The sequence below is a fragment of the Artibeus jamaicensis genome, unplaced genomic scaffold (assembly GCF_021234435.1).
Source record: "Artibeus jamaicensis isolate MK-2021 breed Jamaican fruit bat unplaced genomic scaffold, CSHL_Jam_final contig_444, whole genome shotgun sequence".
NCBI classification, from domain to species: domain Eukaryota; kingdom Metazoa; phylum Chordata; class Mammalia; order Chiroptera; family Phyllostomidae; genus Artibeus; species Artibeus jamaicensis.
In genome coordinates, this window is record NW_026521831.1 from 9,730,504 (window position 1) to 10,000,000 (window position 269,497).

At 52.3% G+C, this 269,497-nt stretch overlaps 1 protein-coding gene and 1 long non-coding RNA gene across 8 annotated transcripts; one reads left to right on the forward strand and one right to left on the reverse strand.

Annotated features, from left to right (window-relative positions):
• Positions 1–1,174: 1,174 nt before the first annotated feature.
• TTC7B (tetratricopeptide repeat domain 7B) lies at positions 1,175–215,544 on the forward strand. Of its 5 annotated transcripts, none has more exons than XM_053666004.1 (22): positions 1,175–1,359; positions 23,845–23,999; positions 25,885–26,053; positions 50,189–50,319; positions 62,625–62,746; positions 85,436–85,514; positions 91,718–91,890; positions 100,825–100,888; positions 104,567–104,704; positions 122,175–122,258; positions 123,236–123,340; positions 125,199–125,316; positions 127,317–127,374; positions 132,700–132,772; positions 135,409–135,569; positions 150,296–150,412; positions 155,565–155,662; positions 160,015–160,188; positions 163,006–163,056; positions 171,795–171,935; positions 187,330–187,532; positions 215,227–215,544. In XM_053666004.1, the coding sequence occupies exons 1-22, from the start codon at positions 1,239–1,241 to the stop codon at positions 215,446–215,448; spliced, it is 2,757 nt and encodes a 918-aa protein (XP_053521979.1). In that variant the 5' UTR covers positions 1,175–1,238; the 3' UTR covers positions 215,449–215,544. The 5 variants fall into 5 exon arrangements, with proteins under 5 accessions (XP_053521979.1, XP_053521980.1, XP_053521981.1 ...); XM_053666005.1 differs by having other exon boundaries at positions 160,015–160,179; XM_053666006.1 differs by lacking the exon at positions 163,006–163,056 and having other exon boundaries at positions 1,176–1,359; positions 160,015–160,179.
• Positions 198,751–207,494, reverse strand: LOC119037880 (uncharacterized). 3 transcript variants are annotated; one of them, XR_008391783.1, is made up of 7 exons: positions 206,861–207,494; positions 205,146–205,280; positions 204,548–204,742; positions 201,780–202,511; positions 201,560–201,676; positions 201,005–201,283; positions 198,751–199,475 (listed from the first exon to the last, which is right to left on the reverse strand). It is a non-coding gene; the product is annotated as an uncharacterized LOC119037880 (long non-coding RNA). The 3 variants fall into 3 exon arrangements; XR_008391782.1 differs by having other exon boundaries at positions 198,751–201,283; XR_008391784.1 differs by having other exon boundaries at positions 198,751–201,283; positions 205,146–205,327.
• Positions 215,545–269,497: the final 53,953 nt, after the last annotated feature.

Sequence of the window (269,497 nt, forward strand, 5' to 3'; positions counted from 1 at the left end):
ACGTCTGTTCTTTCCAAGAACAGCCCCAGGACTATGGAGGAGGTAGGAGGTCACCCTGCCTGTGAGGGCTCCTGGGGGCTGAGGGAAGGTACCCAGACGGGGTGATGCTGAAGGGACTTGGTGATTCCTCACACCTGGTGTTTCAGGCTGTCAGCTCCATCCTCAAACGGAGCAAAGCTCCACCATGGCAGGGGTTTTGTCTGCTTAGTTCTCCGCTATATCCCTGGCCCCTGAAACAGTGCCTGGCATCTGGTACTTGACCACAACATAGTTAGTTACCCAGTAGCCAAGAGAATGCATAGCTGGGACACCTGCCCTCAGCGCTCAGTCTGCAGGGCCGAGACAAAGGAACCCCACTGGTGACTTTGCATTCTTCTCGGAGGGTAAGGGAGCTGGCCTCTGAGGGGGAGCAGTCTCTGCCTCGCTCAGTTCAACTCAACATTTACGGAGCTCCTCCCCGGCAGGTGCTGCGTCTGCCTGAGATGGATGACTCTCAGAACACCTGGAGCTGCCTGGCGGTCAACGCTGCCAGAGGCAGAGCAGGGCCCACTAAAGGGCACCAGCCAAACCAGGCCCGAAGGGAGCTACTGGAAACCTGAGAGGTCAGGACAAGCTCGGGCAGGCCTGCCCCCCACACCCGCCTCATACTAGGCCTCAAGCCACCACTAGCTCGCCCTGTGCGGTGACCTTCCCCTGGGTCGCTGCCTTTTCCAGGCCCTGGGGTCCTTCCCACTCCCACTCCCAGTCTCTCCCTTCCTCCGACCCAGTAGTCCCCCTCGGTCGCCTGGCCCCATCCAACCCGGATCCCCTACCCGCCTGCCTACCCCGACCCTTCTGCCCTGCTCCCATCACCCCCGGGGCCCCCACCCCTTCCACCTCGGGGTCGACCCCAGTCCCCTCCAAGCCCCGCTAACCGGGCCTCTCTCACCCTTCCTGATCTCCCTCGCAACTCGCCGCTCCTCACGCCCCCGGCTCCAGCCCCGACCCCCGCCCGCGCTGCGGCTCCGGCCCTGGCCGGCAGGGGCCGCTCCTCGCGCCGACCCGGGCGCCGCCGCCACCCGCCGCCGCCCGCCTCCCCGCCCCTTCCCAGCCGGCGCTCCCGTTACGCCGCGGAGCCGGGAGCCGGAGCCCGAGCCCGCGGCGGCGGCGGCGGGCGGCGGCGAGGGGGCGCCCGGGCGACGGCGGCGCGGCTGCGGGGCCTGCGGGCGGGCGGGCGGGCCGGGCCGGGCCAGGCCGCGATGGCGACCAAGAAGGCGGGCTCGCGGCTGGAGACGGAGATCGAGCGCTGCCGCTCCGAGTGCCAGTGGGAGCGGATCCCCGAGCTCGTCAAGCAGCTGTCCGCCAAGCTCATCGCCAACGGTACGCGCCGGCCGGGGCTGCGGGGGGCGCCGCGGCCTCCGCGGGGTGGGCCGGGACCCCGAGGCGCCGCGCGGGGCGCAGGCAGGGGCGCAGCTGGGCCGCGAGGGCGACGGGGCGCGGATGTGCGCGGGGCCAGGGCCTGGGGAGCCCGGGGTCCCTGGGAATCGCGCAGGGTGAAGGTTCGTGCCTAGCGCCCCAGACTCGGGCTTCTGCGGAGTCTGGTGCAGGGGGTCTCGAGGAGTCGCCTGCTGTACCCGGGTCCCAGGGCGCCAGAGGCCGGCCTTGGGGTTCTAAGAAGTTGGAGGTGCTGGGGAAGGCTGCTTCCTGAGGACATGGGTGTGAGTGTGTGGGGTTTCTAGGGTGTGTGTATGGTGTACACCGGGAGTCAGGATGTATTTATAGGGGTGTTGAACCGAGACCCCTGGGAAATAGGGTTTGTAAACATATGGCGTTCATGGGGCTCCGGTGGAAGCGCAGGCTTGGTGTGTGTGGGGGGGCGGTGGTGGTGGTGGAAGGCGGGTTGAGATGTGTGTCCTGGGGCTTAGGGAGTAGGTTGTCCAAGCAGTGGACCTAGGGAGGTCAGCTTTAGGATTATAGGGGAAGCAGACTCAGGGGAGTCCAGATGGAGAATATTGTAGAGAAAGGCGGGAATGTGGTTGAAGAATGGTGGGAAGTGGGGTTTGGGGGGGGGGGCGTCTCAGGGAGGCACTGAGTGGGAACCTGGGCCTGCAGTTAGCCCAGGACCCCATTGGCTGAATTGGTTCTTGTACCCACTCAAATCTAAATTGCATCCAAAACTCCCGTTTCAGAGTTCGGCTCCACATGGCCCTATTTGTTTTGGAAGCAAGCATTGTTGATATTTGCTTGTCCTTCAGTGCCCGCCCAAACCGCGGGCACCAGTGGGCTGGAGAGAGGGCAGAGGTTTTGTCTCGGTTCATCTCAGGCTTCCTGAGGCTGGGTGAGCACACGGCTGAACAAATGAATGAAAGAATGAATGAATGAATGACACTGCTCTAAGGAAGGACATCCGCGCACTATTTTCAACCTGCTCACCTCAAACTACCCAGAAATAGAGAGGGATGTCACATGTCCTCTTCAAGACTGGTTTATATTTGGGCCTTTTATGTTAATTGTGCCTTGAAATAAGGACTTGGTTTTGCATACTCACAACCCTGCTACCTATCACGCTTGGGGCAGCCTCGTCCTAGGTGAACACAGGCGCCATGGTCGGGCCAGGGACATGGAGGAAGCGCAGATCTTCCTGGGCTCAGCACGGTGGAAACACATTTGAGGCAAGGCACTTGGGCCCATGGCGGCTTGACCTTTACCCTCCCTGCAGGGCTCACTAGCCCTCCTGCCTCTCCCTGAGGCGTTTTCTTGTTTCTTCTTGGAGTTGGGTTTACATTGTTGCTGCCCAGCTAAGCAGGCACATAACACCTTTGGGGCAGGCTGGAGTTAGGATTAAATGGGTTCATGTGTGAGCCCGCTCGCTTTCCTCCAGAGCCACTGGTTCCTGCTGTGTTTACTCACCCATCCAACCAGTGCTGGCGTGCCCACCTGTGCCAGGCGCAGACCCGCTCCCACCCCGCTTCCCCTCCTCTGAGGAGACCGACAGTAAGCAAATATGGAAACAGGGCAGGGTCAGGTAGTGAGTGTTTAAAGAAAACAGGTGGGTTCATACAATCGAGAAGGACGGGCAGCGGAAGAAGGGCAGCCCAGCGCACAGTGGGATGCGCGGCAGATGGGCTTTCGGTGGCACGGGTGCCTCTTACCTTCACAGCCCGCCTAGACTCTGCTCCCTTTCCAGGGTCTTGTCCCTGTGGCCTAAGCATAGTCATTAATGGGCCTTGGGGGATAGCGAGTGTGGGGGGCACTGTGGCCCCTGGGTCGGTGTGTAAGGCTGGTTTTGGGAAACTCACAAGAGATAGATTCCTGCCCCAGAACCCACACGGTGAGCAGCAGCCAATGGTGATGAATGGTTACCCAGGCTTCAAAAGGTTGAAGAGATTGCTCAGGAAGACTGAAAAACAAAGAGCAAAGGAAAAATTGAAACAACACCGAAAGTACTGTGGCTCTCTTTTTGGGTTCAGAGAAGTGATCTAAGGAGGGTGCTTTCCCTCCCTCAGCTGATAGGGCCTCCCTTGAACCAACCAGTCGGTGGTGGGCCTTTCTCCCAGCTTTGGGGGCATGAGCTCCCCCGTAGACCCTCTTGGATGTACTAGACCTCAAGTTCCGGGCAAATTTGGACAAGTTCTTTTTAAGATTTTATGTATTTATTTAGAGAGAAGGGAAGAGAGGGAGAGAAACATCAATCGGTTGCCTTTCATACGCACCCCAATTGGGGACCAGGCCCACAACCCAGGTGTATGCCCTGCCCAGGAATCAAACCTGTGACCTTTTGCTTTGTGGGACAGCACCCAACACGCTGAACCCCGCTGGCCAGGGGGAGATTTGGCAAAATTCTTAAGCTAAAGCCTTTGCTGCTTACAATAAGGAAAGCGAGCTCATGTCGTGTTTGTCATACTAAGACAGTTGTTGCCTTGGAGGCAGCCACAGGCAGAAACGAGCATGCTCTGAAACCAGCCGGACCGGAGCCTGAGTCCCAGACCAGCCACTTCGTCACTCCGTGTCCTTGGCCAAGTCCCTTAACCACTCTGAGCCTCAGTTTCCTCATCTTAGAATGGGGATCGAAAGACTAATTTTGCAGGGTTTGTTACAAAGTTCAAAGGAGCTGATGACTCCCAGGGCTAGTCCCAGAGCCCGACACCGTGGTAGGCAGGCCATTCATTCATCCATTTCACAATACTGAGTATTTGCTATGTGTGTGCTGCCCTCTGTTTTAGCCACAGGGGGTGTGTCAGTGAACAAAATAGACAAAAATAATAAACATCCCTGCCCTCATGAAGCCCACATTGCAGCTGAGAAGGGGCCAGGAGACAGAAGTGAACTCATGAACTAAAATGGACAGGATGGCAGACGGGGGAAGGGCCATGGAAGGATAAGGGGGGTGACCGGAGAGGGCTGCGGAGTGGGGTGGTGAGGGCATGGGGACAGCTAGTCCCACAGGGTGGCTGAGGACGGCTCCACTGGGAAGGCCACACCCGAGATGACACCAAAGGCCTGTTCCAGGGAGGGGACTTCAAAGGCAGAGGGGTGGTGGCAGCTGACCATGCAGTGCCTCATGGGTCCCGGTTAAGGCTTCGGCTTTTCTCTGAGTGAGATGGGAGCCACTGAGGGCTCTGAGCTGAGGACTCCCAAATTCTCAGGGCCCCTGCTTGCAACCCACGTGCCCCCCACCCTCCAGCAGCATCGGTTTCATATGGGAAGGGATCATGGCCGTCCCCCTGCGTGAAGGGGGCTTAATAGCTGCACTTCCAGAGCCCGCTGCTCCGGCCTGACTCCTTTGAGATGAACGAGTGCAGACAGTTTAGCCAAGAGGTGGATAAGGAAGAAAAGGGCCAATGCCAACTGAAAAGAAAATCCAGGTATTTGTTTTCTGTTTCATGCATAGTCACCATTTTAACCTCTTCATCTCAAAAAAAAAACCCCTAAAATGTGTGGCAACAACATGCCAGGGCCCCGGGAGTCCCCGCGAGAAAGTGGTCACGCAAGTTAAGGGTGGCAGGAAATGCCACTCAAGTCTAGGCTGTTGCTGCCCGAGACGAGGTCCAGGTGGTGGTACCGTGGGCATCGCCCAAGAGCACGTGAGGAAGGCGACTCTCAGGCCCCACACCAGACCTCCTGGGCCAGACTCCGCAGCTCGGCAAGGTCCCCAGGGAAGTCATGGGCACAGGGCGGTCCCAGCTGCGCTTTCTCCCCAGAATGTTGCCCTCCAGCCTCCCAGCAGCACAGTCCCCCACTGTGGGAGGAAGAGCGGTGGTCTGGCACCTGGCCCTCGGTTGGTCTCCACTTATGGCTGGCTGGGCGGCCTGGAGCCCGTCCCTCAGCCTCTCGGAGCCTGCCTTTCCTCGCGGCACGACAGAGTGGCTGTGAGCACCATGTGAGCTGACAGAGGCAGACTTTGGTGCATGTGAATGCTGGCATTCAGCTCCAGCTAACTCGGTATAACTCTGGGCAAGGTGGCCACATCCCAAACACCACCTGTGTGGGAAGAAAGAGGAGGAGACCTAGGAATGACACACCTGAGCCTGTGCCTGGTCAAGGCCCGTGCACATGTCGATGCCGGAAACACGCATTTTGGAGGCCTGTGCCAGCCCCAGAGGACAGCCACTCCCGGTCTGAGGCAGGGTCTCCTTCCCCACCTTCCCCAGTTGCTGATCTTCTTAGGCACAAGCTCAGCTGGTGAACTCACTGAAAACATTTGGGCCCCAGATGTAGTTTCTGCTTTAAGGGATCATCTCCCTTCGGATTAGGTGTGATTTTTGAGACATTTTAATTACCTCTTGGTGATGGGTCGGTAGGGAGATGGTGCCTGAATAAAGATGATTTCTGGGGCCACGTTTGGTTACAAAATGCATTTAGACCATTGAGCGGGAGTGAGGTTCTTGCATTTTCCTGTCGCTGATATTCCCAGTGGTGCTGTTGCCTGCAGCCCCGTGGCTTCCCTCCTGGGGGCGGGCTGGGCTCCTGGGCCCCTCCGGGTCTAACTCGGGCCTCTGGACCGTCCCAAAGGGGCGGGAGTTAATGGTGGGCCAGCTCCAGGGTCTCCTTGGAAGCAAGGCTGAGGTTTAGCTGAGTGTCTGCTCTGGGGTGAGAAGGTGGCACTATTGTTTAGAATGACGTCTTTGGACACTTGCGGGGTACTGCAGTCTCCTGGGAGTCCAACTGCTTTCCATGAGAGGGAAGGACAGGTGGACCCCAGTGGCCCCCCCTCCTGACCCTCCCAGGGTGGCCATCCTGCGTCCAAATATTCTGTCCTGTTGTCCTCTGAAAGTCATACTTGTGCGGCAGAGCACGTGTCCTGACTTCTGGATTCAAAACACTCACTAATTCAACAGTAAACATGGATGGCTCAGTTGGGCGTCGGAGCTTGTGGTCACTGTAGTCAGGACAGAAGGACCGTGGCCTTGTGGCTGCACAAGTGGGGCCAGGGCTGCTAGACTTCCCCCCACCCCCGGCCTCCTGTTTGGAGGAATTTCGGGCTCTGGCTGGGGAGGAAGGAGGATTTCTGACATTCATTCCCCGGATCGGCCAGCCTTCCCAGCCGTCTTCCCTTACCCTGGCTGCTGGGGCCTCCTCTCGCCCACCTTGCATATTGTCTTTCCACCTGCACTTGTGCTGTGAGGCTCTGGAGGGCCCTCTGTGGGTCAGAAGCCTACCCATCTGTCAAGGTCTGGTCCGGATGCTTCCCTGCTGTCCTTCCATCATGGAAGAGGTTGTTTGCCTCAAGGAAGACAACCACATGTTGTTAGAACTGGCTGGGACTGGAGGGGTCCCGCTGCATGGCAGTTTTCAAACTGCACTCTCAAGGAACCCCTCTGGGGAACCCCTATCCTGGTGGCTGGAGGGGTAGGCTTCACTTACAGGAGCAGTGACACTTTTCCTTCAAGTCCTCTCTGAAGGAACGGTTAATATGCTTAAAAGACACACTTGAAACCCACCGACCTAGTCCAGCCTCCCCATTCACAGATGGGGACACAGGCTCAGAGACGAAGGTGTCTTCCCTAAAGCCACAGGCCTGCAAGGGCAGGAGCAGACAGCCCGAGTCAGGGCTCTAGCCCGGCGTCCGTTGCTCAGCTCGCAGTGTGGTGCTGCCATCTCCTAACGAGAGTGACTTCACCCTGAGATACCCTGTTCATGCCATGGGGACACACGTCCAAATCCCTTTTCTGAAACCCATGGGGCCAGATGTGTTTCAGAATGCAGAGGTTTTCAGAATGTGGTACATGTGCTGGACAGTGTGGGACCCTCCAGAGGAGTCAGGACAGTGCCTCATAATCCAACATGTCAGTGTTTCTGCATCAACACATATAAACAGTCGCTGCAAAAGGGGTAAATAGCCTACACCTGGCATGGTGTCGGTTCAGTGAGGTTTTGCTGCCCAGGAAGTTAACAGCAGCACAAACCAGCTTTTGGCATTTAGAGAATTCTGGGTTTTGGAAATTATGGCTAACTGATTGTGAACCCGTGATGGTAGGGGCCAACTCGTAGGGTGGCAGTAAGGACCAAGTGAAGAACGAAACCATAAAAACCCACCTGAATGTGCTTGGCAGGCCGCCGCTTGCACAGGGCAGCCCTCCTGCCTCTGGTGGCGACGGGTGTCGACTCGCATTTCCCAGTTCAGGGGTGTTCCCCCTCCCCCACATCACCTACCTGGGCGTGTGCCCTGTCTCTGCACTAAGGCAGTCAGCCTCTACTGGACGGGGACATGGTTCTGCTCTAACAAGCCCGTGGGCTCATGACCCCTTCTCGGTAGGCGGGCTGTGTTGAAGTGGCCCACAGACTTTCGGAGGCAGGGCCCTGGAGCAGCTGGAAGAGGCCTGAGGACGTGAGGCAGAGGGTCTTGCAAAACGGGGAGAGGGCCGAAGTATGGGTGAGCACCTTATCCCTGAGAAGTGGCATCCTGCAGGGGCTGGGGTTTACTTTTGGGGCTGTAGGCATCCAGTGAGTTCCAGCCAGCTGGAGGTGCCCTGGTTATCAGTGTAGCATTCTCCACCTTCATCATCTTCCTCCTTCCGATTGAGCCCTGAGTTTGTTCATCTCTCAGCCCTGCCCTGTACCAGGTACCACCGGCCATAAGCTTCACTGCAGGTGGGCTTTGGCCCCAGTGGGTCCACCCCCTTGCCTGTGATTCGTTGAAGCAGGATCACGTGACTTAGTTCTAGCCAATGAGACATCAAGGACATGCTGTGTGGGGGCGGTGCTTCTGAGAAAGATTTCCTCATGCTTAAGAGTGACATATACTTGTTTCAGAGGGAAGGAGACTGGTCTGTCCCCACCACCCCCTTCCCGCCCCCAGAGATTGTTCTGAGTTTTGAGGCCTGGAGCTGCAGTAATCTTGAGGGCACCAGGCCCAGGTGGTAAGGCCGAGCCAGGGAGAGTAGAGCACAGAGACAAAAGAACATGGCCCCTCACTGCATTGCTCACCTTCCCTGGACTAGCCGTTATGAGACAGAATAAGTGCCTTCTTGTTGAAGGTACGTTGAGTTGGGCATTTAGCCATTACTCGCTGCTGAGGTCATTCTGACTGGCACACTTCTGTACTTATCCGGAGCACCCCTGCCGCCCGCCAGCTTTGCACTGGGTGCTCCAGCAGGGATGGCCCTCGCTCCTGACTCACACTGACCTCACGTGGGTGGATTCCTGCCCCTCTGGGTGACCTCATGCTTGGCAGAGGCTGGAGGGTTGTAGGCCTTTGACTTGTGTGAAAGCCAGTGTTTCCCATGGAGGAGCCAGAAAGAGGGGAGAGGGTTTGTTGAGACCTCCGAGAACCGGTCCAATTAGCCTCCAGGACCAGCCCAAGCAGTGCTGGCAGCTGGATTAGGTCGGTGCTGCATAAACTTGAAGAGAAGCCCCACGCCACAGGAAACCTAATGGTGTGGCAATTACTCCTGCCGCCCTCCGGGTTTGTCTGTCCCTGTTCATCAAGTGTGGCGGTGGGGGAGGTGCCAGAGCCAGGCAGAACAGACGGTTTTTGGTCCTTCCAGAGGCTGCCGGACCTGGGGTCTGAATTCCCCACCCACTTCTCCGAGGGCCCCCCTGTGCATCGCTTGCTCCTCCGGCTCCTTTGTTTTTCGACTGCACGGGTATTACAGTGGTGCCAGCAGGGAAGGGGCAGGAAGGGGCAGGAACAGCATTTCTGAGTCTCTGCTGTGTGCTGGGTCCTGAGTGTGAACTTGCATGTGGATCCCAGTCCGCCATCACAGCGACTGCCTGAGGACTGGGGTCGGGCTCAGAACCCATATAGGACATTGCAGACTGAGGCTCGGAGATGTTCAGGGAGCCAGATTCTAGCTTTTTCTGTCTCATCTTTTTCTGAACTTGCTCGACCCCTGAATCAGGAAGGTGGCTTGTGGGAACCCAGACTGTCCCACTGCCGGACGCAGCAGGTCTGGGATGGTGAAGGCGAAGCCACTGTCCAGTGGCCATGCTTTGGGAACCTGGCCTCAGGGAGCCTGAACGCTGTGGCCCCCCCACAACCTCTCCTTTGGAGTGGTGACTCTCTGGGTCCCAGATGGGGCTGGGAATCTGCATTTTTAAAGATTTTATTTATTTTTTATTTTTAGAAGGGGAAGGGAGGGGAGAAAGAGAGATAGAGAAATATCAATGTGTGTTTGCTTCTCACATGGCCCCCACTGGGGACCTGGCCGGCAACTCGGGCATGTGCCCTGACTGGGAATCGAACCAGCAGACCCTTTGGTTTGCAGTCTGTGCTCAATCCACTGAGCTACACCAGCCGGGGCAAAATCTGTATTTTAAATTGAGAGCCTCAGGTGACTTGTGTGCTCTGGCAGGTCTGGAAGCCCCTGCCCTCAACCTCAACCCTCAACCCTCAGAGTTCAATGAGCACCTCCTGGGGCAGCGGGGAGGGGTTCTGCGCCAGAAGAAACAGAGTGAGCAGGTCACCTGCCACGAGAAGCTTACAGCTCGGGGCAGCTGCTCAACCCCTGAGCAGCTGAGCCCCCCGGGGGCTGGTCCGCACCTCAGCTTCCCAGGCTGGGCCCCAGCTTCTGCCTGAGGAGGTCTTGGCAGGTTGGTTCAGGGAGCAAGATTGTGAACTAGCCCTCAAATCATTGTGACGCAGGGGGTTCAAGGACCAGACTTGGCCACGATCATCCAAGGGGTGGGACAGAGTGTCACCCTGCAGCCGGAGGAGAACAATGGCAGCATCACTCACAAGACTGCAAGGGGGCTGAGGCAGGGTGGGCCTATGCGGCAATGGGTAAGGCCCGAGAGAGAGCCAGGAGGGTGCTGGAAAAGCCAGGCTTAGGGCGACTCGCACATCCTAGCTGACCTGAGACATACCTGGTTTTCACACTGGAAGTCCCACCTCCCAGGGACCCCTCAGCACTGTCAGGTACCTGGGGGTGTTTTAGCAGAGGGGAAAGCAGGAGAAGGCAGTGGACTTTGCCATGTGAGACCCAGGTTTGATTCCATCTGCCACTTACTGCTTGTCTGGCCTTGGGTAAATAAGTCACTTATCTTCTCTGAGCCTTACCCTTTATCTCAAAGGTGGTTTTGGGGAGTGAATGAGATATTGCAGTTTCTGGCAGCAGCGTTATCATCAGAAGCAGCCCAACTGAATCAGGAGTTTTGTGTGTGGAAGGAGGGTCCCAGCACTCAGTCCTTTACAGGGGCAGAGGAAGCGGGCAGGATCTCACTCAGAACGATGTCAGCAAAGAGGGGCTGCGGGTGGGGCTGGGGTCCTGTTGTTCGGCCCGTGACTGAGGCCTGAAGCGGATGACAGGGTCTTAGGTGGGTCACAGGACTGTTAACGGCACAGCTGGGGCTGCAGCCAGGTCTGACAGACTCCCCGGGCCTCCTCTTGCGTCATGCACTCAGCACGTCAGTGAGCCAGGGGCAGGATGTGGGGGGGGCAACGGTGTGCAGTGGGGACACAAAGATGAAGGAGACCGCGTTGCTGAATCTCAGGCACCAACAGCATGTTTGGCACATGGTAGGCACTCAAGTAATTGTTAAGTGAACAAGTTGGCCTGTGCCCTGGAGGAGCTGAGTTGGATTCATTCACTCATCAAATGCCTACTGAGCACCTACTGTGTGCCAGCCCCTGTCCTGAGGCCTGGGAAGGCCGAGATCGTTGAGACCAACTGAGCACTCGAGTCTAGTACATAGAGTCCTAGCACGTGTGTGGTGAGGGCTGGAGTGGCGGAGGGACAAGGGATGTGGAGGCCCCCAGGAGGGCACATCCCCCAGGGCTGGTCTTGTGATCAGAGTCTTGGTGTCATCTGGCGGTGACTGTGGCCCTGCCTGCCGGGGCTCTGGGTGGATTCCGGCCGACGAATTGCTCTCTCTGCTGACTGACTGCTGGTGACCTCACCCCGTTGCTTGTGCAACTGTAGGGTGGACACTTGTGGAGCGGTCCTTCCCAGGGTTCCTCTGCTGCCCCTCCTTGTCCCCTCTGCTCGAATGTGGCTGGCTTGGCCCCTGTGCCGTGAACCCTGGCTCCCTTGAGGACCTGCTGTCCCTAGCCTCTCAGGGTCACCGCGTAGCAAGAAGCAGTGTTTTCCCTCACATTCGCCAGCCTGGGGGCGGGCCGGCCAGGGAGGGCATGCCGGCAGGGCGGCCACGCCCAGGGACCTGCAGCAGCGCCTGGCCCGCCAGGCCGAGAGAGGCAGCTCTCTGCGGAGTTCTGGGCCTGGAGGCCTGGGCAAGTAGCTCTCCCAGGCCCTCCGCAACTGCCCACTGGCCGTGGTAGCCCCCCCACCCCCACCCTACCATGGACACACCGATTGTGTCCAGTCTCCCTTCTGCCCGCAGTCTCACTTGGAGGAATTTCTCAGGTCCAGACCTCTGACGCCCTGCTGAGTGTCCTCAGTGGTCTTTCCACACTGCCGTGCTGGGGCTCGGTGGTACCTGTCCCCTTCAGACCATTCCTCTTGAGGGCAGGGACTGGACGGGGGCTTTGGCCTTTCAAGAAGTGCTTATTGATGCTGCGGGTGCTCATGTAACTTGTCTGCATGGAGCCGACTTCCGGAAAGAGCCATTTCCAAGCCTTCTGGGCCGGCCTGATAACGTGCCCCCTGACCCGTCCAAGTCACTTCCTGTGCTTCTGAGCTCTGGGCACGGGCCAGACCCACTGCACGCTCATGACTTTTGAGTTACCTTTCTCTTCTCAGGCTCGGACTCTAGGGGAAGTGTGTGTGTGTGTGTGTGTGTGTGTGTGTGTGTGTGTGCCTGCACGTGTGTGTGGCCAGCGCAGCAGATTTACTGCCTCTGTTCCCACACTTTGCCCTCCCGTCCCGGCCTTGCAGCTTCCACACTATGTGTGGACACTGGGAGGAGGCACTGGTGTGGGGTGTTCTCAAAATATTATTTCTGCCAACTTGTTTTGAGCTCTTTGATCTCTGACTTTTGCCATCTTCGCCTTTCAGTCCGGAGCTGCAAACAGCCAGGCCGGGCCCTCTGAAGTGGGTCACGATAGAAACAAAGACAGTGGAGGGCGAGCCATGGGGCCTGGGGGTAGAAATGCCAAGGCCCGGGTCTCAGTCAGCAATCAAACCCCCCCCATGCACCAGACACCCCACAGAGATGCCGAGTCTGCTGAGACTAAGGTGCTTGGCTGGGCCCTGTCCATGCAGGGGAGACGTACCTGTTGACTCATTCCGGAAATCTGTAGGGAACACCTGCTGTGTGCGGAGCCATCGGAGGTGGAGCAGGGCTATGAGCACGAGGGGGTGGAGGTCAGAGAGCCAAGGTGATAGATTACGAGGATTTCGGTTTTCACTTTGAGGGAGATGGGAGCTGTTGGAGGGTTTTGAGGGGGAAGGGGTGACATGTTATGACTTACATTTTAAAGCAGGTGTGGGGACAAGTGATAGCTGTTTTCTAGTTGGGGTACGTGCCCCTCTCTTCTTTATCCTGCTGGGTTTTGGTGCCTGTACCCTGGCCAAACCCAGCTCTGCGCCTGGCTTGTGCGGCCCAGCAGCTGCACGCTCTGGAGAAGCCCTCTACCTCACCACCGGCCACTTGCACCCGGCGACCAATGACCTCCGAGGCTCTGCCCCTCTCCCAGTATGTTTGTATCCCCACTTTCCAGAATGTCTGCTTCAGATGTTCTCTTCTCTCCCGAGGCCTCTTACATCCGCTGGATGTCCTCCTCCCACCCTCGCTCAGGACCTCGCCTCATTCCTTGCTGAGGAAACAGAAACAATGAGGAAACCCACTTGTTTCCGACCACGGAGTCTGCCGCTTTCCTCCTGTCACTGCCTGGAGGTTTCAGTTCCTTTCCGAGGGCAGCAGCCCCTCCTCCTTTGCTCAGAATCCCCGCTGCTCTTGCCTTCCCAAGACCAGGCTGCTGCAGCCACTCTTCTCTCTCCTGGGTCCTGGGTCGAGCTCCTGCCTCTGTCTCCTTCCTGGACCCCTCCCTGCAGGAGACGCCAGGCCCTAGCCCTTCCTGTTAGAAACCGTCATTAACCTCACGTCGCTACTTATTGCCCCATCTCTCTGTCCCTTTTCAGCAAAGCCTCTTGCAGAATCGTCAGGCCCCGGCTGTGCTAGTCGGGCTTGCGTTGCCTGCACACCCCAGAGACTTCCGATGCCAAGATCACCCTCCGATGTTGCCTCTGTGTTGCCAAATCTGATGGCTGTTTGTTGTCTTCTCCTTCTTGATACTCCCGTTGCTTTTAACCCACTCGACCTGTTTCTCTTTGTGGAGACTTTTTATTCTCGGTCTCTGTGACAGACATGGGCCTGGTTTTCTCTCCTTGGACCTTGCCCCTCAGTGTGTGCCGGCTTTGACCCGGACCCCTGTCCGCTGACTCAGTTTCTGGTGTGGACAGCGAACGTCATTAAAGTCGGTGAAAACAGCTCCTGCTCTCACTCCTCACCTCGGCAGACGGCCAGACGGTACCACCGCTGACTCCGCTGGGCAGCCCAACCCCTGTTCACCTTCAGTCCCTCTCCCTTCCTAGTGCATCAGCTTCCTATCGGCACGTCACGATTTGCTGGTTTAAGGCAGCGCAAGTTTGCTTTCCTTCTGTTCTGGAGGTCGGAGTGGGACATGGTCTCACTGGGCTGAAATCGGGTGTCAGCACAGCCGTGTTTTCCCCTGCCAGCTCTGTATCTGGGCCTTTTCCAGCCTCGAGGGGGGTCCAACCTTTGGGCGTCTCCGTGCCACCCTAGAGGAAGAAGATGTATTTAAGGGCCACACCTTAAATACAGTGCAACATGCAATCACATCTCATCATGTTTCAAGTAAGTGTACAGTTTTGTGCTGGGCCGAGTTCATAGCCATCCTGGGCCGCATGGGGCCCTCGAGTCGCAGGTCAGGGCCCCCCTGCACCCACCCAAGTTCACGGCCCCTCCTCCCTCTTTGAAGCCAGCAGTTTCACTTCCCCCTGTCTCTCTGCGACTGCCCCTGCGTCCGTCGCCCCACCTTCTCTGACCCTTCCACTTCCCCCCTCTGAGGACCAAAGTGCCCACCTGGATAACCCTCCCATCTCAAGATCCTGAACTTCATTGTAGCTGCAAAGTACCTCTTGCCACACAAGGTGACATTTTAGCCGGTTCCAGCAGTTGGGATGTAGACATCTTTGGCGGTGGGGTGGGGGGTGCTAATTCCGTTTACTGCCCCCCAGGCTAGCCTGTCAGCGAGCCTTATTTTACCTCCAACTGCCTTCACTGGGCTCTTTTCTTCCTCTGTCCAACGTTTCTGAACTCTCACCCCGTTGTCTTGAGTGTCTGTCAACTCTCACCGGACTTCTGCTCTTGCCCCTGCTTGGTTCCAGCACCAGTTCCTTCCCCACACGGCAGACAGGGAGCTTTTTAAAACCTAAATCGGCGTATTCCGTCCCCCTGCTTATGCCCGTCCCCCTGCTTATGCCCGCCCCCCTCCAGTGCACGACTCGCAGCTGCAGTTAGAAGGAACGCCGCACTCTTTACCACAGTCGGCAAGAATGCTGCGGTCTGTCCCGATCGGCTCCCGCCACTCCAGCTTCCCTGGCCTCCTCGCTGGGCCTGGAACCCACCAGCTGGCTCCCGCCCCAGGGCCCTCTGTGCGCCAGATGAGGCTCTTCCTCTGCCGTTCACTCACTGTCACCGCCCCGGCCCCCTTGGAGACTCTCCGCGATCGGACCACCCCATCATCTCAGGCAGCCGCCCAGCCCTCCCTGTCATGTTTTAGTTCCCTGCACATCTCTGACCGCCGTCAGGCCCTTTCCTGGTTTATCTCTTCGGCTCACCTGTCTGGGAACGTCAGCTCCAAGAGGCAGAGACCTGCCTGGTCTCACTCACTGCTCAAGGCCCCTGGCACACACGCAGGAGCGGAAGGAATGCTGGCTGACCTGTGAGTGTGCAGAGTGCTGCGAGGGTCGCTCAGGCCAGGAGAGCCGGGCGAAGCTTCTCCCAGGTGACCCTGAAATGCAACTCAGATGATGCTCGGGCTTTTGGCAGGGGAAGGGAAGGAGGTATAGCATGTCCTGGCAGGCAGCCTCAGATGAGACAGATGGCCAGTGGCCCGGGGAGGATGCTGAGGGCCTGGAGCGTGGGTGAGGAGAGGCTGGTGGCCCAGGGACAGTGGAGATGGGCTGGGGGTAAGAACAGCAGACTTGTGACTCTGTCACTTGGTTCTGAGGTGACAGACAAGGTCATGTGAACCCCTGCGTGGGCGACCGGACCAGCCGCTGCAGGCTCAGAGCACACTGCACCACGGCCGCCTCTCTCTTTTGGATCACCCGGTAGTTCTGTGTAGTAACGGGTGTAGGTGGCAGTCACGCTCAAACAGTGCAAAAGGGTATATAGTGACAAGTGGCGGCCTTCCTGCATCACCTGCGCGTCCTCGGGCTTTTCCACAGAAACGACCACTCTGAGTACTCTCCGGGTCCTTTTAGAAATACGCCATACGTGTTTCTGTACATGTATGAGGCAGACTGTTGTTGGCTTTAGTTTTTACACACAATAATGATATACACCCCACCCTGGTTCGTGTCTCTCTTTGAGGCTGTTACCTTCTGCTCTGTAATAAACCACCGAAAACTTAGTGCCTTAACACAGCCACATTTTGTCATTTCTCATGGTTCTGGGCTTGTCAGGGCCCACCTATGCATCTGAGGCCAGCTGTGGGTCACCTCGATGACATCGCCGCCCGGCAGCCCCCTCGCCCCAGGCCAGCCCGAGCGTGTTCTGGTGGTGGCCGCAGAGGAGCCCCAGGGAGGCAGAAGCGGGCGAGCCCTTTCCCAGGCGCCATGTGTGTCAGACCTGGGCTGTCCTGTGGATCGGAGCAAGTCCTGCGGTGGCCACGCCCAGGGCCAGCACGAGGGCCACAGAGCATGTGGAGTCAGGGAGGCCGATGGCCTGGGGCCATTAGCCCAGTCCAGCCCCGTGGACTTGTGTTTCGACCTGTCCCCTCGGCTCGGCAGGCACACTATGTCCCATCACGTGGGCTGCCCCACAGTCCGTGTGACAGGCCCCCGGTTACTTCCGCCCTCTGCTCGCAGCAGACGGCTGCATGCAGCAGACATCCCTGCTGTCTCCTTGTGCCCCGGAGTGCCTGCGTCTACGGGGCGAGTTGCTAAAACTGGAATTTCTGGGTCAGACGGCGCAGGCACATAATTGCTTCACAGGTGCTGCTAAGTTGCCCTCTATGGCCACTCACACCAATTCATGCTCCCTCCAGCACCATCCGACGGGGCCTGTTTTCCGGCCAACACTCTTTGCGGGGCAAAGGGATGACTGGTACCAAACGTTAAGTTACCTGTGACTTACAAGAAGCCAGATGACAGAGGGGTGGAGCTCCCCAAGGTCCCACGGAGACTAAGAAGCGGAGAACCTGGTGTGGCCGTGTCTGCTGGGTAACAAAGGGGATGGCAGGACCGGCTCCTGCCTGAATGGGGTTTGTGTTTTTCCTCTTGGATGGCAGCCCCAGCAGGGACTGTTGAATAGACCTAAATGCCTCTCTCTTGACATATAAACCGAGTTGTTGAGTTTCTTTTCTCTTTGTATTGATATCAAGTGCTCCCTGGAACAGAGTAGAAATGCTAGTTTTTTCTGCATCACTTGATCAGATCTCTGTGTCAGCTGCTTATCCTGCAAGGTAAACGGCTGTGATGGAGGGGCAGTCACCTGAAGTGACAAAGGCCATAACCCATCCTTCCCTGGGGATCAGGAGGCCGAGGCCACTTGGGCTTTGAGCTGTGCCAGCCACCAGGCTTATGGGATTGGGGCCTGTCGGCCTGGAGATGAACCCAGGGGCCAAGTCCCACGCTGTCCTCAGGGGCGGTCTCCACATGATCTTGCTCCAAGTCACTGGGGACCTGGTTTCTGCAGCCTCCCTTAAACCCCCCAAAATGTTTGTGGGATAGGTGAACACAGCCCTGTGCACCTTCTGGCCCCTCCTCCCTCCCGTCTCTGGGAACCCCAGCAGTGGGGACAGGAACGGGATTGGGAACTGCCTGTCTGGCCCTGCAGCGGAAAGGCAGAGCTGCTTGGCTGGGCTCACATGGCTGGTTGGGAGGGAAACTGGCTCCTTCTCTCGACAGTTTGTGCCTGGCAGGCAGAGGAGATAGCACAGGGAGGCGGCATGGGCTCAAAGCCCAGCTCCAGGACAGACAGGCTCCGTGACCTTGGGCATGCCACTGCGCCTCCCACACCTGGTTCCCTGTCTGTGAGGTGGAGACAATAGTATCACCTCCCTGGTGGTGTTCGGGTGACTAACAGCGCGGCGGAGGCTGCTCAGCACGGCAGTTAGCGGGAGCTCGGGGCGGCTTGTTGTGAGTGCAGCACGGCGTCCCCATCCTCCTGCGGGGGATCGCAGGCCTCCTGCGTGCAGGGATCAGGTCTGGTGGGGCTTTCTGGCCCCACTAGATCTAGCCGAACCACTCTGGGAAATAGTCCTAAATGAATGAAAATAACAGTAATGGTAACTAACCTTTATTCAGACCTGCTTTGTACTGTATGCATTACAGGTATTATCTCTAATCTTCTGGTAGCTGGGTGAGGAAACCAAGGCTCAGAGAGGTTAGGTAACTCTCCTAGCGCCACACAGCTAGTAGGGAAAGTTGCTGGGATTCAAGCATAGGGCTGCCTGAGGCCAGAGCTCTTTCTCCCACATTGTACCTCTCAGCTTCTCCATTCTGGAAGGCGCATCCCGGCCCGGCTGGCCATCCTGCTGCTCTGCCCATGGCAGTGGAACGCCCAGCTGTGCTCTGCCCCGTGAGTGAGCAGGCATGGAGCGAAGAGACTGTGACTGTGGTCCTTCCTCAGGCAGATTTCCCGAGGGAGCGTCTCCTGTCCCCATGGGGCAGCGGAAACTCCCGTGGCCATCCTGGGGCTGACCTCGTTTCTTACCCAGTTCTCAGGGGTGGCTCTCCTCTGTTGCCTGATGTCCGAGGTCTTGAAAATTGTTTTTATTTAGAAATATATCCTGTCATGGTTTTGTGGTTGTTTCCGGTGGGAGGTTAAACTTGGTCTGTCGTGGCTGGAAACCAAGAGTTATTTTATATTTAACTCTTTAATCCGTCTGAAATCACCTTTCTTGTGTGCCCGAGGTGTCTTTTCCCCTGGTGTCTCGCTGTCCTAGCAGGTGGCCAGGTGCACTGTTGGGCAAGAACAGCTGGTGACATGATGTCTTTTTCCTTTGTTCCTGGTGGATTCTGCATGGGAGCCCGTGGGGTCCTGGGCAGGTGTAGCTGGGGCTGTGGAGTGTCGGGCGGGCCCTGAGCCGCCGCCTTGGTGGTCAGGACCCAGCCTCGCAGTCCCGGCAAAACTGCTCTGGCACGAGCCTCCTGGTGGTTTAAGATCTCTGCCCTGGGGGGGGGGGAGAGTGTGTGGCAGGGCATTCACCTTTTTGAAGGAGAGCAAGGAAAACAAAGTTTGCTTGAGAGGTTAATTGGAAATTTCTTTAAAAACTTCAGAAGAAATGATTTTGTGGCCACCATGCTGAATTTTAAATTAGGCTGTAAGCTCTTTGCTCGGAGCATGCGGCTCCTCCTCGCCCACCCTGCAGGTGGGACCACTCCCACCGCCACCCCCCCTTCCCCTCCCCACCCTCGTGGTCCAGCTCCAAAAAACCCCTGAGGAGTTCCCCCAAACCACCAGGCTGTGCCAAACCTTTGCACGTCCTGTCCCTTCCTCCTGGAATGCCTTTCCCCAGACCTTCCACCTGGCGAACACACCACCTGTCACGTTCTCGGCAGAGGCCTCGCCTCCTCCTGCACCCACCCAGGACCACACGTGCCGTCGTTGGAGCCCACACGTGTTCGTTGGTCCCGGAGAACTAGACCCTCCACGAGGAAAGGGACTGAGCCTCCCCCAGGGCCCTCCCTGTTGTTCTGACAGCGCTCAGCTCCTCCACACCTGGGCAGCCAGACTCTGGTGCGTTTCCCCAGGGTCAGGAGGTCATTTAGTTAAAAGGATGTAAATCCCACCCTGGCCAATTGGTTGGAGCATCGCCCTCTACTCCAAAAGTTTGTGGGTTCGAATCCTGGTCAGGGCGCATACCTAGGTTGCGGGGTCAATCCCTAGTCAGAGTACGTACGTATGGGAGGCAACCAAGCGACATTTCCTCTCACATCGATGTTCCTCTCTCACTTCCTCTTTCTCTAAAATCAATAGAAATACACGTCCCCAGGGAGGATTTAGAAAATAAATGGTAAAAGGGAATGCAATGGTAGTGGATTTTACACCCCCTTAACTACGCCGCCCAGCGTTGAAATAGACTTGTTTGTGAACCTGGGCAGAGCGAAACCAACGAAACAAGAGAGGGGCAGAGTTGGGAGCTCTGCCCACCATGCTCCCCCCCACCCTCAGGTTGTGTGGAATCTGCCGAGAAACCCGTGAACAGGAAGACGGGCGTCTGGAAGGTGTTCTCGGCCGGTGGTTCCCGGCTTGGAGCCTGTTTTGTGTGTGGGAGATCTAGTTAGGGTACCAGTTTGGCCCCTGGAACAAAGGTTGGAAGAACAGTGACCCGGACGAAAACAAGGGAGGAGAAGTTAATGTTTCTGTTTCCTGTAATAATTGACCGGCAGCGGCAGCAGTAGCCCGGGCGTGGTGGCAGCTCCCGGGTGCGGGGGCCCGAGGCTCCTCGCGTCGGTGGCTCTGCCATCCTCAGTTGATGGGCTCCGTCTCGTGGTCCAGGCCGGATGTGCCATTGCCCCGCAGCACACTGTGTTCCAGCTAGTGGTGGGGTGAGGAGGCCCCAGAGGGCAAGCGCGTTCCCTCTGAGGGCGCGGCAAGGAAGCTGCGTGGAACACTCCTGCTCTCTGCCCGTTGGTTGTAACTTAGTAGCGTGTAGCGCCTGGCTCCCACGGAGCCTGGGAGGTGCTGTCTGTACCTGGGCAGCCGTGAGTGCCGATGATAAGACTTGGGGCTTCTGCTGCTACAGAAAGGAGGGGAGCATGAATATTCAGAATGACTGGCAGGTTCTGCCACAGGTGGGGCCAGGCCTAACCATGGAAGAGGATGTGGCCCAGTGCCCGGCCAGTCTTCGACCTACCTCACCATTCACTGAGCACTGAGTCCGTGCCAGACGCGGAAACAGACGCACACTGGCTCTTCCGTTGAGCCTCTCAGCACAGTCTAAAACGGGCAGACGGGTAGAGAATCACCTAGTTTGGGGTGACTGAGGTTCTTGGGGCAGTTGGGGGTGGCTTGGGAGGGGGCATGCGGGGGCAGACCAGTGCTGGGAGGACTGGTAGGTATGGAGCAAGTGATGGCAAGTGGCATCCCTGGTGGTCCGAAGCATCCCAGATGCTCGAGGGGTGCGCTGGGCTGGTGCAGGCGCAGAACTTGGCCAGGACCTGTTTTCTACCTGGAGGCACGTGGACCTCATCCTGTGGGGCTGCACGGAGTCGGGGGCTGGGGGCACGGGACCCAGTAGGTCCCCGCCCTCTGCTCCCAGCCCAGTCTTCGATCTCTGCTTCCCTCACCGCACCCTGTTCTCCGCCACGGGGTTCCGTGAGCTTCCCACGCCTCTGCACCTTCCTTACGCTATGCCCTTCCCTCAGCCTGGTGTGCCCTTCCCTCTCCTGTTGGCCAGTCCACATTCTTCAAGGCCCCTTTGGGAGGTGCAGTCATTCCAGACGCTGCGTTTTCCCCCTGGAACTCGTTAGCTCCAGTCCCTGTTCCTGCTGCGGTCGTGGTACTGTCCCCATTTTATAAATGGGGGAGTTGGCACATGAAGAGGGTGAATACCGTGCCCCCACCCCACAGCTAGAAAGAGGCAGCAGGTAGCAGGGGTCCTGGTCAATTGTCCTTTCTGCTTGCCTGCCAGGGGATTCTGCTCAGGGCGGCCACGTTCAGGTGCGAGGTCGCAGGAGTCTGCAGCAGGATGGTGAACGAACGGGGTGGGGTAAAGGGGAGATGGGGACTAACAGGGAGTAACGTGGGATGAGGGGAGAGGGGAGCCCTCGGCTCCAGCGCACAGTGGGGTTTCCCTGGACTTGCCCCCAAACACTGAGGCTAAACCAGGGTGCCGAAGTCACAGAGTGCCACACTGGAGTTTAAATCTAGGACTCTGAACCCGTTGTATCTTGTTTTATTTTTTGGAAATTTAACTCTACAGGAAAGAAATTCAGTGCCCACCAGTCATTTTACTAGTCAGAAGTTACCACCGGTAAGGTCCCTGTTTTCAAAGAAGACTTACAGTTTTTTTTCTAACAGTGATGTAGAATGGTTCCCCTCAATATAAAAAAATCTCACTAGAAAGATGAGGATTTTTAAATTATCCCGAGTCCTGTCGTTCAGAGATTCCTGTCTTTTCCTCTGATGTAACCATTCTCAGTGTCTTTCTAGGGACGGGGACAGGTAGAAAGGTCAGCCGCCATACCTCCATCCACAGTGGTCTTGGTCCCTTCCGACAGCTCTCAACCACCTGCAGTGCGGCAGGTTCGAATCGAGCGGGGCTGTGGGTGCGCAGGCCACAGCGGGTTTGGAAAACTCAACATGAGGAAAGGATATAAACACTGCAATAATTTAGAGATACTGATTAGTTGTTAAAATTGATAGTATTTTGAATGTATTCAATTATATGGACTATATTATTCAAATTAATTTCAACTGTTTATTTTTAACATAGCTACTAAAATCTTTTAAATGATACATGGCTTGAAAATATTTCAATTGGACAGTAGCACTCTATTTTTTAAAAATTAGGTATTAATAAGTATTCATGGGAAAAAAGAGAACCTGAAGGAATCGTCAAGCTCCAAATAAACATTTCACCATGTGACATTTTTTCTTAGAAGAGTCCTGATCAAGTTTTAAAAATATTGGTGTCCTGTGTGTTTCTTGTAACCAATATTACAGGGCTTTTAAAGATGAGGACGTGGCCCTCCCAGGCCCCTCCCAGTCTTCGATACATTGTTGTTTTTGCATTGTGTTGGTTTGTAACAGTCAGATTCTCTCTGTAGGGGTAATGCTTAGAAGCATGTGGTGTTGTGTGTGTGTGAATGCCCTGAAACTCACCAGCAGGCCTTTGCCTGCTGCCCTCCGTCCCTGAGCCCGAGGCCTCTTTTTTAGCTGGACTGCCGTTCTTCTGGGAGGAGTCTGCTTATTGTCTTCGAGCCTGACTGGTGTCCCACTGGGTCCAGCCCACCTAGGCTGCACTTCATGTCCCTGTGTCCTCTGCAGACATGGCTTCCTTGTCTTCTGGCCGCTGACTCTGCTGTGGGCCCTGCCTGATGTTCTTGGCGATTTGCCTTTTCTTCTTGGACGACTAAAGAGTTCTTGAGTTCAGCAACTTAACTCTGCCCGGTTTTGGTGTTGTTCAGCATCGCCCAGGACCCTAGGTCTTAGCTCTAAAGGATTATTTTTGGCCTCCCAATGCACAGACAAAGGCGCTGCTAAGAACTGTTGAACATACTTATGGCAGCTTTGGGTTGCTGACCAGGGGACTTGGAAAGGCTCTCGTTCCAGCTCTTGGCCTCTGGTGGACCTGCCCCCCGCCCCCGAATCTCAGTTAACTTTAGATGCACAAATGATAGACACACCTGTTGTTGTTGCTGTTGTTCCCCACCCCCCAGGACCAGAATATCCTTACTGGCCACTGACCCCAGCTGAGGTTCTTTTTCCTGCATCACAATGGGAACGTGGGTTTGAGGCGTCCCCCTCCAGACCTTTTAAAGCTGCTCTTACATTCAGTACAATTACATTCTGTGCCATCACAGAAGTAGGTTGCCAACACAATACAATTACGTTCTGTGCCATTACAGCTCAGGCTGGCGTATGAATTGTTTGGGTTTGTCCAGAGCAGCCTGGATGTGTGGATTCCAAAGAGCTGCTGCTGGAGGGAGCCTTTCACTCTGTTAACAAGCCAGCGCAGACATCAGCAGTCATGGTTGCGAGTGCTGTGCTCTCAGGAATAAAGGCTCCACGCCACCACTGCACGGCTTTGACTTTCAGACACAACCAGACCGCCTGCATTCAGGGCGTTTTGAGACAATCTAATTTTAAGAATCTAACTGTACAAGACATTCTACCTTTTGACCGACATCCATGTTGAAGGTCGTGGAGCACAGAAGGGCGAGGGGTTCCCCGGCATCACTCTCGGAAAAGACGCAGTCCTGGCTTTTGTGTGTGTTTTGTGAAGATCATACTGGGTAAATCGCAAGGCAACTTTGCGGTTTTTCTACTGAGCTACAGCTCTCTCTGTGTTACTATGTATCCATCTCCATACATTCAGTAATTACGTGACAGAGGATGAGAGTGCTTGAGCCACTACTTGTTTGAGTACTTCCTTCTGGAACATTCTTTACTGATGAATGACCGCACGGTGGGATGGTGCCCACTGGACCCCATCAGAGGTTATGAAGTTCCAGAAAGGCCTTGCTGGGGGCGTACAGCAAGGGAGGTGGGTCCCAGCACGGAAACCGGCCCCCGCCCCCATTTACCTTCTCACTTTGCTCTTCGTAGATGACATGGCAGAACTGCTCCTCGGGGAGTCGAAGCTGGAGCAGTACCTGAAGGAGCACCCCCTGCGGCAGGGCGCCAGCCCCCGGGGTCCCAGGCCCCAGCTGACCGAGGTCCGCAAGCACCTGACTGCCGCCCTGGACAGAGGGAACCTCAAGGTACTGTGGGTCCCTGGGGTGAGGGGAGCCTTGGGGAGTTGCTGGCCCCGCCCTTACCTGAGCTGCGTGGTTGCGGACGATGCCCAGGGATACCTGGGTGGTATTCAGAGAGCATCTTACTGACATGCTTATCTTTCTGGACTCGGGCCAGCTCCCTGTATCAGGGTGGTCCATGTATCAGCCTCCAGGCTGGCTGGACACCTCATGGGAGCTGCCGGCTCGGAAGAGTCTCCCTGTTGAGGCCTTCAGAGACATCTTATTTTGAAAAATGGCACTAATCTTCCCCAGGTTCTTGGACTCAGCATAAGTCATGTGTGACCCAGAGCTTGGCCTGACACCCTGTCCCACTACAGGAAAGGGGATGACTCAGGATGCCACTTACTGCACCATCTCCTGCCAAAACCTGTGGTCCTAGAACGTCCCAGGCTGCTGTGGCCCAAAGCGGAGTGGGGCGTCACACCAGTGACGGCAGACCCATGCCTTGGTTTGTGGGGGAACTGGCACAGGAACTTCCCCTGCCTGGGCGATGACCCTACGCCCCCCACACGGAAAGCCGGCCTGCCGACGGTCCCTGCAGCTGCCCTGTTCATACTCAGCGTGCATCCCCCTGTCCAGGCTCTCCTTTCTCGCCTCCTGTGGATCCCCTTCCCTCTCGCCTCCCCTTGCCCTGCCCCGCCTCCCCACCATCCTCTCCAGCACTGCCTCTAGTCTCTGCCGCCTCCAAGGAACGCCTGGAAGTGGGGACCACGGAGCCAGGGCAGCTGCTTAGCCGCGCTCTGCCTGCTTCCCTGTGTTCCGTCCACCCTGTCACAGCTCTGGGTCACAGGACTCGTGCTCCTCTGAGCTGAAACATCAAGCCTTGTGTGGCTTAGGTTCTGAGAAGGCCTGGTAGAGGGTGATGAATCTGTTTCCTTATATAGATGCTTGGGCGGCCTCTTCTGTCCCTGCTAGGAGTGGGGGCAGGGGCAGCCAGGAGCCTGAGGCCAGTGGGTGTGGCCTGAGGAAGCTGACCGTCAGAGGACAGTTGGAGCTGGCAGCCTCTGTGCAGGGGACCCAGGACCAGTTACCTTAACACGATGGAATGACTCGGGGAGGACAGCTCGCCCTTGGAAAGAAAGCAAGCCCTGGTTTTTGCAGCAGTTGAGAAAGTCTCTCTCCTCGGGTAGCTTGGGATACACTCCCAGCGCAGTGGCCATGACCACCTACGATGCCCACGGAGGCTTCCTTTTTGAGACGGGCTTTTAGGTTCTGTCCATAAAGCATTCCTTCGATTTTTTGCCCCAGCCCAGCCCAGCCACCTGAGGGGAGCCTCGGGTTTTTCGTTTTGTTTCGCCACAACTGTTTTGAAATATAATTCACATGCCACATAACTTACCCATGAAAGTGTATGATTCAGTGGGTTTTAGACTATTCACCAAGTCATGCAGGCTTCCCCTGGATTTTAGAACACTTTCTTCATCCCCCAAGTAAACCCCCAACTGTTAACAGGCTCCCCCCTCTCCCGCCCGCCCAGCCTTGGCCCCCATTCTGTGGATTCCAGCATTCTGGCCACTCCATACACTCACCAGCCCTCTGTGCCCAGCTTTTTCACAGGGACGAGTGTTTTTCAGGTCCACCCCTGTTGCAGCTGTACCAGAGTTTCCTTCCTCACTACGGCGGAGTAATATTCCACCGCGCAGCTCTCCCGCATTTGGCTTACGCATCTTCAGTGGGTGGATATTTGGGTTGTTTCCACCCCAGGGCTGCCCTGAGCGATCTCGCTGTGAACACGCATGCGCGCCGGTTCTGCGCAGTGCGCCGGGCTGGGCCGCCGGTGGCTGGGCCTCCAGGCAACATCCGCCGTCACGTGGTGGGAAAAACGGGTCTCCTCTCCTTTTCTTTCTAGTCAGAGTTGCTGCAAGAATCCAATCTGATCCTGGCCAAGCTGAACTATGTGGAAGGAGATTACAAGGAAGCTCTCAACATTTACGCGCGGGTGGGCCTGGAGGACCTGCCGCTGGTGGCCGTCCCTCCGTACAGGCTGCGGCTGATGGCGGAGGCCTATGCTACCAAAGGTGAGAGCTGCGCCGTCTGCCCTGGGAGGGTGGTCCCCGGGGTCTGCTGTTGTGGGAGCCAGCAGAGCTTCCCTGGAGGCTGCAGTTTGACCCTTTGCCCTTGGCTGGTGATCAACTCTGACAGCTTCCAGCAAGGACCCCCGGGTGGGCCCCCCTGCTTGCGGTGGGATCATTTGAAGCTCAGCCACACAAGGTTTCTTCAGAGCCTGAGGTCTTTAGTTATCACTGTAGGAAGTGAAGGAAAAACATTTCAGGAAAGTTTCCTGATAATATATATGCAACCTAAGCAGGGACTTTTCTTGGCATTTAAGATGCAGCAGAACATTTATAGGGATTCTTTTTTTGTGGCCACTTGGCCATGCGGCTGACTGCACTTGATTATTCATTGCTGCCACCCCTGTGTTCATGAAGGGCTAAGTGGTTGTCGCTCACCAGCATTAAACTGTGTGCCCAGGGCTCGGGGGAGAGAAGGAAGGGTGACCGCCACCCTGGCTGTGGTGAAGGAGTTTGTAATCTAATGGGAGAGAACACAGCCCATGGAAAGAGAAATGACAGAGAGGCAGGACACACGTGTTATTTGACTTCTTTAAGTTGCCGCTTCCTCATCTGTGACCTGGGTATAACCACGGTCCCCGCATAGAGTTGTGAAGATTACATTAAATAAAGTATGCAGGGCGCGTAACTGACACGGACACCGGCCCACAGTGCCCGCGGCATCATGGATGAGACGAGACAAATTCACACGGACTACCGAGTCCTGTGGAGGAAAAGGGACGGCATGGCTACCCCCTCAAGGGGGGAGGGCTTTGGAGTGGCCTGGCCACTTTCTCAAGGGGAGAGCGCTGCATGTCCTTGCCTAGACAGGCTTTTATTGGGTTCATTCTGCACAGGAATACAGGTAAAGTTCATTAATCATTGTCAGGCAATAAGGGTGAGATGATAGCATACAGAGAACCATGAGGGCCTATTTCTGAGTCAGGGTCTGTTAGCTAAAAGGCTACAAAACTTGGGGAAACAAACTCATTTCCTTCTCGGATGCTTATCATTTAATTGAGAGCATTCTTAGCAAAGCAGGTCTCACAGGAGTTTACGTATTCTTTCTCAGGCCTGATCACCTGGGGAGCCCTTTCCAGCACAGGGCTGCACCACCCTCTTTCATTGTTTCAGGCTTAAGTTAGGCAGGGGAATTAAGGCATCCAAGAGATTAGGAGGCTTCTCGCATACAGAATGAGGACTCAGGCTATGTCAAAGCCGAGGGGTGAGGGTCCATCACCCCCTTTTGCTGTAGCCCCCCAAGTCCTTCCCTGGGGCCTCCACATGATCGTGCCTGTCTTATGTCGTTGCCCGCTTGGGGAATCTTACCTGTCATTGGCTAACTGATCGAGCACTGGGGGGGCAGTTATGGATGACGTAAAAGGAGCAGAAGCAGCGCTCCTGCCAGAGAGATAAGCTTTGTCTCCTTAGTGGCTTATGGTCCAAAGGTCATTCACTCAGCCTTAGCCTTGGGGGCATTATAGCTTCTGAAACCAGACAGGATGGTTCCCAACACTTAACACAATACCTGGCACATGCTAAATACTTACTAAATGGTATTTTACAGTGTCAGCCCCAAACAAGGGAGCAAATGGAAAAGCTGGGCATGGGTCACCGCTTTTCTGAGGAGAGGGCACTGCAGGTGAGCAGGGCCGGAAGGCTTCCTGGAGGTGGAGAGACACCGCAGGCTTTTCCGAAGGCCGCTGTAAGAAGTGGACCATCTAAAACAGCTCCTTCCTTCCTGCCACCTAATGTCCAAACCAGGCATTGTGACTGACTGCGGCTGATCCAGAGGCCAGGGGCCTAGGGTGGGGTGACCCTCCAGAACAGCAGTGAGCTGGCTACTTGGGGAGTGCTGGCTGTCGCACTTGGTGTCCATTGCAGTGGTGAACAAAGACCCAGCTGGAGGCACACTGAAGAGCTTTGTGATGGCTGCGACATAGTCCCCGAGTTGCCCGGGGAACCCTGGATACTGCCAGGTTCATCTCATTAATCTCGTTCATGTTCCCGTGGACTGTGAAAGGATGCCGTCACTCTTGACAGGGCGTGCTGGCGGTTTCACAGGCACAGTCCTTTCTCCGGGGGCCCTGAGAGCGCCTGGCCCGTGTCTGCCTCTGTCTGAGCCATGTGGCGTGATGGGGTCTGTGCCACATGGCTGCCCTCTTCTCCGGCTGATGCTCACTGAGCCACCTCCTGTGCCCTGGGCTCATGGGAGCTGTGCATGTGTGTGTGTGATTTCGGGCCAGGAATGATATTCTGCAAAGAGAACAGAGCTTCCTATGGCAGTTTCCAGTCACCTGATTGACGTGGGACCTGGTAGATCGTAGCCAGGAGTGGGTTTGCTAGTGAGGGCTGGGGGACGGCTCTGGGATGACTCAGCATGGAGAGCTCGGGTCTTGGTATTGGCCCTGAGACAGCCTGTCTACAAGTGGTACTACCAGCCTCCTCTTACGGCTGCCATGCAAAGGGGGCAGGGGACGCAGGGGACTTGGGCCCTGAGTCTGACCCTGGGTGATGTGTGGTTTGCAGTGAGTCCCCAGCCACGGGGCTGAGGCACCTGGCTCTTGGGACACACTGGCCGGCTCATGGGAGACCCGGCCCTGGCTAGTTTCTAACTTCTGTAGACACACGTGAAATCACACATGTACAGGGAAAGAGCAGGGTCACTTTTGCCCAGAGGAAGTGCCTGCAGCCCCCGGGACCCCGGCTGTGAGGGCCTGGGCAGGCCAGGGGAGAGGCCCCGTGCACTGATGGTTATGAGCACTGGTGCTGAGTCGCCTGCCTGGCCCCTCCCACCTCCCCTGGGCACTGGCTGGGGGGCCTCGAACAAGTTCTCAGCGTCTGTGCACCTCGGTTTCCCCGCCTCGGGCTCTCATTGGGTTGTCGTAAAGACGACATGAGACGGTGTATGTCGAGTGCTTAGAACAGTAGCTGGCACACAGTGAACGTGATGTAAATGTTAGTTTAAAATGTAAATGTTTGGTGGGGGGACCACTAGAAGTGACTTAAAATAACAGAAAATTCCCCCTCCAGTTCACAGAGATGCCCACAGATAGGCTGGTTCTCTGAGGAGTTCAAGAGGCTCTTGGCCGAGCTCTGTCAGAATAATTTTGGTTTTCCTTGTTTCAGCCCCTAAGAATTTTTAAGGGTGATTGCCAGCAAGGGTCTGATGAGCGTCAGTGTCCAAAGTACCGTGTTTTGCGTGTATAATGCACACCCCTGTTTTGGCCCAAATTTTCAGGGGAAAAATATTTAATTTTTTAATTCAATTATTTATTTATATTTAGAAAGAAAACTAATTATTGTATTTCAGGGTATTATTTTGCATACAGGTATTGTTATTGCTTCCGAGAGTTATACTGTTAACACATGAGCGTAAGTAAAAAAATTAAAAACATTTACACAGGTACAGAATTAGCACTACCCATGTGTGATGCACATCCTTATGTTTTCCTTAAAAATTGGGGCAGGACAGTGCGCATTACACACGGCAAAATACGGGTTCTCCTCGATCAGAAGTCGTGGACCGCTGGCCTGCAGGCACCGGGGGCAGGGTTTGTTCAGTGTGCTCGGGGTTTCCAGGGCTTCTGAATTAAACAGTGGCTAACATTTCCAAATTGGGAACAGTTAACAGTTTCGCTTTCCGTCTTCTTGGAAAGGGGGGGAAGAGCCATTCCTTCATTCTCCCAGCGTAGGACCAGGCTGGAGCTGAGCGCAGCTGCCCCACCCACCGCCCTCCCCTGGCCAGCTGCATGCTGCTGTGGGTGGTGGCCTTGACCCCCACATGCTCGAGCGTTGCCTCGGCCCGCGAGGCAGTCAACGGGGTCCGCCGATATACCTGTAACGGATGAAGGGGGATGGGACAGGAGGCTCGAAGAATGGCAGCAAGACAAAGGATTCTGATCAAGCTGCAAATTTATTTCAAAATGGAGGGAGTTATATAGAGGAGGGCAGTGGAGGAAGTGCAGTGGATAGGGGGCTTCAAAGCGTGCTCAAGGCACTGATTGGTGTGCCACCCGCATGTCCAGGAGGAAGAGTTCTATGGCTCCTAACCGCAGCATCCTGTTATTCAGGCGCAACCTTCAGGTCGGATTGTATCAGCCTGTTTCAGGCTTATCCCAGCCCCCAACAGAGCGTCACCTAGACGTTTCCATGGTCTCTTGAGGCCTGACCCACCCAGGGCGTTCAGCCAGACTGGTTCTTCCAGCCGTGACCCAGAGCTCCTCCCCTGCCAGGTGGTCAGCATGGCTTCTTGGGAATCAGAAGCCACCCTCGTTCAGTCACGGAGAACCTCCCGTGGGCCAGCCCCATGTTAGGGCTTTTCTGTCTGGTTCGTCCTCCAGTTTCCTACGTGACAGACAGAGGAATGAGACTGGCGAGGTTACAGGGATTGATGCCAGGGCCTCCTCTCTGCCAGGAGCTGTGCCCTTTATTTGGGTATCTCAGCTGATTTTCACAAACCCCCGGTGAGGTGTTACTCTTTCCATCTTACAGCTGAGGACACTGAGTACAGGGAGGGTAGGTGAGCTGCTGAGGGTGCTACAGCTGGGAAGTGGCAGAGACAGGACCGGCCTCCGAGGCTGTCCCAGGGCCCATGCTCTCCTGCTGGGTGGCAGGAGGGGGCTGACTGGGTCGGAACAGGGTTCAGCTCCAGGGCACGTGTCCTGGTCACCTGCTCTGTGGGCCTGTGGGTCGGAGCTCGCTGGGGCCAGGTCAGGATTCCTCAGACAGAAAGCAGTCGGGTCCCTAGAAAACACCCCAGATTTGCACTTACCCCCCTCTTCTCAGCCCCACCCCTGGTTTCTCCACAGTAACTCCTTGCCCTTGGCCAGGTATCTTCCTGTAAGTCCTGTCTCTGGAGCTCAACATGTCTGTCTGCTCTGAAGCCCTCTAGGACTTCCCCGTTGACAGTGGGTCATGTTCAGGACCGTCATAGCCCAGAGGAACAATACTTGGGAATCATCTGAGAACGGGGGGTGCCATTACCAGACACCCCTGCTAGAGAGGGAGTTCTTCCAAACTGCAGGGTGTCCCACCTTTTGGCGTCTCTGCGCCACACTGGGAGAAGAAGACTTGTCTTGGGCCACACGTTAAGTACATTGTGACACATAATCAGGAAAATATCTCATCATGTTTTAAGTAAATTGACGGTTTGGTGCTGGGCCGCATTCCCAGCCGTCCCGGGCCGCCTGCGCCCGTGGACCGCAGGCGGGCCACCCCTGCGAGGGAGGGTGCTTTGTTTTGTCTGCTTGTCCTCCTCAGAACTTAGCACGTAAGTAGGGCTCAATTACTGAATGAAATGTATAAAACTTCCCTTGCTTGGATCTCTGCTGAGGTGCCGTTGTCTAATTCAGGTGATTCTGGGTGTCTTTGCTTTCACCTGTCCTGGTCAGATGTGGGTGGGGCTTTCATATTTTGATGATTCAGTCATCTCTGCCAATCATGGAACACCTGTAAGAGCATGATGACATCTCACTGTGACAGCACCTGACTTGGGTCCCTGTCCTGAAGGTGGCATGTTTCTGACCATGTCCATGCCCAGGGAGCTCCTAAGTGGGTCTCGGTCCCGGCCCCCTCCAGCCCCCAGCTCCTTCCTCCTGTCTCTTAAACTTGGGTAGAGAAACAGAGAATGGGGATAGAAGAAATGGAGAGACTCTAGCTTCCGGTAGTACTGGGTTAACCAGGTGAGTAGAGACCTTTGCTCTAGGGTACAGGAGACAGCAAATGGAATCTTCAGATACCGAGTGGCCACAGACGTTCTTTCCCAAATGAGGAGGCTTGGCTTGGGAACATTGGACACAAGGCCACTGTCTGTTTTGGGACCTGGGTCTACTGGACATGGGGTAACTTTCTACAGCTAGGACATGGGGAGCTGGAAGTGGCTTGCCTTCCTAGAGGTGGCCTTTGTACGTGCCTTGGTGTGCGCCCTATTGTGACAAAGAGACTAGAGTGCACTGGCTGCAGTATGAGGGGCGTTCTGCAGCCGTCCACCTGGTCGAGGCTGGTGGGGCAGCCTCTGAGGCCCTGCCCCCGCCAGGTGCAGTCCCTGTCTGTGCGATCTGTGCGATCGAAGCCGAGTTGCCAGGATGTCGCAGCTCATGGGAAGAGGAGGAGAGCAAGTCCAGGGTGAGCAGGAGTGACACACATAAGGTCTGGTGACAGTTCATAGGTGAGAAGTTACTGCAGGGCCACAGCCACCAGGAACCTCTGTTCACAATTCAGTGCATTTCTCTATACTGACCCTATGTGCGAATTTTTATCATTAAAATGTGATTAAGCCACATATATTGCTTCACGGCCTGCTTTTTCCACTTCACTACAGATCATAACACTTTCCGTGACAAAAGACACATTTGCACATCGTTCCAGCGGCGGTGCAGCATGTCATTGTGTGGATGAGCTGTGACATTGAACTCAAAGCCTCTATTTTGGGGCATGTAGGTTCTTGTCAGCTTTTCACTGTTGCACATGAGGTTGTGACCCAGCCTGTCCTCTGTGCCTGTTCCCGATGCTTTCCTTCAAAGGGCTCCACCGGGGTGGGGTTTCTGGGGGGGCGGGGAGGGTTTCCAGGCTGCCCTGCAGGTTGGCTCTACCTGGGTGCTTTCCTGGCGCGGTGTGTGGGGTCAGCTGCCTCTTATTCCTGCCGACACAGACTGGCGTCCCTCCGATCCGAAAGGGAGCGTTTGTTCTTCAGTTTTTCGTTGAGTGTGGGCCATTTGGAAAATGAAGAAAAACATAAAGCAGGAAATAAAGTCAGCCTCCATGCTGCCTTTTGAGCTAGTTAACCACTTTTGAAGATATAGATGGATATAAATATATGTACCATCTGTATATGTCTATATATACCTTTATGGACTTAAATTATATTTTAAATATTTAAATATATACCTATGTATTTAAACTATGTAAATATAATATATTTCAATTCTATATCTAAATACAACTATACATTTAATTTATAAATATGTAAAGATATTTATATAATACTTTATACATGGTTAGAATTATTCTGTGTACACTGTTTTACATTCTACTTCACTGTGTGTATCCATACGTGTGCACGATTATTCTTCTGTGTCATCAGATACTTTCGGAACCACTTGCATGATTGCACAGTGGGTGCCATGTGGATATTTTTGAATCAGTTACCCATGGAACAAATGTGTTATTTCAGTTTCTTGTGTTACCAATATACTCCAGCTTTTTTAAAAAAAAGATTTGATTTATCTGCTTTTAGAGAGAGGGAGAAAGAGGAAGAAAGGGAGAGAAACATCAATGTGCAAGAGAAACACCTGTCGGTTGCCTTTTGCACACCCCCACGGGGGACCTGGCCCATGACTCAGGCGTGTGCCCTGACTGGGAATCCAGCCTCTCGGTTCGCAGGCCTGCGCTCAGTCCACTGAGCCGCACCAGCCCAGGCTCTAAAGCTTTCTTTAAAAAAAGCTTTACTGAGATATTCACTGACCATAAAGTAAAACCCTTTACAGTGTACACTTGAGTGGTTTTCAGTGTATTCAGAGTGGTGCAGCCATCACCGTAATGTGTTTTAGCTTGTTTTCTTTTTTTTAATTTATTTTTTTATTGATTATGCCATTACAATTGTTCTATTCCCCCCTTCATTCCCCTCCACCCTACCCCCCGTCCCCACCATTACCCCCCCTTTAGTTTATGACTACGTGTCTCAAGTTCTTTAGATTCTATATTTCCCATACTATTCTTGCCCCCCCATCTATTTTCTACCTACCGTCTATGCTACTTATTTTCTGTACCTTCTCCCTGCCTTCTCCTTCTCCCACTCCCCTGTTGCTAACCCTCCATGTGATCTTCATTTCTATGTTTCCGCTCCTGATCTAGCTGTCCTCTTAGTTTGCTTTTGTTTTAGGTGTGGTTGTTATTAACTGTGAGTTTGTTGTCCTTTCACTGTTCATGGTTTTTTAACTTCTTTTTCTTAGATAAGTCCCTTTAACATTTCATATAATAAGGGCTTGGTGATGATGAACTCCTTGAATTTGATCTTATCTGAGAAGCACTTTATCTGTCCTTCCATTCTAAATGAAAGTTTTGCTGGATAGAGCAATCTTGGTTGTAGGTCTTTAGATTTCATGACTTGGAATACTTCTTTCCAGCCCCTTCTTGCCTGTAAGGTCTCTTTTGAGAAATCAGCTGACAGTCTGATAGGAACTCCTTTGTAGGTGACTGTCCCCTTAGCTCTTGCTGCTTCTAGGATTCTCTCCTTCATTTTAATCTTGGCTAACGTAATGATGATGTGCCTTGGTGTGTTCCTCATTGGGTCCAACTTCTTTGGGACTCTCTGAGCTTCCTGGATTTCCTGGAAGTCTATTCCCTTTGCCAGCTTGGGGAAATTCTCCTTTATTATTTGTTCAAATAAGTGTTCCACTGGTGGCTGTTCCTTTCCCCCTTCAGGTACCCCTATAATTCGGATGTTGGAGTATTTAAAGATGTCCTGGAGGTTCCTAAGACTCTCCTCATTTTTTTGAATTCTTGCTTCTTCACTCTTTTCTGTTTGGCCATTATTTGCTTTCTTCTGCTCCACTCCATTGATTTGAGTCCCAGTTTCCTTTTCATCGCTATTGGTAAACTGTGCGTCTGCGAGTTTTGCTATTTCTTCATCGCTTAGATTTATAGGCTCTGGGGCTTTGAGATCTTCTTGAGCCATTTTTGGTCTGTTCGCGCCCGTTAAGTATGAGGACCGGAGCCTTGGACTCCCAGGTTGCTGGGTTATGATGCTGTATGTGGAGGTGGGGTCAGAGTGGGGAAATGGCGGTGCCCTCTGCTGCCACTCGCCTTGGAGCCTGCTCAGTCCCGTAGTCTCACCACCTGCTCCCTCGCTGTTTCCCCGCGGTCGCTCGCTGAGTCGCTTACTAGGTCCAACCCTGCGCCTGGGTTCTGCGCACCTGAGTCTGTCTGACCGAGTTTTTCTATGCAACCATGCTCTGACAGCTGCTGGTTTCGCCCCTCTTACCGGTCAGGCTGAAGAATTTGTTGTTATCAGACTTCCGAAAAGTTCAATTTTCTGTGTTCTGGCTATGTTTTCTGTTGCTATTATTTAGTTGTCTCTAAACTTGGTTGTGAGAGAAAGCACGGTGTCTCCACCTATGCCTCCATCTTGGCGGAAGTCCCCCGTTTTAGCTTGTTTTCATCGCCCTGGAGAGAAGCTGTGCTCATCTGCAGTCCCTCCTGTCACCTGATGAGCGCCCCAGCCCTCGCCAACCGCCGATCCACTTTCTGTCTCTGTGGGTCTGCCTGCTGTGGATGCACTGTGTAAATGGAGTCACGGAGTCCACGACGTTCTCTGTCTGGCTGCTGTCACTTAGCATCACGTGTCCAGGTCTCCCACATGTTGCAACTCACCCCTTTTCATGGCTGAATAGTATTCCACCGTGTGGATATGCCACATTTTATTAGACCCGCACCAGGCGATGGGAATGGGATTGTTTCCACTTTCTGGAGACTGTCAGTGATGCTGCTGTGAACATTTTTGTACAAAGTTTGGAGTTGGTATGTGTTTTCAATTCTCTTGGTTATGTACTTGGGAGTGAAATTACCGGGTCACATGATAACTCTTGTGTTTAACTTTCTGAGGAGCTACCAGTTGTTTTCCAGGTGGCCACACTGTTCTGAAGGTTCTGGTTTCTCCACAAGCTTTTGTCAGCTTTCAGTTGAATTTGATCTTTTTGATTACAGTCATCCTAGTGTGTTTGAAGTGGTGTCTAAGCGTGGTTCTTATTTGTGTTTCCCTAGTGACTGATGATGTGGAACGGTTTTTCATGTGCTTATTGGTGGTTTCTATATCTCCTTGGAGAAAAGTCTGTTCAGATCTCGTGCCCACTGTTTAACTGGGTGATTTGTTTTCAGTTATTGAGTTATACTAGTTCTTATAGAATCTAGATACAAGTCCCTTTATAGGCACATGTTTTTCAAAATATTTTCTTTCATTCTGTGAGTTGTCTTTTTACTTTCTGGATGGTGTCCTTTGAAACACAAAATTTTTTCACTTTAATTTATTTCATTTTTCATTTTTTTCTTTTATGGCTTTGGTGCTTTTGGTATTGTATCTAAGAAATTATTCACTAATTAAGGTCACAAAGACGTATTCCTGTTTTCTTTGACTCTTACATTTAGGTCTATGTCTCCTTTAAGTTCATTTTTGTATCTAGTGTGGGGGAGGGACCCCACTTCATTCTTTTTTGCATGTGGATATTCAGTTATCCCAGCACCACTTGGGGAAAAGACTATTTTTCCTGCACTGAATTGTCTTGACACTTTCGTTGAAGTCAAGTGGACATGAGTATGGACAGAAGAGTCACTTCTGGACCCTTGGTCCTACCCCACTGGTCTGTGTGCCTGCCTTATGCTAACACCCACCATCTTGGTCACTGTAGCTTTGGAGTGAAGTTTGAGATCAGGAAGGGTGAGGCCTCCAGCTTTGCTCTTTTTTTTAAAGGTTGTTTTGGCTTTTATGGGGCCCTTATGTTTCTATGTAAATTTAGTATCGAATGGTCAATTACTGCAAAAAGTAAGCTTGCTGGGAATTTTATAAGGATTATGGTAAATATGTAGATCAATTTGGAGAGTTTGGCCATCTCAACAGTATTAGGCTCTCTCATCCATGAATGTGGGTATCTTTATTCATTTCTTTGAAAAAATGTTTTGTAGTTTTCAGTGTATGAGTCTTATATTCCTTTTGTTAAGTTTATTCCTAAGTATTTATTCTTTTTGATGCTGTCATAGTGAAATCTTTTAATTAATTTCACTTTTGAATTGTTCATTGCTAGTATACAAAAAATAGGACAGATTTTTTATATTGTTCTTTTATCCTATAACCTTGCTGGCCTCATTAGCTCCAATAATTTTTTGTAGATTCTTTAGGGTTTTCTGTATATAAGATCATGTCATCTGTAAATAGGATCATTGTCCTTCTTCCTTTCCAGTCCGGATGCCTTTTATTTCTTTCTGTTGCCTCGTCGCATTGGCCGGACCTGCAGCACGACGTGGAACAGAGGTGCCCAGAGCAGAGGTCTTCGTCTCAGGGTGAACGTTCTCAGCCTTTCGCTAGTAAATACGGTGTTGGCCATGGGCTTTTCATAAAGGGACTTCATTGGGTTGAAGAGGTTCTTCCGTGTTTCTAGATTTTTGTGTGTGTGTTTTTATCATGAAAGAGTGTTAGATTTTGTTAGATGCTTTCTCTACTGAGATTACCATGTAATTTTTGTGCTTTATTTTTCTACTGTGGTGTATTATATCTTTGATTTTCATATGTTAAACCAGCCTTGCATTCCTGGGATGGATCCCACTTGGTCGTAGTACATAATCCTTCTTATCTGTTCCTAGGCTTGGTGTGCAAGTATTTTGTTGAGGGTTTTTACTTCTCTGTTCATAGTGGAGATTGGTGTATTTGCCTTGCGATGTCTTTCTCTGGTTTGGGTACCAAGGTAATGCTGGTGTCACAGGATGAGCTGTGACATGTTTCCTCCTCTTCTACCTGTTGGAAGAGTTTGTGAAGGATTGGTGCTGATTCTTTAAACATTTGGTAGGACTCACCATAATCCATCTGAGCCTGGGCTTGTCTTTGTAGGAAGGTTTTTTGTTTGTTTGTTTTAGTTACTAATTCAATCTCTTGCTACACTGTTCCTTTAATAGAATTTAATAGCCTTTACTCTGCACTTTCTTCTACAGGGCACCTTTCCACTGGAGCCCTGAGCCTCGTAGTCACAGCAAACTGTCCTGGTCAGAAAGCATTTAGGGCGGACGACCTTGAGGAGTGGCCCCTATTTCCTTCTACAGTAATACCTTCAGTAGCAGCGCGTCCCGTGTTATAAAGTAAGCTCAGTATAGTCAAAGGGAAGCAGCATTTCCTACATTTGCAATTGATTGACAAAGTCAGCCTGGTGTTAAGCAGGAGCACTTAATTAAGCTTGTAAGTGAGAAAGATTTTTCTGCGCAGAGTGGAGAACAGATTAGAAGGCATTAAAGATGATGGGGCTGGAGACTGGTTGGGGAGGTGAGCTGGCTTTGGGCCCTTCCCCTCCATTGTTCTGCATTTCAGGGGGTCTGACTGGTGCTTGCTTCTGCCTGGGTGGGGCCAGCAGGGAGCACTGGCAGGAAATTGGAGGGCGGAAGGGGTGGAATCTGGGCCATTTCTCCTTCTTTACCTCGGGCAGCACCTGTGACTGCAATTTGGTCTCTTCAGTTGCTCCAGCCTTGGTCAGACAAACCCTCCCCTGGGGTTTCAGCTTCCCGGACGGAGCCTCTGCTGGCTTCTGCTTCCCACCCAGTGACTCCGGCTCCCGGGCTCTCGCAACTCCGCCTCCTCCCTTTTTCCTTTCCAACCCCAGGAGTGTTAGTGGCCTCCTGCTGTTGCAGAATTCTGGGGTGCGACGCCATCCTGTGTGTCTTCTCATCTGTTTCATCCCCAATGCAGACAATTCCATACATTGTCTCCTTTATTTGAAAGAACTAGATTGAGCGCTTTGTCCTAGCTGGTTGCAGTAGGCCATGGGGAGAGTGTGTGATGGAGAGTTGATGTGGGAAAGTGGTTGAGGGAGGAACCGTGATGACTGAGATGTTCTGCGTAGCTCACTGAACAGGCAACGATGTAGTTAAACCAGGTAAGGAGCGCAGGACAGGATGCTGGGCCGGAGCTGGACATGATGATACCTCTGTGGCCACAAGAGGGCGTGTCCAGGGAGACATTCTAGTTCTGGGGCTGCTGCTCTGCCTAAGGGTCTCTAGCTATTGGCTTTTTGGCTTCAGGAATTGGGAATTGGCTGTGTATGGATTTGGATACAACCCAGGAGTGGCTGAAGCTCACTCAGAGGACCAGAGAGTGAGGAAGGCCAGAACCAAGGCCAGGACTCTGGGCTCATGAAGAGGAGGAGGGGGGCAGTGACACAAAGCGTTCCCCTGGGGACCACAGGGAACAAGATACACAAGCATTTGAATGTTTGTGGCAGACTTCTATTCTTAAGCAGGTTGAGGTTAAAATGCAGTGAAGTCAGTAACAGGCAGTGGCTTGGATGCCAGAACCAGTTGTTCTGAGGTTTAACCTAACCATGGAAAAATCCACACCGCGGTACTGCTGAGTGAACCCCCCTCCACCCCAAAAGGCATCTTTTCCCTTATTGTGGAAGCTCGGGTTCCCAGTGAGCCCTCCTGCCAAGCACACAAGTCTCCGCATGGCCGTACACTTCTCTGGATTTTGGGGGCTCTGTCCTGCTCCGTGCCACCCGCACTCTGGTCCAGGCTGCCTGCCGGCGCGCCCACACACCTCCCTGCCCTCACCACCACCAGGCCCGTTCCCCACCTCTGCCTGTCTTCTCCCATCCAGTCCTCTCCTCTTCCCTGCGAGCGGTCCACCCTCAGTGACATCTCGGTGACCACTTCTCCAGCTCCGTCATTCCCTCAGTCCCTCCGTCGTCTGACCCACCTCTGTTTCTAGTTGGTGCCTTCCACTTCGGTGCTCAGTCTTTGTTGAATTATTTCATACCTGTCACTTGCCTCTCTCAGTCTAGACTGTATAACTGATTCATTAACCCAGCAACTCAGTGCGTGCCTGCCTGGGCTGGGCTCCAGGGCCATGTTTCATCTCAGCTGCTTGCTCCACGTTCCTGCATTCACACCAGGGGCCGTGCCTGCCACACGGGGGGGCATGTGTGGGGTGGTTCTCAGACACCTTCCCCCGGGATCCAGGGGCACACTGTCGAAGGTACGCTGTGTCTAAGCAACACACAAGTTGCTTACAGAGAAGTGCAATGTTTCAGTGTATTCTGAAATCCTCTCATTTTTAGATGAAATACGTTTTGCTTTGAGCCTGTTATAAAACAGATAATCTTGTCTCCATCTCTGTTCTACCCACACTCAGCTTCTGGGTGTTCATGCCAATTTGTGGACTGTCTTTCAGCTTGTTTGGCTCTGAAGAGACATCTCCTGGGGCCCATTTTCTTTGAAAGCTGGTGACTCCTTGGACCTCCTTAGTATAGTTTTCTCCCCTGCATTGTGGGCTAGCTGCTGTATATTTCACTCTTAGGATTGGCCCTCACTTCCAGCATCTGCTTGGGGCCAGGTTATAAAAAAAGCCACCTAGCCCAGACTCCCATTTAATATTTTAAAACCAGGATTAGTGACTCCTCGTGCAGTGTGCATCTGCTACCACCCGTAACTCAGCTTCTTTCATTTTCGAATCATGCCTGGTATTCATTTTCTTCCCCCAAATGTTCCCGATGCTTCGGGAATGAAAACGTATTCACATTTGGAAAGCTCAGCACTCTCCGGGGGCGGGAGCGGGGCACAGACTGTTCTGTGCAGAAGGAGGGCATCGCTCTCCTGGCTGCCCCCCCAGTCAGTCGGGCTGGTGGGCAGGAGCAGGAAGTGGGGCTGGGCGGGGCTGGTCCTCCAGGGCCTTGACCCCATGAGTCAAATGGACCAGGGCACAGCGCAGCCTTGCAGGACAGAGAGAACTCATGCTTGTTGAGCTCCTACTATGTGCCAGGTTCTGGAGGAATAGTAGTAAACTACAAATAATTACAGCATTAAAAATTTCCGTGTAAACACCTTCTAAACACTTGCCCCTTAACACCCTTAACCCTCACAGGGATCCCGAGAGGGAAGTGGGTAGACTCCCCAGTCCATTGGAGGAGGGAAGAATGGACCCCTGTTTCAGCCCTGGTGCTTTTTCTCCTTCCTGTCAGGGGCTTGCTTCCTGACCCAGGCTGGCATACCGTTTTTGTAGGAACTCGCAGCTGCCCGGACTGCTGAGGCCACTGAAACAGGCCAAGGTGACCCTGGGGTGCTGCGAGATGCCTTGGTTTGTGTCCAGTGGCTCCCAGAACCAGCATGCACATCGCAGGCGGCCTTGGAAAACGTCTTCTGCCTTGACAGCGCTCAGGCTTCTTACTTAAACAGCAGGGTTCTTTGGAGTTCTGGGCACGTTCAAACACTGGAATTCCACAGAAGGGGTCGGAGCAAGCCGCCGGCTAGAAGCTCTGCCTTGGGCCACACCACCTGGGCCTTGCCTCCAGGAGCCCTCCCAGGCCGTCCCTGCGGTGCCAGCCATGGCCGCCAGGGGGCGCAGGAGCCCGTCGCCTGCATACTGGTGCTGGCGCAGGCGTGCAGGCCTGCAGCCGCCCCAGGCGCCTCCGTCCTGCACACTCCGCCAGTCTAGGGCACCAGCCTCCCAACCTGCTCATCACTCCTAGGGCCTGAAATGTTAGAGATTCGGAGGGAAAAGGTGAACCTGACAGACGTCTTTATTAACCTTGGATCAGTGAGCCTCGTAAGGGAGTCCAGGGCCGTTTTTAGAGAGCTGTGCCTGCCCCAAGCGTTTGCACACCGCCTGGCTGGCCTTCCAGGCCCAGGCCTAGCGTCTGCCGTGTGCACGTTTACCCTCTGTGAGCGCCTTGACGGAGGCATTAGAACATTCGGTGCAGCGATCACGTGAAAAGGGGAAGGATTTCCAAGTGTGTTTTACTGGTGGTGGAGCTTTAGTAGGAGTTGACGGGCTTGCTTTTCACCATGGTCTGGACAACCCGTGGCGATAAGAACTGTGGGAGCCCAAGGGGGCTTTTCCCAGAGCGTTGCTTGGTAGACGAAGTGACAGAATCTAATTCCAACCTTTACAAATTGGAGGTGTGCTAATGACCATGACCTTCTAGGGTTCCTGAACAGCAAGACAGACTAGTAATCGCTGCTGTGCCTCCTTTCGCGCAGGGAAGTGCTCCTGTCTGGGGGGGCTGCGTCGCAGCTCTGCCGACTCGCAGTGAAACCCTGTGAGCCTGCATTTTCTCCTTAGAGTGAGAGGAAGAGGGAAGATAGCGGACCCGATTTTTTCCCCTTGAGAAGTAGCTTGCTTGCTTGCTTATTTATTTATTTGGAAGCCTTGGGATTTCTTCAGGTGCAGTGAAAAAAACTAGTTTTATTGAAACGTGCATGAGCGGAGGGAATGGGGTGCTAGAGATGGGGCCGGGGCACTGCTTACGGGGTAGGGGTAGGGGTAGGGGCATGGGGTGGTAGGGGCTGTGAAGCCCGGGGCCCTGCGACCTGCTGTGTAAGCCACCCTGCGCCTCCACCCAGGGTCCTCTCAGCCCCCTCCCACCTGGAGTGGTGGGAGGCAGATGTGCTGCCTGTGGCCGCTCATCTCAGGTTGCGAGTCAAAGCTTCCTGTTTATATTTAGATGGTGTAAGAAGAGTCAGAGCCCTTTTACTGCCTCTGACCCACATTCATATTTAATGTGAGTCAACTCCTCGTGGGGTCTCTGTCTGACAAGCAGAGACTCAAAGAGCCCAAGGAGAGTTTGGGGACTGGAGCCCCTGCCCGTCCTCAGTTCTCCCGTGGTGCCATGTCTGCTTCAGCGATGTCCTCTTCACATTGTTTTGAAACCTCTCTCCTCCATTCCGCTGGAGGTGGAGCTTCTGTAATGGAAGCCAGGTCCTGCTCTGTGAGGCGCGGCAGGGCCCTGCAGAGAATTCGTTGACTAGAGAAAAGACAGGCACACCTTTCGCTGGCAGCTCTCCTCCCTGCGGCAGTCTGGGCCGCACTCTGCACCCACGGGATCTCCTTGGGTGACGAAAGAAACTCCAGCCAAGACCAGAGTGTACAGAGCACTATGTGTTACGGAGGCTGAGGGCCTGTGCTGCGTGCGGTGTTAACCACGCTTAATTCAGAGTGATGGGGTTATGGACGATGGTTATTTTCTTCTCTCTTTTTCTGTATTTTTTGGACACCTGTCAAAAAAACTGAGAATTGTCATTGTCCCCAGGAAAGGTGCTTGTTAATAGTAGTAGCTGCTGTTTATCAAGTGCCTGTTTATTGTATGCCAGGCACCAAGCTAAGCCTCAGAATAACCCACTGAAGCAAATGCTGCTGCTCTCACTTGCTTGACGTGGAAATAGGCTCTGAGATGCTGAGTAGCCTGCTCAGAGCCACAGAGCTAGTGAAGGGAGAAGCCAGGTTCGAATCCAGGTCTGTGTGCTCAAAAGTCCATACAGTTTCACTTCTTAATGTTTTTCCCAGCAGTTGGGGAGTTAGGTGATACATAGGATTTTTGACACGAAGATGAAAAATAATAAAACAATGAATAATAAAACATAGGATTACCTTATGACCTACCAATTCCACTCTAGGTTTACATCTAACTTCATGGAAAATATACATCCACCCCAAAACCAATACGTGAATATTTATAGTAACATTCTTTACAATATTAAAAAAGTTTAAATAACCAAATGGTTATCAACTGATGAATGGTTAAATAAAATGTATTATATTTACACAATGGGATATTCAGCAATAAAAAGGGATGGGTGTTTGGAACTGGACAGAGAAGGTGTTGCACAGTGTTCTAAGCACCCGCCTTTTACATACAAAGCTGCGGATGAGGAACCAGGGAGCCCGGCTCCAGAGCCCACGTTCTCGGTGCTGCTTTACATCTAAAGACAGACAGACAAACCAGAGACATGGGAGGGAGTGTCATGCAAAGGCTAAGAGCTAAACTCAGGAGTCAGGGTGTCTGGGTGGAGTTCTCGCTCTGCTACTTACTGGTTGTGTAATCACAGGGGAGTCACTTAACAGCTCAGAGCCCTGTTCCCTCATCACGAACACGGCGGTGACAGCGAGTCCTCCCTCGTTCTTGTGAGGGTTAGAAGAATTATGTCAAACTCCCAGAACAGTGTCTGGCATGAGGCTGGCACTCGCTACACGCTATTACTATTACGAGGTTACTAAGGAGAGATTTAAAGAGCATACTCTCAAACTGCACACTCTCCAGTGAGCATTTCAGGTTGAATAAGCATCTCATTTGCTCACAGGACTGTGGAAGGGACATTGAAAGATCACATGCGCCAGCAGGTGAATGTCTAATTCAGGCCCTGGCACGCTCTTCTCCTGAGTGACACTGCGTGTGCGTGTGTGTACACGTGCACAAGAGAGCAATTGGTGGATGCGCCGAGAAGGCCCAACCGCGGCCCCCAGGCCAGGGCCCACCAGCAAGCACAGAAGCCCTGGATGGACAGGGACTTCTCAGGACGTGGAGGGCAGCTGCAGCATCCTGCCCCTGCCCCCTCGGCACGTGGAGGTCTCCATCAGCTGCCCCCCCTCTGCGCCCTGCAGGGTCTTGTCCGCTCACTGAGTTGAGTCCATTCGACACCCGCGGGAGTGGGGCTGTTCTCAGCCAGATCGCAGGGGCGGCCACCTGGGGCTGCCTGCGCCGGTGCTGTGCTTGAGGATCCTGAATCCCTCCACCGAGCTTCTTTTCGGCCTTGGAAATGGAGATCCCTGGAAATTGTCCTGATGCGTTTGAAGTCCATACCGCCGGGCTGGGTCATCGGAGACAGGGCATAATAATCAAGTTCTCCTGGTGTTTCCAGTTGTAAGCTGCCCTGTGGGTCAGGTTGCAGCAAAGCAGCAGGGTGCTCCCGTCCTGGGCCCGGCTGCCAGAGACGCGGGTGAGGGAAGTGAGGGAACAGTGCACCACAGTCCGTACAGCTGCACTGTACAGACTTTATTGTGTTGTATAACTTCATAAGAAATGAATTCCATGTTCATTGTAGTGCGATTATAAAATCGAAGTATTTGTTTTGGTGGTTACTCTTCTTTTTATTTATTTATTTTTAGAGAGAGGGGAAGGGAGGGAGAAAGAGGGAGAGAGACAGTGTGTGGCTGCCTCTCAAGCACCCCCTGCTGGGGACCTGGCCCACAACCCAGGCATGTGCCCTGACTGGGAATCGAACCGGTGACCCTTTGGTTCCCAGGCCAGCACTCAATCCACTGAGTCACACCAGCCAGGGCCTGTTAATCTTCTCAAGTTGTGCAGCTCAAGATGGCATCCCTCGAGCTCAGCCCTGCGGAGCGCAGCGGCCTTGGTGGGATTGCCTGAGGTGGTGCGGCTCCTGCTGGAAGAAAAAGTCACTGCCCGAGGGCTCTGGACTCTGATTTCTCTGCCTTTACGATTCAAAACTCATTTTTATCGTCATCGCTGCTATTAGGCAGCGGTTCTGCTCTCAGCGGCTGGGTGAGACACAGGGTTTTGTGAACAGGGTTTTGTAGTCGCACAGACCAGGGGTCCGAACTTGGCTTTATCACGTACTAGCTGTGGAGCCTTAAGTTCAGTCCTATCTAGAAGGTGCCATTAGCACGTCCCATGCAGGGTGGCTGTGGAGATTACAAACGGTGTCTGTCAAACTTTGGGTATAGTGCTGGGTGCTGAGTAAGGCCTTGGTGAATAACCTTTTATATTATTGAAGTGGGTTGGTCTTACGTAGCCAGACCAGGCTCCTGGCTGAGAGATCCTGAAAGGGCTTTGGATTTTTTGGGCAGTGAGCTGTATAGCACTTCACTTCCTCAGCCAAAGCTCCAGGGACAGACAGCCCTCCTTTTAACCCAGATGATGGGAGCTTGATGTGGAGGCAACGGAACGGGGTGGAGTCCAGTGTGCTGGGTGATGTTCTGTAAGTCACACCCAGATAGAACACAGGTGAAGCAAAGCGCACTCAGATTTTTAAATTGCCCAGGGTCCTCAGCTGCCTGGTGCCCCTTTGAGCTGTTGATGTCCCACCTGCCTCCTGGCATCCGTACAGTACCTTTCTTTGCTTTCGACGCCGCACCCTGCATCAGACTCAGCAATCCTGTTTCCTTTTAGAATGTTACCTTGGGCAGGACGCATTTACATCCTGCCTCCCTTACAACTTCCAGAGATGGCCGCCGTGCAGACCTGGGGCAAGTCACTCAGCTTTTCTGGGACTTTCTTTCCCCCAACGTCAGAAGGCGATAGTTCCCGCGCAACAGGCCCAGAGCAGCTGATGCACGCAGGAGCGCGCTGAAAGCAGTCAAGTGTGATGAAAAGATTTTCTTATCCTTCAGTGACTTAAAATGTGTTGCCCTTCACTGAAAGCACCTTTCGGAAGTGACTCCCCGTGGGACCCCTGCTGTGGCAGGGAGGCCACTCAGCAGCCCTTAGACCACGGCCAGTGCCCGGCCACTTTTCCGAGCCATGCTTTGAACTTGGCCTTGATGACTGGACGGGAAGTGCTGAGTGTCTCCTCTTTTTGTTCTAGACACGCACATCTTGCTGAGACGTTCATTCGGTATTGCTGTCGCACCAGTTATTCATTCAGTCCGGTTTTTGCTTTTTTGTCACGTATTTCTCTGGAAGAAAGGAAGTAACTGAAAACATTACTGATGATCGCTTTCCAAACTGACAAGGCGTCGCCTGACGTCTTAATGAGGGCCGATTTGGTCCGTGACCTTAGAACTCTGCTTCTCAGACACTGTTGATCTGACCCCAGACACTTGAAATTTCACAGTCCAGCCCAGAGGTCCTGTAAGCAGCTTTCGACAGAGAACTAGATGTTCCGTAACTGCACGGCATGGCCACGAGTCCCTGGTGAGCCAAGACTCATCTGTTCTCCGAGATGTGCCCCAGAGGCCCATGGGATGAGTGCCGCAGCATGGGGGGGGGGGAGGAACAAGGTTTACCGTGAAGAGTCTCCTACCCGAGGATGGACTCCTTGCCAGGGACCCATTTGCCAGCCGAGGCCTTGGGTGCCCACATATCTGCCCACTTAAAACACAAACCCACAGGAGACACCGGTCTCTTCTCAGTGGAGGGTTAAGTTTTATAGGGTACTTAATGTTTGTACTGACCATGAATGGTCACAGATTGCAGCCCCAGATGATTGGGTTGCAGTAATTCAGCTTTCAAAATACACCTGATAGTCAAACCGTTTTGAATTGGATTTGGCTTTCCTTTGATTCAGTGGGCTTGGCAGGCCCCAGGGGGCCCTGGTCATCTCAGTGAGTCTCCATGGCCCAAGGCCAGCGGCAGTGGAACCGAGTACCTTCCTCCCTGGCCCTCTGACACTCTGGAGAATATGTTTTCTTTATATTAAATCTCTGATACTAATTTGTGCATTCTCTGGTTGCTTCTCACACAGCAGAAGGCAGATTGCAAAACAATTGCCTCTTTGTTGTTGTCTGGTAGTTACAATTTTGCACAAAGCAGAACTTAGAGCCCATGTGGGTGCTTCAGTCAGGTGCTTGCTTTGAGTGGCTCTGGAGCTGTTCTGCCAAACGGTGAATTCGTTCAGTTTATCGTGTATCCTTCAAAGAAAATTTCAAGAGGTTGTAACAGACTTCACACTGGAGAGGCTGCTTAGTGATTTCGGTTGCAGCTGCATAAACAATTTTGGCTCCAAGTGGGAAGGAAATTAAACCCCCAGGATTGGAGGGACATTAAAACAGTTACTGCAACTGTATTCCTTATGTTCAAAAGGTTTAGTAGAGATGGGGAAGTTAAAAACACACCCACATCACGTTTTCGTGGAGAGGAAAACTACACTGTTGTGACGAAGGGCAGACTAGATACAGAAGAAAAGGTCAGTGAACTTGAAGACCCAGCAGGAGAAACCATCCAAAATGACACCAAGAAAAGGGGACAAGGAAGTGACGCGAGTGAGCTGCGGAACAGCTTCAGGTGGCCTAACTCGTGTCACTGGAGTCCCCTCAGGAAGGAGGAGAGTTGACAGAAACAGTTTAATGAGTAACGCCTGAACATTTTTCAGATTTTATGAAAACTATAAGCCCTTAGATCCAGGAAGCTCAGCGAAGCTGAAGCACCAGAAACATGGAGGAAACTAAACCAATGCACTTCGTCATGCAAACCGCTCGCTGCCCGTGGCGAGAGAAAATCTTACTGCCCGTGGCGAGAGAAAAATCTTAAAAGCAGCCAGGAACAAAGCGCGTTGCAGGCGGGTGGACAAACCCGTGTGGGTGGGGGCAGGCTCACTGTCAGAAGCCATTGCAGGGGAGACTGCCGTGGGGCGGGCGTTTCGAGTGGGGGCGGCAGAGGAAGCAAGCCGCCCACCCCAAATTCCATAGTCAGCAAACATATTTCTCAACAAGGATGGCCAAATAAAACCTCGTGGGCTGGGATTTATAACCTGCATGACGGAAAAACCTATAGGATAAGAGTAAAGGCCCGGAAGAGGGATGGAAGTAATGCAGCTGTAAAGGTGCTGTGCGTATGTGAAATGATTTCAGGTCGTTTGAAGGAAACTGTTGAGTGGCACCGTCCAAACAGCCACTGGGAGGCCTGAGACTTCAGCGAATGAGAGGACAGGTAGACAGCGGGTCGGTAGGACAGAGACGCCTTGGGACAGCACAGTCACTTTGTCAGGAAGATGGGTCTGTTTAGCTGTTTCTTACAAGCGTATTCTCCCCGCACAGTTCGCAGTCGTGTTTCTTGGTGTTTTACCTGATTGAGTTGAAAACCGTGTTTGCACAAAGGCCCACACATGGATATTTGTAGCAGTTGTATTCACATTTGCCCCAACTCAGACGCAGTGCAGATGCCTTTTAATAGACTAATGGGGAAATGGATTATTATTTACCAACAAAAAGAAATGAGCTGTTAGGCCACCAAAGGACACGGAGGGACCTTATGTCGGTGTAGCTCAGTGAGAAGAAGCCACTCTGAAAGGAGTCCGTACTGCATGATTCCAACTCTGTGAGGTTCGGGAGGGGGTGGAGAGATAAAGAGGTGAGCAGGGGCCGTTTTTAGGACAGCAGACTTATCCTGTACCACACAGTAGTGGTGGATATTTGATTGACATCATTAAAACATTTGTCAAAACTCACAGACCTGCACAACATAAAGAGTGAATCCAGATGTAAGTTATGGACTTGAATTGATAAAAATTTTAAATAAAAACAACAACAATATTGAAACATTGAAACAATGCGTAGTTTGTTGCATGCCAATCTCACCCCTGTAAAGTGGCTAACGGTATCAGGATCCGTGGCGGAGCTGCACCCTCCGTGGCCAAGTGGCGACCTCCGAGCTCGCAGGCACGCGGCCCCGCGTTCGTGGCTCCAGAGGAACAGAAGAGGTGTCTCCTCCTTCCGGACAGTGCAGTGCCCCCGGCCGTTTTCCACAGTCCGGAGGGACTCACTGTTGGAGAGCAACTTGGATGAGGCCATGGGCAAAATGATGCACAGGGGGCTTCGGGCCATTTTCTGGTGTGTTTAGTGTCTCACCCGCTCTCTGGTGTGGTGTCCACTCTGAAGGTCAGCAGCAGCCTTGATGGTCGTTGCTGGTGAGGCCACAGGCCTGGCTTCTGATCCCCGCGGTATCAGGAACTGACTGCAGGTTTCGGGCTGGTCACTCCCTTCATTTACCACGGCAGACCTCAGCTTCTTCATCGGCAGGACTCTCCCTGCGCCTTCCCAGTACAGACCCCGTTTCTGTCAGTAGTGACCCTCCTTACACTTCCACAAGGAGTGGAACACGTGGGGCCTGTGTGTGTGTGGGTCCGAGGGCCCTCGACGCAGCAGAAGCCCTGTTGCATGTGGAGGCCCCGGAAGCCCCCCGCACAGAGTTCCTGCTGCCTCCAGTTGTGGGCAGAACCCGAGTCCCCCTTGCTCTGGGCTGGATGCCCAGGGCAGGGCAGAGGTGGCGCTGGGTTCCGGCCGCAGCCGCTCCCCTCGGCTTTGAGAATTTTTCAGCCTTTCCTACACTCCAGCCATGACATCTCCCTTGCTTAAGAGTACCTCCTCCATCTGGAAAGAGATGCCCCCAAAGCGAAGTTCTGGGGCTTTTCTTTGCCCAGAACTGAGAAATTGCTGCCCTGACCCCCACTATAAGGCTGAGGGCTGGAAGGATTTCTGGTAACTGAGACTCCCGAGAGCATCTAATTTTTTTTGTTTGTTTACACTTGGAGATGGAAAATATTCCTTAGCTAGTATTGTTCTGTGAGCCTACCTTTACTCACCTTAAAAATTCTTTCAGGACCTTGGGACGTAATTGATGGAGAAGCTCGGTTAGGTCTGAACGGGGTCACAGCGACCAGGTTCCCAGCCCGATATCAGAAGCCAAATGGGGCTCAGTGCCTCTTTGGCCCGTAACTGTGGGTGCTTTTTTCTGCACTCCACTTTGATGTTCTCTTTGTACTTGAAGAGAGAGGGGGCGGAGAGTCCGCTTCTCTGACAGTGTGTGGTCTCCGGGGACCGCTTTCTGGCCCTCCAGAGCAACATTTTAAAAGTTAAGCCCGTGAAAAGCAGCTCACCCAGTTTTTGTGTTTGATTTTTCCCAGGACTTTGTTTAGAGAAGCTGCCCATTTCCTCTTCCACCAGTAACCTCCACGTGGACCGGGAGCAGGATGTCGTCACCTGCTACGAGAAGGCCGGGGACATTGCGCTCCTGTACCTCCAAGAGATAGAAAGGGTGAGTGTGGACTGTGTGTTTGTTCCCATGGTTAATTTTTTAAAATCTCACATCCAATTATAGAGAACCATGGGTGCCCTCTGGAGAACCTTCTGCCCGTCTGCCTCCGGGGACGCAGTTTCCCTCACTCTCCGCGATGCCGAGGGGAAGCCTGCGGCCATCGTGGGGCTTGGGAAGGGGACGAGCCAGTGCTGGGGAGTGTTTCAGCACCCTCGGAGCAGACCGGCAGCATGCACCTGTCTATCCCCTTAGAACCCCGGAGCTGGCTAATTATTCCTGCTCTGTTTTGCAAAATGGGTTGATCTTCATTCGTACTTGCATGGACCATCTGTACAGCTGGGCTTGGGGGGCTTGACCTCAGTGGTGACGCCAGAGGTCTGCTGGGGACCCTCGACTGCCCTGCCTGAAGCAGGCGGCGGATCCCCCGAGGCCATCTGGACGGTTCCTCCCGGCCACCACCCGTGTGCCTCTGGTGCGGGAGATGGAACCCAGCGGTGGACAGGAGGGCCCCCTGAGCGGAGAGTGAGTGAACGAGAGACCCCAGCTCACACCCTCAGGCCCAGGATGAGGGAGGCAGGACAGGGCTGTGTCACTGGTCTGTTCAGAAGGATCTCCATCCCGGCCCTTTAAAACTCCTGCCCTGTTCGGTCCCAGCTTCCCCACCTGGAAAAGGAGATTAGTTGTAGTTCCTATTTCATGGCATTCTTGTGGGGATTATAAAAGGTCAGGTAAACAAGGCACCGAGCCTGGGGTTCTTGACAAATGTCACTTGTTTTTACTCAATAGCTCCCAGCCCTCTCTGCCCCCAGCAGAGTGTTCTGGAGTTCTAACCAAGGCCTGACAGCGACATTTCCCCCTTCAGACCCTGAGACGCATCCTGGGAGGTATTTTGAAATGACGGGAAATCCCGTGAGGCCGAAAGTGATCTCAGTCCCGTTCCCATCAGGTGTATGGGCTCTCCGTCTCCATGAGGGTTAGAGTGGAGAGGGGCTACCAAAGTCTTGTCGGTTTTTGTTATTTAATAACATACAGACCGGAAGTGATTTTTTAATAAGTCTTTGTATGTTAATGTATGTGATGAGGGTCAGAACTACTGTATGAGAAGCAGGGGGATGATATGTGTCCTGGCCTGCTCCAGAATGGGCCGCAGATCATGGCTCGTCGTGCCTGGGAGCTCACAAGCTCTGTCCAGAAGAAACCCAGCCACCTAACATGAGAAATAGTGACATTTACTGAAGAAGACACAAGACACAAGAAACTTTGTACACAGGACAGTGATGCCTCAGTCCCCTTCAAAGCAGTCACCTTGGGACCTCACACAGTTCTCTTGGTCACCATCAGCTGCCCCATTGTATTTTCCTGAGTCTCATCAATGGTCTGAAATCTTTTTCCTTTCAAAGGTGATTTTAGTTTTGTGAAAAGCCAGAAGTCACAGGGCGCCAAATCTGGGCTATAGAGGGGCTGAGTCACCTGGGTCATTTGATGTTTCACAGAAAAACTCTGCATGAGACGTGACACATAAGCAGGCGTGTTGTTGTGATGAAGCTGCCAATCACCAGCGGCCCATGGTTGCAGCTTTCTGAATTATCCAAATAGCTTCCGTGGAGGAATGTTCAAACTTAATGAAAATTTGATGCGGATTTGTGGCTCTACTTGCTCAGCCATTTTGAATGCAACAGCCACACAGTGCACATGCTCACTCACCAGTGTCTACTGCCCCCACTGACTAGTGCAGTGAAGTCATTGTTCACGCATGTGCATTCCAATCCCCCCGGCGGCCAGGTCACATCCATTCTTATTATACTAACAGTAGCTGGACTTTTTCCGGACAGGCCTTGCCAGAATGGCCTATCTGCAGGCTGCCACGAGAAAGGAATCTTCCGTTATTCAGAGTTTAGGACAAGGTCTCTAGAGAAGTGACCATGCTTTCAAAACCCACATTGCTTCCACTGTTGGTGTCCACCATTGCCAGTGCTTGGCAGTGGGGAACCCGTGCACCCCAGCTCAGCTTCTCTTGTCTCCCCCCAGCCCCTGCCACTCAGGGGCTCTTGTTTTGCACCCCACCGCCCAACGGTTGTCCGGCCCCGTCGTGCTGAGCCTGCCTTTTTGGGCCGGGAGACAGGAGGCTCTTCTGTTACCTGTGCCATTCACGACATGGACTCTGGCAGATCTGGGCTCCTTCCTGTCGCGTGCCTTCGATAACCACCTGTTCGCCAGCGGGTTTTTCAGCCAGATCATCAAAGATGCAATCATAGGATATAAAGCAGAGATTTTTGTGGGTTTGGGGAAATAGTGATCATAGGGCGTTGGGTTCTGAGAAGAAAGTGGAGGCTGAGAAAGGGAGAGCCCAGGGCACAGAGGAGTTTAGGGCTGAGGCTGGAATTAGATCTCAGCCCTTTGTTGACCAAGTCCAGCACTCGCTCGCTTTCCTGCCCCAGCCACTGGAGTTCCCCACACCCTTATACGTAGAAACACGTATTTCCCTAGGCAGACCAGAGGTCCGAGTGGCGGGGGGACGCAGCCTCAGCCTACGGTCGGTCTCCAGGTGCTCTCATGTCTCCGGCTCGGATTTTCCTGCCTGCATTTTCCTTTGTGGGAGACCACTTTGAGCCTCCCTGCTCAGATCCAGCAAGTCGCGATGTTAGCAATGAGAGAGACTGAGTGGATCCAACGTCTGTTCTGACTGTAGTAGGTATTTAAGAAATGTGTGTTGATTGATGAGGAGTCTACAGGGGAAATGACCTTCCTTAAGTGCCCGTTGAGCCAGCCGAAAGTTCAGGGGTTTTGAGGTGAGATAGTGGGTGCTATGCAGATGAGACCTCTTGGACATAAACAAAAAAATTTTTGAACTTAAATGACTTTTAAAAGTACGCTAAATTAAAAACCTAAATTTTAAGGAACTAGAACATGAATTAAGTCCAAGACCGGGGCAAGCTCAGGCCTCGATTCTCCAGGTGGGCAGCCCTCTTCAGTGGAAGCACCCACAAGCTCTGTCCCTGTATTTGTTCCACTGGGCAGACGCGGTCAGTCCTTCGATGGTTTGTCCCTCCTTTCCCAGCCATTCTCTAGAGAGGAAACTCCCAGTTGCCGGGACCTCTGGGCACTTTGTTTATTAGTGTTGGCTCTTAACTTCTTGCATAAGTAAGGATAAAATTTGGGGAGAACTCTGGGGGACAGTGCCTTTCACCATCGGGGACCACCAAATCCCATTTCCGAGGTGGCCCCGCTCTCTGTGTTTCCCAAAGAGTGAAGTCAGCATCACTGTTCAGTGATGTTAAAGTTGTTTACTTCATACAGAGCAGCAACCCTCAGAGAGGGAGATGACCTTGGCCTCCCCTTGAGCTGACTTACTGACCTGTGGGAGGCAGCAGAGCCCAGCTGTCAGGCCACTGCTGGTATTGGGATCCCGGTCCTGCCACCTCTTAGCTGTGGGACTTTGGGCTGTGCTGCCAACCTCTCTGTGCTGCCTCAGGATCCTCGTTAGTAAAAGAGCAATGCCAATGGGTAGGTGGGCTGTGCTAGTCAGGATGGGGTGGTTTGACCACGCACTTCCCCGCGTGCCCGTGGCCGGCACACGGTCAGCATTTCTTTCTGTGGTCATTCTCTGTTCACCTGTTCACCTCTGCACCATGTGACCTTGGCCCAGTCCTTTGTTTCAGCTTTTGTTTTCTGGGTGGGCCTCGCACTGCCCAGCTTGTCTGGGGCTAGAGAACCAGCGAGTCTCCAGCGTCGTCTGGCCAGCCCGCCAGGAGCTGCCCTGTGCCGCTCGTCCCTTGTTCCAAACGCAGAGGCGGGCTGAGGAGGACGCGAGTGCACGCAAGCCGTGCGCATTAACTGTTTGTGCCGCATCGTCCTTGTCCCCGAGGCATCTACCGATAATTTGTTCTCTGAAGGGGAATAAAAGGTCCCTCTAACACCGTGCCCATAAAATAATTTAATCAAACCAATCAAATTAGAGCAGATAGAATTAGAAAGAACGTGGGATGGCCTTGATTAGTTTATCTTTGGGCGGTGGCGTCCTGCCAGCGCTAAATAACGTTATCTGCCCTGCAAGGAGCTCCTAGTGGTGCAAGGACAGGAATAAAGATGACTTCATCCTTGAATATTATAATGTGAGCTCTGCTTTTGGCAAATGAAATCTTGCTGCCCCTGTCCTTTGCGCGCATCCGCCCGCCAGCTGGTGACGGCTTTTTGGAGCCGAAGCAGTTCCAGGGTGGAACTTTACCTTCTGCTGACAGTTCATTCCTTTACACCCTCTTTTAGAAAGGGAGGCCGAGCTAAATTACGGGCCGTCCACAGACTTGTTATGGGCTGTTCAGCGCTGGAGTTTGGAAAGAAACACCCAGCTCCGCCCCGGGGCCAGGCCCCACCCCGCCCAGATTTCCTCTGCTCAGCAGTCTGTGTGGTCACCCCCCAGTTTGTGGAGCCCGCCCAGTGGGAGGGATCCCAGGTTGCGGACTCAGAACTGGAGGAGATGGAGGTTCTGTTGTGTGTGGGATTCAGACACGAGGCCCTGCCACGGAAAAGCACCTGGCGCTGTGACTCGACTCTGGAGGTCCACGTGGCTGTGCCGGGCTCTACGTGTGAGAGATAAGAAAAGGGCAGATTCACCCTCCCGTCCCCACCCCGCTCCAGCCACAGCCGCAGGCCACAGTTTGCAGCCTGACATGTGTGCCTGGAGGAAGGACACCTCCGTAGAGACGTCCAGGAGCCGGCGGGCTGGGCGTGCACACAGGCCTGCCATCATGGAGCCAGAGCGGGAGCCCACGACCTGCCTACACCCACGTCGGAAACAGTAGTTTAATTTTTGTGTTTCCTCGGTCAGCCTCTGCCCTCATAATTTTACAGCATTAAATTGTTTTTAATAGTCTTTGTTTTTACTTAACATTATGTCAGAGCCTTGAAGTGTTTCCCAGGCTGTGCCCTATTCCATCAGGGTTGGCCTCTGTGGCGTGATCGACGCGCTGGCGGGCAGCACCTGTTCTGAGCACCCCTGCCACGCCCGCTCCTTCAGGCGGCCTTTGCCTTGTTCCTTAAGGGCAAAGTCCCCGCAGTGGGGGTGTCTTTAGATGCTCTTGGTGCTACATAATGTGCCCCACTGCTTTCTGTGAGTCCTACTGCCCTCCTCTACCATTGGCTGTGCAGGAGGGCAGTGGGTTTTTCGCTATATCGACAGGCTTGCTGTTGTATAAAATAGCAAATACTTCGCTGATTTGCTCGGTGAAAACGGTACCTTGCAGTTATAGTTTGCGTTTCTTTGACTATCAACAGGTTGGATTTTTTTTCATCTATTGACTAGTTATCTTTTACCCTTTTTATTACATTATAAGATATAACTTACACACCATACAATTCACCCTTTGAAAGTGTACATTCCAGCGGTTTTTAATATATTCACAGGGCTGTGCAGCCATTGCCAATATTGATTCCAGGACATTTTTGCTGCCCCAAAGGAGACCCTGTGCCCGCTCACCTGCGGTCCTCCGTCTCCATTGATTTGCGTGTTCAGGGCGTGTCTGACACGCAGAACCGCACAGCTGCCGCCCCCCCGCAGACTGGCTTCTGGGCTTGGCCTCAGGGTCTCGAGATTCACCCTGTTGCCGCACGCACCGTCCTTCAGCCCTTTCATGGTCAAATAACTGGCCGCCGTATGGATACACTGCACCGTGTTTCTCCAGTAATCGTGTTGCCCTTTCATTCTTCGGCTGCAGTAAAATGTTGCTGTAATTCACATACAGGATTCCCGTGGACAGATGTTTTCATTCTCTTGGGTATATATACTTAGTAGTGGGTTTGCTGGGTCAGATGGTAACTTGATGTTTAACCTTGTTATGCTTCTTTTTCGTCTGTTTATACTCTCTGTTCAATTTTGGGATGTAGTGGGGTTTTTTACAATGTGAATGAAGTTTTTATGCCATAAATGTGTTAACTCCTTATCATTTTCACTCAGAATGTTTTCCCAATCAGTAATTTTTCATTTTAAGTTGCTCATAAATCTGTACACATTTGAACCTGATTATATTTTATCATATTTTCTTTATTGTTTTAAAGATAAAATTTGGGATAACCCCCTTCTAGGATTTAAAGAGTTTTTAACCATTTTCCATGTTTTTAAAAATAACTTTTCATTTCCAGATCTTCTGGGGATTTACCTTGGTATATGATATCAGGCATGACTCATGTTCTCCCCAGATTTCAGTGCTGCTTAAGACGATCTTACATCTCTTTTTCATATTTTCTGTCGTATGCTTTAAGTCATTCAAAAAAGTATTAATACAACAGTAACTTCTGGCTTTCCTATTTTGTTCTGCCATCTTATATTGCACCAATGTGACTATTTAATAAGAACTTTTTATGATGGGTTTTAACATCTGAAAGGATTAGTAACTGCTGATTCTTATTTTCAGAATATCTTCCGTCCGGTTCTGTGGGCACCTCTAAGTGAATTTTAGAGTAATTTTGTTGAGTTCTAATTTGCTCACACAGTTACTGAGCTTCTGTGCTCTGCGTACTGTGCTGGACGCCAGGGCCTCTGGGCTGAGTAAGCCACAGAGCAAGTCCGAGGGAGCTGGGGTCTCATGAGGACACAGGGCGGACACCCAGAGGGCGCCAAGAGCCCAGAGAAGGGTTTGGGACCAGTGTGGAAGTTTAGGGCTGGTTTCTGGAAGAGAGGATACCTGAGCTGTTGTATCTTGAAGGCTGACAAAGATAGGATCATTAACCACAACATTGAACTCCTCTATGAAAATAGAGTTGATTCTTCTTACTCTTGTGAGAACGTGGGTATGTGGCAGAGGAATGGTTTTTGTTGGGTTTCTTCCTTCCTAATATTTCCCATCTTATCTCTCTCACGTCCTATTGCCAGACTTTCTAAAACAGTGTGAAAAATAAAGGTGGTGGGAAATGTCCTTATTTTGTTCCTACTTGAAGATAACTCTTTAATATATCTCTATTAAAGATGATTGTGTTCCTATTCTCACCAAATGCCTCATTTGCAACTTAACCACAATCATGTGAGCTATTATTATCCCATTGTACAAAGGAGGAGAATGAAGATCCGAGAGGTCAGAGGAATTCTCCGAAGTTCACTGGTGGTGAGGGGTCAGAACCAGATCTTGAACCTGGGTCCTTTGATCTAAGATATCTGGCCCCTGCTCCCTTGCTTCCAGGCTTCCTCAGCCGTTGGGTGTGTGCGTACACCAAAGCAGGCTGTACTTGTTCAGGATGCTAGCTGGCATCCTCTCATGGGGAAGTGCTTATCCACAGAACAGGTGGTGGCTTGAGTGCTGCCGAACGATGCTTCCGCCCAGGCCCGTGTGTTAGAGGCTCTTGTTGGAGGAGGGATTAAATCCAAGATGCTTGGGCTTCACAGCAAGCCCTGAACTGAGCTGTTCTCTCTGCCTCCCCACTTGCATCTTTCCCATTAATAACCTAAAGCTCCATCCTGGCAGCCTGACCCCTTGTCCATTGGGCTCTGTTCTGCAAGCAGACACAGACTGATAGGACAGAGGGGGAGGAGCTAGCATGCATAGTCAGGTGGACCTGAGTTTCAGCACCAGCTCTAAATCGCTAGCCATGTGATTTGGGCGACTCCCTCCATGGCGCACAGTCTGAGTGTCCCCTTCAGTGAAGAGAGGACAATGGTGTGTCTCCCTGGGGGGTTTTGTGGGAGAATACACGAGATAACCTCTGTACCTGTGTAGTGCCGAATGCATAGTAGGTTATTTCTGGTTGTTTTTTTCTGCATTTCTGATTGGCCTTGCACATTCATTCATTCATTCATTTACTGCACATTTCATTCATTTACTACATGTGTTGAAAATTTGCCCTGCAAAAGACTCTACTGCACTAGACACTGGAGGTGTTAGTAAATGAAAGAGAGGTGGCCCTGGCTCGTGACAGTTGTGGCACCACGGAGGCCAACAACCAGCGATCGGGTTAAAACCACACTGGTAAGTGCAGGGCAGGAGTAGAGTGGGACGTTCTACAGAGAGGGAACCATAGAGGCAGGCCTCCTTCATGTCGTGGGCACAGTGCAGGTGGGAAGGTGGCAGTCAGGTCAACACCCGGGAGATGAGAAAGAACTCGAGTAACACGACCCAGATCGTGTTATAAAAATTTAGTCAGGCCCTGACTGGTGTGGCTCACTTGGCTGGGCCTTACCCCGCAAAGTGAAAGGTCGCCGGTTTGATTCCCCATCAGGGCACGTGCCTGGGTTGTTGGTTTGGTTCCCGATCAGGGCTGGTTCGGGAGGCAGCTGATTGATGTTTCTCTCTCACATCGAGGTTTTTCTCCCTCTCTTTCTCCCCACCTTTCCCTCTTTCTAAAAATAAAATATTTTTCAAATACATAAAAACGTTATTCGGGCTGCTTGTGGAGAGTGAAAGGGAAGGGAGGGAGCAGGAGAGGATGTGGAGAGCCCATGTAGGAGGCTGTTGTAGAAATCTAACAGGAGGCGACAGTAGCTCAGGTGAAGTAATGGCTCTGGAAACGGGCAGGTGCGGACGTACCCGAGAGCCAGTTTGGACACACCTGGTACGAGATTGGGTGTTAGAGCATCGAGGTGTTCGTGCTCACGCCCCAGTGTCTGGTTTGGGCGTCTGGGTGGACGACCTTATTTATTAAGATGGATGATAGTGGAGACTTCAGCTTTGAGCTCAACCTAGATTCCTAGAGTGTAAGGATGCTCCAGGTTTTCCTGGGGTGGGTGGGAGTTAGGCGGCACTTGTCCAAGGAAGCGTTCTGGTCTCTGGGAGGGCAGTGTTCGGAAAGGGGCCCTTGAGGGTGAGCCCTGTCTCCAGGGCCCCGGGATTAATGACATCAAAGCACAAAGGTTAGGGGAGGAAATGGATGTGTATTGTTATAAGGTGTTTATATATGAATGGGTATAATATTATTTGAAGAGTGTGACAGACTGTGATAAACTAAAGAGCTATATTGTAAACCCTCGGACAACCACTAAAAATAAGAAAAAATAATCATTTGATAGTGGAAATAAAATGGAATCATCAATTAAAAAAAGGCAGAATGAGAGAGAAAAAAGGAACAAAGAACAGATCAAACAATAAAAAACAACTAGAAAGATGGTTCTGATCGTGTGAATAATTACTTTAAATGCAAATGGTCTAAACACCCCGCTTAAAAGGCGGAGATTTTCGGATTGGATAAAAAAGCAGGACCTAACTATATACCAGCTTCAAGAAAACCATTTAAATATTAATATATAGGTAGACAAAGAGTAAAAATGCATACTATGCAAACAAAAATCAAAACAAAGTTGGAATGGCTGTATTATGATATCAAAGTAGAATTAAGAACAAGGAATAGTGCAGGAGATAGAGATATAAGATAATAGAAGGAGTCAGTTCATCAGCAAGACATTGTAATCTTAAAACTGTGTGTACCTAAAAATAGAGCTTCAAGATAAATAAAAGAAAATGTACAGAAGTATTTATAACATTAAATGTTTGTGTGAGAAAGGAAGAAAATCTCAAAATCTCATTTAGTCTGTGGGACCGTGCTAAAACCACGTTCTGTCGCCATCTTCATTTCACCACTGAGAAAACTGAGGTGTGGAGAGGCTGGGACTCGCCAAAGTTGGGGAGCCGGGCTTTGAACCCAGAGTGGCCGCCCCACCCCAGCTCCTTACTTTCTACTGCAGATCTGAATTTGTACACCTAGAGTTCCGTCTGTACGCTAAGCAGACTGGGCACAGAGGGATGAAAGGCAAGACAACTCCTCGTAGATTTTGTAGACTTCAGGGAACAGCAGGTTGCTCTTTGCCGAGATCGTGTACACAGGGAGAGCAGGAGGCCGGCTTCCGAGTGTGGCTCTCAGCGTCAGGAGGCTGGGGGGTCCTTGGCAGGACCCTGAAGGAGAGGAAGTGTGAAGCCCAAGGGGTCCCCCCCAGTAAGGCTCGGAGCAGGAGAGGCAAGACAGGCTTCTCAGACATGCAGGAACTTGGCCTGGAGCTCCCACGAGCCCTTCTGGGCAATGTTCTACCAACCAAGAATCGATTCAAAATAAAGAATTTAAGAAGCAGAGAGTGCATTTTCATATAGAACTGATGCAAAAACAGTTCTGGGGTGGAACCTTGGGAGCCTTGGCAATAGAAAAAGTAATATAACAGAACTAGGAAGGTGAAGAGAAGATAAAATGGAAAGTAACATGAGTATGAATATGTCAGTCTCCTCGTCTTTACTGTGAACCTGGAGATACTGTGTCAAGTTGAAATACATCAGTAAAAGAAGCACCCACTTTCTCTTCTCGCTCTCTTTTCCTACACACACCCGCACATACATAATAAATACGAAATATTTTTAACTTTAGAGAGACCTCTTATGACTATGTGAGGGAAAAAAATCTATGTTTTTCTGAAGTTGAATGATTACTTTGGTCCCACCTTCATTGCTTCTAACAACTTTAATTAAAATTAAATGTAATGATTTACATTTAAAACTGACATAGAGTGCAATCTCAGTTTCTGGAAAATGATTTTCACTTTTCTCTCCTCTTGATACACACATATACAGATTCAGCTGATGTTAACTGGTTATTTCTGTGGTGGAATGATTTATAAGATGATTCCACCACAGAAATAAGATGATTTATAACTTTCTTTTTGTACTGTACTGAGTTGTTTTGCTTTAAAATAATCATGGCATTCTTTGAAATTAAAAACTATTTTCAAAAGCACATGAAGGGTAATTTTTAAAGGTTTCAGAGTTGGACTCTCCAATGGAGATGTCCAGGAAGTAGTTCCATATGTGAGCCTGGAATTCAGAAGGGAAGTCTGGATTGTAGACTATCAGTGTGGGAGTTGGCAGCATGTAGATGATCTGTTTAAATTTTTATTTATTTACTTTTAGACAGAGGAGAAGGGAGGGGGAAAGAGGGAGAGAAACATCAGTCGGTTGCCTCTCGCACACCCCCATCCGGGGACCCGGCCCGCAGCCGAGGCATGACCCCGACCAGGAATCAAACTGGCAACCTTTCCGTTTGCGGGGCGGTGCCCAACCCCCTGAACCACACCAGCCGGGATAGCACGGAGATACTTTTTGAAGCTCAGAGGAGTGAGTGAGATCTTCTTGGACACATGCTCAAGGACCCTGCTCCGTGCCCCTCCATCACTTAGAGAGTCAGGGGGGAGGGTCACACGTTAAAGACAAAAACGCTCACGCCCTCTGGAGGTAGAAGGGACGCCTACCTCTCAGCACTTGCAGGGCCAAGTGCTAAGTCATGAAGCAGCCAGGCAGCTTTGGTAAGATGCTGGGATGCAGTTCAAATGCAAGGGTTGCCCACCTGGATTTCACTCCAGAACATGTTGTTCATTGAGTGCCTGCTACTTTTCTTTTCCCCAGACCTTGCGAGTTAGAGAACTAGCAATTGCTTCAACTCCTTTTGGTGAATAATTTCAAGACCCCTAGGATATTTGGGGTTTGGCTAACATCAGGGTCCTTGAAGAGCTGCTGACTTTCGGCAAACTCGGACAGTGTCTGGAGAGCCCTTGAATGGTGTTTAATGGGCCACAGGAGCTTTTGTTTGCTGAATGCCTTATTTGACTTGTGAGTTTAAAGGGAGTAGCCTGTGGAACAGTTGATACATCTGCAGACTTCACTATAACCCACTCAATTTACAAGCCTTTCTCCTGATAAGTTGGGAGACCAACTAATCTTTTTCAAGGCTAAAAATGGGAACTTTTGAAACCTCGTCATCTGTTGACAAGAGGTCAAGTTTGGGAGACCAGAAGCTTAGGCTGTTTGTCTCGGCTCCTCCCTTGAGAACAGGTGACTGCCACTCAGTCCACAGGCCTCGCTTCAGCCTGGACGGTTGGTCGTCCCTGGTTAGTCTTAGGCCAGGCCAGTCACGGCACTTCTCAGCTCTTTTGGGAGCTCATCAAGCTCTTGCAGGGCTGAAGCTGCAGCCTGCCAGTCAGCGGCCTTGGCCTTGGGTGGATGATGACTATCTCTGCCTATTTTTGCCTGTTGCCGGGACCGGCCGCTGTCTTATGCAGCCTCTCTGTCAACATCCTGGCATTTAGCAGCGCCACTCCGGCCTGGCCCTGATGCTTGTCCTGGCACCACACGTCCGTCAGCGCCCTCCACTCCTCAGCCCCTGGCACCAGGAGGGCCACACACACCCCTGGGTTGCTTGGTTGCTTCCTGTCTCAGAGAAGTCGTTCTCTCTGACGTCTGTTTGCATAAGGAAGTCCATTTTTCAAGCTGTGCAGTGCATTTAGCAATAGGGTTGAAGGAAGTAGACTTGGATGTGGATCTGATTAGTTTTCCGGTTTTCTCCCCTTCTAGGTAATACTTACTAATATTCAAAACAGAAGCCCTAAGCCCGGCCCTGCTCCCCACGATCAAGAACTAGGCTTTTTCCTAGAAACAGGACTTCAGAGAGCCCATGTCCTCTATTTCAAAAATGGGTAAGCCTTCTTCACTTTTTTTAAAGAAGGAGAATAGAAAGCTTTATAATACTGTCTTCAGTTTAGCTATTATAACAAAACAATTTTAAATATGAACTATAATTTGGATTTTTTTTAAAAAAGAACAAACATAGGCTCACTCTTCTTCCCGCCATCTGGCTCTATCACTTTCTCATGAGATTTGAAGGTGGGCGGCAGGGAGGAGGGTCCTATGTAAGGAGCCCCAAGACCAGAGGGGGAGATCTCATGGGAACCAAGCTTCATGCTACCCTTCCCCTTGGGAATGGTACCGTACAGGCCCCCCCAACCCCCAGGCTGGGGGGAAAAGTAACAAATTGGAAACCCAGCACACGGGATCACCCTCCTTGGAATAGCTGATCAGTTCAAGGCTTGGATTTGCCGAGTCTCAGCGGTACTTTGATGAGTGAGTACGGCCGCGATGTCCCACGAGGACCTCTTCTACTTGAGCTGCCTGTGCAGAGGGTATAAGAGAGGCCCAAGGCCCCAATGTAAGGGACAGAGCTCGACAATGCATTTGATGTTTATTTTCCTTTTTGTGTTATCTGATGAGAAATGCCACGGTTCTGTTCCAAATCTCTTCAGCTGTCCCTTGTTTTGACATTGTGCTGCAGGATAGATGTGTATGAAGACCAACAGTAGGTATCTGGTTCCCCGTAGCTCCTCCTGGGCTGTGCATGGGGGCTCCCGCGGCCCATTCCCTTCCTCTAGGACGCGGGTCCCAGCCTTCGGACAAATGAACAGTGGAGTCTCTCCCTCTTCATTGTTATGAGCTTCAAACCTTGGGGCGAAGATCAGGGGAGTGGGATTTCTTCTTGCTGGGGGTGAATACTTATTTTTCAGATCCTTCTTAAACTGTGGAAAAGGCCTGCTTTGCTCCAAAGGCCACTGGTCCAGATTGGCATCGTTACAGCTAACACCCCAAGGTTTGGAATGGCTCGGTGGCTTTGGCACAACGATGTGCTCAAATTTGATCTCAGCCGACACCGACTGAGATCGTCTGAGTGATGGCGCATGTCCCCTGAGCTGAGTTTTGAGTTCTCTTTTCTTTGCTGTTTTAAATGGAAGCGGGAGGGAACGAGGACCATTTTTCAATGGTCTGTTGAAAGAAGCAGTCTGTTTCTTCCTTTCACAATAAAAGGCGCCCATCACCAAGATGCCCCCAAGCACTGCTGTCCCTCCCTCTCACCTGTAGTGTGTGGGGCCGCTATGCAAGTCCCGAAACAAGAATGAGCTCCCTGGGGGTTGTTGGGGGTGCTGCACCGGCCTCTTCTGTTGAAAACACCCTGCGTGACATTAAAAAGGGTGGGCTGGGCGGCACACCCTCGCCTGTGAAAGCTGTCTGCTGAGGAGGGAGAAGCAGGGCCCTGGGGCTCTGACCACCTGCCGTGCGATGCTGGCCGCCCACTGAAGTCCAGCTAAGGAATGATGATGACGAGAGCTTTAGTACTTAATCACTAGGTGGTGGATTCCATGCTGGGAATTGCTTACTGCCTCATTTCTCATTTTACCCAAGTTCAAGGAGAGTCTCACTGACGTAGCCACAGTCTTGTTGCCCTTCTCTCTGGGCTCTAAAGACCAGGGGTGACCTCGGTTTGGCTGTCCTGCAGGGTCTTTGCGTGCTGCGGCATCTGAAGGCTGGGGCTTCTCATCAAGAGATTGCTCTCGGGGGGTGGTGGAGGCGGAGGCCAGCTTTGAGACCGCAAGATGTGGATGCAAGGAGAGAAATCTGTGGGAGGTTTTGGACAAGCCAAGTGCCATCAGGGTTACCCAAGGCCCAATAGCCACACTGGGGTCGTTTGTCAGGGGGTCACCTACAAGTCAGTGTCTCTGTGGTGCCAGTGGAGGCACACAGAGGTGGCTGCTGTCCCTGAGCACCTGTGGCTTCCATAGTCCCACTTCTGATGCACCTGCTCCTTGGTTGTCTCATTCCTGTTCTGTTTTCTGCATCTGCACCCTGACCGGCGTGGCTCAGTGGGTTGGGCGTTGTCCTCCAACTGGAAAGTTGCTGGTTTGATTCCCGGTCAAGGCACGCGTCTGGGTTTCGGGTCAAGTCCCAGGCTGGGGGTGTATGAGAGGCAACCTTCTCTCGTACATTAATGTTTCTCTCCCTCTTTCTCCTTCCCTTTGCCTCTCTCTAAAAAATAGATAAATAAACTTTTTAAAGCGTGCGCAGCTGGGATGATACAATGGGCGCAGTTTGACCTTCAGGGATAGGGAAGTGCAGTCGAGAAGAGCTCTACAGTGAGAGATAGAAATTGATAAAGCACTTCTTCTTCTTCTTCTTTTTTTAGAAATATATGTAAAGATATTCAGCTTTGGGGGGGTCATCCCTGAGGACTTGATGAGTTACAGTAATCACTTTTATTCCTTTATAATTCTCCATCTTTGTCAAGAGTGAGTGCCAGACTGGTGCCCTTGAACCTCTTTCAGGGAGAACCTGAGCCCGGACGGCTTCCTGGACCCCTCCAAGTCCCTTAGATCCCAGTGACACTTTTATGTACCGAGTGCCTCTCCTTCACTGTCCTTGTCCCTCACGGTGGCATCTCGTTGTGTGCGCTGCCACCTGCGAGGTTGGAGGTGTGAGTAGCATCATCTCCGTTTACACACAGGGCCCTGGCTCCCAACTTCTGCCTTCAGGCCTTTTAGCACCACACCTCTGTGGGCGAAATGCACCCCTGTGTGTGGAGGGGCTCGATCGGACCCTCAGACAGTGGCCTGGCCAGCGCCCTGCCTCTCTGTGAGGGTGCACCCGACCCCTAGTACGAGGCCTCGCCAGGGATGGTCCCCAGACGCTGCCACCTGGGGTGTCCTCATCATGCCCTTCCTCCTGCCTCATCTACAGCGGGTCGCAGAGCATCTGCTACTTCTCTCCTCCCCCCCTTTCCTCTCCCTCTCTCTCCTCCCTCTCACCCTTGGTCTGCTCTCTGGTTGCCACCCAGCCCCATGTGTCCCTGGGCGCGGTCTGACCTGGAACGCACCCTCTTCTGTTTCACAGCTGTGTCTCTCGTCCCTGTGGGTGGCAGCGGCAGTCTGGTTAAGGATGAAAAAGCCTGCTCAGCCACCGCAGAGGGTGAGATCACAGAGCCTCAGCCTCAGGGCACCAGGACGGCACCTTCGCAGGGCCCTGAGCCAGAGGCCAGATTGGGAACCAGCCCTTCCCCCTCTTCTTTGTAAAACAGGGCTCATCCACCTACGCGCAAGCACTGTGACGAGGCGCAGATAGGAAAACGAGTGTGGAAGCCCTGGGGAAGGAAGCGGTAGGCACACGGCCAGTGTAAACGGCCATTTCCCACCATGGCGATGCCCGGCTGACTTTCCAGCTGGATGCAGGACCCAGTGAAGGTCAGGCTCCCACTGACGTGGAAGTTCCAGGAGCAGGCACCCCGTCACTCACATGATGGCTAAGCCTCACACCACCAGCGTTTTCCAGGAACAGCACTTATTGCCGCTGCTGTTTAAGAGAGCTCTGCTGACATAGGCAGTCGGCTTGGGTGACACCCAGTCACCGATGGCCATGCCGGCGTTCCAGACGAGGAGGTCGGCTGACTGCACTGACTCAGGAGCACCGGGTGTTCTCCGGGCGGGGGAACAGCCTCAGCGTGGGGCTCCCTCGGCCTGCGGAGGCAAAGAGAGGTGTCACCCGCCCCCACCCCCTGCCCCGCCTTGCATCTTTGCAGCCAGAACTGCCAGGGAAGCCACTTAAGTGGCATCTGGGATCCCTCTTTTTTCCTGCAATGGCACTTCCTTGGGAGGCCTGGCCCATCACCCCATTACTAAGCAGGTGCTCTCCACTGTGTGTTCTCGCCGCACCCATTCATTTTCCCGTCCTTACCACAATTTGTAATTACATGCATTGGTGAGCTTGTTTATTATCTGTCCCCCTCACTAGGCTGTACCGGCCTCCCGAGAACCTGGATTGAGTTTCTCGGGTTCACCAGTGAAGTACCAAGTGCAATTCGGGCACGCAGCAAACTCAGCCAACACCTGTGGGGTGCCGACCTGGCCTGCCGCACCTGGGCCCGGTGCCGAGAGGCCTGTGTGCCCGTGGGGTGTGAGTGGGCCACTCTGTCTGGAGTGGGGGCCGTTACGGAAATCTCGTGGATTCCTTGAGAATTGGTTAGATGGAGCGGGGACATGGCAAGCATCAGATTTGGAAATGGGGATGTCTAGGGTTTGCCTTTGGATGCGCTGTGTTTGAGATGCCTGTGAGACAGGCACATGCCTGAGCAGACCTGCCAGCCTGGAAGGTACATGAGCACAGAGGGAGGGTAGAGCTTGACTTACAAATTGGGAGTTTTAGCAGTTGGTTATATATAAAGCCCTGGACTGAATGAGGTCAGTGAGGGACAGAGGGTAGGGGAGAAGCAAAGACAGCCCAGTGCCCAGAGTCAGATGTGGAATAAAGGGGAGGAACCCGTGGAGTGGCTGCCTGAGGCAGGAGGGCCACCCGCTTTGGGCCTAGTCACTGCCTTAGGGAGTTCACACTCTGGTTGGGGAAATAGTAAGTGAGGCGATAGGATTCACTCGGTGTCACACAACTGGTCGGTGGTGGCCCAGCTGGCACCTGCGCATCTTTCTCCGACACCCGGTCCGGGTTTCTCACCACTTGGACCTTGCTGCCCACACCCCGTTAGGACTCTTTTCTCAAAGTGGAGTACCCGGCTGTGCGGAGGAGAATACAATGTTACACTTGGAAAATAAGGACTTTAAAAAGCCGGTGTAGATGTGACTGTTTACGAAATTAGGAGTGTCGGCCAGTGTTCTGTTTGTTTTAAATGCATACCAGGTCTGCATTCAATGTCATCAAAAGTTCAGTGTGGGAACAGAGGTGTCTTTGTCCACTTTGATTACGAAACTCTAAGGCCACTTTAAGGAGGAATCATGGGGGACAGGTAGTTGCTTCGGTGTCCTTCAGTGTTCAGAGTCCTGTGCCGTCCGAGAGCTTTGTCGCCGTTCACCGAGGTGGGCGTGTCCCCGTTGGTCTGTCGTTGGCTTCAGCAGAAGAACTGGAAGGTCATTCTAGGGATCCAGAGTGCAGGGGGGGTGGGGGGGTGGGGGGACGATATCGGTGCGCTCTATTGTGCGCTCCCCCCCCCGAAGTTCCATTTCCTTCCACTGCCGAGTGTTGGACCCTCTTTACTGACTTTACCCACCCCTGGGGGTCGTTTTCAACACAAGCAGTGTTTCCTAGTAACATAACTGACATTTTATCTTTATTCGGTTTCCAGGAAAATGGAATTGGAAAGTTAGCTTAAGGTCAAATTCTCAAGTAGGAGAAGAAAGTAATTTGTTGTCCCTTTGTCCACATTGTATATTTTCTTACCCAACTTGTTCACTGTCTGTCTTCCATCCCTGGAACACGAGTCCCACTTGCGTAGGGATGTTGTCTGTTTTGTTGGGGAAGGGACCTGGAGCAGTCTCTGGTATATAGTTGCATGTGGAAGAATGAATGAACGGGCGACCTTTTCGCTTTCAGCTGAGGGGGCTCTGGCTCCCAGATGCCTAGCAGTTGAGTGTTTTCTTTAAAATCAGTTAATGAAACTCCCATTTTCCGAAAGCTAGATCCATTTATTGATTGATTTATTGAGCACTGCGCTCCGTGCTGGGGATACAAGGATGAACAGAACCACCTGGGCTGGCTCCCAGAAACTGCTGCTCAGAGGATGGCTCCTTGGGGGGGAAGGGGGAGGTGTTTGTAGACCGTCTGGGTTAGGGTTCCCTGCACACGACACCCGTCCTTCTGTTAAAAGAGGGTGAAGGGGGCCGGGTGTCAGACGGTTCCCTTGATCTCAGCATGAAATGATACATTTTTCTGGGTCTGCCCTGCCCCCGAGGTCCGGGAGGGGCGCTGTGGTGCCAGGAGCACGTCTGGACGGGTGGCAGAGCCCCCGCAGCGGGAGGGGAGTTCCCATCTCTGTGGTTTGCTGGTTTGAGGACATTTGCTCCCAGACCTCCCAGACCCATATTTTTTAAAAATAAAATAACGCCACTCTTCTCGGGCTGAACGAACTGGACGTCGAAGCACGGAAGGAGAGCGTGTCCATGTGGCCTTTGCAGGCCGCCCTCAAGGGCAGACTGTGAAAACGAGGCGCATGTATTGGGAAAGAGGAATTCACATCCTGTCTGGTCCGGGAGGAAGCCAGAGCTCGCCCTCGAGGGCTGTGGGGAGCTTGGTAATCTAGTGACATCTGGGTGCAGAGCAGGCCCTGCTGCGCCCGCCCTGGGGAGGAGAGAGTGGAGCGAGCCGCTGAGTCCCGCCCAGTTCTGGCGTGTGGTTAACCCGGGTCTCCCTCCCTGGCTGAGGTGCCAAGTGCAGTAGCACCTCACCGGGGGTTGGGGGGTGGCGGTGGAGGCCCCAGCTCTTCCCAAGGGATACTTCTTACCTATTTCTTTTTTTTTTTTTTTAAGATTTTGTTTCTTTTAAAGTCATTGTTTTTCTCTCCTTTTTGTTTTCCAGAGGTATTTTTGGTTAACTCTTAGAGAGAGATTGAGCTAAAGCCCAGAAAGTTACTGAGACATTTTTGGAGAATTTCTGGCTTTTTCAGAGGGAAACACTATCACCTTCTATTGACAATGAGAGGGGCCACTGGTTCTCTTACAGGCCTGCCTTTGTGCACTGGTCCTGCGGCGATGCCTGCCGTAGATCGCAAGGAAATATGCAATAAAATTGTGTGCTCTCATAGCAAAATCTTGCATTGAATTACAAGATTTAAAAAGTTAATGAAGCCCAGGCTGGTGTGGCTCAGTGCATTGAGTACAGGCCAGTGAACCAAAGGGTTGCTGGTTTGATTCCCAGTCTGGGCATGTGCCTGGGTTGTGGGCCAGATCCCCAGTCAGGTGCGTGAGAGGCAACCACACATTGATGTTTCTCTCCCTCTTTTTTCCCTCCTTTTCCCTCTTTCTAAAATAAATAAAATCTTTAAAAAAGAAAAATAAAGTTAATGAATTAGTTTTTAAATCGATGTTTGGTTTTTCCACCATCCTCTGTGTTTTAGGTTTGAAGTTTTACTTTTCAAGTCACAGGAGACTCTGGTGATAATTCTCCAGGCCTCACACAAACGCGCCGCCTCGTCTTTCCTCCGGCTCTTACTGCAGCGCCTCGCTGCGGCCGGAGCCTGGTTAGTGGATGTGGCGGCTGGGTCTCCTTTCAGTCTGGCAAACTAGTGTCAGAAGCGGCAATCTCTGCATGTTGGAAACCAGGAGTTAAAATATCAGAAAGAATCCAACGCTGTGTTTCTTCCCGAAAATACCCAGAAAAAATCTTTAGTCAGACTTGGTAAAATCTCTAAATTACAGATCATTTCTTTAAAAAGGTGCAGTTTTATTGTTTTTCAAGCACATTTTGAGTTAAGAAAAAAACAACAACAAAATATTGCCTACTCAGTTCCATGCATGTTGATCAAGGGGCTGCGAGGGGCCAGTCACCAGGGTGAGCTCCGGGGGCAGGAGATGAACACAGAGTGTTCTCTGGGTCCGGGGAAGACAAGGGTGTAGGGAGTAAGTGTAACGCCGGGTGGAAAGATGGGGCCTGAAAATGGGAAGTGGGGGGAGGGGAGGAGGAAGAAGCTACTTGCCTGGCTGAGTCCATCAAGTTTTTCAGGAGAATTGACATTTGAACTTGGTCTTTGAGGGAGGGGTAAGATTTACCCTACGGCAGGGGTAAGATTTTCGTGTTTTAGGGAGGACTGAGGGGCGGGGGTGGTAGCCACGGTGGACTGCCAGGTCTACCAGACCAGAGCCACGGCAGGAGTGGGCTGGAGAGTGGACGTGGTCCAGTGGTCAAAGAGCGATTGACCAGTGGTCAGTCCGGCTCCCTCTTGCATTTACCGTGACCTTGGCGACTTACTTGACCCGTGCTTCAGTGTTCGCAGTTGTAAACCGGGGATAATAATAGAACCTACTTCAGAGTGTTGTTTGGGGGTTCAGTGACTTAGTAATTACGGTCTGCTTGGACAGTGTCTGGCACATGGTGAGCACCATGCACGGGCCAGATGAATAAATAAATAAAACCCTGCAGAGAGAAGGTTTGGCCGGCTCCCTGGACAGAAAGGTAAGAATTGGCACCTGAAATCTAGGAAGATGATAACCACAGTGGCAGTGTGGTTTTGGATATTCACATATATCCACATAAAAAAGACACAGCAACAAGCTCTGGCTGGTGTAGCCCAGTACATCGAGTGTTGGGCTATGAACCAAAGGGTCGCAGGTTCAGTTCCCAGTCAGGGTACACGCCTGGGTTGCAGGCCAGGTCCCCAGTGTGGTCCACGTGAGCGCAACCACACGTTGATGTTTCTCTCCCTTACCTTCTCCATCCTTTCCCCTCTCTCTAAAAATAAATAAATAAAATAAAAAAAGACAGAGTAACCAGAGAGGAAAACCAGAAACCCACAGACAACATTTACAGCAAAACTAGATGGCAGGGTACCCTCAAGAATCCCGAAGGACAGGCTGGTGAGGACCAGCTGCCAACAGCTATAGACCAGCAGGCAGTTCACATTTGTGCGCTAAGAGCAGAAGGAAGCCAGGGCGTCCAAAGGGCCTGAGAGCAGCAAGTATTTGTTGGAATATTGGAAAGTCCCTCCGGCCAGTCTGAGATTAGCAGCTGGAAACGAGAGGGACGTGCCAAGTCCGGCCCAAGGGGCTGGAGCAGCCCGGGCCTGCTGACCAGTAGGGCGCTGTGCTGGGACGGGCCCCACAAGGAGCAGAAACCGTTGAGAGTGGGCGGAAATGGAGCAAGAAGTGACAAAAAAGAAGGAAGGTGGAGGTAAAGTGGGGGAGGGGAGATAGCCAGGAACTACCAGAAAGCACGCTGCTGTATGTATCTTTAGCCTTTATTCCGGTGTCATGTACACATCAGAAATTCCCAGGTGGCAAACACACAGTTTTGTTGTTTTTTATAAGTCGATACAGCGGTGCAGTCAGGGGCACAGTTGCTTCAGAACATCTCATTGCTCCGGAGAGGTCTTTACGCCCGCTCACCATTGGGCCCCTCCCCTGCCTGTGGCCGGCAGCCAGTCTCTGCTCTTTGTCTCTCTAGATTTGCACTTGGTGGGAATTTTACATAAATGAAATCACAGCATCTTGTAGTCCTTTGCGTCTTGCTTCTTCAACTTAGATGTTTTTGAGGTTCACCAACATTGTAGCACGTCTCAGTAGGTCCTTTTTATGGTGAAGTAGTTATTTCCTTGTATGGATATACTATGTTTTGTTTACCCATTGCTCACTAACTGATGAGCATTTAGTGAATTACCCATTCACTAATGGATGAACATTTGGACAGCTATTATAGATAATGCTGCTGCGAACATTTGTAAACAAATCTTTCTGCAGGTACTTGTTTTCATTTCCCTTGGATGGAATCATAGGAGTGGAATCAATGGGTCATATGATAAGTTCACATTTAGCTTTTTAAGAAACTGCCAAACTGTTTTCCAAAGTGGCTGTACCATGTTACATTTATGAGTTCCAGTTTCATTCCATTCTCTTCAGTACCTGGTACTGGCAGTTTTTAAATTAGAGCTAATGGTGGGGGGGTTGTAGTGGTGTCTGACTGTCATTTTCATTTGCATTTCTCTAATGACTCATGGTGCTCAGTAGCTTTTTCTGTGCCTGCTAGGCATGCGCACATCTTCTGTGGTGAAACAGCCGTTGGAGTATTTTCAGTTGGATTGTCATTATCAAATGATGAGTTCTTTATACATTGTGGATCCAAGTTCTTTACCAGATACAGCATTTGCAAATATGTTCTGCCAGTTTATGGCCTGTATTTATTTTTTAATGGTGTCATTTAAAGAGGAAAAGTTAATTTTAAGGAAATCCAATTTTTCCATTTTTCTTTTTATAGATTTTCCTTTTGGTGTCATAAGCAAGAAATTTTTACCTTATCTAAGACCTCAGAGATTTTCTTTTATTTTTTTCTACAAGTTTTATAGTTTTAACTTTTACATGTGGGTCTCTAATCTATTTTGAGTTCATAATTGTGTATGGCATGAGGTAAGGATCTGAGTTACTTTTGGGGGGCATCTAGCTACCAATTGTCTAAGCACCATTTGTTGAGAAGTCTTCTCCTTCCCTGTTAAATTTCCTTGACACATTAGTAAAAAATTAACTAACTGAACATGAATGTAAAGGTTTATTCCTGGAGTCTCTGGTTTTATTAATTTATATATCTGTTCTTAAGCCAGTGCCATACTGTCCTGAATATATAGCTTGATAGCAGGTTTTAAAATTAGATAGTGTAAATCTTCTAACTTTGTTCTTTTTCAAAATTATTGTGGCTATTTTCAGTCCTTAACATTTTTATATATATTTTAGAATCATCTTGTCAATTTCTACCAAAAAAGGCCCTCCAGGATTTTGATGAGGACTGCCTGCAATCGATCTCTAGATCAGTTCAGAGAGAATTGTCATATTAACCGTAGGAAATCTTCCAATCCAAGGTCTCTCTAGTTAGATCTTTAATTTCTCTCAAAAATCTTTATAGCTTTTATTTTATAGGTTTTGAATTTTTGGTTAAATTTTTGATGAGTATTTTGTTCATTTTATTCTATTGTAAATTGAATTGTTTTCTTAATTTTCAGATTTTTTTTTTGCTAGTATAAGAAATACTGGTTGTTTTTTAAAATATGGATATTGTATCCTGCAACCTTGCTAAACTTACTAATTAGTTCTTGCAATTTTTAAATAGATCACTTAGAGGTTTTACACATGGGATCCTGTCATCTGTGAATAGAAACAGTTTTACTTCCTCCTTTCCTCAGGGTCTTTTATGTCTATCTGTTGCCCCATTACGGTTTCGAGAACCTCCAGCACTATACTAAATGCAAGTGGGGGGAGCAGACACCTTAATCTTACCCCTGCCTGCTCTCAGCGAGAAAGCGTCCAGCCTTTCCCCATTAAATGTCAGGTGAGCGTAAGTCCTTCGGAGATGCCCCTCTGTCTCTGGTAACATTTCCTCACTTGCAGACTGCCTTTCCGATACTGCTGCAGCCCCTCCAGCTTCCTCGAGGTTACTGTGTACATAGTGTGTCTTTTTTATCCTTTTACTTTCCACCTGTTTGTGTCTCTGAATTAAAACATCTCCTTTGTCTGCTACAGACAGCGCGCAGTTGGATCTCACTTTTTTACCCCATGTAAAAGTTGTTGCCTTTTCATCAGAGTGTTTAATCCATTCACATTCGCCGCAACTGTCTGTGTGGTTGGCTTTGCGTCTGCCATTTTGCTGTTCGTTTTTCACATCTCGTGTCTTTTTCGAGTCTTTGTTCCTCCCGGTTACCCTCATTTGTGTTAAAAAATACTTCTTTGGGTATTGCATTTCAACTCTTCTGTTGATTTTTTACCTGTATTTTAAAAAAATGTTTTATCGTGCTTTCTCTATGAATGACAGGGTACATCTTAAACGGTCACAATCTGCCTCAGGTTAATGCTGACTTAATTTCAGTGTAGTATACAGTGTGGCTGTAATGTAGCTTCATTCCCTCCCTTCTCTGTGCTGTGTCTGTATGTCATAGACACCACAATGCAGTATCATAATTATTCCCTTACATTAATACAATCCTATTTGTTAGAAATTAGAAGAAAACATTTTAAAGTATTGTATTTGTACAATATTTATGTTTACCCACATATTTATACCTCTGGTACTTTTGTTAATTTATTACTGTGGATTCGACTGGGTCATGGGTTCGATTTCCTATCAGGGCACATACCTGGGTTGCGGGTTCGGCCCCTAGTTGGGGTGCATACGAGAGGCAATGTTTCTTTCTTTTTCTCCCTTCCTTACCCTCTAAAAAAAAATAGAAGGAGCATGCTGGGAGTGTATGCAGAAGATAGGTTTTGACTTCCCAGAAATCATAACAGTGATGATATTATTGGTATTGCTGTTCTGAAATATTCTGTGTAACACAGAATAGAGAAAATGAAAACTTGTAGAATGCTGTAATTCTGTTATCCCCTGTGTCCTTGAGAACCAATACTTTTCATATGGGAAAAAGGCCAAAGAGATTTAAGATAGATCTCTGAATTCCTGAATCTGAATGATTGTATCGGAAATATCAGTAGGATGTGATTGGTATTTGTGTGTCTGTCTGTACATGTATGTATGCATGCGGGCACACGTCTGTGTATGCATACGGTATGGCGTGTGAGTACACAAAACGGCATATTCTTGTATGATTATTTATTATAGTATTACTTTCCATACCAACAACTGTAAACCTACTTTTGCCTCACCCTGTATGTACATGTATGTGTGTGTGTGAGAGAGAGAGAGAGGAGGAGGGGATGGGAGGGAGGCCTGACTCAGGGGCAGTGACTGTGCCTGGCGCCTGGACTCCGATGCTGAAGAACCTTTTTTCAGTGAAAGAAACCTCGATGCAGCTCTGGAGTAGGAAGCGAAGGAGACAAGCCTGGAGCGCCTTCACGGACCAGACTGCAGGGAGACCACCAAAGGTTTCCAGGGTCACAGGAAGGGAGTTCAGGCCAAATATGGGACAATTTGAATTTCAAGAAGTGTAAAAAGTGCTGCAGACTCATCAAATATGTTTAAATTAATGAGCTGTGTCTTAGTATCTAGCCAAGTAAATAAAAAGAACCAAATATTCCCCCTTCTTTGCTATATGAACTAGAAAACCAAATATTACATAAACAAAAACACCTCCCTCTGAACCGATCCCAGCCAGTAAATGAAAACGCAGTGAAAGAACTAGCATGTTGCCCTTTCGTTAACTCACAGTGAATTAATGTATTTGACCACCAAGGGCTACTAAGGTGACAGAAGAAGTGGTCACCAGACACGACATACCTCCTGAGGGATGAGCACACCACTGGCCAAGCCCAGCAAAGGGACCGAACCTGAAGTGGTCACTCCCCCAAATCCAGCTGCCACCTGCGAGAAATGCAGAGACCAGAGGGGAGTGTCGGGCCACACCACGGCCGCACGCTCTTCCAGCCCACGGGGAGCTCTCCAGATGGAACAGCTCAGCCTCTTTAACCAGCAGATTCTAAGGAAAAGAAAGAGGTAGAAAGGGAACCTGTAGATTAAGAGCTTTTAAAGATTCAACCTGTAAGAAGAAGAATGTGGGCAAGATGAAACTCTGCATGCAGGAGCCACTGAGCCGGAAGGCGATGGAATGAAGCAGTTCCAATTGGCCCGTTCCTGGGGATGGAGGGCGGGGCCTGTGAAGTGCAATGGGGAGAGTGATAATGTTTCTTCTTTAACTTGGGTGGTAATTACAAGGATGTTTGCCTTATAATACTCCCCTAAACAGTATATTTGTTTTTTATGGCTTTCTGTATCTATATTTTATACAGTGTAAAAAGGATAAAAAAGGATGGGGGGTAATAAAAGATGGGACAGAGCAATGCCCGGCAGAGGGCAGGAGGCGTCCCTGCACTGGGGACCAAGGGGTCTCCGTGCTAGTCCTGGCACCCCGAGTCCTCTCTGGGACTCGATTTCCCTCTGTGTGAGCTGGAGACAGTGACAACGCCCAGCGTGCCTCACCAGGTTGTGGGGAAACCGCCTGGAACGAGTTAGTGCCATCTCAGCGGAAGGTGGCGATGGGGGCTCGTGTCTTCTGAGTGATGATGATGCTGCCTCGTGTGGTCCCCGCAGCAGCCTAGTGGGCCCAGGACTGCGGCTGGGTCTTCTTACTGCGCCCTCGCACGTGAGCACCCGGACCGTGGCCCGACTGTGGCCGGACGCAGTTGGTGACTCTCTGGATGACAGCGTAAAATAACTTGTAGTTTATCTCGTGGGTTTGTGAATAAATGCCAGCTCTTGTGGATGGCTCGAAGGGGCTTGGACATAGCCCCTTCCCCCAAACAAATTAAGCGTTCGCCCCACAGATCCATTTGCCCTGCTCAAGTGCCAAGCAACGCTTTTTTGTGTAGATGGTGCAGAGGTATAGCCAAGCTAGCCGAGGGACCGGCTGAGAATTTTCACTGGGAAGGGCCAAAATAAAAGCAGCTAGGATGAAATAATTTGATCGAGAAGCTTGTCCTAACCGCTTGCGCACACACCCATTTCTCTGTCGGCAGCATTTGGTCGGTCTGGCACTCTGACTGCTGTGCCTTTGTCATCCACCCCCACACCGCAGGGGCCGAGGGTCCCTCCCTCCTTCAGAGCCCCTGCGGTGTGGCCCATCTGGCCCTCCGTCTCCCACCTTCTCTTGCTGCGCCCCTGCCCCTGGAATGTTTTTGTTTGGTGTCACGGAAGTTAGTCACCGTTTCCAGCCGGTCTGCGGGCTTCTCCGTGACAGGGTCGTCTTCAGCTTTTCTGGGCGCCGGACTCGGCCTGCGTCCAGGCGCCAGCTCTTCTCTTTGTGGGCTGCAGGACGGTCATGGGCGTGTTAGATCATTTCTCTGAGCCTTTGCTTTCTCACTCATAAAACGACTTAACTGAGAGGAAAAGTTTGACGTCGCACGAAATAGAAAACAGTTCTGATTTTGTACTCTTTTCTGCTAAACCATAGATGCACAAACATACCAGTGGCTGCTTTTTGGCTTCTGCCCAGCAAATGTTTATCTGTGGAGTGGAGGGCCAGATGGCGGGTGGTGGGAGGCGGCTTTCCAGGCGTCCTCTTGCCCGGGCGTTGGAGGCAGGCATCAGTCCCGCCGTGCAGATGAGGGCACAGGCTCCACAGGGTGGGGTCTGCTGCCCTCGCTCTTGCCCTCCCCAGCGTGTGCCTAGCATCCCCTGGTGTGTGTGCCCTTTGCCGTGTGTCCACGTGTCTCACATTCTGTTCTCCCTTCCTCCTCCTCTTCTCACCTTCACTCTCGACCTCTGCCTTTTTCTTCTGTTTATTCCCAACTTACAGCTCTTTCCCAGGCCCCAGCACGTTATCCGGCGTGACTCAGGAGAATGTGTGAGAATCCCAAATGGCACCATGCTACCTCCAGCCAAAGCCATACTGCTTTATTTCCCTACAAACAATGTTGAAGGCTTTTATTTACCAATGTCCCAGCCAAGCCTCTTCTTTCCCAGTTGAGTGGCCTGGTTCGGAATAGGATCCCGCAGGCAGGCCTGGGCCTGAGCCCCACCCTGGGGTTGCCCTGCTCCCAGCCCCCTCCCAGCCCCTCCTCACCCACCCCTGCTGCCGGCTGGGCTCCTGAAGCCATTTGGACCTGTGACCCCTGCGTTTAAAGGTCTTCAAAAAATAACAACAACAAACAAGTCCCTTGGACATTTTTAGTCATAGCTTTTGAAATATCATCCCCAGAAGTGGTTTTGGAAATGCAGTTCTGTTTCCTGCGGATCAAAATGGAAGCGAACATTGTGCTCTTACCCTTGCCCTTAACCCTCAGCTCAAGAGCGGTGGTACGTGCAGAAGGACTGTCTTCCCCTTAGTGTCCTTTCTGCCCTTCTCCATCTCCACAGCCCAGTTGGCCGGACAAGCAGGACAGTCGGAAGTCCTTTCATCTGCGTGACATTGCTGCTGTGAAAGGTTAATTTGGGGTCATCGTGGTAGCAGACCCTCTGGACCTCCTAGACTGTGTCTGTCTTCCACTTGATCGTTGACTGTTAAAATGAATATGGAACTGGCCTGGTGCCCACCCTGCTCCGTGTGATTCTCTGTGTCCCTGCTTATGAGGCAGGTCATCGGAGCCCCAGCCTCACGCTACACGTGCCTGTCTCCTGGCTTGGGCTGGGTCGGGGCACATGTGTTTCTTGGTGGAAGTAAGTCATGGTGGTGCTTAGCTTTCTCTTGTCAGCGCTCCGTATCATACTCATAAAACCATGGCTGTCAGCCACCCAACCACCAGTCTGAGCCACTTACACCACTCCTGTGGCTCAGCCACCCAAGTTCACGTGTTCAGGTGTGGCCTGGCTCTGTTGACTGACCAGAACAGTCAGCAGTGTCAGCTCTGTTGACTGAGGTAGAACAAGAAGTACTCGGTGGCTGACACCCTCAGTCCCTCTACTCGTCAGTGTTGCCTTTGGCCCCTGGCCTGTGGTGGAGACTCCGTACCCCTCCCCAAGGACACTGGCACTCTCGGGAGATGTCACCACCACTTCCTGGGAGAAGGGCCACAGGGTCCCACAGAAGGAGCACTTTTCTATCCTCGCCTGACATCAGTTGTCTTTTGTTATTGAGGACACGATTGGCTTTCAGTAAATAGCAGAGTGATGGAATGGGTCCGACTGGGGAACACCTTTTATTTTTCCTTTAGAATTAAATGACCCCAAAGAAGTAAAGCAGACTTTCATGTGCTATAAACTGACTGGAAGATAGATTCTAGAATTCCAAAACTGAGCAGTGGCCAAGTTCTGAGGATAATAGTAATAAGGATGGCAAACCCCAAAAAAGCACTTAACTACAGGTATTAATTCATTTAATTCTTGCGACCAGTCTGTGAGGCAGGTACATCTGTTATTGCCATTTTACAGATGAGAAAACTGAGGTGCAGGCAGCTTCCCCGAGACCAACAGCTGGCAAGTTGCAAAGCGTGGAAATCTAAATGTAGGTTTGTACGTGAGGCTGTGGGTTTCCAGGTCAATGCTCTGAAGGGCAGTCCTTCCTTATACGCTAGATCCTGGCTTTGTCTGTTGAAAATACTTTATTAGACTGAGGAGTCCAACTGTGGCCCATACTGTTTGGCTTCCAGGGTTCAGCCAGGCGTCATCCCAAGCCCACGAGGAGGTGTGTTTGTTGGCTGGCCCACTGTTACCTCCCCTGCGCACAGTAGGCCCTCACCGTGTATTTCATGAATGAGGATTGATATCCTTTGACTCGTTCCCAAAAGGTAGAGGGGAGGAAGGACACGAGGCCGGGCGAGCCTGCCTGGATTTCTTCTTCCTCAGAGACTCGGGGTTTGGGGGAGCAGGAAGGGACAGGCGGAGGCTGCGTTGCTCTCTGATCTGAGCCCCTGGGGCAGTTTGTCCAGCTGCCATCCCTGGGCCTTCCACGTGCCACGTCAGAAGGACCCGTGCGCATGTCCCCGTCCGACCCCCAGCAGGCTCTCGGTGCCCTTTTGGACTCGCAGCTCTGCTGCCCGGGGGCAGGGCCTGCCTGTGGGCTGCCTGCTGCCTGTTGGCCCACCCCGACGCCCAGTTTCCTCGCCTCTGGTCACGAGGAAGCCTCCGTTGCTGAGGTAGTCAAAAAAAAATGTTGTTAAGCCTAGTACAACTCTCATTAGGTTTGAAATGAGACTTCCGGAAGCTTTGCCTGCTTGTCCACATCCCAGAGTGGACGGTTGTCACACCCTCCATCACCATATCCAGGCTGCAGCTGGCTCGCCCCGAGGAACAGAGCGAGTCCTTCCTAACGAGGCCAAGGTTGTGGGTTTGATCCCTGGCCCCCGAGTGCAGCAAGCCATCTGTCTTCACAAATGCGTGTCACTGGATACCAGTGAAGAGTGTGTACACAGGGAACAGGAGCCGGAACCCGTTCCGGGAAAAACAGCTCCCTGACGGCCGGCCAGAAGTGTCCTTTTGGACTGTGAAGGATGTCTTTTTCTTCTCCCCCTTCCCAGGACGGGATATCTGGTTTTCATTTCAGACCTTTCCAAAGAGAGGATACTAATGGTTATATAAATGCAGGGGAGGCAGTTCCCAAGCTTGGGAACCAAGAGAAAAGGACCCGGAGATGCGTGATAGATCCCTGTTTTTCTAGAGTTTTCTGTGTGGACTGTGCAGAATCCCAAGGGGCCTATCTCACGCTGTAAGACTTATCTGCTTTACTGGTTGCCTTGGTGACTAAGGAAACTCTTCAGCGAAGAGAATGGGAAAGGGATTTCAGGACATATGGCTGGGCTCACTCTCTTTTTTGGGGGGGTGGTGCACAGCTTACCAAGTGTCACTGGGTGCCTGGCTGGCCCCGTGAGGCAGTTGGGACGTGGAGAGGCAGGTGCAGAGAGGGCCTGTGCTCCCGAGAGGGTCACGGTTCAGTGGGAGGACACACATGAACACAGAACTCAGTGTGTGAGGCCACATGGGCTCCATATCCGTGCAGACTGGCGGGCAGCAGGCGGGGTGAGTGACTGTCTTCCTGGAGAAGCTGGGAGCGATTCCCAAGGGCAGCCTTTGCCCCGGGTCTTGAAGGATGGCTTTAGTTCCTTCGGAAACTTTCCCTGAAATGCCTGGACAATCCTCATTATCCACGTGGCTGCCTGGAAGCTGTCAGGCCCGGCCAGCCCAGGGCCGCCGCCACTTGGTACATGTGGCACCCGTGCTGCAAAGCCACCGCGGACAGAGGAGTTGTATTCTGTTTAAGCGGGTGCTTGGCTGTACTGCCTGCAGTCACACGTGGTGAGAGAGAAGGGGACAGGAACAGGTGGGAAATGTGTCCCCTGTGGTCCTGGTTCCTGTGCTCGTAGTAGCTCTGAGTTTCACTCGTCCCGTGAATGCTGATGGGGCCCTCCCTCTCTGTGTGCCAGCCTCCGTTTGAGGGACTTGGGACGTGCCAGCGAGCAAAGCGAAGGGCTTGGTCCTCGAGGCACTTGCGTTCTTATGGGGGATGTGAAGCCATCTAAGCTCCCTAAGGCAGGGTTGGTGGCCTTAGTCCACCGGCGTCTCCTTGGGGACAGGCCTGGTATTTGATACCATAATCATGCAAAAAGCCAGAGGATTTCTTAGCTCTCAGAGACCTATTGTGTTGATGTGTCCTGTCATTGACCTTCAGTTATAAAGTTCTCAATCACAGAGAAGGGAAAAAATATTGAACATAATATTTCCCTCTCAGAAGATACCTTTTTCTTATTACCTGGGGATATGACATCCAGCACAAAAAATATTTTACTCATGGCAGAACGTTGAGTCTGCATCCCAGTGACTAAGATGTACTGCTGGCCCGGGCCAAAGTCTGAGGCCAGAGATAACTCGGAAGGATAAGCTAAAGGGAAGAATTGCATTTTCCCATCGTACTCCCAAGAAATGAAAAGAGAAAGAGCAAAACACTATCTTGAGCTTGCTGTTGAAGCAGCCACCCATCAGGAGGTGACGCGGTTCTCAGTCTCTGAGTTTCCCACTTCGAGTTGGATTTGGGAGCTCTGACTTCCTTCCCATTTACATTTCCCCCTTGGCGTGCCGGCACAGAAGTCCAGTGACAATGGTCAAATGCTGAGACTATGGTTCAGAGTCATAGGACGGAGCCAAGCACCTCCCTAGGCTTGTACATAGAATGTAAATTGCAGGACCCAGGGGGCAAGAGGCAAGCTGAGTGCTGGCGAGTGCTGGAGAGTGCTGGCAAGTGGTGCCCTCCCAGGTCTGCTGGAAGTCATGCTTTTGCACTGACCTAAGGGCCAGCAGACAAGCCCTGGGAGGAAGAGATTCAGAAGGAGGCGGATGAAACCTGGCAGAAAAGGGAGAAGAGAAGAAAAGGTGGAAGTGGGTCAAGGGGGAAGAAGAATGTGCTGCTATGGCAAGTGAGTGGGCTTTCCTGCCAGAGGTGGAGCAGTAGGTTGCCTGGCTTTGCACAGAGCAAGGCAGGGACATCGGCCTGAGCTCTCCCTGCTGGGATGGGGCCAGGTAGCCATGTTGGAAAGGGAAAGCAAGATTTCGCCTGTTTGTCAGGCTAAACAACCGGCTGGTGCTCAGGAACTGGCTGACCCTTTCTCCTCAGTCATGGCCAAGCCATTTGGGAATCGTTTGGCACAGGCAGAAATGCACCCAGCTCAGGAAGCTGGCCGAAGCAAGGTGCAGGAAGTGAACCCCGAGTTCTGACAGCTTGCCAAAGCACCCGCTGCTCATTTTGAGAGTAGTTTACCATAATGAATTCTAACATCATGTACTCTGCCAAGGGTGATGAAATGGAATAAATGACCTCATGTCAAGGGTCCATGGAAACCCTCAAAACCAGGGGGACCCTGTGGCTCTCTTCTCTTCATTTTGGAGTGGGGATTTTAAGCAACAGTTCCTTCCAGAGAGTTGATAGATCTCAAGATTTTTCAGAATAAACTAATAGTTCAGAGACTCAAAAGCAGCCGCGTGGCTTTTGATTATACCCCTCAAATTGGGTTATTTCATAGCATTTACAATGTAATTCTTGCAGGTTAATTTCCTTTTTTGTTCCTTTCTATCATGATGCTCCATCCAGATTTTTAAAAGTTTTTTATTCTGCCATCAACAGTAAAAGGGCTTGGTTGAATAAAATTATGTGGCTAAAAATGAATGGTGTAGGTGTCGATGAGAATTGTATGTTTTTGCTTTGGGGATGCTCTTTATTTTTCTCATATTTAAAATGCACAGTCTTTCACCTTCAGTTCCTCCTCCCTCCTGCTGCCACATCGATCTGTAGTTAGACAGCCAGCCCTGCAGCCGTCCCCACGGCTCCACAGGCCCCGTGACCAGCACAGCCCCACGTCTGCTGAGACAGGCCTTCTCAGTTACTGGGGACCCTTTGTTTACAAGCAGGGTGCCTCCCAGTTTGTGGGAGAATTTGATTCTGAATCCTAACTCTCTCCAGAAATAAACTGAAACAGTTCAAGAAAAACTTGTATCTGTTTCCAAGGTAATTTCTGTGCTTCGGGAATATGCCCTCAGTTGCAGCTGGCTTCGCCTTAGGATGTGTGGGCATCCCTTTGGTTCCAGAGACTTCCCCCAGTCGTCCACCAGAGGGCCTCGGTCCTACACGGGAGAAGCCACCCTGCGCCTTTGAGGGGAGGTGAATTCATCCGTGGTTTCTCTTTAAGGTACCAGAGGCATTAGCTCGGACACTGGCCTGCTTTACCTGGGCCAGTAGATTTTCTTTTCTAGTTGTGAGCTTGTTCCTGGGAGTATCTCATTAACTGTGATCACTGGAATGCATGAACTTTGTACTGTGGATATATGTATTAAGTAATTTGCATATTAATGATACAAAACAGAGACCTGAGCTCTTGCATTCATATTGTGTTCTTTCTCCTAGAGTTGCACTTCAGCTTGAGAACTTACATTTCTTTTGCCCAAGAAGGTGACTGAGCTCCCAGCTCGCCCTCTTTCTTGGTCTGTGAACCTAAGCAAGCCATGTCACTTCTGTGCCACAAGGACTGGCTAGTGGTGGGTCATTATAGCTAGAATATTCTGTGCTTCTGTGCCTGGATAAGTAACTCCTTCCACAAGGAGGGCACATTCTGAATGGCCAGTTCCTATCTTGGAGCCTCCCCTGAGCTACAGGATTTAGATTCAAAACTGCCCGTTCAAACCCCAATTTTCAGCCCTTGAAACCTGGGTCTCCGGTCGTGTTGCCTCCATCCCACCCGTTTCGTACAGGTCAGAACGCCGTTCCTGCCGTACATCACACATCTCGGGAGCTTAATCTGTGATCCTGGAACGAAATTAGACTACTCCATCCTCCCATCCGTTTGTTAGCTGTCACCGTTTCCTCCCCCTTCGCTACTCGAGAGCCGAGCTTCCGTCCAGAGCAAATGTGCTTTGTTGCCTGAGAACCAGGTCCCATAAAAACCAGTGAAGGGAAAAGCAAAGCAGATTGCATGTCCCAGGGCCTGTTACCTAATTTTTATTCACGTCGCTGTTAGACTTCCTTCAGCGCTGCCTGGTGACCTGAGTACAAGCTTCTCTTCTTATGTCGTCGTAAAGCTCTCTGGTCTGCCACCACCTGATCCGTGTGGGTGGGAGGAAGGTGGGAGTACTTGTGTGCCTGTGCCGACAAACTCTCACCTGGGTTCCAGGCTGTTCTTGTGAATGAGAGCTCTGGGATGTCGTGTCGGTGTAAGAGACGAATTAATGGCCCTTGCGAGTGTTCATAACGTACAGAACCCACATTCAGTTTGATTTAATACCTTTGTGCAATTTAAAATGTCATCCAAGAAGCGAGCCAAATGCCTAGAGCACCTGCCACAGCCTGCAGGGCTGGCTGACAGGTTTGCACCGGCTGACCCGCTCCACCGCGCTCCGGAAAGATGAGACGCGTCCTAATGAGCAGGTTATAAATATCCCCGGGTTATGTCATAGGTGGTAGCGGCGCTCAATGTAAAGGGGCCGCACGGAAGTGCCGCCGGCTGAGCCGCCGGCTTTCAGAGAGGACAAGTGGGGCTTGGATATGTTGACCAGGATGTTACCAAAGAATCATTTGTCCCCTAACGAAATGTGTCAGTAAACATGTCTCCGAGAGGCGGGCAGGGCAGCAAGATGAGAGGTGTTCCGAGCACAGCCAGGCAGCTCAGGTTCCGTGTTCATACAGTTGCTGGCAGAAGGGGCCTTCGACCCTTGCTTCTCTGCGGGGTTGGGGGAGGAGGGTTGATTGGTGGTCTCAAAGATGGGAGTGGTTGTTTGGTGGAGCCCCTCACTTTTCACACCTTCGATCTCCGTCTTACCCACAAAAGTTACAGGTTACAAGAGGCCTTTCCCCACACTGCCTGCATTGCCTTGTGGATATTCCTCTTCCCTGTTTGCCAGAAAAGACAGCTTCAGTGCCACTGCACAGAGCAGGAAAACTCCAGAGCCACTGCTGGAGTGAAGCTGGACTCTTGCAAGTGGGGGGGCGCCTCAGAATTGATTTTCCAGTTTTTGTTTTCTTGAGAAAATTTGGTTGTGGAGGCAGAAAAATCCATCAGTCCCAGGTCAAATTTTTTAGATTTGAACAAAGATGGACAGACGTATTCAGAATAATTCTTTGCTTAAAATCTAGCCAACAGCTTTTCTGTAGACAAAAATGCATGGAGCTATGTGTATAAAATATTTCATATGAATGCACAGCAGATGGAAACCCTGTCAATTCTGTGTGCACACAGGAACTTGACAAGAGGAGTCGGGAGATTCAGAGAGCTCCTCAGAGCGGTGGAAACGAGAACAACTCAAAACCTGCGGATGGTGAGTGTGACTAGTGACTTGATTGAGGGAGTGTTCTCTCCCCCCCCCCCATATATATTATTTAGATATAGTTTACAGCCCTGGCTTTTGTGGCTTAGTGGTTTGAGCGGGGGTCTGCAAACCAAAGGGTCGCCAGTTTGATGCCCACTCAGGGCACATGCCTGGGTTGTGGGCCAGGTCCCCAGTAGGGGGTGCACAAGAGGCAACCATACACTGATGTTTCTCTCCCTCTTTCTCCCTTCCCCTTCCTAAAAATGAATAAATAAGATCTTTTAAAAATGATATAGTTTAAATACCATACAATTTACCCATTTGCAATCAGTGTTTTTTAGTGTATGCACAGGTTTGTTCAGCCATCACTAATATTTAATTCAAAACATTTCATTGCCCTGAAAAGAAACTCCATACCCGTTAGTAGTCGGTCTCCATCCTCCTCATCCCCAGCCCCCGGCAATCCCTGATTTGCTTTCTGTCTGTTTTGGATGTTTCCTGTACATGGAATTAGGCAATATGTGTTCTTTTTTGACTGGCTTCCTTTACTTTGGATTATGTTTTTAAGGTTCATCCAGGTTGTAGCCTGTATCAGCATTTCTTTCATTTTTATTACTACCAAATCATATTTCACTGTATGGATATAACACATTTCACTTACCTGTTTATTAGCGGATGGGCATTTGGGTTGTTTCACTTCTGGGCTGTTATGAATAATGTGCTGCGAACATTCTTACACAAGTTCTTATGTGGATTCGTGCGTTCGTTGTTCTTGGGCGTGTACCTGAAAGGGGGATTGCTGGGTCCTATGGCAACTCTCTTTTTAATATTTGGAAGGATTGCCAGACTGTTTTCCAAAATGGTTGCACCATTTTACATTCTCACTAGAAGTTGTAAAGATGCAGTTTTTTTCTCATCCTCGACAGCATTTGTCAGTGTCTTTTCAGCTGTAGCCATCCTAGTGGGTGTGAAGTCTCCTCACGGTTTTGATTTACCTTTCTCTCATGGCCACTGATGCTGGCGTCTTTGCAGTTGCCCCTCAGTGGTGCTCTCTGTGAAACATCGGAAATGGGTCCTGTGAGGCAGGTAGACGTAAGCCCTCCCGGACGCCACTGCTGACAGTTCCTACCTGCCCGCCCAGAGCAACGCAGGTCAGGAGCACCCCGAGCTGTGCCTCGCTGTTCGACTGATGGTACTCACTGTGCAACTTAGAAGAGAAATACAAAGCCCAGGGAAGTAGACTGGTTGATCGTCAGCTTGGCTCTCCCGTGGAGTTGAGTTCTCCCTCTTCCCTTTTGAACCTTTCACTTTCCCTTCTGGGGCTGTTCCTTAACTGCACCTTCACAGCTTGCGCTTCAGAGCCACGGCCAGTGCGTGAGGGTTTGGGCAAAGGCCTGGTGCTACCTGGAAGCTGCAGGTCCACCTGTCCCCGTTGATGGAGCAACCCCATATGAGATCGCAGTGTCTTTTGTCACTGGCACTGTGGCCCTCCTTTTATCGTGGGTCTTTTGAATGCTGTGGGACAGTATGCGGTCGGGCAAGGCAAGTGCTTGTCAGGGAACATGAGGCTGTACCTTCCTTTGGTGTGTCCAGAGTTTTAAGTGCAGACGTACAACTCGGGGCAAGATGGCTGAGTCACAGGCTTTCCTAGAAGTACAGGGAGGGGTGGTGAGAGAAGATGGGTTTCACACACACACACACACACACACACACAGTTCACTTGGTCTTCAGTATTTATTTACATTTTGATGTGATTTATAGGTGCCTTAAGAAGTGTAAACAAGTCGAAATTTTTATCCATATTTTTGCAAAACATGGATAAAAATTGTTGCCTTTTTCCTCAAATTGACCCACTCCCAACATTCCATACAACTTTTCAACTGGTCAGTAAGAACAGCGTCTTCCAAGCTTTGGAAGCACCATGTAAGTAACTGATTATATGAGGTCTGTCCCGAAAAAGTCCAGCCACTGTTAATATAACGAGTGACAGTTTGCATGACATCTGTATAACCTGGCAGTTGAGGAAAGTGGACTGGATACACACACATGGATGATGACAGCCTCACTGTGCTAGTCAGTGGGACAGTTAGACACCACTGAGTGAGCACATGTACCGTGTGGCCGTCACATTCAAATGACTGAGTGAGTACAGCAATGAATCTGCATCACATTTTGCGTTAAGCTTGAACATTCCTCCACGAAATCTATTTGGGTGATTCAGAAGGCCACAGCTTCATCACAACAATGCACCCACTCATGTATCACATCTCGTGCAGAGTTTTTTGACAAAGCATCAAACCCCCAGGTGACTCAACCTCCTTACAGCCCAAATTTGGCATCCTGTGACTTCTGGCTTTTCCCAAAACTAAAATCGTCTTTGAAAGGGAAGAGATTTTAGACCATTGATGAGATTCAGGAAAATACAGTGGGGCAGCTGATGGCAATTGGGAGAACTGGGTGAGGCCCCAGGGTGCCTACTTGGAAGGGGACTGAGGTGTCATTGTCCTGTGTACAATGTTTCTTGTATCTTGTATCTTCTTCAATAAATGTCTCTATTTTTCATGTTACATGGCTGGATACCTTCTGGACAGACCTCATGCTGGCAAATGTTCTTATAATTATTTTAAAAGCACATTGAAAAAGCCAGGCTTTCAAAATTGCTTAAATATGGATCACTTGTTCATACTGTTGACTCTCAAAACTATGTATTGATTCATTAAGGAAATGGATGCTTTTTTCTCATTAAAAGGGATGAGTGTATTCAATACACTGTAGGGATCTGCCTGCTGCTTACTTCAATGTTATTTTTCAGAATTAGAGAGTATCTTTCATTATAAGGTTTATGATTTTTAAATCAGTGTATTTGAACTTATAAAAATTCTGTGAGGTAGAATTCTGAATAGACACATTAGGAAGGAAGACAGGTGTCTTTGATGTTTTCATTCTTTTTTCTGAGAATTAGAGTGAAGAGGCTCCTTTGGTTTGGGTGGCCTGGAGCTGCCCTGGACGGTCTCGGCCGGTGACTGGTCAGTGCTCTCATGGTGGGGAGAGCAGATCTCTGATCTGACCATCCCGGGCGATGGTCCTCACCTGACCCAAGTTAAACCGTTTTTAGTCCTTTGAGTGCTCAACCAAAGGTGTGTGTCGGAGTTCTCATAGGAAACTTAAACACGTACAGTGTGGGGCAAATGTAGGTTTACAGTTGTGCATATGGAAAATAAGAAGTAATTAATCAGTGATTACACAAGAATAAGCTGCGTTTTGGGTATTCACAACTGCAAACCTACTTTTGTGCCCTACCCTCTGCCCCCAACACACATACATCCCTGTGCCTGATTCAGAAAGGGCAGCTGGGGCGTTCTGGGGCAGGACCGGGACCCTAACATTGTAGTTTCCACGGTGATTCTCTGCCCACCCTCATTGAGAAGCACTTTCTGGGTCTTACTTACAGTGTGCCCTTGGCTCCCACTGGATCGCAGAAAGCTTCTCCAGCGAGCGCCATTCCTCAGACAGTGTTTTCATCTGTCTTATTCACTATATGACTCTTTTAAAAATGGCCAGTAATTGCAAATTTGTGATATTCTTATTAGATGGAAAAGTTGCCTTGTCAGACTCTATCTGGTATGAGACTGTGGCAGAGAAGGATTTAAAAGTACATCTACAGCAGCCTCACTCCTGAGTAAATGCTTCAAAGAATTGAAAGCAGGTGTTCAAACAAAAACTTGGGCGTGAATGGTCGTGGCCACACTATCCACAGCAGCCAGAAGATGGACACAGTCAAATGTCCATCAGTCAGTGACCGGATGAGCAAAATGTGGCACACCTGTGCAACGGGCCTCATTAGCCACAAAGAGAAGGGAGGAGCTGATGCCTGCTGCAGCATGGACGAGCCTTGGAGACACGAGGCCACGCAGTGCACAGTTCCATTCGTGGGCAGGCGCCCCAGACAGACAGATCTATAGACACAGAGAGCAGGCCAGTTGTTCCCAGGGTCTGGAAGGGCGAGCCACGGGGAGTGACCACTTAACAGGGGTTAGGGCTTCCCTTGGGGGTGGAGGGCATGTTCCGGAACGAGATAGCACTGAGGATTGCTCACCATCGTGAACGTACTAGATGCCGTGGGCATACACACTTTAAATGGTTAAAGTAGTGAACTTTGTGTTGGGTGAATTTTACTACAGTTTAAAATGTGTGTACAGAAGTGCATTTCATGACCCAGTTTGTACGTAAAATTTTTAGTCTTATTTCGGGCCCCCTTTGCTCCTTTCTTTCCTTTAATTCTGAATTCATTTGATAGTTACCAGCAGTTTTTAAGCATTTAAACTGCCACCTAAATGAAACCGTAGTGTAAAAATTAAAAGGTATGTTACCTACTGGTGGTCTTGCTGATAATTTCTCCTATTTAGTCTTCCTTCCTGAACCTCACCTGAGCTTTCAACGCACGCGCGCAGCATCCTGTGTGATCGGCAGGGCGCTGATGAGGTGACGCCTTGATAGCCTGCACTCACATCAGAGCCTCATTTGAAGCGTCTCTGGAAGGCTGGTGCCCCGAGGGGAAACGATTTCATCTGTCACGTGCTGTCTGCTAGTGGACAAGCGCAGTAACTGTGCAGGGCAGAAACTTTTATAATTTTAGGATCCCTCCACATCCAGAAAACGAAGGTCCTCATTCAGTTTTTGGCCTTTAACAGTTTTCCCTTTAACATTTTTTCCCCCTCGGCTGTCGTGAGTGGAGGTAATTGTTGCCAGTTGAAGCTTGCAGCAGAAGTCATTAGCTTCTATGACTGCGGCGAGATCAAAATGGGGCTCTAACCGAAGGTTTAGGAAAACAGTTCGGGACACGTTTAGGTCCTGGAAATTGGGTTCTTATGAGATCTTTACAGATGGCTCAGTTGGGGATGATAGGAGTGATTTAATTTCACATTTTTATAGACAGTTAAAGCCAATGGGTCTTACTTGAGAATAATCAAGAAAAGTTGCCTTTACACAGTGATTCCCAGGAACCACTAAGCTAGTGCTTGGGTTGCACTGAAGTTTCCTTGTGGCGTTTTAAGAGATTTCACCCAGATGAAAGGCTAGCAGAGTTCTCTTCTGGAGCGTATTTATTTAAAAAGGCTCCTTCTCAGGGAAGGCCGCGAGCACTTGCCTGGTGAGACCTGCTGGGTGAAGCTTCCTTCTGCCACCTCCTGCCAATTCGGGGCGGCCTGGGCCACCCGAGGCCACCCGAGGAGCAGGGCTCATGTTTTCTGGGGGATTCCTTTTCTTTTCTTTTTTCTTTTCTTCTTTCCTTCTTTCTTTCAGCTTCCTCCCTTCCTTCCTTCCTTCCTTCCTTCCTTCCCCCTCCCTTCTTTCTCCCTCCCTTCCTTCTCTTTTTGTTTTTACCTTTCCTCTTTTTTGTCACTGGAAATGCACTGAATATGCATCAATCCACGAAATACTTCTTGGTGGATGCCACATGCCCCTCCCCCAGGCATCACACCCAGGCCTGTCCCAGGCAGTGGAGTTACACAGTTCGGAGAAGCACAGGAGCCTGCATCTAACTCAGGAGAAAAGCGGTGCCCGTCCAGCTCTGAAAGAAGGTCTTGCTTGATCCGCAGCCCAGTCCCCACTTGGCCTTCTGTATTGCACAGGCCCAGGGTCCCGAGGACAGGGCTCCCAGGTGCCGAGTCCCAGAGTGGGGCCATGTGGGACAGTGCCCATGGCACTCCAGGAAGGAAGACGTCCTAAATGCTACACTGGACATCATCTTATCATCAGTGAAGAGGTTTTTTCCGGGGGTTACATCACCTGGGTTGAGTACTGGCCTTGTTTTGGCCCAGTTGGGGCTTTGGCAGACATCATTTGGGAGGTGATGAAATATTTGCAGATTACCTATTATTTATAAGGGCTTTTGGAAAAGAGCTGAATTAAAGTTTCAGTAGTAAAACATGTTTAGTGTTCCCGAGTGCAACTGAGGACAGTGACGTTTGAAGCACATGCACTTAACGTTTTGAAATTGTTCATGTCTTAGTGTATCATGTCTTTTTACTTTTTTTTTGCCACCAACTGATATAATTTCATCCAAAAAATTTAACTATGAGCCTTAGAAGAATGCAATACACAAAACAATGACTGGAAAATGCTTATCAGATGAGTGCATGGATGAATGCGTGAATGAATGAATGGACGATGCGACCTCGGTTCACGGCTGTGCCTCTGCCCCTGTGTTCCAGACAATCGCGAGGCAGCTGGCGGAGATCCTGTTGCGGGGCATGTGCGAGCAGAGCTACTGGAACCCTCTGGAGGACCCGCCGTGCCAGTCACCTCTGGACGACCCTCTCCGGAAGGGAGCAAACTCAAAAACCTACACCCTCACTCGGAAAGCCCGCGTCTACTCAGGAGAGAAGTACGAGAGTAGATGTCCCCATATAGGGTCAGGAGGTGGGAGGGAAACTTCGGGAAAATTCAAGGAGGAGTAGAAGTTCAAGGGAAGATTCTGTTTTCCCCTGAAAGAAAACCAGATGAAAAATCTCGTTTACCAACTTAAGAGCAATATCTCATTACTTCTCATACTTTCAGTAAGAATCTGTGCACTGGTGGGGACGTTTTAAGTAGAAAAATGCTCTCATCTCAGCCATCACTATTGGGCTTTGGAGTTCTCAGTCCATTTGTGAGAAGAGCCACAGCGTTATATTAATACAGCAGCCAGTGACAAAGCTGTTTGTAAGCCCGAGTGAACCTTTTTTCTTTCCTTCAATTCCCTGGTCCTTTTCTTTAAAGAAAATTGTTTTAAACTGAATTAGCTATATGAGGGAGAATTAAATAGTGTGCAAGTGACTGGAAGACAATGACTCTTTAGAACTTCTTAGTTACTTTAGGCTTTAATTTGGGACTTGATGAGGACCGAGGTGGTCTCGGTAGGGCTATTCCCATTGTGTCACCTGCAAATAGAGATTAGTTTTACTTCCTTCATTCTACTAACCTGGACGCCTTTTATTTCATTTCTTCCCTAATTGCCCTGACGAGGACCTCCAGGACACTGTTGAATAGAAGTGACAAGAGTGGACATCCTTGGGTCGTACTTAATCCTAGGAAGGGGAAGTGTCGAGTCTCTCACCACAGAGTGTGACGTTGGCTGTGGGTTTGCACAGATGTCCTTTGCCAAGTAGAGGGAGGTCCCTGCTGTTACTGGCCTTGGTGTTTTGTTTTTTTATCACAAAAGGGTATTAGTGTTAATCGAGTGCCTTTTCTGCATCTATTGAGATACTTGTCTTTTATTCTCTTGATGTGATATAGTAAATTAATTGATTTTCTGAGGTTAAGCAAAACCCTGCATTTTCAGGTGAATCCCACTTGTCATGGTACATACTCTTTTTTATGTAAAGCCAGGCTTGACTTGCTAATATTGTCGAGGAGTTTTGCATCAATATTCACAAAATATATTGCTCTGTAGTTTTCTTGTGAGGTCTTTGTCTAGTTCTGGTATTGGGGTAATGCTGGCCTTACACAATGCGTTTCGGAATATTCCTTTATCTTCTACTTTTTGAAAGAGTTTTTGGAGAATTAATATTAATTTTTATTTATTTTATTTTTAAAATATATTTTATTGATTATGCCATTACAGTTCTATTTCCCCCTTCATTCTCCTCCACCCTGCACACCCCTCCCCCACCATTCTCCCCCTTTAGTTTATGACCACATGTCTCAAGTTCTTTAGATTCTATATTTCCCATACTATTCTTGCCCTCCCCCTATCTATTTTATACCTACTGTCTATGCTACTTATTTTCTGTATCTTCTCCCTTCTCCCACTCCCTTAAGGACAGGATCTAGCTGTCCTTAGTTTGTTTTTGTTTTAGGTGTGGTTCTTAATAACTGTGAGTTTGCTGTCCTTTCACTGTCCATCTTTTTTATCTTCTTTTTCTTAGGTAAGTCCCTTTAACCTTTCATATAATAAGGGCTTGGTGATGATGAACTCCTTGAATTTGATCTTAACTGAGAAGCACTTTATCTGCTCTTCCATTCTAAATGAAAGCTTTGCTGGATAGATCAATCTTGGATGTAGGTCTTTGGATTTCATGACTTGGAATACTTCTTTCCAGCCCCTTCTTGCCTGTAAGGTCTCTTTTGAGAAATCAGCTGACAGTCTGATGGGAACTCCTTTGTAGGTGACTGTCCCCTTATCTCTTGCTGCTTCTAGAATTCTCTCCTTCATTTTAATCTTGGCTAATGTAATGATGATGTGCCTTGGTGTGTTCCTTCTTGGGTCCAACTTCTTTGGGACTCTCTGAGCTTCCTGGATTTCCTGGAAGTCTATTTCCTTTGCCAGATTGAGGAAATTCTCTTTTATTATTTGTTCAAATAAGTGTTCCACTCGTGGCTGTTCCTCTTCCCCTTCTGGTACCCCTATAATTCGGATGTTGGAATGTTTAAAAATGTCCTGGAGGTTCCTAAGACTCTCCTCATTTTTTTTTGAATTGTTGCTTCTTCACTCTTTTCTGTTTGGCCATTATTTGCTTTCTTCTGGTCCACTCCATTGATTTGAGTTCCAGTTTCCTTTCCATTATTATTGGTTTCCTGTGCATTTCCATTCATTGCAATTAGTTTAGCTTTCATATGTTCCTCTAATTTGTGACTAAAATCAACCAGTTCTGTGAGCATCCTGATCACCAGTGTTTTGAACTGTGTATCTGAAAGTTTGGCCATTTCGTCATCACTTAGATTTACTGGCTCTGGGGCTTTGAATTGTTCTTGAGCCGTGTTTTGATCTGTTCGTGCCTGTTACGTACGAGGAGGTGTTCACCAGGGCAGGGCCACCAGGTCACTGGTTTGTGACGCTGTATGTGGGGGCGGAGTCAGAGAGGGACAATAGCGGTCTCCTCTGCTGCCTCCCGCCACTGGGGCCTGCACAGTCTGTCTCACCGCTCGCTCCTTCACCGGTTTATCTGCGCTCAAATGTGTGACCATAGTCAGCCCTCAGTGGGTCCACCTACTGCTACTCCACACCTGGGATCCGCCCACTGCCTACCCGCCTGGGTTGCGCACCTGGGTTGGTTCGGTGGGTCTTTCCTGCCTGACCCCACTCTGCTGCTGGCTCTGCCCCTCTTACCGGTTTGGCCGAAGGGTTTATTGTTGTCAGACTTCCGTATAGCTCAATTTTCTGTGCTTTGGCTGCGTTTTTGTTGCTAAAACTTTGTTGTTTTTAAACTTGGTTGTGTGAGAAGGTGCAGTGCTTCCACCTACGCCTCCATCTTGGTGGAAGTCTCTTGATATTAATTGTTTTTAAAATGGGGTAGAATTTATCAGTGAATCTGTATGTTCCTGTGCTTTTGTTCATGGGAAGATTTTCATTACTTCTTTAATCTCTTTACTTGTTATAGGTCTGTTCAGACTTTCTATTTCTTCTTGAGTCAGTTCTGGTAGTTTTTGCCTTTCTAGAACTTTGCTCATTTCATCTAAATTATCTAATTTTCTGGTATACAATTATGCATAGTATAACCTTATCATTTTTTTTTATTTCTGTAAAGTTGGCACAGTCAAGTCCTCTCTTGCATTCCTCATTTTATAATTTGAGTCTTCTCTCTCTCTTTTTGGGTCATTGTAGCTAAAAACTTTTGTGAACTTTTATTCATCTTTTTGAAGAACCAACTTTTGGTTTTGTTGATTTTCTTTTTTTGTATATCTACTCTATTCCATTAAGTTCCTTTGTCACCATCAATTTTTAACTTTCTAGTTTTGCATGTTCACAGTCCTTCTTCTGGTTTATTAGTAAAGAGAGAAGACCTGTTGGTTTATACCTGTCTTGGTGCTTCAATATACCCCAGAAGGACTATCTGATCAGTCAGTTCTCTCTGGAAAAAAAAATGGTCACAAATGTAATTGAGTACAAAGCAAACTCATGGGGGCAGAGTCCTTCCAGCTCTAGCACACCACAAGGGCCACCCAGGACAGTTGGTGACAATAGAATACAACTGAAAAGCAAGCTCTGCCAGGAAGTCCCACTCCCTGTCACTGGTACCTGGATGTGAAGGGGACACAGGATGCTCATTCTTTCCCCATCTTGAGTTTTGAAAATAAATTAAACGTTGACCATCCTTAGAGAGAAAAGAGGGGAGGAGTCACATGTCGTGGACCTCTTTACTTCCTTTCTTCTAGGTTTTTCTGTGAAAAATGTTACTGACTTTTGTTCCCTTATTTTTTTAAGCTTTTTATTGATACATACATTGAGAAAAACACACAAATCAAAAGTATAAAACATGACACTGGTAATCAGGATGCTCACAGAAATTGTTGAGTGTAGTCACAAAATAGAGGAAGAAGTGAAGGTTGTGCAAAGTGAAATAAGGCAAAATATATAGGGAACCAACAGTGAAGGGAAGGAAACCAGGACTCAAATCAGCAATTTGGACCAGAAGGAAGAAGTAAACATTCAACCAGAAGAGAATGGAGAACCAAGAATTGAGAAAAATGAGGAGAGGCTTAGGAACCTCCAGGACAACTTTAAATGTTTAAACACCTGAATCATAGGGGTTCGAGGAGAGGAGGAAGAACAAGAAATTGAAAACTTATTTGAACAAATAATGAAGGAGAACTTCCCTAATCTGGCAAAGGAAATAGACTTCCAGGAAGTCCAAGAAGCTCAGAGAGTCCCAAAGAAATTGGACCCAAGGAAGCACACACCAAGGCATATCATAATTACATTACCAAAATTAAAGAAAAGGAAAGAATCTTAAAAGCAGCGAGAAAAGGAGACAGTTATTTACAAAGGAGTCTTTCTTTCTCAAAAGAAACATTATAGGCAAGAAGGGACTGGAAAGATGTATTCGAAGTCATGAAAGGCAAGGATCTACATCCAAGATTACTCTATCCAGCATAGCTATCATTTAAAATGGAAGGGCAGATAAAGTGCTTCTCAGATAAGGTCAAGTTAAATGAGTTCATCATCACCAAACCCTTACTATGTGAAATATTAAAGGGACTTATCTAAGAGAAAGAAGATGATCAAACATATGAACAGTAAAATGACAAACTCACAACTATCAGCAACTGAACATAAAACAGAAACAAAAGAAGCAAACAACTAGAACAGGAGCAGAATCACAGAAATGGAGATCACATGGAGGGTCACCAGTGGGGAGGAGCAGGGGGGAGAATGGGGGAAAAGATACAGGGAATGAGAAGCATAAATGGTAGGTACAAAATAGACAGGGAGGTTAAGAATAGTATAAAATGGAGAAGCCAAAGAACTTATATGTAAGACCCATGGACATGAACTAAGGCGGGGTTGGGGAAGGCTGGTGGGAGGGGGAGTGCAGGGCAGAGGGGAATAAAGGAGAGAAAAAAATGGGATAACTCTAATAGCATAATCAATAAATTATTTTTTAAAAGTATAAAATACAAGGAAGTTTTACTGAGTGAACACATGCATGTGATTAGTGTTCAGAACAAGAAGCAGACATCACCGGACCCCGGGAGCCCTCTCAGCACCCTCTTCCGACGTCCACCCCACCCACCCCCACCGAACAGAGACTCAGCCCTGACTGCCCGCACAATGATTAGCCTGGCTCGTTTTCAAAATTTGTACAAATGGAATCATACGTTAACAACTTTTTGTTTCCCTTTTGTCTAACATGTTTGGGAGATTTGCCTACATTTTTGCATGTAGTGAGAGTCTGTTTTCGTTGCTGCATAGTATTCCCTTGTAGTAACACAGTCCAGTCTGTTGACCTAGTGTACCTGCGATGGGCTTTTGAGTTGTTTCTCACATGGGGCCAACAGGAGTAGTGCTGTAAGCGTTTGCACACGTTTGTTGGTGTGAACATCCATCAGGCATGCACGTCCATCAGGCGTATTTCCCTTTCATTGGATTCCTCCTCATCAAAAGTATGTGAGGTGGCTTAGATAATTAAAGGCATGTTTGACTTCAAAATTAGCACAAAATAAAGAACGCAATTAAAAGCCACTCTTGTGCCAGGAGGTGAATGATGAGAAGATTTATTGAAAGCTAGGAGTGCTGAACTTTCCGTGGGCCTAGGAGGAGAAAGGAACGATTGTGGAGTACTAACTAACTAACTAGGCGTGAATCTCCTGGCCTCCAGTTTAGTGGTCTTGGGTGGAACAAAGACGCTGTTTAAAGTGCACAGATGAGGGATGACAGGTCAGGTCCGTGACGTGACGGTGGTTCGACGCTGGGTGAGTGGCCCTCTGTGCTGCAGCGGCCGCTCTCTCCTCAGCTCCAGTGCACGCAGCCCCCCTCCACATCCTCGCGGGGGAACCTGTTCTCTCAGCAGGAACATGGAAGCCCTCATGCGAAGAGGAGGGCTTCGTAGGATTTGCCCAGTCCAGCCACGGTACAGCTCTGCAGACGGGGCTGATCCAAGTGCAGGGCCTTTTTCCCTTTGTCATGGGGGGATTGTGACCAAATGTGCAGACAAAAAGGGGAAGAATTATGTAGAGGCCTGGGTCATCTTCGGATTGGACCAGGTGACCCCTCATAGTCCGGAGACACTCTCAGTGCTCAATTTGAACCCTTCTCTTCTCTTGGAACTCTTGTCTTTCCTCACAGACCTGGGACTGGCAGTGTTTTCTGCCTGGGCGTGTTTAACAAACAGTGTGACCTAGGGAAGGGCTGGGGCTTCAGCCTTCGCTGGCATTGATTCTTCAGCTCTTGTCTGGCTCGCTGTGGGTCAGAGGCTGTACTCCCCCAGGAACTCCCCAGTGGTGGCATAGCCAGGCATATTGAAGTGACAAAGACACCATTATGGGCCTTGGATTGATGTCATTATTTACAAGTGAACTTGCTTGTGGGTGAGAGGCGCTCAAGGCCCTCCTCACGCCTAAGCAGTCTGCTTTGACTCCGGATGGTGACCTTGACCTTAGGACATCTAACCGATCATCAGCCGTGTAATAGCTAAAGGTGACAGACAGATGAAATGTGGTTGGAAAAAGTTACTTTAATTTCTTTTGTACGATTGCTTCCACCACATACTGTGATATTCTTACCTGTCAGGAAAGAATTTAAGAAAGGGCTGTTGTTACCTGAGAGCCTTGGCAAGATCACGATTGCTGTTTAGAAATGATGATCCTCTCCTGGTTCCCCGTGTCTTCTGTAGAATCAGATAACATGTTGGTCAGTCGATCAGACGCATGAAAAGGAGCTCCTTCCCTACAGGTCAGCCCAAGAGTTGGCCCCATGGCCAGGATGAGACTGCGCCCTCCCTTTCTGCGTCCTGCGCTCCCTCGTCCTCCACTAGCCCCCAGTCCCACTCACATGAGCTTGTCCTCTCTGCCCACTGATCCCCATTTTCTCCTTGTCCCTGTGCCTCTCCCACCTGACCTTTAATCAGCTTCCTGTGGGTCAGGGACCCAGTTTTCCAACTCCACAAGGCTGAGGTCTGAGCGCCCTGGGACCTCACCTGAGCTCTTGAGCCCCATGAGGAGAACATCACAACAGGGAAGTCCCCAACAATTCCCACTTTGAGCCCTGAGCTCCATACTCACCTGGAATAGGGGAGAGGGAAAGAATGGCCAGAAATGGGTGCAGAGAATCAATAATTATTGAGGGGACATGCCAGTGTGTAGTTTTTTCAGGCATCTCTCTTAAAACTACCCCTTCTCCCTCCCCACCCTTGCCTCCCCCTGCCAGCCCCTAGAGCTTGGCAGAGCTCCTGAGTCTCATCTTGCCTGGAAGGGAAGAGGAAGTGGAATTAAAATCAGTGTGCTACCAGTTAGCAGCTCTGGTGAAAATAACACAACCTTGCATTTAAGCAGTCTGGATGGATGGCTCTAATGGAATTGGGAGATGATCCATGGATTGAATTGGCTGGTATTAAATCACAGTGAACATGGGCTCTCTCTCTCTTTTCAATTGGTCTGGACCAGGCAGATCTGGCCAGCCCTGAAAACAGTGGTGACTGGTCCTGTTTTATTGTGTACGGTCCCAGTTGCATGTATGCACAAGCAAAGATATTGGGAACTGATGGCTGGATGGGCTCACTCTCTCTCTCTCTCTCTCTCACACACACACACACACACACACTCACTCACTCACACACGCACAAGCACACTTGATTCAAAGCCTGTAGGCTCTATTTGTGAATTTAAGGGGAAAGAAGTGTTCCATCTTCTCGAAGCCCAGATCCACTCAAGCTGCCTCTTTAAGGAAGTCGCTGCTGATTCCAGAATCTCACTTCTTGCATACAGGCCAACCTTTTCCTAAAATTGTAGCCCTTCAGGAGCAATAGGAAGAATTCCACAGGCGGTTTTCTTTCCTCCAGCGAAGTCATAGAGTTGTAAAAGGAGCACTGGGCACTGTGCTTTTTCTGTCTTGCTTTTCATGGTCCTTTGATATGATGTAAAAGTTGCCAGCACTTCAAAGACAGCAAGTACTTACAATAATTTGGAAAACTTTTCTCGTTTTGCAGTTTTGGGGAGAAATCATTGTATCTCTTGAATTAAATGATTGCAATATTAACCCTGGGAAGATGTAAATTTAGTCTTTAGCCCTCTGCAAAATGTCCAGAAGGCTCTTATAAGCAGGTTCATTTTTATCGCGCTCACTCCTCTCCCACTGCGTGAAAAAGAGTTGAGTTTGGCCCAATTGGGGAAAACACAATTCTACTCAAAGGATTCTGCAGCTTCGAAACAAGAAAAAAATCACTGTGTTTTAAAATGCTTAAAGCATACAGAGAGTGGATATTTGGGTTGTGTTTGTTTTTTATTGTTCTCTAAGCCTGAGCGATATTGAGCTTAAAAAAAATCCTAAATGTTAGCATTCAGCCAAATTCCATAAAATTGATGAATAAGACAACTGGCTCTTATGCTACCCCATAAGAAACATGTGGTCAAGTAAAATAGCTCTCAACACTCTTACAGTATTCTAGAAATTACTCAAACTCTGAAATTGCTTCTAATCTCTCATCTAAAGGACAGTGTAAGATGTGCTAGTTAATAAGAAGGAAGTAAGAAGAGTTCTGTTCACTGAAATGTCTGCAATTTCCACCTCCATAATGGGTTTAAGGAAAAGCTGGTGTTGTTAAGATAACGTCAGTTAATAGCAATCTAAATTTCTGCCTCGATAATAAGCGTGTATGTTATTTGGGCTTTTAAAGTGGTTTTTACTTCACTCTGTTGCCTGCTATTAAAATGCATAGTTAGCATGTATACATTCTATAGATTACCATAGAAATAAGCCAGTTAATTTAAGTGTTTAGATTACAGACTACTTCTCAAGGGCTCCATATGAAAACCTTGAAGTTTTTAGTATTTTGCTCTGTTCACAGTCAAGTACTTTGTGTCATTTTGGAATTGCCATATATTAAAGTTGATTTTCTTTATACAGCATTTTTTGTCCTCAAGAAAATACTGAAGAAGCCCTGTTATTATTGCTGATTAGTGAATCTATGGTAAGTAGATGTGTTTTTCCTTCTTCTTTCCCGTTGCTGTAGTCCCTTTTTTATGTGGCTGTTCCATTGGTGTAACGACTCTTTTCCTTGGGAGGAAAACGGAGAGCTCCCCGGATAGGAAGAAACAGTAGCGGTTTGAAGGGAGGCATGTTTCTTGGTTCTCAGACTGGGTAGCATATTCCTGGGTTGCCCCGGAGCTGGGACAAGCTTCTCTTCCCTTAGCAGTCAGCAGGCATCTGAGTTTATTCCTTTGTCCACCAAGTATTGCTGGAACACTAACACGAGTATGTGCCATAGGAAAACTACAGCCAAAATGGCCACCGAAGGGACCTCACAAGGGGAAGGAGGTTCCCACATGGCAACCTTTACGAGCCTTCTCAATTTGCCTTGGTGGGGGGGAGAATCTGGGGAGAAGTCACCTGTGCGTGTGAACCTGTGGTGTGTGTGGCAGGAGCCAGGTGGCACTGCCCCGACCTCACGTGCAGGTCCCTTTGCTGAGCCCTCGCCTGCTCCCGGGCGTTGTCCAGCCCAGGCCAAGGGGGTTCACCGTTACCTGGCTCTGTGCCCGGAAGGGCGTTTGTGCCAGGCCACTACATTCCTCTAAAACGTTTTCTTAGTGTTTAGCCACGTTATTAAATTGAGGTCTAGAAACAGCATTTAATGGGTTTCTACTCTGCGTATCATTAGGCGTGACAGCCCTGCCTTGAAACTTGCAGGAGTAATATGTGTTATAGTGGTTAATGCCTTGGCGAGTCAGCATGCGGGGCCCGCGTGTGGGTGGGGCAGGCGGCTGGAACTCGACAGGACCTAGGAGTCCATTCATTCATTTCTCACAGGAGGAACCCGAGGCCCCAGGCAGGCACAGCAGATTTGTTGTGCGGTGGTCTCCCGGGTAGATCGTACTGCCCCCTCCCATGTCTCACCTGGCAGGCAGGAGGACAAAGGAGGAGAAGAAGGAACCCTAAAAGAAGTGTGTCCCTTCTTGCCTGAGCACACAGTTTAAATGGGGCCCCGAAACACCCTCGGGTGAGAGAGACTTAGAAATGGAGCGCGAGAAGAACGCGCCGGTGCAGAGTGAGGGGCGGGCCAGGCGAGCTCGGGTTTTCTCGTCCCGTGGAACGGCCCAGAGATGTTTACAGGAACGAGGCTGCTTGGGTTTCCACTTCTTTTACTTGGAAGCGCTTTGACGTCATTGGCCCTCCTTCCTCTGAAGGAACCAGGTTGCCCCGTTGGCTCATCTTTCCTTCACCATCAGCCGGTCACTTAGCACGGTGTCACTTACATTCTCTGTTATGCCTTGGTGTGTTCAGGGAAGGCACGTATGTGAGCCGGCCGGCCCTGGCACTTCTTCCAGGCGGGTCTCACTGCACTTGGCCATCAGTGCTCTGACGGGACACTCCTGGCGGCCCCCCCACTGACGTCCCTGCGTGCAACGTGGGCTCTTCACAACTCAGCAGTTACATTTCCTTCGGGTGAACCTGGCTGGTTACATTGTGAAAGTTCTGGAAGTGTGGTGACCACACCTCTCAGATTCCTTGGACAGTTGACCGAAAATGTGGAGTTCCGTTGTCAGAACACGTGCTCCAGTTTGGAGTTGGTAAACCTCGGCCCCCTCTCTAAACGGCGGGAATGATGGCTCCGTCTCTCCTGCTCCTTCACTGGAGTGGCAGGAACTAATGAGGCTCAGCATTGAGATCCCTTTGAGTTAGTCACATGCGGCTCTGTGGTATTTAACTTCCAGAAAAATCTCTTCACGGGCTGCTGAAATCTGATGACATCAGTAAATATGAAGGATGGGCTTCCCGGCCAAAATGATTATGTTCTGTCTGTAAATCATTCCATGATTGGATGGGTAGAACCCGAAGTTAAGTTGCCTTTGGAAGCCCTTTTATTCCTTGACTCCTTGATTGATTTTTCAGTTTTCAGACAGAAAAAGAAGATGCTCGATTGGTCTTTGGGAGAACTGTGCTCTTTGTTGGTTGTGATGTTAACTCAGAAGTATAAATTTGCCCATAGTCTCTCCACCTACAAGAGCTCATTGGGAATTGGACTGCTTTCTCCAGTCAAACCAGGCTTCCCTGGGAGAAAGGCGTTAACAAGACCACGTTTGCACAACCGACACTGACACTGTATTCCAGGATATTTATTACCTGTGGATCCGCTGGAGGTGCTACAGTGAACCTTTTTAATCAGAAGATTCCCGTAGACTTTCTCTAAACATTAAGAAAAATACATTTGGCATAACTTGAAAATTTCTTTTGAATACTATTTCATTTTGTATACTTATCTTCTAGGCGTCGGTTTCGACAAGGAACATTTATAGCAGACGAATGAAAGGAGACCACTCACAGCAATCCCTGTTTCCCTCCAAGCTCCTGGCGCTGGCTTAAAAGCCTCTCCTAACAAGGAAAGCTTAGAATGAAATCTTCAAAAGCAGGCTTATTTCCATGAGAGATGACTCAGTTTGTAGGAAGTGGCCTGTCTTATACATTCTTATTTGTCTTCTGACATTTAAGAACAGGGAGCCTTAAAGTGAGCAAGTACTGACGGGAGGCTGAACACGAGTGCCTTGGACTCACAGAAAGAAAGCATTTCGTCTCGTTCGCAAGAGGGAGGGGTGTACGTCGCCTTTCTGAATGTCAGGCAGGAAGATAAACATCAGCCTGCTGGGACAGGTGCCTCATGGGACCATTCTCACAGAAAAAACTGAGGGTCCCTTTCTGTGCCCCTGGGGACAGATAGATCTGGAGGCTTCAGTTAATTAACAGGGAAAGAAAGACAGGCAAAATCTGACTTTGCTGGTTCTGAATTCCCTATCAGGGAGAAAAGGAAAATGAGCTGGTGTTTAGAGTCTCTAATGCATGCATTTCGTCTGGAGGAATCTGGGGAGAAATTACACTGTGATTTCTGGATCAATGAGACTAATAAGCCTGGCTGTGCCTGCTGTATTTCTCTGCTAAGCAGCGGAGATGTGAAACAGACAAGGTGTTCTCTTGAGTCCTCCGTGGTAATGTCTTTAAAGCAGAAGTCTGTTTGCTCCCTGCTGTCTCCTGTACATCTGTTTTGTGCTTCCCTAACAAGATCGATCCGTCTTTGTAGCCTGTTCCAGTGAAGAGGACATACAGGGATTTGAATGTCGCTTTGGTAGTGGAAGGAAAGTGTGGCATGTCTCTGTAGGACGGAGGGAACCTGATGACACCATCTGGTGACAGGAAGTGTGCAGCCGGGAGTTCTTGCCCACCCTCTCACGTAGAGCAGGAGTGGGACCAGCACGTGAGGAGCTGCAGGGCCCGACCTGATGGAACGTTCTGCTGCCGGAGCACAGCTGTGCCTTCCCTGGGGCCGCCCGGGGGCCTGAGCCCAGGGGAACTCACCCTGCTGTGTGCTGGCCCCTACACGCTCCTGCCCACACCTGCCCACTGGTGCACCTGTCTGCAGGATCACACCTCCAGGCCTCCACTGTTTGGAGAACACCATGTACCACGTGCTGTGGTGCTCTGGGGATTTCAAACAAACAGCCAGAGGCGACAGGCCCCTTACTCATTCCCGCCCCTGCCTCCAAACTGCCTGCAATCTGGTAGGGGCAGGAGGGCCTCCTAGACGGCTTCTCTGCACAAGGTGGTGGCTGTGTGCACAGGCTGGCTCACCATCTGCTTGTCTCTTCCGTGCTGTTTCCAGGCCAACCGGGACGCTGTGCTGAGCAGGATCCCCGAGCACAGGAGCGACCGCCTCATCAGCCTGCAGAGCGCCTCCGTGGTCTATGACCTGCTGACCATCGCCCTGGGGAGGCGGGGCCAGTACGAGATGCTGTCAGAGGTACGGCCCCCGAGTCTGGATGACCTCTAGGTGGCGGGTGGTGCAGTGGGGCTCTGCCCTGGCCCCCACTCAGTCACTGGCAGCCACGTGACTTTGTGCTTAGCTTCGGTTTCCTGCTCTGTGAAATGGACGGGCTGAGTGGTTAGGTGGTGGAATTCACTGGCGGTCACTTCTGGCCAGGGGTCCAAACACCAACTGGCCGTGAGTGTGCATACGAGGGAAGGCAAGCATTTCTCTAGCAGTTTCTCTTTTGGTGTAATTTCCACCGTAGCCCAACATCTCTCATCTGTGGCACCACTCCCTTATAAAGTCGGCTGTGTTTCATTTGACGTGTCAAGGCATGGCTCCCACTGAAGCGGCTTGTCAGGCCCAGGGCACGGCCCGGCGCATGGCGTGGCCTTTAATGTCAACAGTGTCTTTGTTGAGGGCCTTGCGCTATTCAGAGGAGACCCCAGGCGAGTGCAGATGTAGTGCAAGGTGCTGTCACCTCCCTCCCTCCGTTCCCAAGAAACCTTTGGCGGGGGTTGGGGGGGTTGACTACGGTTTCACAGTGTGAGGAGGAGCGCGTTCATCTGGGGCCATGGTTATGCATAATTGAGTTGCCGCCCAGAATACCCGACTCCACGATGGCAGGGGCTAAATACGTAACAAGATCACTTTATCTTTCCTTCGGTGGAGTGAAAAGAAAGAAAGAAAACAGCTCATTTTGTTAAATGCACTTTTCCGTGTTATTGATCCTTCTTTTTCTAAATTTACACGCACAGCAACAGCCTCCGGGCAGGAGGACAGGGAGGGACACTCAGTGACAGACCTGCTGAGATCAGATACACGTCGACTCACCCCCCGCCCGCCGGAGCAGCGCCACCTTAGGCAGGAGTCCCGGGAGCAGATGAGCCTGCGTGGCTCGGATCTTTTTTTAGTCTTTGGCTCGGTGACTATACAGGGTAGTGGTTACTCATTCTTCAAAAAAAGCCCCTCATGATCCGGCGAGATAAGGCAATATGTCCTGATGTCCCTGTCACACCCGGTACACCCCACACCCCCTGGGACTCGGCCCAGGTTTGGGATTGGCCTAGATTCGTCACTGCTGCAGGTGCTGTGATTTCCTGGGACCCTTGCCTCCTGGCCAGCCTGGTTCCTGTCCACTCTGTCCGCCACGGAGCCCATCAGCGGGGACGGTGCCACCTGGCCCGGGGTGGAGTTCATTGAAGGTGAACTTCTCCCCTCCAGATGAACCACTAAACACCTCTCCGGGCCCAGGCTGAGTGTGGTTTGTGTGTCTGCTTTCACCCCATCCTGCGGCAACCTCGCCTTTCCCCAGCTCGAAGTGGGCCTACATCTGAAACAGGTGTGAGCAGCCCGAGGTGGCTGACTTGGCCGCAGGCCGGATGACGCCCGCCCTCGGACTTCTCATCATGCCATGAATGACTCCAGGGGAACGGCTGTCACCTTAGCAGCATTCCTCTGCTGGCCAGCCACTCCCTGGCATGTGTTTCCTCCTGGCACAAAAGGCTGGGACATTGTTTTCACCCAGATGACTTTCATCTTGATGTCACATTTAGCTTCCATCTTGTGCTGATGACCTGACGCCCGAGTCCCCAGGTAGCCTGGGGGGTTGTTGGAGCCTCTGCAATTCGGAATTTCACAGCACGAGTCCCATTGAGGACGATGGCAAAATTGCCAGAGGTTCCCTGGAAGGTTCTGGAGTAGAGGGGCGAGGGATGGGGAATTTATCACTGGCTGTCCCTTGAAGCCTTTTGACTTTTGTACCATATGGCGCTTTATCTATTGAAAATATAGATCAGTTGATAAAATAGAGGGCATGATGTCTGCAGCACATGCGTTTGCAGCCCCCTGTTTGGGGCCAGGGGCCGTGATTCAGGCCGGGACACATGTACCGGGCCCAGGCCCTGCCGGAGAGCAATGCCCCCTGGCCCCCCCACCTTCCCCCATCTGCAGGGAGGCGGCCAGACAGCAGGACACTGCCAGCCGGTGTGTCTGGTGCTGGGGCGGGCTCCCACAGGGTCCGCCTCAGTCGAGAAGGGTCTGAGTACTTGGCTCCGGCCTTTCTTGCTATTTCTACTTAGTGCTGCAGCTGGAACTTTTCCCAGCCAAATAGTTGATGGCCCCGTTGTCTTGGTTCTCGAAAGCCAAACAGCAGGTGTCATAGGCGAAAGGTGAATACACACAGCACCTGGAGACGGCGGTTCCGTCTTGGGAAGGCTTGTCACCCGGGCCGAGCACGGGCCTTGTCTCCCTCGGTCTCAGGCCACGGCTTGTTTACAGTGTCCTCCTCCCCGCATGTGCTGGGCTTCCCTTTATTCCTTCCCTTTTTCACCCACCTTTTCATTTTTCTCAAGACTTCAGATTAAAAGGCGAACTGGCCTTTTAAGAATCCATATAATGTATACATAACCATTTAAGTGTCCAATTCAGTGGCATTTAGTACATTCCCGCTATTCTGCAACCCCCCCCCCCCCCATCAAATTCTAAAATGCACTCATCTCCCTGAAAGGAAGCCCCATCCCCATTAGGTAATTGCTCTCCATTCCTCCCCCCCCAAATTTCTGCCGGCCATCAATCTGTGTCCGGCCTCTGTGGACTTGCCTAATATGGGGATTCCATGTAAATAGAATCATCCAGCGTATGACCCTTTGAGTCTGGCTTCTTTCACTTAGAACAAGGTTCATCCGTGTTGTGGTGTGAGTCAGTGCGCTGCTCCTGTTTCATGGTTGAAAAAGCAGGACTGCATGGGCTGGGTCACCATCTGCTCACCCGTTCACCAGTTGACAGGTTTTCGGCTGTGGTGAGTGGTGCCACCCTGGAGGGTGACTGGAGTTCCAGCTTCCTGTATCACTTCCCCGGGCCCTGTGTCCGTCTATTTCCCTGTCTCATCCCTGCGTCCTCACCGATCTTTCTAAAACACAGGACGGCTGCGTCCTTCTGTTAAACGTTTGATGGCTCTTCCCCTTTTTTTTCTGTTTGTTTTGCTCTTTAGCCCATAACGAAGTTGACTTCATTGTTTCTGTTTTTGCCACATGCAACAGACTCACAGAGCCCTGAAGAAAAGCAATACGTACAAATACGGAAAAGAAAGTAAAAGTCACTTGGAACCCCTCTTTCCTGAGATAGTTAACTACCCGTTGGCATTTTAGAAACCATTTTTTCATGTATCTTTTAATGAATGTAAATTTATGTAAATTTCAAGGTATGGGATAGTATCATTCATGTTTCATTGTGGATATTTTCAATCATTGTTGTCCCGTTGGTACCCCGTCCCCTCCCTGCCTCCATTACCCGCAGCCTCGGCCAGCGAACTCACACGCCCTGGGCACTGCCCTAGTGAGCTTGGGTCTGCGCCCTCCATCTGCCATTTGCCAATTGTGTGATCCTGGGAGTTACTCACCCCTTATGCCTCGGGTCTTCCTCCTGTAAGCCAGGGACAATGATCACTCCTGTCTCATAACTGTGGGATTATTCGCTAATCCATGCAAAGTGCTCGGAGCAGAGCACGCAGAGTTTGGTGAATGGTGTACTTCTGCCCAGTCCCTGCCACCGTATGCCGGGGGCTGCAGCTGGGGGAGGCAACGACATCCACGAAGCAGGCCCCTCGCATTCTAACGACCTCCAGTCTAGTTAGGGTGACCACATGGAAATACATGGAAAGATGAGTACGTGGGCGCTTGAACAACGTCGGTTTGGACTACGGAGTCCACTTACATGTGGGTTTTTAAAAACAAATATCTGTACTGCTTTCCACCTGAGGTTGGGACACCGCAGATGTGGAGGGTCAACTGTATGCATTAATCTACGCCGTTTCATAGAAGGGACTTGAGCATCCGCGGATTTTGGAATCCACGAGGTATTCTGGAACCAATTCCCCACAGATAACGAGAGACAGCTAAGTCTGGGGGGAGTCAGAAGCTTTGTGTAGATTTTCGACTGCATCCCCGCATTGTTTAAGGGTCGGCCGGAATAGCGAAGGCTGGGTAGCGCCAGGCACGTTATTTGCAGCAGAGTTTGCAGGTCAGGGTGTCAGAGAGAGGCTGTGAACAGCTGGTGCATGAGCTGGCTCTTCAAGGCCTGATGGAAATTCCAGAGAGTAAGAGCAAGGGACACCCTTCATCATCGAGACTGTGGAGGTCTTAGAGCATTCGGCCTGACAGGGGCGGGGGCGTGCTGGGGAGTGGTAGGAGAGATAGAGGGTGAAAACATCATCAGACACCCAGGGTCTTGGTGCCCACACTCTGGGCGCCTTACTGGTGTGGTCAGACCACGTTCCCCCTCGGCTGTCCTGGGAGCAGGCCCTCTTTGCCTCGGCAGCACTGCACAGGTCTTTCTTTACACAGGCAGACCTTCTGTAGACAGAAGGTTCACAACCGCAGAGCCACTGTGAGAGAAGAGGCCTCGCCTCCTCCTTGCCATGCGCTCCTTCCTCCTCTTGTCCCCGGCCAGCGTCCACGCTTCCACATCAGGACATGCGTGCTTCTCCCGCCACCCCACACCCCCTAGTTCCCCTTGGCTGACCTGAGCCCCAAGGTGCTCTGCACCGAAGGGGACAGGGTGGCGGTGCCTCTGCTCTGGTTCCTAGCTTGTCTCCTCATCTTACGCCCTGCTGTCATTGACACCTTTGGGTGGGTCACGCAGTGCTGTGCAGACCCAGGCTTTCAACTGTGCTCACGGGAGGAGCAGAGCAGCCTTTGCAAGGAAGCCATCCTCTCTGTCTCTTTCTGCAGTTGCATCTATTCAGGATGGAAGGCCCCTTTCCCATCTCACGACTGGCTGTGCTCAAGTCCGCCCACCTACTGCCATTCTTTCCCCAGGGCACTGTCCAGCCACTGTTCAGCCAGAGATGGCAGGCAGCGCTGTATGAAGGGAATTCAATCCAGAGGTTTATCGCGTCATCATTCTGACAGGTTTCAATATCAGCACAATGTTTACCATTGCTCCGGGGCTGTGAGCTTTCGTGTTTTTTTAAAAAGATTAATTGTGAGCTCTGCTGAAAGGTTTGTGTAGGAAGGAACCCTTTTTTTCCCCTTCAATTTAGACAGCAGCACTAGTTGGCATGACAACCGCACCATGAAAAGTAAAGCCATAAGCCAGCTTCGCTTGTTTTTTAGAATGGACCCAAGCTGCTGAACAGGTTTGTTTCTTAAATTTGACTGTTAGTGGGCTCCATTTTGACAGAATGTCATGGGGTCCCTGTAGAAAGGGTGCCTGTGTCCCCCATACATAAACATGGCAGCTGTGAAGACAAAAGTGGTATTTTTGTCTTTCTGGATGAACTCGCATCCGTTTGTTTATGATGAATCTTGGTAGCATTGTAGCTCTGTGGGTGGAGGCGTCTGGCTAGTGCTTGCTTGGACCAAAGGGACATTTTTACATTCCCCAACCCAAACACATATTTAATCAGGGAGCATGGCAAAAAGCACGTGGACGGCCGAGTCTGCTTCCTGGGCCCACCGTGTGTTGGTGTGCATCAGAGTTTGGTGTTTCATGCAGCCCCACTTGTACTACAGAAACCCAGCCTTGACCTTGGCACTCTGGTTCCTGCAAGGCATCAGTGTGGCCTGATCCAAGTGGACCACAGACTTCCGAGAAATCAGGGCACAGTCTTTGGTTCATAATAGGTGCTTCGCAAAAACCTGCTGAAGAAACTGGTGCTTCAGGCCACGTACCTCCTCATCCTGCACCCACTTCTCTGGTCTTCGAGATAAACTCAAGGTCGTGTAGCTGGGAAACAGGCAGCAGAGGAAGAGGCGGGCATATATTGGGGCAGAGCATCTGACAGATCTCAGCGTGGGCCCGGCACTGGGGGTCAGCCCAGCAGGAAGCAGCTACGGCATTTTCACGTGACAGACAGGTCTATCCCCGAAGGGCTCAGCTGCTGCCGTGGCCACCGGTACCCACCACCCCACCATGTGAAAGCGGCTTTTGAATTAAGCATCATTGCTGTCTTCTTAGGACCCTCAATAGAAAAATGATTTTCACTCAAAAAAAATCGATATGCCATTTTAACCTTTTAAAATTATATAATTCAGTGGTATTAATTTCATTCACTATGTTGTGTAACATCATGCTTGTTTCCAAAATTTCCCATCACCTCAGGTAGAAACCCTTCACCCATTAAGCAGGAGCCCTCCGCGCTGCTGCCCACCCCCCACCCCCCACCCCGTGGCCTCCGACCGTGCAGGACTTGCTTTCTCGTCTGGCGTGTTTCACCAGCCCCGTGTTCTCGAGGTCCTGCCATGTCGTGGGAACATGTCCGATAGCACGTTTCTGACTACATTCCCATTTTGGAGGAATAATATTTTTTGTGTGCATATGCCACATTTTGTTTATCCACTTATCTGTTGGTGGACATGTGGATTATTTCTGCCTTTTGGCTGTTATGAATAATGCTGTGGTGAACACTGACCACACACATCTGAGTTCCAGTGTTCGGTTCATTGGGGGATATATATAAAATATTTTTTTAAAATTTTTATTTATTTATCTTTAGAGGAGAAGGGAAAGACAGAGGGAGAGAAATATCAATGTGTGGTTGCTTCTCGTGCATCCCCTGCTGGGAAATGGCCTGCAACCCAGGCAGGTGCCCTGACTGGGAATCGAACCGCGGTTGTTTGGTTTGCAGGCCTGTGCTCAATCCACTGAGCTACACCAGCCAGGGCTGGGGGTTACACACACACAAGAGTATAATTGCTGGGTCATATGATCATTCTGTTTCACTTTTTGAGGAACCACCAAACTGTTGGGGGTGGTTTTGGGTGTTTTTTTTTAAAGCAGCTGCCCTGTTTTACACTCCCAGCAGCAAGGCACAAGGCATCCAGTTTCTCCACATTCTCACCAACACTTGTTATTTTCTTGTTGTTTTGCCGTAATAGCCACCATTCTAGTAGCTGTGGAGTGGTCTCTCATTGTGGGTTTGGTTTGCTCTTCCCTAGTGACTAATGAAGTTGAGTATCTTTTCATGTGCTTATTGGCTGTTTGGCCGTTTGGAGAAATGACTGTACAAGACCAGCCCATTTTTAAATTGGGTTTTGTTATTGTTGTTGTTGAGTTACAGGAGTTCTTTCTTTATTGTGGCTAATAAACCCTCAGCAGATACAGGACTTGCAGACATTGCCTCCCACTCTGTAGTTTGTCTTTTCATTTTTTGATGATGTTATCTGATGCACAAAAGTTTTTTTTTTCTTCTTCTTAACATCAATGTATGGTTGCCTCTAGTGCATCCGCTGCTGGGAACTGGCCAGCAGGGAACTGGCCTGCAACCCAGGCATGTACCCTGACTGGGAATCGAACCAAGATCCTGTGGTTCGCAGACCTGTGCTCAATCCCCTGAGCTACACCAGCCAGGGCTTGATGCACAAAAGTTTTTAATTCCGATGAAGTCCAATATATCAGTTTTTTTCCTTTGGTGCCTGTGTTACTGGTGTCATATCTAAGAACCAGTTTCAAGGTCATGAAGATTCATTCCTTTGTTTTTTTGTAAGGATGTTGTGATTTTTGCTCTTCTATTTAGGTTGTTGTCATTTTGAGTTCATTTTTGTATGCGGTGTCAGGAGGGTTGCACCTTCATTCTTTTGCACGCGGAAAGCGAGCTGTTCTAACATTTGTTCAAACTGTCCTTTACCCCCTGGATGGGCTTATTGAAATCAGTTGTCCACAGGTGTGTGGCTTATGTCTGTGCTCGTAGTCCTGTCTCATCGCTCTGCGTGTCTGTCCTACACGGGTTTGGTTGCTGAATCTTTGCTGTAAGTTTTGAAATTGAGAAGTGTGGGTTCTCCAACTTCCTCCCTTTCAAGATAGTTTTGCCTGTCCTGGGCTGCTCGCGGTTCCACATGAATCTGAGGATCGGCTTCCGCTTCTGCAAGAAGGGCTGTTGGGATTTTGATGGAGGTTGCATTGGATCTAGATCACTTGGGATAGTATCTCGTGTTTTGACATCAGGTTCAGTTTGAATTCTCAATTCTCCTACTTTCCATGCCAAGTATGAACTTGAGGGTGTTCCTTTACTTCTCTTATGGGGAAAATGCAGGTGTAATAGGACTACCTCTAAGGGCTATTGTGATAGTAAAAGAATAATGTATGCAAAGTGTATGTTACTATTCCTATTGGTGGTGTTGATAATCTGCTTTCTAAAGTAAAAATTCGCCCTGTAACAACCCTGGCAGATGACCCTGGACCCTGAGTAGCGTCCTTCATTGGACAGTGGAATAATTCAGTTTTGGAGCAAGACATATCTGGATTCAAATCCTGATGCTGTGCTTTCCTAGCTGTGCAACTTTGGGAAAGATACTTGGCCATTCTGTGCTTCCACCCCCGAGACTGATGGGTGTGAAGAGCCAGCATAGCTCATGGTAGACAGTGCAAACCATTCCATCCATCAGAAGGGGTTCATTGGAGGCTGTGTCCTTGTAACTTTCACCTGGTCTGTCTCTTTGGAACCTTGCGGCAAATCAGTCCTGCCTCAGTGACATAAAGGGCCCCAGAAAATCAGCCTGGGGGTTGCAAGCCTTTCTAAACAGGGCCAGATACTAAATCCTGAGTCTTTGAGAACCAAGGAGCAAAATCAAGGATATTGTGTAGATCTAACGAGAGAGGAGACAAGTCTCCACAAAATTTTTATTGATTATATTAGCATGTGATAATGACTACAGTTTTTGTAAGGTAGGTGCATTAATGAGGAGAATGGGGTTGTTTGGGGGGTAATATTTTATTTAATTTGGATTCAGAGTTAGTGTTTCCTCTCTTTCAACCAACAGCCAGTGCCCACCTATAAATGACTCCTAGCTGTTGGACCCTGAACGCGCAGTGGGTGGGACTTGGCCCCCAGGCTGCAGGGCACCTGCCGCGGCATCACCTCTGGGTGCTTTGCATTTCACTGCACTCCCCACAGTGCTTCCTTGTTCATCCATGGCCACCCTTCAAGCACACTCAAGAGGATGGACCCTAACACTCAGGCCATGCTGATTCCTTTGTTCAAGCATTCACAAGCACCTATGCTGTACAGGGCACCCCCAACTCCGGGCTGCTACACCTGGGGCTCCTCCCTTCCCTCCCTCAGTCCTCGCCAGTGGGCGAGGCAGCAGCTGTGGTTGAAGGTTAAAACCGAACGCCCCAAGCCTAGGGAGACAGCCTTATGCAGACAAAGACCGAAAGGTGAGAGGCAGTGGAAGGGGGAGGAGGTAGAGGAATGAAATGTCCATGTCTTGAATTTAGTGATTCATTTTGCAAGAATGACAGAGAATCAGCTATCTCCACCAAACCACAGGGGGAGTGTGCAGTATGTGAGGGGGCCCGGGAGACCCTTTACTCACTGGGCAGACCCCCTCTGGCTGCCTCATGGTGGGGGGTGGGGGCACGCCGGAGGGTGGCGCCCGCATCCAGTTCTGCAATAAAGTCTGTGGCCTTTGAGAAGCAGTACCCTCTCTGCACCTCCACTGTGGCCAGAGGCGATGGTGTCCTTTAATTTAGGCACTCGTCAAAGTAATAAAGCTTCCAGACTCCTTGCTTGGAGCGGGATTGCGGTTTTAAAGCAGAAAGAGAAACGGGAGGGGCGCGTGGATGTGGGGTTTGCTCTGTTTTATTTTTAATTTAAGGGGAGAGAAATCTGAGCAAGATTCGATGGGTACCATCTGTGTTTTCTCAAACCCTGGGTTGGGAGGGGCTCATGCTGGTAACCGAGAGCCCCAGAAGCACGCTTTTTAGAAGCCTTGCCTAGACTCTAGGCCCTTATGAATTAGCTCTCTCCAATTCCACTTTAATTTACACTTTTAAAAAGTGTTTTAATTTGTTTGGTTAACTCAGAGATCAGGGCTCTGAACCCATTACTATGAGATCCGGGTTCCGTGTGACCCTGGGCAGGCCCAGTCTCCTGTCTGGCTCTTCGTTTCCTCGTCCATAAAGCAGAAATGGGTCCAGATGATCTCAGAGGTTTCAGCACACTCTCTGATTCTACCTGGTTGTGCCCGTGGGTCTCAGATGACAGTCCCGAGTGTCTGAGTTGCTGCATTTCTCACTGCCAAAAGTACAGACATGAAATGTTATCCGTATACCATGTGAAAATAAAAACCACTGTTTCACAAATGCAAAGAAGCCCATGTATTAGCTGATGTGAGCGCAAAGGACGCAGAAAAGAAACTCTTCTTCCGAGTCCATTGACAGACCTGTGTTCGGACAACTCGGGGTGCAGCCAGCCTGCCGGCCTGTCCATGAAGGCGGGTCATGCAGGCAGCTCGCTGTGTTACTTGTTCTGGTTTAATGGTGATGAATTTTAGAAGCTCCAGGCTACAGTTGAGGTGAAATCTGATTTCTTTTCTTCCTGGCCCCTCCTCCCCGGGTTTTTGGATGCGGACTCTCACTCCCGAATTCCAAAAATAGACCCTGGCTTCTCCTTGCTGTGGTACAGCTGCCGCTGCCTTGCGCCTGGGCGTGTGACTGGGCTTTGCGGACCAGAAGGCAATTGCTGAACCCCGTTCTTGTGCCAGAGGGGCGGCTCCCTCCTGCTGCCCCTCAGAGATGGCCGGCATGGGAAGAGCCGAGATGAAAGCCTGGAAAGCGTACATTTTTGCTACCGAAGGAACCATTTTTGCAAGGGACATTTTGACTACCATTCATGTGATTAGGATGCCATTTAGATCCTGGTTATTGTTCCACCAAAACATCCGTGGTATTGAGTGAATGTCCTCTGGGCTTTGAAGAAGTGGCAGCAGCCCGGTGATTGCAGCAAATGGGCCGACCCTTCCTGGTAGAAACAGGGCTACTGCCAAACCCATCTTCTTTTCTGGTAAGGGGATGACCTGAGATGTCACCTGCTGTTTCCCGTGGGTGACTCAGGGACCAGCAGACCTGGACTGGACACCGTGTGCCTCTCTCCAGGCCCAGGCTGCGGTCCCTTCACTGGACACCACAAGTGAAAAAGGCCGGAACCGACGCTCCTCTCTCCCACTCTCCCTCTGCCCTCTGTGGCTCCCCATCCCCCTCCCAGAGCTCTTCTTCTCCCCCTGCACTCCCCGTTCAGGTGGAAGCCCAAACCTTGCCGATCTGCTGCTGCTTCATTTCATGAAAACATCATCAACAGTGACGCATTTATAGCTTTCATTCTGTGCCAAGACACCCTTTGAAGCATTTCGCGTGCATTTTTAAAATTACTGCTCAGGGCCCCATAACCACCCTGTGGCTAGAGGGTGAGGAGACTGGGTTGGGCCTGGGGCAGTCTGCCCCTGAGCCACAGGACTACTGTCCTCGGCCCGTGTCCACCTCCGCTGTCCCCTTCCCAGCCACCAGCCATGCTGGGCCTGGGCAGTTGGAACAGCCTGGCAAATGCCCTCAATGAACACTAAACACCTGTGTCTGTTTTTCCTCTTTATAGAATTTATTGGAGTGACATCGGTTAATAGAATTATGTAGGTTTCAGTGTCTGTGCCTTCCTTAAAGTCCATTTTGTCAGCACTTCTTTTGGGCTGGAACCAATTATTAAAGTGTAAATGCTCTTCTTTGTTATTGTATAGCGTATATTCTTTTCCCAGTCTCCCCCCTCTGTTAAAACGAGATTTTTATTCTGTCACATGCAGCTGTGATTAAGGTGCTTAAAAGGGAGTCAGACGGAACTGGGGTGAGCAGGCACCCCATCTAGAGGGCAGAAGGTGTGGACAGCAAATGCCCGAGCCCCGGTTTCCTCAGCATCCTCCTTTGGTCTTTGGGAGCGGCCTCTGGGTGTGACTCGGGCACACTGACCCGAGCTGCGTGGGAGTTACGTCGTCGTGATGTTTGCAGGAATGTAGGGAGGACATGTTATGTATCGAGCGGTGTGCTTGGCATTGGGATTTCAGGAGCGTCTGGAGCTGCCTGGGCGCTTTCTCGGAGGCAGTGCATCACTGCATTGAGATGCCAAGAACCCACAGGGAGGCAGAGCCTCCGCCGCGATGCCAGAGCCAATGCTCCTCGGAGCTGCGGGGGGCGGGGGAGAGGGCCAGTTTGTCACTGTTGACTCGTATCCCTTCGCACCCTGGGTGACAGCCCTGGGCTTATCGGGACATGTGGGTTGCTACAGTGATGAGGAGACCTGAGCTGGGAGGGGGTCTGTGAGAGATGCGGCAGTGAGTGTAGAAGCCCGTGACCCCTGTAAACTGAGTGCCTTTGACATGGGCTGGGGACTTCTCATCCCCAGCTGCAGTGGGGCTGGAGGGGGTTGTGGGATCGTGAAGTTTCTTGAAAAGTCTGCAAGCTGGAAAGGCCTCAGTCCTAGGTAGCCTCAGGGGTCCCAAAAAGGAGCAAGGGCTCCATTAGCAGCGAAATGTCTTGCTGGATCTCAAAATAGTTCAGGCAACTGGTGACAGTTTTAGGGGCCTCTGATTTAGCCGTGTTTGCTTCATGCAGCGTGGGTGGGCCTGGTACAGTAAGTGTGAGTGGCCCATCATGGCCACTGACAGTGGTGCTCACAGCTCCACCCACAGCCAGACAGGCTCCGCCCACAGCCTGGAATCTTCCGGCTCCTCGGGAAGGGAAGGTGTGGAGACTTTGAGAGCTTCTTGGGAGTCTGTGCTCCAGTCTCCTCGTCTGTGAATGGAGGAACACACTAGTCCTGCTTCTGACTCAAAGTCTAAGATCATGGCTCCAGCAGATTGGCCATCTGGTGAAGGCTCACCTCTGGGATGCAGGCTGCCAGCATCTCCCCGGGGGTGGGGTGGGGGGGCTCAGGGAGGAACAAAGGGCCTGCCTCTCATCCTTTGTAGGAACACTAGTCCTCGTCATGGGGGCTTTGCCCTGGCCACTCAGTCATCTCCCAAAGGCCCCGCCTTTTAACACCGTCGCATGGGGTCAGGTCTCAACATAGGATCTTTGGAGGGGAGCACAAACCTTCCGTCCGCACCACTCGTTACGGGAAAAAGTGACAAACGTGTTCTCGTCTGGTTCTGTGAGGTTGTGCGCTGTTCCTGAGGACCTCAGCCAGGGTCCTTTTCTAAAACGAGGAAACGTTTTGTAAAGCAAATAAGTATTTCTGACATAGTGTTTTATAAACTTGCATTTTTACCCAGGTGTCCTTTGTCTATGTTCCTGACAACCCATCCCCCTTCCCCCCATTATGCCCCACGGACAAAGCCAAGGAGGGTAGGATCAAGGGAGGGAGGTGGGGATGCCTGGGGTGGGGGGAGCGGTGGGAGGAAAATGGAGACAACTGTACTCAAACAACAACAAAAAAAATAAATAAACTTCATAGCTAAAGAATAAATTTGAATATTTATACATTAAGTTTGGGTAAAGTAATAGGTATTATGCAGTTTTCTTTCTTAATATAAGAATGTTAAGTTTTTTTAAAAAGAGGTTATAGCTGACCTTTTTTTAGCACTTACAAGCCTATATCTGAGGTACTATTCTTTTGTGTATTAAGTAATCACGCTTACGTGTACTAACTTAGTCTTCTTGACAATGCTACATTAATTACTATTATATTGCCCATTTTACAGCGAGGAATCTAGGTATAGAATGGTTAATTGGCTTGTCCAAATCACACATTTCATCTGCAGCAGCATTGCCTACATTATTTCCAGCTACTAGATTATTTCTACTGAGGTTGTCAACTCCCTGTTCTGGAAGGTTCTTAGGCAGAAACTAAGGTGTTGTTAGAGGAGGGGCCTGAAGCACTCGGCTGGGTGTACCTTCAGGACCTTGCTTGTAAGTAACGGAGCTGACTAGTTAGGCAGAAAAGAGGTCTACTGAGGCCTGTGGCTCCCCAGGTCCACAGAAGGTTGAAATGTGGGCGTGAGCGGAAGTCGAGGAGGCCAGGCCCCTGTTCCAGTTTGCTTTAGAGGGCCTCTACCAACCCCGCTGCTTCTGTGGCCCCCCCAGGCCTGGCCACGGGGAATAACAGTGGAGGGTCTCATCCAACCTCACTATTCCAGAGGCAAAGGGCTGGCAGGGGCACCTGAGTGGCACCTCCTCGGGTCATGTGACACTCCAAGTGTTCCCCTCCGTCTTTTCCTGCAAAGCAGAGAGGCTGCTTCCCTTCTACCTAGGGTGCCCACACCCCTGAAATAAGTCAGAAAAGATTTGTGGTGATAGGCAGCCAAAATGACAAATGTCCTCTCCTTCAGGGACCCCCCCTGGATGCTACTCAAGTTCCCTTGCAGCCTCCGAGTCTGTTCTTTAGGAGGGCTGGTGTTTTCCTGTAACACCTGGAATGAAGCTTCCTGGACATGTTTTTCCCTGAGTGTAATGACTGTGTTAGCCTTTGGCACAACAGAAAATAAGGATGCACACTTATTTGTATCACTAGCTTCTGACTCAGAACAGATTTCCAGCTGCTGAACTCCTTTTGTTTATCAGGAAAACAGTTGATGTTTACCATTCCTCTTAGCAAAAGGAGAAAAAAAAACATTTCAACATCTAAATGTTTCCGAGTGTGTATGTAAGTATTCAGTGGTTATACTGTATTTTTTTTATTTTATTGATTATGCCATTACATTTGTTCTATTCCCCCCCTCCGTTCCCCTCCACCCTGCACACCCCTCCCCCACCATTCTCCCCCTTTAGTTTATGACCACATTTCTCAAGTTCTTTAGATTCTATATTTCCCATACTATTCTTGCCCTCCCCCTATTTTCTACCTACTGTCTATGCTACTTATTTTCTGTACCTTCTCCCCCTTTCTCCTTCTCCCACTCCCCTGTTGCTAACCCTCCATGTGATCTTCATTACGATGGTTCTGCTCCTGATCTAGCTGTCCTTAGTTTGTTTTTGTTTTAGGTGTGGTTCTTAATAACTGTGGGTTTACTGTCCTTTCACTGTCCATCTTTTTTATCTTCTTTTTCTTAGGTAAGTCCCTTTAACATTTCATATAATAAGGGCTTGGTGATGATGAACTCCTTGAATTTGATCTTATCTGAGAAGCACTTCATCTGTCCTTCCATTCTAAATGAAAGCTTTGCTGGATAGATCAATCTTGGATGTAGGTCTTTGGATTTCATGACTTGGAATACTTCTTTCCAGCCCCTTCTTTCCTGTAAGGTCTCTTTTGAGAAATCCACTGACAGTCTGATGGGAACTCCTTTGTAGGTGACTGTTCCCTACTCTTGCTGCTTCTAGAATTTTCTCCTTCATTTTAATCTTGGCTAATGTAATGATGATGTGCCTTGGTGTGTTCCTTCTTGGGTCCAACTTCTTTGGGACTCTCTGAGCTTCCTGGATTTCCTGGAAGTCTATTTCCTTTGCCAGAATGGGGAAGTTATCTTTTATTATTTGTTCAAATAAGGTTTCCACTCGTAACTGTTCCTCTTCCCCTTCTGGTACCCCTATAATTAGGATGTTGGAGCGTTTAAAGATGTCCTGGAGGTTCCTAAGCCTCTCCTCATTTTTTTGAATTCTCATTTCTTCATATTTTTCTGTTTGGTCATTTTTTCCTTCCTTCTGGTCCGCTCCCTTGATTTGAATCCCAGTTTCCTTTCTGTTACTATTGGTTTCCTGTGCATTTCCATTCATTTCAATTAGTTTAGCCTTCATATGTTCTTCTAATTTGTGACTAAAATCAACCAGTTCTGTGAGCATCCTGATCACCAGTGTTTTGAACTGTGTATCTGAAAGTTTGGCTATTTCTTCATCACTTAGATTTATGGGCTCTGGGGCTCTGAGTTGTTCTTGAGCCATGTTTTGATCTGTTTGTGCCTGTTATGTATGAGGAGAGGCGCCTTAGATGTTCACCAGGGCGGGGCCAGCCAGGTCGCTGGTTTGTGACGCTGTATGTGGGGGCGGGGTCAGAGAGGGAGCAATGGCGGTCCTCTTTGCTCACCCAGCCGCCTCACCACTGGCCCCCGCCTGCTTATTCAAGCGCAAATGTGCAAGCCCGCCTCCCTGCGCGATCTGTCTCAACGCTTGCCTCTTCACTGGTTTATCTGCATGCAAATGCGCGACCGACTGCAGACAGCCAGCCGTGTCTCTTCCCTGGGTTCCGCCCGTAGCTAGCCCGCACCTGGGATCCGCTCCCCCGGCTGCTTGTGCACCCGCCCGGGTCAGAGGATCTTTTTTGCCCGACCTGCTCCACTGCTGGCTTCGCCCCCCTCACCGGTTTAGCTGAGCAGTTTGTGGTTCTCGAACTCCGTATTCGATTTTCTGTGTGGTTTGGTTGCGTTTATTGTTGTTAAAACCTTGTTGTTTTTAGATTTGGTTGTGTGAGGACGCAAAGTGTTTCCACCTACGCCTCCATCTCGGCGGAAGTCTTGGTTATACTGTATTGAATTGGTTGAGCAGAGCTGTGGGAACCAACCTGTTTTTCATCATCATCTCCTACCCCTTCTCACCACCTGCCCTCCCCTTTGCCTAATCTCTGGCAACGTGATTACTGTTCTTGTCTCTCCTTCATCATCCCTTGCTCCCTTCCCTGAATCAGTTTCTAAATACTGTTGGCTTTTCACTGCTCAGGGTTCTCTCCATAACACCTACCTCCCCCATTAATTCCCGGCCCCTACCACCCCACAGCTGGATCAGGTGTCCCCCCGCTACCCCAGCTTGACTACTTGATCTTTCCTGGAAGCTGCTCTAGTATTTTTCCCCACTGTACTTCTTAAAGGCATACAAGCAGGATCCTCTTGCTTACCAATGAAGCAGAGCAGTTATGAGGGCTCTGGGGCCAGGTTCACGATCAGTGCTGCCACGCAGTGTCCGTGGTAGTGAGAGGTGGGCCCGGGTGTAACCAACAAACTTACAGTGATTTCACCAAATAAGCATTTACTTTGTCCCCCCACGATGAGAAGCCTGGCGAGGGGCCACAGCATCTCATGGCATCAGGGGCCCAGCTCTTTCTTTCTGCTCAGTCATTGCAGAGAACGGCTGTCCCACCCTGGATAGCTCTGACTTTCGGAGCACAGAGGAGGGCGACCCAGAGCTGGGGTGGGAAGGGAGATGGGACAGCTTCGACATCGGGCTGCCACAGCCCAGGCCGGTCTTCCAGCCTGACCTCTCCCCGCTGCCGTGCACCGTGCGTTCGTACTGGCCCACTCGCCACCGCCAAGCAAGGGCGCACCCTGTCATCCATGCCTGTGCTTCCTGGAGCACCATTTCCAAGTCGCGGCTGAGTTTTCCATTCTCATGAATCGAGGCCCAACTCAGACGCATTCCTCCAAGACGCCGTTCCTGAATCCCGTTAACTACTGTCCCGTAGTGCTTGTGTCTCCCACCCTTGGGGCACTTGTCCAGTTGGGCCCTGTGTTTTGAGCTATTCGTGCACCTGCCCCTTTGCTTGTGCTGAATGAAAAGCTGTTCAAGGTCCTGGGTCATCCCAGCCAACAATGGGTGGTCTGGGCTTCCAGCGCGAGGCATCCTCCCCTGTGGGGACTCCGCAGGAGGGGTCTGGTGGGAGATCGGATTTTGAGCAATGAAGGAAGGCAGACCTCGATGTGCAGAAACACAAACCCGCACGTGGCCAGTGGGCCTGGCAGTTCTCAGATGTTTGCATTTGTCGTTCTTTCCAAACCAGTGCCTGGAAAGAGCCATGAAGTTCGCCTTTGAGGAGTTCCACCTCTGGTACCAGTTCGCTCTGTCGCTCATGGCTGCTGGAAAAGTGAGTCCCCCTCTGCGGCGTGCAGTTCTGCACATCGGGGCTCAGTGCCTTCGCATCCCAAGGGGTCACGTACCACCTCTCGGAAGCCTAAAGCAACTGAATCTGCCCTCTGGTCCTTTGTAAATGAGCATTCATATTTAATTATTTGGGGGTCAGCGCGGACACATCATTGAGAAGAATTATGAAATACTTGCCTTTTTCTAACCGTGGTAACTTCGTCATGGTGATATGGGGCTTAAACTCAGGCTGGTTTCTTCCCACCCAAGCCTTTTTCTCATTTGGGAGTGCAAACTTACTCCTGGAGGGAAAGTCGTTTAGTTCTCCTTAGCTATTTGGGATGTTAGGTGGCATGTGATATTAGCTGAAAGTGTCAGCTTTGGGGTCCACCTGCTAAAGTTACGGTCTGGGCTCTGTGACCAGGTCACTTAGACCTCAGCTTCCTCTTCAGTGAAATGTGGTCGTAATGGGACCTACCTCATGGGATGGTGATCCAGTAAATGAGATGACACCCACCGGGTGCCCAGTGTGGTATCCCCCACGTGGTACACACCCAGTGAAGACATTTGGACCATTCAGTGAGCCTGCCATTTAGTGAATCGTTAAGTCTGTGATGTAAGATTATTTGGGCTACGTGGAGACAAATTTATTATAGTATGCTATAGATTGGACAGCTTACTTTTTATAATAACAGGAGCCCCCGCCATCTTTGTTTTTATCTTAGTTTTACAGTGGCTCCCCAAGTAGGGGAGAAAATGCAGGTGATTGCAGGGAAGCATTTCCACTTGTCTGAACCCGCCATCACTTAGGGGCCCCGAGCTCTGGTTGTTGCTGGCCCCAGGCGCCCCCTGCATGAGTGGCGGCTCCAAGCTGGAAAACCTCATTAAGAGGGCAGCTGACTAAACACCCCTGGGGGGAGGTGCTAGTGTTTGGTTCTGTCCAACAGTCCGAGTTTCACAGAAATAATCTCCTTTGCCAAGTCTGCCCGTGCTGTGAAGGTGCTGAAGGAGTGCATCCGGCTGAAGCCCGACGACGCCACCATCCCCCTCCTGGCCGCCAAACTGTGCATGGGCTCCCTTCACTGGGTGAGTGCCGCGCGCTCCGCGCAGGGTAGGGCCGCGGGGCCGCGTGCTCCCAGGCCCGGAGAGCAGTGACTCACCAGCTGCTCGGACGCAGGGCTGTTCGTGCCCCAGACCCCGGCCTCCTCAGGCCTCTCAGGCCTCACACGCTGCCCACAGGACGGTGAGAACCAGCGTGTGCCAGGGCCCCAGGCTGTCCCGTTCCCCGGCACCGGGCTTCAGAAGCAGAAGTGATAAGGCAGAACCGGGGTCCACGCTCAGGTGCGTCCGGCCGTGGAGAGGCGATGTGGGACTTCGAGGCGTGTGCCGCTCACGTGTAAACCCACCCGCCTTCCTCCGCTCCGCTGCCCTCCATCTGCCTTCCTCCTTAGGGGGTGTGGTCCGGGTCCAAACCTGGGAACAGCCCGTGGGTGACAGTGTCGGTGCCCCTCAAACATATACCGTCTACTTCTCAATGGAAAGTAGGAAAGTCAGACTGATTACTGAGAGGAGTTTTCGTTTCTTTTCTTTGACTTTATGTCAAGATTAGTGATAAGAAGAATTATCCCAAAAGACAGAAGGGCCTTGCTAAGGCTTTTTTTCTTTTTCTTTTTCTTTTTTTTTTACCATTGTGGTCCTTGCTGCTTGTGTGTCCCTCCCCCGCTCTCCGCACATTTATTCTCATGCAGCGGGGCAAAAGTAAGCCTTTTGAAGAAAGGGTTCTACCTTTGTTCAGTTTTACTCGGTAAAATGTGAGAGAAAGAAGACATTTTGGAAGAGCAGGCTGTCGTTGAAACAGGCAGCCGTGGAGGCGTCGTCATGTGGCTTTGCGCAGGTGTCGCTGGTTTGGAGCCACAAGGCCGTGAGCGCAGGAGCAGGGCGGATGGGGCGGCGACCCCCTACCCCCGCCCGCCCCCTCGATCTGGAAACTCCGGTCTCCAGCCGTGACCCTGGGGCGCTGTTCCGGGCGGCTGCACATCTATCTCCAAAGCCTGAGATGAACCCACTTTTTTTTTCAAAGATGAAAGCAACACATCTCTTCTGTTTATATTTTTCCATTTTTATTATTAAAACTTCCAAACACCACAGAAGGAAGGAGAGTAATGAACGCCCGTGTCCTGTCCCTCAGCTTCAAAAGCATCAGCATCCGCCACACTTCCAAGGAACGAGCCCTGTTATTTTTGCCTCTAATCGCTGTGGGAAAGGCCTGGGCGTGGGTGTGGTTTGTAGGTGCACATTCTCTCTGGCATCTGCTGACGCCAGGTCCACGTGCTGTGCGCTGTGAAATAAAGAGATGGAGTTTTGACATGTGTAACAGGCTGTGGGAAAGAGAATCCAAGTCTAAATGGATTCATTATGTTAAAAAAAAAATGTGTGACCCAAACACAAAACATTTCAAAAACTTTATTATTTACATATGCGGGGTGGGCGGAAGGAGGTTGACAGTTGTGAGTGCATGACACAGAGTTTATTCTTGTGTTATTACTGATTGATTATTTGTTTGTGCTGTGACTGTAAACCTACTGTCACTGACCTCCCCACCCCTGCCCCGTATCTAAAACGCAACGTCTGCGTGCCTCGCACAACCTGGCTGCAGCGCCAGTAGTAAAAGGGAAGATGAGACAGGTAGAAGCCCTGCCAGGTGTGAAGGTGACTTTGGAAAAGAGGACAAAAAGAAAACTGTAAGGAGAAAAGGCAAGGTAGGAGTTTGAGGACTGTTAGGCTATGACTCAGGAAATGGAATGGTGGCCAGAGTGGGACTGGGAGACTTGGAGTCCTTTTCACAGTGACTCACCAGAGTCTGCTTTTGGCAGCCGGCAGCCGTGGTAACTCATGTTAGAAACTCTGCAGGTTGTTATTGTTTTTCATCTGTCTGGTTTTTCAGTTGGAAGAGGCTGAAAAGTTTGCCAAAACAGTCGTCGATGTGGGAGAGAAGACATCCGAGTTCAAGGCCAAAGGCTACTTAGCTCTGGGACTCACGTACAGTCTGCAGGCCACTGACGGTGAGAGGCCCCACCCCGTGGGGGCTGTGGATGAGGGCTGGGCTGCCTGTCTGTGCGGCAGGGCTCCCACTGCTCCTTCCATCCCTGGGGGTGTACACACTGGGTCGTTCTGCTGTGCTGCCCCGAGGGGCCCCGCTGCTGCGTCCTTGTTGCTTGGAGAATGGGAGGCAAGGGACCAAGGCCTTGCGCCAGGGCTTACAGGCTCCCTTCCGGGTGCAGGGGGCTGGTGCTGCACAGGTGGCCAGCTGACAGGTGCAGGGCATCTGCCATGAGGTGCAAGGTGAGCGCAGTGCCCTGAGAACCGATTCACCTGCCCCAGCCTGTGCCTGCCTGTGCCCCAGCACTTGGTCGGGTTGTCCTGGAGTGAGAGGATGTTGGGTCTTTGGCACAGGAATGCAGCCAAGTCCAGGGCCAGCCACTTCCCGAAGCTCCCCTTGGTTGGTCAGCACCCGCCCCTTCTCCAGGTGTGCACTCTAATTCGCAGATACGCACGTGCACAGTGCGACAGTGCCCCAGTTTTGGTGGCCAGGCTCTGGCTAAAAAATGTTTCGTACACTTTATGAAGTTTCCAGTGATGTTTGCAGAAAGCAGAAACTGATAAATTGTCTTTTCTGAACTCTATTATTCCTTTAAAATTTATTGTTGAATATGAAAAGTTCAGAAACGAATGTGAATGAATCGGTGAAGACACACAGCCTTGGAGCCCCACCTGCTCAGGAGCCGGAGTCCAGCCGCCGTAGTGGGGCCCTTCGTGCGCCCCTCCCGCTCGGGCCCCGGGGAGAAAATACTGTCCCGACTTTTTAATGGCGCTCACTTACTTCCTTTGTCTGTATAGTTACAGCATTTTTATGTGTTACCCCAAATTTTTCTTTCCTCTGCTTTAAAATTTCAAATGCCCTGAAGAAGTGTTGCCTATTCGTTGATTTTTAATAATAGGTTTTTTGCAAATATTTTGTGTACACGTGAGATACTGGCAATACCCAGCACATTATTTTACACACGGTAGGCTTTCAGTGAAGTGTGAATTTAGTGCCACATACTTATCGGTATAGATCCTTAGTTTGGACTCTGCCCCTAATTAGCCGTTACCCTGGGAGAGTCGCTTGGCCCTCTTGGGCCTCACGGTGCATCCGTCTCTCAGCTGGGCCCTCTGTGGTTCCCTGTGGCTCGGTGGGTCCTGTTCTGTGAGCCACGGGTTACAGGCACAGCCAGCTCTCTGGGGCAGCCTTCGACCACCCTCAGTGTGATGTCGGGAGGGCATCTGCCACAGCGCATTTAGTGGATAAGGGCCTCCTCCCGTTCCAACCATAAGCAGGTTCCTCCAGGACTTTTTCACACGCACCAGTTAAACGTGCCCTTTCAGTTCTTGCAACAGACTCCAGGGGATCCAGACTCACATGCTCTCCCCAGGGAAAGTGTTGGCGCACAGCAAGGCAGCCTCACACTGTGGAGCCGATTTTCCCGTTTCAGCACTGGGTTTGCCCGGTCCATCCCTTGTGTTCATATCCAGATATTGAAGGTCCTGTCATTGCACAGTGTGACTTAAACTGGCCTTTCCAGGCATCAAGCTAGTGCCCTGGGCCAAGGATCATAGTTTCTCTGTGCCAGAAGCACCTCTGAAGGCCATCCGGTCCAACCCCATTGGGGCTTGATTATCTTCTCTGCCATTGGGTAGAGCCAGGCTTCAACCAAGCCTGCACTTCAGAAAACAGACGTCACCCCCTCTGGACTTCCCAGATGGTCTTTGAAAGATGGCCCCCTACGTCTGGGGGCACTAAGAGCTGCCATGCAACTCACGCTGTCCCCTCGACATCATTCCACGTGTTCCCAACGAGTACCAGGGCCTCAGCTTCCATGGTGCCTCCTGGGATAGCACTGGACTCACAGGCACCCAGAATGTTGCTTATAACCCAACTGAATGTAGTTTTTGTGATAGGTTTTGTATGTGTTCAGAGCTCCCTGATCTTCCATGGCCCTGACCAACTGAACCCTTTTTGCAGCTTCGTTGCGAGGGATGCAGGAGGTCCTGCAGAAAAAGGCGCTCCTTGCATTTCAGAGGTGAGTGGGAGTCCATCTTTTCGCTCGGCTGTACAGAATGACACCCAGTATGATAAGTATAAAAGGCAGAGATATTTATAAAGATTATGTAAACAGCATTTTACCCCTGGGAGTGTTCGTCTGAGCACTGATTACACAGTATCAGAACTCGCTGCATCGTTTGCTGCCATGTAAGTCTGCATTCTTAATCTGTTCCTCCACTGGGTACATTTTATCAGTTCCTAATAAAGCAGTTCAGCTCCAAGAAGATAGATACTTTGTACGTCTAGGGAGATGATTCCTTTTATTAAAGACATTTGTCATCATCTAGAAAAGGGATCATTTCTTTCCAGCTTTTTTTTAACCTGTCAAGTTGCAGATTTTTATATTAGGAAATGAAAAGGCCGGATTTTAGGACAGTCTCTGAAATACTCTGTGACAGTCACCCCGGCCACACTCCACGATACCTTGTGCTCCTCTGTGTCCGTGCACCTCTCATGAAACCCGGAGAATGCTCTTTACCCAGCGAACGCTTGAGTGTCATAGTGTGCGTTCGCGTTCCTTATGTAACCTCATCCTCACCCCCTCCCCATAAGGCAGACAGGACAAGGAGCGTGCTCACTGCAGGTGAGGGACCGCCCTGCAGGGCTGGGAAGAGTTGCCAGAGTCACACCTTTGTTGAATGGTCAGGGTTTCCCGACTCTCACCCAGCCTTTCTGGTGCCTGCCACACCACACTGCCCTCATTTTGTTTTTATTGCAGCTATAATAAATCACTGCAGTGAATCATTGCCTGGAAGTACAGGCCCATGATGTCAAATCTCTGATTGCTATTGACCCTTTCACTACAGAGATATCTGAGTCACATTGCTTTCTTGGAGTTGTGTTAGAAACATAGTTACTTGCACCCAAATGTCGCGAGACCTCTCAATACCTGAGAACCCATGTCAGATCTCCCTCCGAGGACTGGGTTGCCCACAGCTTTGCCGCTGCCTGCGTGGTCCTCCGTTCACCTCGTTCTCCCGTGGTTCCAGTCAGTCTGAACTCTTTCATCTCATTTCCGTGTCCCTCCAGGCCGGCCAGTGGCACCTCGCCTCGCCAGGGCCAGGCCGGGTGATGACAGAGAAGTCACCAACTGACTTCTACAGACGGGCTCCTGCCTCTGTGCTGAGCCCCCGCCGGCTTCTTCAGGGCTGGATTGTGGAAAGCATTTCCATTTCAAGGGATTGGGAGCTTTCAACTGTCCAGTGCCACTTTGTCACACATGCACAGGAACGCCTAAGGAAACGGTCACTGTGTCTCTGTCACTTAAGTCTGCACACCTTCCCGGCTCTGGGAGCAGCCATGGTCCGAGGTCTGCCCCGAGGCGTCGGAATTCATGGCCGAGGGTTCTGTAACAGCTGTTCCATTGGCCCGAATTCCTTTTTGTTCCTTCGACTTGGGCTTTTAGCTTGGAATTCACAGAGATTCTTAAAACATTCGTTCGTGTGGGAACGAAGAGTAATAAAATTCTACTCACTTACGTGATTTATTGTGGAAGGCTAAACTAAATTAGTTTTTGTGTAAAAGAAAGAATATTTTTCAAAGAAATAAAATGATTTTGTTTCAAGTTCACATTAACTAGGACTGTTCTAGTACATTGTAGACTTAATCTGTAAGGAAAGATTTTAAGTAAATATGAATGATTTGTATTGCTCCCTAAATGTAAATGGATATTTAAAAACCACTTGGATAAGAAGTACTTTTTTTTCACCATGTATTTAAATTCTCTCCCCACAATGCTATTTATGCAATTGTTTGGCAATTTTTGTTTAAAAAGAAAAAAAGTGCCAATGTAGATGTAAAAATTAATTCAATTTTTCTAGAGTCATGATTCAGAAAGGTTCACAAGGGTTTTTACGGCCCCCACTTGCATTTCTGCGTCGTCATGTTGAGGCCCCCGGCTGTTTGCACAGAAGCCCAACCCGAGCAGTAGGACCAATTCCTTTGTCCCATTAAAAAAAAAGAAACGTGTGCACGGCTTTCCTGAAGATGCCGAACTGATCTGGGGGCTGCCCCTGCGCATGCTCACACCCACAGCGAGAAGCCTGGAGGCAGCGGCAGAGACCACGCCACAGAGACCTGGCACCCAGCACACGGAAGTCTGGGCTGCTCCGTGAGAGAGGCAGCGGGTGTCATTTGTGGTTGTTCCACAGTCTCACCTCCTTGTCCTCTCTCCCTGCAGCTTGAATTTAAGCCTGAATATAGTGCGATTTGTGTGAGTGGAGTGACCCCCCCCCCCTCCAGTTTGTCAGGAAGGGTGGTGTCCCGGACCGTGGGACTTTCAGGCCCAAGTCCAGGGAAATCCTGGGCAGAGCAGGACACATTGGCCACCCTGTGTGTGTCACCAACGGGAAGTTCCTGGATGGTAGATCTGACCAGGTTTGCATAGGTTTTTTTCTTACCTGAACAGTACACCCACCACACATCTGCTGTAATCTAGACCGAAGGGGGGGGCTTCCAGGAGATTGGACCCAAAGAGCCAGCAGGGGGACAGAGTAGAGAGTCCAGGCCTCAGAGCTTCACTTCTAGCTCTGTCTCTTTCACTAGATGGTCTTGGACCAGGTGCTTAATAGCAGATGCTTTATAAGTTGTAGTTATTGTTGCAAAGTGTGTATCTTAATGACCAGGTTCAAAATTGACCAGCTTTTTCCATATTGTTGGTTCAGCTCTGGAGCATGTTGGAGAGTCTAGGAGAGCCCTGGGGTGGACCTCAAGGTGTCCTGGGTTGTAGACAGGTGGTTTGGGAGGCTCGCCTGTTCCCTGCTCTGCAGCAGCAGCCTGGCACGCCTCTCTGGGGGGAGAAGGGGTGTTCCTCAGGGAAAGGCACTTGCACGGTTTGTCTCCCCAGCACTTGGCACAGGCATCACTTGGGGACTGAATAATGTAGGCTGGTGGGTAGACGAATGGATGGATGGGCAGAGGGATGGATGGATGGATGGATGGATGGATGAGTAGATAGAGGATAGATGGGTGGCCTGGTGACCCATCTAACAATTCTTTGTTTATGAACAAGAAATTAAATTCGTGGGTATGGAGCTGCTTTGACAAGGGAAGCTCTTAGTGAGCACCCCTCTGGTTTTTCTTAGCAGCAGCACCAGGCGCCCACTGTGCGGGAATGGGGTTTGTGGGCTGCGTTGTACTCCTGTGCGGGGTTCAGCAGGCTGACGGTTCTCAAGAACACGGATGACTTCCCGCTCGGCGACACCGGTCTAGCGGTCGGCAGCGGGCACACAGAACTACCACGGTGGTTCTGCCACAAGAAGCACAGCTGCCGAGTTGTTCTACACAACGAAAGCCGGTTTTCGAGAGTCTCGTGCAATCGGCACCATGCACTTTTTCTCATTTTGCTGGGCATTCTTACTTTCTTTCCCAAGCTAAAGTGGTCAGTTTAACGCATTCACCAAATTACAAAAATGAGATTTTTGAGATGTCTGTGTTTCAGTTCTGCTTCATTAGAAATCTGGCAGTTGGATACCCATCATTAGCCAAGTTTGCAGTTCTTCAGCTGTTGCTCTAACCCACCCTGAAAAACCAAGGTCTCTAGCGCTCGGGTTGGTCTCTTCAGTGCTGTGGCTAACAGTTAACAGTCATTTGTTGGTGCCAGGATGGAACCTGTGGTCAGAACCATTCTTATCCGTTACCCTGAACCCACCAGACCATCGCCAGCTTTGCGCTCGGCTGGTGTGAGTAGAGGCAACTGAGGATCTGATTTAACCTCACTTGTGCCAAAACTGAACTGGGCCGAGAAAACGATAGCTCGGAGGAATTCTGTTTTGATGGTTGTAGAAACCTGGCTTTTTATTAATTATGAAAAAAATGAGATAAAATAAACAATGCTAAATAAGTCACTGTCTCTTCAGAACTGATTTTGTATTCATTTTCCCTGAATGATGGGAGAGACAGGTACCGTGACGTCCCAATCCTATTTCCTCCCAGCACCAAAGGGAAAAAGTCTTTGATGTACAAATTCATGCAAAGACCAATACTGATCAAACAGTAAAAACTGGAGCATACTGGCAGAAGCAAGACATCTAAAAGGGCAACGCAGGCAAACAGGCCGAGCCTCTTCCCTGAAGGTGAGGGGAGTCCCAAGGCTGTGTCTCGAGCCAGAGTCACTGGTGAGGTGACCAGGGAGGCGACTTCAGGTGCTTTGCTCTCAAGAGTAATGAAAGGACAGAGACCCACCTGCTCCCTCCAGTCCGCCCACCTGAGCTGCTGCATTTGCACGGACAGTTTCCCGGATCGTTGGACTTGGGGTGTTTTCTAAAGGCAGACACATGAAGACTCTGTAGTGCTTGTCCCCGCAGCAGACGGACACTTCCATGAGGAGGCCTCACCGGTGGAGAGAGCCATCCTTGGCACGTCGCTGCCGCTGGCTCCATAATGATCTGGCGTGCCTCCCTACCCCGCATTTGCTTTCTGCTGCTAGAAGACTTCCTTTAATCACAGAATGTGGACAGAATGGCGGGAAGGTTTGTTTACTATCCGGGCCGTGCCGTTTTTAATTAGTCTGCTCCATTGTGCCTTTTAAAGAAAGTATAAGTTTGTTTTCTCTTCCCTCCAGACTTTCAGTGCAGAATATGTTACATCCAGTCTCCTTTTGAGTTGCTCCTGGTGAACTATGATTGACTTTCACATAAAAGCAAGAATAACCCCATTTGCAGGTCCTCAGGAGGCCAGCACAGCCTCTTCCCATCTGGCGTCAAGGCCAGTCAGTAAAACCAAACCCAGAGCTGAGCCACAGCCTGACGCGCCCAACTTTCACAGCTGAAGTTAGCAAGCTGCATGGCACTTGGTAGCTTCAGAGGACTGAGTGAGCAGCCTATAGTTAGTCCCTCAACAACCAAAACCTCGTTTTACAAGCAAAGCCGGGTCTTGATTTTCAGGTAGTTTCTCCAAAATTCAGAAATTTGGATGAAGTAGCAGTAAGGCCAAGCCAAAACTTAACCAAAGCCGCCGTCACGTTAGCAAGTGCACCCGTAGCCTCATGGTGTCCCAGCGTAACGCGAGGGCCTCTTCTGCCCGGCGTGCCAGGGGTCGGAGCTCGGGGCCTGCGGATTCTCTGCCTGCAGCTCCTGCTCAAAGCCGGCGTCACCGGCTGCCCCTTCAGAGGCAAAGCCAAACACAGAAGCCTCTGTCATACCTACGTGTAGAAAAGGGAAAACGCGTCACATTTGTTAGTGAACAAAGGTGGAGAGTTTAAATGAAACGGTGGTTAAATATGTGGTCTTGGTGTAAAAATGCAAATGTGAACACCTGTTTGAGACCCTCTCCCTCGTGCTGATGGCCGTCACTGCTCTTTCAGGGCCCACAGTCTGTCACCTACCGACCACCAAGCAGCTTTCTACCTGGCTCTGCAGCTCGCCATCTCCAGACAGGTCAGTTTCTCGAATGTTTCCTGCATTGGGTGCATGTTCTTCTTGGTCCAGCTCCTTCGACGCCTCAGTCTGAGCTAGTAGCGGGTCCTCCACTCACCCGAGGCTGACCTGGAGCTGGGGGCCCTCCCCACGGGACACGGCCTCCTCACAGCGAAGACCCTGGTGTTCTGGTCAGTTCGAGCACCAGCTGTGAAGACATGCCAGGCTCCGCTTTGGAAGGTTCAGTCCCTGGATCTGAGGGCCCACCTGGGGTTGGACGGCAACACGGGTGCAGCGCTGGGCGTACACTCTGAACCTGGGAGTCAGCCAAGAGCCCGTGTCCCCTGCCAGCAGAGCCCAGTGCTGAGCCCTCAGCATCATGGGAATTTAGCCACTGGCTGGGGCTTGGGTGCCATTCGGGTATCAGTGCTTGACAGGAAGATGCCAGGAAACAGAGACAAAAGGTACCAGTTCCTCTAAACTTGTAGAAGGTAGCAATTCCACATAGCGGCTCCTTGAAATAGGAGAGTTGACAAAGTTCTCAGAGGAGGGACAGAGTTTGCTGGCCTTCGTCTTTTCTTTGGCAGCTTCCAGAAGCTGCCTTTGCCATTCTCATCCCCTCCCGTCCCCTCCCAGCTGTTCTGGAGACTTTGGCCACATGTCCGCCTGCCCACCAGGTGCAAGACACTGGTGGTAACCCCAGCACATTCCTGAGTGCTGACTGGAGGGTGAACGGAAGGTCACTTCCCCAGACATGCCATTCCCCTGGCAGCCCAGGAGGTAGGCATGCATCTGACTTCCTGGAGTGGTGGCTCCCACTGGGGACCCAAGGGCTGAGGTGACCCGGCTCCCTTCCCTGTAAAGGTCCTCTCACCTGGCATGGTGTGGCTCACAGCTGGGCTGAGCACGAGCTGCTGCTGCAACAGCTGAGGGCTGGGGACTGGCCACCTGGCCTGTCTCCCCACCAGGACCTCCTCTCCCCTCCTCTGCAGAGCCTCTCCCTGCAGCGGCCTGCACTTCTCCTTCCTCTTGCTCAGTTCTCCCGGTCAGTGTCTTTCTCGCTAAACTTGAGATTCAGCCGGGGCAGGAACCTGTGTCCATCATCACTGCTTTACTGGACAGTTGGAAGGAACACTGTCCGACAGGTGGTGGGCACTCAGGGGTGCTCACTGAATGCAGAAACCGGCTGCTGAATTCCTTCGAGTCAGCTCTCCCTTCGGGACATCTTTTGAACCCTGGACCAGCGTGTCCCTGATTGCTTTGGTCATCCCTGCACATTGGTGCCATAGGTGTCCCCTGCCTTTTGGCCCTCCCCACACTGCCAGGCTGGGTGCTGTTCGCACCATCCGTGCTCACCCTGAGGGGTGAGCCTAGTGGGTGTGTGTGCCCCTTGTGGGCATGCAGCCTGACAGCAGCAGACCTCAGCATTTCCCTGCTGACCGTGGGCAGGGGGCCTGTGGCCCTCTTTCTTTATAGCCAATGCCATCTGACTAGGAGCAGAGGGTGGGAGAGGAATCGGAACCCCTAGTGCCACATTGGTCTCAGGAGTTCAATGGCTGGGTGATCTTGCTCAAGTCGTTTCATCTCTGGGCTCAGCTTCCTCCCATAAAGGAAGGTTTGGGCAGATGATCTCCCTTCTAGCTGTACTAGCCATGATTCTCTGGCTGCAAGCAGGAAGCCTCCATGGCCAGCATTTATAATTAAATCCATCAAAAATGGAATTTCAGAGAGAGGGAAGAACAGAAGTTGTGGCTTCCTACTCAGGAGTGAGTTTCCGAGGGTTTGGGAAGACGCAGGAGAGCTGAGGGGGTGTCCAGCAGAGGGGTCCCGTGGCCAGCGGTGCAGGAGGCTTCGATCTGGAGCTCTCTTTCAAAACCCAGCTTCAAGTCCTGTTTCTCCCTAGTTACTGTTAAACCTGCGTGGAAACTCGGGTGTTCACTTTTCACTATGTGTGCATTTCACCAACCATCGTGAAGAAAGACTCCAGTAGCTGTTGTACGTGGAAGGTTAAGGCTGCGTCTGGTCCTGCTTGAGTTCAGCGTGGAATCGCCATGTGTTTCTTGGGTCGAGTGTTAGGGTTGTAGCTGGGGAAGGTGTGGGGTTTCTGTCTGCTTGTGTGTTTATCCCTGATGTCTGATGGGGAACCAGGGCAAAGGGGCTTGGACGGAACCACGGCATCTGATCACTTAGGAAGCTCTGTGAACACTCTTAGGACTTCAGCACTTCCGTGTCAGCCACACTGTAAAAACTGAGAGCAGCTCAGCCGAGGCAGCTTAATTCCACCAAAAACCTCTGGCAATTTCTCTGCGCCTCCACTTAGTGAAATTATCTCAAGTGTGATCAAAACGAGATCCATTTGGTGGGAGAAAACAAAGGGTTTATGTGAGGAAAAGAAAAGATTTGGTATTGGCAGTCACACAGAGGAGAGCATCACTTCATGGATTGGACTGGGGCTTGAAGACAGCGCCCACTCTCCTGTTCTCGGCAAACCTCCCGGCGCTTCCGCGGAGGCTGGGCCTAAAACCGGAGTTCACCCTGGACCGCACTCCCGGGTGAAACGACTCTTGAGGGTTCCAGAGAAGCAGATACTGAAATGGTGGCCGTGCGTGGGCGTGTGTGTGTGTTTAACAATTCGTCCTGGCTGTGTTTTCAACCAGATACCGGAGGCTCTGGGGTACGTGCGCCAAGCGCTGCAGCTGCAAGGCGACGACGCCAATGCCCTGCACCTGCTGGCCCTGCTGCTGTCCGCACAGAAGCACCACCACGACGCACTGAACATCGTGGACATGGCCCTGAGCGAGTACCCGGAGAATTTCATGTGAGTGCGCCGGGCTTCTGTCCTTCCTGACTCGGGAGTTAGCAACTTCCTTCTCCCTAATCCGAGTCCTTCACAGACGTCCTAGGGCAAATAGTACAAAATTCCCTGCATTCTTTGTTTTTTCATGATGTTTAGAAACAGATGTGCGGTTGACTCCTGACTGATGCGGAGGTTAGGGGCGCCGGCCCCCGGCACAGTTGAAGACCCGCAGAGAACTTCTGAGTCCCCAAAAGCTTAGCTAGTAACAGCCTACTGATGAGAGAAGACTTCTCCCTGAATATAAATAGTCGATTACACATTTTTTGTACACCACATTAATATATACTGTGTTCTTACAGTAAAGTAAGCTAGAGAAAAGAAAGTGTTATTAAGAAAGAGAAAATAGGGTTTCTTTACAGTGTTTATGGAAGAAAACCTGCGTAGAAGTGGACCCGCGCAGTTCAAACCCGTGTCGTTCGAGGGTCGGCTGCGGTCTGCGAGCTCGTCCCTGTCGAGTTCAAACTCTTTATCCATTTCTCCACTGGTACCCTTGGGGCACACAGGGTGATCTCAGATGGCGGTGGACAAACACTTTTAGAAGTTACATATTTTTAAATGTACATTAGAAAAGTATACCCGCATATCAAAGTGTGATTTGATATTTCTCTCTGAGAAATTATCACTCAGAGGGAGACTAAGAATTGTTTTAATGAGTTGCACTAAAGTCAGTTTAAAGAAAAATATTAAGAAAATACTGATCGATGATACACCTGGGAATGGCAAACGTTACAGCGAGCGAACTCCCAGGACTGAAACTTGGGGGAACACGGGGCTTTAGAGCTTGTTGGGCAGACTGTTAGGCAGGGCTCTGCCAGTTTCGGGTGATTGTTACATTTTGGCAACTTTCACCAGGATAAGCTGACCTCTTTCTGACTTGGTTTTATTCTCTAGGAAATGGAATTCCTTAAATCAACAGTATTTGTACGTAACATAAGAATTGCCATCATCAACAGCCCGTTGCTTGAATTATCTGCTTACTTTTCTATTTCCTTGGAATCCCAGGATCCAGGCTTGCTGGTTAGGCTTTGCTGAGAAGACATGTTTCTTAGGCTGCTCGGCTCCTAGTGTGTCCTCAGTGGAGTAGCTGGGTGACTGGTACACAGTGGTGAGAAAGAGTAAACAGTCCTGCACGCCAGGCAGGTTCTAACTGTCTAAGTGGCGGGGTCAGTAACGGGGCAGGGGAAGAGGGAGGGGATGGAGCCCGCGGCCCCCACTGGCTCTCTGCACTTACATGAAATAAGCGCAATCACCAATTTGAAGTGGATCCTCTTGGTCGTGGGCTTGATTTCTCATCACCTGGGTGTGTTTTTGCTCAGTGAGTTTCAGTGGCTCTCCTTGGAAAATCGGTTCACACATTTCCATTTCAAACATGTCTTTGTCTCCCTGTGAAAAGAGCACTTCTCTTCCCCCAGCGAGAAAATTCTCATTGTAATCGGGGAGACTCTGAGGAGAGATTTCCTTTGTAGGTTCGGCTACTTATGCAGAGCGAATGAAGGAGGTTTGCTGCGGTGTTTGCTTCTGGCAGATCTCAAACTTGCTCTTTTGCACACCCAGCGTGTTTTTGGATCTTATCGGAGCCTCTTCGGCCATGGGACCTTAAAGCAGTGAAAGCACCTTAAAAAACCTGCAGTCCTCTACCTAGCAGCAGACTACCGCCTGGCGCAATTAAATTCCGTTTCATCAATATTTATAAAGCAGCCCTCCCTGCCTCCCCCCGCACCTTCATTAGATGTGAGACAGCGCATGTGGCTCCTGCGTACACAGCCTGGGGTGTCATCCGGAGCCTGCTTGTTAAACTAACAGCCACACCACATTGTAAGCAGTAAACAGTGGTGGCTAATATGGCAGTGCCTCCAAGTGACAGCAGCTGACAGCCTTTTCAAGCAATATAAGTAAGGAACAGCAGTGGAGATATTTGAGGAATGCAAGCCTGTTATTTTAATGTTAAGCTGTAAGCTCAAAAAAGCAAAGCATATGTCAGCAGGTCTGAGAGCAGCCTCCGATGACTTGTTTGCTTTTTAAATATTTGTGTTTCTTCCTTTGTGATGAGAAACTTCTTCCTGAGAATACTTGATTAAAAGTGGGGCCGGATGCAGTCGGCAGATCCCATGAGCTGTCTAACCTGGGTGAAGCATTCCGGTGCCAGCCCAGACAAGATTATGTGGGCACCTGTCAAGTAGTGCTCCCCTTCGGCTTGTGACAGGCTTGTCTGCAGCAGAACCGCAGACTCTCAGAAGCCAGGAATGCCTCCTGCTCCTTGTGTCCCCCCGGGCCACACCGGCCACCGACCAAGTGCGTAACTGATGTGTGGTCAGCACCTGCCTCAGGTGTGTCTGACCCCCGGCCTGCGGGCCGTGTGTGGCCCAGGATAGCGGTGAATGCAGCCCAACACAAGCTCGTCAACTTACTTAAAACATGATAAGATTGTTTTGTGATTACATGTGGCCCAAGACAACTCTTCTTCTTCCACTGTGGCCCACAGATGTGAGAAGGTCGGGCACGCCCATGTGAACCCTTTCCCACTGGTCAACTGCTCTACCCAGAGTTGGCCCCACCAGCCTCTCGGCCCCGTGCAGAGAATTACAGAACTTTCTGGTCCCCTTTAAAGCTTCTCCAGGTACTTAAATACCAATTTTTATCATTTCGCGTTAGCAGCAAGGATGGACACAGAGAGGCCAGAACTGCCAGGGCATTTAGCTGTCTCAGCCAGGGCGCTGAAGGCCTTGGGATCGATGTCTTAGTCAAAATCATCGCGTGGCAGTCACTCAATTATTCATAGGAATTATTATTATTATTACTAGTACAGTGTTCTCAAATGCCGTATTTTAGAATTGCTATTAAATATTAAGAAGAAACAAAGATTATTTATTAAACACATTTAAAATAATAATGCTACTAATATATGTGCAGCCCTCCTTTGTTTAAGAGAAAGAGCATAAATACAGCCTGTGAGCCGCCCCTGTGCCCCTTCCTGCCCCCTTACCTCTCACCTCCCAGTCCACCACCATCTGAATTGTGCACTGAGCAGCAACCTGCGCACAACTGGTTCTGTGTGTGCCGTGTACGTTTGTACTCCTGAATAGTGAAAATTTTTAATTCTGCGTGTTTACAATTTTAAATGGAATTGTACTGAAAGTGTCTGTATACTGCTTGCTTTCATTGCTTAACGTTATGTTCAGAGGTTCGTCCATAGTGCCTACAGCAGCAATTTATTCATTTATGCTTATGAATAGCTTTTATTGTATAAGTATACCAAGATTTATTTTTTCTGGTCTGCTCTCAGGGGGTACGTGGGTTGTTTTCAGCTGTTATGAGCAATGAATGCTGCTGTAAACATTCTCGCTCACGTCCCCCGATGCCCACGAGTAAGCGTTTCTATAAGTATACGCCTGGGATGGAATTGTCGGGTCACAGGATATGTGTAAAATCTTCAGTTTTAGCGAAGAATCCCCAACTGTTTTCCAGAGTGGCCATGCCATTGTGCACTCCGACCAGCAGGGCCTGGGGACCCACGTGGCTGCCACACCAACCCTGGGTGTCATCAGACTTACTTTTGGCTGTGTACTTGCTGGTCAGTGGTGTCCTGCTGTGAGTTGAGGTTGCATGTCCTTCCGTGTTAATGAGGCTGGACACCTGTTCATTGGTCTGTTGGTCATTTAGCTTCTCTCCTTCGTGAAGCACATGTAGGAGTCTTTCTTCTGGTTGGGTTGTCTTTCTCATACTAGTTGGTAAGATTTCTTTATAGATTATGGTACATGTGCTTTTTTCGTTGTTGGTGGTGAAATGTGTTGTAAACATCTCCCAAACTGTGCTTACTCTTTGCTTTCTCTTACTGACATCCTTTGACGAACAGAAGTTACTGATTTAAAAGTAGTTGAATCCCTCAATTATGTCTCCATGGACAGTTCTTTGGTGCTTAGTTAGAGACCTTGGCTGACTCCAGGATCACGGGGATAGGCCCTTAAGCTGCCTTCTGGAAGCTCTTACAGTCTCTGCACTGAAAGCCGGGAGTTCGCCTGGAGGTGACCACTGCACCCATGTGCAGTGTGAGCCGTCCGATGTCATTTCTTCCCGTGTGATACCCGGTTGTCCCGGCACGCCGTGTTGGACAGATTCCTCTCCCTCTTGCTCCACGGTGCCACTTTTGTCCTGAATGTCCACGCATGTGGGATCCTGCCCGTGTCCAAGCTTTCTGCTTGGCTCCACTGGCCACTGTGCCCGCCACTGTGTGTGACCTTGCTTTCATCACCCTGCCACTTTGTGCTCCGTGGGGCTGTCCCTCCCAGGGCGGCAGTCCATGGGCCGGGGCTTTGACCAGGCCCTCACAGACTTTGCATTTCTGCCGTGGACAGTCCTTTTTAGATGAAATGCTGGGATTAGAACTGGTGGTTTGTTACTTTTTATCTTTGGAAAGTATGTCAGGTAGTATCGTACTTGTGGTGGCACTGAGAGTTTGAGAGTGACTGCCATGTGTTACTCCGGTTCAGCAAGCCCCGCAGTGGCTGCTGCGGGTGCTGCCAGGGCTGACTTCTTACCCTGAAACAAACTGAGGTTGTGCACCTTTCTTAATGATTCATTTTTAGTTGGTTTTAACTTTACTCTTTCCTACTTAAAAAGAATATCTACAGGTCCCTTTTCATGTGCTCAAAGGGAGGGTATCAGGTCAACAGCACACTTAAGAAACCATCACGTTACCACAAAGCGCAAGAAAGTAATTTTGGAAACCTCCGAAGGGTACGAATACCAGGGGGGTCATTACAGATGTTCAGACAACTCTTCCGAGCGCAGTTCCTGCTGCAGACGTGACTCCGTGGTATCCCGAGTGCTGAAACCGACGCTCAGTCACCTGACCGGAAGACCGTAACCTTGTCCACCACACTCTTCTCTGTGTGTGGTCTTGTGTCCTGCATGTGTGAAAGCAGACTCTACGAAACAGTCACACTTCTTTTACACCAGCGGGAGTGAACTCCAGGGAAAGAAGTGAACATACATAACATTCACTCACTCACTCACGTAGCGATCACTAGCATTTACACTCGGCTTTGTTAGAGGCAACTCCTGTCAGTGCTTAACACTTTTTAAGTAGATTAATCAACCTCAGAACTGTGATAGGTAGTATTATCCCCATTGTACAGATAAGAAAATTGAGGCACAGAGGAGGTAAATAATCTGTCCCAGATTACGCTGCTGGTTCATGCACCGAGAAAATGATGGAGTCACGATTTGAACCTGGGCCGTCTGGCCTCCGCCTCCACACCTGTGCTCTCACCCCACACCTTTGAAGCACTCAGCTCCCACCACGGTGCAGGCGCCGCGCTGGGGACGCTGCTGCGCTGGTACGAGGAAGATGGTGAGTGCTCCGTCCGAGCCGCCCGGGCAGGCGGGCAGGGCTGTCGCACTGTCCCTGTTACTCTCAGCAAAGAACCGGAAAACATGGTCGGCGTCGCCCTTCACTGGAGTGGACTCTACATCTACATCTGGTTGAAAAAAGTCATCACTTGGCGGGTGAGGCATCCCGTCTTCCTCGCTCTGCCGCACGCACACTCCGCAGAGAAACTCCACTGGAGTTGGGTAGACTGGGGGTGTTGTGGTGCAGTGACTACTGAGGGGCCAGGGGCTCTGGGCCATTTCGTGTCTGAGCCTGGTGATGGAGTGATGAGCGTGCCCATTAAATTTGCATTTGATACAAGGTTGGACCACAGGGAAAGGGGCTGTTTGTTGCATTAAGTTAGAGAAATGATGTGTGGATACCTGAAGGATGTCTGGGAGGGCGGGGAGGGAGGGGCGTGAGGTCACTGACCCAGGGAGGCCAGGTCCTCGCATGCAGGTTGGAAAGTGGGGCTTTCGGCCAAGGGAGGGTGGGTGGCAGCCTGAAGGACCCCCCAGATCAAAACGAATTCAGAGATGCAATGGCTAATTCAAAACCCACTTCCCAAAACAAAAAACCTGAATAAAAAGTAGGCAAAGGATTCAAATGGAATTTCTCCAAAGTAAAATGGCCAGTAAGTCCATGAAAATACTCAACATCGCTAATCATTAGGAGAATATAAATCAAAACCACCATGAGATGCCACTCAGACCCGTCAGGGCAGCTAGTATTTTTAAAATATAATAATAGGTTGACAAGGATGAGAAAGTGGAGGTTCTGTGCTCTGCTGGTGGGACTTGGCGCAGCATGTGGAAGACACTCCCCAAGGAATTAACAGCACGTATGTATGATCCATCAATCCCACGTCTGAGTCAACGCTCCAAAGAATTGAAAGCAGGAACTTGCACAGATACTGTCCACTTACGTCCGTCACGGCGTTGGTCACAGCAGCCACACGGCAGAAGCAGCGCACATGTCCACTGAGGAGTGAGGGGGTCAGCAGAACGTGGGGCCTGCATTCAATGGAATGTTGTTCAGCCTCGGAAAGGAAGGGAATGCCGACGCGTGGAGGGACCGAGGGGGCGTAATGCTAAGTGAAGTACACCGATCACAGAAGGACAAAAATGTTCTCTTAGGTGAGGTTCCCAGAGTCATCAAAATCCCAGGGGCAGGAAGTGGCAGGGGCTAGTGGAGGGAGGGTGGGGGTTACTGGTCCACGAAGACAGAGTTTCAGTTTTGGAAAGATGGGAAATGTCCCGGAGGTGGGTGGTGGGGACGGCTGCACACCAGTGTGAATGTGCTTAGTGCCACTGATCTGTGCACTTACAAACGGTAAGTTTTACGTATTCTACCGTAGTTGGTTTTCAATCGGCTTTCTGGTCTCTCCTTATTGACCTGCATGGTGGTAGAGGGTTTGCAGCATTCTTGGAAGGTTGAAAATAGATGGCCGAGCTCTTCATGACGGCCCCAGTGAGGACACACAGGAGGTTGAGACAGAGAAGGTGGGGCTCGAGCAACAAGCCGGGATTCACAGCTGCAGGCACCTGGGGCAGGGACTCGGGGCCCTGCTCGGCCTCCCGCCTGCAGGTGGGAAGAGCCATTCCCTCTCACAGAACTTCATTGGTCCCTTCCAGTCCCCTGAAAGCCTTGCCTTCCATGTCTGGGTGAGGGCGGGGGACCCATCTTTTTGACACCCGCCATGGCCGCCGAAATGGGCCCCCGTGTCTCATTTGTTCACTGGGCTCCCCGCCTCAAACTTGGGAATGTGGGGAAACGGGGGCCAAGAGAGCTGAGTCAGAACAGAGACAGGGACACGTGCCCAAGAGATGGCCTTGGGGCAGCAGCAGAGCAGTGGACCCTCTTGGGTTCACTGCAGCCCTCCGTTTAGAGACGAGCAGCGGCTGTGTGGTTCAGGAAGGACGCAGTTTCTTCTTCCAGCCCGCGGTCTGATGGGAAGGCCCGCTCCCACCGCTCTGTTCACCAGCCCACTCACAGCCCCAGGGCGGCCATCTGCCCTGCACTCACTTTGCGCCCTCAGCCCCTAGCCCCCTGCTGGGAGAGCCCCTGAGAACCCACCCTGGCCCCCGGGGCCGGTGCCCTGTTGCTCCGTGGACGGTGCTGCACACAGTGGCTGCCCTCGTAGCGGCATCGCCCTCGGGCACGCGAGCAGGTCCCCCAGCAGGGCAGTGTGACTCCCGGGTGTTTTCCATTCGGCCTACCTGTCTGGGTCACTTCCAGCTGAGTGCTGGCTCTGGGGCGGTGATCGGATTACTAGCTGAAGCAGGAGCAAAAAACGAGCCAAACTGGGGTTTCTTGAGGTGATTTATTTCAGCTAAATTTGTCAGTTGTTTGTTCTAAAAATATCGCTGGAAGGATGGGGGAGTATTCCAGATTGTTGACACTTTGACTGAAATGAGAAGCGAAATGTAACTGATATGGGATCTAACAGGAGCTCCTGCCTGTCAGAGAGAGGAGAGCAGGAGGCACAGCCGAACCCTCCGGGACCGTGGGGACTGTCCTGGCACCCGTCACTCATGAGCAGCCTCCCAGCTGAGGACGAGGGGTTGCTGAGTTCTGCCGAGACGGGGTCTGCTCCTGGCACCTTCTTTTGCTAAGCGCATAGGGTGGCGATCTCCCCAGCAACCAGCAGATCTGAGAGCCTGGGCTGGGGTGACAGTCACAGTGACAGCAAGGCCATTGTGAAAGAAATGCTGAGCAACCTGCCCAGACTTGCAAGCACATCGTACCTCACCTCCCTCTTGAGTAACCGTGGTCAGACTTCTAGAACTCCCAGTGCAGTCATTCAGAGCTCCCAGGCAGGTGTTGCCAGTACACCACCAGGGTCAGTTACCCACCAGGGCTCTGTCCCTGGAGAGGGCGGGAACGAGAAGAGCCCTGCTCGTCACACTTCCCTTCAGTGGCTCCATTGGCAAACTGACTAGGACTCAGTGTGGGATTTGGGGGTTTGTAAAGGGAACCAGGTACTGAGACTCGATCCTGGAGAAGCCTGGAGACCAGGGGTTTCCATCTAAAGACCCGTGAGCCGAACCTGCTGGCAGAGTTCTCTAAGGTCTGCACACGTTTCAGAGATGCTTGGACCCGGTTAGTTTTGGAGTGCACTGGCCCAATGCCAAAGGCTCCCCGGTCCTGAGGAGCACCCAGCTCCACACTCTGCAGGCCCCAGAGGTGCTCTCCGTGCGGGTGACAGTGTCAGTGGTGCCCCTCCCTGCAGACACGCAGGGAGGGCCTGGACAGGTTACAGCGCAGCCATCAGAAAGCCAGCCAGGGCCTCCCTCCAGAAAGAAGTCAAGTGTTCTCTTCAGGATCACGGGTGGGGTGCCCTTTGTTTGTGACCTTAATGTAAGTGGTTGATCAGAATTTCCACTGAATTTAAGAAAGGAATACTTCCAAAATTCCTATGGGAAAGAAAGAAATACATGTAGAATTTCCTAAGTGTAGGGGCTCTGGAAATGCTTTCTTGGAGGTCTTTAAAAAAAATCACACCATTGAAGGTTAGGACAGGAAGTTAGGAACTGGTTAGGAACCTGCACGGTGCTTCTTGACCTGCAGTTTGCACACAGATCGTGGGGAACCTTGTCCCAGACGACCCTGGCCCGCTGCGTCTAGAGCGGGCGGGACTCCACACTGCTCACCAGTTCCCGGGGCGCCCGCCCCGCACTGCACCCTGAGCAGCAAACCATTACAGGCCTCTCAAGGCTTTTTCCAGCTTTTGGCTGATTGGAAAAATCCATGTGTTTTGACGTGAAGAGCGTGTCGGTACAGCAATGAGGGAAACCAGACCATCGAGGAAACTGTTTTCCGTGTAACAGATGAGCAGGCAGATCATTCCTCCGGGTGACATTTATTGAACATTCACCTTCAGTGAGACCTGAAGCAGCATTTGTGGTCTCGTGGGAGCGTCACATGAGCTGGCTCCCCACCCCCCGGTGCCTTCCAGCAGTTGTCAGAGGGTCCTCAGGGTGGTCTGGGCTCTGGGGCCTGCACAGCTGTAAACCTGGTGCCGTTGGCTTGCCTGCTGGTCCCGGGACCCCATTCTGCTGCGTCAGGCCAGGCAGCTCACAGGCCGGTGAAGGCACTGATTTTCAGTGACAGTGATCCAGCCCGGGATCTGAGGCCGCTCTTTGCAGAGAACACCTTCTGCCTAAATCCGTCAGACAAAGAGCAGGTTCCTGGCGTGCTGAGCCCGAAGGTGACCGTGGGCACGCGCACACGCAGATCAGCACAGAGTGCCCAGCGTGCAAGGTTCCTGCGATTCCACTTCTGAGTCAGCTGCCTTGAGCACAGCATTTACAGCTAATTAGTGAGGGTTTTGTGTTTTAATACGCTCGTTTCTTCCTACTTGCATTTAATGAATGTGTTTTTATACTGCCAAATCAGATTGGAGGGAATTACTGCTCTACTGTTTCTCTAAACTTTTCTGCCTTTTCTTTCCTTCAGAGGTCTTCATCAGAAAGCTTTGTGAGCGTATGAGAGTTCAGAATCTGGAGATATCTACCCTTTTAGCTCCATCTCAGTTCCCACTCTTAGATCTGAGAGTGCAGACACCACAGCTGAGCTCCCTGTGGACGCCACACCGCCTGCCTGGGCTCCGCTGTCCCACCTGCCAACCTGGACACCCCCGCCCCCAGCGCCTCTCCCACCTCAACTGTGAAAGTCCCACTTTTTCTCTGGCGTCTTCATGGCACCCAGGCAGAATCTGTCTTCTTCCTTTTGTGTTGCCCAAGAGCTTTATTCAGACATTCATCCCATAGCTGGTGAATGTAACACGAGGCTGCGAGCTTTTGGGAGGAAGATACCATGTCTTATTCCCCTTTGGAGCTTCAGTGGCGCACTAGGCGCTTTAAAAGTGATTGACAAAAGGATGAACAAATTTGTGATCAGGCCCTGACATATAGGTAGTCACCTGCACAAATGTGGGATAAGTAAACAGATTATGAAAGTAGTTTCTACACACGAGATGAGGAAGGAGGTAGATTCTGCCTGAGGACAGGGGTCATGGAAGATGTCAGACAATGAGATGCTCACAGGCACGGTGGGAGGGGCGCTGGTGGGGGGCCTGCCAGGCAGGCAGTTGGTCACCATGCGCATGTGCAGGGAGAGGTGAGGGTCGACAGTGAGCTCAGGAGTGATGGACTGGAGGTGAGGGCTGGTGGTCGGGACAGTTTCCAGGGCATCAGAAAGGTCTCCCTGGGCTGATCATTAGACATGAAAGCTGGCTCTGAGAAGACATTCCCTAAGGTGCCCAGTGATGTCACAAGGCCACGTGGCCCAGACCTGCACCCGGACCATGATGAGTTCTTCCTGAACTCTGTCCTAAGCCAAACATGGCTATTATTTGAAGGATCCTCTCACCCTGGCTGGTGTGGCTCAGTGGGTTAAACGCTGGCCTGCAGACTGAAAGGTTGCTGGTTTTCCTAACCAGCATGTTTCACTCCACTTCGCAGCTGACACAGCTCTTTGCATATTTCAGGCTGGTGAGTATCTGGCGGCAGGTTAGAAAGTGCTGCGAGTCTTCACGAGTGTCAGTGATGTGCCGAGACAATTTTGAGTCCTTCTCCTCGGGTTCTTGTTCGGGACCTTGGAGTCTCGGGTTTGTGTTTCTGTCCCACCAGTGACTCACACTGCGAACTGGGGTGAGGGCCTCACTGCCCACCTGACATGCAGGGTTGTCGTAAGGATCAGTGGTTAAATACTTCAAATGCCCGACAGCTGCTGCCGTTACTATGTCACTTGTCCCGACAACAGAAGTTTCCCGGCTGTAGCTTACTATTCCACAGTAGCGAGCTCTCGTCCCTTCTGGAATCGTATTTCCTTTTGGAAACAGTAACTCCTATTACTTAAGACTGGCTTCAGGAAAACGGTGCTCTTCGACCTGAACCTTGAAAGATGAGCAGATGCTTAAAGAGAAGTGGATGGAAAAGGCATTCCAGGTGGAAGAGAGGGCATGCGCAGAGACCCGGGGACGTGAAGAAGGGCGGCACATGGAGGAAGGCGCCGTGGCTAGAGTGGGGGTGTGCAAGATGGGCAGCGGGCACACCAAAGAGAAGCACGTGGGCAGGAGCCAGGAAACGGAAGGCGTCGCGTGAGGTCAGCGACAGCCCCATTGATACTTCTGCCAGGTTCTGCTAGTCTTTATTAATTTCCTGTAAGTTTTCAGTGAGTCTCTAAACAAAATCATTTTTAATGAGATTAGTGAACTTTGAGCCACCCTGTCTACTCCTAGACAGGGTATAGGAGTAGACCATTTTCCCAGCAGGTGACTTCTTAACTCAGAGAAACATCTGAATTCATGGTTGGACTCGGGGCGGGGCGTGGCCACCAACAGTCCTGCCTGGCACATGCTTTGTGCGAGGAGCCATTGACCGCTCCACGTACAAAAGTGCCATCAATGCTGGCTTGCCCCAAGTGTGTCCATAACTTGCTCTTGTTTTTGCCTCAAGAGGCACAGAGCTGTAGATGGAGCTGAAGCTGTAGATGGTTCCCCGGTGGGTGGAGTCTCTGACACCTTTGGACATCTGCGGCAGCAGGTGAACCCTAATCATTGTTTGCATTCTCTCCATTTCTGTGCTAAGGTAACACACACCCAGCCAGAGGTTTTCCAACAGTCTTCAAATGAGTGAGCAGCATTTGGCAAATAGGATGACAAGGGTCCCTTGCAGGCATTGTCTCGGCCTCGTGCACAGCTGAGGGTTGGGGGAGGGCAGCAAGGTGACAAGGAGCAGTCTCAGGCGGTGTCCTCGTGTCCCGCCTTCACTCCTTGGCCTTGCCTCTCCTGCCTGTGCTTCTGGCCTCCTTTCTCTGCCGCGCTCATTCCTGCTGTTCCTCTGCTTCACTTTCCATCATTTGTGCTCAGAGCCCCGCTATTGTTCTCCCTGTCTGGTTCCCTTAAACCCAGCCCACACCTTTTCAGTTCCACATCCTCAGTCAAGTGTTTGAAAGCTGTTATTTCATGTTAATTAGAAGTTCTTTTTCCAGCCAAGAATGCTGGCACAGAACTGTTCGCCCAAGCTGAGGCTTAGGATGGGTGCTGGCATCCGGGACAGCGAAGGACTCGCAGATAATCACTCTTAGAGCTTCAGCAATACCTGTGCAGGGATTCTCCCCACCTGCTTGAAGCCCTCCCTGGGGCAGCCACCCTCTGAGCTAAGCTGCCTCCCACAGACGTCACCACAGTCCTGGGTGGGGTTCCTGGCCAAAACCGCTCAGCAACCAGCCCTCACCCAGGGGATCACTGGCCTCCGGTAGGTCTCCACCAGAAGTGGACAGGTGACCCTTTGGCCTTCCTTCGTGGTAACACACTGACCCCAGTTTGGTAGGAGATTCCAGTGGAAAAGATCAACCCCCTTGTGAGCTCATGAAGACATCAGCAGATGACAGCTCTGGCTCCTAAAACGCCCCCCAGGCACCCTGAGTGGCCCTCCAGCCTTTCCAGGTGGCCCTGGAAAGGCCTCAGGGAACTTCCACGAGAAGCTTTTGAGCAGAAGCCAAGTGCTCTCACGCCTGGGCTCACTCTCTATGCCACTTGTGGGCCAGAGACCTCGTCCCTCCCCTGGCCTGGCTCGCCGTTGCCTCAGCAGGCTTCTGCAAACCTGGGCTTGAGGATACTGCCACCCCAACCCCCTGGGAGCCCCAAGCAGCGCCTTGAGTTTCCTGGGTTCCATTCAGAGGGTGTGGGTGGGGCGGACTCATCCCCGAGCCTGGACAGCGGCGGGTTAGCACCAGCCTCACTCCGTCTCAGGACCGTGGAGAAAAAAAGGCTTTTCTCCTCCAAAGTACCTTCCAATGAGGCCATTACATGGTGCACAGTTGAGGAATTCTCCTTCGTGTCTAACTCAAGGCACTAGAAACACATTTCTCTGTCTTCTGTGACTTATAGAGAAAATAGTTGGTGAGCAAATGCTGACCAAAGGCCGGCTGACTGCCAAGCACAGCCCTGGGTGCCGTGGGAGTAAGGCCTGGGAGAGGGGTTGGGGCTCGTTTATGGAAAGGGAGGTAAACACCCGCCCCTGAGCAGGGGCGTTACAAAGAGGACTGGGATCTGGTTTGCAAGGTGCTGAACCCCGTGCTGGGCACACGGGAGGCCTTTGGGAGACAGGAACTGCTCCCCGTCCTTTTCTCCTGATGAACAGCACACGCCAGCTAGTCTGGTACACGCTGAGCAGAGACCCTCAAGGGGTGCAGGTGGCATCGATGGGAGAGGACTAGTTTGAGGGGTGGGGCTCTAGGTGAATTTAGGGGGAGCTAAGGAGTGGCGTGGACCAGGAAAGACCAAGGCTGAGGACCTGGCCTGTGTGTTCGTGGCTCTGGGAGGGGAGCACAGCCTCTGGCCGGGAATCCTGTGCGCAGGAGTGAGGGCCCTTCTGGCTCGACGCACAGAATGGGAAAGTGAAGGAGAAGGGGCCGGGGGTCTTACGCGAGGAAGGAAAGTTATCTTTGGAGGCTTTTATGAGAAAGGTTCACAGAACCAGTCCAGGGACAGGAAGTCCACGAGGAAGGTGTGTGGACCCAAGACAGGGCTTTCGCGGGAGAGTGGTGGAGAGCCCAGGACCAAGGGAGCTGATGTCTGCAGAGGGACATAAGCAGATTTCGGGATGGGATGATGTGGGGGTCGGGAGCCAGGAGAGAGAGAAGGGGCTGCGGTTAGCACTCGGAAGGTCTGGGTGGAGGGGCAGGATGTCGGTGGCAACAAACACAGGGACTAGGTGGTGGTCATGGAGCAAGCTGGTGAAGTCCTGGCCCCTAACTAGCAGGGCCGGGGAAGGCTTGGGGGGGGGGGTGTTGGCCAGGCACCCCTTCCTCCTGTGCCCTCAGTTCCGGCTTTTCACAGCTTACGAGACCTGCTCACCGCGTGATGAGGGTCGTTGTGGAAGGTTACTTGTAGATATTTACAGCAACTAAATCCGTCTCCTGTGTAATTTTGTAAGTAAATCAAAGTTAGCTTTTAATGAATTTTTGAAGTTTCACAGAGAAATTAGTTTTGTACTTTAAAAGCGTGCTCTTAATGGAATCCCTGTGTGCTGAATAAAATGAGCCACTCGGAAGCACTTCGCCTGACCACCACCAGTCGGTGCCTGTGCCTGCCTTCGAGGTGAGACTTGGGCAAAGCCCCAGGTTGAGCTGGGAGTTCTGGGGCCCTTGCTCCTGCTTCCACGGCTTCCTGTGGTCGGGGGAAGCCTTTGGACACCCGACTGCAGAGCGAGCGCGGTAGCTTCGGCCCCTGAGCCAGGCCACCCTGTTCTGTTTGGGCGGAGGCCGTGTGGTGTGAGTGTGCCCCCTTCTCCTTTGTGTCCCCACCCAGACTGCTGTTTTCCAAAGTGAAGCTGGAGTCGCTCTGCCGGGGCCCAGATGAGGCGCTCCTCACCTGCAAGCACATGCTACAGATATGGAAGTCCTGCTACAATCTGACCAATCCCAGGTAAGGGGCCTGCAGGGCCTGGCGTGCGTGGTGTCCGCACGGGTCCCTGCCCACCTGTGCCGTCTCTGACCGGCATTTAGCAGGCACTTACTCTGTCACCCTAGTGCCCTTCCAGGTCCCCAGATACAGCAGATGATAGTGGGGGAGCCTCCTGTGCTCCAGCTTTAAAGGGATTATTCTCCCGTGGGTTTCTTTTGCTCTTGTTGCCACGGCAACGCAGTAGGTTCGGTTCACAGCTGATGCCTATCTGACGATGTATGAATAGACTGGTCAGTGATACAGGATACAGCACAAATAACACCCCTTGTTTTGCTACAAAATCTTTTATTACAAGATCATAAGCATGTAACTCTGACACATAACAATGTCACACTCAAGCATACCGTGTGACATTTTAGGTGAAACGCTCAGGCTAAACCTATGAAGTGTTACTCCCACATTATCACCCTGCCAACCGCATCAAAGCCGGCCTTGCTTCTGCCGGACCTGTGTGTTCCAGGTTGGATTCTTACAGTATTTAACAGGCCTGCATGGACAGTGGGGCCACCACCTGCAAGGAGAGCAGAGATTGCTATTGGCGTGAAAGTCGTATTTTCAAGAAATTAAAGTCATGACTCAAACAGAAGTTAAGCCTGTGTCAAAGATTTTATGTATTTCATTAACTAAAGAGGGAATCAGTCAAATGTTAAGGCCAGTCCAAAGAAGAATTTCAAAAACAGGTATGCTGAAATGAACTTGCAGATAAATGCAAAAACAATGTCCTATAGGACAATAAAATGTATTTGAGGTTATCTTTTCTATATAGCAGAAAGTGTAGCTTGACCATATGAAATTCGTTCTCCTTGCTGTCATGTTCCTGCAGCCTCCCCCCCGCCCCCCCGCCCTGTAGAGCCGTGGCAAGGCCCGGACAGGCCAGGCCAGTGCAAGGGGCCCACCCTACAGAGGCAGACACTCTGAGGAGGGTGGGCTGTCGGCCCCCAGCAGGCCACTGAAAGACACCTGGTGGCCCATTGTGGCCATTTTCAAGTCTTGGGCAGTCTCCCGGGCTGTATGTCTGGAGTGTCAGTGTGCCCCGCCCTGCAAGGGAAGCCTGGTGATGGAATGGGCTGTAATGAGTGCAGTGAGTTCCAACAACTGCTCATTCATTCAGAAGATGTTTCAAGCTCGTAGCAAGCAAGATGTATGGGCAGCTCCATTATGCTCTTAAAAGTCAGGAGCCTAAAAGTGTATAAAACCCACATCCTAAATGTGTAATAAGTATGTGGTTTGCCCAGTCCAGCCCACCAGGAGGCAGGCACGTGATCTGGTGGCCGTGGTCTGCCGCCGCTGGCCCGGGGAGAGAAAAGGCAGGATGGGCCGTAGGGAAGCGGCCAAGGGCAGGTGGGGTTCCATGTGAATTTTGTTTTACAAAAGTTTCTGCAGTTCAAAAAAAAGAAGGTCAAGATCAGGACCCTGTGAAGAGGATGGGTCCTTGTGAACTGACACTAACAGAGATGACCACGGGCCCACGGGCAGTACGGCCAGCAGGGAGGGGGAGTGCGTTCCGGAAAGCTACGTGACCCTTTGCAGAGCTGGGGCACAAGAAGTAGACCAGAGTTCCCTTCTAACCAGAGCCCATGGCGCAGCGCTGTCTTCCTCTTGATGAAAAGATAATCTTCCCTTTTGTGGGCATGTTCTGAAAATAAAGATCATTTTAATTTTAAAAAGATTCTACTTTTCTGAGTTGTTAGGCAGAAATAGAAAATGCTCGTATTTATGTTCCCCAAAGCCCCTTACTCCCAGCCTGTCAGAAGCAGCGGGCTTGGGGGGTGTCTGCCGCCAGCCCAGCCAACAGGCGATGCGCCCCAGCCGGTGGCTGCCTCCCCGGCTGGAGCGTGTTCCCTTGCCTGTGCCCCCTTTAGAAACGAGAACAGAAACCCATCAGCCTTCATGTTGCCAGCTTTCCCTCAGTTCTCCACACCTCACCCACCTCCCCACATTTCCTCCCACTTAGCAACCAAGAATATTGAATGTGAGGAGAAAAAAATAGCAGAATTGGAAAGCTTTTTAAAAATACTTAACCAAATGCCTGGGCTGTGTCCCTGCTTCCTCCATTTCCTGAAGGATCTCTCAGGGCCAGAGTAGGAAGGCACCTTGGCTGCAGGCGCAGTGTGGGTAGGGGGTGGTTAGAGGGGGACCCGGCACAGAACTGCTCCCTCCAGCTACTCCTTCTTCCAGCTGCTCCTTCCAGCTGCTCCTCTCCCCAGCTACTCTGAAAGCCTTGAGGGGAGGGGCGGTAATCCGGTGGCACCTTATTAAGGATATTCCTGTTCATTTGTTTTTTTAACTTTATTTTCTCTGGGATATAAATACATGTTTCTCCTGTAGCCCATACCATTGTGCAAATTTAGACATCCCAAGAACAGTCCAGAAAGACGTGACCCTGGCAATAGAATAAAGCCTCGGGGTCAGGGGACTGTGTCGTGACCGGGAACAGCACATGTCGCAGTCCTCCAGATGAGGGCAGCTCTGGGCCCAGCGGCCTTGGATCTGCCATCAGGTCACACAAGTTTTAGAAAAGGGCAGAATCTCGTGAACAAGTGCATGAGAAGTATCCCTGCTTAAAAAAGAAAAAAGAAAAAAAATCTGAGCAGCAAGCTCAGTCTGGGCATGAGGCAGTTAGTTGCCACCTGGAGAAGGTCCACGCCGACTTCCCAGCTCAGGGCACCCTTGTTTTGGAGCCTGATCAGTTGAGAGGGGAGGGGGGCCCTCTGCTCAACCTGCCAGCTTTCCACGGCTCCCCTCCCGCACCCCAGCTCCATGCTGAGGCTGGCACAGGCCTTCAGAGCACAGAGGAAGACACGGGCAGGACCGGAGCCAGACTGAGAACAGACCCAGCGTCATGTTCTCTGCAGCTCGGCCCCCGTCATTTTGCTTGAGGGAAGATCTCTAGGAGCCGGTCAGTGCGCTGAGCCTTAGGCAGCTTCAAAGAGCATGGCACCTGCAGTCTGAGAGCAAAATGGTGGGTGGTGTTCTCTCGAGTGTACATTTGGAAAGGCCAGCAGCCTGGGTTTATTTCCCTAGGTCTGCAGTTTCGCTTACATTTAGGATAGAACTCTGTCTCGTGTTTTGTCTTCTTGGTCTTAGTAGTCTCTGGGGCCCCCTCCGCTTGTGCGTTTTCCCTTGGCCACTCAACATAGTGTGACTTCTGAGCAGAGAGCCCCCACCGGAGGCCCTAGCAGCCTCCGCGGGCTGAACCTCGCAACATTCAGCCAGGAGTGGCTGCAGCCCTGCCTGAGCTTTGCTGCAGGAGGCCGTCTGTGTGACCTTCAGCCCTGGGCTGTTAGTCTTGCTGGGTGACTACTATGCTTCCCATTTCACAGAAAATAAAGGGGAAACTAAACAAGACTAAAAAACTTGCCCAAGCTTTCCCAGTGTAGTAAGTAGTGGAGCTCTGAGTCAAGCCCAGGTCTGTCCAGCATGAGAGCCCCCCCACTGTGCATGCTGCCTCTCGAAGCCGACAGCCAGCTTCTTTCATTTGTATTTTTTCTTGTTAATCACTTCTTTCCCCCTCTTGTCGCTGCCCCTTGGACCATCTCCATCATGCAGCCATGCGATTGGAAGAAAATTTTTTTCTTCCCGATTCTCATTTCAATCACTTACTAATGAGTAGCATTTAAAGTTGCAAATATTCAGATTTTGGGGTAATATTTTTGTAATATTTACATTAAAAACACATAGGCAAATAGACCAATGCTAGAAATATTTAGTCAGCAATGTGATTAATGAAAATTTGTGTGTACTTTTATATTATCTTCTGCTCAAAGACATTTACGTTTCTTAGTTGTGGGAATATTCATTAGAACAGTTTCCGAAAAACACATACCCAGTGATGTAGTTGAGTGTAGGCTGATGAGTCTTCTGTACCGAAGCAAGTTCCCTTCCATTTCCTGTGGATTTCTCTAACTCCATCTCTGAACCTGGAAATTGCAGCCTGCAAACCACATTACATTTCCTACCAAATCTTGTTTGTACCACTTCCAGCAACAGCTGCTGCAACGAGGAAGGAGATTGTGTCCTTTTATTGTAGAATTCGAACTTCTTAACAAAAAAAAATATATCACTCTTAGAGCCCCCAGATTGATTAAAAATGGATTCAAAGAAAATCATTAAGGATTCACACTTGAAAAGACAGGTAAGCTTCTTTTGGAGCTTCTTTGATGGAATATCATGATAGAGGGGAAAAAATTGTCTTTGCTCCCAAGCTTCTTAGAATTTAAGAAAACAAAAACAAGAGTCTGTATGAGCCAAGGTCCCTTTAGCTGAGTTTCATCCCTGTCGGTCCCGATGCCCCTCCCCCACCGTGTGGGAGCAGGATGGAGGGGGGATTCCAGGCAAGGGGCAGGCAGGGGTGTGGCCGGGAGGCTGGCCCCAGCCCTGCTGGGTCCCCTCTGAGGTGCCCCTTCTCGCTGGATGGGGCTGCAGCTCCAGCTCTGCCAGGAAACCGACCCCCGACGTCCGGTCCTCCTCTGTTACACAGGGCACGCAATCAGTCTTACCTGGTTTGGGACCCGAACAAGGCCGTGGCTGTGATCGCCCCTTGAAGAGTAGGGGCCAGGGGTTCTCGGGGGGCACTCACATCCAGCTGTGCATCAGAACCTTCTGGGGAGCTCTGAGACATGTCAACTGCCCCAGAAACTGGTGTTGTTTTTGTTCTGGAGTAGGGCCTGGGCATCAGTTTTCCAGAAGTGCCTCCCGTGACATCCCTGTGCAGCAAGGGCCTCGAGGCACTGGCATCGAGTGTCCTCAGTTCTCAGGCCCTTCGAGGAGGGTGTGTGGGGGCTGGATGTCAGTCAGTCTCCCCGTAAAGTAGACAGAGAGCTGGGCTTCTCATTTTTATTTTTGTATTTTATAATGATAAAAGAAAGAGGCTAAAATTAGCAAGGGTCTGTGGGTATGGTTTAAGCTGTGTTCGTGACGTTGAATGCTGAAAGCAATCCCAGCCAAAGCTGACCCAGGAAGCAGGGCACTTTGTAATAGACATAAAGGTGCAGAAGGATGTCAGAAACACGCACCCAGAGGTGTTCCTGCATTTCAGGAGTCGGTATTGGTTGGTTCTGCTTCCTCCCGTCCACCCTGCAAATGACTGACATTTGGAGCTGTTGTTTTGCAGTGACTCTGGACGTGGGAGCAGCCTCTTAGATAGAACCATTGCGGACAGACGACAGCTTAACACAATCACTTTGCCAGACTTCAGTGACCCGGAGACAGGTGAGAATAAAGAGCCAGAGGGGATGGAACGGTGCAAAGGCCAGTGTGAGGACTGTGCCCCAAGTGACGGGACGAAGATGGCCAGGGCCCAGGGCTGGGAAAGAGCTCGCGCAGATCGGTTCAGCTCGCAATTGAGGTGCATTTTCTCCCATGTCTTTTTCAAGTGTGTTCATAGTGGGGGAAGGAATATTACATGCCCAACACAGCTCTTTGAAATCTTTCTATTTTTTCCCCTCGCTCTTAGAACCTAAAACTCAAAACTAAAATTAGATTGTTCCCATCTCCGTCAAGCTTCCTCTGCTTTGCTGTTTTTCCCTCTCGCTTAGATTTCAGACCTAGCTGAAATCCAGGTCCTGATTTCTAATCCATTGCACCTATAGACACATGTATCCAGCAAAAGACCCTGAAGGGAGGCAGGTGGGCTCTGAGCTTCCGAGGCTGCTGTCCCCACAGGGAGGCCTGCAGCCCTTTCTGCCTCTGAGCAGACGTCTACATGCCTTCATGGTTTGCTTTCCCACATTTGCCTAAGCACAGAGGAGTAAACACACCTCTGTAATGTTCAGTACTCCAAACGAGCAGTTCTAGTAGTGATACCGACTATTCAGCGTCAATTTGGAAAACTCAACGGAACCACCAAACATACAGAAATTTGCTTCACGTTGATCCTCAAAGGTGGTTCCAGTGCATCACCTGGAACCTGGGTCTGCTGTTCCTCCCGCCGCCCCACAGGGGCCTGCGTGACGCTCAGTCCCTGGCTGGGTGGGCCTGGTCTTGTACGGGCTGGCTGTTTTAGAGGGGCCTCCAGGTTCTGCTGCCAGGTCCCAGGTCCTGACCAAGCCCCTGCAAAGAAAGCCTGACACGTGCACAACCATCTCCTGGGAAATCTCTCCATGGTTGGGGTGGGCAGGGTAGGGCCTTAGGGAGCCAGGTGTGGTCCCCGCCCAAGCCTGGCCTCAGGTCAACCTGCAGGCGGCACCCCTGTGCTGGGCTCCCTTTTACCAAACTCAGCGTCAGCCCGAGGAGCCTCCTCCCAAGACCCCAGGTCAAAAGAACACTGGGCCTTAGAAGCAGCATGAGTTGCCAACTAGCACAGTGTAAGGTGGCTGGTGGCCATCACTCAAAACGCAGACTGACAAAACCACGCCAGCTCTCTCCCGACGGTGACTAGCCCCGGAGTGATCAGCCATCCTGGGTGGGCCTAGACGGCAGACCAGGCAGAGACTGCCTTGGAATAGTGCAGCGATGCTCTTTTTCCTCGAGCCCAGCCCTGCTAGAGACACACTCACCCACCTCACTGCTAGAGTGGGAAGGTCGGGCTGTCAGGACAAGTGACTGGAAGGTGAGGCTCGGACACGGGAGAGAAGAGAGAGGGGGAGGCTTATTATGGCACCTGCACCATTTCGGGCTTGTTTGGCTGCGGTGGCCACCCAGGGCTGTCCTCCTCCTTTGCCCTTCCACAGGTCCTGTGGGGGCAATCCTGTGAAATTTGACCTCCTTACCTCTGCTGACTTGGACCTCAATTTCCTCAAGCCTTTTATGCCACATCCCACTGACTACAGATGGTGGCAGAAATAAGTGAGGCCCTTGTTCTTCATTCTCCCCTCTGCCCTGGGGGACATTTTCCCAAAGCCCTCAGGGGTCCCCTTCTTCAGGTTAAAGCTCGGGCGCCATAGTGTCCAAGTGAGGTGTGTCTGTGCAGCACAGTCGGGGTCATGGCCCCCTTGCCCTCCATGGTGCTCACACCCCACTCTCACTCAACGCTGGGCACCCAGGGGTCCGGGCGGCCGGTGCGGGCGCCCTGGAACAAGCAGAGAGAACCACAGCTTCCCAGGCACTGGCCAGTGCCCACTGGGTTGTTGCTGCTGCACTGCCCATAGGGGTCCCTCCAGGCCCCCTTCCCTGGCCCTGCCCCCAGGGCCCCGCTGGGGCGGTTTCCATACCACCAGTCACTCACCCGGGGCAGGGAGTCCAGACAATGGAGGCCAGGTTAGGCATCGTCGACTGTGGCCTGGCCACCGATGACAGTAAGACACGCTGAAATGACCCTTCAGGTCAGAGACGTAAACATTGGGAAGGCCCACCTAAAAATGGAAAGGTGCCTCCATCTCGGTGAATACAGCCCACCGTCGTCAGCTCAGCGCAGCTCAGCTCAGCGCAGCTCAGCTGCAGGGCGGGAGGGCCCGCGCTCTTACTCAGGCGCCTGTGTGGGCGGCCTGTCTCATGGACCACCCCAGACCTTAGTTCTAGGTCAGAAGGTCGAGGGAGAAGGTTCGCTCCCATCCCTGCCCCCACACCTTCTCTTTCCCTAAAGGTAACCATTTCTGTTACTTTATTTGTCTACCCTTGCGGTGTTTCTTCATGCGAATAAGGGTAGATGTTATTTCCCGTGTCCCCTGACATTAAAAATGGCCCAGTGCGTGTGCTGCGCGGACCCCTGGCATCTCCCACTTCACGGCGCACCCTGGACCACCCCACCTCCATCCGCAGACAGGGTCCTCGCGCTCTCACAGCGCACAGATTCACTTCCCCGTTGACCCATGTGCATGGCCACAGCCGTCTCCTCCCGTCACGGTCCCCGGTTCACGCGGCGCTGAGGAGGCTGGCGAATGTGGAATGCATCAGGCGTAAAAACGGCCCTGAATCCAAACAGAAGTGACTCAGATCAGCTCTGGCTGGAGAGAGCCCAGCCCTGGTAGGGGAGAGCTTGTCGATAGCCTCGGTCCCTGCCCCCACCAGTGCCTCACTGCTCCTCTGAATTTCCTAACTTGAGGGGCGCGGCCTCCGCTACGAGCAAAGCCGCACAGTGTCAGCCTCGGCGAGGGCGCTGGGTCCTGCTGACTCTGAAACGCCCACTGTGCGGGTGGGTCCTTCGTGAAGCCACAGGCCCTCTTAAGTCACTTACTTTTATATTTCAGAACTAAAGTTTATTTTCTATTTCTTTATTTTATTTTCTATCATGGGAAATATTCAACTATACCAGACTACAGATATAATATAACAAATCCCCTTGAACCTCACCACCAGCCTTCAGCAATTAGTAATCTTTTCTCATCCGCCTCTCCTGTTCCCGCTTAGTTTTTATAGAATATTTTAAAGCAAATTCCAGGCATCACACTTCACCTGATAAAATTTCAGTATATATCTCATACAGATAGGAACTTTTACAGAATATAACCATAATGCCATTGTTCTACCTCTGGGTCACTGTAAAGTGTAGGCTAAATTCTTAACCTTGGAAGTGGTTCATTAGTTGACATATGGTTTCTACCTCTGAAGCCGTCCACATGCAGGTCTGTGGAGTCAGGTCAGGGGACCCATGTCTGGGAGCACGGAGAGGCCCAGTCCGCTGTGGCCAATCATGTGGACGGTGGTTTTATTGAGTGGGTGTGGCCAGCTGAACAAGCCTCCCTCAAAGACCATGATTTTCCTCCTAATATCACCCCAGCTCTCCTCCCCCCAAACCTGTCATTGAATGGTCCCAGCCATTGAAAAAGAACAATCCAATGGGTGACAGTCACAACTCTGACGCTATGAATCGCTGCCTTTTCTTTGGAATAAGTTGGTAGTTCCTTAAATAGAGGATGAAAAAAAATTTTTTTGTTCTTTGGCCTCTAAAACAGGATGCAGAGTCAGGGGATTTATCTTTAATCATTGGTAGATGTGACCAGACACCTACCCAAAGCAAAATAACTCTATTAACTTGAAAGCCTGGGTCATTGCATCTAGGAAAATTCTAAATGTCACTGCGGCGGTCCCCCCATCGCTGTGGCTCTCTCCAGCTATGAGACAGGAAGGTGTGGTCCTAGCTCCCTTTCCAAGTGCCCAGGTGGCACCGCCAGCCTCGGACCAGCTTAGACAGCCCAGTCCCCCAGGGCCCCATGATGCTGGGGCCGCAACCTAGGCACCGTTCCACACGGTGTGTCTACATCCAGGAAAATACAAATGAACTGTACGTAAGTGCTTCTCAGAACAAACATGTCCAGGAAAAGTTGAGTTCTAACACTTTTCAGCTGAAAAGCAGATAGTGTCCCCCAGAACATCCTGGGTGTCATGGGTTAAAGATGTGTTATTTCCAGGGGGTAGTACTGCTGAATCTGTGCCCAGGTGAAGCTGCGTTATTCGTGTTCCATGGTGTCATTGCAGAAGAATTAAATAACTAGTGGGGAAACAGCCAATTTGTTTTCTTTCAAAAACGCTGGTATCCTCTTGTCAAGCAGAGGAATGATTGTGCATTACATGACCTCATTTTCTTTGCAGCTTATGTGAGTATATTAAAAGCCAGCTTATTTTTCTTTTGTGTTTCTAAAGTTTTTTTCTGCTTTTGTCCTTTTTTTTCTCTTTCACCTTTTTAGTGTCAGATTCCTCCTCCTCCTCCTGTTCTCTTTCAAGAACCGAATCTCCTCTCCACCTGTTTGTATCTTCCCATCTCCATTCTCATCCCAAACCCGACACCTTTGTGTGGCCCCCAGCCGCTCGCTCATTCAGTGACCCCGGCCCCCGCCAGGAGCCCTCTCTGTGTAAACATGGTTTATGGCTTTTCCGTTCTCGTTCTTTCTGCTTCGTTTGCCTGGCATTTCATTCTCTGATAATCTTCCTAACTGATAAGCTGGATAGGAAGCTCCATCAAATTTATCCGGGAGGGGAAAAGGTCCTGCTAATTTGAAAATCCAAAAGCTGTTCGGGGCAGGAAAAGATATTGGTGCCCAAGTCCCAGTCTCCTCTTTGAAAAGTAAAGGAAACCTGTTTTAAGCAGAATATATAAAACTTTTCCAGAATACTGTTTTTAGCTCTCAGGTACTTGTGTGCTTTCCTGGAGTTGATATAAATGCATTAAAAGTTCTACTTCTTTTTAAGGAGGCAAATTAGCTGCTGGCTGCTGTGGCTCAGTGGATTGAGTGCTGGCCTGTGAACCAAAGTGCTGCTGGTTCAATTCCCAGTCAGGGCACGTGCCTGGGTTGCAGGCCAGGTCCCCAGTAGCAGGCATGTGAGAAGCAACCACACATTAGTGTTTCTCTCCCTCTCCCTCTCTTTCTCCCTCCCTTCCCCTTTCTCTAAAAATAAATAAATAAAATATTTAATAAAATGGAAAATAAGGCAAAATAGAACAATTAGCAAATAATTTATCCTAAATATTTCTGATTTTCAATTTTGAAATTAATTCAACAAGTATGCAATAGTCAAGCCAGTTCTCTAGAGATAATGGTCACATATGCCCCTTAACTATGCAGTTCTAGAACTTTACTGTGTGTTAAAATCACACTCAGAGCTTTGGAAACTGCAGGGCGGACCCCTGGGCCCCACCCCAGAGTTTAGGACTGGGCAGGCCTGAGGCGGGGCCCAGGGGTCTGCACTTACAAAATGCCCCTTGGTCCCAGTGCCGGCGGGCCACACACTGCACTTTGAAAACCAAGTCTGTACATAATTTTCCATGTGCAAGGAAGGAAAATACAGGGTTTATGTCATGAAACTATGCAGAAGAATTGAACAGTATTTTCATCTAATTCTGTGTTTCAATAATGCAGAAATTTGAAAATCTGTTTTAGGGTGTCTGGGAACCTGGCAATAACAAAAAAAATGCTTTTATTAAAATGAAACAGTGGTTGATAAAGTCCTTGAGGGGGACCTGATATGGATCTCACCAGGACAGCCCACCCTTGTGGTCTTTGACTCATTCATTTAATGTCCATTTTACCAGCAGCACCAGGAAATTTAATCTCTGCATCTATGATTTACAAGGGCTTATCTTTGTTCCAAATGCTCAGTTATAGGATGAACAAAAAGCTCCTAAGGGGGGACTGCTGCCCCCCTCCCAAATGTGCTCATCTCTCAATGGCTAACCCGTGTGTTAAACACATGCACAGTTGGGGCAGAAATGAGACTCACGCCTGAAATCAGTCATTCAGGCCAAGGCACCGACCTTGCTTATCTGCAGGCTAGGTGTCCAGAACTTGCTTTAGTGGCCGTCTCAGCTTTGTGAAGTGGAAGACAAAGATAATGCATAAGGTGTCTATGTTTTTTTTTATCCTCACCCAAGGATATGTTTATTGATTTTAGAGAGAGAGGAAAGGAGAGAGAGAGATCAATGTGGGGGAGAAATATCAATCAGTTGCTTCCCATACCAGGGATCGAACCTGCCTCACCCTAGGTATGTGCCCTGCCCAGGAATCAAACCTGCAGCCTTTTGAAGCATGGGGACGATACTCCAGCCCAACTGAGCCACCCAGCCAGGGCTATTTATGTTGTGTTTAATCCATTTTTTAAAATAGATTTCCCCCCTTAAAACAATGCTTTGGGGCAATTGCCAACTTCAGTTTTTCCATAAGAATTGTTTTTTACATTGACTTTTGCCCGGTTTTTTGCCATAAAATGGGATCTTACTGCTCTCGAATACAGAATGCTCCCACTGCCTCCCCCACCCCTTCACTCGTTCACACAACAAACCCACCGACCTCCCCACCCTGCCTGCGTCCATCACACTGTGCCCCAAGGCCCCTGCGCTCCTTAAAACCTGCCAGACGAGGACGTGTCTGGTCCAGTGAGGCACCTTTGCGTTGATTAGTTAGTACGATGTTAGGGCAGCGAGCACCCACTGTGCTTTCTGCTCGCTGCGTTGGCTGCGTGCGTCCCAGACAGGTTCGGTTGCTCATTTTGTGAGAGGCTCTGAAGTCACCACCCATCCTTGGGGAGCAGCCGGCCAGGAGCCAGGTGTCTTCACAAAGACCAAAACACCCATCTTTTTTACCCCCTGGGGTACAGTGTTTAGTTAGAGAAGGAGGAAACGTACCTTGCGTTAGTGACAAGTGTAGGATTTCCCAATTAAAATCATCCATTAAAGTCTGTTCGTTGTTCGTTAAAGTCTGTTTAATTGTTCAATTACAGTCTGTTCATTAGGACAGACAGCCACGACCTGAATCTACGAATTTCTCCCTCCAACCCTTTGACTTTGCAGAAAGGAAAACTAGCCAAACCCTGCAAACCCTTGGAATCATAATCAGGGTTAATGTGTGGGAAGATCTGAAAACTGCTTGTTTGATTATTTTTCCCTTCCCTTTGGAATTTCCTGCCCTGGAAACAGAGTACATTGCAGGGACCGGCCAGCTTTCATGTGCTGGTTGAGGCTTCAATAGAGGAGAAGGTCCAGTTGGGCTTTCTTTGGTTAAAAAAAAAAAAAAAAATTGTTAGTGGAAAAACATGTGTCATTCTTAAATTGAAATCTGATTCCAGACAGCCAGACTTACAGTTGGAAGGTTATTAGAACTCTATTTGCTTTTTTAGCCTTAATTTTGATTTTTCAAATGCTTTGTTTCTTGGTTTTAATTTTCGGTTTGATTTGTTGTTCGAAGGCAACTCTCCAGAAGTGTACTTTCATGGGTTTCCCTCCCTTTTTTCAGTTAGTAAGTAGTTTACCAATCTATTAACCTTTCGGAGGGTCTCAGAGTCACGCTTCCCTCCATCCTGGAATGTGTGTTGTGGTTGCTGGTTGTTGAGATGGTGTGGACATTTGGCTGCTGCCCGCCTGCCCACTGCGCCACCCGGGGCTCCCTCGCCTGCGATGGATCCCGATGCTTCCGCTGCTGCTGGGCTGTCCATGCCAAGGAGGCAGTACTTGTCTGGGGAGGACCACAGAGGAAGGCATAACAGGAAAAATGCCCAAGTAAGGGTGTGGGTGGGTGGCCGCAGATCCCCTGCCCCCTGCACTGGTGTCACTGCGCAGTGTGAGACGCCCAGCGCCCCCAGGGCAGGCCATCCGTAAAACTGGGGTGGAGGAAACCAGTTGAATCTTGAAATTCCTTTCCCGTTCGACCATTTTGAGAAAAGCAATTCTAATAATTAATTTTCCTAAAGTAAGCAAAACAGACATCATAAAACTTAAACTACATCTACCAAAATTTAGAGAATAAGCAATTCCCTGAGTACAGGACTGGCGTCTTGGGTGGTGTTCTTTTAAGGCCTTAGTGAATTACAGCATTTCCCAAAGGCTGTTTCTTAGACCACTGAGTCTCCCTGGTCAGATGTTCTTGGAGACTCACAGTTCGAATTAACAGTGAAAGGCTCTGAGATTTCCCTCAGTTTAAAAAGGCGAAGGCCCTGGGCTCTGACCCAGGCTGACTTCCTCATTGTTTCTGGTCTTAGGAAAGCAAATCCTGCTTATGGCAAATACGCCCTCAGGGAGGCGATTTTTTTCCCTGAAATCTAGCTTGACCTAAAGCCCATGATAGAAAACAAATGTTTGGTGTTGTCCTCACATTAGGGTTCTTCAGGGAAGGGGGGTAAAAGGTTTCACTGCCAGGGTCCTTTCGATATCAGGCCACTGGGATCCACTGAAACAGTTTGGTTTTTAGAAAGTGAGGTTACATTAAAATCCTCACGCAGTCCTCATTAGTCAAAGCTTCTATTTGTTTATGAGGGTGGATAGATTCATACAAGGGACTTGTATTTTGTGCTTCCCGCAGAAACAGCTCCAGCTCTTATTTCCCCAAGGCCAGGAAACCGGGTCTCAGAGCCAGCTCTGCCCAGGAACCCAGGTTCCGCACGCCGCAACCACCCCCCCCCCTTCTGTAAAGAGGGAGGTTGGCGAGCCCCCTGTGCACCCAGAACTCCGTGGTGTGCCAGTAGCTGGGCCTGATCCCAGCCTCAGCCAGGTGTCCCTGTCCCCGAGTTGCATGCAGCCCGGGCAGGGGCAGCTCCCCGAGGGCAGCCGTCCAGGGCTGTGTCCACGCTGCCGCTGCCTGTCGCTCCTTAGCACTCCAGACCCTCTCGCCCCCAACTCAGGTGCTCTAGCAGTCGCCACTTTGAGAAAACTGTGTGCTGACGTTCGACGCTCCTCCCCAAAAACGTGCTAAAATCGAGAATGCCAACATGGGTTCCTGGCTCAGTTTTTCATCTCGCCGACTCTGGCGGAGAGTCTGCTGCTCTCTTTAGAGACGGGTAACTAGGAGGAGGGAATAAACAGGTTACAGACAAAGCACGCCTCTCAACCGGAATGAGGTTGAGAAATAAATTCAAGGTAGTAGACTTTTTCTTTGATGGCTAGCATCTTGTTATTGACTTTGCATTTTCTAACACCCAAAACATGTATATTTTAATCAGGAAGTAACTAGGCAGGTACACCTGTGCTCTAACCTGATAAAATTAAGTAGCTTTTTAAAATCTCTATATGAAAAACTTCTTCTGTGGCTGACTGCCCTGCATTTGAAGCATGGCCATTTTAGAAGTTCAGCCCTAACAATTCAGATATAAGCCTTTTCTGGCTGATCTAATTAGAGTCTCCTCCATTAGTTGAGTGGCACCTTTGCTTAAACAAGATCGAGTGGAATTTCAGGAGATTGACAGGTCAACAGGAAATGGCTCTCAGAGAGGAGGTGAGGAGCATGTGTCCAGGAATGAGAATATCGCACAGACCCGGAGGCTGCCTGCCTTCAGAGACAAACACAGCCTTCCCCAGGCAGGAGGGCACTTCGGTCCAGAGACACAGTCTCAGAACAGGCAGTGCACGGGGAGGGTTCGCAGGCAATGGGGCATCTGCCCAGTGTGGCCCTCCGGCAGGTACTGTCTCCCATCCAGGGCCAGGGCGCGGCTCCCCGGCAGCTGGCGTCTTCCTTGCACGTGCGTGAACGGCGTCCCTCCACGCTTCCGTGTGACCGCCTGGCCGGGCCACCCCTGCATGCCTGCTGGCGACCACATACCCTAGCCTTTCCCTGCCTTGGTGTGCTCCTTGCCCAGAGCTTTCCCCGGGAGGAACCTTCCCTTTCAGGAGAAGACACGTTTTGTCAGGTTTACAGTGTGTTGACGATTCTGTTAAAGTCGTTGGGAAATTGTGTCGTCTGGGAGCAATGGGTCGGGCAGTCTCGGCTTAGTTGGCTGTCTTAATAATCTCTGTTACCCGCAGTGAAAAAGGAAATTGTCTGCTAGCACCACCAAGGGTCCCAGGCAGAGGGACCCAGGGCGGGAGGCCTCATTGCCGGTGGGAAGTGGGTAGGACCAGGCAGTCGCCCGTAAAGCAGCTCCAGCCCCGTGTCCCTGTCACATTAGTGGTCACACTACCAGGAAGGGGAGGTGGCAGCCTTCGGAGTTAGAAATGTGGAAGGGAGGTCCGTGGCAGTGCAGTGGAGGAGGCCACCACCCCAGATCCACCTCCTCGGGCAGACGGGACTCCCTCCCTCCAGCAACGATGGAAATTGTCCCGATGCCCACAGGGTGTGGCGAAGGGCCAACGTGTTTAATGTGTTTTTTTTTAAAGAGCTACAGAGAAAACATGCCTAATTTGAGGGCTGAAGTGGGGGTGGACTCTCCCTGTCCTCCCCCTGCCAAAAGTAAGAGATAATCATCACTAGCTCCTCAGCCTCCACCCCCTTAGGCCCGAGGACGCCCTGGCTCTTGGAGCTCAGGCGCACAGTCGGCAGGGGGGGGGGTGGCTCGCCAGGCTGCCAGCAGCCTGCAGCATCGGCCCCACGTGCTCTGAAGCCCGGTCTCGAGAAACAGATTCTTTTCCTGCTAAAAAAGAAAATGTTTCAGCCCAGCTCTCTGGCAGAATGCTTAGTCATCCAGATTGCTCCTCGGTAGTCAGGGTCTTGAAGAGGTGAATTGCTGCCTTGTTTCCTTCTTATTTTAATAGATTGGGGACACAGCTTCTAAGAACTGAATAGACTGTCTTGACAGATAACATGGAATCACTCCAGGACTGAGGGAAAATAAACAGAGAGATTCGCCAGCATGCCCATTACAGAGCAGCTCGTTTCTATGGGGAGCAGACGGGGGGGGGGGGCTGGTTGCTGCTGGGGCGTCAGGCGGAGGGCACGTGGGTGAGGGGCAGAGAGGGGACTTGGGGCGGGGCCACGTGCTCCATCACGGTCCCTTGTTCCTGCACATGAGGCTCCTGAGTCAGTTCTGGGGCGGAGGAGCACAGAGCAGCCAGCATCCTGAGCACACGTGGGAAGTGTGTCTACTGAGGTGCCTCTGGTGGAGGATTTGTCTGCACGTAACATAGCAGTTGTGCCTTGTTTCTGGACCGTGACGCTTGCCAGTCACTAGGGAGGCAGGGATCCGCCTGAGATCTAGTTTATTGTCCACATGCTGTGCAGCCGTGAGGAGAGCGGGCAGGCAGACGTCCCTCAGGTGGCAGCCCCTTACTAGTGCCTCCACAACAGACAGTCCAGGGCACAGCTGGACTGTAAATCCACGCCGTGTGTTTGGTGACCTTGCTGTTGAGGATACAGGGGCAGCGAACATAACCAAGCCACGTGATTTATTATGCCTTTGGTGTAACAACGTGACTGCCTCCGAGACCCCTTTCACGGGGGACTTGACCGGGGAGCTGCGGCCTGCGTAGGTCTGCCACACTTCAGGTCTGTGGGGGATGCGCTGCAGATGCGGTCTGCTTCGGAGAGAAGGATCTGTGTATGGGCTCTGCTGCAAAGGCAACTTGAGCTGACGGCTCCCAGTGTCCCACTTGTGACAGGTCTCTCGACAGCTTCGGCCTTTGATAGGAGTGTGGGTCAGGCAGCCTCGGGAGGCGTTCAGAGCTTGCCTCACAGCTCCCGGAGGTCAGCGGCCTTGGTTTCTGGTCCTCTTGGCCCATAGGGCCCAGTTTCTGGGCCGCAGTTCCTGGGTCCACGCCTTGCCTCCCCCGCCCACACACACGATGTTCCACAGGGAGCCCAGACGAACACCCTGGTTGTAGGGACCAGAGCAGCTCTTTAAGTGGCACTCTGCCCTCGCAGCAGGTGTCTGAGATGACATTTCCTCTTGGGCATCTATCTGGGCGAGGGAAGAAAATGCAGTCAGCCTGAAGAAACGCAGGTCTCCTCAGCTGCGTGGCCTCTCACGCCCGCTGGGCCGTTCGGGCAAGCAGGTCACAGAACTGGGGCCAGTTTGGGGCGGGTTGCCTCTGCCTGACCCGCTCTCGGTCCTCGTGGCGCCTGAGCCCCAGGGCCCAGGGACTGAGGGACTCGCCAGGCACAGCGGCCGCTCAGCCCCCAGGGTCACTGCACAGACAAGCGCTGCTGGTCCCTGTCAGGCCTGGTTACCAGCAAGCTCGTGTCTCCGGGCTCGGATTTCCGTTTAGGCGCATGTCATGTCCTGTGTTCCTCACCACCGCCATTCCTTCTTCAGGCCTCACTCGCGGACTCCCCCCAGGCCACTTCTGCTCCGGGGAGAAAGACAAGCGCTGCTTTAAAAATATGTAGGTTAGACTAGCCCTTCTAGTTGTTCACGCACATAAATCAAATTCACTGTTTTGAGTCCTATGAGATAGCAAGACACAAGTTATTTTGATTATATTTTGATATTTTTAATCAGATATACCTATTCTGATTCATAATGATGTTAAGCCCCTTTTCTCCCCTCTAGATTCTAATCCAGTGGGAGAATTTGATGTACCGTGTCATTACCAGGAATAGCGGGTGTTAACTATTAAATAGCGTTACCGTTATTGTTAGTCCCCTACTGTTATTAATAAGTATCTGAATGCCCTGGTACCCATCCCTGGCTCAGAGCATTAGAATGTCGTGCAGGCCCGAGAGCTGCCTTTGTGCCCCGTGCAAAACCGGGACTCAAGCACCAGTCTGATTCCAGGGCTAGCCTTTAAGCCCAGCCCTAACGGCCCCTCCCCCAGGAAGGCTGCTGGGAGCCCTGTTTCTTCTCCCTTCACTGCCCTGTAAGCAGCCAGGCCCCTTGGGTGTGGTGGGATTGGCCAGGAAGAGAAAAAATCATTTCTGGTGAAGCTCGGTTTCGCTCCGTCTTTCAATGGGGTAGTGAGACTGCGGGGGGTGGTCACCCAGCAAGGTGCACGGTATCGTCTGCACCACTGTCCTGTCCAGCCCCGGTTGCTGGACGTGCTGACAGCCACACTGAGAAGCCCTTTGAGACAAGGAAGGTCTGGCCTCTGACCCTCACTGGGGAAGGAGAGTAGAGCATCCGAAAGAGGGGACCACTCTCCGGAACTGTGCCCAGCAACGTGTCTGCTGACAGCCGCGTCCACTTGCTCATTCTGTGAGCACCTGCCGTGGGCCTGATGTTGTGAGGCCCTGAAAACACCAAAGTGGAAGGCAGGTTCCTGTCTTCCTGAGCCGCACCCAATCCAATGGGAGAGACAGTTGTGTCAACTGGAACATAAGACAGTGAGACCTGGACAGTGGTCACCACACCCAAGGGGCCTGGCTGCTTACAGGGCAGTGACGGGAGAAGAGAGAGGGCTCCCAGCAGCCTTCCTGGGGGAGGGGCCGTCAGGGCTGGGCTTAAAGGCTAGCCCTGGAATCAGACTAGTGCTTGAGTCCCGGTTTTGCACTCTGTTGTCTGTATGACTTGGGGGAAGTTATATAACCTCGTTCCACCCCAATTTTGCTGCAAGGAATTGTTTAAAGAGTGAGATAATATATACGAAGTGCTAATCACAGTGCCGGAAACATGGAACGTTCTCTACAGCAGATAACTGCCATGGCCACAGCCATCATCGTCATCGTCGTCGCCATCATATGCCAGACCTGTTCACAGTGAATCGTATTTTTATGAGAAGAATTCATTAACTTGATTGTACATAGGTACCACAAAGGAAGAAACTGGCAAAAGTTCTGATTAGCGCATTTGTGGACCAAACAAAACAGTTCATCCAAAAAGCAGAATTAGTCCCCTCCAGAAGTCACTGAATTCTCGCAGCAAAGGAGCCATAGAACCTGGTAGAAAACTTGCAGAATTTTTCTAGAACAGTTGTTCGTTGTTATTTTTAAATGAATCAATGACGAACTATTTTACACATTATCTCAGTTTGGTTTCCAATATGGTAAATACCCACAGACAGAACCCACATCAACAGACTCCAGGGGTCTCTACAACATTTCAGAGTCCAAGGGATTGTGAGGCCAGGAAGCCTGAGGAAGCCTGTCCCCAGATTGCTGAGCTACAGGGAAGCGGCAGAGCCTGGGCTGGTTGGCGCAGATAGACTCTGCCTTCAAGCTTTTCTTGACCAAATGGTAGGAGTAGCCGCTGCCTGACCCCCAGGTCAGTGGGCTCACCTCAGCTGCACCTCGGCATCCCACGGTGGTTGACAGACACCTGGCCCCACCTCTAGGGTTAGTGAGTCCGTTGGTCCGGGACGCATCTGTGGCATCATGACTTTTGAAACGCCCAGGTCATTTCCAGGTGAAGCCACGGTCGAGAACCACGTGTTCAGGGTGGCCCATGAGAAAGTAAGCCAGCCTTGCAATGTCAGTACGTAGCAGCCATGACCTCCTTCACTGAACTGATAGTTGTTGCTACAAATCTCAGGGAAATCACAGCCAGTCCTTGCTATCAAAGTTAAAATATTATTTTTCCATAAAAAGGTTAAAAAGAAGACCCGAGAACAAACAAATAGCGTGTTAATCAAAGTTGCTGTTGCGATTTTTTGTAAGCAGTCAGACACATTTCATCAGCCACACCCCCACACCCCCGCCTCAGGGCAGCGCTCGCTGGTGTCCTCCCCAGTGATGGAGGGGGGGCCTCGGTCTCCTCCCCCGCATGTGGCGGCACCCATGGGGGAGGGCTCAGCGGTCCTTTCCCGGGTGCTGTCCTCCATCTTGTCCCCTTGTAGGACATCTGTTCCTTCTCAGATGTCCACTGAGACTTAGGTCTGTGCCAAACGGATCCTTGAAGTTTGGAACCTGGGGACATTCCCAGGGGTGGACGTGTTTGACAGGACCGAATGTCAAGGTCAATCTGGCATGGGCCCCCTGTGCTCATGGAGGTTTTTGTCGGGACCAAACGTCAAGGGCCTGTTGTCGCAGACCAGATGTCCCCCTGCACATGTGGCCCTGTCCACTGACGGCCAGTCCTCACGGGCGCCGTCTGCGTGCCAATGACCCACAGAAGGCAGATTCCCTGTCTGGTCTCCATCCGCCTCCCGGGACCCTGCACCAGGCTCCCACTGAAGGACTGAGTGTCTGTAGCGAAATCCGTGTTTCCTTCCTGCCGGAGGAGTCGGGACACAGCATGGGAGGCCAGTCTCTCCCTGAGCACACCCCGAAAGTGAGGGAAGCGGCACACCGCTGAGCCGCACAGAGGGTATTTTCATGCTCGCAACTCCATACAACCGGCTCAACTTCTCTGAGTTGTCAGCATCGGTCTCATATATTACCAGTTTGAAACGTGACGGGTTGGCAGTCACCACTAGCGATGTTTATCTTCGCGTTGGATTTTGTGGTGAGTTATAAATCGTGAATGTTGCTGGTGCAAATAGATAGCAAGAGTTTTGCACTGTAAATAGCTGGGACTCCTGCTCTGACTTCTGAAACCATACTGTGTAGAGTGAATGTTGGAGAGAGGCGGGGACCAAGCCCCTGCTGAAGGAGGTGCCCGGGGGCGTCTGGACCTCCTGAAGGTCGGCATGAGAGGAAGGAGTCATCTGACTCACTTGGCCTCTGGATGGAAGTCCTTTCACCAGATCCTTTGTGCTCACTCTCCCCTCCTCGCCTTCCAGGGCAGCAGGGTCCGCACGAGAGTCAGGAAGGTGCAGCCTCTGACCTCAGGCATCCTTGCAATACCACCTGCCCTCCACTGGTCTAACAATAGCCTCAGTAGTAGATATCTGCCCAGACACCGGGCAAAAGGTGCTCTTTCTATAGTCAAGCCGTGTTCTAGAATATGGTTTCAAATCTAGGGGTGTTACCCACCTCCTGGCAGCCGGGGGATGACGTGGGAAGTTGCGAGGGGTGTCTGGAAACGGTCCCCATCTACTCCGAAGGTTACCCCAGGAGACGAGTGCAGTGCCTTCCTCCACCCCCATCATTGCTGGGGTTAGGCCCTCACAGGGGTGCTCTGTAAGGGCACCGTGTAGACTTGTTTGCTTAACGGGTGTGTCGCACGCAGCTGTGTCCTAGCCATGGCCCTCCCTGCCCCGAGCCCCACAGTGTACAGACTGAGCTTCAGGAGCTGAGCATGAGCTCTGGTGGTTGACTCAGGAATCAGCTAAAGCCCAGGACTGAAAGTAAGGTTCCGGCTGTCATGGTTGTGTTCCTTCATGGACAGTAAATCTCAGAAACGTCATGGGGGAGGGCGTGTGTGTGTCTTGAGCTCCTGTCTACGTGTGGGAGGGTGGGCGGGAGGCTGGCTGGGCCCACCCTTTCCCTTCTGATGTCGTCTTCTTGAAAATCCCTCACAGGCTCCATTCACGCCACCTCGGTGGCGGCCTCCCGCGTGGAGCAGGCGCTGTCAGAAGTGGCCTCGTCGCTGCAGAGCAGCGCCCCCAAGCAGGGCCCGCTGCACCCCTGGATGACACTGGCACAGATCTGGCTCCACGCAGGTACTGCCCCACCCCTGGGCTGGGCCCCCCACCCACCCACAGCCTCCCGCGGGCACTTGCCTCTCTAGCCCACAGCCCCTCATCCAGAGAGACCAGAGCCTTTGCAGTCACACCAAAATGTGCCTGCAGCGGTCCCCACCCCCGAGCCATGGAGGACATGTTCCCGGGCCCCAGGAGACACCTAAAACTTGTCGGGCCCTCTATGTGCCGTGTTTTTCCCTTTTCACACGCACCTGTGATCGAGTTCAGTTTGTAAGTTAGGCGTAGTGAGAGATGAGCAGCCATCACTGGTGATGAAGTAGCTCTTTACGACTTCCCTTGGTGGACCACTACTGCACTTTTGGGGTGGTTGCTAAGTAAATTATCCAGGTGGCTTGAGCACGACCACTCAGTACCGCAACTGTCCGTTCGATAACCAGGGTGGCTACTAAGTGACTAGTGGGCGTGTCCTATGTAGAGGGTGGACACACTGGGCAAAGGGTGATTCTTGGCCCCAGGGGACGGAGCAGGACAGTGCAAGCTTTTAGCATGGTACTCGGGGTGGCGTGAGATTTAAAACTTACGAATGGCTTATTTTTGGAATTTTCCATCTGATATTTTTGGACAACAGCTGATCGTGGGTAACTGAAACCACACAAAGTAGAACCGCACATAAGGGGAACTGGTGCACTTCTTTGCACCAGTGGGTTACGCAGTAGCTCCCATCCCTCCCCGGCCTCTGTGTCCAGAGCCTGGTGCACAGCAGGCATCCAGGAAGGATCTTCCACACTGGGCTCTAAGGGTCGCAGGGCGTTTGCCGTATGAAGTGCGGGGCTTGGGCTGCAGAAGGGGCCAGAGAGCTGCGCCCTAGACTCTCTCTGCAGGAGACAGCATGGCATGGTGTCCCAGACCAGAAAGTCTGGACATCCCGCAGGCTCGGAGGGGAGTCCCAGCTCTATGACTCAGCTGCTGCATAGACTTGAGTTGATGGCTTCCTCTCAGCCTCAGTTTCCTCATCTGTATGTGGGGTTCATGGCACCTGTCTCCAAGGGCTGGTGAGCACAGTGCCTGGCACATCCTGGCAGTGAATTCTTGGAGAGCCTGGGGGAGGGGCCAGGCATACTGATGACACAGGTGTCTTAATCAAAGCCGGGGGGAGGGCAGCCTTTCTGGTGTCCCTGCTCCCCACCCTGACCGCACTCCTGGGAATCCCCAGGGAGGGGCAGGTGCCACACCTGCTGAAGCGGAAACTGGCCCAGGAAGCTGGGACGAAGCCCCACCTGAGTTTCATGTGGCTGCTTTTGGAAAAAGCAGCATTTGGAAATCCCAAAATAAACCCAGCATGCGGGCAATTTCAGCAGCAAGAATCCCATTCTACAGAGACTCCAAACAAATGATGGCTGTTGATTTACTTATATTTCTATATAACAGGTAACTTCTGTTCCTCGTGGTTTATCATTCAATCTATAAGATTCTACCAGGGCCTTTCAAGGCCTGACCTTTGGGGCATATGGTAAAAGCCCAGATTTGGCTGGGAAAGTGCTTATTATCCCCCATTTTATGCCTTTGTTATGCCTTTTCTGCCAGGGGGCCCCCTGTTTACACCTTTTCTGCCAGGCTAGTTGTGTGATGTTCATCCTTGTTTGGCTCCACTGCAGATCCCTGTGCAGGAAAGCGTGGTTGGGTCTGCCTGGCTCTGGCATGTTGCAGAGGCAGACTCAGCCGGCCTCTGAGGTACGGGCATCTCTAATTGAGCCACAACAGCGGCCGTAATTTAAAAATTACATCCTTTCAAGCAGGAGCACAAGCAAGAGGTGATTCATGAGTGTGCTGACTGCTCTTCCCGCACAGCGCTGGCCAGCGCTGGGCTGTCTTGGGCCCTTGAGGGGGGCTAGTGGGCAGCGGGCACAGCAAGGTCCCCCTCCACCACTGTCCTACAGAAAGGCCGCTCCCCTGTCCAGACACCTGTCCTATTCAGCAGCCTTCATGAGCAGAGACTGCAGGACACAGGGAAGGAAGGAGTACGGGCTAGTGTTGGGCCAGGACAGACCGGCCGAACCTGCAGGGCCAGCTCAGGGGCGAGGTTGTCCTTCCCTTGGGCTACGGAGTCCAGGTTTGAAGGGCTGATGGGGGGAAACCGGGAAGAGTTGAAGCTGAGGCCCTGAGGCTGGAACAAGCTCTCTCGGCCTCGCAGGCACCGCTTCTCTTGCTCAGTTCTTGGAAAAGCCGATGGCCTGAGTCCTGCGACAGCATCGCCCTGGGGCTCGCTGCCCTCGCTCAGGTGTCCAGGCTCTGTCCCTCATGGCGTGGCATGACCTGGCGTGGCGTGATGTAGCGCAGCTGGCCAGGGCTCTGGGCAAGAAACTCTGTAGCCGCTTATCAGGACACTGAGGAACCGTTTGGAGCTGTCCTTGAACTTTCATATGAATCGTGTAAATAACACCCACTTGTCACTGCCGTATCCACAGGACAGTACAGCTCTCGTTGCTCGTTTACCATTCTGTGCGTTGGTGACATTGCACTTGTGGAGAACAGGTGCCGGGTCCGCCTCACTCTGGGCACAGCATGCAGAGTGCTGGTGTGCGTGCAGTGAGCTCTACGCGTAACATGGGCGAATGGACTGGCTCAGGATCTTTACAGGGTTTGTGCCGCGTGGACTCAAAGCAGTGACTTTGTTAGAGTCAAGAATTAGAATTGTATCATGCAGTCGCATAGTCTGTTCAATTCAAAGAGGTCAATTCAAAAGGAATTCACCAATCAGCCCCACTGAAGGGTGACGTTTTAGCACACGCGGTTTGAGCTCTACTGCTCTAAGTGTTGAACTAAAAGTGACCCCGTTTTCTTGACAACTGATGGAACCAGGTAACATCTGTGTCCGTCATCAGCTCTAGCAGTTCCGCCCGATTCTGTAAGGTTTTGAGGAAATTCGTTAGATCAGGGTTTCACATCCAAGGCCATGGTGCCCCTGGGGCGTCTGTGGGTCTGTCCTCCCGTGGTGGTTTGCTCCGGTGAGTGTAGGGGAAGCGTGAGGGGAGGAGCCGTGGCCTCACCCCAGGTTCGAGGCCCACAGGGAGGTGGCTCTGAGGTGACCTCAGGTTTCCACCCGATTGTGTGAGAGGTGCCCTGGGCTGTGTGCATGTCTGTCTGAGTGGCAAAGGCATCACAAGTGGGACGCCTCTGGGAGGGAGGTGTCCTGTTCGTGATGCTTTTGGGGTCCTATTCATCTACCCTGGGAAGGAACGGGCCAGGGGCCAGTGGGGAGCACGGACCGAGTGGACAGGGGTGCTTAGTGCAAGGTCCTTCCCGTCCCGTGTGGTGCGCCCCACATCCCGGGCACCCTCTGCACCCTCTTCCCTCAGCACCCCGTCCTCCTGTCCTGGACCCCTGGGACCCCAAAACCTCAGGCTCTTCACCAGAATCCCTGGTGGTAGGCCCACATGGGTTGTGCATGTTTTTCCCCCAGTCCGTTTGCATCTGTGTAACCATTTTACTTTAGTGCTTTTCAAAAAAATAGTGAGTGCACACAGCACACAGTTGAAGAGGCGTAGACGACACAGAGTGCGAAGGCTCCCTGCCATCTCTGGCCCGTCGCCACCCCCCTGCCCCGCGGGCACCCACCCCAGGAGTCTGCGTGCCTTCCAGAGGTGCTGCGAGCTCGGGGACACCCACTAGGTCTTTGCCGACCTAACAGGTGGAAATGGAATTTCAGGGGTCTGTTCCTGATGGCCTCCCGCTGGTCTTAGGTTCTGAGCTTGTCTTCCTGGTGTGTGAGCGTTTATTACGCGTCACAGAGAGTTGCCTTGTGTTTATGATATGTGCCAAAAGTACATCTCTCCGCTTCAGTTTTGTTTCTGTTTTTTGTCCTTTTTTTCCCCAGTTTTTAAAAAAATACATCCGTCAAACTTTTCCTTATGATCTCTGGGCTTCATGTGATACTTAGAAAGCAACTACCCATCCTGTGGTCTCTTTTCCCGAAAGTTCCAAGTATCTTCCAGTGCGATTTGTACATTCATCGTCTTGCAGAGAAGGTCAGGGGGTTCTTCCCCATGTTTCGCACGAGGGGAAGCCCAGGGTGGACAGAAGCTAGAGCCCGGCAGCACGAGTCAGGAGGCCAGAGACAGGGGGCCACGCAGAGCATCTGATGTTTATTACACCTCGAGACACCTCTCCATCCAACTTCTTCAGAATGCAAACCTCGTGTTGCCGTTGGAGAGGCACACATCCGATTCAGAGTGGAGCCAGGGCCTTCCCCAAGCCAGGCCGCTTCTTGGTGCCCATCTTTCAATTTCCACATTGGGATGGCAGCTAAAAATGACTTTGCAGTAGGTGGTTAATTTCTGCTTGTTACTTACTAATAATTATAGCTTTCACTTTGGCACCTCTCACAGTCGAAACCAACAGCTATTCTTAGATGTGCAAGATCAGATTTTCTGATTTCTGCTGGGAATTTAAAGCTGTGACACTCTCACAGATTCCTTGGTCCTGGCCTGTCCCCTTTCCCCTTCCCTTTCCCAGGCTTCTCCCAGCCACCAGGAGGCCACACCAGCAGGGCAGAGGGCCTGGTCCCCCTGGCAAGGAGACAGCTCCCAGATGGGTGGGGCGTTGTCACCGCACAGGGAGCGCCTGTGGGAGGGAGCACTCGGTCCCCGGGGCCGTGCCTGCCGTGTGCAGTGTCATCCTTGATCAGTCAGCTTCCCCTAGACCCACCTCTTCTTTTGCCTGGGGGTGGGTCGTCATTAATGGTCTGCAACTTGCAGGTATAACATTCATCAAGGACAGTACGTGCGTCAGACATCATCCCATGAGCTTCGTATGTCTTTAACTCATTCAGTTCTCATGAGAGCCATGTGGAGCATAAATAGCCTGTTCATCCCATTTTACAGATTGAGAAACTGAGCCCCAGCTGTCATTTGCCTAGGGTTACAGGGCTACCAATAGCGGAAAGGCCTGAGTCCAGACCACCCAGTGTGGGCCCAGAACCCCAGCTCCCACCTGGAGTGGCACTCAGCTCCGGGACACCGTGTCCTTGAGCATCTGTTTTCGTCACATTGGAGCTACGCTCTGGGGTGCGATGGTCATGAGACAGATGGTGTCCCACACAGTGCACAGATTCTACACAGAGCCAGGGCAGGAGACGCCATTCCCATGGTGCCAGGTGCTGTGAGGGGCAGAGCGGGTACCTGTGAGAACTGCTAACAGAGGTCCTCCCCCCAAGGGAGCCAGCGAGGGCCTGAGCACTGGGAGCAGAGACCCACAGGCTGATGAGCACTCGGTCAGGACGATGGTGGGGGGGGCAGGACAGCACATGCCAGGCCTGCGGGTCACCTGAGCTCTGAGTGGTAGGGAGATGGCAGTGGCCCCAGGTGAGGCAGGGTCTTGCCAAGTCTTTTAACTTAATCCTAAAAGCATGGACAAGCTGTGGAGAGCCTCCCAGCAGGAGAGTGAAAGGATAAGAGGGAGGTTTTTGAAGGCCCCTCCCCTTCGGTACGGAGAACGAGTGCGAGCGGTGAAGTGGGAGCAGAAGGAGCAGCAGGGCAGGCGGCAGCATCGGCCCACGTGAGAGAGGAGAGCGGCCGGGGGAGGCGTGGAACCCGCGGGGGTGGAGGGACGTGGATGCTGGGAGGCGCTGAGAGGGAGCAGATAGGACTCGTGAAGGATTAGATTTGGGGGTGGGTGAAAGGAAAGGAGCCCCTGCGTTTGGGGCTCCAGCCAGGGGGTGACCGGTAGTTTCATTTTTTTGCGGTGAGAAGCCTGGGTGAAGAGCAGATATGTGGGGTCAGCAGGGCAGCGAAGCCGAGTCCTGCTTGAACTTGGAAGTGTCAGGTGCCTGAGAACATGCAAGTGACAGTGTCAGGCAGGTGCAGAATATTCAAGCCCATCCTTCAGATTTGGGCTGGAAACAGAACTGGGGGGAGGGGTTGGAGCTGGGGGCGGGTGTGATGGGAGTGGCTGGGAAGAGACCGCCGACAAGGCGGGGAGAGGGCTGGAACAGAGACCCGAGTCCTGCCCGCCCCAACGCTGAAAATCTTCTGAGGGTGAGGAAAGGTCGAAGAAGCGGGAGGGAGAGGTCAGCTGGGCAGTGGAGGGGGCACCAGGAGAGGCAGCGGGTGGCCGCCCAAGGGCACACAGAGGCGCCTGTGCCACAGTGGACAGTGAGGGCTCTGGGCTGGGAGGGTGGAATCCCAGCCGCAGCGTGGTGCCCACAGCAGGCGATGTGGGCAGGTTATTCCTGGTCCCTCTGAGCCCCGGCCCTCTGCTCTGCAAAGCGAGGACAGTTGCGACAGTTGCACAACTGTGCACAGTGAGTGCCCCGCGGGTGGCAAGCACTTCTATTCAAATAACTGTTTTCAAGTAGGAAACGCTGTTGAGAAACTGAGTCCACTGGGGACAGAAGCACTTGTTGGATGCAGTGTGCGGCTGTTGTTGGGGACTGTGACAGGACAGGTTTGCGGCGTGGTGGCCGTGGAGCCACGGGTGTGGGCTGCAGAGTGAGCGGCAAGTGAGGAGAGGAGGGCGGGGCACATTTCTTGCCAGAAGAGCCCAGTGGAGCAGAGCGGGGATGGGAGGGGTAGCTGGGGAGGACCGTGGGGGAGGAAGCGGGCCCTGAAGCCTGTTGATTGCTGATAGGGATGGTGCAGTTGAGACTGAGACCCTTGTCATCCAGAAGAGAGAGAGGATGTGTGAAGGCACGAAAAGGAAAGAGAGAGGTGGGGCCCAGGGCACGGGCAGAGAGTCGGCCCTCAGAACAGAGGGGGCAGTGTGGATGGGGGCAGCGGCAGTGAAGGGTTGAGGTCAGCTCGGCTGGCGCTGTCTTCTCTTTGACTGATGAGTCATGGTCAGCCCAGGGGCAGGGGACTGGGGGAAAGGGCTGAGGCATCTGGAGACCATCTGGACCAAGGCCTGGAGGGGATAAAGTGTACGGTGATGCAGCGGGTTGGGGGGTGGTAGTGAGGAGATAGTCTCGGCGTCCCACCGAGCCCCTGGCGAAGGGAGCACACTGCACAGATCGGCACAGCCATCTGCAGACTCAGAAATGGGTGTCAGCCGTGCAGCCACCTCCCTGATGGAGGCACTTGGCCAAGCCCTGGGTGAGGACAGGCCCTACGTGGCTCTCAGACCCCAGCTCAGGACCTGGCCCTAGAAGCTCAGGTAGGACTGTCACATGAAAACGACCACCAACCCCCCTCACTTTCTGAGTCCCCAGAGAGTAAAGGACAGTTGCAATGAGGGCTGATGAGGAGGGAGGCCTCCCTGGGGGCCGCCATAGGAGGGTGACTGGAGGCTCCTCTGGACATACGACCCCAACACAGGACCCCTTTCCTCTTTGGCCCATGGGCTCATTTACACATGAAAGAGTATCTGCTGCTCCTGGCAGGCACCTGTGTTCCACTAGGGACTCCTCTGCCCCTGGGCAGGCACTGTCACTATCACAGAAGCAAGAGGCCAAGATTTGTTTCCCAAGCAAAAGTCACTGCCCTTCGGAGGAAGCAGGATCTGGGGTAAAGGAAATGGTTTTGAGGGGTCGGGGATTTCGCTGGCCGAGCTCCCTGCCTGCCTGCTTGCCAGTAGGCCTGACCTGCAAGGCTGGGGAGGACCTGCTGGGACACCAGTCTTTCCTTCCTCCCTACCTGCCAGATCTCAGGTGGAATGGCAGGTGTGATGGCACCTAGACTGTGCTCAGCCTTTTAGAAACATGTGCTGTTTCTTTGTGCGAGAAAAGGTGCCCCCTCTGGTTAGATGGACCCCCGGGGAGCAGGCGTGGCCAGCCAACGGCACCCTTGTGAGAAGAGGTTCCTCGCATTCCTGGGACAGACGCAGTCCTGTGCCGGGCGCACAGCCTGCCAATGGCGCCCGGGCTGGACTCAGCCCCACTCTGCGCAGTGCCTCTGCACAGTGGGGCTGCACTCAGCCCCACTCTGCACAGTGCCTCTGCACAGTGCAACCCGAGCCCCAGGCGTGCTCGTTGGGAGCCACCTCTCAGCCTCGCAGTGAAGTTCCCCCGTCAGGAGCACCTCTTCACCTCCAGGAAGAAGTAGTCCCCCTCAGATCACGGCTTTAGTTTGGTAGAAAGAGCAATTTCAGAAAGCCTGCAGTACCAGCCCTCTGTACCATGCAGAAGTGGCACCGACTTGACCCCGGCCCTCCAGGACCATGGCATCCCGTGGGCAAGCTGTGTATGCACACGGGTCACGTAGTGGAGGCCGCCTGGGGGTGGGACCTCCCGCAGCACCCAGGGCGCTGGAGGGATGGTTTACCCCAGGGTGTCTGGGGAAGTCTGGTGCCGGGGTGGGGATGGGCGGAGCCCAGAGAGAGGAGGGGCGGATCTTCAGCAGAGGACCCTTGGGAAAGGCACTTGGGGCAGAAGGAACAGCTCAGGCAGCGGTGTGGAGGCGAGACCCTGAGTTGGACAGAGAGGGACAGAATTGGAAAGGTGGCAGGGCCCCACCTTTAAATGCTGAGCAAACACGTGGCTTACATTCACCTGCAATAGGGAACCACTGACGAGGACAAGCCAAGGAGGGTAGCCAGAGTGCGGGCTGAGCTCCCAGAATGAGGTAGAAATGTCCGAGACCCTGCGTAGCCCCTGACCTTTGGTTCACCGACGGCTGCCAGCGGCCATGACCGAGTCTTTGTCCTGTGACCCTTCAGTGAGGGACCTTTCAGAGCTTCCCTGCAGCGCGGGCCTGACATCGCACTCTGGTGTGTTTTGGGGGGAAGGTGATCGGCTCAGCCTTCAGTCCCCAGAGACAGCTCCCCTCTGTGTTTCTGTTCCTTCTGTACAAGCGCTTACATCTCTCCGCCTGCTCACAGGCCCTCTGCTGACTTACTTTTCCAACTTGAATTTAGCCCCTGGTGAAAGGGCCTGGGAAGCTCCGTTTGCTGCGGCTCCTGGGGCCTCTGATGTGGATCACTGTCCTGGGCCACAGAAGCGGTTGCCCTCCTCTGACCTCGTTCAGTGTTCGTTCATCTACGAACTTCTCTTAGCACCTGCTAAGTGCCAGGGCCTGTGCTAAGAAACGCAGAGATGACCGTGGCCAGGGGTTGCTCGTTGTTCTAGTGGGAAAACACAATAAGTGATTATATTTTGGAGGCTTCAGGGAAGTATAAATAATACTCTGCTCTTTACCTCCTGAGTTCTCAACTAGTTCAGAAATAGAGGAGGCGTTAGAGAACAAACTCCCAGCTGCGTTGCTAGAGTGGCTGAACTGGAGGGCGTGGTTTGACTTTGGTCCCACTTGGGCTCCCTGATGCATCACAGTGGAGTCGAAGTCACCCATCCCAAACTGCTGGCCTCCCTGTGCAGGGGGCAGAGCCCAGGGTTGTGCCAGGAAGAGCAAACCAAGAACGCAGACTCCCAGTCACCAGATACTGGACAAAGAGAGCCCTGAGTGGCCATCGTGGGCAAGCCCACGTCCTTCTTCCAAACTCATCAAGTTGATGGGACTGGGGGGAGTCCACAGTGTGGCTGTGGCTGATGGGCCCCTGACAGAAACAAGAAGTGAGATAGAGCGTCTCCTGGCAAAGGCAGTATGTCCAGGGGGTGATGGCAATGCCATGCAAACCCAGAGTGGGGACTTGCTGATCCTGTGGGATCAGGGATAGACATTGGTGACACTCTTTTCTGGGGAAATGTTAGTCCTTGTTTGAGCCACGGACTCCCGGGAAGGCCGGCTCTTGAGCAGCACGAACTCATTGTAAACCCCTGGAGGGACCAGCACGTGCCTGGGCAGGAAGGCCCCGTGGGCCTTTCTGGGTTACCTGTACCTTTCAGCGCCCCAACCCCAGCGCAGAAGACAGGACCGACGTCGGAGCCCCGCACTGAGGTTTCACTGATGGGCCTTAGACGTGGTGCCCGTTAAGATGGCCCGTCCTCAGGGAGGACGAGTGGCTACAGGTGCACCCCGCCTGGTCGCACTTCACAGACGCTGGGATTTTTACAAACTGAAGATAAGACCTTACACTGGCAAAAAGGTCACAGCTCCCTGCAGGCTCACATGACCGTGAGCATTGCTTAGCAATAAAGCACTTTTTAATTAACGCATGCACATTGTTTTTTAGACCTAATGCTGTTGTGTACTGAAAGACTACAGTGTGGTAGAAACAATTTTATGTGCACTAGGAAACTCAAGAACTCGTGTGACTGGCTTTACTGGGACATTCTCTTTATTGCGACACCCACTCTGTACAGTCGGGCGGGACCCAGCTCGTGGTGCCCCTGAGCTGTGCCTGTGCCTGGGCCCTTGTCTCAGAGGAGCCCTGGTTAGATGGAGAGGCTAGATTTGCACCTCCCAAGTCCACTGGCTCGGCCACGTGGAGCTGCAGGGCTTGGGCGGGTCATTTTGCCTCCTGTCCCTTAGATTCCTCACTCTGCTGTCTCAGAGGGGTGAGGCCCCGCTAAGCATGATCCTTACCATTTTCATTCCCCCTGCGCTGCAGGCTTCCTCCCCCTGCTGGGTCCGCTGCCCTTGCAGAGTTGTGGGCCAGCATTAGGCCCCCTTGACTGGTGAATGACTGCCCTGCCCAAGGCCACACGTAAGCCCCAGGTACAGGGACCAAATCCTCAATGTTCTCATGACACCATGGCTTACAGTCTGGGTGTCCCAGAGCCCTGGGGTCACCAATGGTGCCTCCAAGGCCAGGAGAGGGGGCCAAGCCAAAAGGAGGGCAAGCTGCCCACTCTGGGTTTTTTTTAAAAGATTTTATTTATGGACTTCTGCCAAGATGAAGGCATAGGTGGATGTGCCGTGCCTTCTCACACAACCAAGATTAGAGAAAACTAAATATTAGCAACAGAAAACACAGCCAGAACACGGAAAATTGAACTTTTCGGAAGTCCGTTAACAACAAATTCTTCAGCCTGACCGGTAAGGGGCGAAACCAGCGGCTGGCGGAGCAGGGTTGCACAGGAAAATTTGGTCAGACGGACTCAGGCGTGGAATCCAGGCGCAGGGTCGGACCGAGTGAGCGACCAAGCGAGCAACCAGGCGAGCGACAGCGGGGGAGACAGCGAGGCAGCGGGGCTGCGTGTTGACTGAGGTCTCGCATTTGTGCGCGGGTGGACAGGCGAGGGAGTGGGCGGTTGGACCGGGCCGGCAGGTCCCCACGGCAAGCGGCAGTGGAGGGTGCCGCCATTTCCCTGCTCTGACCCCACCTCCACATACAGCGTCATAACCCAGCGACTCTGAGTGGCCCAGCCCAGGTGAACCACCTAAGGCGCTGCTCCTCCGCACCCAGCTGTGAGAAACAGCAGAGGGGGCCGCCATTTCCCCGCTCTGACCACGCCCCCACATACAGCGTCACAACCCAGCAACCTGGGAATCCAAGGTGCCTTTCCTCACACTTAAAGGGCCAGAACAGACCAAGAATGGCGCAGGAGGATCTCAGAGCCCCAGAGCCAATAGATCTAAGTGATGAAGAAATAGCAAAACTCACAGACGCACAGTTTAAAACATTGGTGATCAGGATCCTCACAGAACTGGTTGATTATACCGACAAATTAGACAAATATATGAAGGCGAAACTAATTGAAATGAATGGAATTGCACAGGACACCAATAGCAATGAAAAGGAAACTGGGACTCAAATCAATGGAGTGGACCAGAAGAAAGCAAACAATGGCCAAACCGAAAAGTCAAGAAGCAAGAATTCAAAGAAATGAGGAGAGTCTTAGGAACCTCCAGGACATCTTTAAACGCTCCAACATCCGAATTATAGGGGTACCAGAAGGGGGAAAGGCACAGACACCAGTGGAAAACTTATTTGAACAAATAATAAAGGAGAATTTCCCCAATCTGGCAAAGGAAATAGACTTCCAGGAAATCCAGGAAGCTCAGAGAGTTCCAAAGAAGTTGGACCCAAGAAGAAACACACCAAGGCACATCATAATTACATTAGCCAAAATTAAAATGAAGGAGAGAATCCTAGAAGCAGCAAGAGCTAAGGGGACAGTCACCTATAAAGGAGTCCCCATCAGACTGTCAGCGGATTTCTCAAAAGAGACCTTACAGGGAAGAAGGGGCTGGAAAGAGGTATTCCAAGTCATGAAATCTAAAGACCTACATCCAAGATTGCTCGATCCAGCAAAACTTTCATTTAGAATGGAAGGACAGATAAAGTGCTTCTCAGATAAGATCAAATTCAAGGAGTTCATCATCACCAAGCCCTTATTATATGAAATGTTAAAGGGACTTATCGAAGAAAAAGAAGTTAAAGAAACATGAACAGTGAAAGGACAACAAACTCACAGTTATTAACAACCACACCTAAAACAAAAGCAAACTAAAAGGACAGCTAGATCAGGAGTGGAAACATAGAAATGAAGATCTCAAGGAGGGTTAGCAACAGGGGAGTGGGAGGAGGGAGAAGGGGGGAGAAGGTACAGAAAATAAGTAGCATAGACAGTAGATAGAAAATAGATGGGGGGGCAAGAATAGCATGGGAAATATAGAATCTAAAGGACTTGAGACACATGGTCATAAACTAAAGGGGGGGTAATGGTGGGAACAGGGGGGTAGTGTGGAGGGGAATGAAGGGGGGAATAGAACAACTGTAACAGCATAATCAATAAAAAATTTTTAAAAAAACTTACAAAGTGTTCACTCCAATAAAAATAGTGCTCATCTGAAAAAAAAAAAGATTTTATTTATTTTTAGAGAGGAGAGAAACGTTGATGTGCAAGAGAAACATCAGTTGGTTGCCTCCCACACACCCCCAGCCTGGGAGCTGGCCCGCAGCCCATGCACGTGCCCTGAGTGGGAATTGAACTGGCTACCATTTGTTTGCAGGACGCCCAGCCCACTGAGCCACACCAGCCAGGGCACTCCCTTCTCTTAATGTCTCTTTGGACAAAGGAGGCTCCATTGGGGAAAATGGCTTGCAAATCCACTGTAGTACATTGCGTCCTGCGTCCTTCCATTGAAGTTAAAATGAGGCGCTCAGGAGCAGCCCGGGCCTTTGTCTGCCTTGTTGGCCTCGGAGCACACACCTCACCGGCGACGGGTTTCCTCCTGCAACTTCTAGAAAAAGCCCTTGGGAGCCTGGATCTTTCTCCCCCTTCTGACCCGTCTTCCCTTCCCCAGCACGTGCGGGGAGCAGAAGCTCAGACCTGTGGCTGATGGACACGCAGCGGTCAGGGAGGTCCTCGGCCTTGTGGGGACCCTCCGAGAACAGGTCAGCACGCGTACTGTTGTGCTGGTGTGAGGCTCCCCCAGCCTTGACTCTTGGTGTGAAAATTCTGGAAGTATTTAGCCCCCACCCTCTCAAGTTGGCCTTTTAAAAATTCCCCAGTGACCTATCTGGAAGGAGAGGCCCGGTGTGTCTCACCCACCCGCAGACTGCTCCGGGCCCTGCAGGTCTTGGAAATGAGCTCACCCCCAAAGTGGAAGCAAGGCAGGAGCAAGGGTTCAGCAAGAGGAGCGTCTGCACGGCTCCCCGTGTCTCCGCCATGCCCAGGGAGCTCAGACCCTTCCTGGTGAGGGCCTGGGAAGACTCCTGCTATGGGAGGACATCGGCTAGCCTTGCGGTGTCATGAGGACGGACCTCATGTCCCAGGAGGGCAGGCTTTGCCTAGGCCCAAACCGAAGGGCAGGTCCCGGTCATCTCTGTCTCCATGGAGCCCTGTGTGCGGTGCACACTAGCGGGTCCTGGGTTCTGGGGCCTATGCAGCAGATGCAGCAGGTGCAGCAGGCGTGTGACCGCCGGCCTGGCCACCTGAGGGCTACGGAGGCTGTGTTTCGATGGCCTGAGTTTTCATCCCTCCTCCCCTGGCTGGCCCGTCATCTCTGTGCTGCTGCCGATGGGAGGCTGATGGACAGAGGACCCGACGACAGGGGTCGAGGGGTCAGGATGAGTCTGTACCCTGGTGAGACTGTACTCTCCCGGGCTTTCCCGTGGCCTACAGAGTCAGCACCGATGTGAACGTGGCCGCCAGGGACCTGAGGGCGCTGGGAGAGGGGCCGTGCAGGGCAGTCACGGTCAGAACATCAGCCGAGTCAGCACAGACCACAGCCCGGTGACGCCACCTGGGCCTTTCCCGCCTCCAGGGCTGAAGCTGGAGGTAGGGACATAGGATAGATCTGCAGCAGAGCCTGCTGTCAGGAGTAGACCCAAGACCCCTCACAAAAAGCGCTGGGGACACAGCCACAGAGAGGCACAAAGGCTGGCCCCCCATCTGAGGGCAGGGGTGGGGTCCAAGATGGTGCCCAGGAATGGTGGCAGCTGAGCTAGGCCTTGATGTGAGGCTGCAGCGGGGCTGGGGCCGTGGGGGGCGTCACAGGAGAACAGACCAAAGTGTGTGTGGGCACAGCAGTGCTCTCCGCAGGGGGGCCCAGGGTGCAGGGAGCAGGAGGAACCCCCTCCAAGAGAAGGACGGCGTGCTCTTCCACTCAGGGGGCGACTGCCCAGAGCTCTGGCCCGGGGGCCAGTCTGGCAGCAGCTGTGGGGGTCGGGGGTGGAGGCAGGGGCCTGCATGGATGAGGAAGGGGCTGGCCTGGAGGTAGAAGGGGTCAGAGGTCCCAGGCACAGCGGCCGCCTGAGCAGGGCCCAGGACAGTGGTCTGCACAGACACAGCTGAGGTGGGGAGAGTAGCCCGACAGCCAGGCCCTGGAACGGTGGTGGAGGAAAGGTGCCTGCGTGTCCCTGAGACACAGACGAGTGGCACTTGGACATGGGTGACGGGCTCTTTCAGGGAGGCCCGGGCTGCAGGGCAATTCAGGACCCTCCGTGTGGAGCGGGGCAAGTGGAGGCCTGAGATTGGAGGACGGGCCATTTTCCTGCAGTCTTGAAAGCGACAGCTCGGTTTTCCCAGGGCTTTGTTGACGGGATACAGTCAACAGTCTCCAGGGCACAGCAGCTGCCTGGCTGGCAGGCAGGGTCACCGTTCAGGTTCACGCCCATAAACATGTGAGTCCCAGCCGGCTGCCCTTGCCACACCTCTGGTGTCGGGAGAAGAGGCCGCAGGGCAGGGCCATTGCCCTCTGAGTGGCTGTGTGCCTCCGATTCAATTCCCTGTGAGCTCACTCTGGCCCTTTCCTAGGGCTGTCAGAGTCGGGGGCAGGCGTCCCAGGCACCAGGTGTTCTAGGTGGGCCCTGAGGATGGGTGTCCTGGGGGTGGGGGGGAACCCACACAGGCCTCACTCCCCACTTGGTGGTGACGTGTGTCCCCTTCAGGGCCCCACTGTGTGAGAGACTTGAGTCCACATGTGACTGTGGGCACGAAGGACCGTCAGCCTGCAGCCGTTTCCACTCGGGAGGGGGATTGGCCGGCTCTGGATCCTGTGTATTCCTGATGGGCCCCTGCCACACTCGGGCAGGGGTGGGGGGAATATAAATGTCCCCAGCCAGAGTCGCAGTCACTCCCAGGGCCTCCAAAGGTCGGTGGAGCCGGAATCACCTGCCTCTGCCCCCTCCCCCACAGCGGAGGTCTACATCGGCATCGGGAAGCCTGCGGAAGCCACGGCCTGCACCCAGGAAGCGGCCAACCTCTTCCCGATGTCCCACAACGTCCTGTACATGCGGGGCCAGGTTGCCGAGCTGCGAGGCAACATCGATGAAGCCCGGCGGTGGTACGAAGAAGCCTTGTCCATCAGCCCCACCCACGTGAAGAGCATGCAGCGACTGGTGAGTCTGAGAGCGGCGGGACCCCCACTCTTGGTGGGGGCTCATGACCCTCAAACCCTATTCTGGTTCCTAAGGCCAGGGCGCCTAGCCAGCAGGTACTGCTCCTGCCGTGGTCGACGTAAATGGAGCCCCAAGGAGCTGGCAGGGCCCAGCCTGAGCAGCTCCGCCCGGCAGCCCCATGTGGCGGGGGCGAGGTCAAGGCAGTGGTCCCCAGCCACCGTGGCTCTGGATTTAGTAAAGATATTCTTGTGGCTCTGGGCCCCGTCTTTGTCATCTCGGTCTCTGCACTGCTTTTAGCAGCCACCTTGTGGGGGTGTCCACTTTTCGGGGAGACTTTAGTACAAAAGTCAGAGCCTTTTATAGACTGGGGGCTCTCTTACCTGAGGGAGCTGGAGACCCAGCTTGTCTCTGAGACCACTTGCTAGTAGGACACCCTGTCATCCTGTTTGGAGGAGGGGACGGGCGGAACATGTCCCACCAGAAGGACGCAGGTGAGTCTCTGCAGTGTCCACAGTGTGTGGGCACTGGCTCTGCAGAGATGCACACACATTGCTCCCTGGACGGCCGGGCCGGGAGCCTGGGGCTGCCCCGCTGCTCCGCCCATCCCTTGCCTAGGAGTTGGCCACTTGACTACCTCCATTTCCATGGGGGGCGGCAGACTGACCGCTCTGGAGGGTCTGTCCTGTTAAGAACATACCAAGCATGGCTGCTACAGGGCCATCGGTCTGCTCTTCCTGCAAAAGTCAGAATCGAAGGCAGGCAGACGTTAACCAGGCCCACGGAGCTGGCGGGAAGCCACCTGCTTTCTGTGGGTCTGTGTGCTGGGCTGAGGCTCTGAGTCCTTGTTCCATTCTGAGTAGTGGGACATCTGTGATTTAGTGAACCGCGGGATGGGAAAGCCTTGTAATGAGTGGAGCTGTCCTCTGTGTTGCCGTCTGTGGGAGCCCAGAGTCCGTCATCGGTGGCGTGTAATTCTGACAAGGGAGCACTGGACAAGGAGTGCAGGCGACAGAGTTCTGTCTGGCCCAGTGGCGTCAATGGCTCACTCTTTTAATGTTGGGAAAAGCCCACAAGTTCTGGGCACTGTTTCCTTTCTGTGAAATGAAAACATTCGACTAGATCGGCTGAGTTTCTGTCAGGCGTTAAGAGGTTACGGTTCTGTAACTGATACATAAAATGTTGCCTGGAGGGTCTCAGAGCCTTTGTTCTCTTGCCATTTCTCACAGTGACATTGTGACATGTCGAGGGAGCTGAGCAGCAGCTACCGGTTCTCGGCAGGAGACTGCCCAGGCCCTGAGCCCTGGGCACCACGGGAAGGGCGTGTGCTTCCAGGTCAGATAGAGGTCCACACAGCCCCGGTCCCCACTCCCGGGACACCTGGGCCTTGGTGCTTGATGTCCAGGAGCCTCGGTGGCTCTGGGAATTGGGCTGACTTACCCCGTTCACTGGTGAGAACAGAAGGAGATGATCCACATCACAAGCCTCGCAGAGTTCCTGGCACCTAGTAGGTGCTCATTCGGTAGAAAACCGATGACAACCATTTTCAGTTTTAAAAATAAATCAGGTTTTATAGTAATTACAGCTACTTAATTGTTTAGCTTCCCTTCATGAGCATCCTGTAGCTGGAGACAGCTGTATAATTTTACACACTACCCAAAGCTCCAGGTTGGTTTGATCAGAAATATTTTAATTTGTGTCTCACTATTGCAAGAGGCATTTGGAGGAGCTTCTGGGACCTCTGTGCTCTCCGGAGCCTCGCGGACGAGGCGCCGTCATTGCCATGTACCCAGCGTTTGGATTAAAAAGAGGCAGCGTGTTTCCACCTCGGGGCCTATGAATTATTCAGGGAGGTGCTTCTGCTCCATCCCCAAGGGGAACACACGAGACAGAAGATCGCATAGGAAAATCGCACCAGGAGTCTTCTGTTTCACCTTTGGAGCTTGTCGGGACACCTGAGCCCCCTGACAAATGCCAGGCGCTCTCCTGTGAGAAAGGAGCCGCCCGCAGCGGGCCCAGCGCAGGGGGGCTGGTGAGGGAGGGCCTTCTCTGGGCTCAGAGGCAGGAGCTGCTCTGGAGGTCTCACCCAGAGAAAAGAGTAAAAACGATAAACTCTTAACGCTTTTCTCAGTGCACCCTGCTATATTCAGAACTCTCCAGACCGGAGGCAGGGACAGGCCAGCAAGCACTCGTGTTCTGAGCAGTTCAGGTTCTTGAGGTCCGAAACTGCTCTGGGGGCTGGGATTGGCATGCCTCCCACAGGGTGGCTTGGAGGGCTCCTTCCTGGTGACCTCGGGATCAGGATGGCCTGTGGGCTCGCAGCCTGCCCCGTGGAGGGACAGCCCCGGAACTCCAGCCCCCGCTCTTGCTCCTGACCCTGGGCTTCTCCAGAGAGCTGGGTTTCTCCAGCTTTGGACGGAGGAAGGGAGGAAGGTGGCCCAGGAGGGGACCCCAGGCCACCCTGGCCTGGGCTGGAATCCCAGTTCCATCACTCACTAGCTTTGCAGCCTTAGGAGGTCGCTCAGCATCTCCGTGCCTCAGTTTCCTCAGCTACATAAATGGGGAAGACAAGAATGCCAGGCACAAAGGAAGCGTGGGAACTGAAAGTCTCTTACTGAGTCACGGAAGATCCTGCCTGGCTGTGGTGGGCACCAGACTGGTTGGTCAGCCCCTGAGTGTAGGAAAGGGGCCCCGCAGTGAGGTCAGAAGCTGCCTCTGTTCCCAGGCCCAGGCCTCGGGAAGAGCCAGGGCCCTAGGCCTACGTGGCAGCGGGAGGCGGGCACGGATACTGTTGACACTTGGCAGCACTCAGGGAGAGGGAGTGCCAGTGATGGGTGGGCCAGGGGTGCCTGCCCCAACTGGATCAGGGCGAGACTCAGAAGGTCAAGGCTCAAAGGGGTTTGAAGAACATGAGCTCTGGACGCCACCAAAGAACCAACCAAGGAGGTCCCAGGGGAAGGAACTGCAGGAACCTGCTGCGGTTCACAGAAAAACCGGGGGAGGGAGTGTGTCTGCGTGGTCACGGGAGCCCACAGGGGAGGAGGGGAGCAGCAGGGGTGGCTGGACGGGTGGTCCGGAAGGAAGGAAGCCCTGCAAATGCGCAGGTGCAGCCCGGGTGGCTCCTGGTGACAGCAACGAGCGTGATCAGACAGAGGCTCCGGCTCGTTCCGTAAAGAACAATCACGTGTTCACGTCCAGGGCCGTAAGAGGCAGCATGTGCTGGATGGCCCGGCCCAGCTCGAGAGGTACAACCAAGGCAGAAACACAGACCCCTTGGTGTTGTTTAAAAGCAGGAATAACTGGGAGGCAGATGGCAGTCATCAGAGCAAATAGGATGTCGGACTCAACAAAAGAAATGTAAATTAACCCCCAAAGAAAACTGATAATTTTCCAACCGTTTTAGCCTTCATATATGTATTTAAATTCACATACAGAGAGAAGGGAGGAGAGAAATAATGTGTTTAAGGTTAATAATGAGTTAGCACAAGCTGAGGGAGGCGGCGAGCTGAGTGTGGGCAGGTGCAGGGCCCGGGGAGTCGAAGGGATGAGGAATCACAGAGCAGTGTTGACGGGGGAGACTCATCGACTGAGGAGACTTTTTCCAGAAAATCTGCAGGCATACTTCCCTATCATTGTGCACGAGCATGTACATTTACATACAGCCATGTGCTGTGTTTAAAAGCCTTTAGCTCCCAGTATCCAGAATGGATGAATGAGGCGGAGGGCAGTGGTTTCCCCACCAGTTTTTCTGTGACCTGGAGTGGGGGAGGGGAGGAACAGGGTGGGGGCCGGGGGGCTCCCTGGGGACACAGGGCAGAGAGCGCAGCATCCCTGGGCAACGCTGCCCAAGGACAGACTCGGAGACCAGAGGACAAAGTTACCAGGACAGGGACAGGCTCTGCAAACAGGGACATCTGCCTGTCCTCTGATAAAGTCAGCCCGGGCTTTCAAGGGCGGCATGTGAGGTTCGAGGGGAGGGGAGAGACGACCGTGGAGGGGGGTCGATAGGCCGGAAGGGAAAGACGTTGCTGAGAAATTAATCTCTCCTGAGGCCTAGGCACTCGATGCTGCAGGCTCCCCCCGTCCGCTCTGGCTGACAGGTGGAGAAAGGTGTGGAACAGAAGCAGACGGTGGGGTCATCGGGGCTCGGTGGCGTGGACACTTGTGGAGAGAGGCAGACATGCCTGAGGCAGCTGTGAAGGGGACAGGCGCAGAAAAGCGTGGGAGGGGGTGGCAGACCCCGCCCCAGCTGACTGGCCCCCTTCCCTCCCTCCCTCCCTGCCGGCCTCAGTGGGGAAGGAGTTGAGCGGATGCTGGAACCTGAGGGGCGGCCTTCAGCTAAGGTGAGCCTGGTGCAGCTTCCACAGACACCAGGGTATCCCGGGGCCCATGTGGGAGATGTGAGAGATTAAACGCACAAAGGGGCCACTGCCCCTTGAATGACCAGTTCCCGAGGCAAGGTGGAGGGCCAGGGAAGGAAAGACAGCCACGTCATGCAGGGGTGGGTGACTCGAAGACTGGGGAGGTGGTGAGTCCCACCCTGTTGGTGGAGCTCCCTGAAGTCAGGGACGATGATCAGGAGGAGGGACATTGGAGGCCATGGGTTAGGCCCAGGCAGCCCGCCCACGGCGTGTGGCTGAGGCCCGCCTGCCCCAGCTCAGGGAGGGGGGTTGGGGGTGCAGGATGTGGGCTGCAGAAGGGAGACCGCAGTGAGGCTGCTCAGTGTTGAGGTTCCCCTAAGAGGCCAATCAAATCACAGAGGGAGCTGTCTGTGTGGAGCATGATGGATCCAGACCTGCCGGTTTGTCCTCTGTTGGTGCGCGGCAAGACGGGAGAGCCCCTGGCTCCAGCCCAAGAGGCTCCTGCTAAGGCCTGGCACGCAGGCCGCCGTCCTCAGGGCTTTTCTCCCCGATCTCGTGTTTTCCGAAACATCAGAAGGCTGACATCCAGCGTGAACACTTTGGGACTGGCTCTGCGGCTCTGCTCCAGGGGCGTGCATCAGCAGCAAAGGCTGCCGAAGAGAACGCGGGAGCTGCTTGAAAAGTGCATTTTATTAACGAGCTGCCTGCCGCATGCAGCACTGACCGGGGAAGGGGGGGGAGGGTAAAGGGGGCACGTCCTAGGGATTGTTGCTGCATTTTAGGTGGTTCCCACACCTCTAACATTTGACCCCGATATTGGGCCCTGTTGATTCATCACAACAAGCTCACCAACGGCATTGCCCCGAGAAGGCTGCTCTCCCTTCTGACAGCTTCGAGCTCACTCAGTTTGCTGCAAGACAAGGCTCACCCCGCTGTGCCTGACAGGCCGGAGGCCGGGCATGGGGTTGTCGAGCTGAGGGGAGGCGGGCCTGGCTTGCCCAAGGCCGCTTGCTCTGCAGACTTCAGTGTTTTTCTCTCTCCCATCTCTGAAAGTGTCCCTGTTTTTAATGAGATTTGGGCAACATTGCTTGTGTCTTATTTTATTAGTTAAGAGCATGTTTTCCAACTTGTGCCTTTGTTGGAGGAGAGACGCAGCCTGAGACTAGTGTCTGTGTGTCTGTCTGATTTATCCCTCAGTCCAGTTAGGGAAGCTGGGGCAGCAGGCAGCCCAGGGCACAGGCAGGGCAGGGTTACACAGCTTTCCCTTGGAAAAAGCAGTCTTGAAGGGGGGCCTGTGATCCCCTCCCTTCTCTGGATGAGACGCAGACACAATTAAACTAATGAAATGGAATGGAGATACCCTTCCCCTTTCAAACGCTGATCTCTAGAAGTGGATCTCTTTCATCCAAAGTATCAGTTTTCTCTGGGAGCACAAAAACAATGATTGGCAGGAAACTCGACTTGACCATAGTCTGCTGAGAAGGCTCTTTCATCTACTGATTGTATTCTATTTTCTTTCAGGATGCAAAAATGCTTTTAAAATTAAGAACAACTCTTTTCTTTAAAGAAAAACTTGTGAACTGTTTAGACGTCCACCCTTCTTGCACGTTGGCGCACTTGCCGACAGCGCTCCTTGGCGAGTGACAGGCCCCGATTTCTCTGCCGCCTGTGCGCCCCGTGGTGCGGACTCGGACCCATGGTGCCCGTGGCACAGCGGTGCATTCCGCTACACACCTGGGCCTTTCCTCCTCATCGCACCCCTTTCCCTCCTTTTAATGGCGCCTCAGCTCCTTCGATAGCTTGAGGCCCTTGTAAGAATTATTCATTCTTGGCAGGAACATAATTTTGACCTCTACAAAGAAATCTGAAATCTCCCATGTCGTTATCTGATGTTTGTTTTCATGATATGAGGTGCAGTGGAGAATTTCTTTTTTACTGAGGGAAAACTGCTCTTGGCGACTTGTCCCAGGTCCCCTGGCAAACTAGGAGCAGCACCGGACCAACGGGAAGACACTGAGGCTGGGTGGCAGTAGAGTCCTTGAGGACGCTCAGCTCGAGTGATAGGACAGGCAGCACAGAGGTTAAGGGCAAGGCCCAGGAGCCGGCCTGCCCGGGTGTGAGTGTCAGCTTTGCAGCTCACTGACCGCGGGGCTGGAGATGAGGTCCCAGACCTTCCTGAGCTTCCCCTTGCTCAGCTGTGAAATGGGGATGACAACCGCACCCTCCCAGTGGCACTGTCGTTCAGGGTGAACAAGTGAGTATGGGCTGCAGAGCCCCCTGCAAACCCCACTATGAATACCGCTGCCATCCTCTCCAGTCCCGCTGAACTGTGCTGTCACCCTGTAATTTAGGTCACCCCTGTGGCAGAAGTCCATCTGTAACTTTTGCACAATGAGCGAGACATCTCATTTCTAAATGAGCTCACCATGACTGTGGCTTTCCTTCTGATCGAACGTGACCAAATTTGAGCAATTGGAGGAGCCGAAATAAGAATGTATCATTCCTGCCATGTGGTTAGGCAAAAACGTAGTACTTTTGCTTCTGAGCACGGCTTCCTATTTCGGTGGAGCCCAGAGCCCAGGCTGTCCAGGTGGAAAGAACTGGTGGAGGCCCGGCCGGCACGACTTGTCAGGCAGACACCGAGAGCGTCCTGGGCTCAGAGGGGAGGCCAGACCGGGCTGCTGTGGCAGACCGGGGGTGGGCCCCCAACCTGGGTGGCAGGAAGGGCAGTCAGGGACACCCAGTCATGTGCTGTCACGGAGCCCAGCCCCGGTGTCTCCCTCCCTCTGCTTTGACCCCCTCTGCTGAAGCACTTGTCACACCAGCGTGGAGCCGTCCTGTTCAGGGTCTGTCTGCCTGCTCCGTGGGTGGAGGGAAGGTGCCACGCCTGAGACAGCCCAGAGGTCTGTGTGGATCCCAGGTGGCAGGTGGGCAAAGCAGGGTGGGGGAGGAAGAGATGGAGAACAGCGACTATAAGGGAACTCGAACTTGACAGCTGTCTTTACTCCTTTTTTACCAACGAATCCCTCAGGCACTGGGCACTGTCTCCCTGGAAGAGATTCTGAGCAGGCGCCAGCGAACGTGCAGGTTTTGAACGGCCAGGGCAACTGTTTCTTTGTGTCCCGGCCTCTGGGTGCTTGCGGCTTGGCCTTGGCACGCTCCCTTCCGGCCATGAGTGCAGGAGGTGGCGTCAGGCCCGGCTCGAGGAGGCAGCCACGTAGTTTCCTGGGAGGCCAGGGCGGAGCTTGAGAGAACCTTCCAGGGCAGTGGGGTCCCCACGTACTGCAGGCCAGGTCTCGGAGGACGTGTGGGGCTGCCAGTCGGGCTCCTGTCAGGTGTGCTTGGCACAGAAGCCAGCACGGTCAGCTGGGAAACAGGGCCCCTTTCCGGGGTCGGCCCCCGGGGCCGACTGGCCAGCCTGTGGCGGCACGTGCCAGGGGTGGGGCAGTGCTGTCAGCAGTCCCCTCCTGGGGCCCCACACTCCCCCACCTGCCACCGTCCCTTTAGACCAGAACCTCCCGCCAGTGTCCTGTGGTTACAGACGAGCCAAGAAGGGACAGCCTCAGGCCTTGGGAGTGCCCGGAAAGGAGGGCACTCAAAACTTCTGGCCTTGTGTGGCCTGGCCCTCCCACCCCTGTGTGCCAGACAAACATCGTTAAACATCACTTCCTGGTTAAAAACAAAATCCAGGCTCCGAAACCCCACGCCCTCAGGTCAGACAGATGCATACCGTGGCTTGGAGGTCAGTCACCCCCGCCCTGCTCTGCCCCAGTCTTCTCTCCTCAAGGACACTCCCTTGTCCTTTGATGGTGATTCTGAACATGTGCTTGGCCCTTCTTACACGGTTCCTGCCATAGACTGTGACCCCGGTGTCCCGTGCACGGCGTGCATGGTCTTCTGATCTTGGTCCCGACTCAGGGAGCCTCTTCTCTCGCCCCCCACTCCAGCCCCGAACCCAGAGGACAGCAGGTTCCTTGGTTCCCGCAGCACCAAGATGTCTGTGCATTCACAGCCAGCTTCCAGGGAGGGGGGGCACTCCCCTGGGGTGGGAGAGGGAGCCACATGGCTCTAACCGGGTTTCCATAGTTCCTGCAGCCTCTTTGGGGCGGAGAGGACAGCAGGAGCAGGAGCAAGCCATGACTGAGCCTGCGGAAGCTGGTCAGGGGTTGGTCCCGGGGAGAGGTCATCTGAGTATGAGGAGGTATTGGAAATCATTGGGGGAAGAACCAGGTAAATGAGAGGTTTTCTAGGAGGCAAGCTCTACCCTCGCATCCTTTCGGAACTGTGTATTTTTACCTTACAACACCCTCTGGTTGTTGGGCATGTGTGTCTGCCTCAGAGCAAAAGGGGCACCGCTGGGACGGGGGAGCAGCTTCCGCGCGTCCACATGACCCCGGAAGTCCCCGCCTGGGTTCATGCCAACCCCTCCCCCGGAGCAACACCCCTTCCCCAAACAGCATCATTTCGCGCAGGACTGAAATCCCAGACCCAGAAGCAACACGGCCGTGCAGGCGGCAGGCAAAGTACAGGCCACATCACTAGGTGTTCCTGTGCTGCAGCTTAAGGGAAAAATTAGTGCTGTGTTGATTTCTGTTTTCTGTTTCAGAGTCTCAGATGACTAATTACAGGCAGTGCGGTTCAGTGTCTCATTAGTAATTATGCTCTAGAATTATTTGAAATCTGACATACTCTATGCAAATCATTTATTCTTAGAAATTCTGCCCCATCATTCCAGTGCATCTGATTTGACATTTCCCTTCCACTGCCTTCCTGCCTTGCCACAGTCACCACTCCTGGCTGGGGTCAGGTCATCCACTCCAAGTGTCCACTGATCAGCTCTCTGGCTCCACAGCAGACCCTGGTCGCAGAGAGCTCCGCCCAGGCCCTGGAGGGGAGCAGTGGGCATTCTCACTGTCTTTGGGGGTCGAAGGGACTGGAGGGCTCCCACCCTGTGTCTTCAGGTCCAGCAGCACTTACGGAGCTTGTCTCCTCTCTCTTTCGCTCCCCACTGGAGTACAGTCTTGGTCTCTCCTCTGGCTTCTTGCCTTGCCTGGAAGTGTCTCCCCCTCCCTGCTGTGTAGCATCCCTTCTCACAGCTGCCTGAGCCCCAGATATTCCTGGATCGCTGGCTTCAGCCCTAATTCTGAGCCCAGTTGGGTGCAGCGGTTTCCAGGGCAGCGTTTGGCACCCCTCCTGTTACCAAGGGGGTGGGGTGAAGGTTTGCTTAGGAGGAAGGAATGACAAATATTCTCATGACAAATGTACCCGGAATCACCAAGTCTCAAACCCTCAGGTTCCAGGAAAGTCATGACTTAGAGCCAAGGCCGGCCCCTCCCCCCTGCACAGAGCCTGCTCTGGGGCCCTGTCTTCAGAAACCCCCCAAGCGTGTCTGGGGAGGGTTGGCAAGAATATGGGTGCTGCTCCCTAAAGAGGAAGGTGCAGGTGTGCAGAGGGCCACCCGGGGGCATTGAGTAAAGGCCGTGGAGCCCGGGGTCCAGAGAAAGCCCTGCCCCTCTGGTGCTTCCATGGGGCCTCAGTGGGAGAGAACCGACCACAGTTTGAGCGCCCCACACTGGCTGTCCAGCCTGGGCCCCAGTGTCCCAGAGGCGCCGCATCTCTGAGAGCTTCAGGAAGGCCCCGTGACAGCCCCTCGGCAGGTGGTTCCTCTGCCGAAGTGCCTGGGGCCCCAGAGCACTGTGCCTCCCACCCCCCACACGGTCACTCGGCCTCTCACCTCCCACCAGGTGCTCTTCGGGGTGCAGGGGCCCTGTCCCCTCCTCCAGTCCGCCCCTGGCCTCTCCTTCTCTGCTGGGTGTTGGTGGAACACCTGCCTCTGGAAGTACCTGTGTAGGTATTGCTGCTTTTCCAGCCTCTCAGAACATCAACTGGCCGGTCACCTGAGGGCTTGGGAAGCAGGAAAGGACCCAGGGTGTGAGCACCTGCCCCGTGCCAGGCAGGGTTGCACTTTGTCTCAGCACCTCAGTCGCTCAGCGCTCACTCGGCACACGGCCTCTTCGCCGCTGCGGTGCCGACCCGTGAGATGACGTGTGCGAGAGCCGCGGAGCCCAGCTCTGCGCAGGTGCGGGGCTGGGTCCCGAGAGCAGGAGCACGCTGCCCCCGACCCAAGTCCCGAGAGTGCGGGTGCGTGAGTCCGTACGAGGGAAGTCACGGGGTCTCCTGGGCAGAGGTACGTGTGGGCGATCTGTCCTCGGGGGTGGGAGACAGAAAAGGCCCCGCAGAACTCGAGACCTGGGGGCCAGGCGCAGCAGCTGGGTGGAGATGCGGACTCTTCCTCAGGTGGAGCACAGGTGGCGTCTGAAAACCGGCCGTCAGAGACGAGTTGGGGCAGCTGGGGAAGCTGGAACCTGGGCCGGTGGTAGGTGGTCAGGAGGCGCCATTGCTTTGGTGGGTGTGATATGGTTGGGTGGTTAGATAAGAAAACGTCCTTGGTTGTTTATTTTTTTTTAAAGATTCCTGCCGAAGTATTGGGGGTAGAATTTTACAATGCCTGTAATTTGCTTTAAAACACCAACCTTTGCCCTGCAAATAGATACAGCAAATGTGAAACACGTTGGCGGCTATTGAATGTAGGTGATGTTGATCATACTAGCCTTTCTGCTTTTCTTCAGGTTTGAAATTTTGCACGATAGTGTTGGAAAGAAATAGTCACGTGGTCAGGTTTGCATTTTGGAGAGATTATTCTGGGGGCCATGGTGGGGGTGCTCGAGGTAGAAGCTGAGCAATGTCGCGATGCAACTAACATCACAGCGTTAGCTGAGCAGGCAGGGGCAGGGACTGGGGGCCCCAGGGCAGGGGCCGCTGAGCAGGCAGATTCAGGACTGGGGGCTCCGAGCGGGGATTGGAAGGTTCCAGGCTGACTCTCAGACACTGGTTCTGGTGCCCGGAAGGGTGAGGTGTCTTCACCAGCAATGACCAGATGTGGGGAGGAAGACACAAGTCTGGGTCCCTTTAGGAAGAGCTGCCCTAGGTGTGTGTGTCTGGGGGTCTGGAAGTTGAGCTGTGTCTGGGGCTGGAGCCGTGGTTGGGGGGCAGCAGCCTGCAGGTGGTAGCTGAAGGTGTGGGAGGCCTTGAGACCACCTGGGGTGTGACCCACAGAGAGGAAGAGAGAGAGGGCCCGGGCGGAACCCAAGGAGCGCCGACATCTGCGGAGAGGAGAGAAAGTTACTGACAAGGATACGTAGGTGCTGGCAGTTTGCACGGCGTTTCCGCAGCTGGTCCCACCGGAGCTGGGGTTTGAGCCTGGGAACCTTGCAGGGGCACGCACACACCCCCCTTGGGGTCTGGCCTTGCCAAGAGGTCAGTCTTGATTAAATCTGTAACTGAAAGGCTGGCTGGCGTCCTTTCAAATGAAGCAGAAAGGTCGGGCCTGCTCCCCACAGGGCCGCCTGCGGGGCCTGGTGCTGCCTGTGCCTCTCTCCGTAAAGACGGGAAGCGTCCGTCCTGGGTGCAGGGTGACAGCCCCCCGCTGCAGGCAGCGTGTCCCTGTGGCTTCTCTCAGCCTCTGCGAAGGGCAGCGGCATCCAGACAGATGCGTGGGGCTGGCACCGATGCTCCCTGTGGCGACCTCCCAGGACAAAAGAGAAGCAAAATCAACTTCTTCCTAAGACAACGTGCGGTTTTTCCAGGTCTTTCCGAGCCAGGCAGGTCAATTGAGTTATAATTGGCTCTCTAATTAGAACTCCCACAAGCTGTTAAGTTCTTTACCTGCTGCCTGGCATCTTACCCCAAGGTGACAAACCTGCTTCTGCCTTGGGAAAGACTGAGGAAAGCTGGCAACAATCTTATCTTTCTTGCTGGCTGCAGTCCCCTTCAGCCACCCCAAGACACCCACACCCACCCATGAGTAGGACAAGGGACACGGAGCAGTTTACCAGTTTAAAATTGGCTGTGGGGAAACCAGGTTCACTGAGTGATCTTTTGGAGACTGAATGGGGGAAGACAAAGCCCCCACTGCCATTGTCCCAATGTTAGAGGTGTCCTGAGGGTGTTTCAGTGGTACCTTATGTGTCCCCAAGTTGAGTTGCCGAGTGACAAAAAAAAAGGCACATCTCTTTCCTCCGGTTCTTTGTCCTCAACCCTGAAAACTGTTTTTGTGTGGACTCCCCTCAGCCACCCAGACAGCAGTGTGCTTTGGTCCCCAGGCTGGGCGTCCTTTGGCACCGGCACCGCCTGCGTGACCTGTGGGCTCCGCTATGCTAGGGCCTCCTGCGGGGCCTCCTGCCGCTAAGACAGGTACAGGCAGTGCTGGCCGGGTCTGCAAGCCCCTCTGCTCATCACTCCCCAGATCCACCTGCAGTGACACCGTGGGCAGCTTGAAGTCAGCCGCGGTGCAGTATTTACACCATGGAAATTGGCAAGCACTACACATCGGGGCTTTTTTCTTTTTTTCAGAAAGCCAGTTTGGCAGCACACCAGTGGACTCACAGATTCACATGATTTAACGGGAGAAGGTTGGGGGGCAGGGAACTTAGAGAAGAACACAGTGTCCCTGACTCGGGACTTCTGGGGTGGGGGATGCTCATGGCACAGGTACATCGCAGCTCACCTTGCCACCCTGGGGAGACACAGAAGAGCTGAGAACAACACTCCGAGTTGCCCGGGCAGGTGGCCCAGAGGGGCGTGTGTTTGGGACACATTTCAGAGCAAAAAGACCCACGTTTAAATTCTAGCTCTGCCCTCCATTGTGGACGGCGTGCCCTCCACCCACTACCACGGGGCTGTCATGCAGGTGGAGGGCAGCTCTGAGCCCCTGCCCAGCACATGAGCTCAACTCGGCAGCCGCCAGTTCCGTGCCTTTCACTCTCCCATGGCAGGCGGCCGTGAGAGTCACCTGTGCCGCACGAGGCTCCCCAGAGGCCGTGCGGGGTGGACATTCAGTCTCCCCTGTGGCCCTCCCCTTCCCCATTCTTTGGGGGAAGGAAAGGTCTCACTTCTCAGCAAAGCATTTCAATCAGAGAGCAGGGGGTGCCCAAGTGGGTCGCAGGAAGGCTGAGACCCAATGTCCTCAGCTCCTGGGGCAGGCAGGGCCCCCACACAGTGTGAGAGTCACGTGAGCCTGACCTCAGGAGCCGTCTTCGTAGTGGCTCTGACTACTCTTCCGGTTTCCTCCATCTCCCTCCGAGTGGCTGCTGCAGCCCCTCAGGGATCCATCTCGGAGCTTCCTGCACAGGCACTTGGCGTGCAGCAGGCTCCTTGCTCCTTGTTAGCGGTGGCCCACTGAATGGCAGGTGGCGGGCACACACCGCTCAGCCCCAGCGCCTCTGCTCAGAGGAGAGGCACATCCCTGCGCTCTTCCCCTCGGCGCTGGCGGGCACATGTCGGGAAGCGGCTCTGATCTTGACATTGATTTGCTCCACGTTGCAAGTGGCTCAACTGTGTAGGAAAAGAAAGCGCCAGGCTCAGCCTCTGTTCCATTTCCGAAGCAGCCACATGGTTCCCAGAGGCAGCTGCCCCAGCCGGGAGATGAGGTGGGGACGGGCGGCGTGGGAGGGCAGCAGGCCCGGGGAGAGAGTCTGTGACAGAAGCCCAGGAGTGGAAGTCCACGTTTCTAAGCAAACGGCCTGTTTTCCTTTTCCCCACTAAAGCGCGTGGGTGTGAGTGGCGAGCGGTCGGGCGGAGCAGGGTCCCGTCCCCGGAGCCCCCACCCACCTTCCTGCCTGGATTCCGCGCTGCGGGTCCTCTTGTTATTTGTGGGGAAATTTTTCCAAGGCTTACCAATCCCCATTCTCTCTCCATCACAAAGTATCTTATCATTTCTGTCTGTTCCTGTTTAAATGGAAAAATGGTTGGTGCCAGACCCCGGCAGGGAGGGGGACGGTAACTCGCCAAAATGACTGCATCCCCAGGGGTCAGGTAGTGAATCACCCACCTTTGTGTCCGAAGGTTCGGAGGCGGACGGTCGGTGGTGGGCCACGGGGCAGGCCGGGCCGTCTCCTGGAAGCCCTGGAGTGGGCTTCTGCTTTCAGTGGCTGGTGATAGATGGTCAGGCCCAAGTACCCACCCACCCACCCCTCTTTGGCCCATCTGAGGACAGGATAACACAGAGGCCTGATCAGGGTCTGTCCGGGTCATTGGAAGGGATCCAGCCTCGGACCCCGGGCGGGGTCAAGGTGTGCAGGACCCTCCTACTCTTGGCTGCTGCAGGAAGCCCCACAGCTCAGCCCTGCAGAGGCGGATAGTGAGTGGTTTTCCTGACCATGGAGAACCTCCACTGCCCCCATCACCAAGCATGTCCCCACCAGCCTTGGAGGAACTCTGTGGCCACCTGGCACGGGGCTCCCACCTGTGGAAGCCGGTCCCAGGGCCCAGGGGACAGCTGAGCCTGCACAGGGCCCGTTGGCTCACAGCCTCCCAGAGGCCCTCACCCCTCCAGCAGGGCTTCGTGGGCCCCGGGTGGAGCACCCGCAGTCTGTGCACACAGTCTCGGGGCAGCCTCCCCGGGGGCTGGGGGGCTGGGCCCTGGCTCCCAAAGGGCATTGGCACCAAACTTTCCACTGCGTGAGCAGCTCAGCCGTGGGGAGTGGCAGCTTCCGGGCTGCTCCGCACTGTTGTTTCTGCCGGACTTGTTGTTGGGGAAGGTGGATAAAAATAAATAAGTCACCTGGGGAGAAGTATAAATAATCAACAGGAGTCTCTTCCGTTACCTGTGGAAAGTGTTAGCACCCGCAGAAAACGCGGGCTGGGTGTGGCGGGTCCCTGGGTACCAGGGCCAAACTGCAGCTTTCTCTCTGCTGAGAGCTGGTAGCTAATATTCCTGTTTGCGCTGAGCCCCTGAGCTAATGCTCAGTAACAAAGCTTGCGATTTAAATGGGGGAGGGGACACAGATTCATTGGGAATGTTGCCAAGAACAGTCGCAGGCTTCAGAGTTAGAATGCCCAGCGTCCCCACACCTTTCTGGGGCCAGAGGCTTCCTCCTGTCCCCCTTCGCCCCTCGCCAGGCCTCTGCCCAGCCTGCGCCGCACGGGGCCGCCCTGAGGTTCCTTCTCACTGAGGTCCTTTGGTGTGGCCTGGGACTTGCTCGGCTGACATTTCTGTTGCTTCAGTGAGGTCACACACTGTGCAGCGCTCAGGTGGACCCCAGGCTGGGTGTGTTCTCCAACCCCCAATGCCTGGCCTCGGCCGAAGCCTGCAGGGAGCTCCTCCAACCCCGGGCACGGGGTATCCCATCAGCCTGTGGGCCTGGCGTCCCAGGGTGCTTGCTGCCTGCAGCATCATGGGAAACCCAGGCACCAGGACGTAGATAAAAGTGACTCAACTGCCGGGGCCGGGGCAGGCACTAGGGATGGAAAGGGGGAGCAGCTCCCCGCACCCCGCTCTGCTTTTCATGGGAAAGCAGGCGCCCCCCTTGGTCTGCCAGTGCTGAGGTCACAGAGGCGCTCAGGCCCCTCTGTGCTGAGGCGAGGCCACCCTTCTGTTAACGCCAGTGCTCCCTCTCTTCCCCGGTGAGCCCCATCTCTGTGCCGTTGATTCTGAGGGAGAGTGAAAGGACTCGGGTTCCAGGCAGCTGGGTTGGAGTTGGGCGGGGAGACTGTCGAGGGTGCCCCATCTCTGCTTTGGAGCTTGACCAGTTGCCTAAATGGCGCCGTCTTCCAGGGCTCTGTCGTCAGAGGAGCACAGAAGGCAGAATGGGGCAGGGGGGCAGGGGGGCAGGGGGGCGGCCACCAGGGCGGGGAGCTGGCTGCCTGTCCCACCCTGCCCTGTGCAGCAGCATCCAGACTGCGGAGGGACTGCCACTTGTGTTCCCCTCCAGGCCCCCATCAGAGGGTGCTGGGTGGGTGGGCCTTCTTCACACCAGCCCCTCCCCGGTCAGGTCCTCCAGTGGTCACCCAGGTCTGGAGAGCCCACAGTCTGGCAGCCACCACACGGAACTGGGCAGGAGAGTCCCGTCCGAGGGACTTCTCCCCCAGGAGCATTTTTGCCCCCTTGGCAGCCCAGTGTGAGCCGTGGGTTCCAGGGACAGCTCACCAGCGAAGCCCTCTTGGAATCATCTCCGAGGCCCCTAAAGGCCCAACACCCTTTCCAGAGACCCTGGTGTCCTGACATGGAGCAGAGAGCCCTGAGGGTCCCCAGGACACCTGGGCTCTGAGCCAGGTCCTCGCTCTCCCAGATGCAGCTGCCTGAGGAGCCTGCCCCACCCCATTTGAGTAAAAGCTGGGAGCGGCACCTCCCCAGGAAGAGCTAGACACGCAGGCCGCACGTCTGCCCACAGGGGGCTTTAGAGGCAGGGGCAACAGCTCCCACTGGGTGGCAGCTCCTCCTCTGTAGCTATGTGGCCATCAGCTCGTCACCCCGACTCTGACCTTCAGCCTTCTCATTTGCTCAAAAAGCAGGCTGGGGTGGGAGCATCTCGTTCCCTCTTTCAGAATGTCCTCTTAGCCTCCTTCCAGGGCCTGGCTCTGCTCCAGACCCTGGGCTTTCCCCACGTGAAAGACAGCCCCGCCCTGGTCACAGAGTCCACCTGGGGCAGGAACCACGGCAGACTAACCCCTCCAGGCCCGAGAGGGCAGGGAACGTGGCCGCAGTGACAGCCTGTGCCACTGAGCACCTGTGCCCGGCTCCGTGCTCAGTATGATGGCACCAGAATGTGCACAGGTACTCGGCAAAAGTTTGTAGAAGGAAGGAAAGAACAGACATACCTGTGGTTGTAGCAGACTGAAGGGGCCCCCAGTCAGGACCCTGGGCCCTGGGCGCTGGCCTCAGCTCGCCCTGTGACCTTGGCAGAGTGCCTTCCTGCTCAGGTGCCCCGTTTCCGGCCTGTGAAATGAAGGCTGGCCCTTCTAGGAATGGTCCTGTGTCCTCCTCTGCCACCGCTGGCCACCCTCCGGGTGCTGCTGCAGAGACGGCACAGGTTGTGGGGGCATCGGTCCTGAGAAGCTGCTGGCCGGCTGGCTGTGGTCCCTCCCCTAAACATCCTCCTGATCCCCAGCGACAGTTTTCCAAAAGCCAGCACAGCCTGTGCATATTTCGACCCTGATGCTGAAGCAGCCCATTTCAAAGAAATTAGGCCAGAGGAGACCTGGGGCCCAGGGGCCTGGGGCCGTGAGAGGTGAGCTCGAAGCCAGACTGGCCCGATCCTCGCTGCTGGTGTTTGCTGCCTGGCAGCCCATCACTCTGCTAATTGCAGAATGAGATCCTCTAGAACATTCCAAACTACCCTGGAAGAAAGCAGCTTTAAAAGATTCTGCAAGTCAGAGGCTTTTTTTTTTTTTTAAGAAAAGGAAAAGCCATACTCACATTTTCCTGGGCGTGCTGCCCCTTCATCCGGACCCCCAGTGAGGTCTCCTGCAGACCCCGTTAAGCAGCAGGACCCGGTGAGGTGGGGGAGGAGGGGTGCACGGGGCTGTTCCGGAAGCTTCTGATCGTGAAGGGCTGTCAGGTAAAAAAACAAGGGGCCTTTTCTTCACGACCCCAGAAGACTGCAAACGTCAAAGAGTGGCAATTAGATAAAAGGGCTAATTAGGGCTCCACGTTTTTTTAAAAGATTTATTTATTTATTTATTTATTTATTTATTTATTTATTTATAGAAAGGGGAAGGGAGGGAGAGAGAGAAACATTGATATGTGAGAGAAGAGAAACAACTATCAGCTACCTCTCGCACACCCCCATCTGGGTACCTGGCCCGCAATCCAGGCATGTGCCCTGACTGGGAATCGAACTGGCAGGGTGGGTTGGGTGTGGACAGCCAACCCATTGAGCCACACCAGTCCTGGTGGGCTCCTCATTTTTAATCGACCGTTCACTCGGCCCAGGGAAGTGGTGAGCTCCCAGTCACTGGAGGGTACAAGCAAGAGCAGGAAGCTGCCCATCAGGGACGGCAGCAGGGGCTTATGTGTCACAGAGCAGAGTCCCAAGCCCCCCTCCTAAGCCCAAGGATTTCTGCTTCCAGAACTAGTGGGCTGCTGGCTGAGAAAAATAAGAGGTTTTCGAAACATCGAGCTTTATCTCCTTCTGAGTCGAGTTCAATGCTGGAAAGGTCTGGTCCCCAGAAGGCACATTTCTTCAAATAAAACAGCTGACCTGGAAAGGGGGCCCCGTGAGAGCGCAGCCTCCTGCAGCCATCGGAAGCCCTGAGCGAGCAAAGGTGTGGGCTGCCCTGGGTGGGAGGAGGGAGGGGAGGGGTCGGGGGTCTTCCCCCCTCCATTCTGGAATCCTCAGCACCAGTTCACAGCTTGCCTCCAAGACCAGTCTCTTCAGCGCCCAGGCTCCTGCCCCTCCCTGCCCCAGGCTTGCCTACTACCCAACCCTCTGCCTGCCCCTGACACTCTTCCTGCTGTGGGTGCTTGGGCTACAGGCCCTGGGGTACCACACCCCCGCGTTTGCCTGAGGACCCTGGGGCATTCGGTTTAGTAACTCCGCAGAGGAGCGAGGGAAGGAGCTGCCCCTGTGCGTAGTTCTGACAAGTGATCAGGGAGAGTGGGGGGTGGGAGGTCTCCCTGTAATGTCTCCAGCCCCGTCATGGCAGCTGCCTTGGGGGGCTTGCTCCATTCCCCTCTCCTGAGTCCTTCATCCAGACAAGCCTTGGTCAGAATGAGCTGCTCCCCAATGTAACAACTCCAGTGCCTGGCCCGTCGCCAGGAGCCACTCAGTGGTATTTTCCCTCCTCTCCTGCACCCCCTCACACTCTTTGGTCCAGGTCCCCAGCACAGCACGCCAGCAGCCCTTTGTTGCTCTGAAGGTCAATGTTCTGTCCCCCTCTCCCCATCCCCCAGGGCCAGGGGCAGGGTGGATGGGACTTGGTGACCAGCAGGCGCCGGCTGTGGCAGCCACATGTTGCTGGAGAGAGAGCCACAGCATGAGTACCAGGACACTCTGCTGTGCAGCGGCTCAGAGGATGGTAAGGCTGTCAGGAATGGCCAGCAGGGCCTTTGGGGAAACTGTGTCAAATTGAGTAAAACGGCCAAAAGGAAAAGCCCAGCCCCACACCAATCCCTTACCCAAAGCTTCTGACCTGCTGAGAAGAAAATGGAGTCGTGCTGACTCCCAGGGGGCCGAGCTACAGATGTGCAGGGCTGCAGACGCCCTCGGCCTCAGCCGGGCGGGACACCTCAGCTCTGCCTCCCTCGGAGCTCTCGGCCTGGTGAGGCTGGCCCTCCATAGCAGGCGTGGTTGGCAGGGGCACCCACACTCGGCCCCTGGCAAGCCCGTGCAATTTCTAAGTACCCAAAACAAACAGAGTGAGACACAAAGCAGAGTCCAGCGTGGACCAGGCCTCCCCGGAGCTGCTGGTGTCCAGGTGGAGGAACTGGGCACTGCCCCCTCCCATCTGCGTGTGTCTCCAGCTCCTTTTCAAGGCACTGCTGCAAAGCAGGGCAGGGCTGGGGCCGCCCCTGCTCGAACTGCCTGTGCCCCTGGTGCTTGCCCAAAGAGAATGGCGGCCCGGGGAGGCGGGGCTGCCCTGAGCTTCAAGGTCCCGTAGCTGCTCCAAGGAAATCCTTTCAAAGCCATGTCTCTGTGGCCTTCTCAGAGTGGCGCTCGTTTACAGTCTGTTAATGTTCTGACTTAAAAGAAAGCTGTTTCTGAGAACACCACCTCTACCAGCCCGCTTCTCTCTGATCCATTGCAGCCTCCGGAAGGAAAGTGTAAATACCGGACAGACGTGGTGGCCACACCGTACTGGTAGTTCTCACGTTTCAGCCAAGGCAGACTGACAGGCCAGCCAGCCAATCTACAGCCTCTGGGAGGGGGCAGGAGCTCGTGTGGGGTCCCCATTCCCTCTTGGGTTCCGGAAGCCACTCTGGGGGGCCTGGCAGTCTTCCAGAAAGCTCTCCCTCGGCCATGCCCACAGGTCCTGGCAGGGTAAACAGAGAGCGGCTGGGGTTGAGCACTGTGCTCAGGGCCTGAAACTCGGGGCCCTTGCCACACGCCAGCACCTCTCCTCCCGACACCTTCGGGCCGGGCTCATCCTGCCTCCCTCAGGGCTCTGTTCTTCTCTGGCCCTGGGTGTCCTTGTGTGTGAGAGTGTCGGACCAGAGAGTCAGTAGGTGGGTTCTGGAGTGTGCTGGGGAGCTGAGTCCGACCCGTGGTGTGTGAGCAAAGAGCCTGAAGGGACCATGGCAACACCGGGGGCTCCTGTGGGAACAGAGCAGTTCTCCCGTGGGGCTGCTGCCTGGTGACTGCCCACCCCACGAGGCATCAGGCCTGGCTGTGCAGAGAGGACCACAGCTCCCCTGCCCCACCCCTCCAGGTACTCGCAGCAAAGCCTTGTGGGGGAGCAGAGCTGGAGAGGAGCCACCTGGGTGAATGTGGCGCCTACCTGCAGCACAGGCGTGAAGCACTTTTTAATCAGTAAAGCATGTGATATGTTGGTTATAATCCCTTGAGCTCTGAAGATTAATGGGGCCTGGTAGGCCTATGCATTGATCCTGCAGGTTAGTTTGTGGTTTTGAAGGAGCCCCTGGCAGCTCTGCCTGAGACCCCACTGCCATCCCCGCAGTGGTGTGGTGCTGTAGCTTCTGCCCCAGGGGGGGACGGAAAGGTCTTTAAGTGCTCCACTCCCTACCTGGGCCGGGCGGGGGCCCGCAGCCTCTGCAGAGCCAGAAGCCAAGCCGAGAGCAGGGCCCACTCGGAGAGGGGCCCACGCAGGCTGGGGTCTGCAGTACTGGCCAGGCCCAGCGAGGAAAGCCCGCGGGAGCGGTTCATCTGCATCTTCCTGTGGAATATTTGATTTCCAGGCCGCTGTGCCGGGGAATGAGCAGCAGCCACAGCGAGAGGCTGGAGCTGAGCTGTGTGACTCCTTTTCAGTGGCGGCCTGGCTTCGGGAAGGCGCTTTCTTGCACAGTGTTATCTCCCTGACCCCTAGAGAGACAAGCAGTGGTCTGTGGCATGCCCTTGAGCCAAGAAGGGCTGTCTTGGCACTCGAGCAGAGCACCATGGGGACATCTGAAGCCTCCCACAGGGGCTTTTGTCCTGTGGCCCTGCAGCTGGCCTGAGCCAGGGCTCGATGTGTCCCCCAGAGCCGGGCCACAGCAGGACACCTGGGGCACGACAGCCTGCACAGGGCTCCGGCACGGCCGCCCTCGGCGTGCTTGGTCCTGGGGCATCATCATCACACGCACAGACAAAGACATGCGTGAGGGAGGGGCTGGTTGCCCTCAAACTAGCCAAGTCCATTTCGCCGTGTTTGAAATAACGGTTCGATTTAATCTCTCCTTTCCGATTCAATGCAGCACCAAGATCACAATGTACAAAACACCTGGTTATAATAATTACAAGGTAAGCTTGGGAGGCGGCCTTCGTGCGTGTCCGAACAAAGGGACTGAGAAGCTGCCTCCTCAGGGACTCCCCCTCCTGGGAGGCCAGCCTCTCTCGCCGCCTCTCCCGCCGAGTCCGGAAACACCAGGGTGGGGAGAGGCAGAAGCACGTTCTCTCCAAGGGAAGAAAGGAAGGCCTCGTGTTAAGAGCACAGTTGTTAGAGCTCAGGTCTCAGCTCTGCCACTTGTACCTGCAGGGGTGTCTTAGGCCTTAGAGGGGAGCGAGGGGGGCTCTTGCCTGCCAGGGGCATAGCCCAGCGCCTGGCACCTCACAATTGCTTGGTCTGCAGGGTTTTCACTGCGCCCGGAGCTTTGAGAGCAGGCCTGCTTCTTGTCTTCTTCTGCGTCCTTGACACATGGCTGAGATCTGGGCAGCCACTCAGTCAGTTTGGGGAGTGCGATATGGGGGGAGGGCAGGTTATCGTGGTCATGAAATATGTCATCCATCGAGACCTCTGTCTCCTGCCAGCCTGGAGGGCTGGGAGTGGAGCCCTGTGCCTCTGGGTAGCGCTGCTGAAGGGGCCTATGTCAGTTGGGTTCTCGGCTGAACGGGGATGGTGAGGGCTTTGGGCAGATGGGCTAGGACAGATGGCCCTCCAGTGGGGGGCGGGCTGGAGTCTGCATCCTGCACGTCTCCTCAGGTTGTCAGACCAGCCAGGCTGAACCGAGGAGCTCACGTGGGGGAATGCCGAGTGCAGCTGCTGGTGAGGTTAGTTCAGCGCCAGCCTCGGGAGCTGCACCTCTGATCTCTGGAGAGGAGAGGAGGCAGGGCCTGTAGAACTGGAAAGGACGTCAGGGTCCCGGTACCTGACAGCATCTCAAAGCCAGGGAAGGCCTCTCGCACAACAGAGGGCCTTGGGTGGCAAGTCAGTCCTGGCTGCCAGCACTTCCAGGTCTCGGCCCACCTCTGGCCACCCTGCCAGCACCACAGGCAGCAGACGTGGCCCAGACCCCGGCCGGAGCCTGTTCCGGTTGCTCTCGCTATGTGCTGGGTTTCTGAGCCGCTCTTGGCTCCCTGGGGGTCAGGGAATAGGCTGACTTTTCACTCGCTTGCCGAACCGGATCTGGCGGCCCTGGCAAGTCTGGCTGCCTCCTTGAGCAGCTCCAGCTTTCAGAATTAGTTCCACTAAGCAGATTGCTCGGGACGCTTCAAGGTCATCTGGAAATGGCAGCCTGTTCCCCTGTTCAGCATATGAGTTCAGGCATGGGCTGAAAATTTCCGGGCCCACAAGAACCCTAGAACCTAGAGAACCACAGAGACTTAGCTGCCCAACGCTGAGGGTCATGGGTCGGTTTAGCCCTTTGGCTTCTTCTCTACAAGCTGTTGGGGGCAACTAGACTCCCCTCCTGCCATATGCCCTGTGGTAAGCTGCACCCAGGTCCAGCGGCCTGCCCCTTTCTCAGCAAAAGGACCAGCATCCTCATCTCCACGCCAGCAGGGTGGAGGCAGGTCATGGCAGCTCAGAGGGCTGATGCCAGGGTCCCATGCGGCCGAGGCCCTGCTCCTCCTGGGTTTGCACATCTCCTGGGCCCACTTGCTGGCTAGCAGGACACCCTAGTCCTTTGGCACCTGTGGCCATCCCAGGCCACAAGATTATAGTCAGCTTGTAGGTACCAAAGGGATGCAAGAAGTCCTCCTGGTCCTGGCGCAAATCTACAGGATGCTCCCAGAAACCAGACCTGAGCCACAGAAAAGCTGTGCCCTGGAGCACAGTGACCCGAGAAGGGGTGACACAGTCTGTGGTCAGAGAGATGAAAGACAAGGCACAGCAGGCAGGGGCCCATCTGCTGTGGCTCAGATGTAACTGGGTTAGTGCCTGAGGGGCCCCGGGCTTGTCTCTTAAAGCGCCAGGCAGCAGTGAGCTGGCAGGGAGACCCAGTGGGGAGAACAGGGACTTTGGCCTCAGGCGGACCTGGGCTGGCCTGCAGTTCCAAACTTCTTGGGCCTATGACCTTGGGCAAGACACCTGGCCTTTCTGAACCTTGTCTCCTTAAATCTAAAGTGGCAGCCGTGTGAAATGAGCCAAGAATAAGGGCCCAGCATAGCACCTGACCTAAATTACACCTGCAGCCAAGCAACCTAAGAGGCCTCTCGTGTCTTAACACCTGGCTTGTCCCCGTCACCCATGTGCCAAACACATGCAGTGTGTTTCTCTCTGTTTTGCAGGAAAAAAAGGTGGTGTGTATTCGATACTGTAGATGCACCGAGAAAGCCGAGCCTGCTAGGGACAGGGTGGGGCTCCTTTCTCAATCTTTTCATGCTGCCACCACTGCCACCTCCCAGACCCCCTCCCACACACCCCCTCAACCCTCACTTCCCTGATGGGGCATCGGAATGTTCCAGAGTGGGCTACCATGACCGCTCATCTGCCCTCTGAGAAAGGAGGCAGGAACTCATTGGCCTTCACATCCTGTTGATTGCAGCCTGGGAAGGTGTCCTCCCGTTCTTTCCACTTGACCTTCACGCTGGGAAGCGAGGGTGTCGAACTCTCAGATTTTCTCTAAAGGACCAGAGTGGGAAAAGCACCCCCACCACATGGGCTCCTCCCATGGGGATTTCAGGAGGCCCCAGGAGGTAGGCGGTGCGGCTGTAGCCCAGCACAGCAGCCAGCTTTGTGGCTGGGGTGTAGGGGAGCATCTGGGGTATAGGGGAGCACGTGGCCCCTGGGAGCCAGCGTGGACTCACCTGTGGGATGGAAGAGGGGCGCCCAGTGTGTGGGCTGTTCTTCCCCTGCACCAGAGGTGCTCCCCAACTGTGGGCTCTTACATCAGGTGCCTGTGTGAAACTGCTTTGGGGGTCCCCAGATGAATCACGTGAACTAAAAGTAGGCACTTAGAACAGTGCCTGGTGCGTCATGGCCACCGTGAAAGCATTTGCTACTGTGATCACTATTAATGGTCGTCCCTGCAGGAAGCCCCCATTCTCGGCACACAGTCCGCTCATCCCCTTGGGGAGTCGGACAGAAGAGAGGGGCTGTGAGGAGGAGACCCCACGCAGATGGGGAAGCAGTTCTCTGCAGCGGCCTTGTGCGCACAGGTAGAGCTGGGAAGCACTTGCTGGTGGGCCCGGCACCACTGGCCCTGCCCGGCCTCGGGAAGGCCACTGAGACCCAGTGGCTCACGCTGCAGAGCCTGAAGGCCGTGCCGTCTGTGGCGGGCAGAGCGCCGGAGCCAAGGTGAATCCTCTTGGCGAGCACTGACTTCCGGCCACTGCTGTAACTCTGAAGCTTCAGGAAGGGGGTCACCCCCTGCCTGGACACAGCCACCCTCTTGGAGCCCTCTGCTCTGGAAGATCCAACCCAGGGCCTGGTCCTTGCCCCCTCCCCAGTTGGGGGAACTGCTGATGTTTTCTTTCGGACTTCCTCTAGGAGCAGGTAGAGCTGACCTTGAAGTCTGCGTGCCCTGGTCAGGGGAAGGCAGCCTCTGTCTGCCCAAGGCCGCCTCTACCTGCTCGCTCCGGGAGGCTCCCTAAGTGGCCTGCCCCATCCAGAGCTGGGTGTGTGGAGGAACCCCCTCTCCCTGCCACCAACAGTGTCACACACAGCTCTGGGGCCACGGCCTCCTCACCCATGCCCCGCCTTCCTCCCGTAGCTCATCTCAGAGGCCAGAGCTCTTCAGAGTGGACCCCACCTGGTCCCTCAGCACCCGTGGGGCCTGCTGCCGGTGGCTGCTGCCACAGCCGGCCCCTGGCAGGCACGTGTGTGCCCTGGCACGGGCTGGCTTTGCTCCAAGAGCCGACCCCAGTGGCCCTTGACCCTTGGTGAAATATAGGCATGAGAACATCGGGGATGACTCATTTGTGCCATCTGAGCCACAAAAAGGAAGTACAAGGCTTTATTGGGAGATTCAGGGTGAGACTGACCACATTCCTGAGTGAAAAGACCAAACGCTTACAGACGTCAGGCTTCTCTCGGAGAAGGCTCCTGTCTCCCGTAGTGATTCGCCACGCGACGGAGGCGGAGCCTCACGAGAGTGAGTGGAGGGGAGGGTGCCGTGTTGTGCCGCGTGTAATATGCACCCACGTGTTTGGCCCACACTTTCAGGAAAAAAACTTTCATTTTAATTTTTAATTTTTAATTTTTTTATTATGTATATTTAGATACTTGTATTTTTTGTATTATAAAGGAATTGTAGCATTTATTTTTGAACATATTATGGTACAAGAAATTTTATGTAACAAATAATTACAAAACTAGAGTTACACTTTTAACACACAAGCATAAATAAAAGAATTAAAACCATTTATATAGATATGGAATTAGTACTACCCATGTATAATGAGCATTCCTATTTTCCCCTAAAAAATTTGGGCAAAAAAGTGCGCATTATACATGGCGAGATACAATAGTGAGTTTTATGTCCGGCAAAGAGGGAAAAAAAACGCACTGAGATCTCTGTCTGCCGAGGTAAAGAAGACCGTTTCATAAAGAAAGATCACAATGAATGGAACTGACCCTGTCTCCGTTCTTTGAGAGGTAGCGTTCTAGACTCTGAAGATCAGTTAGATAGATAGCCAAAGATCAATGAATTCAATTTAAAAAGCTAAAAATGTTTGTTCAAAGGAAAAAATCTCAAATAAAAACAGACTAGACAATGATGATAGCAGATGAATACCCATCTTCTGAAAGGCTTGTAAACAAAGTCACGGGAAGCAGTTAACATTGATTGTTATTGAAGAAACGCAGGGTTCAATGAGGAGGGGCAGTCTGTACTTGCAAAATCAGCCAAAGTGAAGAATAATGATAGTGGGGGGTGGGGGCACGGACCGACCACTGAAACTCTGTTGATGGCCCAAAAAGTGACGTGACCCTTAGAGGGTACAAATTATTTGGAGGACCCTCAGAAAAGTCACATTCCCTGATCCAATAATGCCAATTTGAGGAAATTGGCCCTAAAAGAAGAATCTCTAACTTGTCAAGCTGGTCCCACTGGCCCGCGTCCAGGGCCTCTGTGAGAGCCCGGAGTGGGCTCTTTGCCCCTCCCATTGTCCTGCCCTCCCCCCAAAGTTTCTTTTTGTCTGTTTATTCCCAGAACGTATGCATGTTCTCAGTAAGGTTCCATTTAACCAGATTCCCAGAGCTGTAAAAAAAGATTTGAAATTACTAATCTAACAGAGCAAAGAAGCCCTGACTGGTGTGGCTCAGTGGGTTGGGCCTCATTCTGCAAAGTGAAAGGTTCGATTCCCCGTCAGCGCACATGCGGGGGTTGTGGCCTGGTCCCCCCCACCCTCCCCCCGTTGGCCCATGTGTAAGAGGCAACCAATCGATGTTTCCCTCACGACTCAATGTTTCTCTCCCTCTCTTTCTCCCTCCCTCTCCCTTGCTCTAAGAATAAATGAATTTTTTTGAGAAGTGAAGAGGCACTATCTGGAGAGATGTCCATCTCGAGGAGTTTATGATAGCGAAGAGACTGAATGCCACGTAAACGTCACCTCTGTCAGGGAGAGACTGGGTCGAGGGTGTGCCCAGGGCACGGACGAGCACAAACGCGTGGTTGTGGGGGTGTGCAGCTTGGAAACACGGTGACGATAAAACATCTGGGGACCGACACATACCCTGTGCTTAAAACTGAAAAGCAACAGCTATGCCCGGCCCAGCCTGGGGTGGGCAGGGGTCAGCGAGATTTGGGACTTTGGTAGAGTAGGGGACTGTGAGCTCATTTTTCATAGTTCTGTTCTCACTGTTATGATAACGATGCCACAAATGGCATTTCTTTAGGTTAAGAAAAAAAAAAGGTGAGGCCCTTCTATGCAGGCAGGTGTTCGCTGGTGCACACAGCCAGCTCACTGACTGCGCCGTTCCCACCACCTGGGCGTTCAGTGTGCAGGTGAACTGTGTGAAGTTGCCATATTTATCATTCAAAAGTGGCTGACTGTCGGCAGCTTCATTTGGTTCAAGTGACTACTCTGACTCTTGCCCCTGAGTGCAGGAAGAACTTGAACTTACTGTGCGCCCAGCCTGAAGGAGCTCCATGCTACCTCCAAGGCACTTGCTGACACTCAGGAACAGACAGGAGCCCAGAGCTATAGACCCTTTCTAACGGTCTGTCTGTCTGTCACCCACAGGCCCTGATCCTACATCAGCTGGGCCGCTACAGTCTAGCGGAGAAGATTCTTCGTGATGCAGTGCAGGTGAACTCCACGGCCCACGAGGTCTGGAACGGGCTGGGTGAGGTCCTGCAAGCTCAGGGCAACGACACAGCAGCCACCGAGTGCTTCCTGACGGCCTTGGAGCTGGAGGCCAGCAGCCCCGCTGTGCCCTTCACCATCATCCCCCGAGTGCTCTGAGGCCGCGGTGGCCCAGGGGGACGGGTCCGCCACACCGAGGCCCCAGGAGAATGCGCGCCGGACCGCCGTGGACTAACCAAACAGCCCCCCCCCCCCCCCCCCGTCACCAGGCCCCCACCCCGCGTTCCTGTCATTTCCACCAGCCCAGCGATCATTTCTGAATCTACTGACATGGTTCAAAACGAATTACGTGCCATATTCTGTTAGTCGACATCTGAGTTTTGAGTAACACGATGATTATGGAATTAATCAGCAAATGTAGAAGAATATATTCCAAGTTAAAATTCAGTGACAGAACAGATTATTTTTATCTGAGCTGTAAAGGAAGCGGTTCCCTCCCTCCCCCCCCCCCACGCCTGCCCCACCCGTGGCCCGGAAACCAAATGTGAATCCCCATTCTCCCACCTCAGTGCTAGTCCAAGCCAGGACACCAGCTGACAGTTTCTTGGTTTTGTTGTCGATAATTGTACCATGTGATCAATTACCGTCGTCACTTAGAACAAAGCCTGAGTCCAAGAATATTTATATTTTACCAATATATGCCTGTTACAAGAGAAGGAAATATGAGTTATTTAAGTTTAACTTTTTTATGTGAATTCAGAGTTTATTTATCAATGGAAATATGTACAAAGAAGCTTCAAATGGAATATTTACCGACATTCCTTATACATGACAGACACTTGGCTAAATGGGAAGATGATGTTAATAATAAAATGATTTTTAAATGGACCGATGGCCAGTGTCGTTAGTGAAAGCGCCCAGACCCGACAGAGCTTGAGGCCCGGTTCCTGGGGCAGGGAGCCGTCTGCTCCCAGGGACTCTGGGTGGGTCAGCCCTCGCCCCCGCAGGAGGTTCTGCCCTGATCCTAGAGTGGGAAGTCAGGATCGCCTTTCCCGACTCGCCCCAGTTACCTGGGACTGGAGCATGTGACTCAGGCCTGGCCAGTCCACACCCGGCCTTTGCTGGCCTTCCCCCCCCATCCCCCGGCCTTAGCCCCAGCCCAGTGGCCCTTCCCCGGCTCCCCGCAGCATAGCCAGTACTGGCCGGATGGGCAGTAAGGCTCAACTGAAGGCCACCCCACACCCGCTGTCCCCCTCTTCCATACCTCCCTGCCCCGCAGCACCCCCAGGGCGTCCCGATGGTGCTCAGCTCCCTGTTTCCAAGTGTCCACCGGACTCCCTCTGGCTCTTCTCTCACAGCCGGCAGGGTGGGCATTGTCCAAAGCAGGGGTGCCAACCACGTTGGAGCGTTGGGAGCAGTGCCCTCAGGCCTTGTGCAAGGTGGCTGCTTGGTGGCCAGGCAGCTCTTGCCACTCCCCATGCCTCTTCCTCAGCCCCCGCCCCCTCTCTGGTTCCTGTCCCTGCCCCTGTGTCTGAAAGCAGCGCACACCTGGGCAAAAGCCCTGAGACCTTGCTCGGGGCCTGTCTCAGGAAGTCAGCAGTGGGCAGGCCAAGCTGAGCCCGGGGGACCCCATGTGCACCCCCACACAGAAGCAGACAGGCCGGTCCTCACGGGGCCGACCCTCGGAGCCCCCACTTCTGCTGCCAACCGTCCTCTCCTCCCACTCTCGCGGTCACTTCATTTCCTGCTGCCCCACCCACGCTCAGCCAGATGGGACCAGGAAAAGGACATCCTGTGGACATCGCAGGCAGAGATCTCCTCCGGAAGGCCTTTGGGGGCCAGGCTGAGGCCCCCTTCCTCAAGGCGATACCCCGAGGGGCCCTTTCCCAGTCTGCACCTGCCCAGGGGCGACCCTCACTGAGATGCTGTCCCTCCCTGGGCCTCAGGCCTGCCTTCCGGGCTGAGACATGAGTCAGCAAGCAGCTGAACGAGTCCAGAGGTTCCAGGAGGGAAACACCACGCCACAGGGCCACCGCGTGTGGCCTCAGAACCTGGCTTCGAGAGGACCGCTCCTGAAGGCTCAGACCCTGAGGAGGGATGAGCGGGTGCAGGGTGCCTTCTGCAGGTCTGTTTGGAGCCAGGAGCTCCAGATCTCAATCCAGCTGCCCACAGCCACCACATCCCTCCCTGCCTCCCCCATATTCTGCTGGGTGACCCCTGACCCTCTGAGGACAATAGGGTTTCCTGCTGACCAGTGTGCTATGGGTCACTCCGATCTGGCTGGAAGCCCAGCTCTGCCTGGTCACGTCACCTCCAATGAAAAAGGGCTTCCAGCTCCTCTCTCACAGTGGGGGTAACACGTCTCCTCACAGGGCTGTTGGGCATGTAATGAAGCGCTGTGCCTGGGCCCAGGGGTTCCCTGCAAGGACCTGCCAGGGGAGAGCGGCCCAGGGATCCACCAAGAAGCTCCAGAGCCAGGCAGGAGGGGACGTGCTGCTCCCTCCTCCCACACACGACTATTTGCAGCAGAGCTCGCTCGAAACCACTCGGAGACTCCCACTGCACTTCATTCATTCGCTCCTCTCCACGTGGAGGAGGCAGCAAGGGGACTGGCTGGGGTCCTGCCCTGCCCGCTGTGCCAGGCAGGCAAGGGGTACAGCTCATAACCTCCCTCACCTTTGCCTTCTGGGCCTCAGAGGGTTGTCCTCAGGTCCTGGGTGCAGCCATGAGGAAGTAGCTGGAACCCAGCCCTGCCCGCGTGCACCGTGGGCAGCTCACGTCTGCAGCTGGGCTCCTGCTGCAGGGCCCACTGGCTGGAACTTGAATCTGGGCCTGGACACCCACTCTCTGCAGGACTTTGGGGGGCTCACTCGTTCTGCGTCTCAGTTCCCTCATTTGTGAAATGGGCAAACCAAGGTGGCTGCAAAGATTCAGAGCGTGTGAAACACAAACAGGGCCTGGCAGCACGTGCTTTGGGGGGGCTCTTTGGGTATTACCTGATTCCCAGTGTGTTTATGATTACTTTCAGCTAGAGCCAAGCCTTGCCCTCCCACGCAGCACCTGGGAAGGTGCAGCTGCCAGGAAGGCGGATCCCCCCACAAGCTTCCTGGAGGCTTCCTGGGCACCCAGCCTGGTATGAAACCCAGCAGTAACTAGGCCTTGCTTCTTCTGTTAGTGCCCACATATCAGGTACCTCCTGTGGCCAGACACAGGGCCCCTGGCGTTGGGGAGACAGACAGCAGACAGAGGTGTAAATAATTACCAGATGGACTGAGCTTCTGGAGCAAGTTTTAAGCGGCGGTGCAGGGAGGGGGAGGTTGGGGAAGGGGCTACTTTCAGTCAGAAAAGCGTTCTCTAAGCTGAAAATATTAACCAACTTTAAGACCTGTTGAGGTTGGGTTTTTTTTTTAAATATGATTGTTCAAAGGCGACCAAGTCAATTTTTACAAATATTTTCATTTAGCCAATAGTGGCCTTAAAAACAATGAAATGAAATAAGAAAAGTTAAATGGCCCCTATGTGGAAATAAAGCGAGTTTACCCACAACTCTGCCTTTAAAAAACGAATAACAAGCAGCTGTCTCTTTCCTTCTGTGATGATAAAATACATGCCCACTGTGTTCATTTCCTGTGGCTGCCGTAACAAATTGCCATGAGCTTAGTGGCTTCACATAACATTCGTTCACTAGCGTTCTGCAAGTCAGAATCCTGGCAGGGCCTCACTGGGCACAGATCAAAGTGTCGGGGCCTCCTTCCGGGGGGGACGGGCAGAGGAGCGAATCTGTCCCTGGCCTTTCCCGGCTTCCAGGGGCTGTCCTGAGTTCCCAGTTCATGGCCCCTTCTCCCTCTTCAAAGGTAGCAGCGAGTCACTCTGACCTCTGATCGTCCCTGTCCCATCTCCTTCTCTGACACTTACTCCTGCTTCCCTCTTTCACATGTAAATACCTGTGACCAGGGCCCAGCTGGTCCATTTGAATGGCCAGACGCTGTCCACTGGCTCCGGGTAGAAGCCAATCAGCAGCAGCAGTGTGGCCGTGCTGTGGGCTCCTCCCCCACAGCTCGCCTAGCCAGCCGGTGCCCCAGCGAGGTGTGCCGCAGACAGATGGTACCTTCAGCAGGTACGCTGTCGGGCTGGGTGTGCTCCCAGCTCACTGGCATCTCGGGCACCGAAAGGTCCTCTTGAGCTGGCACAACAGGATTTTGATGGCAGGATTCAGAGTTCAGCTTCCCTTCTGGTTGGATCAGGCAACCTAGTCCTCAAGGCATCTGGACCCAGAACTAGCTGAGTCTTTGGTCCCGGGCTACTTCTGCGGGGGCAGAGGCTGCTGACGCGGTTCAAGAGGGGCCTGGACAATACCGCTGGCCAATCCACGCTAACTGTGGGTCAGTCCACATGTTAACACCCCAACTCCAAAACAGCCATTTCTCACATGCACCCTTATTTCATAGGTGGGAAAACTGAGACTCGGGGTGACAAGACATAACCTATGTTTGTCGTACCCACGATCCATTCCATCATCTGATTCCACGGCCCCTCCACCAGTCCCTGCAGGAACTGGGACAAAAACCAGGAACGTTTTTAATGTCCTTGATATGTATCAATCAGTGGTTCTTCCACCTGACGCTCACACCTGTGGCGTGTAAATGCGTCTGCTCACTACGGGGCCCTAGTTCCTAAGCGGCCATTTGAAGGGTCATTTGCAGCCAGCTGAAGCCCCAAATGCAGCTTCCTCCAGCCTTCCTACTGTGTGGCCAGCCTGGGGGGGTGGGGAGGGTGTCCGGTGCTCACAGCAGGGGAGAGTGGGGTTGTCTGCCCTTTGGCATCACGCACTCTCACCTGCCTGGTTTGTGCAGGTAGGTGGGAGGTGGCTGGTGTCCTGCATGGCTGTCTACGTCGTCCATAAAAGACACCTTATCACTTACAGAGGTCCTTATCGTTCAATCAATATACCTCACCTACCAATAAATGCTGAGTGAGTGCTGATTCTGGGCCAGGGTGTCCTTCCAGGTCTCCGCCCTGGTCCGGGGCCTCAAAGCCACTTTCCTTCTGGTCGAAGTGTGATCATAAGTGAGTCACCTCCTCTCGATTCCTCGTCTGTAAAAAGGGTAAGAATGGGTTTGGCTAAATGATCCCCGATCCTCTGTAATTTTAAACATTGACAAATTTAGGGAGTATTGGGCCCTCCCCCAGAGGTACAGCAGTAGGTTTGGGGAATTAAGTGAACTGTCAGCGGGAGGTGCCTGGCATAGAAGACGCTCAAGCAAAAGTGAGGCTGGGGAGTTTCGACACTTGAGTGTGGGCTGGACTTAGCGACTCGCCTCCAATGAGCAGAGTTAGGAAAGGGGGGACATCGCAGCATCACAGCAGAGGACGCTGGCAGATGCCACCTTAACTATTGGCCAAGGGCAGCACCAGGGGCCGGTCCTGTGGAGGGCATGGACCCTGCAGGGCTGGGGTGAGGAGGTTCTTCACCTCTGTGGTCTTCACCCCCAAAGCCTGCAGCCCTGGTCCTGCCACAAGGAAACAGCTGAAAAACCAAACTGGAGGAACTTTCTACAAAACACCTGCCCAAGGCTCCCCAAAACTGTCAAAAGCGTGTAAAACAAGGAAGGTCTGAGACACCACCACCAGCCAAGGCCTGTGAAGGCAGGACGATGAGCATGGTGGGGTGCAGTTCCCGAGACGGCGCCCCGGGACAGGAGAGGGATGCGAGCATCCTAAAGCGGGTCAACGGAGTGAAGAAAGCCCAGAGCTTCGCCGTGACGCGCCGGCCGGGTTCCTTGGCTGTGGCCGTGGTGCCAGGGACCACCCAGGATTAATACACCGGGGAAACTGAGTGAGAGGTGAAGGTCTGTGTGCTCTTTAAACGTCCCAGTACATCCAAAATTATTCCAGAGTGAAAAGTTTACTTTTTTAAGACCATGAAGTCTGGGCAAAGGAGCAGGTGAGAGGACGCTCACCATCATCAGTCAGGAGAGAAACGCAAGGGAACCCGCAGCGAGGTGCCCCCTGGGGCAGCTGTGGCCAAAGAGGCGGGCGATGGCAAGTGCTGGCCAAGACGTGGGGAAACGGCTCCTTTTCCTGTGAGGGTGCTTGTTTGGGTTTTCTTCTTTCTTTATTTTTCACTTTTTTTATTGATGTCCCGTCACAGTTGTCCCCCACTGCTCCGTGTTTCCCTCACTCCTGTGCCCTGCCCTGCCCAACCCCCACCTCCCACATTCAGTCCTCTCCTCCAGCTCCACTGTCCTTGTTCCTGAGAAACGAGTCCCTGTGTATTGCTGGTGGGAATGCACCATGGTGCGGCCACGTCGGAAAAGTTTGGCCATTTCTTAGAAAGTTGAAAGTGCAGTCACCCAGCAGCCCCTCTCCTGGGTGTTCACCCCACAGCAAAGGGAACCGCTGTCCACACAAAGGCCGGTGCACGGCAGCTCAGGGCTGCCTGCTCCTGACGGCCAAGAACTGGAAAGAGGCCCCGTCCGTCCACCAGCTGAAGGACAGGGGACCAAATGGCAGCGTGCTCACGTGCGGGGCACCGGTGGCCATAAAAAGGAACAAGCTAATGCTATGCACAACAACATGGGTGGATTTCAAAATTAGGATGATGAGTTAAAGCAGCCAGTCAAAAAAAAAGAGAGAGAGAAGATACTGTATGATTCCATTTACAGAAAACTCTAGAAAATGCCAACGAATCTGCAGTGACAGAAAGCAGGCTCCTGGCTGCCAAGGGCCGGGGGGTGGGGGGGGGGGAGGCAGGAGACACCAAGGAGGGTGGAGGTGGGCAGGAACCAGCCGGGGAGGCTGGGCGTGCTCACTCTATTGTGGGGGTGTCTCCTTGGATGTCTCCGTATGTCCAAACACGTCCAGTTGGATGCTTTAAATATGTGCCGTTGCTGATGTGCCGATTATCCCTCAATAAAGCTGTCTGTTTGAAGGACGGGGCGAAGCCTCAGTCTCCCAGCTGTAATGTGGGGTGATCGTGTGTGCCCCGCACCCCCAGAAAGCCCAGACTGAGGCTGAGGCTGAGGCGAGCCCAGCCCGAGCCCTGAGCCCCTGAGCCCAGCTGCAGGGCCCTGGTCACCGCCCCTGCAGTGAGGGAACAATGTAGGGCCCTTCCCCTGGTGGGGGATCCACTCGCCCCATCTCTTTTTTTCTTCCTGAAGTAAAAAAAACGCATGATGCTACATGTACTTTGGGGATTTTTCAACACAATTGTCTAAAAATAGCCTGGGCCACCACAGCCCGATTCCTTTTTAGGAAGGGTTTCGGCATCCCAGCCTGTCCTGGCATCTGGCTCAGGAAGTGGAGGCTTGGCCAAGGGGAGCCTGGGGCAAGGGCCATGGACCAGGGCCACCGGGACCCTCCCCGCGCTCAGGCCAGGCCCACTCCCGGTCACCCACCTCCGGAGAGCCGGGCGGCTGGGAGCACAGCCACATGACATCCTCGCTTCTCTGTGGGTGTCGACACCCCATGGGCTGGGCCCAGAGCCCAGTGCGTTCCAGCCGCCTGCCACAGCACCCTGCGTGGCTTCTCAGTGCCTCGGTTTCCCCATCTGAGAAGTGGAGTGCTCTACTACCTTGCCCCGCCCCCCTCTGGGGCTGGGCTGTGCCCGCTGGTCTGAGGGTGTGGGTGGCTTTGGAAAGTACACGCCTGCCCTTCTCTGTGGCAGAGCGGACAGGTCAGGCGTGGGAAGGCCGCCTCCCGACCGAGGGCCCCCCGGTACCAAGCCCCAGCACCCTTCCTCTCCTCGGGGTGCAGGCCCAAGCACACCCTTTAGGAGGGCCATCAGAGCGATGTCACCCCAGGGCAGGTGGCAGCACCCAGGCATCCTAGCTACACTTCATGATTAATAGCTCTCACACCAAAGCGAGGAAGCCGGTACTCACATTACATCACACCCTGTACTGTAAGTCCCCGGATTCTTAGGTTGAAGTCTTAACCCTTGGTAAGCAGCTCCCAGTTGGAGACGGGGCTTTAACGAGGTGACAGGTGTTGTAGGGTCAGGGGGGTGGGCCCAGATCCAGTGTGACTGGTGGATTTGGGAAGCAGGGAAAGGAAGTGACGACACAGTCCCACGCGGAGGAAGACCAGGGAGGACCCAGCGAGAAGGTAGTGAGAAGGTAGCCATCCACAACCGACCTGCCCACACCTGCAACTCAGGCGCCCAGCCTCCGGACCTGGGAGGAGACAAGCGTCTGAGCTGAAGTCCGCCCGAGCAGACTAGTCTGTGCCCTGTTACAGAGGCGAAGGCCTGGGCGTTGGAGACGTCCAGAAGCTTGTTCAGACTCATGTGGCTGGTGACTCTCTGGGGCAGGACTTGAAGCCAGGACTGTCTGTCCCTCCGGCCAGGTCCTCTGGAAAGAAGAGCATCACGATCCCCTGGGCGAGCTCAGACCTGTGGGGACTGTGAGGGCAGCTTGCCAAGCGCAGAGCCCCTGGCCCCCCAGGGGTCAGGGCAGGAGGGGCCATGAGTTGGATGCGGCAGATGGACCCTCCACCTGCCTGATGGGCCTCAGCTGACCAGGGTGGGGTCAGAGCCAGTGCCCAGGGCCCTTCCCCCTGCCACATCCTGGGACTCTCTGGTCCCAAGCTTTGCAGGGCACATGCTCTGCCCCTGCTGGGGGACTCCATCTGGATGCACCCCTCTGCTCAGCCGTCCCGCCGCACCCCAGGAGGACAGACTGCAGGTGAGCCAGGAGACCGGGGGACAGCGGAAGCCCGGAGTCCATCAGGACCGAGAAGAATGTGTCCTGCAGGCCCTGCGCCCACAGGCAGAGGGGACGGGGGGGAGGGGAAGAGTCCCCGTGTGGAGCTGGCATGTCCAGGGGGAGCTCCCCCTCACTGTTATGCCAAGGACAAGACACGTAAGGTGCCCCCATTTCCTCACCTATGAAACGGAGCCGGCGCTCCCCGACTCACAGCAGGGTTAACGAAGGCAGCTTCCCCCTCCTCCCCCCTCCTACAGAGCTGAGGGCTGGATGCTCCCAGGCCTCAGGTTCTCACAAACACACAGCAACACACGCCCCTGCTTGCACACCCAGGCACGTACCAGGCACACATACTTCCCTGACAGCACAGAGAAATAAAGGGGGGCTGGGCTGTGACTCCCCAACTCCCCAGCTGCCAGTCTCCTCTAGGCTGCCAGGCCGCCTCCCTGTGGGCTGCTGTTGCCCTGGGAACCAACCAGGCTCAGGGTCTGGAGCCAAAGACCAGCTCCCCCTCACCCAATGCTAGGAGGGGTCCCCGTGTGGGTCTCTGAGCCTCAGCTTTTACAGAGAGGACGGGAGATCAGGGGGCACATGGGGCCCAACTGTGGCTTCCAGAAGGGACAGGACTGGGCTGGGACTCAAAGAGGAGGTCCGTCCTGCCTTAACCCCACCCCCCAAAACCCCCACAGCTTCCTCGTGGGACAGGTGAAGATGCAGGCTCTCAGAGCAGAAATTCCAGAAGCCAGGTGAGGCCTGTGGCTGGTCCAGAGAGAGCGGAAGTCGTGGCAGGAGCCGGGGCCTTGTCCTCGGTCACCATCACGCCCAGCAGGGGCCAGGCGCCTGGAAGAAGCAGCCCCTGCTCCTGCAGCCGGTGGCTTCCCCTCCCATCACCCTGCCTGGTTTTCCTGGAGAGAGCCCGCGCTCTGCTCCCCTGACCTAGGGCCACTTTCCAAGTGCCCTAGCTGGTCTCTGCGTCCTCACAGACACCCCACCTGACCTCGCACGCAGCGGGGCTCCCACCTGGGAGTGCTGCTGTTTCCGAAACAACGACAGTGGTGGGTGTTCATCGTGTGCCCTTAAACTGCGCCTATCGCACCGGTGCACTGTCCTGAGTGTGCTGCGCACGCCACCCCAGCCCCTTCCATTTCTTCTATGGTCAGGCAGGGGCGGGTATCAGCCGGCCTGCATCCCGGTCCAGCACCAGGTACTCGGCAGAAGGGGCTCTGGCCCGAGCCACCTGGCCCAGGCCCTGGGGGGTCGGGAGGGCAGTGAGTCGGGGATTGCGTCCCTTTCTCTCGGCCCTCATCAGAGGTCATAGCCGAAGGTGATAGAACCAGACAGCCTGGGTTTGAGTCCAGACTCCACTGAGTGTCAGCTCTGTGCCTTGGGTCTGACCCTTGCCTTCCCAGCTTACTCCTCTTTAAACAGCAGGGTCATAAAGGTACTGAGTGCATCAGTTTGTTGTAACAAAACAAATAGGATCATGTATTGAAAGCTCAGAGCGCTAGGCCCCAGGAGCAGCAGTCGGTTTAGCAGGGCACAATTTATACTCCAGCTGCTGTCCCATCAGAGGGCCTCCTCTGGGCCTCAGTTTCCCCAACTGGAGCCTGAGAGGGTGAGGCTCCTGAAAGACACTGCACTTACTGCTGTGATTTCTCCTTAGTCCAGGTGCGGGACAGGCATGGGGGCCACGGGGAACATGGGAACAGCTCGAGGTAACCCACCTATTCCGTGTTGTCGGGTAGGTCTCCACCCTTCCTAGACCTCGGGCAGTCACCTGTCCTGTGAAATGCTCAGGATGGTACTGTCCTCAGCAGGACCTTGGCACTGGGGCCAGCTCTGTGCCAGCCCCCCAAAGCCCCCAGACCTGCAAGGTGGCTGTCCCCAGGAGGCTGGGCACTGGTTCAAGGCCTGCACTGGAAAGCACTGGGCCCTGCGGGGCTGCCAGGCCCGGCCACAACCACTCCTCTTCTGCCTCCTTCCCTGGCTTCCCCCTGTCCCCACCCTGTCCCCAGATGTTCTCCAGAGTTCCTGGGAGAGGGCCAGTGGCCCTGGTGTGTGACAGTGTTTGGCTTTAGCCTGTCAGAAGAGCATTTTTTTCCTCTTCTTGTCTGTACTTTCCTTCAATGACTTTTTGGATCAGCGCCCAAGCAAGCTGGATCAAAGACTCCTGGGGGGAGAGCAACAGGACAGTGTGTTTGCTGTGAGCAGGTCGTGGGGGTGACACCTGCAGGCCTAGTCTGACCCTCAGGGGCTGGAGGGGTGGGTAGGCCCAGGGGGCGGGACTGGCCTGAGCCCTAGGTTGGGGCAGAGGGCCAGAATGCCCTTCTGCCAAAGATGCTGCCAAGGTGAGGGCAGGAGCAAGGGGGAGGAGCAAGGGGGAGGAGCAAGGTGCCCTTCAGCAGCAAGTGGACACCGGCGGCTTTCCCTACCTGCTTGCTGTGCCTGGGCAACCTCGACTGGAACTGGAGGTCCCCATGGACCCGCATCTCCAGGCAACCTCAAAATCTGCTCCGGCAAGGGAAGCAGGACCGGGAGGAACCACGCCCCGCCCCCTGGCCTGGCCCGGCCGGAGAAGCCTGGGAAGTACCTCTTGTGTGGGGGTCTTGTTTTGGAGTCCTGGCATCCGAGGGAAGCAGTGCTCTCCTCAGAGCTCCCATTGCACCGAAGCCGGCCCCTAAAGATGCCAGGAGGAGGGAAAGGGGGGGCTTGGAAAATAAGCCTGCTGGTGGCAGCCTGGGGCAGCCCAGCAGGTGAGGCCCAGGCCTGTGGTAAACATCAGGGAGGCGGCTCACCCCTGGGAGCCGTTCTGGTGCTGCTGTTGATGTTTTGGAGAAGGGAGCGGGAGGCACCACTGTGGGGGCCCCAGGGCCCCCGAGAGCCGCAGGGAGCTGTCACACGGGGCCTCGCCACTGGAGCCCCAGAGTCTGGGAGAGCCCACGTGACTGGCCCATGGACACACCCTCCAGCCACACGCACACACACCCTGCACACCTCCTGCACACCCATGCACACATAGCCCTCCAACACCCACACCCGGACACAGTGTGAGGCCAGCATGTGGTACAGCAGAAAATCCGATTCAAGTCCCAGTCTCACCACGTCTTGGTTCATGACCTTGGCATAACCTGTAACCCCTCTGAGCCTCAGTGTCCCCATCTGCCAGGCAGGGCCCGCACTCCTGCCCTACCTCTGAGTCCTCTCGGGACTTGACGTATTGTCGGTGTAGTTAACCATTGTATTCTCCCCTCTCAGCAGGTCCGGGGTATGCACCACGGGCCTGAGCCAAGTCACGGGAGCCGCACTTGAACCCCATTCTGACCCCGAGTGTCACAGGCACACATACTTTGCAGATCCATCCACGTGTGCCCATGTATGTGAGCGACTGCCATCACACACAGCACACACACGCGATGCTGTGATGACGGTCACCGTGCTCGATGCTCTACATGTGCTCACACCAAGCAAGTCACACCTCCCTGCCTCCCTGATGTGTTTGGCTACAAATATTCTAGTCCAGCTAAAGCACAAGGACTGTGACGGCTTATTGAACAAGGACCCTGAGCATAGCAGGCTTCAGGGGGGTTGGGGGCTTGGTGAGGTCATGGAGTGCCCAGGTTCTTTTCCTCTGTCTGCCCTCCAGCCTCTGTGTTAACCAGGTGCCACATGACTACAGGATGGCTGCTGCAGCTCTGGACATCGTGTCTGCATTCCAGTGTGAAAGTAGGGGAATGGTGGCCTAAGAAAACTCTCCTTCCACACCTGCCTCTTTTACAAAGAAGCAAAAGCTCTCTCAGATGTCCTTCCTCTCCCTCCTTCCAGACTTTCCCCTCTATTTCATTGCTTGGAACTGGGTCAGGGGCCACCTAGAACTGCAAGGGAGGCTGGGAAGTAAGAACCTGACAAAGGGGCACGGGACCATTGATCAGTGAGGCAAGATTTATCCCTGGCCTGGCTCTCTGCTGTTTTTTTGGACCAAATTGGGATTCTCGCGGCTAGGAAGAGGGGCGGAAGGGCCATTTAAAATGTCTGGCACTTGTGCCATGTGGCCGTGCACTCCATTCTCCATCCATCCTCCAGGGGGCGATGTGAGGATGGAAGACACCGGAGGCACAGGGATTTGAACTCCCTGGGGCAGGAGGAAAGGAGCCCCAAATGTTAGTGCATCTGTACCCATAAAGGGCACAAGCCCAGCCAAGAAACAGGCCTGCCAAAGACAGCTCACTGGGAGCTGGAGGGGGCCACTTTTCTGACTGTGCCCACCCCACGCACCAGACACATGGTCATAACGCCCTGTGTCCCCCAGACCCAGACATCAAATGCTGCCAGTTTCCTCCCACCAGGATGCACCTGCCGGCCGTGCTCCCACAGGGCCCCAAACCTCACCAGCCCTCACCAAACGCCGTCCGCCTGTGTACGATGACATCACGGGGCTCCCTGGGATCCCCCTACTTCAGAAACACGTGAAGACACTCGGGCCCCTCTGCATGGATCCCCGGACACCAGGGACCACTTGGAGCCAAGAAGCCCTGACATGGTGGCACTTTATGAAGGCTGTTTGCCAAGGGCCCAGCAGGCGGCCAGGCACCATCCGGAATAAGAGGGAATCTGCTCGCCCTTCAGTGAACGGAGCCTGAGGGGGAAGCGCTGTAGCCGAGCTCTGGGGCTCAGTCGTTGGGTCTGCTCTTTCCTCTCCAGGCACCTGTGGCAATTCTTGTCCTAGATGCATGTCCCTGTTCTGTTTCATCCGAATGCCTCCTCCTCGGGGTTCTGCTGATGCCCGGGACCCCCGTGAACTCTGGTCCGGGCCGTGGGCTCTGGGAAGGGGCCCCCCCTGAGGCGAGGCCCCTGTCAGTGTGTGTACAATGTATGGGACCACCGAAGCTGCGAACGCGCTGTCTGGCCAGGCCCGGAGGGCAGCTGTCATGAGTCTCCCTCCCAACTAGAACAGCTTCTCACTTCACCTTCAGCCCCGTGGCTCCCTGTCCATTAGGGCTGTCTTCACCCCAAGTGCTGGCAGAGGGAGGTGACAGAAACCCATCCCAGCCAGAGCCTGAGCTGTGCAAGCCCCTGCCCAGGACACTCGCAGCAGGACCCCCGACACTGGCTGTCTCCTCCCTGCAGATCGACAGGAACGTCCCCTGCAGCACCCTTCCTGCCGCCGTTCTGAGAATCTCCCAGAAGAGCGTCCGGGTGTTAAGGGATGTGGAGCTACATCTGTCTGGGTGGCCCTTCCCTCCGAGGGAGCCAGTGCTGAGGAAGGCTGGGTGTGAAGGACGTGTGAGCAGTGACGGGAGGAGAGTGAGTCCCCACCAAGCGTGGGGCCAGCCGTGCTGGCTCCCTGCATGCATAGTGGGGTGCGGGCCATGGTCTGAAAAGTTTACTAACGTTTGCCTCACTCAAAGGGTTTCGTTCTTTTCATCATGGCAACTTGGGGACCAGTGCCAGGGGAGGGGTGAAGACTTCATGGGAGTCTCAGCCCCCTGGGCAGGGACCAGGTGTGCTGCTCTCAGGGGCTCCCACTTTCCCCAGGAGGAAGGGCAGGGGCCGGGCCAGGCAGGCAGGGTTCCCCATGTGGCCGCCACCAACTGCTGAGGCACCTTTGGGCGTCTTGCCCAAGCTGGAGCGGTGGAGACCCTGCCCCGAGGGCGAGTCTGACCGCCACGTAGGTCCCTATGGCGCCCTGGTTCCCAAACACGGGCACCACTTAGCGATGTCAGTCTGGAGACATTTGGGGTTGTTATGACTGGCAGAGGGTATTGCTGGCTTCTGGTGGGTCATGGCCAAGAATGCTGCTAAAAATCCTGCCATGCACAGGACAGCCCTGCCACTTAGAACGATCCAGCCCCAAATGTCAGCGGCACGTCTCTGGACAAGCAGGGAAGTGGCCGGGGCGCAGAGAGTGGAGCATGGGACCGCCTAGAGTTGTGTGACGCCACCTGGCAAAATCCCTAGGGTGCCCCATAGAGCTGCTGTGGACAGCTGCAGAGAGGGGCACTGGTGGGCAGAGCCTGCTGACCGCAGAGGATGCCGTGCCCTCCTCAGGGTCCCCGAATCCCAGCAGGCACATGGGGACCAGCTCTCATGGCGGGTCACGGGACTGGAAGAGACGAGGTCGCAGCTGCAGCCCTGGCAGGCCGGCCTCCAGCAGGAAGCACGTGCTGGTGTGTGAGCATCCGGCTGCCTCCTCGGGCCTGACCCTGACTTTCCAAGTGTCTCCTGCTCGGGTGTGACTGGCGAAGAGAGGGCAGCAGTACCAGGTCAGGGCCTGGGCCTCCCCCAGCTCGCTGGCGCCTTCCAAATAGAATCACGCTCTGCATCCGGCCTTCTGGTCGTGATGACTCACTCTCCATCGGCTTTCCTAACTGCCCTTCACCCTTGCGGCTCCGTCCCCTGGACTCTGGGGCCTGGCTGCACGGGGCACCCTTCCCCCCCCCCCCCACCCCGCAGTTCCTGCCTCCCTGGAGCTTTCCCCACCCCACAGAGGATCCCCACTATAAGTCGCTCTGTGCCCTGGTCCCCTTCCAGACACAGAAAATGAGGTCTCCATGTTTCCATTAAGCACATACTGCCTTTGAACTTGAAACTAAAGAAAATAGCTTTGGCTCTGACTGGCGTGGCTCAGTGAATTGAGTGCTGGCCTGGGAACCAAGGGGTCACCAGTTCAATTCCCTGTCAGGGCACATGCCTGGTTTGTAGGCTAAGTCCACAGTAGGGGGCACATGGGAGGCAACCACACATCGATGTCTCTCTCCCCCTCTTTCTCCCTCCCTTCCCCTCTGTCTAAAAATAAGTAAACCTTTAAAAAAAGAAAAGAAAAATAAGAAAGTTTTGGTAAGTTTTTTAAAGATGTTAATCTTTTATTTATTTATTTATTTATTTTTAGAGAGAGGGGATGGGAAGGAGAAAGAGTGGGAGAGAGATATCTATGTGTGGTTGCCTCTCGTGTGTCCCCTACTGGGGACCTGGTCTGCAACCCAGGCATGTGCCCTGACTGGGAATCGAACAAGTGACCCTTTGGTTCACAGGCCCGCGCTCAATCCACTGAGCTACACCAGCCAGGGCAGTTTTGGTAAGTTTTTTAAAAATAGCTTTATACATGTTTGTTTGTATTTCAGTATAAATGATACCAAAAAAGTATAAAGAAGAAAATAAAAGCTCCCTTAAGAGCAAACAGCTGCAGACATTCTGGTGCGCATCCTTACATACACCTTTCAATGTGCGCTCACACCTACAAATCCGCGTTCACAGTTTCACATAAATGGAATCTGTGTATCAACTGTCACGTGACCTGCTCTTCCCTCCCTCGGTGAGACCAGTGGAACTTTCCGTGTGCAGGAGAGCACCTCCGCCCCATCTAATCTAATCTGATTGCTAGGCTGTATTCCAGGAATCGGTGGGCTAAAATCTAAGCATTCTATTCCCTGTTAAAGGACAGTTAGATTTATTTCCAGTCCTTTTGTTTTCACAAACAATTCTCTGATGAATCTCTCATCAGAGAAGTGTAGAGCTCTCTGTCCGCCTGTCTAATTGTTTCTTTACCTCTGGAATTGGTGAATACGTTTAAAACTGGGGTGTCTCCCTACAAAGCACAAGGCGAGTAGGATCATTGCCCATTTCCCAGATGGGGACAGTGGGGCCCGGGAAGTTTGCGTCAGCGGTCAAGGTTGGTGAGTGTCTGTTTCTGAAGAAGCCCACCTCCCCACACTCCTGCCAACTCTGGGGGAGACCTGTCTAATATTCGGAGAATCTGATGGCCAGGGAAAATGTCACTGTGGTTTTTATTTTTAGTTTTGTTACTGGTAAGGTCGATTTCAAGTGTCTATCAGTCCCTTGTTTAGTGAATCCTGTTATGCATTATTTTTGCATGTCTTTCCCTCATTTCCAGCCCGGCCTTCATCTTTTCCTTGAGTTGTAGTGATGCTCTACACGCTACTCAAATGGGCCCTCTGTCATTACCGGCCGTATCCCGCCGTCCTTCACCAGTGCGGGCCTGTGGGGAGGGGGCACACTGTGCACCCCATCCCTCCCCCGCCCCCACCAGGCCCTGGCACAGAGCAGGTTTTAGTGGTGGGGCATCACATCGCTCACAGGGGCTCTGGGGGCCTGAGCACTGCATTGGGGTCCAACCCATTCACCACAGACTCCTGGTCTGTCCTTGGCCTGAAACAGCGATTCCCTCGCTGTCTGCATAGGGGTGGAGTTTATAGAATGAACCTTCATCTTGCTTGATATCCAGGTGGCCAGGTGAGGCAGTTGGGCTGTAGTAGCCCCTTGTGACAAATGAGAAATCAGAGGTTCAAAGCAGCTTCGTAAGTTACCTGAGGTTCCACAGCCAAGGCTGACATTGAACCCTGGGACCAGAGGCTCACTGTGCTCCAGCTCTGGCTGACCAGCCTGAAGGGCAGCGTCAGAGCCCCCCACACGACAGACCTTGCACCCACCCCTGTCACCTGCCAGGCCTGCCTCCCCTGGCCTCCCAGCTGGGCTGAGCTGGGAGGGGAGGGAGCTGAGGGAGGCCGGGTGGCACAAGGGCCCCTTTGTGCCTGTTGCTAGGGCCTGGCTGTATTTACTCAGCCGGGTAAACAGGAGGTGCCTGGAGGCCTGCGCTGTTATGACAACTTAACGAGCACGCTCTTTCCTTCCTGAATCAGGCTGGGGGTGATTCCCCACCTCGGAGGGGCTTCCCCAGGGCAGAGCCAGGGTGTCTTCTGGACAGGGGCAGAGCTGGAGGACACCAGAGGTCGCTCAGCTCAGCACCTCGAGGCTCAGATCTGGGATAGAGACATTGAGGCCCAGGAGTGGGCGTTGCCCAGGCCCAAGGTCACAGAGGAGGGGCCAGCGCAGACAGGCCTGGCAGCTGAGGTTCTGTCCTCTGCACAGAGCGGAGCTGGGAGGTGTCCCCTGTCCCTCACACAATGGTCGTCAGCATTTGGCTTTGTCCCAACTCCTCACCACCTCCCCACTCTTGGCAAAAGAACATCCAAACCTAGAGAAACATTTTATACAAATGTATTGGAGCCAAATTTTGGAGGACATGCCCAGAAGCAGGATCTCCATGGACGGAGACAACGCCCTGCAGAGAGGCAGTTGTGCAGCTTGTTTTATGCATTAGAATCAAAGGAGCAGCCCCAAGGAAGAAGCATGAAGCCCGTTGGGGCTAATGATGGGGGCAGGAGGAGCAAAGCGCAGGAACACACACTCCTTCCACACTAGCGGGTGCACAACCGTGAGTAAGTGGCGTTCACAGCACACGACAATGGTATGTGGGGAACAGGACCACAGAGAGGGGCTCTGCAGGCGCCCCCCTCCGGTGCAGGTGGGTGTGCCCAGAGGGGCTGGAAAAGAAGGTCACGTCTCAGAGGTGTGTGATCCTAGAGGCACAAAGACAAAAGACAGGCTCACGTAGGGAAAGAGTGTCCTTTGCTAAGGAAGCTATAAGTCTAGCACGGGACCACCCGCCCCAGCCTGCCCAGTTCGGAATTTATGGTCAGGCCCTCCTGTGGTTACTTTTGGCCACTGAGCACGTCAGGCCTGCCCCGAGGCTGCCCTGAGCTCGCCAGGTTTACTTTCGTATCCACACTGCTGTCCCTGAAGTGTGTCGGGGAGGAGGTGGTGGCGGAGCACACTCACCCCACTGTCCTTGGGACCAGGCACTTGGAGGTGCAGGGCAGCCCACCCGAGGTCACGTGCAAGGCTCTTTCTCTCTGACCAAACCAGCACACCTTAGGAATAAGAATCACGGTGTTATTTATCAGGCTTGCAATTAATAAATTATCACTCTCAACCTCCCTCCCAGGGCACTATCAGAGTGGGAACGACCAGCTAGTTATAGGATTTCTTTTGGGACTTACAGAGGATTCTAACAAACTTCCTGTAGCCCTGCAGGCTACCCAGTTATGCCAAAAGTTGTCACCTCCCTCGGAGAGAATGTCAAAGGGTGGCCGTCGCTGCCTTCTGGGCACCAGAGGCCTCCCAAGGAGAGAGGCCCGGCCCAAGGTGGCCGGCGGCCAGGGCTCTGGTGTGACCTTCAAGCAGTGCCACCTCCCTGGCCCCCATCCTCCGGAGGCGGGGCAAACCGCACCCTGGGTGCCGCCCTTCCTGGCCTGAGGTCCCTGTTCAGCCTCACCTCACCCAGGGAGCCGGGAGGACTGGGGACAAGGAGAGCCCTTGAAGGGAGACTTCTGGGGACACCATGGCCTTAAGCAGGCCTCCTCCCAGGCTGAGAGCTCCTCCTGGCCCGAGCCCCACCCTTACTGCACCCCACGGCACCCCGCAATCCACACACAGAGGCCCTGGGTACCCCTGCTGGCAGGACACTCACACAGGGAACCCTGTGAGGAACTGAGTGGATTTTTGTCCTGGGGAAGTGTCCCCACCCAGGGCCACCCTATGCTGGCCAACAGCCCCCACCTGGGGCCAGGCCCTGGGAGCTGAGCCCCAAGTTCTTTAAAGGAGCCCCCCCAAGATCGCCACCAGGGAGGATGGCCAGAGCACACCAAACAGCCCGGACTCCCAGGAGAACACCAGTGCTGGGCTCTTCAGGGTCATTGTGCTGGCCCCAGAGCATCGAGCCCCGTCCTGGGTGGGCGTGGGCGCTGCGCGTCAGGTGAAATCTATGTGGCATGGGTGCTGACAGCCATCTTGGAAGGAACGTCCGCAAACGTCAGAGTCTAGGCGAGTATCGTTTCCTCTGCCCAGACTCGCACCTTCAGCCCCAGCCTGACGGGGTCCTGGCGGTGGGCGAGCTTTCCCGGGGCACACGTGGCTGGGAGTTCAAGGCCAGCTGGGCCTCCCGGTCGCAACGCTGCTGGTGGGGGCGGCAGCAGGAGCCCGGAGCAGTGAGCAGTGTCTGGGACAATCAGGATCAAGGGCAATGGCCCAGAAGCCCTTGGCCTCAGGGCAGGGGCGTCTGCTCCGGCCACTCTCCGGAGGGGAGCAGCCTGAAGAAGGCCGTGTCCCATGCCTCCCGGGGCCTGGAGGCCATCAGCAGTGACCCCAGCAGGGAGCCGTGACTAGGAGAAGGAGTCTCGGCAGACTCCAGAAGAGACAGCCTACCTACTCCGCTGCCTGCCCAGGAGAAGCTTCTAGAAAGCCCAAGGAAGCAGACAGACATACTGAAAGTGGGGTTGGTTTCCAGCCAGGGGCCGGGGCCAAGTGGGTGCCGGATCAGCCGGGCAGAGCGTGCGGGAGTTACAGTCACCACCTCGGCATCTGCTCTCCCAGGGCTCAGATCACCTCCAACACCTGGTGGCTTCCGACGACATGTCGTACTGCACCCCACAGCTCTGGAGTTGGCTGGGTCTTGCTTGGAGCCTCTCGGAGACAGTGGCAGGGGCTGCAGTCGTTTCGAAGACTTCCTCCTGGACTCATCACAAGGTTGAGGCTGGCTGTCAGCTGGGACTGCAGGAGGGGCCTCTGTGTGCCTTGGGCTTCCTCCCACCATGACGACTGGGCTCCCAGGTGAATATTCCAGAAGAACCAGACAGAGTTCCATCACTATTTCTGACGCAGTTTTGGAAGGCACATAATGTCACTTCCAACATAGTCACAGGCCGCCCGAGATTCAGGGGGAGAGGGCACAGACCCCACACTCTGAGGGAAGAGTGTCAGACCAGGCTGTCAGAACAGCCAGGGGGCGGGAGGTGTGGGGGAAGCCATCTTTGAGAAATGCAACCTGCCATTTTCAGTTCCTATTTATTGAACACCTACTGTGAGCCAAGCACCCCACCAAACCCGGGGGTGCAGCAGCGACCCAGAGACAGAGTCTCTGCCTCACGGAGCTAACAGTCTAGTTACAGAAGGCAGACCATTAGCCACATAAATTGGTACATTGGAAGGCAGATGAAGCGCAGGTAGGTGCGGGAGGAGGGACAGCAAGGTGGATGGAGTGATGGGGTCTGCGGGGGGGGGGGCAGGGGAGGGGGGCACAGGAAGCAGCTGGAGGCCTGCAGGGGAGGCATTTCCGCAGAGGGAGAGGCAGGGGAGGCAGCAGGACCGGGATGTTGGGCGTTGTCCATCTTTGTGGGGACTTCAGCTTCTGCTCCTTGGGGAGCGGGAGTCACAGAGGGGCCATGGGGAGTTTTGAGCAGGAGCGGAGGACCTCTCCTCCAAGAGCAGGACTAGGAATTCAAAGGACACCCGGCCTAATCCCCTCAAGCCCCAGCCTCAGCTTGCACACTTCTACTAATGGGGAACTCACCACCTTATTGTTTATGGGTTTTGCCTTGTCATGAATGAAATTAAACCTCGTTGTAGCTTCCCCTCACTATGGCCTGCCTCTGGGACCAGTGAATGGGCCCGTTCCTACCCTCGACGTTTTAGAGGGAATGTCTAACTCTCCAAGGTTTCTTCTCCCTAAACCCCACCCAGTTCTTCACTAATCCACATATACCCCGACCTCCGGAATGCTCACCATACTGGTCATTAACATCTGTCCTTTTTCTAAATAGAGATTAGCAAAATAGAACCCAAGAGCCAAATCAGGCCCTTAGCCTGTTTTTGTAAATAAAGTTTTATTGGAACACACCCACACCCATTGGTTTACTATCATCTATGACTGCTTTGTGCGGAGTGCAGTTGCTGCCCTGGACATGGTATGACCCACAAGTTTAAAATATATACTGTCTGGCCCTTCACAGGAAACGTTTTCTGACCCCTGTTCCGGCTGTGCGTGCCTCAGTGCACGCTCTAGCCGAGAGGCTGAAACAGGCAGCAAGGGGCCAGGCTCAAGGCGAAGAAACCCGCTGGACTAGACTCTGAAGATGCCCAGTAATAACGACCTGAAGTTCAGCATCATGCACTGTTGCTACACATTTGTACAACTCACTAATTTACACAAATGCACGTTCAAAAATTAGACGTTATATCTCGTCCCTTGCAAAGGTTTCTAGGACGTGTCTCTGGTTGAGGACATACAGATTTCTGCAGGACAGAGCCTCACACCTCGCCTGGACTGAGCGCCTCCGCCCGGCCTGAGAGGAGAGCAGCGGTTGGGGGTTGGGAGCAGCGGGGTGGTGTCCCAAGGTACAGTGAAAAACCACGGGTTCTTAGCTCTGAAAAAGAACCACCTTAAAAACCGCGGCAGGCTTGGGGCCCACAGAGGGCTGAGTGTCTGAGGCTGGCCGCAGGGACAGGCCATCACCCGTACCAGAGAACAGGCGAGCCCATGCCCCCTGGCCAGGCTGGCCTCCCTAGGGAACCTGGACTCCGCCCAGACTTTGCAGAGCAGGAGTTTTTTTCAGGCACTATGGTCATGAAACATGAAAAGAAAGCACTGACTTGTTCTCCAGGAAGAAACGGAGAAAAAGAAAACACGAAGAACATTGCTGTTTCAAAAATACATGCTTTGTCCTCAGGCTGCCTTAAAATAAAAATAAAACAGCAGGACTTACAAAATTAAATGAAGAGGCTGAAAAGAACTGAAGTCTTTAGCTCTCCTTAAGAGGACCTTGCAGAATCAGTGCCCCCCAGTAACTAAATTCTGTGACCTCTCTGACCCCTTCTGCCTTGGGTCCCGGGGTCCACATCTGTGTGGCAGAAACCCCAAGCCCCTCCCCTTGGGGGCTTCCAGAAGTCTCGACAAGAAGGTGAAGGTGCAAGTTCCAGGGGGTTACCTCCAGCATGCGGCCGAGCGTGGAAGGAGGAAGGAGCAAATGACACCCAGGCACAGCCCTCCTGGGTCACCTCCTCCTACTCTGGGATGCTGGGGTACCAGACCGTGTGTGGGAGCCACAGGGGTCCATGCACCTTCTGGAAACTTCATAATGAAAATCTGTGATGAAGAACTAAGAAAGACGTCAGTGAGGGCTACTCAGGAGGACAACCTAGAGACACAGGCAGGAGGAAGTTCAGCCTTTGGACCTTGACCGCAAAGGACTGCGGGGGGTGGGGGCAGAGGGGTCGCGCAGCTCCTCCAAGCTCAGCCTCTGCTCTGGGTGCAATGAGGAGCACCCTGGCCTCCAGGCTCACCTTCCCCGAGGGTCCTCAGGACACCCAGACACTCTCTAATGCCGCCCGCTCGTTTTCTGTGTCGCAGCCCTGGCAGGGTGCCTGGAAGTGGGCACGAACCAGACCCGCTTCTTCCTGCTCAGGCATGTGCCCAGGGTCACGTTCCATGGGGAGGGACAGCTGCCCCCACTCAGACTTCCCCAGCCTCAGCCCTCTGTTGAGGTCATTTCCTCTTCTCATTTGTTCCATGAAAAAACTCCCGCAGGTTAGTGGCCAGGCTGCCCCTGCTCAGAGTGAGCCTCCAGGGAGAGGAGCTGAGCCAGCAAGAGTGGAATGCAGAGCCTGGAGGGGGCGGGAAGAGCTGGGTTCAAGGCAGGTCATCTCAGGACCTGGCTGTGACCTAGGCAGGCCACATACACCCTCTCAGCCCCATTTCCTCTGATGCGCCCTTGAAACTATTGAACTAGCATCTAGCATTCTAGTTTTTCCTAATGAGCACACATAGATGGTGCGTTTATTGTCCAAGGTCTCATGTACCCATGCAGGCAGCCGGACAAGTTTCAGGGACCACCTGGGAGTCCCAGATTGCCTTGTAAGAGAGCTGACCAGCTCAAGTGGCATAAAAACAGTCACAGCTAAGCAGTCATCCATCCTTCCACTCTTTCTTCCATCTTCTCTTACATTCTTTGTTCCCTTTTAATACTTCCATCCCTCTAGCCAATCACTGACTTATCCATTCATCACTCATCATTTCATCTTTTCCTGTTTCCTTTCTTCCATTCATTTATTGCAACCAACTATTCTTTTATCTATTCATCTTTTCTCTCTTCCTTCCTTTCTTCCATATTTCCCTCACCCTTTCTATCCTCTCTTCAGTTTTCCACCCATCTACTATCCAACCATCCATCCATTCAACCAATAATTCATCTAACCCACCACCCATCCATTGCTTCCTTACTTCCATTCATCCATTTATCCCACTACTTTTTTATCCTTCTGTTTGTCCACACATCTTTTCTATCAGTCAATACATTCATTGGTTACCTATTTATGAACATCTAGTTGAGCTAGATACTGCTTCCATTTAAATGCTCACATTTATATTCATGAGCCCACTTCTAGAAATATCTCATAAGGAAGAGAGACACCCAAATACATAAGGCACAACATGAGAAATGTTTATGGGAAGTCGTGCAAGTCTGAGGGGGGACTGTCAACACTGGGGTGGTTAGTGCCAGTTTCCCTGGTGTTCCTGAGTGGTCATAGGGATGAACGTTCATCACACAGACAAGGAAGGACCTTGCACATTCCAGGGCAGGGGAGTGGCGCATGCAAAGGCACGGGGGCCAGGAAAGAGTACGGCAGTTCCCGAACCACAAAGGGGATGGCAGGAAGAGGGGAGTATAGAGAGGAAGGAGGCAGGAGGGATAAGCGGGGGTCCAGATTCCAAGCGCCATGCAGGCCCTGGTGCGGAATCTGGACTCTGTCCTGAGGACAATGAGGAGCCCGGGAAAAGAGTCCCTGTCTGCAGTGTGGGCGTGGGAGTGGGTGACCGGAGACAGACCAGTTGGGAGGTCACCCTGGGAGCAGGAGGGAGGATGCATTCTGGCTAAGGTGATGGCTTTGGGAGGAGAGAGGGGGTGGAGTTGTGAGATGTTCACGAGGTAGCAGGTGATGGACGGGAGATGGATGAGGGCTGGAGGCTGATGAGGGATTCCCAGAGGAATCAGAGACGGGGGTACAGAGCTGGGAATGTGTGAGGGGAGCGATGAGTTTGGCTTCAGTCATGGAGAGTCTGAACAATCACCCTGAAGGAGGGCCCACCGGCCGGCATACGCACAGATCAAACCCCGCCCGAGGTGGTCTTTGCTCCTACCTGCTCATCTGGTCTCTACTGCTGCCCTCAGACCAAGGCTGGCGCTCACTGACTCATTCACTCATTCGTTCATTCACTTATTCATAGGCCCTAGGATACACAGCCAGCCGGCCATCAAGTTCCCTGTCTTCCTGGGGGCAGCATTCTTGTGCTAGCAACTGCCACTGGACAGTTTAGGCGTCTAAGAGGAGAAGCAGCCTGCCCAGGGGTACACAGTCAGCTGGTGGCCAGGCCAGAGCAGAAGCCCAGACTCTGAGGAGCTGCTGGGCAGGGGAGTGGAACTGAGGGCTGCTGGCTCAGCTCTGCAGGAAGACCAAGGACAGGCTCCAGGCCTGTCCCAGAGTCTGGGTGACTCAGCAAATGGCTTCTCTGCTGCAGTCCAGAGAGACAAGGGGACCCAATGAGACAGCCAGGTGTCCGTGGCCAGAGCTTCCGCTGCCCCTCAGGAGACTGCTGGGTTTCCTCTCCCTCTTCCTGCTGGAAATTGCCTCCCCCACCTCTCGGCCCCTCCTGTCTCTGCTGCTTCCTGCTCCCAATTCTAAGTTCCCACCGCAGGATCCCTGGGTCCCCTGGCGGCTGCCTCTTTCCTTAGCCAGATCCCAGACCTCCGCTGCATTTGCCCTGGACTATCTGTAAGGTCTGAGAAGTGTCATTTGGCCACCACAAGGCCAGCATTACCTTCTCTGTAAAAGAGGGCCCCCCGAGCTCAAGGATTAAAGCGGGTTTCGTGACCCACGACAGACCTGAGCAGACGCTGAGACCAGAACACCCTCAGGCCCCAACCACAATAATAGATGTCTAAACCCTTTCTAGGTATTATCCCACCTTATCATCACAACAAGTCTGGACAGTAGGTCCCATCACCTACCTTCCTCCTTGTCAGCAGATAAGGAAACTGAAACACAGAGAGGTTAAGTAGATTATCTAAGGTCACGCACGGCTGTTAAATACAGGCCTGGATTTGAACCCAGACTCTGGCTCCAGTCTCTACATGCTTCTACACTGTGCCACGTTCTCCCTCAAGGCTCCGTCTTAGGCTCCACCTTTTAACTAAGGAGCAAGGCCCCACGGAAGAGGGGCATGAGGCAGGAGCGAGGCGTGGTCAGCACAGAGGAGAAATGGGGACACAGGGCGGGTGGAATTCTTGGCATCCCCTTTCCCCTCTCCATCTGGTTCACTTGTGCACACCTCTTAGGACTTAACTCAAGGGTCTCCATCCTGGACCAGCACCACCTCCAGCCCCAGGCTTCTAGAGTGCAGGTGAGTACTTCTCTCACAGGCGATTACCTCACTGCATCCAGCACCTTCTCTGCGCCAGGCACCGGGCTGCATATCAGACATACCCCTTCACTGAACGCTCCTAGCCCTGTCAGTACTTGGCTTGGCTGGGCCGGGGCCTCTGGGGGCAGGAGTCGAGTCCACCCAAGCCTGCTTGAGAGAAAGAGAGCACTGGGGGCGGGGGGGATCCTCCGGGGGCCTGGGGGAAACCTGGTCTCACAGAAGGTTGTACGCAGACGCCAGGAAGAACCCATGTCTCTCTTTCGCTCAGAGGCCGTGGCGGCTCTTATTAACATCCCTCTCCATGCACTGGAGGCCCCTGGACAGAGAATGGCTCAGTGCAGGAAGAACTCTCTTGGCCAGGACTGTTTAGGCACAGACGGGTTGCCCTGGCAGAGCGTGGGGTTGGGAAGAGAGTGGTGGGAATGTGAGCAGGAGTGAATGCTCCGATAGGGGCCCCATCAGTCTTTTAAGGGGCCCACCCTATTTGGGCCACTTGGCTGTGAAATCTGGAATCACATTTCCTAACGCCTCCTCCATGTCTCCCCTGGGATGTCCAATGGACACTTTGAAAAGAGCCCATTTGAAACAGCCCTTGTCTGTCCCCGGAAACCTGCTCCTCCACAGCTGTCCCCATCTACGCTGCTGGCAACGCCACCCCTCCAGCTGCTCAGGCCCAACGGCAGTCCTCCTTGACACCTTTCCCTTCCACCCCCATTGGATCCTTCTGCAGATCCTGTTGGTGCTGCCTCCAGACTACCCAGAATCCACTGCCCTGGCTGCCAACCTGGTGCAAGCCACCATCACCTCCCATCTGGGTAACGACAGGGCCCCTCCGCCCAACCTCCTCCCTCCACAGTCCCTTCTAAACATAGTCAGAACGTTTCCTTCCTCTGCTCAGAAGCCTGCCTTGGCTCTCACCCCACTCAGAGCAGAGGTTGGTCATCCCAACGGCGCCTCGTGATCGGGGGGCCCCTGACACCTCCTGCCTGACTCCTCCTCACTACTCCTCCAGCACCGCCGGGATAGTCCCCGTCCATGGCCTCTGCGCTGGCAGCCCCTGGGCCTAGAGCTTCTTTCCCCAAATGGCTGCTAGGCCAAGACCCTCCTCCCGTTCACGTCTTTGCTCTGGGTCGCTTTTTTGATGAGCCCCACTCTGGTTTCCATATTTAAAGTTGCAACTGCCCCTCCCCCCCCAGCACATTCGGTTGCTCTCAATCCTTCTCACCCTGCCAGGCTGTCTTTCTTTCTTTCTTTCTTTCTTTCTTTCTTTCTTTCTTTCTTTCTTTCTTTCTTTCTTTCTTTCTTTCTTTCTTTCTTTCTTTCTTTCTTTCTTTCTCTTTCTTTCTTTCTTTCTCCCAAAGCAATGACCACTTTTGATGTACAACATAATTTTAAGTTACCTTATTATTTATTATCTGTCTCTATCCACTAGACTGTAAGCTCTCTGGGAGCAGTGGTTACTTCTCCTGCTCACTGTTGCATCCTGACCCTCTAGAACAGTGACCGCTTCAACAGCATTTCCTCTGTAAACATCATGGCGGGGAGAGGGGCTGCAAGTCAGGCGCCAGGGCCCTGGGGACACCTCTGGCAGCTGGCCAGGGAGCATAGGGTCCCCCCTCAGACTGGCCTGGGTGTCCGGGCAGACTCAGCCCAGTTTCTCCATTCACCGGTCTGCCCCCCCCCCAACTCTCACACAAACCCTGCAGGGTGACGGGTTCTTAACTGGAGGCCTGGGGCACGCCCCAAATCTCCTGAATTGCATTGAACTTTAGGTCCACTCGGGGTTTGGGGAGGAAAGGAGGAGAAGTCTTTTTCTCTTAGTATTTGTCACTTCTGACATGCTATATAATTTACTTATTTATTATGTTATGCTTCTAAGTTTATTCTTTATTATTCAACGTATGCTCAAAAGGCTTTCTGATTCTGAGCTGCTGAGAACCACTTGTCTCAATCTTCCTGCCACAGTTCTTGCAGCCAATGGAGTTCCTGGGCTCCCAGAACCTAGAAATAGCTTGTCAGGCTCCCCTTGGGTCTGTGACTCATTTGGAGAGGTGACCGTGGGTACCCTGGACCTCAGCCACCCCCCCAGACTCTCCTGCCGCCGTTCCAACCGGGCGGCTCCCAAACCCCACCCCCCAGACCCCACCCTTCCTCCCCGCAGGCCTTGCCTGAGCTGTCTGTGCTTCCCAGGGTCAGCCAGGCAAGATGGGGGCGGTGAGGAGGCTTTGGTGCTCTCCGTGGTCCTGAACCACCTCGCTGGTCCTTGCTACTGCTGAGGTTGTTTCTTTGGTAAGTAAAGGAGAGTGGAAGGGACTTGTGTGGATCCCTCCCCCTCCAGATTACACTTGTCTTCCTGAGAACTCTACTCCTGCTCCTTTTGCTCATATTAAACCTTCTTATCTTCAAAGTCTTCGCTGAGTTGTCACCTCCTCAAGGAAGCCTTCTTGGAATCTGAGAAATTGAGGGTGGTCCCCTCCCCTGTGTCCCCGTGGTGTCCTACACTCCCCACATTCCACCCCCATCACTCAGTTATAAGCTCCTGGTCTGCCTCCCACACTGCTGTATCCCTAACACATAAGTAATGAGAATAAGTTTTGGTCAGACAAACGAGTGAACTAATGAGTAAAATGAAAGAGTGGAAGATGGTCTGCTGAAGGAATGTCCTCGTGGTTTGTTCCTACCTTTTGGCCAAGCCAGGACTACTGCACCAGGCTCTCTGCACGAGGAACATGGGGGAGAAACGAGAGGTTGGCATGGCCCTTTCCCTAAGGAACCCGTGCCAGGTGGAGGGGCTAACGACCCAGGCCCCGCTTTCCACATGGGAAAAATGAGGCTCGGGGAAGTGATGCAATTGTATAATCACAACTCAAGGGAGACAAAGGTGACACTGAAACCCTGCTCCTTGGCTCTGGACCTACCCATCCCCTGCCTATGCTGTCAGCCCCTCTCTAGTTATTGTTCATGTCCCTGGGTAAGGAAGACACTGGGCTAAATCTAAGGGAGTTTTCCAGCTCCAGATTTCATGGGAAATTAGGACCATGAGCTTCGTCTCCATTCTTTGGGACCACTGAAATTGCACAAGGAAACCCCTTTGCTTCCAGTGAATGGTTTTGTTGTCCAAGTCATCTGATCAGAAACAGGGTAGGAGTCCTCTTCTTTCTAAGATCTGGATGCTCAGCAGCAACCACAAGAGATGCCAAACTGCGGGACAGTCAAGGCCCATGGGAAGGGGTAAGTGACATGGCCCAGGCTGACCTCAGTCTAGCCAGTATCCAGAGCTTCCAAGACAGTCCACATCCCACCTGCTGGTGGGTCACGGGACTGGGGGGTAATTCCATTGTCACCAACCAGGGCACCTTCACCTGTAGGGTTCTAAGGGGTGGGGACTAATAAGGCCCGAGCTAGTGTTAGTTTTCACTTCTTGGAACTATCCCACATTCCCATCACACAACCATGCAAGTTCATGTCTCCACTTCCGGGGCAGTCAAAGCCAGGGTTCTACAAGGCTTTAGTAATCAAAACTGGGCTATGATGAGCATAATTGCTCAATAAAGGCATTTGCTGAAGGGACAAAGATTTTGAAAACATGGAGTACATAAGAAAAAAAGGATCTGGGTAGGTCAAAGGTAGATTGTTGGTTAAACCAGAACCTACCAACCCCCAAAAGGGACACTTGGCTTCCTGCTGGGAACTGAGGCTCAATCAGCTGGGGGAGGAGGGGAGGGAATGGGTGGAGTAAGGAGCCAAGGTGGGAACATGGGACCCTGTCAGGGAAGGCTAAAAGCTATCTTTGCAACCTTCTCACTTTGGCTGAAAACTGGGGCTTTTGGGAAAGGAGCAAACGCAGCACCCCAGTGAACTCTACCTACCACTGCATGTGGGGGAAGAGGAGGCAGCCAGTGGGACCCTGCCCAGGCTCCCCTTGTTTTCCTGCATCCCTCTGGCTCCCAGCAGCTGGCCTGTTATCTGGGGCTGGTCTGCCATGTAGCTAGTCCCATCTGGGGTGTCCTCATGTGCAGGGTGCCTGCCGGACTCAGCTGAGCCCAAGAGAGAGACACCAGGAGGCCTGTGCAACCTTGGACTGGTCACCTCTCTGGCCCACCGTCCCACCTATAAACTGGAAGGGACTAGATATTCTCTGAGGGTCCTTGGTGCCCGTCATGCCAGTGTCTCCATCCTAACTGCAGTGGGGGGGGGGGCTGGATCTCCATGGAGAGGCTGTGCTGGCCTGGAATCCTGGCAGCAGTGTAGCTGGCCGCCCACGCACAGGCAGGCAGGCGGGAGGCAGGGTGCTGCAGCCTGGTTGCCAAGCACAGAGAACTTTCCATTGGGTCCAGGTTTCCATCACCATGGCAACTGCTGGGGGGTGGAAGCAGAATGCCTCAAAATTCCAGAGAGATTACATGGGGGAGGAAAGAACAAGCAAGGGAGCCCTGAGCAAACCCCAAGTGGACAAGGCCAGCACCCAAGTGGGTCCCACTTTTATGTCTGCCTTCTTCTTTCCTCCCCACCTTCTCCCTTTTCTGATGTTTCTCTCTGTGTCCTTTTCTCCTTTTCCTGGGTCTCTCTCCCTGCTCCCCTCCCTGAGCCCTTGCTCTTAGGAGCAGCGGCTAATGGCTAACATTTCCTTAGCATGTACTATACATTCATATATCAGGCACCGTTCCACGTGTTTTATATGGGTGAACTCATTGGACCCTCCCACCCCTGTGGGGTAGATACTATAATCATCCCATTTTACAGATGGGGAAGTGGAGGCCCAGGGAGGTTGGATGACTTTCCCAGCTCACATGGTAAATGATGGATTCAGGAGTCTAGCTGGACTTCAGTGACTGAAGCTCAGCCTCTATGGTATCTGGAAGATGTCCTTCATTGGAGAAATTCCAGAAGCTGCTGATAAAATGAGGGTGGGAGGACAGATATGGGCACAGGTGGCAAATGTCCATGCTCTGGAGACCCTACAGTGCCTTCCCACTCTCCCCTCCCCTCTGTCATCATACCCAATCTCCTGATCGAGGCCTGGGCCAGGGCAACGCCAGCTGCCCACATCTCCTGGGCACCACTGCTGGCTGAGTCCCTCAGCCTTGGCTGGCCAGTGCTTGCTCTCTCAGACCCAGGGAAGGCTCTTGGCCTGCAGATGGCATTGGGAGGTCCAGGAGACCAGAAACCCAGGGGCCATTCCCAGCACCAACTCCTTCCTCCAGCATGCCTTGGGGAGAGAGAGCCTGACCAAGATGCCTGGCCTATGCCACGCCGTGATCCTGCAAGGGAATTACTCAGAATTCCCAAAGCTATGTGTACTGCTTGCCTCAAAAACTCCCAGGTGATGGTGAAGGGCTAGTGGGAGATTATATATAAAGATACTGTGAAAGCAGCAAACATAGCAGTCCAGCCGCCCCTTCATGTGACCTCCCTGGTGAGCCACTCTGCCAAGACTTATACAGACCAGAGCAAACTGGGGACTGGGAAAGAACTGCTTCAGCTCTGGGGACAGGGAATCCCCTAGTCATGGCTTTAAAGATGGCCGACCTCCTTTCAGGCTGCCTGTGCCTGTTTCTCACTCCCTCTTGGCATCTGCATCCTGCAGCTCAGGCTCCTCTACTCACTTCCTTCAGTGTGACTTTTATCTTCTGATCCCTCTACTATTGTCCCACACTCTCTCCAAATCCTTCTTCATATGCCTTTGAGAGAGCACGAGAGAAAGAGAGAGAGAGAGATCCAGCCTGGAACTCTGGCACCCTGATTGTGCAGAGATCTTCCTCCAGGCCATCCCATTGGCTGCTCGTCAGGTTACTGATTGGCTGCTCTGAGTCTTGTGCTTCCCCCAGTCCAACTGCCTATGGCCAGTGAGGCCAAGTTCCATGTTACTAAATAATATGGCTGAAATAGTGGATGCACTTGTGCATTGTTTAAGCCATTTGGAATTGAGCAGCCACTGCACTAACTTGGCCTTGGTCCTCATGCCCTTGATGCTGGGTTAGTTGCTTCTCTGCCTCTGAATGGCCAGTTCAGATGGTGTTTCTGTTACTTGCAGCCAAAACCTTCTGGCTTGCACCCCATTTCATAGGTTTATTGCGAGATTGAGTGAGTCAGACCTGTTCAAGTTTAGTCATGACCTGACAGAAGTGAGGTAGAGGATCCAGAATGTTGCCCCAAGAAATCTAGAGGTCCCATTTCTATCCATGAGCTTCCTTCCAGTAGCCCAGCCACTGGAAGTGACATGGAGGCTTGCATTTCAATCTGCAGTCATTGCATTGAATCTGCAGTTCAATCTGCAGGCTACGGCCTGCCCCTGAGATGCCTTTGCTGCAAAGGACCAGTGAAATTAAGTCATCCACTCTCCTCCCAGCCACAGGAAGGCACAAACCAGGCTCTGAATCCTCAGCCCTGGACCAGGGGCCCCATTCAAGGAGCCAGATTTTCGTCACCCATGTGGGTGAGGGTGCCTATCTGCAGCCAGAGGCCTACCCAGGCCCAACAGGACTTCACCACAACTTCCAATCAAGCCAGCCCTACAAATGTCCCCCTGACTCCTGGAGCCGCATGATCAAAGAGACTATGGCTGCATCTCCAGTGTATAATTTATGCCTCAATATGTGGGCAGGATGTACTAGCTCAGTACTGAGTACCAGGAAGGGTGGGGAAACAGGGCTGGCAAGGGAGGCAGAGAACTTCCAGAGCAAGACCGAGCATTACAGAACAACCAGCCCGACGCCCCCACCTTTCAGCCTCTGCTTGCACACCTCTGAGGATGCAGAGCCATCCTTTGTTTGTTATACAGGGTCATCTTTGGTTTGAATGAAAATAGCCTCATTATGGTTATCCCTCTGGGACCACTGAGTGAACACGATTACTCTGCATACTTTATTCCACCCAGTTCTCTTTCAAATCCATATATGCCCCTTCCTCCAAAACCCTTACCATCCAGTCATTTTATGTCTGTCTTTTTTCTAAAGGAGGGGTTGGCAAACTACTGTCCAAGGGCCAAAGCTGGCCCACTACTTCTTTTTATAAAGTTTTATTAGAACACAGTCATACTCATTTGTTTACTACTGTCAGTGCCTGCTTTTGTGCTGCAAAGGCCAAGTTGAATAGTTGAAATAGAAGCTTGAAACATCCTACATGGCCCTTTACAGAAAGAGTTTCCTGACCTGCCTTGTAAAGCATTAGTGGTCCCCTAAAGAGCACAAGAGACAGCAGGTATGGCCTGACCTCCAGCATGGACACTTCCCTTCCCCCTCCTTGGTGTCTGTGTGTGACTGCTTGGGGTGGCTTCAGATGCTGTAGGGTTCTAGCTGCCAGGGCCCCAAGAGTATGGACTCCAAGAGAAACCATGCCAACAAATATGCCCAGGTCACTTTGGCATAGCCTGATGTTAAGACCCGTTGCCAAAACAAGCTCCTTCCACCCTTGAATTTTGCAGGACTTGGCTCATTTCCTTTTGTTGCCTTTGTCCTAACCTCTTGCCTTATAGAGACTATTTTGAACCATGAGTCTCTCATTTGTCTATGAGTTAGGCTTCACAGTTTGAATTTTCCATATCTTTGTTCAGCTCCCTTTCTGTGTGTTTATCCAAAGTGGTGATTTTAAAATAGCACCGTTGTATGTCACTACAGACCTCCTTTCTGGGTTGTTATTGATCTACTACTATTTATCAATGCTCCTTAAGCATCAACCTGCTATGACCCATCTCCACCTATGATTTGTAAGTTTCCATTTTACCATATTATCAGTAAAGTAAGGATATTTGGGGGTGTTTTGTCAATATTTGGTAAATTTCTAATCTCAAGGGTTGCTTCCCATCTTTCAGAGAATAGAATTGAAGAACAGAAAGGACTTTGGATATCAACTAACTAATTCTCTTTTCTCGCAGATGGCAAAATTGAGGCCCAGAAAAGTGACTGGTCCAAGATGACAGAGTGAATTGGTGCTAGACCCAGGAGTAGGGCACTCTTTACATGACACCCTGATTATTCAGACTATGTATTAGTTAGTGTAGGCTAACTGCTGTAACAAATAGGCCTCAATATGTAATAGATCACGGCAACCAAAGTTATTTCTGCTCATACTAGTCTGGGTAGGTATCCAGGGTGATTGGTCAGCTGCCCCCGTCACTGTCCTTCAGACCCAGGCCCCTTCTATCTTGTGGTGCTACTATCCAGTAGGACCTTGTCATAGCCCACCTCCAGCTGACAGAAGAAACAGAGCCCTGGCCCAGTCAGAAAAACTCTACTTCTACCTTACTGAAACCCCAGACGACTTTTTTTCTGGCTTTCTTGATCCCCTCTTTCTGCCCTTGATCCATTCCTCCAGATCTCAGCCTCATCTTGGCCCTTTGTGTGCCATGCTCAGCCCCTTGCCCGTCCAGGAAGGGGCAGCCATGGAGTCAGGACTGGCCAGGTGGGCGAAGCTGCAGTCCAAGTCCCCAGGCAGAGAGAGGCTGGGTTCATGGAGCAGCTGGTACCCATCCAGTCATCATCCATTCTGCAAGGAGGAAACGGCGGGGTGGGGGTGGGGGGCTGTTTCCTCCATCCTGTGGCAGGAGAGAACAGGAAGCAGCAGCTGGCAAGTTCACAATTGGAGTCTGCCCACACAGAATCACAAATCCTTCTCTCTGAATTTAAATGTGCCTGGTGCCGTGGTGTAAAAAGCTGTTCCTACCCTGAGGAGAACTGATCAGGCTAAGGAGTCCTCAAAGAGGTGGCCATCTTTGTCACTGCCTCTGTTGTGGCTGAATGACCTTGTGAACCCCTGGCCCCAGTGTTTTAACATTCCACATCCACAAGGCCCCTTTCCAGCTCATTGTTTTCTGGGCATCTTTGTTAGTGAAGTCTGGGTTCTTACTCCTAGCATTCAGGGTCTCTCCTGTCTGACCCTGAATTACTCTGCACACTTTATTCCACCCAGTTCTCTTTCAAACCCATATATGCCCCTTCCTCCAAAACCCTTACCATCCAGTCATTTTATGTCTGTCTTTTTTCTAAAGGAGGGGTTGGCAAACTACTGTCCAAGGGCCAAAGCTGGCCCACTACTTCTTTTTATAAAGTTTTATTAGAACACAGTCATACTATTTGTTTGAGTGCAGATGCCCCCATCTCTTCTCTCCCTACACCTTCTCAAGACGTGCTCTTTCCCAAGGCAGCATGGCAACACGGGTCTCTGGGGACATGCAGCTCCTGGTTCTGCCATTTACCAGTAGTATGAGCAAGCTCTCTGTGCCTCAGTTTCCTTGTCTGTAAATAAACCAGTAATATGTAGTTAGCAAGGACATTGTATGGATTAAGTGAAATGAAGGTGTGTTGAAGGACCTAGTGCAATGCTCCATAAACACCCGTCTTCTCTGTGTCTTTTCCTCTCTCACCTGGGTTCCGGGGCTTCCTCTTCCTCTAGTCAGTGGCCACTTACACCTCAAGCTCTACCTCCTGCATCTTCCAAGGTCTCCTGGAGGCAGACCCTCTCTGACCAAGCCATTCCCCAAGTGTCCTCTTTGCTAATTAATGGAAAGTAGCCATATATCTGGAACCAGAATAAAATGCCAGGCTCCTTGTGAGTCAGTCTCTGCATGAAGTTGCACTCAAAACCTAGCAACTAGAAGTCATTTTGAAAGACATTTCGATCTTTATTCTTGATTCTTGAAAAACAAATTCACAACCCACAGCAGACTTCTCAGAAGTTCCCTCGCAACTCTCAAGTTCATGCACAACCCGAAGTGGCAGCTCCGACAAGCCCACCCCAACCCCGCCCCCTGTAGTTTTCCTTCCATTATCTTCCCCTCTAGTTCTTTCTTTAAATATATCTTATTTTATTTCATTTTTAAAGATTTTATTTATTTATTTTTAGGGGGGAAGGGAAGGAGAGAGGGAGAGAAATATCAATGTATGGTTGCCTCTCGTGCATCCCCCGCTGGGAACTGGCCTGCAACCCAGACATGTGCCCTGACTGGGAATCCAACCACAATCCTTTGGTTCGCAGGCCCACACTCAATCCACTGAGCTACGCCAGCCAAGAGAATATATTTTATTGATTATGCTATTACAGTTGTCCCATTTTTTTCTCCCCTTTATTTCCCTCTGCCCTGTACCTCCCTCCCACCATCACTCCCCGACTTTAGTTCATGTCCCTGAGTCATACATATAAGTTCTTTGGCTTCTCCATTTCCCATACTATTTTTAACCTCCCCCTGTCTATTTTGTACCTACCATTTATGCTTCTTATTCCCTGTACCTTTTCCCCATTCTCCTTCCTTCCCCTTCCTGCTGATAACCCTCAATGTGATCTCTATTTCTGTGAATCTGTTCCTGTTCTAGTTGTTTGCTTAGTTCACTTTTATTTTTATTTTTTTAGGTTCAGCCGTTGATGGTTGTGTTTGTTGTCACTTTACTATTTTTAGTTTTTGATCTTCTTCTTCTTCTTAGATAAGTACCTTTGGTATTTCATATAATAAGGGCTTGGTGATGACGAACTCCTTTAACTTGACCTTATCTGGGAAGCACTTTATCTGCCCTTCCATTCTAAATGGTAGCTTTGCTGAATAAAGTAATCTTGGATGTAGGTCCTTGCCTTTCATGACTTGGAATACTTCTTTCCAGCCCCTTCTTGCCTGCAAGTTTTCTTTTTGAGAAATCAGCTGATAGACTTATGGAAACTCCTTTGTAGGTAACTGACTCCTTTTCTCTTGCTATTTTTAAGGTTCTCTCATTCTCTTTAATCTTGGGTAATGTAATTATGATATGCCTTAGTGTGTGCCTCCTTGGGTCCAACTTCTTTGTGACTCTCTGAGCTTCATGGACTTCCTGGAAGTCTATTTCCTTTGCCAGATTAAGGAAGTTCTTCTTCATTATTTGTTCGAATAAGTTTTCAATTTCTTGCTCTTCCTCTTCTCCTTCTGGCACCCCAAAGATTTGAATGTTAGAATGCTTAAAGTTGTTCTGGAGGTTCATAAGCCTCTCCTCACTTTTTTGAATTCTTGTTTCTTCATTCTGTTCTGGTTGAATGCTTATATCTTCCTTCTGCTCCAAATTGAGATTTGAGTCTCGGTTTCCTTCCCTTCACTGTTGGTTCCTGTGCATTTTCCTTTATTTCACTTTGCATAGCCTTTACTTCTTCCTCTATTTTGCAACCATACTCAACCATTTCTGTGAGCATCCTGATTACCAGTGTTTTGAACTCTGTATCTGATATGTTTGCTATCTCTTCATCACTTGGTTATATTATTTCTGGAGCTTTGATCTGTTCTTTCATTTGGGTAATTTTTTAAAATCTTGGCACACTTGTTATGTAGCAAGGGGCAAAGCCTTAGGTATTTGCCAGGGTGGGGCTATCCACTTAGCTGCATTGTGGCACTGTATGGGGGGAAGGGTCCAAGAGGGCACAATGCTGCTTGCTCAGCTGGGCTGGCTTTGAGTAAATTCCTCTGCTACTCACAAGCAAATTGGACCCTTCTGGCACTGATTTCCAGGTGGGTCGTTTTGTGTATGTTCTAGGACCCTGTGGGTCACTCCAAACTTTTGTGTGAGGCTGGGAGTTTCTCCTGTTGCCTCAACCCCCACAGGTTTTTTTCAGTCAGAGGTTTTGAGGCTTCATTTCCCTGCACTGGAACCCCAGGTTGTGTGGTCTGTCTTGCTCCCAAGCTGTTCCTCCCGGTTTGTCTGCACACAAGTGTGGGACCACCTGGTCTGCCAGCTGTTGCCTTGCTGTAAGCCCTCTCTGCCTGGCTGCCTATCTTCACCCCTCCTATTTGTCTGGATGAATGTTTCTTCTTTAACTCCTTGGTTTTCAGACTTCCATACAGTTTGATTTCCTGGCAGTTCTGATTATTTTTTGTTTTTAAATGTGTTGCCCTTCTTTTGGCTGTGCGAGGAGGAACAGTGTATCTACTACGTATGCCTTCATCTTAGCTGAAGTCAGATCACTAGTTCTTTATTGTGCATTACTGGGTGGGGGAGGGGAGCATGAACATTCACAGGTTAATACATCTTGTCTTCCTCATACATGTTTGGGTTTCCAGTGGGTATCTCCCTCCTCTAATTGTAACTCCAACAGAAAAAGATTGTGGGTTTGGGGGTTGACTCTATATTTTATATCATTTCAAACAGACAAAGAATTTTCAAAAAAAATTCAAATAATACAAGGTTTTTCTTTATATCATTGACCAAACTCTCTCTCTCTTTATATCTATATATATCTATATATCTATATCTATATCTATATATATGGAGATATATACACATATATAATATTGTAATGTTTATATGTATATTTTATATATAACCAAAAAATTTTTCTGAAATCATTTGCCACTAAGTCACAGATATCATGCTCCTTTATCTCTAAATACTTTAATGTGAAATTCCTAGAAAAATTATTATAAAAATCAGAAAATTAAACATTCCAGCAATACACTATTATCCATTCCACAGTCCATACTAGAATTTCATCAATCGCCTGAATAATGTCCTTTATATAATCGTTCTTTTATTTTCCTAGTCCAAATTCTACCCCAGGGTCTTGAATTGCTTTTAGTTGTCGTATTTCTTTAGGAGGAAATATTTCATGTTATATGTTTTTGTTCCTGAATCCTTACCCCTACCCAGCAGTGCTTAGCACAATGCTGTAAACTGAATAGCAATTGAATTGGAAACAAAAGGTTTAATAGTAATACTTGCAGCTTCTCACACCCTATGGCAAATGCTGTTGGTTATGTACCCAACAAACATTCCTTTAAGTTGATGGATGTGGTGGTGGTTGGATGGAAAGATGTGTGAGTGAACGAATAGATGGAAGGTGGATAGGAGGGTGGGTAACTGGGTGGGTAAGAAATAGTTGGATAGAGGGACGGCTGGATGGATGACACATCGGTGGGTAGATGGGATGAGGTATATGGATAGATAAGTAGAACAATCTGTGAATTTGTGAATGGATAATGAATGGTTGAATGGTTAAATGGAGGCGTTTTGTGGCTTGATGCTATTTGTACCCAAAATCACTCTGAAGGATAAAGTACTCAGATGGGAATCAGAAGGCCTTGGTTCAGGTCCTGCCGCCCACCTTCTACTAGCTGGGACTCTTGGAGAGCTCCTTCCCCACTTCAGCAGCATCCTTTGTGAAACAAGTTTCCTGGACTAGTTGGCTTTTTTGATGTCTTCCAGTTTGGACCAATTCCTAGCTCAGAAACATTAAGCAATTTCCCCAAGGTCATGGAGCCATTGCATGATAGAGCCCAGGTTTGAATCTGGGCACTCTGGCTCTATACTATTCTACTTTGTTGCTGCTATTGGAGCATCAGAAGGAAAGCTGGAAGGCCAGCCAGGGGCTCCTTGTTCCCCGTACCCAGCCCCATCCCCCATCCCCCCAAGCCTACAGTCCCAGCCAGTCACTCTGAGGCCTTGCACCAGGATGCACCTGGGCTTGTTACACATATTCTGCCTCACCCAGAGCCCAAGGGATGACGCAGGTGGCATTTCCACAGGCCCCTCCCTGCTCACTTTCCTCCCAGCTCAGCCTTTCCATTCTCAGTCCCCAGAGCCCTTTGTCAGCCCCTCACCCCCACACTCTGCAAGACTTCCTGCCTCCTCCAAGCACCACAGGAACTCGGGAGAGGTGCTGCAGCTCCAAGACCTGGCTCCGTTCCAGCCCCTGTATGGGGAAGTTTAGCACCTACCCACACAGACAGGAACGGGGCTCTGCTGCTGCGGATGCCGGCGACATGCAATTTTCAAGGTCCTTTCAGGTGAGTATCACTCGCCTCCTGGATTTTACAGCAGGAGGCCCAGTGGGTGCTGAAGAGGAAAGCAAACAGGGGCATCAAAAATAAGTGAAGAAAAATAAAACATTCCAGGAAGACTTTGATATGTAACATGGTAAAACACTATCAAAGTAATAGTCATGAAAAAAGTCAGAACTCAGCTGGACTATGGTATTTCTAGTAATATTTTAATTTTGTCTGATGGAGGTGTAACAGGGTGCAGCCAAGAGGGGTGGCCCAAATAGGGATTGGTTATGGGGTCCAGAGCTCAAGTGTCCAAGAAATATTAGAAAAATGTATATAGAATGTCCTCACCCCCACCAGTCTGAGCTGGGGATGGGACAAATGGAGCAGGGCCATTTAGAGCTGTTTTGTATAGCAGGGGCTTTGCAGATAACCTCTAGAACGGTCATTTAACACATCTATAACCTTTAACTGGTTTCAGTTAAATCATATCTGTGGCTATGATTTGAGCCAGGAGGATGGAAGTGACTTCCATGCAAGATGTAACTGGGAGGCAACTTCCCCTGGTTACAGCTCCTGCATAAGAGCTTGGAGAAGATTGGCTCCATGCCATGGGGCCACACCCGCCCAGACTCACTATGGCAGCCCAGAAAAGCTGGAAGAAAACAGGAATGTTGGCAGGTATAACTGATTGTAGGAGGAGTTGGAAATGGGGCTGCAGAGGAAGATTGTCTCGGGGATTTAAACCCAGGCACAGCAGCCATACCGGTGAGAACCACACAGCTTTGGCAGAGTAGGGACTCTGCGGCTTTGGGATGTTCCCTTTTGCCATATGGCTTAGGAAGAAGGAGAGACTTTGCCTGGAAGAAAAGGAGTGGAAGGACTCTTGCTGGTGGGCTATGAGAAGGTGCCACATAGCTTTGGATTAACTAAAGATCATGGTGGTAACACAGCTGATAGTACCCGGAGTGCAAACCACAGACTTCTACTAATTTTCCTGAGATACAGTACCCCAGACTAGGGCAGTGGGAGAAGGAAGGACTGTGTGCACCTGTGGGTATTCCAAAAGGACTTTAGTATTTTAATGAAGACATTAAGTCACTACTAAGTCTGTATAGCTTTTAAATAAATAATGCCTTTCCTTTTCACAAATCTCTGGCATTGAGAGATGTCTTTCCTCTTGTGGCAGGCATAGCAAACCTGGTGGTGGGGAGTCCTTTTGGTAATAGTATATCATTCACTCACACACACACCCCTGGTCTGTTCTATAACAGTGGTAGTCCCCAGAATTTCTTTCATATATACTGCCTTGGAAAGTTTTAATGTGGCCCTGCCTTTGGGGAGTTTGGAGCTTCGAGGTTGGCTGGGCTGGGCTGAGCTGACCAAGGCAGGAGAGCTGAGGCCTGGGCCCCTGACTTGGGCATCTGGGGAGTCCACTGACATCAATGCTACATGGAACTTCACAGAAACTATAGGGCTGCCTTTCCTGGCTTCAGGTCCCTGCAGCTCCCCTTGCCTAAGCCCACTTCCAGGTCAGGAGTGGCTTCCCCTGCTCCCAGTACTGTTCTCTGAGCCAGAGCAAAGGTCAGGGGCAGGGATGGGGAGGAGAGGGTGCGATATATCCAAGGTCACCTAGCCAGTTCCAGACAGAGCCCAGACTTGAAATTTAAGTGGTAGGAAATGAAGGGCCATGTAACTTACGTCTTTTGTACCATTGCAAAAACTGGAGCCTTTACTAAGAGCTGTCCCTGGCAGTGACCCAAAGTTGTAGCTGGGCCAAAAGTTGGCTCTGAGACCTAGAGTTGGACAAAAAGGTTAATGTGGTATCACCATCCCTCTCTGCAGACACTGGCCAGTTCTCTATTAGAACATGTGTTTGATGCATCTGATGCTACCCTCTCATTCTTCACTCAAACCAGCAACCTTTGCTGAGACACGTGAACAAAGAATTCACAGCCCAGTGTGTGACTGGGACAGGATTTATGCTGAGTAGTGGGAGCACAGAGAGAGCATGACTTGTTAGTTTTGCTGAGGAGGTTGGAGAAAGTTTCACCAGGGAGCTGGCATTGCGAGCTGGGTCATGAAGACAGAAAACCAAGAGGAAGAAGCCCTGCCTATGCAGCATGGTACTAACTAGGGTAAGGGTAGTTGCTGTAACAAGCAAACCCTGAAATGGCCAGTGGGCCGAGCGTGACAGAAGTTTATTATTTATTCATGTAGAGTCCCAAACTGTGTCTCCGATTAGCAGGTGGCTCTCTTCCACGTGGCAACTCAGGACCTCAGCCTCCATCCAGGTTGCAGGATGCTTCACCTGGCTTGTCTGTGTTGAACTAGCAGGAGGAAAAAGAACAGAGACAATTACATGTGGGGAGTGTGCTATATTCCTGGAAGTGGCATCATTCAGATCCCTTGTCATCAGCTAACATACAGGCACATGGACACAACTAACTGCAAAGAAGTGTGGAAATGTTATCTAAGTCTGTGCCCAAAAATAAGAAATGGGTTTGGTGAGGAACTACAACCAACACTTGTCAATTGTGCTATCTCTTTAACGGTGTCACTCCTATCAACAGTCCTGTGAGGGAAGGCGTGATTATCATTCCCTTTTACAGACGCCAAAGATGAGATGTTGAAAAATTCTGCAACTGACCCAAAACTACAGAGCTGGGAAGTGGCTGAGCTGTAATTCAATAACAGGTTGGTCTGTAGGTGTCCACTGCTCACTTTCCTAATTGTTGGGAACTGCCCTGCCTGGTTTCAGAAGCTGTAACCACCCCCCACACACATACACATCCAAAACACAGCTAAGGCTGAGTGAGAGACCTGGAGACCCTAAGCCACTAAGGAGACAAAGCTTATCCCCCTGGTAGGAGCACCACCTCTGCCCACTTTACTTCCCTCTGCCTAGCCCCCAGTGCATGACTGGTTAGCCAATGACAGATAAGATTCCTCAAGGGAGAGATGACCTAAGACAGGCATGGTCACGAGGGGGCCCTCAGCAAAGGACTATGGGGAGCTATGGAGACAGGGGGCGATGGACCCCGCCCCTCAGCTTTGACATAGCCTGAGTCCTCATTCTGTATGCAAGAAGTCTCCTAATCTCTCGGATGCCTTACTTCCCCAGTTTGACCTAAGCCTGAAACACTGCTGGAGGTGGGTGCAGCCCTGAGCTGCAAAGGGCAGATTCCCTAGGGCGATCAGGCCTAAGAAAGAATGCACAAAATCCTGTGAAACCTGCTTTGCTAATACCCTCAATTTGAATGATAAGGGTCCAAGTATGAAATGAGTTCTCCAAAGTTTTACGGCCCTTTAGATATTTGACTCTGACTCAGAATAGGCCCCCAGAGTTCTTTGAATGTTATCTACTTGACCATTACTGCCTGACAATGATTGATGAGTTTTCCATATAGGCCCTGCATTCTTATGCAAATTAAAGCCAAGAGAAGCCTGTCAAGGCAAGTGTCAGTGAGCTCTCCCCTTGAGCCTTGAGAGAGTGGCCGTGCCATCCCTTTTCCTCCACAGGACTCAGTAGTCTGTGTAAATTTGTCTCATCTCAGCCATAATGCTACAGATACTGTGGCTCAAAGTCCCCATCACCTAATACCACCAAGTTTCATCTATTCCCAAGGAGGAGAAAGAGCAGGAGGCAAATGTGAGGGCGAACAGAGGAGACTGAAAAACCAATGGAGGGTGAGGCAAAGGAAGCAGAGGGGGCATATTCTAAAAATGATAATACTGGTGTGGTGAAAAGGATAAAAGAATGATGCAAAGTGAAGTTCACGAGAATATTTGTCGTTCATGCTGTCTGTCACCCAAAGATAGGCAATGGCTACTTCACTGGGATTTAAAAAGAGGCCCCACTAATCTCACATATGACACAGATAGAAAACTCTTAAATAAAATACTAGCCAACAAACAAAAATACTAGCAAACAAACCAACAGCACATTAAAAAAAATAGGACACTGTAATTATTTAACCTGTGTTGGGAATATTTCGTTACACAGCATTATTGTGGCAATAGCTGCCTAATATACCAAAGAACAAAGAACTTGCTTGGTATGCTGAAGCAGCTACTAAAAGACCTTTTAATTCAGCTTCACCATTAACTATCTGTGGGCTCTTTAACCTGTACAAGATTCAGGTGCTGACCCTATCAAATCTCTCTGCTTATTTGGGACCTACAAGTCCAGCTGGGCCCACTATGCCCATGATCACTCCAGCCAATGACCACCTAAGACCCATGCCAGTTACTCTGTAAACGTTGACCTACCACATGACAGGTAGGTAGGGTCTATTTAGAAGAACTGTAAGCCCTTCAGAGCATTTATTTATTTGATCTCATAAAACCAAGCTTAGAATTTCAACCACGTGTAATAGTTAACACAGATCACCTGTTTTGAACTTACTCCACATGGAGTGTTTTGGAGAACTATTTCTATTTCTGAGCATGTATTTATTTAACCAAATAATTATCTGTAGATATTTTTAAATGTTTATTTGGTCAAGCAAAGATTACTCTGTATAAAAATGCCTGAATCATGTGTAAGGACTCTGGAAAGCCATAGAAGAAATGCTAACGAACATTAGCAAAGCAAAACAAACAAACAAATTATTATAGGTGCAAAAGCTCCTTTGTTGGAGTCCAGAAAGACAATATTAGAATTTTTTTCTTTAAATCTTATGTACCAGTCAGGAGAGAAATGCAGCTCTGTGAATGTTTCATTTGCAATTTAACCTCTGGGTTGTTCTATGGCCACTGTGTGGAGAAGTTAATGACAGTAACTCTCTCATCAGCCTTTGAATGCTAGTAGTCTGGGTTTGCAAACTCTGTTTTTCATTACATCAGCTCTTACCAAGTGGACAGACAGCTTTCAAAGACTCCTGCAAAGAATCTACAGGCAGACGATAGTATGAAACATTTGAGCTCAGGAGAAAAACAAGGGGCAATGCCGGCCCTCTTCCCTTTTGAGGACGACCCTTACTTTCAGCTGCACTGAGATAAAACCAGGGACGAATCTGACCAGCAATTGCCCCTTGTCCCCCATTTGGAATTCTCAAGGAGACCATTTGAAGAGTGGGTTTATTTCCCTCATTGTGAATGAGGCCCCTGCACTAAGTCTCCACTGGGCCTGAGATGTTAACTCCTGGTAGCAGTGTTTAAACATAATTGGTAGGCACTTCAGTGTACACATTTGGAGGGATGCCTGTTTAGAAATTCGGGCTGGTAAGTTGCATGGTCAGAAAGTTTGGAAGCTACTCGATGGTCCAGGTGGACATACAACATCCGAGAATGAGAAGAATGGCCGGCACTGAGACCAGGAGAGGCTGCTTGGCTGAGGGTCACTTCCTAGCAGCCTTATTTAACCTCTCTGTGCTTCCGGTGCCTGTAAAATGTGGCTAATGATTGTGCCTACTTCACAGGGCTGTTATAAGGATTTGATGAGTCAATAACACCTAAAGCAGAGGCTCATAGTAAAAGTTCCCTAAGAGTTTGTTGGATAAGTTGCAAAATCCTGGAGGATGTTCAGTGGAAACACCGACCCTGAATAAACAATGTGCCAGGTGTGAGCTCTTGGGATCAAGAGTTGAACACAATGGTAAATGGGGACAAATGCCAGGCTGGGTGCGGCTACTGGAATCACAACCCTTGGCCCCCCCCCCCCCCCCCATGGGATGCACATGACATCATCTATTCTGTCAAGCCCTGCACTGGATCCTGGGATAAAAGATGAATAAAACTCAGATGCTGCTGGAGCTCTTAGCCTGATGATGGAGACAATGATGCCACCAGACATGGTGACACCGTGAGACAGAGACTGGGACCAGGTAGGGCAAGCCTTTCCTTAGTGTCTGCTTCCGCCCCTCTAGCATGGGGAACTCTCCCGCTGACCCGGGCTCTCTCCTCTCTCCTCCTCCTGGAGCTCAGGGCATCAGCCCCCATAGCAACCAGGGAGAGCCCTGATCTGAGAAACTGAAGTCACCAGCGGGGCCAGCCAACCCATGAGAGCCCACCTGGAGTCAGATGAAGGTGGTCAGTCCCCAGGAGCAAGGGACACAGGGCACCGCCTGGGCTTTCCAACATGAGGATCTATTATTTATCCAAGTGGTGTGGGCTGGAAGTCAATTTGTTGTACAAGAGCCCAGAGGGAGGGCGGGGTGGCCTGTTCTATCCATCCAAATAATAACTAAGCAAATATAATAATAGAGTCGAATTGATTTTGTACATTGCAGGCGGTTTTACATGGCCCGTGGGCTGGGACAATGTGAGTCAAAGGCTGGAGTGGGCACCGGGCCCACAGAGAACTGGGATCCTAAGAAGCTGGGCTAGGAGGGGAAGGAGGTGGTGAACAGAAAAGGGGAGGGCCCTGGGCTGCTCTGCCCGCCTCCTGGCCAGAGCTTGTAGGTGGCCGTTACTTGGCCCTCCACCCAGCCTGTCACAAGTTTATTCTGGGGCCACATGTTAGCAGCTGCTCAGCAACGGGGATCTTGCAGGAGGGGCTGGGGTTCCCTGGGGGGTGGCCAGACAGGCCTGGGGACACTCCAACTGCCAAACCCTCCAGATGCATCTTCAGGGCCTGTCTTGGGGCTCTGTCCTGGTGGTGACACCCTTGTGTTCCCAGTGGCCAACCCTGGGCCTGGCTCAGAGCAGGGGCTCATCAGATATTTGATGAGATGAACAAACAATCGAATACATGCTGGCTCAGAAGTGAGAGGGGCAACGTGGCGAAGGGGTTAATCACAAGGCCTGCCAAGGCTCCGTCAGTGCCTAGATGCATGGCCTTGGATATGTTATTTAATCTTGCTGTGCCTCAGTTTCCTTATCTATAAAATGGGATGGAGCATTAAGTGAGTTACTAGAACAGAAGTCTAGAAAAGTGCCTGGCACACAGTAAGCACTAGCTATTATGATCAGCAGGACCACAGAACCCGGGTGCATAGCATACCTCAGACATTGCTACCACCTGCCCACAGCCCACGTGCCAGGCGTCACCATGCCCCGCACAGGCATCCTCCATGACAGCCCTCAGGCTCCACCCACCTCCCCACCCCTCACTCCTTCTTCAAACCTGCAGGCCTGTGGTCCACCTCCTTCCATCTCAGTGGCAGTGAATACCCTGCCAGGGATGGTAGAGATCACCTAAGTCCCTTCCGCTTAGACCTCAGCATTGTGTCACCTGGGAGCTCCTGTGAAAACCAGACATCCCAACCCCACTCCAGACCTACTGGATCTGAACTGGCACTTCAACATGATTCTCGGGGACCTGTGGGCCCATTAAAGCCAGAGAAGCACCTAGAATGGTTCTCAAACCTGGCTGCATGCCAGCCTCACCTGGGAGCAGTCGAGTCAGAATCACTAGGGTGGCACGTGGCCATCAGTCACTGTCACAAGGTTCCAGGGTGAAGAATTCTGACTGGACAAAGGCCCTCCCTCCACAAAGAGGCTGGCCAGGCTCTGATCTACCGGGGGCAGAGCCGGCCACAGAGCCGGCTTCCTTCCTCCTGGACAATAGCGTGACAGTGTTGAGTGCTTGGCCCCTGTCCTGGGCCACATGGGAATGGTCATGGATGAGATACCGTCCTGGCCCTCAAATGCTCCTGGTCCGGAGAGGGAGACACTTTGTAAAGAGCCAGCAACAAGGCAGTGGGAGAAGGGCTGGGGTCCGGGTGCTGACTCAGGGGCACAGGGGAGGGAGCAAGGACCTGCCTGAGGAAGCCTGTGAGGGAGGGATCGGGGGTGCTTCAGAGCCTGGTCTTGAGAAGTTGGGGGTCGGGCACGTGCCAGAAAGGAGGAACATTGCAGAAAGAAGGAACAGCACTGCCAAAGCGTGGGTCCACCGGGGCTCCTTGGCAAGCGTCAGCACCCGTGAGAAGCTCCGAGGGCTGAGGCCGGGAGTGTTTGGAGCACCCAGGTTGGCAAGAGATGAGGATGGAGATGCAGTCAAAGAGAATGAGCCTAGAACACCAAGGAGAGATGTCTCAGCTTCATCCTGAGGGCAACACATGAGCACCGGTAGATGTTACGGGGACACTACCACACTTGACTCTGAAGGTCACTGGTGGCAGAGGGGAGAACGGATGAGAGGGGACAGGCCAGGAAGAGGACAAGCTATGCTGTTCTCCACAGGGGCTTTGCACCATTTTCCATTCCCACCCCCTGGGCACAAGGCTCCCAATTTCTTTGCATCCTCGCCAACACTTGTTTTTTAGTTTTTTGATAGTAGCCACCCTCTTGAAGCTGTACCTCTCTAAAATTTTGAATTGCATTTCCCTAATGATTAATGATGCTGAGCATCTTGTCCCATGCTTGTTGACCATCTGTATATTTTTTATTTTTATTTTTTTCCATCTATATATTTTCTTTGAAGAGAGAAAGGGTCTCTTGAGTGTGTGTGTAGGTTATAAGAGAGACTGGCAGATACCACTGGAAATAACATCAAAGAGGTCAAGTGAATTGAATTACAGGAGCCTATGAGAAGCAGAGTCCCAAGTATTTTTGAATTTGAAGCAATTTGTGGGTTTTAGGGGAGGGAGGGAGGGACCGATGCCGGGTGGTGTTTCAGTGACCGCTGCATGGTGACCAGCCGTCCCTACTCATCAAAGACACCAAGGCCATTCAGACTGAAGGGAGAGCAGGCATAGGTGCCCCTTCTCATGGGGAGGTCGCATTGCAGACCCACACGTGGGGTGGGAGGCATTGTGAACCATCTCTGGAAACCAGAGCCTGGCCCGGGAGGTGCCCTTCCTCTTCAGCACCGGCAGGGGGGCTGCCATCTCTTTCCCAGCAGTTCCGACCTGTTCAGGAGGCTCTCACCATCTTGTAATTGCGATATGCAGTGTGCACCTAAATTATTTATGGAAATCAACTATATCTTTGGTGGAAAATGTCCAAGGAAACACTGAAGCATTGAACTAATTAGTTAATGTAATTGAAACGAAGGGAATAGTCCAGACTCTAAGTACGACTCAACAAGAAGGAGAAATGGATTTTTCAGTGGGAGCTGATGCTGTCCCCACCACTATCCCAAATGACTGATTTTATAAGCCATTCATTTAGCAACATTTCCTAAGTGTTTACCAGGTGCCAGGTATGGCAGTAGGTCCAGGGTGAAGAAGCAGATGACCCAGCTTCCACCTGCAGGGCACTTAAACTCAGCAGCGGAGATGACAAAAAAATGTGGACAGTGATGTGCTATGTGTTCTGTTGGAGAAATGCTAGAGGTACCCCGGGAATATGGGGGCGGTCAGGCTCAAGGTCACCCTTGGGCTGGGTTTTGAAGGAGTGTAAGTGAACCGAGAACCCGGGGGCAAAACAAGACAAGGACATTCTGGGTGATTCTGGATCTTCTGGACTATTGTTGAGCATTGGTCTGTCTCATAGGCCAAAAGATTACACACACGCACACACACGTATGGTTTCCTGTGTCTCACTATAGCCTTAAAATGAGCAACAGCAAGTCAGAAATGCATCAGAGACCAATTATACAGCAACATGGGAGAAACACAAGTGTCCACTGACAAGTGAATGGATATGCAAGATGAAGTGTATATACAACATATAATAAAACATTATCCTGCCTTACAAAGGGAGGAAATGCTGATATACGCTACGACATGTATGGACCTTGAGGACATTATGCAAAGTAAAACCAGCCAATCACAAAAAGACAAATACTGTATGACTCTACATATAGACGGTACCTAGAACAGTCAGAACCAGAGAGAGAAAGCAGTGTGGCGAGCGCTAAGGGCTGCAGAAAGTGGAGAGGCCGTGTGTAGCAGGTATAAAGTTTCGGCTGCCCCAGATGGGCACAGTGCTGGAGACCGGTGGCGGTTGCACAACACTGTAAACATGTCCATGCCTACCGAATTGCAAACTTAAAAATGATCAGGGCAGTAAGTTGTATGTTACCTGTATTTTCCTGTAGAAAAAATTGGGTAGAATAAGGAGTGAACATTTTCATCAAGTCACACTGATCTAGGGTTCTCACTGTTCATAACTCACCATGCCTCACTCACCCCCAAGCTGTGCCCATGGCCTGAAGGCCTTCTCCGTGGCTTTTCAGCTCGTCTCCGTCATTAGTCATTTGTTGACTAATGGCAGGGATGAAATAACAAGTTGTCTGGCATGCATTTGAAAGGACCCACGGCGGGGAGGAGGACGGGAGGTTTGGAGGACGGGAGAGTGGCCCTGAGCCAGCGGTGCGGTTAGGTGACGACGGGCACATGGGGTCCCGTCAGGGATGCTCTGGTTTCAGCTGGTATGCACTCATAAGGCTGAACTGCTGGTTAAAATATTAAAACCCTTGCATATTGGTTGGTAAAGCTGCTCCAAGTCCTCCTGCTGTCCCCAAACCCTTCTCCTCCTGCTCTGTCACCATGCCCAGAGTCTGTCTGATTGGTCAGTGCCCTTGCCATTCTGGTTAAATATTTTTAGTATCACCCCAGCAATTAGGTTCAGCTGCATGTAACAGAAAAAAAGGGAGATTTAAGATAGAAGTTTGTATCTCTCATACCCAAGAAGTAAAGAGACAGGCAGTCCAGGGATATTAGAGTGGCTTCACTATGTCATCAGAAACCTAGGCTCCTATCATATTTCATCATCTTCTGGGCACATTTTCTATCTGCAAGGCGAACTCACATTCTAAATGGATGCTGGAGCGCCAACCATCACATCAGCATTTCAGATCAGCGGAAGAAAAAAATGGGGATAAAGGGACTCTCCTCCCAGCTGAGCTAGGTCCTTTTAATCAACCTTTCAAAAGTGCTACAAAACACTGTGCTTTCATTTCTTTGGCCAGAATGTAGTCACATGGCCACATTTGGCAGCAAAGAAGGCTGGGTAATGTAGTTTCAGCTTTGTTATTAAGGAAAAAGGGGAGAATGATTATTGAGGGGCAGTTGGCAGTTTCTGATTCTCTTATTCTTCCAGATTTCCCTTTGGCACAGCCCCCTGAGATATTTCACATCATACATCATCAGAATGACATAGTTTACATTCGCTGTTAAACACTCAGGGGTTTCTGCAAAAATAATAGCAGTAGTAGTAGTTATCATTCAAGGAGCCCTGCAATGTACCGGGCACTAGGCAGTTGACCTGCCTTATCTAATTCAATTCTTACAAAATCCCTATGAAGCAGGTATTAACTGTCATCACCCCCAACTTGAAGGTAAGGAAACTGAGGCCCCACTGGAGCTTAAATACTTGCCTGAGGCCACAAAGCTATTAAGAGGTGGAGTCCGGTTTGATTCGTGAACTTATTAAAACAAGGACCCATGCCAGCAATGGTCAGTAAAGAGCAGACATTAACAACGAACATTTTATAAAGCCTGTTAGTTGGTCCAGTGATTAACTCAGCACATTGAGATAGAAACGGGAACTGGAAAGGGACTTAATGGGATGATCTGGGTCTTCTCCAGATGCGGAACCCACAGGTCTGAGAAACTGGCACCAGTGCAAGGCTGGGGCTCCGAGCGGTGGGGGATTCGCCGCGACCCCGGAACGAAGAGGGCCGAAGCCAGGGTCTGCCTCTGCGCCCACCGCCGGCTCTTCTGACCACCGTTCCTCCAAGATCATTCACGCTCCAGGCGTGGCTGCAGGGTGGGGGTGGGGTGCCTTCTTCTGCCAGAAGAATTTCCATTTGATGCCCAGTCTACAGCTTGTTTGGATTCTTTTAATTTTTTATTACTTATTGAGCAAGCAAAATGTTAATGACATCATCTGTAGTTCAAACACGCTGAGCAATTGCTATAAGTGACAGTAAATTATTATTATTATTATTACCATTATTATTCAGTCAACAGAAATCATTCATGCAGCTACAATTGCCTCTGAGAGTGGCTTTCGGCTGTTTTCACAACAGCCCTTCAGATTTCGGGGCCAACCTTCCCAGGGCAGAGACTCCTGAACAGCAGGTTTGCACCAGTTCTTTTGCTCAAAGAAATGTTTTTATTATGAAAAACGTCAAACACATCTCCCCGAGGTTTTGCTTGGACCATAAGCAATTGCCGTTTTGAAGGTCAGAATGATCAAAAGTCAGCAGTTTCAAATGACTCAAATCTAAAAGCGTAGGATGATGACCCCATGTGCCCGACGTCACCTAACCGCACCGCTGGCTCAGGGCCACTCTCCCATCCTCCAAACCTCCCGTCCTCCTCCCCTGTCCTCCTCCCCGCCGTGGGTCCTTTCAAATGCATGCCAGACAACTTGTTATTTCATCCACGACTATTTCAGTATGTATTCCTCAACCATTAGGATCTTTTTAAGAATATTCTGGAAACGATTTTAACACCCTTCAAAAGTTAAAAATCATTCACCGGCATCCTTAAATATCCAGTCAGTGTTCAAAGTTCCCCAAAGGTCTCGAGTGTCTTAGTTTTTGTCATTTTTCAGTTTGTTGGTGAGAATCAGGAGCCAAAGGAAGTCCATATGTTATCATTGGCTGGTATTTCTCTTGAGCTCTGTTAAGTTATAAGTTCCCCTTCTGTTTCACTTAGGTTTCTTTTTCCTTTTATTCTTTTTTCTCACAGTCTTTTGTTGAGACTGTGCTTTCCCTACAGACAAAATCGGGCCGCATCCCTGTAACTGAGAGTTACCTACGTCCAGAGGCTCAACGAGATTCAGGTTTGATTTTGGCAGGAATATATCATAGGTGCCTTGGTCTTCCATGAGAAAGAACAGCATTCCCAGCTGTCTATCGTTTCATGATGTTAACTGTCACTGAGGATCGCTGCCCAGATTCATCGTATTTTAAATGGTTGTAAATTGGCCTTGGCGACAGACAGGCAGCATGTTCAGTTAAAGGACTCCCCTTGTGCTCCTGTTCCCCCCATTCCCGGCTGTGCTGTTTGAGAGAGAGTGACGGGGCTGGCTGCTATACTTCCTGCCCACCTTTTCTCTCTTCTCCCCACTTCCCAACCCTGCTGGAGGCACACCGTCAATGGAAAGCTAGGGAATCACAAGGAGAATTGAGCTTGGGCCTAGCTAGCCCTGCAGATACCAGCCTCTGAGGTTGCTAGGATACCCGGCTCCCAGCGCCTCCTCAATCACATCCTTCTAGAGCAGCTCAGACACTGGATGGGCTGGTGTGCAGCAGGGCGGCACCCAAAAGACAGGCCTGCCAGGAAGAGGGAGGCCCAGGCCCCTCCCAGAGCGCATGGAGCTGGGAAAATGTCTCCTCAAAAGCATCTGTCTCTACATGGAGATGAATTCTGACCACCCGTGGTGAAAGCCAATCTAAATTTTCAAAAGTCCCCAGTCCTGTCCTCCCCTGATATTTGCATTTCTTTTTTTTAAAATATTTTATTTATTTGCTTTTAGAGAGAGAGGAAGGGAGGGAGAAAGAGAGAGAAATATCACTGCGTGAGAGACAGATACATGAATCAATTGCCTCCTACATGCCCCCAACCGGGACCTGCTCCGCAACCCAGTCATTCATGTGCCGGGGAATCGAGCCCATGACCCTTCGGTTCTCAGGCCAGTGCTAATCCTCTGAGCCACAACAGCCAGGGCTGATACTTGCATTTCTTTTGCAACACACCCTTCTATATATAATTTAGAACATATAATATGAAAAATGAATGAGTAAATGAATACTGGCCCTCTCATTGGCCCCTGTCCTCCTGGCAAAGCTATGGTCTGCTTTAAGGTTCAACAAAGGGCTGCATCCTCACCCTCAAAGCAGCCTTTAGACTCCCAGGCAGCCTCAGACGCAGACACTCCCTCCCTGTGCTCACACTCGCAGATGGTGTTGCAGTTATCTGTTAAAGTGCCTATTCCTCCACTGGACCTCATTCTCCTCTACCCCTAGCACTTAGCACAGTGCCTCGCATAAGTCAGTTTGGATGCCTGAGTGAAACTGGTCTGCTTGCATGCCTCTGGAGACAGGGAGCTCACTATCACAAGACTACTCATTCTGGGCAACTTCAAAGCTCTTCTTTATGCACAGTTGAAATCTGTCTACCAGAAACCTCTCCCTGGGACCCTTGGTGAGCCTGCCAGTGCCACGCTGAGCAAGCCAGTGGCCTCAGTCTCAAGACCACCCTCGGAGTTGGATCTCTTTCCATTCCACTAGGCACCATCCACCAAGAAATAGCAGGAAATGGGTCAGAAATTCATGTTCTAAGGTATTAAAAGTTTGACCCCATAGAAGTGTCCCTAAGATTAGAGGTGTTGGGCCTATTACTCACATAGACATCTGCACCCTCTCCCTGGTCCCACTGGGTTAGCAACCCCTCACCCCCACCCTGGGGTCCTAAACAGCGGGTCACAGACATGGATGCCCGAGAGCTTGAGAGGAGGGTACAGGTTGGGCCCACTGGTTTCCTGGGTGTGGGGGTATCCATCCCACCCTTTCCTGGGGCAGATCAGGGGACCCCAAGGCCTAGAGAGGAGGCACAGCTTTCTCAAGGTCAGAGAATCTGTGCAGACCTCTAGCTACAGCCAAGAGAGATTCGGGCGCAGGCAGGCAGAGGCAGCCATGCACCAGCCTCAAATGCCACAGCTGACCTGACATGAGCCAGGTCAGGTCAGGTCAGGCTCACTCTGGTATAGGAGCCACCATCCCTGGAGCGGAAGAAAAACTGAAATTCTCAGTGACATCTCAGGACCCAACTCCTTAAATCTGAGCAAGAGAGTCAACGGTTCAGCAGGGCAGCAGAGCCGTCTGGCCCTGGCAAACCCGACCCA

Coding starts and splice junctions, on each gene's coding strand:
- TTC7B (XM_053666004.1), top strand. CDS start 1,239: ATGGCGACCAAGAAGGCGGGCTCGCGGCTGGAGACGGAGATCGAGCGC. Junction 1,360..23,844: donor CGCCAAGCTCATCGCCAACG/GTACGCGCCGGC, acceptor TGCTCTTCGTAG/ATGACATGGCAGAACTGCTC. Junction 100,889..104,566: donor TGCTGATTAGTGAATCTATG/GTAAGTAGATGT, acceptor TGCTGTTTCCAG/GCCAACCGGGACGCTGTGCT.